At 40.7% G+C, this 267,385-nt stretch overlaps 4 protein-coding genes across 13 annotated transcripts in view; 1 reads left to right on the top strand and 3 right to left on the bottom strand.

The window, feature by feature from the left end:
- The first annotated feature begins 35,283 nt into the window (after window positions 1-35,283).
- Window positions 35,284-92,713, top strand: acsbg2 (acyl-CoA synthetase bubblegum family member 2). 4 transcript variants are annotated; one of them, XM_072594016.1, is made up of 16 exons: window positions 35,310-35,434; window positions 36,972-37,068; window positions 40,510-40,612; window positions 55,298-55,410; window positions 60,197-60,465; window positions 62,925-63,013; window positions 68,333-68,453; window positions 69,566-69,646; window positions 72,775-72,924; window positions 75,605-75,781; window positions 77,860-78,041; window positions 79,277-79,510; window positions 80,546-80,763; window positions 82,782-82,921; window positions 89,001-89,247; window positions 89,596-92,713. In XM_072594016.1, exons 3-16 carry the CDS (start codon window positions 40,530-40,532, stop codon window positions 89,712-89,714), a joined length of 2,223 nt encoding a protein of 740 aa, XP_072450117.1. In that variant the 5' UTR covers window positions 35,310-35,434; window positions 36,972-37,068; window positions 40,510-40,529; the 3' UTR covers window positions 89,715-92,713. The 4 variants fall into 4 exon arrangements, with proteins under 4 accessions (XP_072450114.1, XP_072450117.1, XP_072450115.1 ...); XM_072594013.1 differs by lacking the exon at window positions 36,972-37,068 and having other exon boundaries at window positions 35,284-35,434; XM_072594014.1 differs by lacking the exons at window positions 35,310-35,434; window positions 36,972-37,068 and adding an exon at window positions 39,020-40,089.
- Window positions 92,714-95,217: 2,504 nt separating this feature from the next.
- On the bottom strand, window positions 95,218-210,262 carry mllt1a (MLLT1 super elongation complex subunit a). Of its 5 annotated transcripts, none has more exons than XM_072594019.1 (12): window positions 210,012-210,261; window positions 179,945-180,125; window positions 147,261-147,343; window positions 136,539-136,682; window positions 135,308-135,433; window positions 130,342-130,914; window positions 125,542-125,629; window positions 123,199-123,307; window positions 112,345-112,441; window positions 102,300-102,371; window positions 100,786-100,857; window positions 95,218-95,988 (listed from the first exon to the last, which is right to left on the bottom strand). In XM_072594019.1, the coding sequence occupies exons 2-12, from the start codon at window positions 180,039-180,041 to the stop codon at window positions 95,860-95,862; spliced, it is 1,590 nt and encodes a 529-aa protein (XP_072450120.1). In that variant the 5' UTR covers window positions 180,042-180,125; window positions 210,012-210,261; the 3' UTR covers window positions 95,218-95,859. The 5 variants fall into 5 exon arrangements, 4 of the variants coding, with proteins under 4 accessions (XP_072450120.1, XP_072450118.1, XP_072450119.1 ...); XM_072594017.1 differs by having other exon boundaries at window positions 210,056-210,261; XM_072594018.1 differs by having other exon boundaries at window positions 130,342-130,911; window positions 210,056-210,260.
- Window positions 210,263-217,950: 7,688 nt separating this feature from the next.
- Window positions 217,951-261,535, bottom strand: acer1 (alkaline ceramidase 1). Of its 3 annotated transcripts, XM_072594012.1 has the most exons (8): window positions 261,500-261,535; window positions 247,906-248,005; window positions 246,570-246,729; window positions 243,157-243,271; window positions 239,465-239,603; window positions 234,308-234,445; window positions 232,852-232,989; window positions 217,951-225,866 (listed from the first exon to the last, which is right to left on the bottom strand). In XM_072594012.1, exons 3-8 carry the CDS (start codon window positions 246,687-246,689, stop codon window positions 225,689-225,691), a joined length of 828 nt encoding a protein of 275 aa, XP_072450113.1. In that variant the 5' UTR covers window positions 246,690-246,729; window positions 247,906-248,005; window positions 261,500-261,535; the 3' UTR covers window positions 217,951-225,688. The 3 variants fall into 3 exon arrangements, with proteins under 3 accessions (XP_072450113.1, XP_072450112.1, XP_072450110.1); XM_072594011.1 differs by lacking the exons at window positions 247,906-248,005; window positions 261,500-261,535 and adding an exon at window positions 247,153-247,181; XM_072594009.1 differs by lacking the exons at window positions 247,906-248,005; window positions 261,500-261,535 and adding an exon at window positions 246,824-247,085.
- A 3,060-nt stretch (window positions 261,536-264,595) lies between these two features.
- Window positions 264,596-267,385, bottom strand: part of LOC140494624 (acidic leucine-rich nuclear phosphoprotein 32 family member D-like) — a 14,566-nt gene continuing 11,776 nt past the window's right edge. Inside the window, exons 6-7 of the mRNA XM_072594008.1 lie at window positions 267,283-267,328; window positions 264,596-266,210 (exon numbers count right to left, since the gene is read on the bottom strand). Of these exons, the coding sequence (XP_072450109.1) occupies window positions 266,137-266,210; window positions 267,283-267,328 (120 nt within the window). The 3' untranslated portion in view covers window positions 264,596-266,136. The remainder of the gene's footprint in view (window positions 266,211-267,282; window positions 267,329-267,385) is intronic.

Genomic DNA, 267,385 nt, shown 5'->3' with positions numbered 1-267,385 from the left:
TAAGACACTGTTGGACAGTACACTTCTTATAAATGAAATCAAGCTTCTTGAATTCCGTATTGGTAAATAATCTGTTATATGGCCCATTCAGAGATCAAAAAAATGTCTCTTGGCATTGTGTATCCAGCTCACTCGAGATTGTGGTAATAAATTAGTTTTCTTACATGAGTTGCTACAAAAGAATGAGCCTGCATGCAAGCCCAAAAATGTGAATTGTGTAGTAATTCTTTAATAGTCTGTCCAGCTTGCACCAAAAGGGTCAGCTGGTGTGAATATTTCTTGAGTTTCATCATCAAGGTGAGGATGCATTTTTGTTCTAACCAAGGGGATCTTCAGTTTGTGTTTGGGTCATAATGTCAGGATTTTATTTCATTCATTGTCTGAGAAGTGATCTGTGCCCCATTTAGAAGCATTTGCTTCTCAAGAAACCTGGTGATTATTTATATAGTGGCAGAATGCTGTGCCAACCTGGACTTAAATATTTCAAACTGGCAGCAGAATATTCCTCATAGTTCGGCAACCAGTTTTCATCTTGGGAAGAAAGAAGCTATTTCAACATATCAATACGCTGGCCCTATTAGGGACCCTGCTGGCTGGTCTGTGCTGGTCAGGAGTCAGCTAAATTATCTTCTGTTTGCTGCCCAATGCATTTTTCCAGACATATTCTTTTAGATGCACATGGAAACCCTCTGCATTCTCCATAGGTTTCAGGAGCCTTCAAAGATAGTTTGTCAGAGAACAGCGTTGTTCAATTGTTTGTTGCAACAGGTGATTTTTTTTGAGAACTTGGAGGATTAAAGGATAGATGCAATTCCTCATGTCAATTTTAGGTGCCAGTTTTAAAATGATCAAAAACAGGAATTTTATTTCCTTTCCTTAATACATAGCAACATTTAAATTTCTAAATGTCACCAACTGAGATGATATCATCAGTTCCACTTTCTAGAAAGGTAAAGTTGCCCTAGTCCGATAATGCTGCTTTATCATTAGAGAGATGACTGGTGTTGGTTTAACCTCAGGGTCACCATGCATTCGGCAAGGCGAGAAGGTGCACCTTTCGTGGCGAATCTCAGCCAATGTGGGAATTGATCCCACTCTTTTGGTATCGCTTTGCATCACAAACTATCCAGCCAATTGAACTTAACTGACCCCCTAATTTATGGCTGCCATGGAAATCCGACCAGATCTATTATCTTTATGTTTTTTGTTCAAAGGGGAAGTCATTGCACTGGGGTTAGTATTGGTGATTGTGTACAGCAGAGATTTTCTGCATTGCATATTAAAGCATTTGTTTTTAAGTATTTTCCTGTTTTCATTTGGTCTGTTATCAATTGTAATCTGCAGATTTGTTCCCATACACAATGTACTGGGGATTTAATCTAATTTTCATTGGGAACACAATGCCCTAGCTCATCATTTGTGAGCATTGAAAGGGTACGTTGGATACTTGATTTCCTTCTTTCAGACTTGAAGACCATGTTTGGGTTTAATTACGCTCGTTGTTTTGCTTTTATTGTATCCTGTACAGTAATTGAAAATCTTTAAAAAAAAATTTGAAATAAATGTCATTGATCAGTATCCTGTGTCTGGTCAGTTTATTCCTTCCTTAACAAAGAGCTTTTTATAGCTTAATGCTAATCTGTGATTTTGAAAATTTGAGATGAATCTAACAATCCCAATACAAGCTAGTTGATGGAATCTCACTGGAGCTTCTATTAATATTTGCATGCTTGTCTTTTGTAGTTCTTCTCCATTGAAGTGTGTATAAAATTTAATTACTTTTGAAATGTAGTTTTGATTCAATGTTCCCACTGAACCAAAAGTAATCTACAGAATCAGTAGCAACTCAAATATGTACTTTACAGAGAAACCAGCTTCCAGGCAGAGATTTTACAGCAGACTGAGACAAAGTTTTTAAAGATCTCAGCAACCACAACTAATAATTCCAATGCAAAACAAATGTGACCACATCATTCTTGTCAGCAAAATAAAGACTTGGTCTTATCCGTTCTAAAGCACCATGTGGAGATTAAGGTGGAATTGGTATTGGTCAAATACTTGTCTTTTGTTTTTGCTAACAGGCAAGGTATACAGAGCGAAGACTCAAGTGAAGTTTTTGTGTAATGCAGAATTTTATCATCCATACTGTGCATCTGTCTGAAAGTATCAAATTAAAAAGGCAGACGTGCACATAAGTAACTTGCACTGCTCAACATGAACACTGCCCCTATTTATGCAATACAATGCAACACAGGAACAGGCTCTTCAGCCCATCTAACCTGCACTGATTTCTAGTCTTTATTTGGGAATCAGTGCAGGCTTGTTGGGCCAAAGGGCCTGTTCCTATGTTGTATAAATAGGGGCAGTGTTCATATTGAGCTGTGCAAGTTATTTATGCACAAATCTGCCTTTTTAATTTGATACATTCAGATAGCTGCAGAGTTAGGAGGTTTCACAACACTTGAGCTATTCAAATTTGCCTTTGATATTCTGTATGTGTTGTTATCCAAAGATTGCATTCCAATAATTTCCCTTCAAGTGATTTGAAATGTGCTGCTTTCCCACAAAGTTGACACAACATTTTGAAATATCACCACAGAGGTCAGTATCCCCTCACCAAGTTACTCTTTATTTACACGTGCACAGTACCTGACGCTGGTAGAACCCGTGATGCTCTTGCTTATACCTGTCAGCCAGGGTTCCCTAATTAGGTCAGTTAACCTGTTCCAATCAGGGCAATCCTATGAAGTCCACCTGCCTGAGCTTGTTACAACCACTATGCATTTCAGTGTCCTTTCGGCTTCAAAAATGGGAGCGAAGCAAGGTTAAACTTGACAGCTTATTAGATGATCTTTCAGTAATTGTGTGAATCATGCCCCTGTATCTCAAACAATGCAGAGCTCCACCCTCAAGTTATAGCTTATGAGCTTTTCTGGAGCTTGTTTAGAACAGCCCAGGTTGTTGATTGTTTAAAATCCAGATTTAATAAATTAATTTTTTACACTTGTATCCAAACTTGTGTTGCTCGCAGTTTATGGCAGAGATGTTCAGTAAAGTCATGCAGAAGACTGGCCAAAATCCATATTCAGTGGAGCTTTGAGATATCTAAGAAAGCACCCCTTGTAACTGGAGTTAGCGTACAAGCATGTTCTATGTCAAAATAAAATGAAAACCATGACACAATTAAAATATGTGAACATAGTTTTGTTTAAAATTGGCAGAAGTTTTCCAGGCCCTGACAGCCACTTGGACAAGGAAATTAAGGCAAATCGCATTAAAGGTTGAGTGAAGTGTTCCTCGTCACTTTCTCCAACAGCAGTCCAGGTGGTGAGAAATGAGGGGCCTTTTATTAGAGATTATTGTTCATTGTAATCCTTATCAGAACTTTATTTCTTTGCAGTATTATGCAGGTTCCTATTCTACCACGTGTTGGATTGAAGCTACATGTTGCATACTCTCCACATAAACGTCAAAGTGGGTACTTGGTGACTCTAGCTTACCTCATACTCCTCCATCTTGGACACCCTGCATCAACGTCACAGGGAACACTCAAATGGCCAGGCAGCCACATACAGCCCATCTCCACAGATGCTGGCACCTGACATGTGCCAGTCTCTCATGGCATCTCTGATGCCACAGGCTGTACCAGCACTTCATTGCAGTGCTGCTGCAGGGAATGTATGTGCTTTGGTCAAGCAGTCAGCTCCTGTTATGGGCTAGGCTGCATTTCACACCCCTAGATCATGTTGCTGGCACTCACTCTAAGTGTACCTGAATGCTTGTGGCATCTCTGTCTTTCCTTGTTTTTCAATGCAGACACAGTGCCAGGCAGCTCTTCCTGGTTGTCAGCTGCAATTAGTGAAGGGGATGGACATGTTGCTGTATGGGGTTCACTCTACACCAATCTTCACCTACACACGTGCTAGCAAGCTTGTGCAGCAAACAAACTGCATGTGCTTCAACCAAGCTCGAAGGGGAATAATCCTCAGTGGAGACACCTGTCAATCAAGAGGTTCCAACATGCAGTCAGTTGAGTTCCCACAGACCAGGGGCTTCGAGTTCTAGAGCACATAAACAGACCCTTTGGTCCAACTTCTCCATGGCAGCCAGATATCATAAATTTGTCTAGTCCCATTTTCCAGCATTTGGTCCATATTCACCTAAATTCTTCCTATGCATGCACGCATTCAGATACCTTTAAAATTTGAACACTTGGAACAGTCAAACTCCAATCCTCTTATAATGTGGAAGTGCTACTGTTGGAGTGGGCTGGACAAGGTCAAAAGTCACACAACATCAAGTAATAGTCCAACAGGTTTATTTGAAATCACAAGCTTTTGAAGCACTGCCCCTTCATCACGTGACAAAGGGGTAATGCTGGTGTTATGTGAGACTTTTAAGCTCTTCTCATAGGGGTTGAGGAGCTGAATGTTTGGCACTCTGCTATCTGTCTTGCACAGGAAGAAGAAGGAGGCCATTCAGCTCCTCAAGCCTGTTCTACTATTCAATGAGATCCTAGTTGACCAATGACCAATCTCCATATAGCTGTCTTTTGTCTGTACCTTTGCTTAACAAAACTTTATCTATCTCAAATTTAAAATTAACATTTTAAAAATACTAGAGGTCATCCAAGTGGTCTTGATATCTTTGCATATCTTGACATTCACAAAGCAATGGGTTTCTTGGATATTCCCATCGCAAGCAACAGCAATTTGGTGCCACTCGTGTGATAGTGTTATTGTGTTATGTCTCATGGTCACTATATCTTCAAGAGATATGCTTGTATTGTCAACATTACATTATAGCATGTGGCCTGGGATGTAAAGATTTCAAGCTCCACCTTACCAAAGACAACCGTGAAGCATGAGACTCTACTAGAAGCCCATTGCACTGCATAACTTAGTAGCTTAATGTTAGCCCACTTCTGTGCCTGTGGAATGCAATGCGTGTACATAACAATTAGCAGTAATATATACCTGTTGAATTCTTCAATAATTCAACGCCCTTGCCTGTTTCTTATTATCTATTACTGCATCAGGTCCTGTTGGAGGAAACCACAGCCCACGCACAGAATGTAGCAGTGACACATTCCTTACATCACTTTTTATCAATACACATTCCAAAGTGAGTTTTGAGAAGATTTGTAGCTTAGGTTGAGGTTCTGGATGTAGGTTTGGTCGCTGAACTGGATGGTTCATTTCCAAACATTTCGTCACCCTACTAGGTAATATATTCAGTGGGCCTCTAGGCAAAGGACTGTTGATAATTCCTGCTTTCTATTTATATGTTCGGGTTTCTTTGGGTTGGTGGTGGCATTTCCTGCAGTGACATCATTTCCTGTGATGACATCATTTCCGGTTATTTTTCACAGGGGTGGTAGATGGACCCCATCACAAGAACTGATGTCGCCACCGGAAATGACATCACCAACCCAAAGAAACCCAAATATATAAATAGAAAGTAGGAATTATCAACAGTGCTTCACCAGAAGGCCCACTGAAGATGTTACCTAGTAGGGTGACGAAATGTCTGGAAATGAACCATCCAACTCAGCGAGCAAGCCTACATCCAGAACATATTCCAAAATTAAACATTAAAGAGTGATATGCTAACAGTTCGGTTTCATCGCTGTTAAAAGGTTGTATGCTCCTAGGCAAGACCATTTTGCAGTTATTGCTGCAGAGTGGCCCATGATTTCACACTCTGACCTAATTCCACTCTGATTCTTTGGTATGGTCAAACAATAAGAATGCACAAGTTCAGCTCATCCGGAGCTACCAATCTGTAACTTTGGTTTAATACAGGCATGCTACTCGTATGATGTGGAGGAGCTGGTGTTGGTCTGGGGTGCACAAAGTTAGAAATCACACAACAGCAGGATATAATCCAGCAGGCTTATTTGGAAGCACTAGTTTTTGGACTGCTGCTCCTTCATCAGGTGGTTATGGTGTAAAAGATCATAAGACACAGAATTTATAGCAAAAGTTTACAGTGTAATGTAACTGAAATTATATATTGAAAAAGACCTGGATTGTTTGTTAAGTCTCTCATCTTTTAGAATGACAATGTTGGTTTTAGTTCTTTCATATGTAAATCCCAGAACTTCTTTCAAGTTACATTCTCGAGTGAACTTTGACAACAGGTGCCATGTTGGCCCAGATAATGCATTGAAGGTGTGAGGTGCCCTGTGTGAGGCTGTCTGTGCCCCAATGTTCAGACTGATTTCTAAAAAAGGGATTTACAGAATCTTACATGGATTTGTGCAGTTTTTGAGCAAAAGGAATGTAATTCTGCAAGTACAAATTCACCCCACAAACTTATGTGTGCGCGCACGGGTGCACGTGTGGGTGTGTTAATTCAGGGGTATGAGTGTCTGTGAGAGAGTGTTTGTATGTGTATGTGTGTGAGTCTAAAGGGGTAGAAGTCTGTGAGAGGGTGCATATGTGGGTGGGAGTGTATAGAACATAGAACATAGAACAATACAGCACAGAACAGGCCCTTCGGGTATCTGTGAGTATCTGTGAGTGTATGAGAGAGAGCTTGTGTATGAGAGAGGGTCTGCGTGAGTATAGGGGTTGGTAGGTGTTTGTGTATGTCTGTAGGAGTGTGTGTGTGTGTCTGTGTCTGTATGTAGTGCAGTAGAGTCATCTATAGTGTGACATGAACCCAAGGTCCCGGTTGAGGCCATCCTCATGGGTACCGAACTTGGCTATCAGCCTCTGCTCGACCACTCTGCGTTGTTGCCTAACCTGAAGTCCGCCTTGGAGGGCGGTCACCCAAAGGTCAAAGGTTGAATGCCTTAGACCGCTGAAGTGTTCTCTGACTGGGAGGGAACACTCCTGTCTGTTGATTGTTGTGCGGTGTCCATTCATCTGTTGCTGTAGCCTCTGCTTGGTCTCGCCAATGTACCATACCTCAGGGCATCCTTGCCTGCAGCGTATGAGATAGACGACATTGGCCGAGTCACATGAGTACCTGCCATGAACGTGGTGGGAGGTGTCCGCACATGTAATATGGTATCCACGTCAACACAGCCAATGGTATCATGTGACTCGGCCAACATACGCTGCAGGCAAGGATGTCCTGAGGTATAGTACATTGGCGAGACCAAGCAGAGGCTATGGTAATGGATGAATGGACACCACAGAACAATCAACAAATAGGAATGTTCCCTCCCAGTCGGAGAACACTTCAGCAGTCCAAGACATTCAAACTTGGACCTTCAGGTGATATTCCTCCAAGGCAGACTTTGGGAGAGGTAACAACGCAAAGCAGTCAAGCAGAGGCTGATAGCCAAGTTCGGTGGGGATGGTGTCAACCTCGACCTTGGGTTCATATCACACTACAAGTGACCCCACTGCACTATAAATACATACAATCCCACAGACTCATACACAAACCCTCTCTTATATGCTCACATATACACACACACACATACACATACACACACTCTCTCACAGACACTCATACCTCCCTGCAGACACACATATAAGTTTGTGGGGTGAATTTGTACTTGCAGAATTACTCAAAATTTTGCTCAAAAACTGCATGAATCCATGTAAGATTCTGTAAATCCCTTTTTTAGAAATAGAATCAGTCTGAACATTGGGGCACAGACAGCCTCACACAGGGCACCTCACACCTTCAATGCATTATCTGGGCCAACATGGCACCTATTGTCAAAGTTCACTCGAGAATGTAACTTGAAAGAAGTTCTGGGATTTACATATGAAAGAACTGAAACCAACATTGTCATTCTAAAAGATGAGAGACTTAACAAACAATCCAGATCTTTTTCAATACATAATTCCAGATACACACACTGTAAACCTTTGCTATAAATTCTGTGTCTCACGATCTTTTACTCCACAACCCCCGATGAAGGAGCAGCGCTCCGAAAGCTAGTGCTTCCAAATAAACCTGTTGGACTATAACTTGGTGTTGTGTGATTTTTAGCATCCCACTATTAGATTTCCTATTCTGCCATGGGGAAATTGCTGGCAATGTTGCCACTACCAGAATTTCAGGTTATCTGAATTTGAATCATTGTGGTTTCACTGTATATATTTTGAGCATACTTCCTCTGTCACTTCCTAATTTTTGTGCTTATATATAAATATACCATAAAATGTTCTTATGTTGGAAATTTGAAACAAAGCAAATGCTGTAGCTATACAGCAAGCCCATCAACATCTGCAGGTAGAAAAAGGAATGATGATGGTTCAGTATAGTTCTGCATTAAGGACCTAGAAATTAGAATTCAATCCATTATCTCTTCTCTGTTTGGAGTTAACATTCCTGATGACTATGATTTGCTTATCTTTCTTCTGTTTAGTCTTGTTTCTATACTTGCTTACAACAAATTCTCCAATTCTGAAAGGTTTACACTGAAACTTGGAAGTAATTTTTAAGTCTTCACAGCCTTCACAAGTCTGACATTAGCTCTAACATTTTCCAGACAGTCTTTGTAATCTTCCTGTATGACCAAAATTAGTTTTCAAGACATAACCATGTTGAGTCATAGAGTTATACAGCATGGAAATAGACCTTTAAGTCCAACCAGCCCATGCTAAACGTAATCCCAAACTAAACTACTCCAACCTGCCTGTGCTTGGCCCTTATCCCTCCAACATTTCTTAATCATGTACCTATCCAAATGTCTTTTAAACGTTGTAACTGTACCTGCATCCACCACTTCAGACTCATTCAAAATTGCTGCTCCTATGGTTTATGGCCTTGATTTATTTTTGTGAAATACAGCTGCAGATTCACCCTGTATTTAACTTTAATCATTTTCTACTGATACTCTATACTTATGGACGTCAGCCTTTAGATTACCCCAAAAAAACTAATCACAGTTTATGCAGACGCCATTGGAGCATGATGCCTATTGAGTCCAACTTGACTCTCCCTTCTGGAAGTGTGAGGTGAGAACGTGATACCACAAATCTATTTTAGCTTGTTTTTTTTAATGTTTGAAGCCCTGTTTCACAGTGGAATTATGCTCAAATATTGCTTTCTACTGAGTGTAAGAGATTGACACCTCATGATAACAACCTATATCGAGGGAGCCAAGGAAAAGGAAGTGGATGGTTGTTATTTCTTACAACTGTTTACTGGGCTAACTACAATTGCTGTGATGCAATCCAGTTCCGACAGCACACTGATACTCCAGTTACAATTCTCCTGGGAATTCACAAAAGCTAAAAGTTTAATCAAATTACACAACTCCCCCAGTTTTCCTGTCGAATGGAAATAGGTTACAGGAAAACACTGACCAGGTTTCTGCACTTATCCCCAAGGAAGCATTATTGATCACAAGTAAATCAATTATCAACATAGGCAAATGAAATCTCAATTATAAACCGGCCTTTAACATAGACAGTGGGAAAAAGGATGATAATTGTGAAGGGTGCAATAATACCTGCAATAAAGGAGACAGTAAAGACAGATGGGAAGAAGGTCATGTAAGGGGGTGTTTGCCTACGGTCAGGAGCACCCTAGCTTCAAGTGGGGGATTGTATATGATCTCATATGTTGGGTGTGTGTATATGTGTGCGTTTGCACATGTGTGACGAAGGAGGTGGTTGTTCTATGGCAGTTATCACTAACTGGTGCATTCTCTCTGGTGACAACTCTATCAACAGAGTCCACTTGTCAACCATCCAGTATTTTCCTTTCTTACAATATAAATGTTGTTTTCCCTTTACTTTGGTATTCCATGTGAATTGTCCTGATGAATGCAAGATGAGAAACTTCAACATAATGTGACTTTTTCAGTAAAAATGTCATCCTGGCCCACTTTACAGGTTTCGAACAAATAATGGAGTGAAAATAATTCCTGAACTTGCCATTGTTGCAGTTTCCAGTAAGGGTTCAGAATTCTCTTTCTAAACTCTACTCTAATATCCTTTAAGGAAGGATTCTGAATACAGCTCCTGCATTTGGAAAACCAAAGCTGTTCTGAGCATGTGGCTTATTGCAACACAAAATGCATGTAGTTTTGATCTGACGCAAAGGAAAACCTTTTCCCAGAAATGTGGAAATACAATTTTAACTCAACGTATTGTAACCCATTCAAAATGTCATGCTCTAACTTTAGCTGCTCTTAATATGCATCAAAATGACTCAATGCTTTACTTTGCCCAAGTCTGCTTCGCCCATAAGTTCAAGTTCATCTTCCAAACAGGGGTAAATAAAAAGGGAAAATAAACAAAATGGTATCTTATTGTATTATAAAGCTTCACAACAGTTTTAGATGCTGATCATAATATTTACATGTTTTGGAATAACTTCTACGTCCACAATTAAAGGTAGGATCGATGATTGGAAAATACTTCAATGTCAACTATTAAACTATATTTCAAGTATTACTCTATATAATTAACTTCACTATACCCCATTGTGTAGATCAGATTTTGCTTTGTTTGAATTTCATTCTATCACATGTATATTAATTATGAAGGTATCAGATTTGTAAATGTCTCATGCACTTGTGGATACAGCATTGATTGTATAAATGTAAATATGGGACACCTCTCTACTAATGTTTGAAATCCACTTGTTTTCTAATTCATCAACAAGTCACCCAGTTAGCAAATGAAACAATTACAAGCGCTGCCCACCAGGACGGGTGCAACAGTAACAAAATGGTAGGGCAGGAAAGAGGAAGACATCAAAATGGAATTGGAGGGGGAGATAATGTCCTCCAGCCTCTGTGGTGCCCACATCTCTCTAAATGCCCTGAGGATGCTCTGGAGCGTGAACAAAACCACAGAAGGAAGGCAAGCAGGCAGGATCAACAGCATCTCTATGGTCCGGTGCCTGGACCTTTTGATGGTTACCATAGCCAGGCCGAGGAACAGGCCCATGAGAGGTTGAGATCCATTTGTTAGGGGCAGTGTAATTGGGCCAGTTAGCTGGACAGCTTTTTTTTATGCAGGGAGATACCAACAGCATGGCTTCAATTCTCATGCCAGCTCACAGGTCACTGTGAAGGACTCTCCTTTTCAACATCTCCCATCACCTGCTGACCCTCAGGTCAAACCATAACCAGTCATGTTTCTCTAATGAGAGAGTAGCCATATGGTCAGGTAGAACTATGGTGCATTTAGTTACAGGCACCCAAAAACACACAATTAACTTGCAAGAGAGGTGTTTCTTCTTTATTTCTAATAAACATCCCCATTTTAGTGCTGACTTGGTGCTTTTTGTGACAGAGTGCTTACAGATATGACTGAAAGCAAAGTCACAAGTTCAGTCTCAGAGACTGGCTTCATTTTAAAAGAATTTGAATGTGGCGTTGCTGGCATTTGAAGGGATTTGGTAGTGTAGTCTTCAGGATGGAGACAGGAGAGGTTGATTGATGAAAGGTGGGTAATAATAAAACAAATAGGGAAACAAGTGAAGGAAGTTGGAGAAAGTTTGTAAAAGGAAACAGCAAAAACATAACCACCAGCCGAGTGAAGGTTAGTGGCAGAAGGAGAGATAATTTTTATGATCTTACATTATTCAACTAAAGGTTAAGTCCCAAAAGATTGTGAAGAGGCTGTCTAATTAAAAGACAAGCGGCTGTTCTGCCAAGTGATAGCCTCCTGTTTAGTAAGATTCTGTGTCCTAACCACTAGACTGCTAACACAATTATCAGTTCAAAGCTATTTCTCATTAGTTAGCCATTTGGAGCACCACCATTGCATACTACTGCAAAATGTGATTAAAATGAATTCTGAACAGTAGCAGAAAATCAGATATAATAAAGTACAGCAAATTCAGCTTTTAGTGTCAGTGATGTTATACTTGCAAATGGAGTCAAAGAATTCCATGCAAACAATGACATGACATTTTAAGTAACCAGTTTTCCATTTAACATTTCATCTGGTACTTTCTAATGAGTTGGACAGGCTGAGCTTTGAATAGCTGATACAGTTTGGCTCACAAAGCTGCTAAAGAGATGTGTGCGTTGTAGGGGGCGAGTGTGAGGAATATCTGGCTGATTCTTTGCCTGCATTGTATACATCCTCCACAAATACCTTCCAGAAACATTAGATAAATAATGAATGCCTGGAAAATTAGTCATGCGTATAAATTCAGGTCAATCTCTAGCACACACTGTTCTGTCTTTGACTCCACACCCTCAGTCAAGGTAATAAATGACACAAGGCTTCATAATCCTGCATCAAAGTGACAAATTGTACTGTGCAAGAAAATGTCTGAGCTGGAATATCCTGAGGAGCTGGGAACTCAGTATCACTCAAACTTTAAATCAAAGTTTTCTAAATCATTTTGCAGTGAGATTTATTTTAGTAGCTCTAAAGTAAATTGATGTTGTTTTTCTCTAATGACACTAGAACCGGGTGAGTGTATTTAATTATTATGTAAAAGAGGTCAGGGAACCTGTCATCACACATTCCTCTGACTCTGTCTGCAATGGGAGGCAACAACCAGTGCCCAAAGAAACTTGGCTACAGTTTGTAGGAGAGATCATTCAGCTCAGAGGTCCACCCAAGTTTCAGTTCTGTAACAAAAAAACATTGTGCAGTTGTGTAAATCTTTAAGGTCTAAACTGTTGACCATCCACTTTCCCTCCCTGCACCCCGTGTCACTTATATAAATGAGTGCCCTGTGTCTCCTTTCAAATTTGCTGCCATTATCTTCCTCTCAAAAACAACCTAGCGTTAAGCCCGCAGTCCTTGCAAACTAATAACCCATCTCCAAACTTCCTTTCCCCTCTAAAGTCCATCAAGGTGTTGCCATTGCAAAAATCCATTCCCATTTTCCTTTCCATTCCATACTTAAACCTCTCCAATCAGATTTGTGACCCTACTGCTGCACTAAAACAGCCATTATCAAAGAATGATATCCGACATGGTCGTAATTGTTCATAACGTTCGTTCTTCAATCCGTCTGCAATCTCCACACAGTTGACCACATATTCCTCATCCAGCATTTCTCCTTCATTATTCAATTAGATGGGACTACATGGCTTTATTGTTATCTGTCCAGTTGTAGTTAGAGAATACGTGCAATAGCATCTCCCACTCTGCTACCCCTGACATACCACCAGGATCTACATTCGGACCCCTCCAATTTCTTATCTGCCCTTTGGTGAAATATTCAAAAAAAATTTCAAGTTCCATATGGTACTGATGATAGTTAGCTCAATGTTGTGGTTCTGTTCGCCGAGCTGGGAATTTGTGTTGCAAACGTTTTGTCCCCTGTCTAGGTGACATCCTCAGTACTTGGGAGCCTCCTGTGAAGCGCTTCTGTGATGTTTCCTCCGGCATTTATAGTGGCCTGTCTCTGCCGCTTCCAGTTGTCAGTTCCAGCTTCTGCATCTTAACCATTTTCAGTGGCACAGTGAGATACTTTGTTCAAACTAAAGTCTTTTTACTGAAATTAAATGGGGGTCTGTTCAGTTATCAGATCCTCCTGATGCCTCAGAGATATGTAAACATAATCTTGTACAAGTAAGAAATGCCTTGAGTTTGTTTGCCGGACAGAGTCAAACTCAAATGCTTGTTTTTTTTTAGATTAGATTACTTACAGTGTGGAAACAGGCCCTTCGGCCCAACAAGTCCACACCGCCCCGCCGAAGCGCCACCCACCCATACCCCTACATTTACCCCTTACCTAACACTACGGGCAATTTAACATGGCCAATTCACCTGACCTGCACATCTTTGGACTGTGGGAGGAAACCGGAGCACCCGGAGGAAACCCACGCAGACACGGGGAGAACGTGCAAACTCCACACAGTTAGTCACCTGAGGCGGGAATTGAACCCGGATCTCTGGCGCTGTGAGGCAGCAGTGCTAACCACTGTGCCACCATGCCGCCCACAACACGCTTAAAATGTTTGTTTCTTCATACACTACTGTAGAAAACTGAACTGCTTTAGAGACAATGTATGAATATAAAGATATTTTTATGAATAAAATAGTTTTTTGAAATAAAAAAAACTTCGTTCAAATTACAATTAAATTCTTGCTTTAGTTTAAAATCATTTATTGGCATTAGTATATGAATTCCACATTGGCATTCTAACTATTCTTTCCATTTCAAGTGTCATTTATTTCATAACATTGTTTCAAATCATTGTTCAGAATCAACTTTTAAATCTTTTCTGCGTACTCAATTCACCACAATTATTTATTTATTTGGTAATTTCAATTGTGAGATGTTTTTAATCAAAACTATAAATGTTCTTTAGAATTAAGTGCAATCTTGATGTTTTCTATTAATATTCAATTTTTGAAGCTACACAATGTTCTTCAATTAAAGTGCTCTAATCCATAATCTAAATCCAAAAATAATCTTTGTTTCTCATTCAAGTCTCAGTTTCCAGTTGAAACTTTATTTGGGATATATTCAGCAATAAAAATTTACCTCCAAACACTTCTACTCTTTCATGTACAAAATCTCATTTATCTGTTCTGATTTCATATTACAAACAAGTTTGAACTTAAACTTTTTAACTCTAACATCAATATCTATTTCTGTCTCATTCCCAATGAGATCCTTGAGCACATTTGTTTTAATTCACAATAAGGACTCATTACAGAACTTGGTTCCTGCTTAAAATTTAAATCATTGACAATGTTTTTATAGTCCAGTCATGGATTTTGCAACTTGTTTGTGACATAATGTACAACGAGGTGTGGAGGGACAATTTGGGTCCCCTCTTCTTAACTCTCACTCAGTCGTTCGCAGTAATTCTTTTTTAGCATGCAACTATATCATGCACTTATATGATATAACTAGCTAGATGAAAATAAAGGAACCAATAAAGGAGCAAAATAAAATTGTTTTGCCTACAAAATCCTGAGAAGAAAAGTTAGAAATTTGACATTACACAAGAACAAGAAATAACTTTAAAAAAAAGAACGTTTGGAGCCAACAGGGAGGATGAAAACTAGGCAGTTTAAAATTCCTTAAGAAAACATGAAGAGATAAATTCTTCATCTGAGCTGTTTCATTGTTGACTGGTATCCTTATCAATGGTAATGTCTATAGATATCTTTGAGTTTTCGATGAACAGTGGTTTCCAAATTTGCTTTTTCACTGAATGTTGTTTTCCGAGATAGTGAAAGAAACATGGAGAGAGAGTGCTTTTCTATTCTTGCATACAAATCCATTTTCCTACTCTCTGCTCAGTTCTCAAAACAGCTACTGAAATATGGTTTCTTGTGTATTCACAAGTTTGGCTATACTGTCTTTCCAAGCTGTTTAACTGGCAAGTGAGCCTTGCATCGACCAAATTGTGAAACTATTATAAATTGTGAATGAAAGCAGGCAAGGTGCATTTCTTGGCACTGCCTCAGTTGTTTGGCTTTGCTAAATTTAGATGAAGTGTAATTTCAATTTAGACAGTTTTGTTTATTCCATTTGGGTGATCCTGGATTTGCTCAATATGTGATCACAACAGCCATTTCAGAGCATCATTTGTCCTTTTTTAAAAAAATAATTTAATCCAGGAAACCCCACATCTAACAATCAGATGAAGAAATTTAAATGTTGATAAAGTACATATGCCACTGTTGTAAAATACATTTTACATTCTCATTCCATTTGAGTTTACAAGTGACTTTGCATCCTCCTTTAAAATCATTGTTATTACTTGGTCATCAAATAAAAATATTGTGTCTTTTCATTTTAACAAACTATGCTTATTCCTAATTCAAATTCTTGTCCCATTTAAGATATATTGAGGGAAGTCAAATTCTTCCAGCACAGTTCTGATACAATGTGAAATTCAACAAATGGAATGAACTTTACCTGAGTTAAAGCAGCAGCAGCCTTTAGGAGAGGTGGAGGTAAATTGCTACTCAGTTGTAAAATAACATTTCAGTGAAAGTTACATGGAGTTTATAGTTCTGCAATTCCAGTTTTACAACTAAAACCATGTAGAAGGCAGTGGGGAGAGAGTTGAAGACAGCAGACATAAGTGAAAAGAAAATGAAGTATGAAGTGCAAAAAAATGGAAACCAGATGTTGTGGTGCAAAGTTTGAGACTTCAGGAATTCTACCAGAATATTACCTCATCAGGAAATAATGACAAAATAAATAAATCATTCAGTCTAAGGTTTGAAGAATAAATCCTTCCACACTCCACAGATAAATGTTAGAAGTTTTAATGTGATGGGTGACCACTAAGTGGGAAGGTGGTACCATAGTACCAGGACTTGAAATCCAGAGTTCCAGACTAATAGTCTGAGCACACGGGTTCAGATCACAACCTAGAAGATGGTGAAATTTGAACATAATTGTTTAAAAGATTTAGATCTAGTGGTAAATACCCACCTGATTTAGTAATTCCTTTTAGGGAAGAAAATCTGCCATCCTACCTTGGTCTGACCTAAATGTGACTCCAAATCCAGAGCAACATAGTTGACTATTAACTACCATTTGAAATGGCCTAGCAAGATATCAGGTCCATGGAAATTATAGATTGACAATGAATATTGGCCCAGTCAGTGATATTCACATCCCATAAATAAATAAAACTAAGTCCTTGCTGGACAGAGTGCAAAGTTGGCATCATAGATAGCTATTTAAGATTAAAACAAGTTGGATAAATGTACAGGATATGTCATGAGTTTTAAGTGAAGGAGAGCTTGATTATAATGACAGCGAATTTGGCCTGGGTTTGAAACATGGTTTGCGAACAGTCCATCAGGGAGATTGGACCAAGATCGTGTCAGTTGAATGACGGAAGTACATATAGGAAAGATGCAGCTGTTATGGGGGACTGGATAGGTTTAGATAGGAAGTTGTAAGAAAACTAGCATTATGGAAATTAACATGATAGGAAATTAAGCAATCATTTTGCTTTCCCAGTAAATTAAGAAACTCCGTGTTGGAAATAGCTACGTGTCAGGTCATAGAGATAAAGTGATTATATTTGCACACACAGCTGTTCTTCACATGAAGTACACACAAAACATCAAGAAACTTAAATCCAAGAAAATAATGAAATGAATGAAACAAATACATTTGGAAAGCTTGTTGAATACCTTTGGCAAAGAACATGTTGAAAAGCATAACCGTGAGCTGGCAAGATGAAGACTTATCAGGCTTAGACTAAATCAAATTGACTCAGAATGGATTAACACAGAGAGAGGCAGAAAGAGAAGAGTTATGTGCATGAATCCTGCAAGGAGTAAGGGGACACTATCTTACTCTGGGCAATAAAACTTTATTCCATGATTATTTTCTCTAAGGGTTTCATTTCCTAAACAAAGTGACAATGTAAAATCAAAGATTTCAAAACACATCAGGTGGAAGTACAAGTTTGGCTAAAGGGACTCAAAATCAACAGGCCTCAAGCTATACTTGATCATTATCATACATGGTTACAAAGGACAGTAGGGTGAATTTATGAGGCATTTACAATCATTCTGTGGGAGACAAATCATTGAAATAGGCCAATGTGGCACAGTATTAAAAAAGAGAAAGTATACTGACTCATTAACCGTACTTTCAATCTTTATAAAATAATGGAATTGATTGTTCGGAGTAAATAAGAAAATTTTCTATACAATAATTGCTTGTGGGCCTGTGGAATTCATTGCCACGGAGTGCAGTGGAAGCCGGGACGCTAAATGTCTTCAAGGCCGAGATTGATAGGTTCTTGTTGTCTAGAGGAATTAAGGGCTACGGGGAGAATGCTGGTAAGTGGAGCTGAAATGCTCATCAGCCATGATTGAATGGCGGAGTGGACTCGATGGGCCGAATGGCCTTACTTCCTCTCCTATGTCTTATGGTCTTATGGTAAAAAGTTCGCTAATTAGATTCAGATAAAGAAGATTGTGTCTGACTAATTTCTTGAAATTCTTTCAGGAAAGAACACCCCAAGTGATCAAAGAATATTCTCCCCAATGTGATATACACAGAATTTGAGTGTATTATTGCCAGACAGGCCAAACTTGAAGTGGGAGAGAACAGTTTCAACTACAATAGGTCAGTGTGGAACATCAATGCCAGGTTAAATTGACAGCAGATTATTAGGAACTTTTAAAAAAGGCAAAACAGAAATATATATTTCTGTAAGCATCAATCACAAGCTGACTTTCATCCTGAATTTTCAGAACTGAGAAAGAAAGAGAAACATAAACATGATCTTCTCAAGTAATGGAGTAAACTTGAGGAGCTGAATGATCATTTCTGCTCCTATTTTGTATGTTTGCATATAACACTTCACAAATCAATACGGAATTTGGAGTATAACACAAACCTAATAGACCATGGCCCATCTGAAATCCCAGAAAATTAAAGATTCCAATCAACACTCCCACTCATCCCTTTTCCTTTCTGCACAAAGCTCCAAGATGCGTGCACAGCAATGATTTCCAGAACTGGACGTGGCCCACGCAGCTTACAGCAAGTGCCAATTCCAACCATTCTCTATTTAAAGAATATGTTTCAAGCTCTCCTCTTTTTCTTTGCTGATAAACTGTGCCCAGAACCTGATGTGCCCACCAGCAGGAGGGTGGGTGTCCAAAAGTAAGAATTTATAACCTATTGAAGGCATCTACTGGTTCCTAGCATTAGTATTATTCAGGTTATCAGAAAAAGGGTCCAAAATAGATTAGCTGATTGTAAATTGCAGTCAACTACAACAGGGGTTGGGAGCACTTTGAAAAACATTTCAATGGGCCTTCCTACATGGAGAAAGTGAGGACTGCAGATGCTGAGATCAGAGTCATGAGTCGGGTGCTGGAAAAGCACAACAGGTCAGGCAGCATCCGAGGAGCAGGAAAATCGACATTTGAGCAAGAGCCCTACATCAGGAACGATGAAGGGCTCTTGCCCGAAACATCGATTCTCCTGGTCCTTGGATGCTGCCTGACCTGTTGTGCTTTTTCAGCACCCCACTCTCGACTCTGGGCCCTCCTTCATTGTGAGTTTGGCAGCAGGGGCATTTAACCAGGTGAGTAGATTTCGGGCAATGAGTAGAGGATCCCACATCCTTCCCATTCAATTATTTTCCAGATTTGACCAAAGGTAACTTCCAGAATTTCAATCTCTTTCATGTCAGTCTTTTCAGCAACTATTTCGATAACCAAATCTCAATTATCTTTGACGATGGTCAAAAAGCCTTTGCACACTTTGTTTTGTATCTCACTGTGCCACTGAAAATGGTTAAGATGCAGAAGCATATGAATATGGGTATGACTGAGATTACAGGCCCAAGCATAACAATGACTCATTTTTTACTTACAAATCAGAAATGTGGTGACCTAATCAGCTCCTTGTGACTAATGATTAATGTACTTTTGTAGAACAACTTTTTGAGTCAAACTTTCACATACACATTTCTCAACATGGGAGCAATATAGTGATCACTTAATGACAAACTGAATCTCCATTTTCCCCTTATTCTCAGTAAGACTAAATAACTGAGGAAGAGTCTGGAAACTTCCTGGTTATGGTTTAACTATTGTATTTAGTGCCAAATTAAGCTATTGGGATTTACATTTATAAAACACTTTCCAGCCAATACATTCACCTAAAGTAAAAAAAAGGAAATTCTTAATAAAGGGCTCACATTTATATAACACCTTACTACACCCTTATAAGGGTGGCACGGTGGCTCAGTGGTTAGCACTGCAGCCATACAGCCCCAGAGTCGATTCCAGCCTCGGGGGACTGTCTGTGTAGAGTTTGCACATTCTCCCCGTGTCTGTGTGGGTTTCGTCCAGACGCTCTGGTTTCCTCCCACAGTCCAAAGATGTGCAGGTCAGGTGAATTGGCTATACTAAATTGCCCCATAGTGTTAGGGGCATTAGTCAGAGGGAAATGGGTCTGGGTGGGTTACTCTTCAGAGGGTTGGTGTGGCTGAAGGGCCTGTTTCCACACTCTAGGGAATCTAATCTAATCTACATCCTTATATTTCCCAAATGCGTTAATCAACCAATGAATTTTCAAATGTATCTCTGTTATAAAATCAGGGGATCTTTATTATTAACATGGGTACAGCTATGTGCACAACTGGTAATGAAAGCCATGATCATATATCCTACTTTAGTGTTGCTCAACTATTGCTCACGATTGCTCAACTTCAATAGTGCTGCAAGATTCTCCGGAGGCTTGACAGGATAGATGTTGAAAAGATGTTTCCACTAATGTTGGAATCTCAAACTAGGGGGCATTGTTACAGAATAAAGAGCCACAAATTTGTAAGTGAGACACAAAGGAATTTCTTCTCCCAGGTTCAGGTAGTGAATGTTCTAAATTCCCTACCATAGAGAGTTTTGGAGATTAGATCACAAATAATGTGAAAGAGGTGGTGTATAGATTCTTGAAATATCAGCAAAGTTGACAGCTATTCTGTAAATGATTTGGATGTGAACATAGGAGGTATAGTTAGTAAGTTTGCAGATGACACCAAAATTGGAGGTGTAATGGACAGCAAAGAAGGTTACCTCAGAGTGCAATGGAATCTTGATCAGATGGGCCAATGGATGGAGGAATGGCAGATGGAGTTTAATTTAGATAAATGCGAGGTGTTGCATTTTTGAAAAGCAAATCAGAGCAGAGTTTATACACTTAATGGTAAATTCCTGGGAGGTGCTGCTGAACAAAGAGACCTTGGAGTGCAGTTTCATAGTTTATTGAAAGTGGAGTCACAGGTAGATAGGATAGTGAAGGTGGTGTTTGGTATGCTTTCTTTTACTGGTCAGAGCATTGAGTATACATTTAGGGAGGTTGTATGTTGCTGCTGTACAGGACATTGGTTAGGCCACTTTTGGAATAAAGCATGCATTTCTGGTCTCCTTCCTATAGGAAGGATGTTGTGAAACTTAAAAGGGCTCAGAAAAGATTTATAAGGATGTTGCCAGGGTTGGAAGATTTGAGCTAAGGGGAGAGGCTGAATAGGCTGGGGCTGTTTTCCCTGGAGCATCGGAGGCTGAGGGGTGGCCTTATAGAGGTTTATAAAATCGTGAGGGGCATGGATAAGATAAATAGACAAGGTCTTTTCCCTGGGGAGTCCAGAAATAGAGGGCATAGGTTTAGGGTGAGAGGGGAAAGATATAGAAGGGTCCTAAGGGGCAATTTTTTCACACAGAGGATGGTGCGTGTATGGAATGAGCTACCAGAGGAAGTGGTAGAGGTTGGTACAATTGCAGCATTTAAAAGGAATCTGGATGGGTATATGAACAGGAAGAGTTAGGAGGGATATAGGCCAAGTGCTGGCAAATGGAACTAAATTAGGGTAGGTTATCTGGTTGGCATGGACGAGTTGAACTGAATGGTCTGTTTCTGTGCTGTAAATCTCTATGAATCTATGAGTTGAGGGTCTGGGCAGATCAGTCATGTGTTTGTCGAATGGTGGAACAGCCTTAAAGGACTATTTCTTATGTTTTTGTGGACCTTTAAAATTGATGTGAAAAGATGATTTACTGTCTTGTATGACAGATGGTACCCCAATAGCACAGGACTCCTACTATGTTAGGCTGAAGTGGCTGCCTGAAGGAGGTGCTTCATGAGTGAGTTTTGAATCCAAAACATTCTGCCTCAGTGACATTGAACTGATTGACATTCTGTATGATGGGTTGTTTCCACTTTGGTGAAAAAGATACATCATGTAGATTTGCAAACCCCCTTCCCCTTGTAGGTTGAGATCTACCTGACTGGTTTAGTGTGGGAAAGAAAAATCACTTGGTAGTGTAACTCGAGGCTTTAGACTTAAACAGGAGTAGTTTATTGAATGATCACTACTAAGTACAAGTTCCACTGCTATGTTAGACATCCAGATTGAGAAAGAATCCTGAATGGACTCTGAATGGTTTATATCCTTCGAGATCCAGAACTGTTTTCTGCACCTATGTCCATATGACACCTTCATGTTGATTGGTGCTTAATGCACTCTTCAGTATTAACCCTCTAATTTATTACATAACAACCTGAAGTCGTAATGTTATGATCACAGAAATTACTAGTCACTTTTTCACCTATGATAACTTGGTGAATATCTGGGACTTCCCATAATCCCTTCTGGGCCTAATGGGAACATTTTGGAACTTATACTATAATAAGCATCAGAAAATAAGCCAAGAAATGTCCTCAATGTGTAGTGTTGTGATGGAACTGAGACTGGGACAACTCATCACAGCTTCCATTGCCAAGTGATTTCCTGAAGATTTATAAATAAGCAGAAACTTTTGGTTGCTTCCATTCCAAATCACAGCCTTGTGGTTTTTTTTATGCCAAATACAGCAACAGCATTACTTGTGATGGTATCATTTCAATTTTTGCAATGCGCTGGTTATTGGCAGCAGTTTTATTTTCTGAGCAATATGAAGTAATTCTAGTCCTCGTGGAACCGGAACGGATTTTATGAAAATTCCCCTTGTATTTCCCTACCTTTGGCACTGGCTAAGCAGACCTTTTGTAAATTTAAGTTTGAACAAAGACGTTAGAGCTTTCAAGTTAATTGTGGAAGATCCCAGGAATTTATCTGGTTACTTCTATTCAGCTGGTGTGGTTTGTTGAGTTCTCAGAATAATAAATCAGTTCATTTGTCTTAGCTGAAAAATTGTCCAAAACACCTACAAGATTATAAAATCTTTCCAGCTGACTGAGATTACTTCTTGCCAGTAATTTCACTCATGGTTATCAATTGGGACCTGATGCTGTAGCAGTGAATAGTACGCCAAATGACTGAAAATAAGTAACAGAATACAGCTGAGGCCATTCAGCCCATTGAGCCTGCTCTGTCATAAGACATTTTACTTCAAAATACACAGGAACCTCGATTATCCGAATGGGATGGGCAGGCACTATCTCGTTCGGATAATTGATTATTCAGATAATCGATTTTACCTTAAACAAAGGAAGCCATGCTGATCTAACACTGTGCTCTACTGGAGAATTTGTTTAAATCTGTAATGTTAATGTATTGAGTGCAAGAGGACACAGATTTCACATGGTGACCAAAATAACGTAATGATAACATGAGAAAACATTTTAAAAATGCAGCAGTCGTTAGCATTTGGCAAGGAGTGGTAAAGACAGCATTAAACAAGGTCCTGAACAATTCCTTTGATCACAACATTAAAAATCACACAACACCAGGTGATAGTCCAACAGGTTTAATTGGAAGCACACTAGCTTTCGGAGTGACGTTCCTTCATCAGGTGATTGCCCGAAAGCTAGTGCTTCCAATTAAACCTGTTGGACTATAACCTGGTGTTGTGTGATTTTTAACTTTGTACACCCCAGTCCAACATCGGCATCTCCAAATTATGATCACAACAGCATTTGTCATTTTCCAGGAACTCAGTGTCATTCTAGAAAGACAGAAGCACTGTCTCACACATGCATTTACGTTCTCAGCCATTCTTTTTTTATGAATGGCCCGGTAACGTGACGGGATGACTGTAAACCACTTGCTTTTGCAAAGGGCTGTGTAACAACCCTTACCTAAAAAAATATCCAGTCACTGATACTTGAACTGCTTGTGTTTCTTTGTTTTTGTCAGCGTCTTCACATCTTCTTTAGTACAGATAAATCGACTACACTTACCTCTTTAATGTAACGTTTTTGCGGGACCCTGAAATCTTCTTTGGATAATCCAAAATGTGGATAATCAACATTCGGCTAATCGAGGTTCCTCTGTATATTTTAGTTGAACTATCCCCATATTCCTCAATACTTTTCATAGCTCAAAATCTATCAACCTTTGTCTTGAACACACTCAATGGCTAGGCAGTCACAGCTGTCTGTGAGCTTAGAGATGTTAAAAGATAAACAAACTTTTGATAACGAAACTGAAATGACTCTACAGAGGCTAGTGTCCCATTACCAAGTCATCCTTTCTTTACATATGAACAGTCATTGACTTTTGTGCTGTCTCATATGGAGTCAGAGTTGCACGGCACAGAAACAGACATTTCAGTCCAACTTGTCCATGCCAACCAGATATCCTAATCTGATCTAGTCCCATTTGCCAGCATTGGCCCATATCTCTCTAAACCCTCAGGCACCAGAGCATGAGTATCCCTGACATGCAACCTTTTTAGTTAGGTCAGCACTCCTCAATTGGATCAGATTAACAGCCCCAATCAGGGAACCCATATACTATGAGGTCCAGCCGGGCTGACCTCATTATAATCACATCTTTTTCTCAGTCCTGATTGATTGATCCATTATCCTGAAATTACAACCCTATGTTCTAGATTTCTACCCAGGGGAATCCATTTTCTTATTGTAGTGACCACTCCGAATGCCAAAATGGCTTCCACACAGGCGCAGATGCATCCATGACGTCTGTTCATACGTCGCTGTTGCCACTGGAATCCGTGTGCACTGACGACAACACCAGCCTCTGAGCAGACAGCAAACAAGAGCACCAAGTACACTGCGGGAGCAGGGGTTGGGGAGGATACTGGGGTCAGTGGAATGATGGAGGCTGGGCGTAAGGGCAAGCTTTCCCTTCCAAGTGGAGAAGCTCTCCAGCCACTGTGCTGCCCTGGGGAGGCTCATCCAGAAACGGGAGGCTATGTCTGGCTATTGTTTGAGATCTGGCTAAGGTGATGAGGAGCTATAGATGGGGCTAAAGCCGTTTCCTCAGTACCTCCAGGAGCACCAACTTGGCTACAGCTTTCCGTCTTTTCAGAGTTACGTCTTGTCACATGTGTGCACTCTCAGAGCCATATACAGATAGCATTTACAATGCACACAGCCTTTTCTTAATATCAATCCTGCCAAGACCCTGAAGAATTTTATATGTTTCAATTAGTTTATTTTTAGCTCTTCTAAAACCCAGTGAGTACAGGCCGCATAGAGTCATAGAGATGTACAGCATGGAAACAGACCCTTTGGTCCTACCCGTCCATGCCAACCAGATATCCCAACCCAATCTAGTCCCACCTGCCAGCACCCGGCCCATATCCCTCCAAACCCTTCCTATTCATATACCCATCCAAATGTCTCTTAAATGTTGCAATTGTACCAGCCTCCACCACATCCTCTGGCAGCTCATTCCATACACGTACCAATCTCTGTGTGAAAACAATTCCCCTTAGGTCTCTTTTATATCTTTCCCTTCTCACCCTAAACCTATGCCCTCTAGTTCTGGACTCCCTGACCCCAGGGAAAGACTTTGCCTATTTATCCTATCCATGCCCCTCATAATTTTCTAAACCTCTATAAGGTCACCCCTCAGCCTCTGACGCTCCAGGGAAAACAGCCTCAGCCTGTTCAGCCTCTCCCTGTAGCTCAGATCCTCCAACTCTGGCAACATCCTTGTAAATCTTTTCTGAACACTTTCAAGTTTCACAACATCTTTCCGATAGGAAGGAGACCAGAATTGCACGCAATATTCTAACAGTGGCCTAACCAATGTCCTGTACAGCCGCAACGTGACCTCCCAACTCCTGTACTCAATACTCTGACCAATAAAGGAAAGCATACCAAACACCTTCTTCACTATCCTATCTACCTGCAACTCCACTTTCAAGGAGTTATGAACCTGCACTCCAAGGTCTCTTTGTTCAGCAACACTCCCTAGGACCTTACCATTAAGTGTATAAGTCCTGCTAAGATTTGCTTTCCCAAAATGCAGCACCTCACATTCATCTGAATTAAACTCCATCTGCCACTTCTCAGCCCATTGGCCCATATGGTCCAGATCCTGTTGTAATCTGAGGTAACCCTCTTTGCTGTCCACTACACCTCCAATTTTGGTATCATCTGCAAACTTACTAACTGTACCTCTTATGCTCACAGCAAAATCATTTATGTAAATGACAAAAAGTAGAGGGCCCAGCACCGATCCTTGTGGCACTCCACTGGTCACAGGCCTCCAGTCTGAAAAACAACCCTCCACCACCACCCTCTGTCTTCTACCTTTGAGCCAGTTCTGCATCCAAATGGCTAGTTCTCCCTATATTCCATGAGATCTAACCTTGCTAATCAGTCTCCCATGGGGAGCCGTGTCGAATGCCTTACTGAAGTCCATATAGATCACATCTACTGCTCTGCCCTCATCAATCTTCTTTGTTACTTCTTTAAAAAACTCCATCAAGTTTGTGAGACATGATTTCCCACACACAAAGCCATGTTGACTATCCCGAATCAGTCCTTGCCTTTCCAAATACATGTACATCAGTCCTTGCCCACCACCGAGGTCAGGCTCACCGGTCTATAGTTCCCTGGCTTGTCTTTAATGCCCTTCTTAAACAGTGGCACCACGTTTGCCAACCTCCAGTCTTCCGGCACCTCACCTGTGACTATCGATGATACAAATATCTCAGCAGGAGGCCCAGCAATCACTTCTCTAGCTTCCCACAGAGTTCTCGGGTACATCTGATCAGGTCCTGGGGATCTATCTACTTTTAACCATTTCAAGATATCCAGCACTTGCTCCTCTGTAATATGGACATTTTGCAAGATGTCACCATCCATTTCCCTACAGTCTATATCTTCCATATCCTTTTCCACAGTAAATACTGATGCAAAATATTCATTTAATATCTCCCCCATTTTCTGTGGCTCCACACAAAGGCCGCCTTGCTGATCTTTGAGGGGCCCTATTTTCTCCCTAGTTACCCTTTTGTCCTTAATATATTTGTAAAATCCCTTTGGATTCTCCTTAATTCTATTTGCCAAAACTATGTTCCCGTTTTGCCCTCCTGATTTCCCTCTTAAGTATACTCCTACTTTCTTTATACTCTTCTAAGGATTCACTCGATCTATCCTGTCTACACCTGACATTTGATTCCTTCTTTTTTTTAACCAAAACCTCAATCTCTTCTCATAGGCAAACCTCTCGGTTTAATGAACATTTCTTGTGATTCCTTTAAGATTATTATACCCTTTCTTAGTTTTAGAGTTCAAAACTGCACACAATAGTTCAGGTGTGGCCTCATCACTGCCCCTGTAAAACTAAAGTATGTTTTTGTAATTATTGCTACACGTTAATGTCTTGAGAGCGCTTGCAGTGGTAGTGTTGCCTACTTTGGCCTAGAAGGTCCAAGTTCAAGTTTCAGCTGCCTCAGAAGTATGTTATAACATGTCTAACCAGGTTGATTAATATTCCCTAACCTGCCTAAATCTATGTTAACATAAGGTAACCGAGCAATTGCCTTGCTAGTTGCTTGCTGTTACCGCAAAGCTAACTTTCCGTTATTCATGTATAAGGACACCCAGGTCCCTCTAATGCATATATTTCCAAGACTCTCAACTTTAAAATAAAAGCCACCTCTTTTGTATCTTCCTACCAAATTGAATAATTTCACATAAGCCACACACCATGCTCCCCTTGTCCTTTTGCAGCCTTCTTGCGTCATCATTATTGCTTATATCCTCACTTAACTTTGTATTGACAACAAACTTTGAATCATTATTCTCAGTCCCAACCATCCACACATGGATATGGATTGGAAGTAGCTGAAGTCCAAGTTACTGCCCCTTGCTGTACCTGTCTAGTTACAGCCTAACAGTCTGAAAATGACACATTCATTCTTAGGTTTTGTTTTCTGTCATTCAATAATCCTCAATCCATGCTAATATATTATCTCCAATGCTATAGGTCTATTGTCTTATAGTAGCCTCCAATATGGCACTGTATTGAATGTTTTTGTAAAGTCTAAATAAGCTAGATATACTAGTTATAAACAGAAAATGCTGGAAAACTTCAGCAGGCCTGACAGCATCTGCGGAAAGAAATATGGCACCTGTTTGGAACCAGGGGAGCAAGAATTGATGTTTTTGTGCTGTTGACAGAGGAGAAGGGGGAGCAAATAGATAAAATGATGAGTGTGCCAAAGTGTGCAAAGGCAATACCCGTGCCAGTAGAGGAAACATACAGATGCAGAACAAGTATTAATTGGAGGTGTGAAAATTCAATTCTGCTGATAGCAGATCCAAGCAAACAAGATATTTGGGAGTGGAGAGGAGGCTGAATGTTAGTACTGTAGTCTGTATCCAAAGGCAACTAGACTGGGACAACATTTAGGCTTAAAATGATTAGTGGCAATTGATGTTCACACCATAGATGTTGTAGATAATTACTTATTTCCAAACAGCAAGAGTTTAATATTCTCCCCCAACATTCAATGGTATTACCATTACTTTATTTTTCATCATCAACAGTGTTCTTCCAGCCTGGCTTGGAACTGACATTGAAAACTCTTTTGTAACAGAAACTTTAGAGTCCACCTTGGACAAAGCAGAAGTGCATAGGGAAGACTAGTCAACAGACTACCACTGGGCATAGTGCTAGCCACAATGCTGTTCCATATATATTTGAATGTCCTGCCAACAATCACATCTCACATATTCATTTATGAATTTGAGAGCGGCGATATATCTCCAAGTCAGGGTGGTGAGTGGCGTAGAGGGCAACTTGCAGGTGGTGGTGTTTCCATATATCTGCTGCCCTTGTCCTTCTACATGAGAGAGCTCGTGGGTTTCGAAGGTGCTGTCTGAGGATCTTTGGTGAATTTCTGCAGTACATTCTGTAGAAATTACCAACTGCTGCTATTGTGCGTTAATGATGAAGGTGCTTGTAGTAGATGTGGTAGCAATGAAGCTGGCTGCTTTGTCCTGTATGGTGTCAAGATTCTTAAGTGTTGCTGGAGCTGCACCTATCTCGGTAAATGGAGAGGATTCCATTAGATACCTGACTAGTGCCTTGTAGGTGGTGGAGTCAGGTGGTGAGTTACTTGCTGCAACATTCCTAGCTGCTGAAATGCTCTTGTAACCATTGCATTTATGTGGTGAGTCCAATTGAGTTTCTGGTCAATGGTCACCTCAAGGATGATTAGATTAGATGAGATTACTTACAGTGTGGAAACAGGCCCTTCGGCTCAAGTCCACACCGCTCCGCCAAAGCGCAACCCACCCATACCCCTACATCTACCCCTTACCTACACTACGGGCAATTTAGGATGGTCAATTCACCTGACCTGCACATCTTTGGACTGTGGGAGGAAACCCTCGCAGAATGTGCAGACTCCACACAGTCAGTCGCCTGAGGCGGGAATTGAACCCGGGTCTCTGGCGCTGTGAGGCAGCAGTGCTAACCACTGTGCCACCATGCCGCCCACGGATGTCGGATAGTGGAGGAATTCAGTAATGATAAATCCGTTTAATATCATGGGGAAATGGTTAGATTGTCTCTTACTGCCGCTGGTCATTGTCTGGTATTTGTGTTGCACAAATGTTATCCAATTGTAGAATTACATCCAATGTTATGCATTGTATTGTGAGTTCTGTAAGTTCAGACTGGCTGCTTATAGTGAGTACCAAACAGCACTCTGCTGTCATGCTGTATGAATGTTTTTCCCTTGAATCGATATTATTGTCAAACATTCTGATGAGTTCAAGACAAAAGTTTTTTTCAGCATAAGTCAAGTTCTGAACAAGTAAAAAACTATTTATGTCCAATATGTTTCACTCAACAATTTCAGTGCCAAAAGGAATTGCATTTCTGGATGGACAGTCAGAGATCAAAGCATGTTCCCAAAGCATCATACTTGGGAGAGACTCTAGATAGAACGTTGACATTTTGGGAATATTTAAAGAAAGCAACAGCAAAGGTCAGCACCCGAAACAACCCATTAACCACCACTCCAGACCTCAACACATACCCTATCATATTGCGCAGCTGAGTACAGTGCATTAAGTGACAAAGTTCATCTCAAAACCAGTTGTCGACACTCAGTTGAATGCAACAACATGCATCATAACTGGAACCTTCTGTTCAAGACCCTTCCCTGTTTCTGTCCCCATAACCATCAGTCCCTAACTGATCTGTTGACTGATGAAAATCCACAAGCTGTTTGAAACCTCTGTGTTGCACCTCACTTACATATTCCACAGTGACCTGTTCAGTCCACCTACCTCTTGCCTTCCATCTTGAAGCTCTGTATGGAGCAACCTTCACGAGTGACAAAAATAGAAGTTGCTGGAAAAGCTCAGCAGGTTTGGCAGTGCCTGTGGAGAGAAATCAATATTAAGGTTTTGGGTCAAGTGGCCCTTTCTCAGAACTGACAGTAGCTAGGAAATTGTTGGTCTATATGCAGAAGATAAGGGAGGGGGTAAGTAAGTAAGTAAGGTGGGGATAGAGCCCCAAGAGAAAGAACAATTAGACAGTGGATAACGATCTAGCTAGGATGGTGAATAGCTGTTAATGGGGACTGTTAGTGGCTAACAATGAGTAGTGTGCAATAGCAGACTATGTGATAACAAGGCCTGGTTTTGGAGGCTGGGAAAAGGACATGGGAGAGCTCAAGCCCTAAACTTATTGAACTCAATATTGAATCCGAAGGCTGCAGGATCCTCAGGTGGAAAATGACATGCTTTTCTTCCAGCTTACACTGAGCTTTTCTGGAGCATTGCAGCGAGCCTGAGACAGAGAACAGAGTGGGATGTTAAAGTGGCAGGCAACTGGAAGCTCAGGGTCTTTTTTTGCGAACAGAAAGCAAGTGTTCTGCAAAGCGATCACCCAGACTACACTTCGTTTCCTCAATGTAGAGGAGACCACATTGTGAGCAGCGAATGCAGTAGACTAGATTGTGAGAAGTGCAGGTAAAGTGCTGCATCATCTGAACCGTGTGAATTAGAATCCCTACAGTGTGAAATCAGGCCCTTTGGCCCAACAAGTCCACGCCAACCCTCTGAAGAGCAACCCACCCAGACCTATTTCCCTACATGTATCCCTGACTAATGCATCTAATCTACACATCCCTGAACACTACAGACAATTTAGCATGGCCAATTCATCCAACCTGCACATCTTTGGTTTGTGAGAGGAAACCAGAGTACCCGAAGGGAACCCATGGAGACATGGGGAAAATGTGCAAACTCCACACAGTCGCCCGAGACCGGATATCGAACCCAGGTCCCTGGCACTGTGAGGCAGCAGTGCTAACCACTGAGCCACCGTGCCATCCAGACCACTGGTGTGTTTGGGATCTTGGATGGTGAGGAGGGAGGAGGTAAATGGGCATGTTTTACACCTTTGCCAGTTTTGGGGGGTGGGGGGAGGTGTTGGGAGTGAAGGAAGTTTGGACCAGGGTGTCCCAGAGGGAACAGTCACTGTGGAAGGCTGACAATGGAGGGGACGGGAATATATGTCTGGTGGTGGCAACCCAGGGGAGGATAGACTGAGTCAAGGTAGGAAGAGATGAGTTCTGTTGTCCAGGAGCAGGCTGAAACAATGTGTCAGGCCAGTTTGTGGATTTTGGGAAGGAGGTAGAAGCGAGCTGTGCAGGGCTGGGGGATTTATCAATTTGGATGCAGTGGGGGGAAATAGCCAGATGAAATGAGCTTGCTGACTGTAGTTGATATAATGGCCTGATGTTCCATGGAGGGATCGAAGGTGGAGGGGGAGATAGGAGGAGGTATCTGAGAACTGGTGCTCAGCCTCTGCAATGTGGAGGTCAGTCTGCCAGACTACAACAGCACTACCCTTAGCAGCAGGCTTAATTACAAAGTCAGGGTTGGATCTGAGAGCATGGAGTGCAGTCAAGTCCTGGGATGGTAAGTTGGAATGGGTAAGGAGCAGGGCAGAGAAATTGAGGTGACCAATGTCACTTCCTGAGCGAGATCTACCAGCCAGAAGACCTTTGAGTCAAGGATGGAAACTTAGGAAGTCGGTGATGAGTTCCTTGTGTTAAATCCTATCTGCTGAATGGCAACTTTTGAACTACCGCAGCAAGAGTGGTCTTTGCTAAACAGGTTCAAAACAAGCCAGGGTCCCTGCAGAACCAATCTCCACTGCTGGGGCTTCAGTACAAACCCTTTATCCACTTGTGGGAAGATACAAACAATGCTATATATTACTGAAGGCTGCCCCTTCCACAAACAAAGTGGTGGACTAATCAACTCAACACAACAAATGAGGAGCCTATGACTTATCATTTGCTAGTTGTGTGCATTAATAACATTCAAGCAGATTATTGTTGACTATGAACTCAACTGCACCAATCATATAAATATTGTGGCGACATGAGCAGGGCATAGCCTAGGAACTCTGTAGAGAGTAACTCACTTCCTGATTCCTCAAAGCCTGTCCACTATCTTGAAAGCACAAGTCAGGAGTGTGATGGAATACTCCCTTCTTGCCTGAATGAATGTTGTTCCAACAATGTTCAAGAAACTTGGCACCATCCAGGGACAAAGCATCTAATTTAATTATTATCTTTAGCTCCCCATACAACATTCACTTTCCAGCACACAATAACAGCAGTGTGTACCAGCTACAAGATGTACTGCAGCAACTTATGCTCCTTCAACTGAACTTTTAAAGTCTTACAATCTCTACCACCTTTAAGGACAAGGGCAGCAGAAACACCAACACTTGCAAGTTTCTGTCTAAACTACACACTATCCTGACTTGTAAATATATCACCATTTCTTCACTGTGGCTGGGTCAAAATCCTGAAACACCCTTCCTAAAAGCACTGTACACTCCGAAGACTACAGCTCACCAACACCTTCTGCAGGGCAAGTACAGATGGTAAATAAATACTGATCACGCGAATGACCAGGAATACATAAAAATAAAATGCCCAAGGTTACCGAGAAGACTACATATATCCAGTAAAGCAAAGGTTTCAGAGAGAAGGCAGGAGAATGAGTTGAGAAACATATCAGCCATGACTGAATGGTGAAACAGACTGGATGGACTGAATGGGCTAATTCTGCTTCTAATGATCCTATGGAGGTGATGCTTTGAATATCTAATCTGTGATGGTACCCCTGGTCAGTGCAGCACTACTTCAGCATTGCAATGAACTGTCAATCCAGAAAGCAGTGGAGCTTCTAACCACAGTCTTTCGAAAATATCACAACTGGGCCCTGCTGTTCCTTTGCCCCACAAAGACTACTCTATGACAAAAAATAACCATGAATACTGTTTTTCAGGACACTTGTGAAAAAAAATTAAAATGAGTATTAGAAATTCTCCATTCATCTAGCATATTTAGAGTCATAGAGATGTATAGCACGGAAACAGACCCTCCGGTGCAACCCGTCCATGCCAACCAGATATCCCAACCCAATCTAGTCCCACCTGCCAGCACCCGGCCCATATCCCTCCAAACCCTTCCCATTCATATACCCATCCAAATGCCTCTTAAGTATTGCAATTGTACCAGCCTCCACCACATCCTCTGGCAGCTCATTCCATACACGTAACACCCTCTGAGTGAAAAGGTTGCCCCTTAGGTCTCTTTTATATCTTTCCCCCCCTCACCCGATACCTATGCTCTCTAGTTCGAGACATCCCCATCCCAAGGATATTTATCCTATCCATGCCACTCATAATTTTGTAAACCTCTATAAGGTCACCCCTCAGCATCCAACCCTCTAGGGAAAACAGTCCCAGCCTGTTCAGCCCTTCCCTATAACTCAAATCCTCCAACCTTGGCAACATCCCTGTCAATCTTTTCTGAACGCTTTCAAGTTTCACAACATCTTTCCAATAGGAAGGAGACCAGAATCGCACACAACATTCCAACAGTGGCCTAACCAATGTCCTGTACAGCCGCAACATGACCTCCCAACTCCTGTACTCAATACTTTGACCAATAAAGGAAAGCATACCAAACGCCTTCTTCACTATCTTATCTACCTGTGACTTCACTTTCAAGGAGTTATGAACATGAACACCAAGATCTCTTTGTTCAGCAACATTCCCTAGTGTAAGTGTATAAGTCCTGCTAAAGCTTGCTTTCCCAAAATGCAGCACCTCGCATTTATCTGAATTAAACTCCATCTGCCACTTCTCTGCCTATTGGCTCATCTGATCAAGATCCTGTTGTAATTCGAGGTAACCTTCTTCGCTGTCCACTACAACTCCAATTCTGGTGTCATCTGCAAACGTACTAACTATAATTCTTATGCTCACATTTAAATCATTTATATAAATGACAAAACGTAGAGGACCCAGCACCGATTCTTGTGGCACTCTATTGGTCACAGGCCTCCAGTCTGAAAAACAACCCTCCACTACCCACGGTCTTCTACTTTTGGGTCAGTTCTGTATTCAAATGGCTAGTTCTCCCTGTATTCTGTGAGATCTAATCTTGGTAACCAGTCTCCCATGGGAAACCTTGTCGAATGCCTTACTGAAGCCCATCTAGATCACATCTGTCACTCTGCCCTCATCAATCCTCTTTGTTACTTCTTCAAAAAACTCAATCAATTTTGTGAGAACATGATTTCTCACGTCAAAAGCCATGTTGACTATCCCTAATCAGTCCTTGCCTTTCCAAAATACATATACATCCTGTCCCTCAGGATTCTCTCCAACAACTTGCCCACTACCAACGTCAGGGTCACGGTCTATAGTTCCCTTCTTAAACAGTAGCACCACGTTAGCCAACCTCCAGTCTTCTGGCACCTCACCTGTGACTATCAATGATACAATTATCTCAGTAAGAGGCCCAGCAATCACTTCTCTAGCTTCCCACAGAGTTCTAGGGTACACCTGATCAGGTCCTGGGAATTTATCCACTTTTATGCATTTTAAGACATCCAGCACTTCCTGCTGTGTAATATGGACATTTTTCAAGATGTCACCATCTATTTCCCTACATTCTATATTTTCCATGTTCTTTTCCACAGTAAATACTGATGCAAAATACTCGGTTAGTATCTCCCCCATTTTCTGCAGCTCCACACAAAGGCTGCCTTGCTGATCTTTGAGGGGCCCTATTCTCTCCCTCGTTACCCCTTTGTCCTTAATGTATTTGTAAAAACCTTTTGGAGTCTCCTTAATCCTATTTGCCAAAGCTATCTCATGTCCCCTTTTTGCCCTCCTGATTTTCCTCATACATATACTCCTACTGCCTTTATACTCTTCTAAGGATTCACTTTATCTATCCTGTCCATACCTGATCTGTGCTTCCTTCTTTTTCTTAACCAAAACCTCAATTTCTTTAGTCATCCAGCATTCCCTACAATTACCAGCCTTTCCTTTCACCCTAACAGGAATATATTTTGTAATAAAATAGAACAGCAGAGGGGAAATAATTGTAACACTCATTTCAATAATCCAACACATTCAAGCAGCTGCTGGGGCATTGAGTGAATGCATCAATTTGCGTGGTGGGTGTAACTTGCGCACAGAACCTAAGCAGCTAATGAGAAACGGGATGTTGTACTCCAGTGCGTTTTGAAAAAAACAGCTGTGATTGTCATTCACCAATGAAATAGTAACATGCAATCTGAAGATCTTGCCATATAAGGACCGTGGTTACATGGGGTGATAGGAAGCCGGCAGACAGTAGTATCCAATCAGAAAATGAAACATCATTGAATGTAGATTACTCTGGGGGTAGTGGATTGAACAATGCGGGCAGCTAGTTTATTTCAATAGGAAAAGGGACATTTTAATGGACTAACCCAAATTTGGCACAAAAGTTGCAGGCTCTGGTGATAAACTCTAAACCCTACCATACAATGCCAAGGATAGAATGTAAGAAATACTTGTTTTTATTTATGTGAAATTCAAATTCTGTATCGGTTCCATCCGTATTCAAGTAATATACAGGATGGGCTTCTGTTAAAAGCAAAAGAAACGTGCTGCATTAGTACTGTGGAGGCGTATCAGCCCTGATAGTTTTATGCCTATCGTGAAACCACAAATCAGCAGATTTTTATTGTAAAACTTTATGCTTCTTTTTAAAAATGAGTTTTCAGTCATATGTTATATTTGAATGAAACGGCGCCATATTATAAGACCTTTTTGTAGCGTTTGAGGTGGACAGTATCTTTAGTGTCTGTCATGGTAGACGATGCAGTTTTGAAATTGGGAATCATTTGATTGTCAGAACAACTATCAATGAACTGAAGAATTTGTCATTATTGCTGCCTTCTGTGATTACTAAAATGTGTTCAGTTGATAGATTTTTATTGTTAAACTCGTATTTAATTTATTATTTGTTCATAGCCAAATGTGATGTGGTTTTTAAATGTTATCAAAGATATACCTTGGAATTTGTTTATTGCAAATTAAACACTGAAATGTAAATCCTTGTTATTTTATGCTCGCCAGTAAATAACTGAAATTCTGGATCAAAATTGTTACATCATTTTGGAAAAGAAAACAGATTTGAATAAAGCCAAAGGCCTGGAAGTCCATATGAATAATTACATGTTTTGCTATACTATTTAAAATTAAGTACAGTAAGCAGATGTATGCTTTGTAAATTACTATGATTTGCCAATCATATGTATACTCACCAATTATAATTGTTAACATATTATAACAAGCATTCTCCTTCAAAGTCTCTCAATTCCCAACTAGTGCTTATTTTTCTTAGAGGACATTATTGAATCCAAATCACTCTGCCAGGCAGAAAGAATATTCTTAAAGGAAATGGGCAAGTCATTCAGAATTCTGTACATTATCTCTTTGTCAGCAAGGGCCTTTTAATCAGGTTAATCTGGGATTGCAATGAATGCCGAATGTTTTTTGATGTGCTCCAATGAGGTTGCTTGTGGCTGATTTATAGGCCAAGGAGTGGAGATGCCTATTGAGGAACTAACCAAGTGGGAAGGTGTAAAATGACAAGCAAATGATTATTATTTTGAACCAGGAAACATTCTGTTACCTGACACTCCTTTTCTTAAAGAATTCACAGGATACAAGTGTTGTTGGCAAGGCCAGCAATTATTTGTTTGAGAAAAGGTGAGTTCTCTTCTTCAACGACTGTAGCTGTTGAGGCATAAGGATACCCACAGTGTTGTTAGGGAGAGAGTTCCTGGATTTTGACCCAGTGACAGGATGGTGTATCACTTGAGAAGCCTGCAGGAGGTGGTGGTGGTGTTCTGATACATCTGGTGCTTTTGTAATTCAAGGTAGTAGAGATTGTGGATTTGGAAGGTTCTGTCAAAGGAGGTTTGGTGCATTCCTGCAGTGCATCATGTGGGTAGTACACACTGTGTGATAGGGAAGTTGGATGGAGTACCAATCAAATGGTCGGATTTGATGATACCAATGCTTCCTGCAGATTGATGCAGCTGCACTCTTTCAGGCAAGTAAAGACTATTCCATTGAATTCCTGACTGTGCCTTGTGAATGATGTACAGACTTTCAAGAGACAGGAGGTGAGTTACCCACTGCAGAATTCACAATCTCTGCTCTGATCTTGTAGCCACTGTATTTATGTAGCTGGTCTAGTTCAGTTTCTGATCAATTATATTGTCATGGATGTTGATAATGAAGGAGTCAATACTGGTAATGCCATTGAATATGATGGGATAATGGTTGGATTCCAACTAATTTGAGATGGTCATTGCCCAGCACTTTCTGCTGCATTAGTGTCACTTGTCACTTATAAGCACAAGCCTGAGGTGACGACAATGAATGGGTGCTGAACATTTTGCAATCATCAACAAACATCCCCAGTTCAGACCTTAGGATGGAGGAGAGGCCATTGATGAAGTGGCTGAAAATGGTTAGGCCTAGAACACTTGTGGTGCAGTGATAGTGTCCTTACCTCTGGGCCAGAAGGTTTGGATTCAAGTCCAATCTGCTTCAGAAATGTATCCTAATATCTCTGAACAGCTTGATTTTAAAAGAAAATATACAGAGGAATTCCTGCAGAGATGTCCTGGAGCTGAGATGGTCGATATTGAAAAGCCACAAGCATCTTTCCTGTGCTAGATATGACTCTAACCAGTAGAGAGATTTCCTCATGTTTTGCTTGTGCACTTTGATACCATATTCAGTAAAATGTTGCTCTTTTATCAAGAGTTATTTATTTTCATCTATGGAGTTCAGCTTTTTAATCCATGTTTCGGCTAACGCTATCAGGAAGCCAGGAGCTGGATGGCTCTAGTGGAACACAAACTGAGCATCAGTGAGTAGGTTATTCCTTTGTACACAACAAAGCCAGGGTTTAGGATTACACTTAACTCGCAGATCAGGTTTGAAATTCCTTGACCTAAAAAAAAATGAAATTATACATTACAGGATGGGTGTTGTAATTTAAGGAAATGGAATTACTCCCTGTCATATATAAACATTATCGATGTTCTTTACTGAGTTGCTAATTGAATGATCCAGGTGACGAGCTTTCAGAACTTCACTGAATTTCCTTGGGAAAGCATTAACCTATATTAATGCGTTGCCTCCTTAACCTACATTAACCCTACTCATTAGTCCAAGAATTCACATTTAACATGCAGTGATAAGACAGGAAGAGGTACTGTATTTTACAATGCTGCAATGCTTTGCAAATAGTTTTGTTATCTCTTGGACATTGTTAATTGTTTTATTTACTTGATAATACTGTGTGGTGTTTCATAATTGTTTGAGCAACTCCATATAGCAAATGAGAACTGTAAGACAGCCTGTATAAACAAAATGGAAAATTTTTTGATTATGTATTTAACCAGGAATATATTGCCAAGTGTGATGTTTATATTTTTGAAGCTGCTACAGGGATAATATTTGACTTTTAATTTATTTCCTGATAGGTTTCTGATCATGATTCATTCCCAAATACAATTATTCTATTCCTGGCTATCCCTCTTGGTTAGCACTGACAGAGGCCACTCAGTCCATTTTACTTTATCAGTGCCAGCAAACTATTCAAATGATTTTTTTTCCCTGCACAGTCCCTAAATCCTTCCATATTCTCTTAAAATACTTATCTAGTTCCCTTCTGAAATGTTGTTATACTCTGTCTCAGTCTCAACAGGCATTTTGTGATGAAGCATTCCATGTTCTTATTAACCCACTTAGTAACTATCTGACATTTATGTCTTTTTATTAGGGATTTGCCAACCAATGGTAATGGTATTATCCTTTACATATTCAAACCCTTTTGTTATTTTGACAGATTCTATTGGCTTCTAGCCTCTTCGAGGAAAGCAAGCACATTAACCTTTTTGCGGATGCAGAGAGAGCAGCTGATTTGTTTGAACATCCACTTGATTTTTGTCTGAAGATATGAACCAAACTGGGTGTCTAATTCCAATAAATTATTAATCAAATGACCAAATTGGCTGCTGTGAGGAAAAAATAGGCCCATCAGTCTCTCGCTCAATTGAGATCCATTTAAATTGGTCACAGCACTTGCATGGAGTTGGTGCAGAATGCCATGTCAAGATTTCTCAGCGCTCTGTTTGCAATTTTTAGGGGAGAAGGGACACAAAAGTGGGTGATTATCACCACCTTTTATCTCACCCCGTATATTTTCCAACAGCTTTTGTCAGCCACTGGGAGCTCATGAAGCAGCGATGGTATGATCTGACGCCACACTTTTCCATCATTGCTGCTTCAATAGCACTGGTTGCTAGGAACGCCTGTTACTGTATTGTGCCAAATGAAAATTAACATCAGTTGATGCAGGGGTATATGCATTTCCTGTAATTCCTCTCATTGATTTTCCAGTGAAGATTACATACAGCTATTTAAGCTATAAAACCCGTTTAGAGTCCTGTTGGATTTTAGTTACAGCATTATTTGATTAATGTGTTTTCTAGTCAAGATCTGATTGGGGAACAGGAATTATCCTACATATAACACAACACTGAAAATTTCATGCATCTTATGACAAGATACAAGGCAGTCAAAGTGCCCTTCTTTGTCAGATTAATGTAGATATTTGTGTTGGCAGGAAAACTCATCCCTCAGGATTTTTTAAAAAAGAAATGACAAAATTGTGCCAGCTGCCTCCACTGACAAATATCCTTGAGTCATTTTCAAAGCTTGACAGGAATTGCTCCACATTTAACCAATGGTATTTGTTTCCATTTGTTCAGTAATGTACAGCTGCCAGCTAAAAGCAACCGGTTAAAATGTAGTTTACACATGCTTTAAAAAGATTACAGTGATTACTTGGGGCTAGATCTGTGTTTTTTGGATCAACGTTACTGATTGTTGAGGGTTGGATTAATTTCAGAGTAAGCGTGGTGTGATTCATCCCGATAGGATACGTAAATTTTGACTTGCAGCATGTCAGCAGGCTGGAGTCTGTAATGGTTTCAGAGGGCGGTGCCTGAACTACCATAACCTTTCTGCCTTGTGAGGACGTCGCAAAGAAAAAAATGGGTTGGACCTAAAAGCGTTGTGTGTTTCAGCACTGGAGAAGGCAGAGTGAGTGCGATCTGAGGCGGAAGGTCTGTAATGTGTGTGTTTGTGCTTGATGGCGGGAGATGAGAGTGCAAGGATGTAAAATAATAGAAGATGGACTACAAAGTTCAGGAAAGGGGTTTATAAGTAGATCTGGGCTGAGCGAGACTCCATCTAAGCTAGAAGTGTTTTTTTTTAGGGATTGAAAGCGCCGCGAGATAGGGCGTGGTAGCAGGTGTAGGACTGGACATGGATATTTATTTGAATTGTAGATTTCCAGAAGTAACAACTAGGTGGTTTTATTCTCCTTCCCCACCGATTGTATATAAATTGCGATAGCGCTACCTGACCCGCTCTTTTGAATGACTACACGCGCTTCTTTCTGTTGATTAGCGCCGCTGACTCATCCCAGTCGCTGAATGAGCACGATAACATGAAGGGGTTTTTTTTTGTCCTCCCTCCCACAGCCGGAACAGTCTTGTGCGATATGTCGTTGAGCATCATTGACCCGGCAGCCGGAGACCCACCACAAAGGGACGTGCTTCTTGGTGATAATGAGTTCGCGGGAAGGTACGATCTCTTCATTTCATGTAACTTGGAGTTTTGTGAAATGTTGTAATTATGTTCACTGCATAGAATTGGTATGAATTTTAATTGTAGGTTTGAGGCAATACTTGTCGCAAACCTGTCAAAACTCATCTGTGACTATCCTACAGCAATACATTTATCTTGAGGGTTGAGATATAACCTAAATTATGTGCTAGGGCTTAATCCTGGCATAAGTGAGGAATAGAATGACTAAATATATTCTCTGCTCCATGAGTTGTTAGAAAGTGTCTTGAAATTGCCCAGAATGCTAATATTGGCAAATTGATTGGGCTTTCTTTTTGCCTATCAGCTGGACCAGCTTTGGAATGAAGGAGATAAAAAACAATGACTGCAGATGCTGGAAACCAGATTCTGGATTAGTGATGCTGGAAAAGCACAGCAGTTCAGGCAGCATCCGAGGAGCAGTAAAATCGACATTTCGGGCAAAAGCCCTTCTTCAGGAATACAGGCAGAGAGCCTGAAGGGTGGAGAGATAAATGAGAGGAGGGTGGGGGTGAGGAGAAAGTAGCATAGAGTACAGTGGGTGGATGGGGGTGGGATGAAGGTGATAGGGTGGAGTGGATAGGTGGAAAAGAAGATAGGCAGGTAGGCCAAGTCATGGGGATAGTACTGAGTTGGAATTTTGGAAGGGGAAATGAGGAAACTGTTGAAGTCCTTTATTGATGCCCTGGGGTTGAAGTGTTCAGAGGCAGAAGATGAAGTGTTCTTCCTCCAGGCGTCAGGTGGTGAGGGAGCAGTGGAGAAGGAGGCCCAGGATCTCCATGTCCTCAGCAGAGTGAGAGGGGGAGTTGAAATGTTGGGCCGCAGGGCGGTGTGGTTGATTGGTGCAGGTGTCCCAGAGATGTTCCCCAAAGCGCTCTGCTAGGAGGCGTCCAGTCTCCCCAGTGTAGAGGAGACCGCATCAGGAGCAACAGATACAGTAAATGGTATTGGTGGATGTGCAGGTAAAACTTTGGATGTGGAAGGCTCCTTTAGGGCCTTGGATGGAGGTGAGGGAGAAGGTGTGGGCGCAGGTTTTGCAATTCCTGTGGTGGCAGGGGAAGGTGCCAGGATGGGAGGGTGGGTTGTAGGGAGGCGTGGACCTGACCAGGTAGTCATGGAGGGAGTGGTCTTTGCGGAAGGCGGAAAGGGGTGGGGAGGGAAATATATCCCTGGTGGTGGGGTCCGTTTGGAGGTGGCGGAAATGTCGGCGGATGATTTGGTTTATGCGACTGTTGGTAGGGTGGAAGGTGAGCACCGGGGTTGGGGGGGGGTTTCTGTCCTTGTTATGGTTGGAAGGGGGGGGTGGAGTTCTGTCCTTGTTATGGTTGGAAGGGTGGGGTTTGAGGGCGGAGGTGCGGGAACAAAGTGCTGATCCACAATGCATACACAGGAGGCTGCGGTGGTGTGTGTGCCCAAGCAAAATGTTAAAAACAAATCCTTGTGAATTATTATGACTGGATTAAAATGACATAATATAAGAAGAAAACAAGATTGGCCTCTGTCAGTCAGTAAGATCACAACTGAAGTAATTGCAGTCTTAACACCACTCTCCTGCCTGTCTCCCATGACCCTTGATTCCTTTGTCCATCAAAATTTGTCTTTAAATATATTCAATGATCCAGCCCCACAGCTTTCTCTGGAAGAAAATTCCAAAAGACTAATGACCTCTGAAAAAATAAATTCCTCATTGTTTCTGAGTTCATTGGGAAACCCTTATCTTGAACCTAGGTTTCTCGCAAGGAGAAACATCCTCTCAGCAACTTCCCTGTCAAGACCCCTCAGAATCTTTTAAGTAAAATCACTTCCCATTCTTGTAAATGGCATTGAGGCCAGGCTGAACTTTGCTTGACCTTTTTCATATTGAGACAAACCTCTCAACACATGAAGCACTTCTGAACTCTTCAAATATGAGAATGTCCCTCCTGAAGTAAGATACCATCCATAATCATACTCAATACCTCATGCGTGGTCTCACCAATGTCCTGTACAGTTGTAGTAAAACCACCCTACTTTTATAATCCATCATCCTTGCAATAAAATCTCACATTCTGTTGTCTTCCTAATTGTCTGCTGTACCTAAAAGCCAATGTTGTGATTCATGTACAAGAGTAACCATGCCTTCTGCAGAGTCCCTCCATTAAAATAATGATCTGCTTTTGTATTCCTCCTGCCCAAATTGGTTACCTCTCAGTTTTCCCACATTGTATTCTACCTGCCAGTTTTTCTCTCCACTCACTTAACACATCTATCTTCCTCCATGGACACTTTGTTTCTTCCTCCTATCTTGCCATTCCAAATGTGGCTAAAAGTGTCCTCATCCAAGTTATTATTACATCTTGTAAATAGTTGCGGGCCCAGCACTGACTGCTGTGGTATTCCACTAGTTATAGTTTAACATCCTGATTAACTGACTGACTGTTTATCCTGATGCTCTACTTCTTGTTAGGTAGCCAGTCCTCTCCATGCTCACATGATAGTGTCATTATTTTTAATTTGGAGAACTCCTTTTGGTTTGCACTATTTACGCTTTTGCAGGAATGTAACGATAAACACTTTTGTGATGCACTTACTGTAACCCCATGTGAGAATTATATGCTGTGCTTTGTGTAGTTGTCGCCTTTGTTTTATCCAAACAGTGTTTAAGTATTCTTGTAAATAATTGAATAAGTAAACTCCCATGATAGTAGGTTATTACACTGGTGAATGACTGGGTGCTCTTATTCAAAATTATTTAGTTGGATTAGTGGTCAAGAATTACATTTTTACATATTCCTATAGACTGAAAGCTCAAGAACAATTGAGATGTAGATAGGGGATTTTGTTTATTCATCGCGTTCAGGCATTGAGGCATCCATTATCCTTCCCAATTTGCACTGGAGAAGGTGATAGTGAGCTGCCATTGTGAACTGTTGCAATCCCAGTGGCTTGGGCATACCCACAGTCCTGTTCAAATGGAAGTTTTAGGAAGGAATGACAATATTGTTCCAAGTCTGGATTGCATTTGGCTTTAAGGGGAATTTGGAGGTTGTGGTCCAGTTCCCATTGCTGTGCTCATCCTTACTGTTAGAGGTTGTCAGAAGGTGCTGTTGAAGGCGGATTTGAGATATTTTATCTTTCGATAGCAATTTCTACCTCAGAGCATCCGATCACAGAGTTTGACTTCATTTTTCAGATTATTTCAATAAGTGCTGGAACTATGGACCTCCAGCTGAAATTAACTTTCAAAACGTCGACCAACCCGACAAACATCTGTTTATGTTTTGTTATTGGGTATGGGAGAATGACTGCCAATGTCCCCCTTTGTCTGGTCATATCCCTGTTTTTTCTGGTTAGTTGTTGGTTCCAGGTACATAAACCATTAAGATCAAATGTTTCTGCACAAATTCAATCAAAAATAAATGGGAATACTGGCCTTTGTGTTTAGTTAGGTTGCAGATCAGCCATGCATATTGAAATGGCAGAACAGGAGCTACACCTGGTCTTGTATTTCAGTTGATCTATTACATTAACTACCAAACTTGTTTTGTTGAGGTGGGGTTGATGTGTTTCTGCAATGAGAATAATGAAGGTGTGAGGCAAACCTAATCTCCAATGCTGCTCAGAAATTGAACCTGTTCAACACTGAAACATAATTGATACATCCTTCATTCTGAGAGGTATTTTTGGAATTTTGGGCAGTGCTGACGAATTAGAAAATGATAGGTGTGTAAGGTTAGTGGTATGTTTTGTTGCAGCTGATATTGTCAAACACTTAGTATTGCTAAGCTGCTCAAGAGATTGTTCTGTGGAAAGACAATCATACTCCTGCCTAATCATTTAACTTCTGAGAATTTACAATGAGATTTTTTTTTTTTTTGGAGGGTCAGCAACGCCTTACAGTGCCTACAGGTTGTGGCACATCCATATTACTCCCAAGTGTAACATCTCTTGCGTTTCCTTAGCTACGTGTTCCTTTCTATTTGTGATATTATTGATGCACAGTATTGAATTCCCAGTGTCCCCAAAGGGTGAGAACAAAAACAAGACATCTGCTTCCTAGCTGCTATTTCACTTCAGGTCTTGACTCAACTCATAGTGATCTTCTCAACTGAAGAGCTTATTTCATTCTCAGTTACGTGCTCTGTCACGTTGCTGTGTTCTCCTTCAGTGAGACAGGGCCATGTTTTCACAGGTGATGTCACATTTAAATACTATCACATAGTGGCCCAATAATAGAGTTATTAATTGGATTCATAAAGTATGCATTTAATCCAGTTATGTCCAAGTATGACACTGTCTTTTTTTTTCCAGTCAGTGTGGGCCCATCTTGTGATCCTGTTCTTAAATTGCACAATAAGTGACCAAAACTGACCTGATTTCTCTGTTGTGAAACAGTACAGTTATACTGACTTTACTGCATTCCTGTACTGGTTAGACTAACCTTGTTTACTTATCATTAATCTGCATACATTTTCAGTTATGTTTCTGTCCTTATCCATGTTCTTCCCTGAGCATGCCATTTTGATTAATATTTACAGACTATACATAGTGTCCCTCCAAGCCATTTTGTAGTACATTGGCAGATTCCTGAGGATCTTCCCTTTTTAAGTAGACAAAATGGTTATGTTTGATTGTTTGGGTTCTACTCACTCTCACTGAGTAATTACTGCTCCCCACCAGCTTGATCATCTGTGGGTAGCACAAGGTTAATTCATGTTTTACTTGATATTGAAATAATCTTGTGACTTCAGAGATTTTTTTTTCATTTGTTCATGGAATGTGGGCTATGCTAATACTAATTGCACATCCCCAGTTGCTCTGGAGAAGCTGATACGGAGCTGCCTTTTTGAACTGTTGCAGTCCTTGGAGTGAAGAGATACCCTCCGTTTTACTAGAGAGTGAGTTTAAGAATTTTGACCTAGCTGACAGTGAAAGAGCGCAATTATGTTTCCAAGTTAGAATGGTATGTGGTATCTTGCCCAAATTCAAACCAATGGTAAAAGGTGGGGTATCAGAATTTGAGGCTGAAATAAGATACATCCGTTTGATCAAATGTAAGTGCTGCAAATGTTGGTTATCTGAAACAAAAACAACAGACAATCTTGGTAATCAATCTGATTCCCATTACGGGTGTTGCCTGACTTGCTGTGTGGTCAACTATTTTTTTGCACCACCTGTGATTGTTCTGTGTATGTTCTGTCATAACTAAAAATAAGGGACAATTGTAGAAATTGACTAAAATGTAGCTTTGCAAATGTGTTTAGGCAAGATGATAATACCAGTTCTAAGCATAATTTCTTATGACCCAATTTCTAATGATCTAGCTTTTATCAGTATAAAACTGGGTGAATATAGAACAATGGCAAGGAAGGCTGTGCTGATATCGAAAGGCTGACTTGTGTTTCACTGTGCTGTTAGGTGGAGGCTTTTTAAAAAAAAAATCCATTTTGCCTTCTGGTAAATTTACTTCTGTACTTTTTTCTTCTCCCTTGAGTGTTGCACTTCGGGGGAGATTTGTTCTGGGGAAGGTTGTAAAATATCTGTCAACATGGGGTTTCCCCTTGACATTTCCTTGTGTGTTGGTGTGGCTCAGTTAATGGCATTTTCACCTATGAGTCAGAGGACTGTGGGTTAAAGTTCCATTCCATAGACTTGAGCACAAAACCCAAGACTGACTCACCAGTGTAGTACTGAAATAAAATCATCAACTGCTGGTCTGAAGGTATCTGTGGAGAGAGGAACAAAGTTAACACGTTGAGTCGTATGATTCTTTTGGAATTGAGGGTGTGTGACTCTGTCAGAAGTGTCAGATGTCAGATTTCAGGTTAGATTAGATCCCCTACAGTGTGGAAACCAGCCCTTTGGCCCAACCAGTCCACATCGACCCTCCGAAGAGTAACCCACCCAGACACATTTCCCTCTGACTAATGCACCTAACACTATGGGCAATTTAGCATGGCCAATTCACCTGACCTGCATGTCTTTGGACTGTGGGAGGAAACCCACGCAGACGCTTGGAGAATGTGCAAACTCCACACAGACAGTCATCCAAGGCTGAAATCGAACCTGGGACCCTGGTGCTGTGAGGCAGCAGTGCTAACCACTGAGCCACCGTGTTGCCCCAAGGTGTTAAACTCAGTCACTGACTGTCCTCCCAGATAAAAGTAAAAAATCCTGTGATAGATTTGAAGAAGAACAGAAAGGTTATACTTTGTCCTGGCCATTACTTATTCCTAATTCACATCAGATTATCTGGTCATTAACACATTGCTATTTCTGGGAGCTTGCTGTGCACAACTTGGTTATTGAATTTCCTGCATTACAACAGTGACTACACTTCCAAGGTATGCCATTGTCTTTGGGACATCCTATGGTTTTGAAATGAATTGCACAGATTCCAGTTTTCAATGTTTCATCTGCTCTTGTCCTTTTAATGTCCTTGTATGGAAATTCTACCCTGTTATCTGCAATGTACATTTTAAGGTCAGCTTGTAGCCCTGACATGTTCCCTTTGTCAATCACGTGGCCATTAAACCTCATCCTGCGCTTGAAAGAGTTTCTTGAAAGTGAGGGGGTTACCACTAGCCAACAGTTTCACTTCCGCCCTCATGTTCATGACTGTATTTGTGTGCGGCACGGTGGCACAGTGGTTAGCACTGCTGCCTCACAGCGCCAGAGACCCAGGTTCGATTTCAGCCTCGGCTGACTGTCTGTGTGGAGTTTACACATTCTCCAAGTGTCTGTGTGGGTTTCCTCCCACAGTCCAAAGACATGCAGGTCAGGTGAATCGGCTATGCTAAATTGCCTGTAGTGTTAGGTAAGGGGTAGATGTAGGGGTATGGGTGAGTTGCGCTTCGGCGGGGCGGGGCGGTGTGGACTTGGGCCAAAGGGCCTGTCTCCACACTATAAGTAATCTAATCTAATATTGTTAACTGTCTTGTCACCTCTTAATCCATCCTCTCCTCACTGCACCTGATTTCTGCTAAGACCATATTTGTTCCATGCCAAGAGAATTTCCAAGTTCTCTCCCTGGTTAAGTTTTGGATTTGTATCTACTGCAGAAGGCTAATCGTGTTCAGCCACAGCAAAAATCCAAGCTGTAGGGATGGCTCGGAAATTTGGGATGAGAATGGACATATTTTTCTTTCTACCCTTTTACTAAAGGACCCTACATAAAACTTGCATCAGTTTTGTTGCAGAAGTTCAAGGTTAATTAATTCTTACTCAGTTGTCTTCCTGCTTGAGAGAATTTGCCTTCGTTTTGTTGAGTCCAAGAAAGGTTGAAGATTACTAACCTTTGATAGTTTGGGTTGGTTGTCACTGATTTACATGAGGAACAGGAGTGAGCATGTGATTTCCTCTAGCCAACTGTACCATTCATTACTTCATGACTGAACTTCTACATCACCTGATGTAGCATATAGTGAGGACTGTGGTTGCTGGAGTAAGCCTTTCAGCCTGTTCTAGAGCATGACTGATCATCTACCTCAACTCTACTTTCCTGCATGTTCCCCTTGTCCCTTGATGCTATTAGAATCCCTATGTAGGTGATCAATCCCAACTCTCAACATGATCAGTCCCCTTCACTTGGAATGGGAAGTGTATACTTTTCCAAGGGTATCTTGCTACCCTGCTGTGTTGTATTTCCACTAGCGGTAAACTTGCTCCAGAGATTCAAGACTATTTTTCTGAACATGTTTTCAATCTTCAGTTTTAATCCTTATTAAAGTGGTTGTCTGTGTGCTTTACCTTTTGGCTCTCTTGTCATTCTAATGCATTGCATATTGGAGACTGCAGATACTGTTTAATTCTGGCTCAGTAGGGCATTTACAGTATCTTCACTGCCTCTGGAAAAGGTCAGAAAAGCTTTGACTAGATCTTGTGTCGCTTGGAAAGAATTCTTTTGAGAATTAGTAGAATAGCACAGCACCAGACCTTATTTTAAGATCTGAAGGCCAGATAACTTTGGACAACTGAATAAGTGATTGTACTATAAACCATTCTTTTTCAATAGATATTAGACTCACTGCTTGCTCCTCAAAATGAAAGTTAATATCTGGATTTCCACCTAAACCAAGAATTGTATAATCAACATCTGCGCATGAAGGCTTTTTTTTCTTTGAAAATGCAGAGTGGATGTCTCTCCAACTTGAATGATTCAACCTAATCAAATACCTCTGAAACCGTTATCAGAACTCTGATTTGAATAAATATTAAAATGATCGTTTAGTTATGTGGGTAATTGAACAAATCGTGCAGTTGCTTCTGTTGCAACTGGATTGATCGGCTCCTTCAACAAGCCAGTAACCTCAAGGCCAAGTACTCACTGTTCTCCACAGTCCCTTTTTATTTATTGCAAACCAATTGGTTGCAACCTGCTATGAATTAAAATTGCATTTCTCACTCTCAGGTGCTAAAGTAACTGTTGAATATCTTGTATAAGGAAGTCATTGATTTTTAATGAGAATCCTTGGCAGGACATCAGGGCAATCTTAAGTGTGCATGTGCGTGACACATGATTAAAAATGAAATTTGAGATCCTAGATGGCAGCAATCCAGTAGGTCTGCCCTGCTGAGCTCTCCACCAAAGCAAGGTGGTGAATTTACCCTCCATTTTTTAGCTATTATGGCAAATATTGGCTGTCTTTGGTCCCCAGAATTGCTGTGTATTAGCTTTGTTGTTCAGGGAAGATGACTAAGGGAAATGGACCGCAAGGATCGCAACAAGCAGGGCCCTCCCCTGCAAGAACGGACATGCCCACAGCCACAGCGCTGGCCTCCGCGAACGTTCCTATGGACTTACCTGCTCAGCAGAGCCTGGTCTTGGAGTTTGTGACAACGCAAGAGAAGATTGATTCAACGATGGAGGAGACCCGGACCAGGCTGGAACCGATCTCAGCCCTGCTGTAAAAGCATGACCAGGAGATCCAGCATCTCAGGCAGCACGTGAAGGAGGTGGAGCAATGGACTGCTGCTTCCGAGACCGCAGCAGAAACCTCGGCGGTCGGGCTCAGGCCCTGGAGAGGCTGGCACGGGCCTTAGCGGAGCAAGTCGCTGACCTCAAAGCATCGGAAGAACATCTGGCCTGATCGGGCGGAAGGAGGCCAGCTAGTCAACTTTATGGAGCAATGGCTCTTGCAGTTCTTGGGGTTAGAGGTTGAGCGGGTCCACTGGGTCACGGTGTGCAGGCCCAGATCGGACCAGCGCCCCCACCCGGTCCTAGTGCAACTTCAGCATTATAGAGATAAACAACTGGTGTTGGAAGCTGCCAGAACACTGTGGAGAAGGATCCATAGGCCCTGATATACAAGGGATCAAAAATTATTCTTTTTCCAGGACTTTTCTGTGGCTGTGATCCGCAAGAGGAAGGCCTTTGAGGTAAAGAAGAGGCTGAGAGACTTGAATATTCAGTACTCTGTAAGATATCTGGCAGTGCTATGTTTCAGCCATGGAGGGTCCGTGTATAATTTTGATTGATCCGAAAAGCCAAAGGACTTCTGGACTCTTTTAAATAGACTGGCTGGTTCTAGTAATATGGACAATAGTGTTTTGTTTTCTGTGTGGTTTACCTTGTTTATCTGGTTTTGCTATTTTAATATGTGGGAGTCCTTTTTTCAATTCCCTTCTTTCTCCTCTCCATTGTCTTTTTTCTATTATTCCCTTTTTTCTTTTCTCTTTCTTGGTCAGGGGTGGGGTTTGGGTTTTTTTTTTAAATCCGTACTGATCGGGGCCAAAGTATGGCTGAGACAGGTTGAATGCCCACTTCTAATTTTCTTATTATAAAACACATGGTTTTTTTTCTTACTTTGTTTTACCTGAGTTTGCGGTGTGACATCAGCTAGAAGGAGCCAAGGAGGGGTTAGTGGGTAGTCTGAATGCCCAGTATGGGTAAGGGGGAAAGTCTCCTCTTATTTGTTTTATGTATTAGTTCATTGTAGAAGTAGTTTTTAAATGTTTTGCTTTGGTAATTTTTGTAGTTGTATTTTCTAGTTTATACAAATCTTTTACTGTTTTTGCTCGGTGTGTTAGGAGTGGGGCTTTTCCCTTCGGGGTTATGGGGTGTCTCAGACAGCTGTGGATAATTGTTCATTTAAATGATGCACCTGGAATATTGAGGGGAGTCATCCACCGGTTAAGAGAAATAAGATACTTTCAAGCCTTAGAAAAGAAAAGGTCGATGTAGCCCTGTTACAAGAAACATATTTAGGCAATAAGGAGCATTTTAAGTTAAGCGGGGAGGGTGGCTAGGTGTTTTTCTCCTCCTTTTAATTCTAAAAGCAGAGGAGTAGCTGTACTCATCCAGAAGAATCTCCCGTTTCAGCTGTTAGACCAAATTAATGCCAAATATAAATGGTTTGTGATCCTCAAAGCTTTAATACATGGAGAGGAGTACAGGATTTTGAATGTAAATTGTGCCCTGGCACACCCCCCTCAAATTTGTAACGGATGCACTTTCCTTTGAGCGTGCCATACTATTATGGGGGGGAGGGAGGGAGGGAGGGAGGGAGAGAGAGAAGAGACTTTTTAGTCAGCTTATGGACCCCGAGGTAGACAGGATGTCCAGGGGTCTCGCGGGCATATCCTCGCAATCCAGACAACTGGTGCACGTGTGGAGATGTCTTCACCCCGACGGTAGGGACTTTACCTTGTTCTCCAACCCACATAAGTGCCACACTAGGGTTCACATATATTTTGCTCCACTGGTCTTTTTGGATTTGGTGATGTCCTATAGAATTGGGAATGTAGCCATTTCTGTTTATGCGGCAGTGTATCTGGAGGTTAAAGCCAGAACCAATGGGATAGACTTGCAGCATTGGTGTATGGTGGATCTTTTCCTCCTGAAGGATGGTAAGGTTACTGAGTATTTTTTGCGGGAATTTAAAATCTTTTGGTACATTAATTCGGGTACGGCCAGTAACCCATCGGTTCTGTGAGAGAATGCCAAAGCTGATGCAAGGGGTTTGATTATTTCTTACTCGGCGACCCGGAAGTGGCAGAGAGGAAAGCAGCAGCGTAAGTTTGTGGCCCGGTTGAAGGCAGCCGAGATGGCATACATTAATAGGCTGCCTGTGACCAAGTTGCAGTGGGTTACAGCCCTCAGGGCTGCTCTGAACTCTGCACTCACCCAGACAGCAAAGAGGGAGATCTCCTTTGCGAAACAGAAGTTATTAGAGTACGGTGATAAGCCGGGTAGATAACTGGCCAGGAAGGAGAGTGTCCCCCAATCTATCACATCCATCAGGGAGTGTGCTGGTTCTCTCACTTGTGATTCCAAAAAGATTAACACGACATTTAGGAAATTCTATTGAATTGTTCTGGTCGGAGGGCTGTGAGGACAGGCTGACGAAGATGGAGTCCTTTCTTAAGACCGTGGACCTCCCAGGTGTAACTTCAGAGCAAGTATCTCCTCTGACAATCAAAGATTCAGGAGGTGGTGAGGTAGCTCCAGAGCAATAAAGCACCTGGCCCAGATGGATTTCAGAGCAAGTTTTATAAGGACTTTATAAACCTATTGGCCAGGCTAATATTGGACATGTAGAATTATTCATACAGTGAGGATTGCCTCCCTTTCTCTGAGAGAAGCTAATGTCTACATTATTCTCAACAGAGGGAAAACCCCAGAGGATTGTGCTCTGTGCAGGCCCTTATCGCAATTAAATGTGGATTTTAAAATTTTGTCAAAAATGCTGGCGTTGAGGTTGGAGAAGGTATTACCCTCCATTGTAAAGGAGACCAGACAGGTTTTATTAAGGGTCGCAAGTCCTCTAACAAGAATAGAAGAGTCCTACATATGGTCCAGGTATGCCAGCAAGGGTCAATTCCAGGCTTGGTAACCTCCCTGGATGCAGAGGAGAGCGTTTGGTCGGGTGGAGTGGCCATACTTCTCTTATGTCCTGGAACGGTTTGGTCTTGGGGGGGTTCTTCGCCAGGTGGGTGGCAGTATTGTATAGCGACCCCAATCCTAAGGGACCCCAATACAGTTGCTCCAGCGGTGGAATCAGGGGGGCATAAAATCACCCTTTTTGCAGATGATGTTCTTCTTTTTCCAATTAACCTGCCAATATCTGTGCCCCACATAATACAAGTGGTAAGTTTGTTCGGTTCTTTCTCTGGGTATAAAGTCAATGTTATGAAGTTGGAGGCCATGCCTGTTGGGGATTTTGTCAGAGTACCTGATCTTGGGGGTAGAATCCGATTCCCTTTCAGTTGGCCACAGGGAGGTTTCCTGTATTTAGACATTTTTATTGCTCTGGCCTTTGATCAATTATACAAAGCTGATTTTGTGCAGCTGCTAAAGAAGATAAAACCGGACCTTCAGCATTGTTCCGATTTCTTGGTTGGGTAGAATGGTTCTGGTTGAAATGAATGTTCTTCCTAGTTTATTATACCCCATGCAAATGTTCCCTTTGCTGCCTAGACAAGCACTATGGAGGCTTAACAGATGGCTCAGCTCTTTCATCTGGCGCCACAGGCGGCCTCTTATTAAGCTTGCTAAATTGCAGCTCCTGCAGGGGATGGGGGGTGTGGACTTTCCAGATGTTTAAGAAATATCCATTAAGTTCCTTATTATCCAATGTGACTGGCCTTGCCAGGACCGGAGGTCAATTTGGCTGGACGTTGAGCCCTCCCAGGCAAAATGCCTCCTCATTAATTTATTGTTTATGGACAAGATGAGGACTGACCTGGAGCACTGCAGAAGACCAATTGTCTTTAACACAGTTAAAGCATGGAGAATGATGTGACAAAGCTAGGGCAATTTATAAAAAACTTCCCTTTTTACTCGCCAAGATTCCAGCTGGGATCAATGGATTCTGGATTTAGGCTCTGGGAGTTGAGGAGTTTCCTGTTTGGGAGATTTATTTGAGGGGGAGGTCATAATGTCTTTCGATAAGCTGAGCTAGGAACGTGAACTGTCTAGGAGGGACCTCTTTAGTTATTTTCAGATTTGGGACTTTATGCAAAAAAAGACTACAGTATTGGTTAATCCCTATAAGTCTGATCTGGAGAGGAGAGTACTTGGGCCCACAGGTGCGCTCTTGATCTGTACCCTCTACCGTTTACTAGGAGGTAGTGTCACATAGGACATTGAACGGTTGTGTGGGATCTGGACTCAGGAATTGGGAGTGGAGATCTCGTTAGAGGCACGGCAGGATATTTGGGAGAACGTGAGGAAGATTTCGATTTGTAATAAGATGTAGGCTGTGCAATTGAAGGTTCTCCACAGGGCTTATTTTGCACCGGAACGGCTTGCGAAACCTAAGGAAGGAGCGTCTCCAATGTGTCCCAAATGTAAAACAGATATTTCATTGCTTGTGGTCATGCCACAAGCTTCATTAGATATTGGGGTGTATAGTGAGTATTTTGGAAGGGGTCTTGGGAACAGAGGTCAAGGTAGTTCCGGTGCCCTTCCTCTTGGGCCTGCCGAATCTCCCCTCTTTAGATGCGCATGGAAAGAACCTGTTTTAATACCCTTTTCATATTGTGCGAGGAAGAATATTCTGATGAGCTGGATATTGGAAAATCCCCCAGGACTTTCGGGCTGGTGTAGGTTAACTATGGAGCACATCCCCCTGTACTTCCTTACAAATATGGGGCACCAGAAAACTGAACTCTTCTGGCAGCCCTTTTTGAACTATATGGACGCAGGCTTGTCAACTATATTGGTCAGAGCCTGTGTGTAATCGCGAGAGCTGTGTCTGGCAGGCCAGGGGCCCCTGGGAGGTAGAATCCCAAATGCCAACTGAAGCTCCCATTAATGGGCAGCTTTGGTGGGGTTGCGCTGGGTGTTGTAACTTAATTTAATTTGCCTTGGTTCAGTCCGATTTTAATTTAGTTTATGTTGTTTAATTATTTATTGAATTGTAGTATGGATAGATTTTTTTTTAAATTGTTTTTCTTTTAAACTCTTGTGGAGTAGAGTGGTAGTTTGTTTATTATATTATAACAGATTGTTATGCTATTTTGTAGTTTTATAATTTTTTTCAATATTTTTTCAATAAAAATATGTATATAAAAGAAATTAAATTCAGTGTTTGGAATACTGTGTTCAGTTCTGGACACTGTGTATATTTCAGGTAGGATATACTGGCCATGGAGGGGGTATAGCGCTGATTTACCAGAATGATCCTAGGACTGAGAGGGGTAATGGATGAGGATAGGTTACATAGTTGAGGCTTGTGTTCACTCAGAAGTGTTTAAAATGATTGGATTGGACACGTAGAGGGAAGCTATTTCCTCTGGTGGGTAACTTGAGGATGAGGGGGCTACACCTTTTTAAAATTAGAGTATAGCCATTTTGTGGAGTTGGGGCTGATATTAGAAAATTATACAAAGCATAGTGGAAATGGGGAACTGTTCCCTTCCCACTGTGCTACACACACACATACCTGTTGCAGCTGGTGGTCAAATGGAAATTTTAAACTGAGGTTTTATTTTGGTTAGCAGGGATGTTAAAGCTACTGCATTAAGATATAGGTTAGGCATGATGGGAAAGGCTTTTCCTGTTTCTGTGGTTCCAGATAAATTTAGGTGGCACTGACCAAGAAAATTGATTGACCAGTTCAACCGAATACCTTCAGAAATATAAATTGAAACTGTAGATACCATTTTGCAATAATTTGGAAGGATGTGAATCTATTAAATTTCAATATAATGTGTACTCATGACTTCTGTTGTCACTTACAGCACAGAGACCGCTCATGGTGCAGTCACAGTGGATTGTGGTTCTACACAAGAAGTAGATGTCGATAAATTGGACCTTGATAAAATGCCAGAAAAGGAAGAAGTTTCTGATAAAAGTAAGTGTGCTCCTACATTAGAAAGATTCGGTGACTGCTGTAGTACCTTTTGTATCTTGTTAATGTATATTTAATGTAATGTCATTTGCACTCCTGGGTTTACTAGATCACAATATTAAACCACAAGACTTGGATTTGATGAGTAACCTATTCATTATTCTTGCTTTTGGTTTTTTCCAAAACAACAGATCCCAGAGTAGAATGTGTCCTTGGGGCAGTTAATTATTTCAGTGCATTGAATCATCTCACCATATGATCTTCCTTGACAGACTGCTGAGCTTGTGTGTTTCTCCTTTTTTCATCCAGAGAATTAACTGGAAAGATGGAAAATGTTCGGTCTGATTAATTGGTCACCAGGGATAGGGTACATTCAGGGCCCAACAGCTAGGACCTGGGGTGGATCAGGAGGAGGGATAGCTATTTTCAGGCTGGGGCCTGGGTCAGTGGATCCTGTGATTTCTGTCTCTGGTGGGAACATCCTGCCTCCCATCCTGTCAGGTACGGTAGCGCCTCGACTTACGAACTTAATCCGTTCCAAGACCCGGTTCGCGAACTGAAAAGTTCATGACCTGAATAAATTTTTCCCATTGTTCGGATAGTATAAGAATGCTTGGACATAGCAACGAACGCTGTTCACAGCGCATGCGCCAAAGACTAACTGATGAGATCACGCGGGGCCCAAGAGCTTTTGTGTTCAACAAGCGCGTAGCAAAGCAGAACAATGAAACCACGTGGTTGCACACGGGCTTTTTGCATTTGTACCTTCGTTCGTACCTTGAATTTTGTACGTACATTGAAGCAAAATTTTATGTACAATCCTGTTCGTAAACCAACTTGTTCGTGAACGGGGTCATTCATATGTCAAGGCACTACTGTATAAGCTGCAGCAGAATGTGTCCGCACTGAGGCAGACATGAATTATTGGCCATCTTCTGGATGAGAGGTTACATTGGGCTCCCGTCTCAATGTCAAAGACCTTGCTGAATCTTTTGGGGAAATAAAATAAAAATATATATCTATATTGTTTTTCCATGACCACTGCACAAGTCAGTGATTTATAACCAACACAGTAAATTTGAAGTGTGACCACTGTGTTTTAGCTGAAGAACAGGAAGGATTTCTTCTGCACGCCATGTAATGTCAACAAAACAGTAGTGTGGCTTTTCCACTGGAGATCATGATATATGTCAGAACCATTTCACACTTGAATATTTCCAACTTCCATTTGGAGGTGTTTCTCATGTTCTAATTTCAAGCTATTGACGTAAAGATCTCAATGGCAATATTAATGCAGTGTTACGCATCCATAGCTACTGTGACTAATAATTAGTTAAACAACAAAAATCAGGGTCAGGGTTCATGTTCCTGTAGCTGCTGCAATTATCTAAGTTGTTTTAAATTCCCTTTTAAGTGAATCCAAACATTGTCCTGTTGAGCAAAGAAGGGCACCTCAGTGACTTAAACTTACTGTTAGTCTGAGGTCTTTTCAAGGACAAGTAAAAGCAGTCAATTGAAGCCAACTGTTAAATGAAACAAGAGAATTCAGTCCGTTGGTTGAAGATTAGTTCAATTCCTGGCAACCACACTTCCCTTCACAATACTGGAGGGTGTTGAGTGAGAACTTGATTGTAATCGTTTACATGGATCAGGCTGACTTGTAGGTGTCTTCCATCTGGGTTTATGTCAATGGGTTTCCAGGCAAATGTAAACATATTTTGTTTCATTTTTAATTAACTCATTCATGTGATTATGTCATTTGTGCAAAGCCAAGCTTACTCATGACATTCTTGGGGCAGGTTATTGATAGCTGGCATGTTGCTTAATTATTATTTCCTGAATCTTTTGATGGGTGTAAGTTAGTAGGTGATACTCCCTAAGTAATGTGGGACCACTACATTTCACTTCAAAAGTAATTGAGTGGAAATGAAATAGTTTGGATGTGAAAACATGGAAGTGCTTTAGAAATGCAACAGAAGTCTTTCTATTGCCTTAAAGGTTAAAAGTTATTTGTTTCTACAGTGACAAATGATTGTGTTCAATGAGGCAAGCATTGTTTATATGGGAAAGTGGTGGGCATTTGAACTCCTCCTAGTTTCAGCAATAAGTAATTCTGGGTCAGAAAGGAAGATCCACATTTTAGAACCCGATTCTTCTGTTTTGCCCCAAAGGTGAACTTTAATTGAACATTAGAACTGAAGACCAATGCATTGAAATTACTTTTTCCATTTCATTGCACACCAGCCTCCTGTTTTCACAAGCATGGAAAATTTGCTTTTAAGTTGAAGAAAGTGGGTCTTTTGAGACCAGAAATGTAAATCCTTTGTACTGTCACTGCATATCAACAAACAACACTGGGACTGTTTACATTGCGTGCAGTGAAGACTGTGTACTGGGGATCTTTCAAGTTGCTGAGTCTGGGGAATTAAGGGAATGGATGTGGATAATTATTATCTCAGGCTCCCACCCTGAATGTGTGGGATTTTATAGAGCAGTTTGTACAGTTGGTGCATTTTCACTCCTCACCTTGCTGGGTAGCAGCCAAACGTCTAACTGCACTTTGGCCTTGCCTTGTGCTTGAACATTGAGTGAGTGATGAAAACACAACATATGTTTTCTTTGTCAGATGCCCATATTGGGGAAAGTTTTCAGCTTGAGTCAATATTAGCTGTTTGGTTAATGCTCAGTGATAGTTTGGAGAATAGTTAATAGGTTATTATGAAGTGGCCTGTATTGATTTGACAGGAAGGAGTAGTTGGTACACAACAAGCATTTAATTTATGCTCCACTCAAGCTACATGAAGAGAAGGATAGAAAATAATTTTTGTAATTGACTTTATCATGATCAAATCATTTTTTTTTTGCTTTTTATTCATTAATGGAGTGTGGATGTCACTGCCAACTCTGATTGTCCTCGAGTACAAATGGTTTGTTTTGTGTGCAGGTTTATGGTTTTTTAAAAACCTGCTAGTTTCACTCACCACCTCCTGCCTGCTTTAAATTTTTAGGGAAGGGAACATGGAGCATTTGATGGATTAAACTTAATGCTTCTAGCTGTGGCCCATAGAAAAGCCAGAGGCAACTCCCCTGAAACCAGGTTCAGGAACCTTGGTAGCATTAACCCCCAGATTGGCACTTGGTTCCAGGACTTCTGCCCAAGCCTCCAAAAGATGCCAGCCAATCAGAGGGCTGGCAGTTCTTCAGCCCCACTTGCAGCAGAGTGGAGAGCGAAGGAATGTAGGTAAATTAGTTTGATTTCGCCAAGACCTAGTGAAATGGGTTGGCCAGTATATTTCTCAGGAGGGGGATCACTTTCAATAGGGGGTGGGAGGGGGCATGGTGTATTTTCCACAGATGGCCTAATGGCCACCCCACCAACCCCAAACGAAGATAGCCTCCTCACATGACATAAGGTGGCACGCAGCTGATAGAAATCCTGTTAAGTAAGGGGTTGGAATGTTTTTGAGTCAGGCAGGATTCACTTTTGTAATCAGATAACCCACAATCTTATTGAATGGGGTAGCAAGCTTCAGGGGTAGAATGATCGACCCCTCTGATTCACATTTTAGAATACCAGTCGATCCGCTATAACGTGCGTTTCGTCAACGCAAGTTCGCTGTAACGTGATTGACGAATTGGGGACAGTATTTCTAAAGTACAAATTTTTTAAATGTACATTTGACTATAATGCGATTACATAGCCAACATTTTAAGCGTTGTTTCTAAAACATGATTTTTCTATAATGTGGGATTGCACAAGAACGCAACCATTACGTTATAGAAGGACTACCTGTACCCTCTTGCATCCCTCCTGATTGTGCAGCTTCATCTCCCTTGCCTCCCAACCTTCTCTTTCAATGCAGCAGTGTTTTGGGGCGGGTTAGATTTCAAATCCCCCTGATTAGAGTGTTGATATCTAACCTGTTTGAGCTAGGCAAGAATCATGCTTCCCCAGATACGTGCACACTGTGATGGTTTGGTACACAAAACAAACCATTTGTACTCGAGGACAATCTGAGTTGGAGAAAAAAAAAGATAGTCTTTATGGTCACAGTTAAAACTAATTCTAAACTGACTTTTGCTTGGAAATTTCAACCAGGAGAAATTACGAAATAAATGTCATAGAAATGTGAAATGTCATTTTAGTACATTAATCGGAGTGTGAGATTTATCATATTGCCTTGTCACCTTTTGATGCATTACCTTTGCTCGATGGCTTATCACAGCCAATACAACCAAGACTGGAATCTTGATTTTCACACACATTCCACTCAGCTCATCTGGTTCACCCTCTCAGTAATTGTGTGCATCCTCTGATTCCAAAGAGTTTGTTACATCTCCTCCAGACAGAGGAGCATTCCATTGTTGGATTTCATTGTCCATCTGTCATCATTCTTGGTTTAATTGTATTTGTCATTTATGTTCCTTTATTACTAAAGTCATGTTTTAACTTTAAAATGTGCTCCCGACTAATATAAATGTATCAGGAAATCATATGAATGAATACAAAGCCACCTTTTGTGGTTCTGTTACAAGCTAGTCCTCAGAATATTGCTGCTGGTGCAGAATTTGGTTGGGTATGGTGTTTGTTGAAACCGGATGTGTGAAATGTTGGAGTACAATCTCATGTCTATGTACATTTATTTCCTGAACTTTGCAAAGACTAGTCTGCTTCTCAGTGCAAATGCTTCAGCATAATCTCTCAACTGATGTGAACAGGTCTTGATGACTTACAGCCAGTGGAAGCGAAGTCATATCACTAAAACATGCTTGTTGTAATCCCCTGTAGGAGATGGACTACAGATAGTTACACGGAGTTTAGGCTCAACTGGTGCAGATTTTTGTACCACCAGGAAGGATGGTGAGGTCAAGCTGAGGATGGATGATTCCGATGCTCCAGGACAGCCACTGATGACTGTCCACCAGATGTTCACTGAGTCCGTTAGGAAGTACGGGGACTACATCGCTCTTGCATCAAAGCATGGTGAAAACTGGATGAAGCTAACATATAAGCAGTACTATAATGAATGTAGAGGTGCTGCAAAAAGCTTTCTGAAGGTAGACAGCACTAATATTTTCTGCATGTACAAACCCTGCTAGTTCAGTGTATATTATCGCTTTTTTAATTATATGGAAAATTAATGGTTAAAAATCTAATCTAATTCATGAATCCAGCTGTTAAATGGCCATACCAAGATAAGCAAAGTTTACGATGTGGCAATGTATATTTTTCTTCAGGTTACATGCTTCGAATTCATAGCAGCTGCAGGTGGCAGTCACATGCCCCCACACAGTTCAATAGTGGCTGCTTACTTCTGGTTCACCCCAAGTCCCAAGGCTGGACATATGGAAGAGACCAGTTAATGCAGCGAGTGAGAGTGTTCTTATTCTGACTTCATTTCTAAAATCATTTTCCTAACGTTTAGGGGCCATTTTTATTTCTCTCTCTCTCTCTCTCTCTCTCTCTCTCTCTCTCTCTCTCTCTCTCTCTCTCTCTCTCTCTCTCTCTCTCTCTCTCTCTCTCTCTCTCTCTCTCTCTATGGGGCTGAAAAATGTATTTGACTGGTGGCTGAGCAAATTCAAGACAATGTACCCATCAGATCATGCAGGTTGCAATACCACTCTAGTGCAACTTGGGAGCCTTTTCTGTAACTGGATGAGGGAATTCAATGTCGCAAGTGTGGTGCTGGAAAAGCACAGCAGGTCAGCATCCGAGGAGCAGGAGAATCAACATTTCGGGCAAAAGTCCTTCGTCAGCAATGAAGCTATGAGCCAAGGGGGTGGAGAGATAAATGGGAGGAAGGTGGGGCTAGGGCGAAGGTAGCTGAGAGTGCGAGAGAGGAGAGTGGAGCAGATAGGTGGGAAGGAAGACTGACAGGTAGGGCAGGTCATGAGGGCGGTGATGTGTTGGAAGATTGGAACTGGGATAAGGTGGGGGGAGGGGAAACAAAGAAACTGGTGAAATCCACATTATTCCTCTGTGGTTGGAGGGTCCTGAGGTGGCATTCTTCCTCCAGGAATCAGGTGATTAAGGTTTGGCGGTGCAGGCAGCCCAGGACCTGCATGTCCTTGGCAGAATGGGCGGGGGAGTTTAGGTGTTCGGCCACAGGGCAGTGGGATTGGTTGTTGTGGGTGTCCTGGAAATGTTCTCTGAAACGCTCTGCAAGTAGGCGCCTGTCTCCCCAATGAGGTAAAAACAATGACTGCTGATGCTGGAAACCAGATTCTGGATTAGTGGTGCTGGAAGAGCACAGCAGTTCAAGCAGCATCCAAGTAGCTTTGGAATCGACGTTTCGGGCAAAAGCCTTCCATCACGGGCTTTTGCCCAAAATGTCGATTTCGAAGCTACTTAGATGCTGCCTGAACTGCTGTGCTCTTCCAGCACCACTAATCCAGAGCCTGTCTCCCCAATGTAGAGGAGATCACATCAGAAGCAATGGATACAGTAAATGATACATGTGGAAGTGCAAGTAAAGATCTGATGTATGTGGAAGGCACATTTGGGGCCTTGGACGGGGGCGGGGGGAGGGGAAGGTGTGGGGGCAGGTTTTACAATTCTTTTTCTTCTGCTTCTCGGATGCTGCCTGACTTGCTTTGCTTTTCCAGCACCACAGTCTCGACTCTGATCTCCAGCATCTGCAGTTCTCACTTTCTCCTAGGAGATTCAATATTGAAATTTGAGTATGCTCATTTTAATTCAATTTCAAGAGCTAACGAAAGGTCCTGACCAATTTTAGCATTGTCCCGACCATCTTTGCAGATCACAGGCAAGTTTCTGCCTTTCTTATTTTCTTCTCCTAGCTCCCAATTATACCTGTAACATTGATCCCAGTTTGTTTTCCTGAATAGCATTCACATTCCCATTCTCAGCCCCCTAACTCCACCTGAATTGCCTGTTTCAGGTTCCAGAGGTTGTAAGTGGTTTGCTACTTGTTTGATGAAAAAAACATTGTACAGGACCTTTCCAGTTCTAGGTACCTTTTTTTAATCAACCTGTTCATATAAACTATGATGCATCTCTGGAGTAAGTGGGAGTTGAACCCAGACCTTCATAGTTCAGAGGTAGGAACACTATGATTTCACCCTGAAAGACCTCGTTTCCCAAATTTTATATCCACAAGTGTTCAGTTGTGGGCAAGAACATTTTATTTGCCCTAACCAAATCACCCATGGTATCTTTTTCATAAATTAACCACCAATAGGGAACTTCATCACTTCTTCTCTAGTTTACAATGAAGTCTCTACCTGCATCCACTCGACATCCCAAATCAATCAACAGCTTATTTCTGTCCAGCTCAGCAACCCAAAACTATTGCATGGAGTGTTATGGAGATCCAAACTTGCTACAGTGATTAAATTGTGTTGGGTAGTCTAACTGCTTTTAAAATTGAAGTAATGTTTGCTTATTGTGAAAACAACTTATTTCTTGTGTGTTTTACGGACTGCAATGTGTTTATTTGTACGTGAAGTACCTTCGTGAAGACTGTATTATGTTTAATATCTGTATTTATTTACAGCTTGGACTCCAACGTTTCCACGGTGTTGGAATCCTGGGTTTCAATTCTCCAGAGTGGTTCATTGCAGATATCGGAGCAATCTTGGCAGGGTATGGCTTGGTTGATTGATTAGACTGGGTTAGCAGAAATTGTAGTCTTGTATGAGAATCACTTTGTTGCTGCAGACAATGTAGCTCTCTTCCAATTTGCCTTTCGTTTGCACTAAAAAGAACAACCAGTCATTTCAATGTGGCTTCCCTCCGATACCTATCCAAATGTCCATCTTGCATGTATGAATCTTAATACTAAGTGTAAGCAAACCTTTTCAAACCCATTTTGACCTTTTCATTGATAGTTAACACACATTAACTTCAGTTGCTGTTCGGCTATCACAGATTTCTTACAATGGAGAAAAAGGGCATTCAGACAATTTTCTCTGCACTGGTTCTCTTGGAATGATCATTTTTACTTAATATCATTCTCCAGGTTATCCCCCGAAGATCAATCCCTTTCAAATAAAAGTGTAACTCCCTTCTGAATGCTTCTACCACAGTCTTGGACCGTCCATTCCAGAATTTTAAGCTCTTACTCACAGCAAGTAGTTTTCTTTAGGCTTCTTTCATTAATTATTTTGAAACTGTGCCCTCTTGTTCTCAATCCTTTAACAAGAGGAAACTGTTTCTCCCTGTCGACCCCATTCAGGCTCCTTGTTGTTTTGAATATCCCTATCAATCTCCTCTCCGTCTTTGGGAGGTACAGGGGCTGAGTGGTTAGCACTGCTGCCTCACAGCACCAGAGATCCAGGTTCGATTCCACCTTCTGGCAACAGTCTGCATGAAGTTTGCGCATTGTCCCAGAGTCTCTATGGGTTTCCTCCCACAGTCCAAAGATGTGCAGGTTAGGTGGATTGGCCATACTAAATTGCCCATTATGGCCAGGCTGGGTGGGTCAGCCATTGGGAAAATGAAGGGTTATGGGAATGGGTCTGAGTGTGATGCTTTTCAGACATTTAGTGACTCGATGGGCTGAGTGGTCTGCTTCCACACTGTGTAGATTCTATGATTCTCTTCAAGGAAACCTTCGCAATCCACCTCCATAACTGAATTCCTCTTCCCTGGTATGATTCTGACAAATCTGTCTTCTGCACCCTTGCCAACACCTTCACATCCATCCTCCAGTGTGATGTCTACAACCTTTTCGATTTCGAATGTACTACATAAAGCTACTGTATGTCATTCCCAGATCATTTTAAAGTGGATATCATTATCATCTAATCAACAATCCAGAAGAAGATCCCTATTTGCTTCCTGTTTCTAAATTGACATTGTTGATCCCTATGTTTAATTAGATTGGCCAAGTCTTCAAAGGGGGCTGTGGTGGCCGGATCAGACACGAGATCTGGCAAGGCCCAATCCCAAGGAGCAGTTCACTGGATCTTTGAGAGGTTGTTACATACCTCTTGAGCAGGTGGGACTTGAATTGGATTCTCCTAGCTCAAAGATTTGGACACAACCACTATGCCACATGAGCCCCCATCACTGGATCTTTTGTGCTTGTGTCAACTGGTGTGGCAAATTGCAAGTAAACGGGTGTTACTGGCCCGATTTACCTCAGTAATATTGAGCTTCCAATCTTGCAATAGCAGCTGGACATCCAGCGTTCCCTACATCCCTGTCGCTATACCTTCAGACCTGAGGACCAATGACTGGGGTGATGGAACTTGTGCACCTCCTCAGCAGACCCAGCTCTCCATGACAGCCCGATGGTCACACCTGCAGCCTCTGGGCGATGAAGGCCTCCCATGTACCTGTCTGCCAGAGGCAATGGTGAGATGGAAGAGGGGGTGAACCTTGGTAAGAGGTGTGATGCTTTGGCAGACAAAGTGTGGCACTTGCCCTTGGCGAACAGAGAAGGTCATTGACGTTCTTAGGACACTGCGGGTTATGCCTTCTCGCTGTTGAGATGGCATTGACCTGGATAGTGACCTTGGACCAGGCTGCCAGGGGGTCAGGTGGTGTGGCCTCCACTGCCAGCCCTTTGGAAAGTGAACTCTCCCGTATCCCTCCCTTCACCAGGAGCTCCTGGTCCCTGTCAAAGAATTGCTGCACCATCTTCCCCTCCTGTGACACATTCAGTTCCCATCCTTGCCCAAGAAGGACAGCTTCAGAATGCTGGTGCACAGGGGCTTTTTAAAAATGGGCTGGTTGCCAGGGTTACTAGTCTTTTGGCAGATATTTGGTGAGTAGCTTGAGAATATGAAGGATGCTGTAGAGCTAGGGTAAGGAGTCGATGAGATGAGTTTAGTAAGATACAGTGAAAAATATCATAAGGTAAGAAATACAATCGGTCATTCAGCCTATCAAGCATGCCCCAGTGATCTATAAAGTCATGGTGATCTGCCCCAGACACCAACTCCTCTTTTGTGCTAACTTTTCATTGCCCTCCGCTCTCTAAAAGTCCATCCCCTCTTTTGTGATCTACCCTGCACAGCTCTTGAATGGAGTCTCACAGCAACAGTTCCATCAAAAACTCACCCTAAGCCAAAGAAAATGCAAGATTCAGTCACTTATATTTTAGTCTTATTGTATATAAACTGAACAAACTGTTAATTATGGTGAAGAAAGTTCCAAAAATATTTCACTCATCTGAGCCAAATTTTAAAAGTTAACCAGTAGCTACATGGAAAATAAATTCACGAGCCTAACTGTAGTCAGATCTTTGTGTTTAAACAAAAGTAAACAGCAAAATGTTGTGTACGGCATTGACTCTGACTCTGAGTCCAATACCCTTTTGAGTTTCTTTCTTGTGAGTCATAGTCTACGGATGTGCCTCATGCATGTATAAACATTAATTAAAAATGTTTGCTGATAAAAGTATGTTGGTGCTGCTTCTCGCAGCTGCTGAGGGTTCCACGGCACAACATTTCTTTCCTCTGGGTACATGAATGTAATAAAACGTCTGAAGTACTTTCATTCCAGCCTGCTTTTATCACATTCTGGAAGGCACTAAATTGCACCCTTTGCCAAAAGTCTGATGAGCAAACATCCTCTTCTCCTACTCGTTCCTCTTCTTTTATATCCCTTTTCCTTTCTTTGTTTCTTTTCTCCTTTTTCTTTTGTCCTTTATTCTCTCACTGTCTTCCCATTTTTTTTCTTGTTTCTCCCTCCTCCAACATTTTCTGTTGTCCTTCCCTTACCCTTTTCTGTCTGCTCGTTCTCTCTCACTCACTCACTCACTCACTCACTCACTCATCCCAACTAGCATCTGTCTCCCTTCTGTCTGTTCTTTAATTTTCTTTTCTTCATTCTCATTCATTCTCTATTTGTAATATACCTAGAGATGTGAGATTCCACTGATGACTATGACAATTGATGTATAAATAGCAACCGTTTCAGAGCTTGTACTTCCTGGCATGTCCTGTTTACATACTCTCCCAAGTCTCCACAAGAACAGCAGGTTAAATGTCATGGTGAACACGTAAAAGAAAATGCCTAATAACCCCACACTATTACCGTTCACCATAAACAATATATTCATTCAGCAACTAACAGTCCATTACAGTTCTGACCTTGATAATGTTTGGGATTAACTTTAAAAGTAACTTGGGACAATAATAAGAAGTTGTAAAAGAGGTGTGTGTGTTCGTGAGTGTGTTCACGGGCAAAGTTTGAAAATAAAAGGACTGCAAATAAATTACAAAACCAAACCATGAACAAGTAGGAAAACAAATCACAAAGGATCCTCTGGACACAAGTTTTACAAAGATAAAGATGTTAAGGATAGGGCCACAAATAAGGACTGAGCAATATAAATGCACAGCTTACTATAAAGAAATGACAGAAGTACCAAAGAACCATCTTGTCTTTGTTGTTGCTAATAAAGGAATAGGCATTTCATCGAAGGATGATTTTAAAAGGAATATCAGTGGAGTAGTGACAGAAAGTTTGTAAATTGATTTTTATCAAAACTGAAAGAAGGCACAATCCCAGATCCAAATAGTATGCAGATTAATGTATATTTGAAGAAATTAGGAAGAGGATAACAAAGGTATTTGTCGAAGTCCAGAGAATGCCAGAGGACTGGCAAACAGCCCAATATAAAGGTGGGGACTAAAGATTAGTCACCCTAACAGTAGTAAGAAAGATACTGCAGTGTATATGGAAAGAAGTGATTCTTTCTAGAGAAGATTTTTTTAAAAATTCGCATGGGCAAAAACTAAAATAGGACAATGCTGATAATCTCATAATTTGGAGATGCCGGAGTTGGATTAAGGTGTACAAAGTTTAAAAATCACACAATACCAGGTTATAGTCCAATAGGTTTGTTTGGAAGCACTAGCTTTCGGAGTGCTAGCTTTCATCAGGTGATTGTGGATGACAGTTGTATACTCCACAACGACCTGATGAAGGAGCATCACTCCGAAAGCTAGTGTGCTTCCAGTTAAACCTGTTGGACTATAACCTGTCGTTGTGTGATAATCTTCTAGCTAAATTTTCAAAAGGCTTTGTGAAAATACCATTCTATCTTGTATCTCATGGTCGGCTCAAAACAAAAGTAAGGGCATTTGCTGTCATTGAACAAATATTTGAAAAGCGAGTAAATTGACTAAGAACTGGAATGCAGTGTAAAAGTAAAAAATAATGTGGAGGAAGGTAGGTGATGGTGTTCCAAAAAGTCAGTACAGGAATCATTGTAATTATTCATTTATATTAATGACCTCAAGTGGAAGTAAATAACTCTCAAAATTTGCATATGATAAATTGGGAATCCAGTTAGCTTTGAAGAAGAAACACAAGAAATAATTAGAAAACATGCTGACTAGGCAGTACTTAGCAAATGCATTTGAATGTAATTCAAGCTATATAAGCTGACCTTCATAGCTTTGAAAAATCCTTCCTAGTGCAGAGTTAGCATAAAATGAGCATATAACTGAGAATATGAACCAGTTGATCCTTAGACCTGCTGCTGATTCTCTCTATCTTGTGCCCTTCATTTATTTAAATGGTCTCAGAGTTGCAGGGGCTGAAAATGTGTTGATGGAAAAGCGCAGCAGGTCAGGCAGCATCCAAGGAACAGGAGAATCGACATTTCGGGCATAAGCCCTTCTTCAGGAATGAGAAGCAGGTCATTCCTGAAGAAGGGCTTATGCCCGAAACGTCGATTCTCCTGTTCCTTGGATGCTGCCTGACCTGCTGCGCTTTTCCAGTAATGCATTTTCAGCTCTGATCTCCAGCAGCTGCAGTCCTCACTTTCTCCAGAGTTGCAGGTCCCCATTTCTCTGTCAATTATTCAGTACAAGTGATTGCAGTCATTCTGATGAAATTTATCTGATCTTCTGGGATGAGGTGGGGGAGTGGCCACTGAAACAGTTGCTGATTTTCTGAGCCTTGCATTTCTAAAGATTTTCTTTTCTCTTTTTTTTCATACAGTGGATTGGCCGTTGGAATCTACACTACAAATTCTCCTGAAGCCTGTCAATACGTAGCAAGTGATAGTGAAGCTAATGTCTTGGTCGTGGAGAACAACAAGCAACTACAGAAGATCTTGCAGGTTTGTGGGCTATTCATTAAATTGTTCAGTGAATTAAGTTTTGTTATAAAAGGAAAAAACATATATTCTTACATGAATTTGTAATTATTTCCTGTGTGTAACATTTATGCTTTTGTTCTTTTAAACCAAATATGTTTAAAAGATTAATCAATGCTAGCGATATCGTGCATACAACTATTCTGATCAGTGCACCGCATTACTTGAGAATGCCATGTAAATTTTACATTCTACCATTTTGTATCAACCTCTCTATTTGTGCTCATGCTCTCTCTCATGTTTACCTTTGTTGTAGTTATCCGATGCCTTTTATTTTCTATTCTTACTACTTTACACTCCTTTAGATTAGATTACTTAGTGTGGAAACAGGCCCTTCGGCCCAACAAGTCCACACCGACCACCGAAGCGCAACCCACCTAGACCCACTCCCCTACATTTATCCCTTCACCTAACACTAGGGGCAATTTAGCATGGCCAATTCACCTAACCTGCACATTTTTGGACTGTGGGAGGAAACCCATGCAGACACGGGAGAATGTGCAAACTCCACACAGTCAGTCGCCTGAGGCGGGAATTGAACCCGGGTCTAACTGCTGTGCCACCGTGCCTCCCAGCTATGGAGAGCTGTAACACACTAGCGGGCATTTGGCCTGTCTGTTCCAAGCCAGTAGTTTTCCCCACTCATCCAACTCTTCTCTTCTGGACAAACATCAAACCCTTTTCAATCTTTTCAATAATCAAACTTTTCTTTTGAAAGTGATATATTATTTTCACAGTGATTTGTGACCGAATATTCCAAAGTACCTGCTGTGTGTAGAATTTTATTTCTAATCTTTCTTGATTCTTTCCATAATTACCTCAAACATTTTTTTCTTACAATTTAGCTAGCTGTTGAGATTGTGGTCTCTCAAGTTGAAATCTCCTCGTATTATTGATCATTTATTAAGAAAATTATGTATGTCTATGAAATAATTGAGATTTTGCATTCTAATATCAAACCTAGCTGGTCAGAGACCTTTTGCCCTTTGATGGAATATGATCGCATACATATTTTGTGTATATGTTTGTACTCTTTGGGTCTTGCACGCAGGTAATACGTAACTCTTTATTTTCAGATTCAGGATCAGCTTCCACACTTAAAAGCAATTGTACAGTACAAGGACGAACTGAAGGAGAAGAGACCAAATCTTTACACTGTAAGTATATCCAAGATTGAGACAAAGAAACTTTGCTACTTATTTATCCCAATCCAGTGCTGAATTCAAATAATTGAAGCAGTTTATTCTTATTATGTAACGCAGCAAAAATGTTTTAAACAATGTTGGCCTCAAAATCTCTGGCATTTATAACTAGCTGCTTGGCAGCATAACGTTCCCCTACAAGTAACTAACAATCATACTTTGCATTCTCTGCGTATTTCACCTACCAGACAGAGGATCGTCAGTGAACAAAGAAAGGTTTGAAGCAATGTGACCCATACTGAGATAAAGTCAGCAACATTACATTAAACAGAATTGATTGGGTATTTATAAATGGAGAATTTAGAAGGAAACAAGTTGAAGAGTTGGAATTGATAACTGCCTGGTCATATTTAAAGGCACCTCTTGTGCTGTCATTTTGATGGTTACGGCGAGCACTTCAGGTTGCTCCATGGAAATGTTCTCCTGTCCTGGTCTGGTGTTGCTGTCCAATTCTGAATAATGTTGCTCCGACTTTACATGAAATCAAATCTCCTATTTGGGAGCTCATGTGACGTGCGTGGGACATCTTTTCAGTTTATGGCTGAACAGAGCACTATGATTGCTGATTTGTGTGCCTACCTTGCCTACCTTGATCATTTTTATTTGTGTTGTCATCCAGCATTTCTATTGTGTATGAATTGTTGTACAGTAAAATTATAAAACATGCAAAGTTTTACAGTTGGGAGTTGTATACTATCATGTTACTGGTGTAGCTAAACGACAAGGGAGCCAATATCATTGAAATGTGATTGTGGACACTACTGAATTGTTGCCTGTTATAAATGAGGGAGTGTCAGATTGGCATGAGGGACTACATTACAGTGACATTTTTAAGGTTGTGTCTATGATTATGAAGAGAGCAATAAGCTCAGTATTGCAGGGGATTTTAAAAAAAAACTTTGTCAAAGCGCTTATCAGGACAATTCAGATGAATGCTAAGTGAAAGGGAAAACTTTATACTGTATGAAGTATAAAGTGCTGATTGGTTAGCAAGTGGACGCGGGTAAAGTTGTTGGCTTGGAAAATATGTCTCAATCATGATTGATCGTTAACTGCTGGCTTTGTTTAATTTTTAAACCAGGCAAGTTGACTCTGGTCGAGCTAATATAGCCTAAGGAGTTAAACAGCAAATGGCTGTCACCTACTTTGTTGAGTTCAAATAGGTGCAGTGCATGTAAATATTTTCCTGTCTGCAAAGTGCAGGCTCCATGTCTTAATATATGTAGCTTCCAGTACATACAAGTGCACTATACAATGAGCCTGACTGACAATTCTCAATGGTTTGTCAGTGTAATTCTTCACACACACTGACAAATTTACCTCGTGAGTGCAAGACAAAGACCGTCAACAAAGCGTGCCTCTTGTTCAGCAGTACGCAGGATTATACTACCAAATAACCATTTACAATACAAGTATTTAACCTTGGAACAGTAGAGTTTGAAGGATTAGGACTCAGAGCAGTGGGGCTTGAAGGACAGCATGTAGATCAAGTTTAAGATATCTGTTAACAAAGTGCAGAATAAGTGAAGGGTAATGGGGGGGGGGGGGGGAAAAGGGCAGCAATGGAAGTAAGCCAGAGGGAAAGGATTAAAAACAGCATTTATTTCTAGCTTATAAATTATTGATTAACATTGCCAACCAAGTCAAATGGAAAATCAAAGTAATGAATGTATCAGAAAAAAAACTGTTTGGGAAAACTAAATAGAAAATGAGGTTCGGAAAGCCTGTTTGTTTTTTGAAAAATATAAAGAATTCCTAAATCTACCTGTTGTGAATATATATAGAAAAGCTGTTGGAACTTTCCAAAGGTAACACAATAACAAGCATAAAGCATTGATACCTGACTTTATTTTCAGTGTTTATTGAGGAGATTACAGGCTGTGTGGAAATTGAATTTCTTTGTAGGGAGTTAGGGTGCTGGGAGGGGCAATGGAGGAAATGAGAATTGAATTGGAAGTTTCAGAAAAGGTTAGTAACTGATGGTCTAAGGAGACTGATAGACCACAAGGTACAAGTAAATTCAATACAGGAATGTTTCGAAAAAAAAAACAAATGGCATGATGGCTCAGTGGTTAACATTTCTGCCTTGCAGCACTAGAGATCCAGGTTCAGTTCCAGCCCTCGGTGAATGTCCATGCGGAGTTTGATTGTTCTCCCCATGTCTGCATGGGTTTCCTCTGGATGCTCTGGTTTCCTCCCACAGTCCAAAGATGTGCAGGTTAGATGGATTGGCTGTTAAATTGCCTGTTGTGTCCAGACATGTGTTGGTTAGTTAAGTGGATTAGCTGTGGAAAATGCAGGGTTACAGGGATAAGGGTAGAGGGGTGAGTCTGGGTGTAGTGCTCTTCAGAGAGACGATATGGGCTTGCTGGGGCAAATGGCCTGTTTCTACACGCTGGGGATTCTACAATTTTCTGGTCTGTGAACAACTATATTTAAGGAATCTCTGGAAATTAGACTGGTGTCTAAGATTTGGACAGTAGCTCATGGAACCCCAGTTTTTACAAACTAACATAACACTGCACCCTATGACCTGCTCTGGATGAAGTATTACAGGACATTCTGAAAAGGAAAGTGAAATGCCTATACAGATTTGGCACAGTCACAGGAAGCCAACTTGGGCTTAATGTGTGTGACCAATTTTACTGGAGTGTTTTTAGATGAGATTCCCTACAGTGTGGAAACAGGCCATTTGGCCAAATCAGTCCACACAGACCCTCTGAAGATAAAACCCATCCAGACCCATTCCCTTACAATTATCCCTGACTAATGGATATAACGTTATGGGCGATTTAGCATGGCCAATTCATCTGATCTGCATATCTTTGAACTGTGGAAGGAAACCGGAGCACCTGGAGGAAACCCATGCAGACACGGGGGGTGGGTGTGGGGGGGGGGAGCAAAATGTGCAAACTCCACACACAATGGCCTGAGGGAGGAATTGACCCCCCAGGTCCCTAGCAGCAGTGCTAACCACTGAGCCGCCTCTTTTCTTCCCCCAGTGTAGAGTATTCTCAAGAAGTGGAATTGTATTCAACTTTGGATGATTTCTCTGATAATGTACTTTCTTGTATCTCAAATAGTGGGCAGAGTTTATGCAGCTTGGGAAGGATGTGCCAGATTCACAACTCGATGAGATCATCGCTTCCCAGAAACCAAATCAGTGTTGCACACTCATTTATACTTCGGGGACCACTGGAACGCCAAAGGGAGTCATGCTGAGCCACGATAATGTAAGTGTTGTCCTGTTAATATGTTGCAGCTTGGTCACGTTTAATGTCATGGCCTTTTAAGGCTTTTTAAGGAAAGTAAAATTATTTCAGTTCTTAATTCAGCCTGAAATCGATTAGGGGCTGAAGATGCATTAGTGGGTCCCAATCCACAGTTGTGAGGACATGACAGTCAGAATCTACCCAGAGGAACTTTATTTTTTTGAGCAAGTGCTTGGTTAAGTGGCTGCCTTTAGAAGCTCCATTCAATAAATGCTCCCCTACCTCAGCAATGAGAGGTTGGAGCTGCTGATGCAGCTTGCAAAGCGAGAGAGAGGGAGGACACTTTTTGGTGGTGCACTTCTGATTATAATTTTAAGATTTTTGTGTTTCATAAACTGGCCTCCAGGCTGTCATTGTGGTGGCCCCACTGCTTTTGGGTGGGAAGTAGTCACTGGCCCAAAACCTCAGCATTGAAAATGAGGTTGGACTTCAGAGGGAGATCGTAGCTTGTCACACTGAAGTGTGGAGGGAGGATGCTTACTAGCTGGGGATTGAAAACCACATCAGGCTGAATCCAGGACTGCTGTCATTCAAACCTCTCTTCAACCTGACTGAGTTATCTGAGTGAGAAAAGAAAGCTTTACTATTCAAAACTGCTTAAATTGAATTGTAGTCAAATACATAATTACAAAATTCAAAATTCTGCTGTATTTATAGCTATCTTATATTTCGTGTTCACCATTCTCTGAATTGATCCATTATAAGCTTTGCTGTGACATTGATACTGCATTTTAAAAAATCCATTCACAGGGCACCTAACTGGATGTTATTGTGCACGTACTGCATTTATATAGAAACACAGTACAAGTATGGGAACTCCCTTCACCTCCACGTAACACACCATTTCTAACATGGAAAGATCTTCACTGTTTCTTCAAAGTTTTTGGGTGAAAATTCTTCATAATCCTGACTCCACAACACACATTCTAAATGTTTAACTTGCCTATTTTAAACAGCCTATAGTGATGCTTTTTTAAATTTAAAAAATTGTAAAACTTAAAGCCAACTTTTTTTTTAAATCCTCAAGCCACATTGCAGGTCCTTTCAAAGACTACAGATTAAGCCCCTTCCATGGGATGCACATTCCATCCATTTGTACCTGTAAACATGACCCTACAACTAGTCCAGAAACATGATATGCATATTTAACCAGCCTGTTTCCTCTGGTGGGCAAAAAAATTTGCTTGCCCTTTTTACAGACTTACCTAAAAACTTCAATGAGTGGGATTTGGGCACCAAACGCGTTCCAAAATCCGTTCAGATTTCAATCACCAGGAAAGCGTAAAATGTATGGCCAGCAGTAGAAAAACTCGTCCATTCATGTTTTTAATACTGCTACTTGTTTAGAAGGGAAAAGCTACCCTGACGCTTTTACTGACTTTGAATACTTTCACATCCTCTAAGCTAGAAACCCAAAATTCTTTATTGGTGCTCTTTCCATTGAAGCTAAATACTAACTCATTCTCGTTTTGACATTATAGGCAGTTGGGAGGGGGCGGGTTGGGGGTTGGTTAGTTCAGTTATAGAACCCCTACAACCCACACAGGATATTTATCCCAACAAGTCCACACTGACCCTTTGAAGAGTATCCTACGCAGACCCATTCCCCGACCCGATTACTTTACACTCCCCTATTACCAAATCCAGGCAACACTATGGGCAATTTAGCATGGCCGATTCACCTAACCTTCACATCTTTGGACTGTGGGAAGAAACCAGAGCACCTGGAGGAAACCCAGGCAGACACTGGGAGAATGTGCAAACTCCACACAGACAGTTGCCCAAGGCTGGAATCAAACCTGGGTCCTTGGTGCTGAGAGGTAGCAATACTAACCACTGAGCCACCGTGCCGCCCAGTTAACTGAATGGTTACTTAGTGATGAAAAGTAATACATGGGTTCAGTTCCTGCACCAGCTGAGGTTGCCGTGAAGACTCTCCTTCTGAACCTTTCCATTTGCATGAGATATGGTGGCCTTCAGTTATCTCTCTAATGAGAGAGCAGCCCCCTATGGTCCATTAGAACTATAGTGACTTTACACTTACCTTTTATTAAAGATAATAAATTCTGTCTTCCTGAGCCAGAGGAAGGAAAACTACCACTGAACCACAATAGCCTCGAGTTAATTGTTGTATTCTGTCTGAAGAATTGTATTTATATGGGAGGAATTGGAGCATTCGGTTTTCTGGCTACATATGAAAGGTTTTTAAAAAAAAATTTCAAGCGTTATAATTGATACAACAATCTTGGAAAGATAGCTAGATAAAGATTTTCTATTGTATTTACAAATATATGTATAGTAACTTGCCACACATGTACACAGCGTTCCTCAAGTACCCATTTCTCCAGGCTCAAGAGAAAGCAGTTACCAGAGAAAATGTTCAGCAAATCCTGTCAGTTTGAAACTTCAAATACTAAGGGAAACAGGATAGAAATCTTAGATGAAGTGGTGAATGTGTACTGCATTTCTACCAAGGGAATACCATAGTCATAAAAACCACAGCCATTTAAAATGATGGTCACCTCAGGATCATGCTCACCTCATGGTGAGAGAGGTGGGCAAGAGTGAAAACTGTGTATCATGTTTAAGTCAGTCATTTTCTGGATATGAAACCATTACAATGCTTCTTTTATAACTACAGCTAACATGGACAGCTTATGCAGCAGGAAATATGGTGCAACTGCGACCAGCTACTGAAAGCCAAGAAGCTATTGTGAGCTACCTGCCACTAAGTCATATTGCTGCACAAATGATCGATATCTGGCTGTCCATAATGTTTGGAGGCACCACTTATTTTGCACAACCTGATGCACTGAAGGTAAAATATAATGCAATGTGAAATTTTAATAGTTAAATAAATACTACTTTGCTGCAAATTAACAAGAAGAAGGGCTGCAATACATTGGTTAACTTCACCATGGTTGGAATCTATCCAGTTGTGTATTCTTGCAGGCAGAAAAATGCATACGGTTTCTTTTCACAGCACAGGATTTCCTGTAGATCTCCAGGACCTCAGCTGCAAACACGTGTAATTTGAACAATATGTTTAAAAATGACATGCACATCTTAACCAAGACAACATCCTGAGATGCTTCACAGGAGCAGAATGAGTCCAGAATTAACACCAAACTAAAGAAGGAAATATCAGTGTTTTCTCCTGTTTCTCCTTGCTCTAGGTGCTGTCCATACTGTATTGATCGGTTCCTTTAAGGTTGCCATGGCATCTTGATAGGGACATTGCTTGTGCACTGTGTGTTTGCTCCCTGGGGCAGCATATTTCCTATTGCCACTTGACCACACCTCCCCTGCATTTTGAGCTGAAGCCGAGAGATGACTAAAAGCTTGGTACAATGGTTAGATTTGAACAACAGTGTTAAGTACGTGAATGAAGGCAGAGATTTTGGTAGGGAATTCCAAAGGTTCGGGTCTATATAACAGGAAGCCACCAGTAGTGGACCAAGGAAGTGGTGGCAAATGGGAATGTAAGAGGCTACAGCCATTAGGGAACAGAGTTCTTGGTCAGTAAGGCAGCATGTGGTTAAAGGTGCAAACCTGAATTCTTGATTGCACAGAAACAGTGGAGGAATTTTCTGGGGATTGTTGTCAGTTGAGGGGGCTGCTGCAAAGCCATGTGTCTTGGAGACTGGTCAGTGCTCAGGCAAGACTGCCTCAGTTAGGCTGGCCTGGGGTTTGGGCCATGGGCTGGATCGTGCTCAGTAAGGCTGCCCTGTCCAGCCAGGCCTGGGACTGGGGTGTGTTCAGTCAGGGCTGCCCTATTCAGCTAGGCTCGGGGCTGGGGTGTGTTCAGTCAGGGATGACCTGTCAAACCAGGCCTGGGGCTAGGCCAACTTCAGCACTGGATTTTGGAAATTAATGGTTGGGCACTTAGTCGTGGACCAGACTGTGGAGCCCTGAGGAAGGTGGGATGGTGATGTCTGTAGATGGGGTCCATTGAGTAAATGTGGTGCTGGAAAAACACAGCATGTCAGACAGCATCCATGGAACAAGAGAATTGGCATTTTGGGCACAAGCCCTTCATCAGGAATGAGGCATATTATATTAACACTACACTTCATATGGACTGCAAAGCAACACTGGTTCGCCCAGATGATCTTTTACACTCATTTTCTTTACATTTCTTTGACATTCAAAACGTTTCCTGCAGCTGTGAAGTTTCACAGTCTGCACTCGACCCATGGACTGAAACTGTTTAAAAACCTGTTCTGTTCTGACTTGAATAGAAGAGATTGCTTTAAAAGAAACCGCTGACTGGCAATTGGCACAAACGATTACACTTGGGATTTGGTGCTTCCCTGTTACTAGATTTGATAGAAAAGGGTAAAGAAGACTAAAACCAGGAATTTGGGAAGATTAATGTTCCCTTGAAGGGATTGTCTGTACAGATCTTGCTATTTTACAAATTGAATTTTGAATACAAAATAACAAGGAGATTGGGGATCAGCTTGTTTTGTATCAAGTCGAGAATGTGGTCCTGGAAAAGCACAGCAGGTCAGGCAGCATCTGAGGAGCAGGAGAATTGATGTTTCGGGCGTAAGCCCTTCATCAGGATGGGTTTTGCCTGAATTATCAATTCTCCTGCTCCTCTGATGCTGCCTGACCTGCTGTGCTTTTCTAGCACCAGACTCTCGACTTTAATCTCCAGCCTCTGCAGTCCTCACTTTCACCTTGTTTTGTATTAACCTGTATAATGTAATTGTATATAATACATGAATTTCTAAAAAAAAATCTAGTTCCCTTTTAATGCACAGGGCATGTGACTCTGACCTTTTCCTGATTGCATGATTCTTGATTAATAGTTTGCAGTGAAAATTATAGAAAAAATTGCCCACGGTGCAAGTAAATTTAGTTGTATGTTCTAATTACGATTTACTTCAGGGTTCTTTGGTGACCACAATGAGGGAAGTCCGTCCCACAGCATTTATGGGTGTGCCGCGTGTCTGGGAGAAGATGCAGGAGAAAATGAAAACTATAGGAGCTAAATCCTCGACTGTTAGGAGGAAAGTTGCCTCCTGGGCGAAAGATGTTGGTTTAAAAACTAATCTAAATCGCATGCGTGGGTAGGTAAATAATTTAATCACTTGCCAGCTTTCTCTCTCATCCAGTTTGGATTCAATCATTTGTTTAATTTGATCATATCTTCCTTCAAAAGCAGTTTTACTTCTGAAACAAAGGCCAAAAACGAGGCTTGTGAATTGTCGCCAGCCATGTTGTGGTGAACACATGCAAGAGTTAATCACTGAGTGGCTCTGACACAGTCAGTGAACAGGATCACTTCCTATTTTTTGGGCATTAACAGTCATGTCAGTGAAATATATATTGCACATTAGTAACAGCATTATGTTGTACCCAATCCCCTGCCAAATCTCCAAAAATGGTGCTCCGCTCTCACCCAAACAGGTTTTCCCAGTCAGTTGAATTAACAGCTGCAGACAAGTGTTGCTGACTACACCAGGAGCAGGTGTACCATACAAACTGAATGTTTCACCAACAGCTTTTGTGTGAACTATGGATTTTCTTCAGAGAGAATTCACAAAAAGGAACCTCCACCATAACTGCTGCAAACAGTCAGGAGACTAACCACATTGTAGGCACACTGGCTCCTTTTCATTTGTTACATTTCATTGCAATATTAAAGTACCAGTGCATTAATTTTTCACTATCAGGGCTTTAGGAGCAAAGTGGAAAGATGTCTATTTACATCTGGATGCATGTCACTTCTAAACTTTGTTATACATTATTGAAAACTTCCTGGACTATTTGTTTTAATTTTTTTCACGGGATGGGGCATCACTGGCAAGACTAACATTTGTTGCTCATTCTGAATTGCCTTTGAACTAATTGGGTTACTCGGCCATTCCAGAGGGCAGTGAGAAGAGTCAGCTACACCGCTATTTATCTGAAAATACATACAGGCCAGACCATGTAAGGAAATCAGAGTTCCTTTCTAAAAGGACATTAAGTTACCAGATTAGCTTTTACAACAATTGATGACCATGAAACTGAGACTTCATATTTTCAATACCAGAATTTTTAATTAAATTTAAATTCTCCTAGCTGCCATGGTGGGATTGGAACCCTTAACCCCAAAGTACTAGACAATGTGTCCAGGCTAACTGTCCAGTGACAGTACCCCAACACCACATTCACTTTTGTGCATTAGACACACAGTATTTTAGTGCATTAATGGTATGGACTGCCTCTCAAATAATTAACAATACAATGTGTTTACAATAACAAATTTCATTACATATTTAAGAAGACTCAAAATAAATACTTGTGTTCTGTTTTTCAGAAATAATGCTGTTTCATTTAACTTCCGGTTGGCCAATGAGTTGGTGTTTAAAAAGGTTCGGAATGCTTTGGGATTGACTCGTTGCACAAAATGTTACACAGGAGCAGCTCCAATAACCAAAGACACGCTGGAGTTCTTCCTTAGTCTTAACATCCCCGTATACGAGTTATATGGAATGAGTGAAAGCTCGGGACCACACACCATTTCCGTACCTGATGCATTTAGACTTTCAAGGTAGGATCACTCCCTTCAGTATGTACTCTGAGTGGCCAGATTGAGCAATATCTGTATTTAACAGCCATTTTCTTCCTCAGATTTTAGCTAGTGGTAACCAATGGAAGAGATTGGATCTGCACTCCCAGTATGCGATGTAGAATTCTGGTTCACACCGACCTGAATTCCAGTAGAAACACACTATTACAAATCCTTTGTGTAATTGTACCTCCAAACACTGGGGATAACATTTCCTTCACCACATTTGCAAAATGTAATCTCAAAGGAATGAAATCCTTCTCCAGCTTGCTGTCAACAGATGAACAGTAGCTCAAGTCCAGGTGAAGCACATGTTTGGGGTCACTGGCTTTGTGTTCTAGTGTGCTAGCCCTGCCTTTTTCTTGTGAGGCTGCATTATAGTCCCAGGATTGGGAGACGATCAGGCGTTTGTTGCTCATCATCCCATTAAAGAATTGTTGGATTTCCTGGGGCTCTAATCTACTTCCAATGTGTTGCTGTAATGGAAGCTTAGCAGAGTGTGCCTCTAAGAGTTGGAGCATTATACAACACCCATAAGGGGTACAGCAATTACAAGTCAATCAGGTAAATTTGTGCACTGAAAGTACTGCTGAGACCTTTCACCCCTTGTCATATTGTCCTTATTCCATTGCATTGAATTGTTTTGTTGGGTGCAAATAGTATTATTGGAAACTCATCTTTTTACAATGCTTATTATCATTGGATTTCCTCCCTAGCCCCAAACGTTCATTCTCCTCCCTCTCCTCAGCTCAAAATCCCCAATTTCAAACCTCTGCTGCTTTAAGGACCTCCTTATTCTTGTACAGAAGTTTCCAGTATCTTCACCTTGATGCCAGTTATGCACTGAGCACTAACTGCATTTAAATGACTACAGAAAAAAAACAAATCCATGCTCTCTGTGCACTACTCCATGGCATGCAGCAGATAAAATGCACTCAAGTTCATCTTCAGTGGAATTTAAGCCTTTAAATTTTTCTTATTTGTAAACTTTACATTTGTTCTGTTTATTTCTACTAGCTGTGGAAAGGTGATGACAGACTGTAGGACAAAGATCTTCAATCCTGATGATGATGGCTGCGGCGAGATCTGTTTCTGGGGACGGCATGTGTTCATGGGTTACCTGCACATGGACGATAAGACAGAAGAAGCAGTTGATGAGGATGGTTGGTTGCACTCGGGCGATCTAGGGAAACATGATGAGAATGGATTTCTATATATCACAGGAAGAATTAAAGGTAACTTGCATCTACCGCTTATGAAACTTAAAAAAAAGTCCATGTTTTTGGTCTGTGAAATCAAACTTCCAGTTCACTTTTGTCACATCTGTCTATCAATTTCCTATGTCCCACTTATAATACAGGCTACTACTGAGCAGTTCCAAAATTTGACTACTGTGTGGGACTCTATTTTTTTCCCAACACATTACTCAATGATTTTTGAAATGTTTCCATCGAGTAACTAAAAATTCCAATGTTTAAAATAAAAAATTAAACAATAAATTTTTTTTTACATATTTTGCAAGAAAATGACTGGCTTTAGCAATTGAATTTTCTTAATCTCCCAACTTAAAATGTTCATCTTTTTGAATGCTTTTAATGACACTGGCAGAACTTGTAAATAATCACCACTGAGATGCTGTTTATGAAAGGCCTCCATTCTCAACCAACATGGTATGACCATAGTCATATCAGCAGCCACTTTGTTACTGTGCTCAGTTTCTGGCCAGCAGATGTATGGTGATCTCACCAAGAGATTAGAGAGAGCTGCCCCCACATTCTGGGGCTAGCTCTTACTTAAATGACCTGCCAACAACCACTGGCATTTATATACCATCTTTTAATAAGTGTATCAAGATGTTTCACAGCAGCCTAGTTAAGAATCCTGGGTCAATTCCCTGGGAATTCGTGAGGCAAGATCTAAAACCGTCTCTTCCAAGGTACCCTGCGCTGACCAAGGAGGGTACACAGTGTCAGACATGGAACAGATGAAGGTACACTTCTATAAACAAGTCATCTTATTTCCTTTTACACAAATTAACTGCAGCTGGATTCTCTGGTTGTAGATGCAGAAAAATCTCGCCTTAATATTATCTTATTCGTACCTTAATATTACCTGATCATAATAAATATGATTGACCAATAGTTCGATCAAAGAAGTGAATTGTAAGGTATGGCTTGGAGAGGATTAAGCAGGGTACTCTGGTACATGAAGGCTCACTATTGATGTGTGAGCGATTGGAAATGCGGAACACAAAGTATTCTCCTGTGATCTGGGTCCCAAGATAGTTACATGTAGAAATTTTGTGAGGCATCACTACAATTGTTAATGATTTTAAGATTACTACTGAGCATTTTCTTTCATTTTAGGAATGTGTCCCCAGAATTCAGGGGGTTATTGGGTTGGATTGTTTGAGATCTGACTTGAGCAAGAGATTTTTAGAAATCAGACAAAGTACAAGCAGTGGGGACAGATATAACTTGAACAACTTTCCAGATATCTGCTAAAAAGACAGGCATTCAGGAATAAGTCAAGTTTCGGAATACCAAGGTTGAGTGGTCCCAAGGTTACATATCATCTTGGCCAATAAACCCAAGAGACTGACAGACCAGAATGTCATTGGATATGCCACAGGTTATACTTTTGTGATTAAAAAATGGTGCCTAGTTAGTCATCTGGACTGTTGTTTACCTGTAGAGTTTTCTCACACTCTTCCATTCCTTCCTATAATTCTGTGGGGGTCAGAAGATTATTGATGAAAATGAACAGGAGTAATTGTGCAGATCCTGATCTTGAACAGCAAGGTATTTTCTGTCTGATTCTTCAGTTCACCCTGTACATTATCAAACTTCTAACTACTAATGATGAATAGTACTTGGCAAGATTTTCCTGCTTCTACAACCACAGAATCCAGCTGCAGTTAATTTGTGTAAAAGGGAAATCATTTGTTTACAGAAATGTACCTTGACCTTTTCCATTTCTGACAATGTGTACCGTCCTTGGTCAGTGCAGTGTACATTGGAAGAGACTGTTTGTTTAAATTTTGGTTCATGAATTCCCAGGTAATTGACCCAGGATTCTTAACTAGGCTTAGTATTACAGCATTATAGCAGCAACTGCACCTCCAAAAATATATTTAATTGCCTGCAAAGTGCTTTGCCAATTCTGGAGGTTCTGCAAGTTGCCATAAATACAGGTGCTTCATTGTCATTGTGGAATTCATTGTTGGTAATTTTCTGTTTTTTCTATCATCCAGAGTTGATTATCACTGCTGGAGGGGAAAATGTTCCACCAGTTCCCATTGAAGATGCTGTAAAGGAACGTTTACCAATCATCAGTAACGTCATGCTGATAGGAGACAAACGCAAATTCCTATCGATGTTATTAACACTAAAGGTATTATAATTTTGATTTATAACAACAATAACCACAGGGCTGTATAAATTAATTCAGAAAGTCATTAAATGTGGAAGGTGCACCATTTGACTGAAGGAAATGAGGCTGGGATTAGATTTAAGATTCATTGTTTATATTGCTTTTAAGATGAAAAATGGAGTCCATTAAATTCATCTCTATTTCAATTTGCCAGCTTACCATCCAATTTCAATTGAAACTTTTAACTTTACCATTCATTATATTAATATTTCTTCTGAATAAAGATTTTTTTGAGGATCTGATGCTAAACACATTCTTCATTCAGTTACATCATGTCCACTTGATGTCTTTGTAGTGGCAGTTAACCATGTAAAGACTTATAGGCTGTTGTGTGACACACACACACACCCAATAAAAGCATATCACATTGGTTCCAAACGTTGCCGGACAGCAGGAGGCAGAGGTGCTGGTTGACGGTTGTGTTTGGGATCGGCGCCTGTGTCCATTGGTGAAGCACAGGGTTCAGTGCAGGGTCCCTTGCCGCTGTAGTGTCTATTAGTCACCTTAATCATTTAATTATGCTGAATAGTCTTCTCAGACTCACCATTGCTTCAGTGGTGGTATCCATGATGTTCATATTCTGCAGCCACATTCGTAGCCAGCCACATCCTGAGTTTGTGTGGAGCTCCTTTCTTATTTCTGGCGATTTCTGCCTAGCACTAGCCACACACTCATTTCCCTTTCTGTTTGGCTGCTTCTACAATCATTTATGTATTTTCAAGTGTAATATGGTTTTGTGCTTTTTGTTATTTTCACTACACGTACAATTCCAGCATTTTTAATTTCTGTGGCCCTGGGTATTAAGGTAAAGCTAAGTTGTGTTCCTAGTTTAAAGCTTTTAAGTATATTTACTTTCTCTCCCCCTCCTCCTGAACCACTATCCCAACTGTTTCCCACATTGTGTTCCGAGTCCTCTTCAGTAGCTAATTGCCTACCTTGTTTGCTTCTCTGTTAGGCAGAGGCCACCTTTCTTATACCAGTTGGGATTATGCTTCACTTCACTACTGTACAATTGATATGAACTATTGTATTATTACAATATGTATTTTTCTCTACTTCCATTGCCAGGCCTTGATTTCAAATGTAACTACGACAATGTTTTCAGTGTAGTGTTGTTGTATAACCGAGCTGGGAGAAACATTGTCAACATGCCTAGATTTAACTAGGCAAAAGTGAGGACTGCAGATGCTGGAAACCAGAGTTTAGATTAGTGTGGTGCTGGAAAAGCACAGCAGGTCAGGCAGCATCCGAGGAGCAGGAAAATCGACATTTCAGGCAAAAGCTGTTCATCAGGAATGGAGGCAGGAAGCCTCCAGGATGGAGAGATTTGGGGGTGGTGGGTGGGGCTGGGGAGAAGGTAGCAAAGAGTACAGTAGGTGAATGGGGGTGAGGATGGAGCTGATAGGTCAGAGAGGAGGGTGGAGCGGATAGGTAGAAAGGGAGATTGGCAGGTGGGACAGGTCATGGGGACAGTGCTGAGCTGGAAGGTTGGAACTGGGGTAAGGTGGTCTTTTAATATTATAGTTGTTTTCATCTGAACCCCTTCTCCACAATATTGGGTCACATGAGTCTTGGATCACAGTGTATCCAAGCGATTTTTTTCAGATTCAGTTAAATGTAGATAAGAGAAGACTCAACAATGGCAATTTGTTTGAATATGAACATTTATTGAATAATTTTTAAAAAGGAAAATAAAGACTGAAATATGACCATCTATTAAGTAATAAAGAAAGGATGAAAAAGGAAAGGAAGGAAGGTAGTAAGCCTCATGCCCTTCTGCTGGTAGGGACCCCTCGATCATTGGCTGCTCTGGAGGCTGAGGTGGTTCCTAGCACTGTCTGTGATCCCAGTCCGAGGTGAAGTCCAGAGACTTGGAACAAAACTCTCTCTCGTATATTGTTACAAACAGCCAGTACAGAAAACAAAATACAGAAAAAAAGCCATCAGCACGTACAGGAACGTTCACAGGACTCATTCACAGTTGTGCAGCTGTCGAATATCATCAACACGTCTTAGCCCTTCTGCCCATCCAATACAACCTGATAAAGTCATAGAGGTCTACAGCTCAGAAAAAGGCCCATGGGCCCATCACATTCACATGGTTTTAAACAACCACGCAAACTATTCTTATCCCATTTGGCCCATATTGTCTGTTTTGGCTGCACAAGTGCACATTGAAAATACTTTTTAAATGTTGAGTTTCTGCTCCACCATTCTTTCAGGCAGAGAGCTCCATATACTCTCTCCTTTTTGGTTGAAAATACTTTTCCTCAAATCTCTAACCTTAAATATATGTCCCTCAACATTGATCCCAACATCAAGGGGAATACGTTTCTTCCTGTCTACTCTATTTGTGCCCCTCAATTTTATATACGTTTCAATTATTGTTGCCCCTCAATCATCTCTGCTGTTAAGGAAAACCACTCCAGTCTATCCAATCTCTCTTTGCAACTAAATCTCTCCAGCCCAGGCAACATCCTGTTAAATCGCCTTTGCACACCCTCCAGTACTATCTCATCCCTTCTATAATGTGGATTCCTCAGAACTGCACTCTAGCTCTTTCAAGATTTCTGTAAAGATTTGTAGCTCAATTGCAGGTTGGTGGTTGTGGGTATGTTCGTAGATCTGGGAAGTTGATTTGCAGATGTTTCGTACCCTATCTAGGTGACAACTTCAGTGCTTTGGAGCCTCCTGTGAAGCGCGGTTATACGGTGTCTTCTGGAATTTGTTTGGTTCCGTTTCTGCTGCTTTTGGTTGCCAGTTCTGGTTGTTCGTTGTAGTGGCCGGTATATTGAGTCCAGGTCAATGTGCTTGTTGATAGAGTTGTGGATGAATGCCATGCTTCTAGGAATTCTCTGGCTGTCCCCTGTTTAGCTCGTCCTATGATTGCTGTGTTGTCCCAGTTGAATTTGTGGTCCCTGTCATCTGTGTATATGGCTATGAGGGACAGTTGGTTGTGGCATTTATTGGTTATTTCGTGTTCGTGGACACAGATTGCTAGTTGTCTGCCTGTTTGTCCTGTACAGTGTTTTGTGCAGTCTTTGCATGGAATCTTGTAAATTTACGTTAGTCTTACACATAATGGGTATTGGATCTTTCGTCCTGGTGAGTTATTGTCTGAGCCTGGCTGTCGGTTCATGGGCTGTCATGAATCCCAGAAGTTAGAGATGTCTGGCTGTCAGGTCAGAGACATTTACCTCTTTGTCCTAAACTCTCTGCCTCTGCTAATAAAGGCAGGTCTCCCATGTACTTTTAACCACTTTACCTACTTGTCCTGATTACATAAGCAACCAGTAAACATGCACATCAAGGTCCGTCTGATCCTTGGTGCTCCCCAGAGTTCTGCCATTCCTCACATATATTCCATTGTTTGACTAACCTCACATTCATCCAGAATGAGTTCCATTTGTCAGACTGTCTATATCGTCCTGAATTCTAAGTCTATCCTCCTCACAATTTACCAACTAACTAATTTTGTATCATCTGCAAACCTACGATTAACTGTCCTATATTCAAGTCTAAATCATTTATATGAACCAAAACAGCAAGGGCCCCAGCACTGACCCCAGTGGGATCCCATTACATGGAGACTTCCAGTTGGAAAATTGCTCCTCAATCATCACCCTTTGCTTTCCATCACTCAGCCAATTGTGGATCCAACTTGCCAAATTTCCCTGGATGCCATGGGCTCTTAGCTGTCAGTCTCCCATGTGAAACCTTATCAAAAGCCTTGCTGAAGTCCAATTAGACTACTACAAAAGCATTGTCCTCATCGACACACATGGTCATCTCTTCGAAAAAATCAAATTGGTCGGACATGACTTTCCCTGAACAAAACCATGCTGACCATCCTTAATTAATCCCTGCCTCTCCAATTCTGTCCCTCAGAATTGCTTCCAGTAGTTTCCCCAGTACTGAGGTTAGACTGACTGGCTTGCAGTTTTCTAGTTTATCCTTTCCTCTTCCTTGAATAACACTACTGCATTGGTTGTCCTCCAGTCCTCTGGCACTTCTACTATGGTCAAAAGAATTGAAAATTTTACACGCAGACCATTCAAAACCTCCTCTGTCTACACTAATTTCTTTAATTGAATTACAGACCTTCTCCCTGATCTCTACCCATATCGTCCCTCTCACAAGTGAGCACCAACTGAAATAATTCATTTGGAACCCTTCCTAGATCCTCTAGCACCATGCACAAATTACCACTTGGTCCTTAATAGGCCCTACACTTGCCCTCATTATCCTCTTGCTCTTAATATAGTTGGGAAAACAACAGAGGAATTTCCTTTTTTACCTGCCAAAATCCCTTCATTTCCCCTTTAGCTCTCCTGATCTCCCCTTTCAAGTTCTCCCTTGCACATTTTACATGCCTCTAGGGCTTCTGCTGTTTTGACCCCTCAATATCTGCTGTAAGCCTCCCTTTTTCTCTTAATCCAAAGATGATTATCGCTCAATGACCAGGCTTTGATGGTCTCACACGTTTTCTTTATTGGAACTTGTTGGCCCAGTACTCTCCATGTTTGTTTGATTCCAAGGTTGCCTCAAGATTATCAGTAAAGGATGAATTTCCTTTCAGAACATAGTTACTTTTCAGAAGTTCATTAATACCTAAATTTAATTTGCCTTTGGACTTTTGTGTGAACTTGTGTGACAATGCTGTCACTTTAACAAGGTTATTTTGTCCTTGTGTTTTTTTTTTGAGAGAGGTCGGAAAGGCAGAGGTGCCAAGGGAGCTGGAAAGAGCCTAATTTAACAGTGGCAGGAAAGTGGCCAATTCTCCTAGTTCAGGTTTTTTCTAGTTTGGTTTAATTGTAACAGTCAGAAGATGCTGGAGTCCAGGAAAGGTTCCAAGCTTCAGCAGATGATTCTCGACTGACTTTCGTCTCTGAAATCTCTTTGGAAGTTGTTCCCTTCTGCCTGTAAGAATCTATATTTCAATTTACCTTTTGCCAAGGGCTGTGTTTTTGGGATGTTACTGGATTGGAGCAGTTCCTTAGTTAAGTTGCTGTATTGGGTTACTTAAGTTTTCCAATAGTTAAGTTATTCTAAATTCCATTTTCTTTTGTTTCTGTTTCAACTGTAATGTTTAAATAAATTCTGTTTTGCTTAAAGCAGTCTAGTTTGACCAGCTGCATCACACCTAGAATATCCACTTCACATCTCCCTTTAAAATAAGAAACTTGGGTCTAGGCTACCTTCTTAGAATATTTTGAGGCCAAGGATATGGTCTGGCCTGGTCCATAACACTTGATTCTATTTCCTGACTACTATTTGACCAGGTCCAATGGGTCTTGAAGTTTTTGGTTGAATATATTTAAACAATAACTTAGTTGTGAATACCTTAAATTGGTCATTTCTTGAGGAATTTCTTATGCAGGTAATCCTGTGTGAGGAAGTTCCTTTCTTAAAAAAAAAATTCCCTACTTTATTTGCTTAAAATAAGAGCTGGCAGAGAACTTAATGGGGACAAAAATAGTTTTTAAAGCACTGATTTGTTTTATTTCTAATTCATTGGAATAGTGTGGTTATGCTGTTCCCTCTGTAACAAAAAAAGGATCATAATAGTGAATAAATTATATGTTGGATCAAGTTGTTCACACTAATAGGAGTTATATTTCTATAATTGTGTTTGTATATTCATTGTCATTGGCAATCTGTCATCATGGTGTAGAATTACCTACCCAGGGAATTCCGTGTCACTGGTCAGGGGTTCTGCCGGTCCTTGTTTGGCTGATGAGCCCAACCCTAGAGTTGCATGTCCAACCACATATTTTGTGTTTCCAAGAGGTGTTAATCCTTGGCCTCGAGATTGCTGGCCTTTCGTTCTCTGGTTCCTTTTCCATGTTTCTCTTTGCTAACAGGTGTTCTCATACAGGAAGGTTCTTCTAAGTTGTCACTTCTGAACAAGGTTTTGAATTTCCGTATGGAAGTCTTCAGAGTTTTTGAAATGCTTCCTTTGCCTTCCTTTCAATCAAGTACCTTTTCTTGAGCTGATATTACTAATATATTCAATAATTTATTTTTAACCTTGTTCCAGTGCAATGTAAACAGTGATTCTGGTGAACCACAGGATGATCTATCAGAAGCAGCAATTCAGTTTTGCCAAAGGATAGGCAGCAATGCCACAAAGGCATCAGAAATCTTAGCCAGCAAAGATGTTTACATATATGGTGCCATACAAGAATGCATCAACCAGGTGAATGAAAAGGCTACATCGAATGCACAGCGAATTCAGAAGTGGCTTCTTTTAGAAAAGGACTTCTCCATTCCAGGAGGAGAATTAGGTAAGGAATAAATCTATAGCTTGGATAGAACTGCACAAGTTGTAGTGCAATTTTATCATTCCAAAGCAGGGCAAGGCAAACCATACAGTGAATAAGGGGCTAAGCAAGCTGGTTTTTTGATGCGTTTTACTATGTAATAGTAGTGCTTTTCTCTCTATGTTAAAACATAAGCAGCAAGATTCCTATGTCAGGGAAGTGCAAAATAGAAGTAGTTTGCTCTTTTTTAAAAACTAGGAGCATAACATTCAAAATGATTTTGAAACAAGGTTGAAAAGTTATTTTTAAAATCTTGTATTGCAACTTTTTGATAAGTTTCATTTTTGTTGTATTGCCCTTTGTTATTCACAGGTCCGACAATGAAACTGAAAAGGCCTGTTGTGCTGAAGATGTACAGTGACCAAATTGATGATCTGTACAAGGATGCAATAACCCCAATCACTCCAGATAATCCGCTTACAGCAAAATAGACTTGGTTGTTACTTACAGCAGTGAAACACCAGCTGGATTTGTAGATTGTTTGTTTATATTTTTGGTTTTGCAATGTTATCATCAACTTTGGCATTTCTATATAGTTTCAAATAAATGTTCATGTTTCACAATTGTTGCCACAATGAAGAAATTAATTGTATTGCATCTGTACTTTTCAGGAATTGGGATTGCTAAAACAAATTGAGGGAAGATGTGCTTTTTACATTAAAATGCTTAGTACAGGTATTGTGCTAGCATTGCAAATATGCTCATTTGAAAAGTTATTTTCCCATACTTGTATGTATGTGCATATACATAATGAAACCAACTTTTAGCATTTGACTTCCTTAACATGGAAATATACCAAACTTTAGTAAACACGAAGGGCCGGCAGCAACAATTCTGTTTATAATATCTCTTGGTTACAGAACAAAACGTTGTTTACAAAATCCGTGACAAATGGCAGATATTCTGCTATACACGATTACAGTCTCCAAAGAAGTGATAACATTTTATGTTTTGATCAACCATGTGTGTAAAGATTATTATTCCAACATTTCTATTTCTTTAATTTTTGTACAGCATCCCCAAAAATTATTTAAGTGACCTATTTCTTTGTTTTTATGACTATTTATTGTTCTTGAAGTTTAACTGTCATGAAATATATTTTTGTTTCCAATGTACATTTTGTAGAGGAATTGTACAGCCCCATTTGGACAAGCCAAATAATAAAAAAAAGTTCTGTTTTTATACATGAAAAGCCACTTTTTAGTGTGGCAGTGCTTTAAATTTTGTAGAATCATCAAATTATTGACTTTTACAGCACAGGAGTATTTGGTCACTCATGTAAATGCTAGCTATCTGAAAGAGTCTTATCTTTTTTTTACTCAACTTTTTTCAAAGGGGATGAATAGCTAATGGATTCTCCTTTCACCATGGTTCTGCTCGGGTACTCTGATTTAACCATCCTCTGTATAATAAAAATACATCCTTTTTTTTGTGTGTCTTTTTAAATTTATGTTAAACAACCATTAGAACAGAAATGTTAGTGATTCTACAGTAGTAAGAACCATGGTGTCATCTGGTTCTGCTCATAACCAAAACCTTTCTTTTTTCATTTTATTTATTCTGGAAGAAAGGTGCCAAAGATTTATATAGATTTTTTTTTTCATTTTTTTCTGCTTTTGTAATTCTGAAACCTAAAGCCCTTTGTCCAGGGATCTTTACAGTTAGATGTAACTTGATCTCTTTGAATAGGCAGAACTGTGTTCCTGAAATTTGAATAACCTTATATTTCTCCACTTCAACTTTAATCTGAAGTCTTTCTGTCTGATTTATCTACAGCCTCCTGAAGTTGTTCACGACCACTTTTGTTGTTAAATCCTATTTTAATGCTGTGTCTAAATTTTGTATCCTCTATACCTAGGTCCAGATCTCTCTCACATCACTACCCAAAACTGAAATATCACTGCTCAATTTGTTTCACTTCTCCAACCAGCACAAGTTTTTGGTTTCTATTGTACTGATACATCGCCTCCAGTAAAGTTACCATAGATCTGCCATCCCATAGGACTGCACTCCCATCAGAGAGACATAACTAGTTGTGATTTAACCCAGGTGTCACCATGTCTTAGCTGAAGGGAGAGGTTGAAAAGAGATCTTTCATGGTAATCTCTGGCATCACTCTACATGGCAAACCAGTCAACCAAGTTGAGCTATCTCAAAGACAATATGCCTTAATTTTTACTTTAATTTGTCAGGTATATATTCCTCTTACAATTAGTGTTGGTTACCATTGACTCAATCCATGTCTTTTTCACCACTAACTTTATCCCAAGTTTTGATTTTCAGAAGCTTTATCCACTGTCTTACATGTTTATAGTTTTTGATTTATTCTTCTCATCACCAATGATACTGCTCTCCAGCACTTTAATATGCACATCGAAGAGAATTTGAAACATTGTGGTCAAAGCCTGTGATAGACTGAGCAATATTTAACTCCCATAATATCCTAAAAGGGAGATGGTGGAAAACTGGCCAGGAATGCATTGGAATAGATTACTGAGAGGTAACAAAGGCATGGAGAGTAGGTTACCGTTGATGTCTGGTGTTAGCTGTTCAACTGCAGCTATTAAGTGCTTTGGACTACAAAGAACTCGGATGCTGTAATTTCTAAAATACCACATGTGAAAAGTGCCTAAAAATGTAATGCTGGGGCTAAATTTTCAATACCTTAATTATTGTACATGTTTATTTGCAACACTTATAATATTTTAAGTATGAATTCAACCAGTTTTGAATTTTTGAGAACTAACTTGTGAAGGGGATTGGTATTAACCAGAGAAAATGTAACCCTTTAGCAATCCTAAGTTTCTTTGGCTGTAGGGAATAGCATTTTGGCAGTAACTTGATTAGGCTATAAAAACAGTGAAACTGGCACCTTTAATAGTCTAAGAATGATCTATACAGCAGTTTGACTAGCAGTTGTTCTACACGCTGTTATGCTTTTCTTACTGAATTGTGAAATGAACAATTTTGACTTACCTTCCTGTTATTTTACCTATTGGTGAGAAAGGTATTATTGTCTTAATATTAATGTACCACATCCAATGTATGCAAGCTGCTAGTTTATAAACTGAACACAATCCCAATGCAATATTCAAAATGGCGACGTATCAGCTGAAGTGTGAAAACATTGCCCAATTGACATTTCTTCTGCATTATCATTTGAAGGAGTATTTCATTGTTTTTGTGTCACTGGTTGTTTACCCAACGTCTTAATATATTTGCAACCAATTGCTATGTTAAAAATCCTGAAAGTGTAATTACTGCTATTTACTATGAATGATAACACCCAGACTGTATTCAATGTAAATACAGATACTGTAATGTTTTATTCCATTGCTGCAGACTGTAAATTTTGCATGAACATGTAATATGCAACGTTGAACGATTGTGTACTTCATTGCATTGTGATGCAAATAAAATTGTGAAACCAGAGATTTTTTCAGGATGATAATGATAAAGGGTCCTATTTGTGGATTTTTTTTAAAAAATCATTTTTACATTCCTGTTAGATTTTCAGTGACTTCTTTTGACAAGCAGAAAAATAAAAGGCCCATTCATATTAGACTAGAAGTGATCTTAACCAGAAAAACACAAAATAGAAAAGGAAGGGGTCTACAGTTGTTTCAAGCAGTAGCAATTACAATTGAGAAAATTCCTGAACACCTCTTTACTCAAAAACTTGGTAACAGTCTGAGTTTGGGATAGAAATTACCACTCCATATTTTACCCAGTTGCACTGCTTTACAGCAATATCTGTTAACCAGTACAAGTACAAAAAAAGAGTATTGCTGAAAAAAGACATTTTGTTAAAAGATCATCATCTTGCAGGCCTTTGCAGATAAAATGCTTCAATAAAATGACTACTTTTAGCAATACTGAGGTCTTGTACAACCAAATCACTACTTATTAACAAAAAAAACTGAACCATGTAGTACAAGAGAAAATAGTATCAATAGCCTCAGTACAGTTACATGTAACAACAGTTTATAAAAGTTTCCAATGTAATTTCAGCAATCCCAACAAAATAGTGCTTTGATCTGTCTCTGAATGGACCCAGTGCTTACAACTCCATTATCTTACCAGATCCCAAGAGAGGATTCGGCTTCAATACAAGAGGAAGTCTGATGATTTCAGTACAGGACACAACCTTCAGCCTCCCATCCATCCAGTGCACTGGAATAATGGCATGGAATTTCTGTGACTCTTGTCAGCCTAGATACAAAAAATATTAGCAGTAATCTTCTTGCACTACCCTCCCCACCAATCCCATCATCCCTATAGCCCGTATGCCCTTCAAAGGCAAGGCCATTCAGAAGCCCAAATGATATTTCATTCTCACTGCAGCCTCTGATTTGGGTAATGTAGCATTTACTCAGGCTTCAAAAGGGCTAACACGAGATACCGAATGGTGCAAGATGTGCTAACGTCCTTTTTCAGTATAAAGGTATGACTTGTCTGGAGATGTTATCCTGATTATTCCCATTGTGTAAGGCTTTGGATTAGAATTTCAAAACATTGCTGAAAAGAATTGAAACCCCTTTGTAAATGCAGTATGCCCTGTCCAGCTCCAGAAATTGCTATGCTTTATCTATAGCAATACTGACACGATTTGAAATAATACCATGGAATCTACTTCTGATGATGCGATTCCACTGGTGGTGGTTATTCCAACCCTTTTTTATTAGAATATTTAGGACAACGCTACATTATAAAAGACAGTCCTCTTCTGTACTGGAACACTAATAACGATTAGTCTTGGGTAGCTTTTGAACTTCAATTTTTCAAAAAATGGGCAGGGCACTACTCTGGCAATTGGAAGGATGACCTACAAATTTTATCGAACCATGCGTTAGTTATGGTACAACATCAGCTTGTGAAGGACTTTTGCTTGCCGTTAAAAAAACAAAAACAAGTGAATGACAACGTTGCTATTTTTGGTACAAGTGGTGATCCAAATGAGAAATGGGGTTCAAACTAGAAGCTGACAACTACTCTCCAGTAAATACATAGGCACTCCTCCAGGTTTAGAGATACCATTGAAAAGTTCAAATGTAACATTTATCTTGGCTTTTTCTGGCTATTCTGCAACCTGCTACAATATTCACCTTCCAGGACAGGCTACATGCTGGCCACCTTACCAACAAGCTGAAAAATGCTGATGGCACACTGTGCCACAGCCCCTGTGTGACAATGTAGCCATCCTGAGACACAGTGTCAAGAACTGAATTCAATACTTCAGATGGGGTCATACCAGAGCTTTCTACAGTTTTAGTGCAACTTTCCTTTCTGTTGCAGCTCCTATTTCCTTGGCCTATTGAATAGATTTTTTAAATATACTTGTCCCTTAGCTTGTAAAGATTTTGATATTGGGATTCCTTTACATCCATCAGTCATGGATTCACAACATTTACAGAATTCTTAGGTTCAAAATGGATGATATCAAACGTTCCCACATTGAACTCTAAATTTGCACTTTTATTGATATCTCTTTTCAACATTCTACTATGACAGATTTACCGATCGCCTCACTTAGTGTCTGCAAAAGGAAATGCATGGTTAACAGTTCTTTAGAGGAAAAATTGTAGTGAAACAAAATGCAGATGGAGTGTTTATGGATCAGCAAAAGACAACAATAAGATTCCACATGAGCTTGTTGACAAATGTTAGGCAAATAAGAATTAACAGATTGTGGCAGGGAAATAGACCTGTAACCTAAAGGAAAAAGGATGGTATGGTTTAATAGCAGATGAATGAAATGTCTTTACAGGCTAGGTCGAGGAGGGGTAGGACAAATGGTCTCTTGCGTTGTAAAATTCTTTTAATTTTGGTGCCTTTCTGCGTAGCAAGTTTAAAAAATTGCTTAATTAGGTATTATTTAAAATAAATGTGTTAAAAATGTGCACATATTATGGAAGTGGAAAGGATAGTCAGTACTCAAAGGGTTCAAAAATATATATTCTTTAGATAATATACAATGCAATAGATCTGTACTGGATTCTGAGACCACATTAGTGAAACCAAGTTCAGTAATGTGCCTAGCACTTTACAGAATTTTATTTCCACAGTAAAATTGTATCATTTGGCATTTTATTAGAAACCACAGAATTCTTCGGTTCACATCAGGGATGTAGCTCATTTGTTCTTGCAGAATATATACATTAATTCTATTGTCTTCAGGTAAAATTTCACACGTTCACTAAAAACTAAAACAAAAGTCCCATCAAATATTTCTTTAAAAACACTTCTTCCTTGTTCCTCTGGTAGCATGTAGAGGTGAGCACCTCTTGGAGGAGAAAGTCACTCACTATTCTTCCTTTTTCTTTGCTCCTGACCTAGTAGAATAGCTATGCTTTCGGGAATTGAGAAATGGTGAGAAAATTTACGCTTTGACAATGACTTTCTTAATCCCACGCAGTGATGGTTTTAAGTTGGGCCTCAGTTTTGAGACAAAGTATCAATATTCAGTAACATTGCCACTCATCTTCTAGGTTGTGCCTTCCATCATACAGGGATTGAAGTCCAATGTCTTAGTTTTATTTAAAAATACTACAGTCTGCATCAAAAGCCCAAGTCTTGTCATGTGGCTGTAGCCTCTAAGTAACTCTGTAGCTTACGGACGGTGGTTTCATCCAGTGAGAAAAGGTCAAAGTCAAAGGTTGTGTTTGTAACATTGAAATGTCCTGTTTCTTCAATCAGGTTTACAATCTGTAGAAGGAAAACAAAGATCACTTGAAACCAGGCTCAGAAATTCTGATCAAATCTTTAGATTCTTACCCAAGTCAATTTTGATGGAAAATCATGGAAGGTACACAATGGACAATATAGCAAAAATGCAGCACAGTACTTGGTGCTGATAGTAATGTTTAACCACAAAGAGATTATTTCATTCTGTGGGAAGAATAGTAATATTGGTTGATTGTGAAACAAATTAATGTATAACTTCAATTGGATAAATGCTTCAGTACCACACACTTGTATATTTAAGTAATGTATTTTTCATTTACAAAATTTACTCCCCAGTTTCAGTAACAGCTACTAAACTCTCCCATCCATTCAAAATCATTAATTTAAAACACATTTTCTATTTACTGTGCAATAAGATATTGACTTAAGAGGAGTTGACGAGAAAAGGAGAACCATGCAAAAGTTTAACTTCAACAGGAACCAATTTGCTTTTCACTGTTAGAAATAACTTGATTTATATTGTCCTTTTCATGACTTTGGTACATTTTAGCAGCTTTACATATAATAAGGGGTGACAGTAGCGTAACAGCAATATCATTGGACTAGTAATCCAGAAACCCAGTCTAATCTTCTGACAAGGCTTCAAAACCCACCACACCAGATGGTAAGACTGAATTCCGTGAACTCTGGAATTAAAAGCTAGCCTCATGCCAAACATGTAATGATTGTTGTAAAAACCCATCTGATTCTTTAACGTCCATTAAGGAAAGAAAATCTGCTATCTATCTGGTCTGACCTATATGTGAACAGACCCACAGCAATATGATTGGTTATTAGCTGACAGACAAGAAGTACTGACCCAGCCAGCAATGTCCGCATCTTATTAATTAATTTTTTTTAAAAATTAAGTACTATTGTAACGTAGGAAAACATGGTAGCCAACTTTAACAAGCCCCATATCCAGCAAAGAGACGATGACCAGATAATCTGCATTATAATGCATATTAGAGACAAATGCTGTTCCAGATATTTACTTAGTTTTTGAATAATGTCATTTAAGCTTTGGAGTAGTTAGAACCTTATTTTACCACCAATATCCAAAACGTAGTACGCTCTCAACAAAGTGGCAGTCTTGATTTTATGTTTGAACCTCCAATCCATTTGACTCAGAGATGAAAGCTCTACCAATGAGCCACGGTTGAGACCACCCCATGATGATTTCAAATTGACTCCATTCATTCACATGATGATCAATATTTATGGCCTGTCCTTAACTGCCCTTAAGAGGACAATGGTGAACTGTCTTCTTGAACTGCTGCAGTCCAGGTGCTGCAGATATATCTACAGCGTTGTCAGGAAGGGAGTTCCAGGATTTCAACCCAGCAATAGCAAATGAATGGCAATATCGTCCAAGTCAGGATGATGTGTGGCTTGAAGGAGAACTTGCAGATTTTTATATTCCTATTGTATCCACTGCCATAGTCCTAAGAAGTACTTGAGGTTGCAGGTTTGGGAAGTCCCTCAGTGAGTCCTGTAGATGGTGCTCACTGCTGTCACTATGTGTTGTTGGTCAAGCGAGTGAATTTCCAAGGTTTCAGATAGAATGTCAATCATTCTTAACCCTAGATGGTGTTAAGCATCTGAGTATTATTGGAGCTGTGCCCATTCAGGCAAGTGGAGAGTATTCCAGCACACACCTCACTTGTGCCTTGTAAATGGTGGATGTGCTCTGAGGGATCAGAAGTTAAGTTAGTCACTGCAGAATTGGTAGCCTCTGACCCTGCTCTTGCATTTATATGGCTGTTCCTGTTCAGTTTCTAGTCAATGGTAAGCTCCAAAATGTTACAAGTGGAGTACTGAACAATGGTAATGCCCAGGCAAACAACTGGATTCTCTCTTCTTTGAGACGGTCATTATCTGGCACCTGTCTGGCACAAATATTACTTAACACCTAGTGGCCCAAGCCTGAATCATGACTAGCTCTGAATATTGTGCAGTCATCAGTGAATATTCATATTTTGGCCTTGTGATTGAAAACAAGGTCATTATTGAAACTGCTGAAGATGGTTGGGTCTAGAACACTACCCTGAGGAACTGCAGAGGTATCCTGGACTGAGGTGACTGAGCACCTATAACCACTACCTTCTTCCTTTGTGCTAGATATGACTCCAATCAGTAGAGTGCCTTCCCCTTAGGTCCAGTTTTGATAGGGGGCTCCTTGATGTCATGCTTGGTGAAACACAAAATTATATTGAGGTTAAATTCTCACTTCTCAATTCCAGGAAACTTAAGTGCACTGTGGCTTGGAAAGTGGGAAGCTGCTGCAGCACTTTGAATAATTTGTAATTTCTTGAAGACTGAGGCCTAATAGAAATATATTCAGAAATCAAGTCATGCGGTAAGGAGTTCAAATTTTGATAGTACCAGGTGAAAGCGAGAGACAGAAAGAGGAAAATGTGAAAATAGTAACAGGATAAATGTGGAAAAGAACCAAATCTATTTAAAGTCCTGCAACTTCAGATTTATATTTAAAGTTACAACTGCTGCAGAAATGCTGAAACAGGACAGTATAAAGTTAATTATGTCGCCATATGGCTGAGAACCACATACTCTGAGTAAGAACAGAAGCAGAAATTTGGACAGTGCAGATTGATGGCATCCATTTCCAAGTACGACACTCATGTTAATTGAATTGCAAAGGACTCCAAACTGCCTACTCAGTGGTTCAACTCTCTGAGCAAACATTTTCTGTAAATGTGTAACACCTTGCAGGCAAATCTGAGGGTTAAAATTAAGCACTTTAATCAAAATTGTTTACTTTTTGCATGCTACAAGCATTACTTCTGCAGATGGATTTTCAGTTGGACAAAGATTTCATGATGGCAAGTCAAACAAACCACTGAAACGTTGCAGCAATGGATTGGTTATTTCCTGTTACTTGCCAACTCTAATTTGTCAACAGCTAAGAAACAATGAGTGAATTAATCATATAGTTTTCTGCTGTTTATTCTGCTGTTTCAGTATGCATTGGTAGTTTCCTACAGAACCAAACTGAATTTGTTCATTTTTTAAAATCTCCTCTAGGGCAGGTGGGACTTGAATCCAGACTTTCTATCCCAGAGGTTGGGACATTATCAGTAGGTCACAAGACCTTTGATTCTTTTAGCTGAAGTCAACTGGATGTCTAATTTTAGATGTTACACTTTTAAAAGTTTGCTGGAGGAGTTTTAATTATATATGAGTGGTTACATTTGAGGTCACTACTCCATGTATCTGATTTTCTTTACATGGTACAAGGACCAGGAGACACAGACTTAAGGATTTGCATAAGAGAAGTAGGTGGGATATGAGAAAGAATTTTTTAAAGCGATAAATCTGGAAAATCAGAGCAGACAGGGTTGTGAGGAGATCTTGTAGCAGCGTTAGTGTATTTACCTGTGGGCCAAAAGCACTGGGATCAAGACCCACTTCAGGATTTGGTGGCCATGGAAACTTTATCGTCACACAGCTAAACATGCTAATTATCAGTCAACAAAACCAGAGCAAGTGATTGCAGCAAAACAACAAGATTCCCAAGATAAAAACTCAAGTGAAGGCTTTTGACATGTGTTGGCACCTAATTTTAGTGGCTAATAGTGAAGGCAAGTAAAATGGCAGCCTGCATTCCAAAGTGAATGATGTGTAAAAGTAGAGAGATCTGGCTAAAATTATTCAAGGTACTATTCGGACTACAGCTGGAGTACTTTGATCAGTTTTGGGCCCCTTACCTAAGGAAACATTTACTAACATTAGAGCCACAGAAAGTTCACATGGCTGAAATTGGGAGGCCAGACTGTTTTATGAGGAGAGGTTGAGTAGGTTAGATCTGTTCTCATTGGATTTTAGAAGAATGAGAGGTGACCCTATCGAAATAAACAAGATTCGTAGGGAATTTAACAGGGTAGATGTGGAGAGGTTGCTTCCCCTTGTGGGTGCGAGTCAAGGACCTCACGGCATGACCTCAGAATAAAGGGTCACAGATTTAAGACAGATTTGAGGGGGAATTTCTTCTTTCAGAGGCTAGTGAATCTATGGAATTATTTGATGTATAGGGCTTTCAAGGCTGAGTCATTTAAGTAAATTCAAGGCTGGGGTGTACAGATTTTTGATCAGAAAGGGACCCAAGAGTTTAAGGGAAAACGTAGAAAATGGAGTTGAGTGTTATAAGATCAGCCATGATCTCACTGAATAGCACAGCAGATTTGATGGGCTGAATGGACTACTTCTGCTCCTACATTTTAAAGCATCCTGGTTCTGAGAGACTACCATATATGCACACATTCATGAGGGAGATGGAAGCAAAGAAGAACAATAATTTCAATGAGGAAACCAGTTGGGCAGCTGAGGAAAATAAACGAGAAGGGTTCCAGGGATAAAGCAGGAAATGGAACTGACTGCTGCTTCACAGGAAGCCAGCATGGACTCCTTCTATTCCATAATGACTCGATCATATTTCCCCACATGGAATCAGCCTGGTAAAAATCAAATCAAAGACAGATCCATAAAATAGATTCAAAAGTATGAAAAAAGTGTTTAAAGCTTGCCAAGATTGCAAATGCTTTAATGGGGAGCCAAATCACAAATTTAGATTACTCAACTGGTACCTATGCAGAAGGGGAAAAAAAAATTAATTTTGCTTAAAGAGCATGCAACCAGATATTAACATTATTCGACACATATTGTGATTTTAATTAAAATCACCTGAGCACTTAAAGGAGCAATACTATCAAGTTAAAAAAAAGTTGGTATGCGCTTTCCAAGGGTGCATTTATAATTTACCTGTTGTAACACATTGCGTTCTCGTAATGCCATCAACCTGCGATGCAGATCTACCAACTCTTCTGTATATGACTGCAGAAAGGAAAGTGAATATTAGAGTTTTTACCTTGGCAGGATGTGGGAGAACACTCCTGCTTCTCCACTTTTCTCTTCTCCACAAATTTCTCCTGAAAACCTCTCCTGTGTTCCTCTCCTAATATCCTCTTCTCTGACGCCAGGTAAAAAACTGTAACTCTCACTAGGCAGACTCTGCCATTGCTACAGCAGCTAGGGCTGTCCCTACTCCAGTTAGATTGCGCTGCGATGATGCAGCTCCATGACAGTCTATGTTCTGAAGTCAGAATGTCCAGTTTTGTGAAGGGCTGGTAAATATGATGAATTTTGGGGGTACTGATGTGCAAGAAAAAATGCCTCCAGTATCACTGCACCAGTTTTTGGTGCCCTTCTTGAATTAATCCTCAACAGCAATAATTTGGGCTCTTGGAAACCTCAAAGCAAGTTATATTGTCACCAGTTCTTATAATACTGCTCATAAAACAGTTGCACAAAACAAAACTAAGGAAGCCGATTATTGGAAAAAGAAAATAAATAAAAACACATTTACATTCATACATAATATCCTTGCAAATGCAATTAATAAAACACATTAATTCCCTTTAAGACAGTCACTTGAGCATGACAGGTTCCTAAAACTCCTAATCTGCCTACATTACATAAAAGATATTGGAATATAGGCATCTAACAGCTGAAGTGTTCTGAACCAATAAGGAATCAGCTTTCCATTATTTTCTTGCCTTGGGCCATTTTTGCGGAATGTGTCACTCCCATTAACTTTGGCCAGTTCAGATATCCAGTCACATGATTGGATTCATTAAAGAGAAGTGGCACAGAGGAGACAGCTCTCTCGAGCTACAACAAGGCTAGGACTAGGATAGGAACAGAAGCAGGCATTCACCAAATCAAACTTGCTCCTCCATTCAACACAATTGTGACTGATCAAATACTCCCTTATCTTTTACCCACACTATCCCCCATAATCTTTCATGCCTACTGATAATTGAAAATTGTTCAATCTTTACTCTAAACACCCAAAACCTGAGCTTCCACAGCTCTCTGGGGTACAGAATTCCAAAGATTCATCACCCTTTACATAAAAGTCCTTCTGCTCCTCTTGGAGGATAATGGCATGCCCCTCATTTTTAAATTGTGCCCCCGGACCTCCAACAACAGGGGGAAGCCATGAATAGCCAGGAACGTCCTTCCTAATTAATTCAACATCAAATTCATTCTGAAAATGCACCACACAAGTCTTTGTTACTTTATGTCCACACTCGGTACGGATATCATTCATTAAATAAACTGTAACTAAAATTTGCATAGATGGTAGTATCATTAAAAAGCACCTGCAATCAAGTCTGACAATATTGGAATAAAAATAAAACAAAACATTTTATACAAAGCTACTGCAGAAGGTTATGACTAATTATCAATGAAATTCCTTGAAAATTGTTTACCTTGTCTTGCAATCCTTTTTTAAATAGCTTTTCAGGTTTTTCACAGTTTTCAGGACTTTTTCTGCCAGATGTCTGTAATAGAGATGAATATAAATATTCATAAGTCAATTAGCTGTTCTAAAGGGATTCTTTTTCTATAGCAAGTATTTACAGAACAATATTCACTTCCATTTCTCAAATATATTTTTACATATTGGTTATCTGCATAGTTCCTCAATTTTAAAGTATTTCATTTTATTTCAGTGCACCATTACATCTGCAGTTAAAAGCAAAGAGGACAACTGGCTCAATGGATAGACAAAACAAATAGGATGCAGAAGCAGAAGAGTCAATCAGCCTCTTGGTCCTGCTTCATCTTTTAACAAGATCATGGCTGATCTGATTACGGCTTCAACTTAGGAACTGATCTACTTTGGTTTGTTAAGCTCTGCTACTGTTGAACAGCCTCCAAAGGATACAAGATTGCCCTATGCTGATTCCTTCTCTTTTACAGAGAAGTACATGACCTTCGACAGCCCCAATCCAGTGGTTCTATCATGACAACATACTTTCATCATAGATGCTCAGCAATTAAGAAAAATGGAGCAGGGAGATTCTATGCTAAATCAATGCCTCTAAAGTTGGCTATCAAGGTTATGAGCATCCCTACTGGTAAACACTGCTGATTTCCTGCCAATTCAAAGGGATAGAAATAATTTACAGAAAAGTAGTATTCAGATTTTTACTGAATTCAAATGTTGGAATTCAATGCATGTTCCCAGAACGTGGACCTGGTGCTCTGGATTACTCGCCTAGTGACAATATCACTACATCACCACCTCCTTAAAAGTGATGAGGCCAACTGGTAAACGTTTGTTTTTTCATTATTTTGGTGAAGACTGCTGGCCCAGAAATCAAAGCAAATCCCTGTACTTCTTTCATTGGTATTGCAGATATATGTGTCATGATGATGCTTGATTTGGCCCTTGGTTTAAAACCTCATCCAAAATCATCACTCATGCCAGTCCAGCATTCCCTCAGCACTGTTGTGAACTGTCTGACTAAATTCTTGCTCAAGTGAAGCTTAGGTTCACAACCTTCCGAGTCCAAGATAGAAAAGTTCATAATCGGAGGAAGGAAATGTACTGGCGAGAAAGACCATGTCTGAGAAAGACCAGTGGAGATCTGAGAAAGGCATGTCATATACAAGCTGAAGATGTGAATTATTTCATAATCCAGTTTCAGCCCCAGTTGGTGTGAATGTTCCATTGTCTGATGGAATTCCCTTTCTGACAGCATTGTGGGTTTACCTACAGCACATGAACAGCAGCAGTTAAAGTAGACAGCTCACCAACACCTTCTCAGAGGCAACTCGGAATGGACAATAAATGCTGGCCCAGCCAGCAACACCCATGCCCCACATACAAATGAAAGTGAAGAAATCTTTACAAGGTGCCAGAGGGACCACATTTATAGTACTCTGAGCAGTTTTGATCTCCTTAAGGAAAAATATATTTTCACTGCAGGCAGTTAAGAAAAGGTTAATGAGGAAAATTCTGTGTGTAGACAGACTGTCTTACGAGCAAAAGCTAAATAGGCTGGGGCACCACATGCTGGAGTTTAAAAGAATAAGAGACAATCTCATTGCAACACACAGGATTCTTAAAGCGCTTGACAGGTTAAATGCTGAAAAGATGCTTCCCTTCATGGGAGAGTCTAGCATCAGGGTGCATAATCTCAGGATAAAGGGGTGCCAATTTAAGAATGAGATAAGGAGGATTTTTTTTTCTCTCAGAAGGACTGAGTGTCTTTGGAACTCCTTGCGCAGTGAGCTGTGGGGAGCAGAGTCCTTGTGTGCATTAAAGGTTGAGATAGTAGATTCTTGATCAACAATTATGGGGAGAACATAGAAAAGTGGACACAAGGAAATCAGATCAGCCTAGATCCTACTGAATGCCAGAGCAGGCTTGAGGGGCCGAGTGGCCTATTCCTGTTCCTATTTCTTATGATCTATGGTCATTTGGTCCTATATTATGTGATACTCAGGATTGAAACCAATTTTCCTTTATTTCCATCTCAAAAATAATAATGGAAGGCTCAGCCAGAAGATGTTAGAGAACTGTTAAGCAAGTAGGCCATTTGGACCTCCAAGCCTGCTCCACCATTCAACAAGATTATGGCTGCTGTGCCTAAGCACCATATTCCCATTTATCCCAATAATCTTTGACTGTTTTGCAAACAAGAATCTATCCATAGTCATCTTTAAAACATTAAATAACCCTGTCTCAACTACCTTCAGAAGCAAGAAGTTCCAAAGTTGTATGATCCTCAAAAACAAATTCCTCTAAGCTCTGACCTAATAAGATCACCCTTAATTTCAAAACCATGGCACCTAGTATTGGACTTACCTGCGACAGGAAACATTCTTTCAACATCCACCTTGACAACACCATTCAGAGTCTTATATAAACTTCAATCAAATCACCCCTTTCTCTTCTATACTGAAGTGAAAACAAGCCCAGCCTGTCTAACTTTTCCTCATAAGACAATCTTTCAGTTCAGGTAAGAAGACAGCAAACTACCTCTGTAGGTACCTACAAGAGAAAGTGCAAAACCTGACCTACTCTTGGGAAACAAGGCAGGGCAAGTGACTGAGATGTCAGTGGGGGAGCACTTTGGGGCCAGCCACCATAATTCTACTTGTTTTAAAAAAGTGATGGAAAAGGATAGACCAGATCTAAAAGTTGAAGTTCTAAATTGGAGAAAGGCCAGTTTTGACAGTATTAGGCAAGAACTTTCGAAAGCTGATTAGGGGTAGATGTTCGCAGGTAAAGGGACGGCTGGAAAATGGGAAGCCTTCAGAAATGAGATAACGAGTATATTCCTGTTAGAGTGTAAGGTAAGGCTGATAGGTATAGGGAATGCTGGATGACTAAAGGAATTGAGGGCTTGATTTAAAAAAAAGAAGGAAACATATATCAGGTACAAACAGGACAAATCAAGTGAATCCTTAGAAGAGTATAAAGGCAGTAGGAGTATACTTTAGAGGGAAGTCAGGAGGGCTAAAAGGGGATATGAGATAGCTTTGGCAAATAGAGTTAAGGAGAATCCAAAGAGTTTTTACAAATACATTAAGGACAAAAGGGTAACAAGGGAGAGAATAAGGCCCCTTAAAGATCAGCAAGGCGGCCTTTGTATGGAGCTGCAGAAAATGTGGGAGATACTAAACGAGTATTTTGCATCAGTATTTACTGTGGAAAAGGACATGGAGGATATAGAATGGAGGGAAATAGATGGTGACATCTTGAAAAATGTCCATATTTTTCATGGAAACAGACCCTTCGGTCCAACTCGTTCATGCTGACCAGATATCCCAACCCAATCTAGTCTCACCTGCCAATACTCAGCCCATATCCCTCCAAACCCTTCGTATTCATATACCCATCCAAATGCCTTTTAAATGTTGCAATTGTAATAAATAGCTTTAAATTGAGGGGTGATAGATATAGGATAGATGTCAGAGGTAGTTTCTTTAATCAGAGAGTAGTAAAGGTATGGAATGCTTTGCCTGCAACGGTAGTAGATAGAGATATCCATAAAGGAGGAAGTGCTGGATGTCTTGACACGCATAAAGGTGGATAAATCCCCAGGACCTGATCAGATGTACCCTAGAACTCTGTGGGAGGCTAGCGAAGTAATTGCTGGGCCTCTTACTGAAATATTTGTCTCATTGATAGTCACAGATGAGGTGCCAGAAGACTGGAGGTTGGCCAACGTGGTGCCACTGTTTAAGAAAGGTGGTAAGGACAAGCCAGGGTACTATAGACCAGTGAGCCTGACGTCGGTGGTGGGCAAGTTGTTGGAGGGAATCCTGAGGGACAGGGTGTACATGTATTTTGATAGGCAAGGACTGATTAGGTATAGTCAACATGGCTTTGTGCGTGGGAAATCATGTCTCACAAATTGATTGAATTTTTTGAAGAAGTAACAAAGAGGATTGATGAGTGGTAGATGTGATCTATGTGGACTTCAGTAAGGCGTTACACCAGGATTCCCATGGGAGCCTGGTTAGCAAGGTTAGATCTCATGGAATACAGGGACAACTAGCCATTTGGGTACAGAACTGGCTCAAAGGTAGAAGACAGAGGATGGTGGTGAAGGGCTGTTTTTCAGACTGGAGACCTGTGACCAGTGGAGTGCCACAAGGATCGGTGCTGGGTCCACTTCTTTTCGGCATTTATATAAATGATTTGGATGTGAGCATAAGAGGTATAATTCGTAAGTTTGCAAATGACACCAAAATTGCTGGTGTAGTGGACAGCAAAGAAGGTTACCTTCAAGGGATCTTGATCAGATGGGCCAATGGGCTGAGGAGTTTAATTCAGATAAATGTGAGGTGCTACATTTTGGGAAAGCAAATCTTAGCAGGACTTATACACTTAATGGAAAGGCCCTAGGGAGTGTTGCTGAACAAAGAGACCTTGGAGTGCAAGTTCATAACTCCTTGAAAGTGGAGTTGCAAGTAGATAGGATAGTGAATAAGGTATGCTTTCAGAGTATTGGTCAGAGTATTGAGTACAGGAGTTGGGAAGTCATGTTGCAGCTGTACAGGACATTGGTTATGGTACTGTTGGAATACTGCATGCAATTCTGGTCTCCTTTCTATCGGAAAGATGTTGTGAAACTTGAAAGGGTTCAGAAAAGATTTACAAGGATGTTATCACAGTTGGATGATTTGAGCTACAGGGAGAGGTTAAATAGGGTGGGGCTGTTATCCCTGGAGCGTCAGTGGCTGAGGGGTGAGCTTGTAGAGGTTTACAAATTATGAGGGGCATGGATAGGATAAATAGACAAAGTCTTTTCCCTGGGGTGGGGGAGTCCAGAACTAGAAGGCAAAGTTTAGGGTGAAAGGGGAAAGATATGAAAGAGACCTAAAGGCAACCTTTTCACGCAAAGGGTGGTATGTGTATGCAATGAGCTGCCAGAAGAAGTGGTGGAGGCTAGAACATAGAACATCACAGTGCAGTACAGGCCCTTCAGCCCTCAATGTTGCACCGACCAGTCATACCAATCTGAAGCCCATCTAACCTACACTATTCCATGTACATCCATATGTTTGTCCAATGACGACTTAAATGCACTTAAAGTTGGCGAATCTACTACCATTGCAGGCAAAGCATTCCATACCTTTACTCCTCGCTGAGTAAAGAAACTACCTCTGACATCTATCCTATATCTATCACCCCTTAACTTAAAGCTATTTATTACAATTGCAACATTTAAAAGGCATTTAGATGGGTATATGAATACGAAGGGTTTGGAGGGATATGGGCTGAGTGCTGGCAGGTGAGACTAGATTGGGTTGGGATATCTGGTCAGCATGAACGAGTTGGACCAAAGGGTTTGTTTCCATGCTGTACATCTCTATGACTCTATGACAAACTCCTTACTTTTATGTTCAAATGCGCTCCAAATAAAGGATAACATCCAGTAGCTTTTTTAATTACAACTGTACCTGCATCTGCACAAGATCACATACACCTAAGAATTCGTCAATCGTTCTCTGCGTAAATGATTTTCTTTATTTTTTACACTCAAGTGAACAAAGGTGGCACAGTGGCTAAGTGGTTAGCACTGCTGCCTCACAGCTCCAAGGACCCAGGTTCGATTCCAGCCTTGGGCAATTGCCTGTGTGGCATTTGCACATCTTCCCCATGTCTGCATGGGTTTCCTCCCATAGTCCAAAGATGAACACGCCAAGTGAATTGGCCATGCTAGAACTGCCCATTGTGTTAGATGCATTCGTCAGAGGGAAATGGGTCTGGGTTGGTTACTCTTTGGAAGGTTGGTGTGGACTTCTTGGGCCGAATGGCCTGTTTCCATACTGTGTGGAATCTAATCTAAACTTCATATTTTTGCACATTCTACTCCAGCTGCCAGATTTTGCCCAATCTCTTAATCCATCAGTCTGCACCCTTGCTATGTGATCTTCATAATTCCTACGTATTATTGTGCCATCCATAAATTTAGCCTCATGCTTTTATTTTCAACTCAGTACTTTATATAAATAATACAAAGTTAAGTACCCAGCACAGACTCTCTGCAGAATACCACTCGTCACATCCTGCTGTTCTGATAAGGAACCAATTATGCTTTCTCTTAGTTTTCTACCAGCCACTCGATCTTCTGCACATGATAATGTGTTAACCCTTACATCACAATCTCCTACTCGATGCAATAGTCTTTTATGCAGAAATTTTTCAAATTCTTTCTGGAAAATCAAGTACAGGATATCAATGAATTCTCTTTTACCTAAAATTCATGCTACTCCTTCAAAGAATTCCACAAATTGGTTAAACAGGATTTTCCTTTCACAAAATCATACTGACTCTTCCCAAGAATATTCTTGAAGTGCCCAGTAATAATCTGCTTAGTGAATGACAGACATCAAGCTAATTGGTCCAACGTTTCCTGTTTCTGGTCTCCCTTGCATCTTGATGGAGGGTTTATATTGTCATCTTCCAATCTGATAAAACCTTCCAAATTCCCAAAAATTTTGGAAAATGAACACCAATGCATCTACTACCCAATAGCCTCCTCTTTTACGACCCTAAGATGAAGTCCATCATGAGCTAGAGACCTATTAACCTGCAGCTCCACTGGTTTGCTGAGTATAAATTTCCCAGAGATTATAATTTCACCAAGTTCATCTTTGCCTTCAGCCCTCTGATTTACAAGTAGCAGTAGATTTTTTTTGTATCCCTTATAGTGAAGACGGATCCCGTTTGAACATTGCTGCTCCAATTACCTTCCCTCTCCATATCTGACAGGCTGCTTGTTTCATGACTGCTTGGCTCTTTAAAAGCCACTTCAAAATTTGTTCTGACAATCAGTCATCTTAATTTCCTTTCAATGTTTCAGGTGCTGCAACTGCAGAAAGGTACAGGCTACAGTCTTGTGAGTGAACATTAACAGGTTTATTTAAACATAACTACTTATAAGGCATGGTGAGAGGTCATGTAAATGCAGCCTTCCAGATTCTGGCTCCAGTTCCAACACATTTGATGTCGTTACTTTGTTATAACTCCTTTCACACAATCAATTAATGATTTTCTCCATAGTAAAGAGTGTTCCAGCACATAATTTCAATACCCAGCAGACAACTTATGAAGTACAGAGATACTGTTGGATAGTTCCCTGCAGAATTAACTGGCCCCGATAAAAAGAAAATACACAGATAATTATACTTTTCAAAACAGTCAGTGGTGTAGAGTAGGGAACCTATCTAACTGCATGACAGACTTTGAAACTGAAATTTTTTACATAAAGTGTACAAGATTGCTCATATATTAGTTGATTCCAATAATACTGTATGTAGGGAGTTAAACCCAAGACCAGTCTTCAGCTAAAATGGATTTAAGGGAGGAAGTGAATTACAGCAAAGTACAAAAATGTAATTCAGTCTCCTCTTTAAACCATACATCATTTTTATATTTCGATATTATCACCACACACCAGACTAGCAATACAGACCAAGGTCAATTTGCACAATGGCCTGCAACGATTCTTTGAAAGAGCTATCTAATTGGTCCACTCCTTTGTTCTTTCCTGTAACTTTCTACTTTAAATCCCTTTGGAAGGTAATGTTTAATCTGCTTCCACCACCCTTTCAGGCAGTGCATTCTAGATCATGAGAACTAGCTACACAGTGGTAAAGAAAGGCAGAAGGATCTGCAGCCTGCAGAGCTTGGGAAGCTCCATCTAATGGTAAAAGCATGAATCTGCAGATGTGATTGAAAGTCTCAGCAAATTTGATATGTTATATAAATACATTAATTCCATACTTAGAAAACAAATCAACTTTAGACATGTCCTGCCTGATCCATGCCCACTCAGAACAGCTAACTAGCTGCCTGGAAGTGTGAGAGAGTAATGAAAGGAAGCTTGGTTCTCTATTTCTCTAACAAAGTGGCTGGTCCTCACTCAGCTTGAAACAGTCTGAAGCAATCTGCCTGTGTTTGTAAGAGTACTGGCACATGCTACTGGTTTATATCAACGGGGTTCACAGGACTCATTAAAAATGATACTTTTTTCCCATAGATTAAACAATCACTGTAAAATATAAATCGATTCAGGAACAGTATCATCGGAATTTACTTCCTCCAGCCTGTTCTGACATTAAATGAGATCAATGCTTATTTAATTTCTTATTGAATATTGTTTAACTCTAATTTTTGACTATGCTCCATTGTCTTAGCCTCTCAAACACTGGACGTATACTCTTTCTATCTACCCTGGCTGTTGCCCTTAAAAGTCTTAAAACGTTTGATGAAATCACTCCTTATCTGTTAAACTTCCAGGAAGCAGAATCCTAGTTACATAATCTCTCTTTATAACTTAAGCCTTGGAATCCAGGTTTCACTCTGGTAAATCTATATTGCACTTTCTCTAATGGCACGCTGCCCAAAAAACAATCCACAACACTCCAGATGTGGTCGATAACTTCTACCTCCTGTATTCTAAGCTTCAAAATATGAGTGTTATCATACTGTCAGAGACTGCTGAACATAAAGTTGAAATTTCTGTTATCCACTGAAAGAAGAAAGTAACAAGATTTCATGTTTAAGAGAAAACACTACTATCTAAACACTATCTTAGGTTACTGATATTTAACATGGATAAAAGCAATAAATGTGATCACATATATTTTAAAACTGAAATCGCCACATGAACCTGATTTTAGTTTGACTTCCTTTCAGAAAATCTTTTGTTACTCTTCAGGCCCTGAGAATTCCTTCAGTTCTTGGGAGTAAATTAAAGTGCTGCAGTTTCCAGGAACTCAATTCTGCTGTTGCCCTTTGAAGTGTGAGCTTTCTTGCAGTCCTCTCATTAGCCACGAGATAAGTGGGTTTTCCCTGACTTCTTAAGCACCTCATGATTGGGGAAATTCAAACTCAAGCACAGGCTTCACTGCTCACTGGCTTAGAGCCTGCACCTGAGAAATAGCATTGATTCCTGATAGTCCTTTTTGCTTTGGTCTCCAGTTACTTTTCAGCTCTCATCATACACTCTCTTTCTCTGGCTGTTGAACTCAGGTTTACACCCCCCAATGTAGGTGTCTGGCGCTCCATAAAAAGGACCTTTTGGAAAAATTCCAGAGCTTTCCAGGATTCCAACCAAGGCTGCCAGAACACTCCTCTTTCTCAAAGGAGGCTCAATGAGATGACCAATAGACACCAACATTAATTAAACTTTAAGTTGAAAACCAAAGTTCTTAACCCTGAAGTCAGTATATAGAATTCAAATCCTGATGAAGGCTGGGCAAATCTCATCAGATATGATTTCTGCAATCTCCTCACTGTACAAACATAGCTGCTGTTTACTGTCTTTTCTATTCTGACATTAGTAAAGACAAACATTGATCAACCTATGAACTGCCATTTCTTGAGGTGTTCTAGCAATATCTAAAGCACAGCATTTTAATGATCTTACCTGTTCAAATTTAATCCTCTCTCAAAACTAAAGATGGTCTTTAAAATATTGATATGAATCACAGTAAACTAGATAAGTATGTCAAAGACCAGCATTCTATTAGCTTTATGGTTCTTTCTTATAACTGTAATTGGACTCCAAAAGCACTCTGGCCCACCATTGTTTCAAGTTTTTCACCATTTAGAAACTATTGGTGTCCAAATGTGTTTGTTCCAAAGCAATAGACCTATAATTTACCCACATTAAAATGCATTATCCACAGTATTGCCCATTCACTTAATCTATTAATATCATTCTAATTTATTATTTTGTTTATTTTATTTGTGAAACAGCTTTTATGTCATAAACATACTATGTACAAGTTTATTTATGTGTCATTCAAGGGTTAAAAAGATTAAAACAATAGAACAGGAACACTAGCACTTAGGTAACATGAGAACTTCTGAGGCTTTGCTCTTAGATCCTTTAGCAATTTACCTGTGTGCATTTTCCAACAAGCCTACAATTAAATAACCAAAGCTATGCTCGTAAATATCTATAGTACAGCACAGAAAGCTGACATGTTGAGAAGTACCTTGTTATTAGCAGCTATGTGTTTTTGAGGCTGGTCCAGGGTATTGACATTGGAGTTCTCGCTACTTTCACTTCCACTGTCGTCACTTAAACTCAATCTGAAACAAAAAGGAACACAATATAACTGATCAGTCTTGTGTGAAAAAAATCATATTGCTGGTACTGGAGTACTGGGAGACAAAAGCCTGAAATTCTCGATTATAATCTAGACTGTCTCCTGCACCAGATTACCTCATTTTATACCCCCGAAGGAAGAAATGTCATTAACAATAAATATGTCAGATGAGAAAAGATTTTTTAAAAATCGTATTCCTCTAAAGAAGAATTTAACTACAAATGGGAACACTGGCAACTGGGTCAGCCAATTGTTTTCACTTCTGAAACTTTGCCCTTGACTACTATGGCAAATCACCCATTTTTGAATTTCTCAACAAGCTGCCTTCATTAGACCAAATGAAATGCCCGTACCTACTTTTCACATCTGTTAAATCCCTTTGCCTTAGATGATACTCATCCTCATTTTGATTACCGTATATACTCATGTATAGGTTGAGTTTTGAAGACCATTTTAAAGCTGAAATTAGGGGGTTGGCTTATACACAAGTAATTAATTTCAAGGGGACGAAATTCATGCTTGGCATGAGTCAAGAAATGGACAAACAAGAGCCAAATCTCTATATAAAATAATAAATAATGAAAGGAAAAAGAATTACAGCCATTATTGAATATTTATCAATAAAATAACTGTCTCCATTCTGCCTACTACGGTAGAACAGCAATGTTGTACCGTATTGCAGTTACCAATACTGAAAAGTGCATGTAGATTTACACACACATACAAAAGGTAATAGGCATACCAGCAGGTTGTCAGGCCATCTACCAGGGGTATTTGTATAACACACAATTCATGAAATAAAAACAAGAGGAGCAGTTTAAAAAAAAGGACTGATGGTATTCTATTCAAAAATGTTCACATGAAACTGTTAATAATATGATAAACATTTTACATCAAAAAACAGATATTCACAGCAAAACCCTCTTCTCACCATATATCTCAAATATTATGGGATAGCTGCTTAAAACAAAAGTTACTGGTACATGCAAAAGTCCATTAGAATCCTTCAAATTCACTGCCCTCATCAGTTGCACCACTGAATAACTCATTCCAGTCACCTGGGTCAAGCATATCATCGTATAGATCATCTTCATCTGCATTCTCAAGAGAATCATCAATTGCTTTGTCATCACTTCAATCTGATCATAAATAGACATCCGCCTTACAATCTCAAGCATTAGAAATTCTACAATCTTTAAAGGCTTTCACAATAATTTTAGTTCTCATCTCCTTCCAAGGCTCAACAATCCACTCACATACAACTGCAAGAAATGGAGCATGCATGTTGCCACCCTTTGTGAAGCTTTCTCCCCTTCTTGCATCCAAGTGTCCCATTTCTTCCATACTAAATCCTTAAAAAGTTTATTGATGCTAACATCCAGTGGCTGCACCATGTTCGTAAGTTCTCCAGGAGTCATTGCAATGTCAGTGTTGTTAGCTCGAAGTTCACTGCTAACACATTTCACTCTGTATGGTCTGAACATATCCCAAACTAATAAGCATTTTTCTTTTCTGAGTCCACTTGGTCCCATATTCCAGACCTCCCTAATCCAAATCTTGCAGCCACCTTCATCCATTCACCCTTTTTCAAGGAGGAGGACAGCAATGCCTTTCAGAATTTGCTGTTTGGGCAAAGTTTCTGTTTAAAAATCACCATAGGCTTTAACTTTGTTCCATCTGCCATACAACCAAGTACCAAAGTGGGACTTCTTTCATGGCCAGTAGCCTTAACCAAAATTGTTTTTGCTCCAATCTTGTCCACAGATCTGCTCCCTGGCATATCAAACTTCAATGAGCTTCACCCATATTACCATTGTATGAGAGCCTGTATTCATTTTTCTTCCGATTTCTGATTACGAAGTGATGGAACGCAATTAACTTGTCATTAAGTTCTGCTGGTAGACGTTGGGCAATCTTGGTTTTCTGTCTAAGCACTAAATCATACCTTTTCATAAAGCCACTGCACCATCCGTCACTGGCTTTGAAGTTACTGAATGCATTTTTTTTTGCTTTGTTTTTAGCACATATTCTTATATGATGTTGAGTCATTATGTTTCCGTTCTGATGATACTGAATTACCCAGTCAGCAATCTTTTCTTCTAGTTGTGGTCACTTGTTCAGCTTTCCTCGGTTTGCGTAGTGCTGGTTTGGCATGGCCTTTAACTGTGTGGCTTTTTTCCTCCAATCTCAAACAAGTTTTTTAGAAACAGAACTCTCTTGCTGCTATGCTATTGTTGGTCTTCTCTGCACCTTCAATAAATTTTAGTTTAAACTGTGCTGTTTCTTCATGACATCATTTTTTCAGAAAAAATTGGGGGAGTTTTACAATAAGTTCAAGCACAACTGTACATGACATCTACTTCTAAGAAACTGAGGCAACTGCGGGAAGACAAGGCCGAGGGCTGCCATAGGGTGTCGTTGACATTTGCATTCACAGGTCAAATATATAGAGTCATAGAGATGTACAGCATGGAAACGGACCCTTTGGTCCAAAATGTCCATGCCAACCAGATATCCCAATCTCGCCACATTTGCCAGCACTTGGCCCTCTAAACCCTTCCTATTCATATAGCCATTCAGCTGCCAGCACCCAGCCCATATCCCTCCAAACCCTTCCTATTCATGCACCCATCCAAATGCCTCTTAAATGTTGCAATTGTACCAGCCTCCACCACTTCCTCTGGCAGTTCATTCCATACATGCACCACCCTCTGAGCAAAAAAGCTGCCCCTTTGGTCTCTTTTAAGTCTTTCCATTCTCACTCTAAACCTCTGTCCTCTAGTTCTGGACTCCTCCACCCCAGGGAAATGACCTTGTCTATTTGTCCTATCCATGCCCCTCATGTATGTATGTAAATATTACCTAAAGAAATATATACAGCATATATAGTTATCAACATTCAATTTAACAATTTGAAAATCACTGTGCAAATATATACTGGTGCGTGTAACATGTGATGATGCAGGTATTGCACTTGAATCAAAGATGTGCAAATCATGCCATTTAAGGCTGCATATATGGTCAGCAAGAGACCCCTGAAAAATTAGGGTCAACTTATAGATGAGGTATATGTAAAATACCAGATTTTAGCCAAAATAAGGAGTCTACTTATACATGAGATCGACCTATACACAAGTATATACAGTAGATCAGAAACTTCTCACTCTGTCTTCCTTTGCAATAAATGATATTTCCTGTTTGTTATATAAGTCTATTTAGGTGTCAGTTTTCCTCAGTTAACAGCACTTTCATCTTGAGTCTGAAGACTGTGCTCAAGGATTACAATAGAATTTGAGCTCATCGCCAACTAAATCCCTCCCTTCACAGACTTCTGAGTTGAGTGCACAGTGTATTCAAACCAGAATACAAATCTTACGATGGAAGATGATGGAGAAAAGTGGGGTGGGGGTTTCTCAATTGCTGTGTGGCTGTACAGTTTACAGGGAATATTGCTCACCACCTTAGAAAACATTCCAAAACAGGATGAAAGGGCCATTCCACTGACAGAGGCCAAGTTTTTCAGATGTAATATTATGAAGGACATGCACAGCTCAAAGAAAACACTGCAAACATTGCTAAGGTTCAACAGTGTAACATTCTCTGGTGGCTGCTTATCCTATTTGTTCTCTTCATTCTCTGTCTCTTCTAAATATTCATTATTTTCATTTGGTCAAATAAAAATCACCATGTCGAAGGTGGGGATAGGAGCTCTCTCCTTGTAATGTCATTCTATACTTAGTTAAATTCAGAGAGCTCAGATGCACACTTACCAAGTAAAGGTTTGGGCAGGCCCCAATTATATGCAGTAGTACCAGTGAAGTTAACCAACTCAAGTCATGCAACATACAATTACATTTTTCTAGCATTCTCCTTTCTACATATCCAGCTGAATATTTAGACTTGAAGGAGTCAAGAGGGCTTGTTGAACTAAGCAGAAAAATCAAAAGCCTAGTGACAGATCTACACATCCAGGTTAAGTCAGGAAATAAGGCATCCTTCACAACCATTATTAATACTTTAGCATTCTACCTGTGGTGCATCAGGGAGCACTGACTGGATTCTGAATCTACCTTACTGGCATTTTAAACTCTAAAGATATTATTCCTCCACTTTTCTATGAGGGCAGTTGCTGTTAAAGTACAAGTCTGATCACTCACTGGATAAATAATAAATACTGAAAGCTCCTTACTAATAAAATAAGAACAGATATTGCCATCAATCTTGAGGCCTCTGCATGGCCTTCTACTATCAAGTGGTTTAGAGCAGTTTGCTTTTACTACAGAGGGGCCTTGAATCCCAAATAACATTGTTTTGGTGCATCTTCCACAGCTAGACCTCCAACCCTATCAGCATCAAAAGAAGCACCATTCTTCATCAACTTCCATTGAGAAGTGCCATTGAGAACAATTACTCCACTTTACTGTCACAATCACAATTTTCTCCTTTATAGTGAGCTACAGACCTTTAAACACAGAACCTGCAATTGATTTAGTGCTCCTGTTGCACTACTCTAGAGGAAATCTTCTTCAGTGTTTATAAATTATTCAAAATATTGGGTGCGGTATATATCACAAAATTTAGCCTGGCTCATCTCTTTACTACAGGATAAAAACAAGGACTGCAGATGCTGGAAACCAGATTCTGGATTAGAGTGGTGCTGAAAAAGCACAGCAGTTCAGGCAGCATCCGAGGAGCAGGAAAATCGACGTTTCGGGCAAACGCCCTTCCTCAGGAATACAGGTATATTAACCGTTGAACTCAGATTTGATTGGCATGACTGCATCTGTCTGTTATTTAGACTGTCTTAGTTTCTGTCTAACCGACAGCCCTGATGAAGGGCTTTTGCCCGAAACATCGATTTTCCTGCTCCTCGGATGCTGCCTGAACTGCTGTGCTTTTCCAGCACCACTCTAATCCAGAATCTTTACAGGAGCAAGAGGGTCCATGACACAGTTACCTTTTTGTGTGAAGACTACAAAATAAATCTTTAGAGTTTAAACGGTCAGTTCTAGGATTTAGCATCAGCATCAAGAATGAATTTCTGAATCAGATTTGAAATCGCAATCATTCTTACAGCTGGAATTCAGAAAGTTCATCTATTAGGTTAAGTTCCGGTTTCCTCCCACAGTCCAAAGATGTGCAGCCAGGTGAATTAGCCATGCTAAATTGTCCATAGTGTTAGGTTCGTTAGTCAGAGGGAAATGGGTCTGGGTGGGTTACTCTTCAGAGGGTCGGTGTGGACTTGTTGGGCCGAAGGGCCTGTTTCCACACTGTAAGGAATCTAAATCATGAGTAACTGTTCCTCAATGGACAGAACCACAGAGCTGTGGGTTAGACAGAAACTAAGACAGTCTAAATAACAGACCTACGCAGTCATGCCAATGAAATCTAAGTTCAACGGTTAAAATTTTGAAAAGATTTAATTGTAGATACAGAGACACTACTTGCTTTGCTGGAAATAACTCAAAAACAAGGAACCATAGAATGATTAAATTAGAACTGGGTCATTCAAGAGGGAAAATGAAAAGTATTGCGTTGCACAAATTAAAGCAAATATAGGATTTTTTTTCTCTCAACAGGCTGTGGATTTTAGGATAATTGGAGATTTCAAGGCTGAAACTGAAATTTTTGTTTGGCAAGAGTACCAAAGCATAGAGCTATGGTGAATAAACAGAATTAATGTATAAATCAACAATGATCTAATTAAATGTTAGTGCAAGCTTGAAGAGCTGAATGGCCTGCTCCTGTATTTATGTTTCTACAATGATTGTCCTGGAGAGCTGAGAAAGGACACGAGTTCCTGCAAAGCCTATAGATGAAAAATATTAGCTAGTTCTGTTGTTATACGATCTTCTAAATAAAAATGGTTGCAAAAGTGCCATTTATTTTGTGCATTCTCATACAAATAAGAATAAAAGTGATTGACAGCACTCAATTTATAGTACAGTACATCATAATGTTTGATAGACTGATGAACCCCCAGCAAAAAAGACTAATTATTGTTCCCTCTTTTAATGAAACAGGAATCTTATTTTGGAATAATAGAAAATACCAAGCCTAGATTTTCAAGTCCATTCCCAATACATAAATGCATTACTCCTAGGTATCACAGAGGTGATCAATTTGGAAGTCATATTAAAGTCATGAAGCAGTTCATGTCTATGCAGCATACAAACAGCTGCCACAATAGGACGACATTATCCAACTGATATATTGGTACAGGCTGGGTTTCCTGCCTTTGGAATATTTTGTTAATACAATTATGATTGTGGGCAAATTAACTGTAAGAGAGGGGACAAGTACTGCAAAATAAATTTAAAACATAAATCAAGAAGAGGAGAGGAACAAGAGAGGCGAGACAAAAACAGACAGAGCAGCAGCAGCAGACTTAGGAGAAGTTAGTATGGGATTAAAAAGGGGAAGCAAGAGCAGAGATGTCCCAGAAGCAGACAGACCACAGTGAAACTGCTTCAACAAAATCAAAGCGTGATATTACAGGACAGGCAGTCATCATTGGTGGGTTTTCTCTATGTCTCCTGAATGGATATTGATTGTGGTTAAGTACAACTTAAACTTAACAAAGGTAATTAATACTTTAAAACTTCAAACCTAAGTGCTTTAGCTTGAAAGCGTTCAGTGCTTCTGGTTGCTGGCTGACATACAAATAAGATTCTCCTTGTTTATACTCCAGTAGGAGAACAGGTAAAATAAAAGCAGAGCTCCATATTCTATTACATTAAGGTGCATCACAGGAGCTCAGACCTGTCCTACACGATTTGGGAATTCCTAGATGTTTCTGGAAGCCTGGATAACCACGGTTATGGGAAATGCCTGCAGCTGGAGTATCACAAACTCTATGTTTTGGAGCTTATGCGGCAGCTGAGGACACTATAGTGCATTTGTGAGACTGACAGATACATGGAGAGCACATTTCAAGAAGTTGTCACCCCATAGCTTAAGGAACTGTAGGCAGGAGGGAATAGGTGACTGCCAGATAGAAGGAAGGGACCAGATGGATCCTTGAGCGAATGTCCCCTGAGTGAACCTCACTTGTAAACTATTTCTTAGACTTCAAAAAGGGTGAGAAAACAGTTCCGTGTGGAGGAGAGGCAGAGCCAAGGCCAGGGGCGTATGTTGGTCAGTTACTCAGGGGAGGGGAAAGGGGACAGGAGGAATAGGGAGAGAGGATTAATGTGGCAGGGCAACGGTGGTCAGAGTTTATTAGTGAAGGAAGTAGATAGATGCTTCTGCAGCTGCGCAAATGACTCCAGGATGGTATGTTGCCTCCCAGATGCCAGGATCAAGGTTATCACAGAATAGCTGTAGGACATTCTGAAGGGAGGAGGGTGAACAGCCAGAGGTCACAGTCATGTTGGGGCCAAAGAAGATAGAGAAATAAGGTACTTGCAGACAAACTGTAGGGAGTTAAAGGAGGCAGTGGCATAGCAGCAGCGTTATTAACCAAGTTAACCCTAACTAACGTTCTGGGGAAATCGGTTTGAATCCCATGGAGAAATATAAATTCAATATTTTAAAATCTGGAGCTAGCATAATGTAACCACTGACAATTGTAAAAACCTATCTGGGTTACGTAGTGCCCTTTAGGAAAGAAAAACTGCCATTCTTAGTCTAATCTACACATGACTCAATCTGCCTTAAATGTGATTGACTCTTAACTGTCCTCTGAATGCAAACATCCCATGAATAAATAAATAACAAGAAGGTAGGAAATTCAAAAGAAGGACTTCAAAGGTAGTAATCTCCAGATTACTGCTAGTGCCATGCACTAGTGACTATAGGAACAGAAGGATATAGCAGTTGAATGTTGCAGAGATGGAAAAGGAGGAGAGCTTCAGATTCCTGAAATTTATTGGAAGTCGAGCCAGTGAGGCTGGAACTTGTACAGATGGATAGAAACAGGTCGCACGTCCTTACATAGAGGTTGGTTACTGTTGTTCGGGTGGATTTAAATTAGACTGGCAGTGGTTTAGAATCCTGATCAGTAGTTCAGAGCAGAGAGAAGCTGAGATGGAATTAGAAGTTCAAACACGAAGAGGTGTGTGTGGAAGCAAGCGAAACAAAGTAGGGGAGCATTTTGGAGATAGTGACCTTACTTATCATTTTCCATAACTATCCTAAATATAAGCATGGGCCTGGAATAAAAGTTTTAAAGTAAGGAAAGGCTGATTTTACTAAGGTTTGATTTAACCAAGTGAATAGGGAGCAGCGACTAGCAAATAAAACTGTGTCAAAGCAGTGCAAGTTGTTCAAGGAGGAAATAGTAGAAGCAAAGGGCAAATATGTTCTTGTATAAACACAGCGGGAACAAGACTGAAGAATCCTGGATGTCAAGGGGCATAAAAGTTAGGATTAGAAAAAAAATGGGCAGAATAGATGGTTAAGGCAGCATATAGGATATTGCCTTTATTAGCTGAGGCACAGAATATAAGAGAAAGGAAGTAATGCTGATACTGTATAAACAGCTGGTTAGGCCATAACTGTAATGCAATTTAGGTCACATAAAACGAAGGTTGTGACTGCATTGGAGAGGGTGCACAGGAGATTTACCAGGATGCCACCTAGGCTGTGAAGATTGGATAGTATGGGGTTGCTTTTCTTGGAGCAGCGATGGGCAACAAGGGACCTGATAGAGCTGTATAAGATTACATGGGCATAGAAAGGGGGGATGGGAAGGCACTTATCTATTACTAAAGGGGTTAATAACTCGGAGGAAAAAAATTAAGAGGTGGCAGTCAGCTAAAAGGGGGATTGAGAAGTAATTTATTTTATTTTTACACAGAGGGTGGTGGCAGTGTAGAACTTTCTGCATTTGAATAGTTTCTAGATATTCACTTGCCATTGCCATAACTGAAGCTATAGGTCAAGAGCAGAGAAAATGGAATTAGTGTCATATGATCTTCATTGAGTAAGTTTGCAGGTCTCACCAAAATTGAAGGTGCAGTGGGCAGTGAAGAAGATCACCTCAGAGTACCACAACATCTTGACCTGATGGGCCAATGGGCGAGGAATGGCATATGGAGTTCAATTTAGATATAAGAGTTGGGAGGTCATATTGCGGCTGTACAGCACATTGGTTAGGCCACATTTGGAATACTGTGTGCAATTCTGGTCTCCCTGCTACAGGAAGGATGTTGCGAAACTTGAAAGGGTTCAGAAAAAGGATGTTCAAGGATGTTGCCAGGGTTGGACGGTTTCAGCCATAGGGAGATGCTGAATAGATTGGGGTATTTTCCCTGGAATGTTGGAGGTTGAGAGATGACCTTACAGAGGTTTATAAAATCATGAGGAGCACGGACAAGGTCTTTTCCCCAGGGTGGGGGAGTTGAAAACTGTAGTGTATACATTTAAGGTAAGAGGAGAAAGATTTAAAAGGGACCGAAGGGACAACTTTTTCACGCAGAGGGTGGTGTGTGCATGGGATGAGCAGCCAGAGAAAGTGGTGGAGGCTGGTACAATTACAACTTTTAAAAGGCATCTGGATAGAGGGCTTAGAGGGATTTGGGCCAAATACTATCAAATGGGACTAGATTACGATACCTAGTCAGCATGGATGAGTTGGACTGAAGGGTCTGTTTCCATGCTGTACGTCTCTTTGGAGATAAATGTGAGTTCCTGAATTTTGGAAAGGCAAATCAGAGCAGGACTTACACACTTAATGGTAAGGTCCTGGGGTGTGTTGCTAAACTCAGAGACCTTGGAGTGCAGGTTCATAGTTCCTTGAAAGTGGAGTTGCATGTAGAGAGGACAGTGAACAAGGCATGTGGCATGCTTTTCTTTATTGGTCAGAACACTGAGTATAGGAGTTAGGATGTCATGTTGCAGCTGTACAGGACATTGGTAGGCCACTTTTGGAATATTGTGTACAATTCTGGTCTCCCTCCTATAGGAAAGATGTGAAACTTTAAAGGGTTCAGAGAAGATTTGCAAGAATGCTGCCAGGGTTGGAGGATTTGAGCAAAAGGAAGAGGCTGAATAGGCTGGGGCTGCTTTCCCTGGAGCATCAGAAGCTGAGGGGTAATAAAATCAGAAGGGGCATGGATAGAGTAAGTAGACAAGGTCTTTTCCCTAGGTGGCGGAGTCCAGAACTAGAGGGCATAGGTTCAGGGTGAGAGGGAAAGGATTTAAAAGGGACCTAAGGGACAATGTTTTCACACAGAGGGTGGTGCATGTATGGAATGATCTGCTAGAGGAAGTGGTGGAGGCTGGTACAATTTAACATTTAAAAGGCATCTGGATGGGTATATGAATAGGAAGGGTTTAGAGGGATTTGGGCCAAATGGGACCAGATTGATTTAGGATATCTGGTCGGCATAGATGAGCTAGACTGAAGGATCTGTTTCTGTGCTGTACACCTCTATGACTGACATGGATGTGATGGGCTAAATGGCCTCCTTTTGTGCTATTAATTTATATTGACTTGTGCTTAACAAGAACATCGTCAAGAGAAAAAATACACTATTCTTCTTCTAAAGTAAGTACAGACTCTTAATTGATTGTGACTAGTTTAGTAGTAAATCTCATCCTGGGCTGTAAGTTATTCAGTAAAACAACTCGGGAAGCTTTTTATTTTTTAAAAGGGCTATTGGTGCTTAGACTTGGTCAAGGTATACAAAGGTGATCAAAATTTCTACCTTGGGTCCAGAGTGCACAGCTTCCAAACAATGGTTGAAACACAACTGAACTTTCTTTGTCACATTCCCATCTGTTAAGCTCACCGACCTGTGATCTCTGCTAACTGCGATGTTTTTTACAGGCCTTTCCTCCTCGGAGCTGCTGTCATCATCAGAGCCTTCGGATTGGATTTCCTCTACCATAGACCGCAGGGGCCCTAGAGAAAAAAGAAGTTGAACAGGGATCAACAATTAAATTGATGAGCAACTGGCATCTGTATCTCTCCATGTGGTTTAGTGTAAAGTCCAATACTTCTAGTGGGTTTTTTTTAAACTTAATAGGCAACAGTAGAGATTGAGTTATTTCAGTCTGAAATGACATCATTAATAGGATCAGTCTTGTACAGTTACCTACTCCCTCCTTTTGAAAAGTCAGTCACAAGTAATCCACTATCAAAATGTCTTCTTAGTCAGATGCGCATACAGACTTTTCTCAGCTGCCAATAGATGGACTTAAAAAACAAAAGCTGAAATCAAGACACACAAGCAATGCACACTTTTTATCTTAGTTTCTAAAATAGAAAGCTTTTCAAAAGAGCTTTATATTCAAGTATCCAAGCAAGAGGTGTTCTAGTATCACTAAACTGGTTCTACATTCTTCTCAGTTTCATTTAAAAGTCTAATAGCCGATGCTGAGGAAAGATCTAAACAATTTTACGACAGCACTGAAAGAAGAATATCTGCAGAATGGGGAGAGGTACAATGCTTCCTCATGCTTCAGTGCCCAGCAGGGTAGCATCTCTATGGTTATCCAGTTTTCATGGCTAAGGTCATGCACCATATAATCTCCATCCTGCCCGTACATTCAAGCTCACTGCCAGGATCTCAAACAAATCTATCAGGCCTGATTGTCCCCTCCTTGGATTGGCATCAGAAGGAATACCTTTTATGCAGACTAAAAATTACATTTATTCATTTACATGGTCCTGTTATTTCTAGGCAAAAGGTATATATCCACATATTACACAGTTTTCACTGAAAAAAAGGCTACGGAAACAGCCAATCCTCACTGCAACCTGAAGGTCATGCCTCGATCAACCAGAATCAACTTGTTTGTTCGGACTTAATAAGTTAACTAAAACAGTAACAATTCCTATTTTTATCTCCATGCCAATACAGTTCTACTGACCAGCAACCTCTTCTCATGCTATAAATTGCTGTGTCCTTTCTAAACTTGGTTTTCTTACATTTCAGACCTGATAGGTGCAAGATTAAAAAGTTGGTTTTCAGATCTCCTTTTAGCAATGTTAAAGTTCTGTACTTCCAACAGGAATTTCAATTGGTCTGCAAGGCTCAGTACCACAGCTCGACATTTATTGGTAAATTTAGAGTGAAATGTAAGGTGCATGATTAAGGAGTTTGTAAGTCGCATAAAAATTGGTTTATTGGTTGATAGCCAAGACAATAGAGGTCGAGAGCAGGAAGTAAACTGCAAGCTGATCAGGTAGGCAAAAAGTAGCAAATGGAACTCAATCTAAAAATGTGTGAGTTAGTGCATTTGCAGAGAGCAAACAAGTAAAGGGCATGCACAATAAATGTTTGCATGTTGAGAGGTGCAGAGGAACAATGGAAAGAATTGTTTGTCAGTGCTGTACATTCTCAATATTTCTATTTGTGTGAGGAGGAAATGAAAAAGTCATCAGCAAATGTCCAATCCGTGCTTAAATGATAGCTTGAAGGACTGGAAGCTAAAAATGTGGATAAGTGGGATAATTTACAGAGAGGGTAATGCTGATGGAACAACAGAAGGCACAGAATACAAAGGAAGCAATACTGACCATAGAGCTGTTTCTGTGCTATGCATATCTTTGACTCTACGGGGCTGGGTCTGGCCATCTTTGAGACTACTCTGGCCACGTCCTAATGCTCACTCTGCTTTGAATATTATTGAGCCATGTCCTCAGTTGGGTGAAGTCCTTTTAGGTCATAGGAATTTAGTACTTAGGTGCAGGAATAGGCTATTTGCGCCTTTGAGTCTACTCCACCTTTCAATAAAAACATGGTTGATCTCGGTTGTGGTTTCAACTCCACATTCCTGCCTGGCATTCCCCCATTACCCTCAACTCCCTTGTTTATCATCCATACTGACAGAAGTTCAATCACCCTTCCACAAAATTCTAGAAACATTATAAAAGACTGGAAAGAAACATGAACATCATAGCACAATGAAGCAATGAACAAACGCTTAACATTAGAAAGAAACATTCAAGTCAATGACGAAACATCTGAAACAAATTCATTGGCGGGCAGTGGGCAAGTGGTCAAAACAAATTTACTCCGTCTACCTTCAGTTTGTATATCTGGTCGCATTTAGGCTCATTTCAGGACAGATCCAGAGCACTAAAAATATGTGAACTGTTGTGTGAACAGCAATGTTGAGAAGATTCCATACCTTGTCTGTGGTTTTGAGATGGTGCAAAATCGGAATCTGAGCTTGAATCTGAACTTGAGCTTGAGTTGGACTGACTAGTCCGTACAGACTAAAAAGAGAAAAGAACGCAAGTCAGTCATGAAAATTACTGACAGCTAATAAACTGAACTCAATATTAATAAATCACAGCTTATTTTTAAGTTCTTGTGAGGACCGGATGGGTGGCAAGGTGATTGCACACCTTGCTTCTGTAATTAGCCATAGTCCACCAAGACCATTTGGTATTTCTCTCCATAAAAGAGAGATCTGCAATAAATGACTTTCAGGTACAGGCCTCGTCTGTTAGCTACCAACCTGGGAAAAGTACCAGTTTGTTGGCAAGTGTTTGTGGTCACATGTCAGTGCCAAAAATAATCTGATTGGCAATGCAAGGGAATGAGTGTTTTAAAGAGGAAATCTCAGTAGGGAGGGAGGAATGTAAATCTTGGGGATGCACACATCTCCTTGTATGAATGTGGAATGGGTGAGGTGAGGTGTATTATTTGTCTAAAAATGCTCAAATTGGATAGAAGCCTGCAGATTGACCAAGTGCTTTGAACTGCAGTGATTTACAGGAGGTTTTATGTGAATATGCAGAAGGGAAGTAGCCAAGTAACTTGCTTCCACAAACAACATTCTGGTCAGATACTGTTCAACTTGCAGCTTTAGCTTTTTTTTTACAGGCTACTTGGTTACACCAATGCTCTTCAATGCAAACTTGCATTTATAGGAACTGCAGTTTGGGCAGCAGTAAAAGGAACAAGGCAAGGTGCTGTCTGAATGATAAACAGGCTGATTTAGGAGGCTGATTTAACAGACTGAGCAATTCAATCAAGGTCTAACAGTACTTATCATATTGCATCAACCTTTATGGACAATTATTTTCCAATTAGGGTAGAACGTGTTCTTATCTGGCAGTCTGATGATGCACCTGCACCTTTCAGTTACTTATGCGCTGACAGGACAGACAAATGTACTGTCAAGAAGCATCAGATTATTATTACTTAGTATGATGTTGAATTGGGAAAACAAATGCTAAATGTTGATCTACAGTCAATATTAAGGGACTGACTAACATAGTTTCAACATGGAGAAACAGTGGAGTCCAACTGGAATTGTGCCATGGACTTAAGATCATTTAAGAAACATACAAGTCAAAAATACACGCGAAATTGATCATTTCAAAATCTCCTCCAATCTGGATGTCCAAAACAAAGCTGAAGACTGCATCATTGTGGGATCAATTTGGGAATGAGTTTCAGGATGTTAATTGCTACATTTTAAAACAAAGTGATGACAACTTTAATTGTATTCCAAAAACAATGATAGCAATTTGAGAGTGGCTGCCCTGTTATTATCACTGCACCGTTTAGCCAATGATAGCCACACAATGAGGCGACAGATTAGCAAGGAGTGTCTCTTGTATCTTTAGCAGTGGTAACAGGTCCCAGAAAAACAGTAGAAAAGCTTCACTGATCACATTGGTACTGTAAGGTCTGCTTTCCTGCAGATCAGACGTTACACAGAGCCAGATGCCTGTGCTAGAGATATTGCAAAAAACGTGCAGTGATGATGGTGATGTGTTCTCAGGATAATATGGATGGATGTCCTACTGCCCCAGCACCAAGCCTCTCTGATATCTGAAGTATGGTAGAAACACTAATTGCCTACTAGTACTGGTTAGAGACAAAAAAAACTGCAGATGCTGGATTCCAAGGTACACAAGCAGGAGACTGGAAGAACACAGCAAGCCAGGCAGCATCAGAAAGTGGAGAAGTCAACGTTTTAGGTGTAACCCTTCGGTGTCTCCACTAGTAGCTTCAAATGATCAGAATAAAAGGCAGCAAATTACACAGCCAGTGACAGTTTGAAGCCTGCATTGGAGGTTAGCCAGAGGTTAGGGTGCTGCATGCACCATTAACTCGCTGACTGTTCTCTTTCACTGCTCCTCGACAACTCTGGGTAGGAACACCTCTGCTGATGGTTTTTGATGTGGGGATACACATATCTAAGTGCAGCATGCCTTGGTTCGACCAACCCATCATGCATCCCTTACTCCTACTGTCTTCCCAAAAAGCAGAATTAGAAAAGAATTCCAAATGAGAATCCACGGATTGGGGAATGGGTGGAACACATGGTAAAGAAAAATGACAACCTCTCAGCAAACAGCACTAAGACAGAAATGAAGTAGTTGATGCAGTGAAAAGTCAAATAAATTTATCAAAATGGAATCTGTGAAGCTTTTTGCAAATCCTATCCATGTAGCTACTGTTTCTTCAAGTTGGGTTTGCTTTGTTTTTTTCTGTTGTGCCTAGCAACCCAGGATAAGTCTTTTACAACAGCAAGAACATGGAGGTAGAAATGACACCATTCAGGACATATGACATCACCATATCCTAATACTGTATAGTTTGCATGCACTCATCCAAAAACAACAGGTGAGGTAAGACTGCTGAAACCAAAGCCAAAAATATATTAGATGCTAAGTCAGAGTCCAAGAAGAATGGAATTCCAAAAATAAAGAAAGCAAATGCTGCCGAGTCACAGCAGGTTGGCAGCATCTGTGGAGAGAAACAGAATTAATGTTTCGAGTCCAAAGACTCTTATTTGGAAGAACTCTGAAGAGTCACATTGAACTTGAAACTTTAACTGTTCTCTCTACTAATGCTACAAGAGTTGCTGCTGTGTTTCTCCAGTGATTTCCTCTTTTTATTTCAAATTTGCAACATCTGCAGTACTTTGCTTTTAATATGAGGATGGAACTCTTGTTCAGTTTCCACTCTGGGCTCCTAGGCTAACAAGAGTGACCAAGATCAAACAATATACTTTAATACATACACTTGCAGCCCATCCCCAATTGCTCTGGCAAAGGTGATGGTGAGTTGAATTCTTGCATCCCTGCAGTCCATGGAAGTTGATACATCCAGAGCGCAATTAGCGAGAGAGTTCCAGGATGGTGACTGAGTGACAGTCATGGAACAGGATATATTTTCAAGTCAGGTTGGTAGATGGCAAATGTCACTGCCACTGTGTAGCAGCAGTGGAGGGAGTGAATGTCTGCAATAGAGACTTTAGTGCAAGTGAAAACTTCACAACAGGATGTCACTGCATTTAGAAGCAACCAGGGGGCATTTCGCATATCCAGAATGTTTCAATACTTAATAATGATATTAAGGACAAGCCAAACAAAGACACACATAAGAATTCCTAGAAGCATGGCATTCCAACCAGAACTCTATCAACAAACACAGTGAGTTAGACCCCCATCTACCACCCCCTGAGAAAAAGAACAGGAAATGACATCACCACAAGAAATGATATCACCAACCCAAAGAAACCCAAACATATAAATAGAAAGCAGGAATCGTGAACAGTGCTTCACCTGGAGGCCGACTGAAGATGTTACCTAGTAGGATGACGAAATGTCTGGAAATGAACCTTCCAGCTCAGCGAGCAAATCTACATTCAGAACCTCAAACTGAGCTACAAATCTTCTCAAAACTCGCTAAGATATATAATTTTTAAAAAATAAATTCAAAAGGACCTGCGCTTAACAGGAACATTGAATGCATCCAATTATTAAAGAAACAGCAAACTCTGGACTATTTTGTCTTGTACCCTGTGCTTATATTTTAAACAGATTAAAAAGACTCTCGAATTATTTTTATATCAGGATTCTACAAGAGTTCCAAACAAATTCTTAAACAACGAAAGAACAAGTGAACAGTAGCAGGAACAAGAAATATTTGTTTATTCTGTATCTTCACAGGCACCGTTATCTTTTTGGGCAATAGTGTAAAGTGATGAAGAGATTAGCAGGCTGATTATCAACTTTTGCTGACGTTGTAAATGCTCCTTCAGTAGTCAATAAATCCTGGTGAGGGATTTGAATCCCAAGCCTCTGACTGAGAGGAGGGATGCTCCCATAAGACCTCCGATGATAGACTTTTACCAGAGTTTTAAAGTTTAATAACAGTTTACAACTTGCATGCTCATCAGTGTTATATTTTATTTTCTTGCAATTAGCAAGAATAGCAGCACAAATCAGCATCACTCCAAAGACTCCAGATAGATTTCATTCTTTAAAATAGCAGACTAATACTTTTAACATAATTACCAAAACTATAAAATGCAAATAACTGTTCAATTAAACAACTGTCAATTCAGCAAATATTGTGTTCGACAGAATGGTATGGTTAGTTTTGCCTGCTCTATCAGAAAAGTTCACAGCTTATCTTCCAACACAATCTCTGAGTATCTAAAAATTTACCAATTTCACCACCAAAGCATCATCAAGGGCAACTAGGGACAGGAAATAAACATTGGTCAAGCATACATACTAGGAGGCTGCCAAAATGAAACACCAAATGCAGGCAATGTGCTGGGTGGGAGGAAGAGACTTCTGTGGTTCCTGCTATGGACAATTGTTGTGGTGGTGGGGAGATATCGCTGCCCCCTCCTAATTCTTCCCATCTCCCAGCTCCACAGTCTATTGGTTGGATTTAGATTCCAGAATGACACAAAAGCCAGTCTGCAAAACAAATTGCTTCAACAAGCACAGCAAATGTTTGTCCTTCTTCCAAGTTGGGAAACACAGGGCTTAATTTTCTTGGCCCACTGACAACAGTCTGGGTGGTGGGAGGAATGATGACTTGGGTAGGATCAGTAACTCTCATAATAATAATTTTCACAATCTTATTTCTTATTATTCTGCAGTATTGAATACCAAAGAAATACTCCCCTTTAGCAACCCCATTTAGATTTTAGTATATGGTTCATTACCTCAGATTTGGACACCACTTCATCTTCTGAATTACAGTCATCTGAATCAACAGCCTTCTTCACCTCTTTCACATTACTTTCAGATTTAACCTTCTCTGCTTTAACGTTCACTTTTTCCTTTTCTTTTTCATTCAACTTCTTTTTGTCAGCATACGAAGAAGAAGAAGAAGAAATTCTTGGCGAGACACTCGGGAAGCTTTTCGATGACTCAGAAGTGCTTTTCTTTTGTTTTTTGGCATTGACTTTCAGTGAATCTGTGTTAGAGGGCCTCTTAATACTGGGCTTTGATTCCTGATGGAGGTTACCTCCGCCCTTGGGCGACATGCTATCTAGTTTAGACTCCTTGAAGGCAGGTTTTGGTTCTTTAGAAGTTGCCTTTGGAGTAGCCTTTTCTTCCTTTGAAGTCTTGCTCTCTGCCGATTTTCGTGATGACTCCTTGGATGATTTATTATGTTCCTTTTCTGGTTCTTTTACAGTTGGCTTGTTCTCAGTATCTTTCACAGGTCGGTCTCTGTGCTCTTTCGTGACTTTGTGAGGTTTTGAGGATTTGCTGCTTTCTCGGTTTGTGTCCTGCTTTGAAAGGACAGAGGTAATTAACAGAGGAACCAGTCACAACTTCGAACTTCAGGAAGTTGTTTGCAAACATGAAGGTTACTCAAACAACAGCACTATCGTGCAAAAATTAAACAGTGCTCACAGATAAATTTTGAAAATATATATGAAAACAATTGAAAATTGCACATTTTCATTCCTGTATTTTAACTGTAGACTACACTTTGATCCCTGATAAGCCTGAGTGTTACCAATGATCAATACCTAGATATTAAAAATTGTTTTACAACACAGATGCAAAATTCTTTTTTGAAATGTGCTAATATCGTACTTTTTAATTGATTAAAATAAAAATCTGGACATGGATGTCCTGAGGCTATAGAGTCACAGAAATGTACAGCATAGAATCCTTCGGTCCAACTTGTCCATGCCGGCCATATATACTAAATTCATCTAGTCTCATTTGCCAGCATTCGGCCCATATCCCTCTAAACCCTCCCAATTCATATACCCATCCAGGGTACCTTTTAAATGTTGTAATTGTACCAGGGTCCACCACTTCCTCTGGCAACTCATTCCTTACACGCACCACCATCTGTGTGAAAATGTTGCCCCTTAGGTTCCTTTTAAATCATTCCCTTCTCACCTGAAACCTCTGCCTTCTAGTTTTGGACTTACCTATCCTGGAGAAAAGACCTTGTCTACTTACCCTATCCATGCCCCTCATGATTTTATAAACCTCTATAAGGTCATCTTCTGCCTCTTATGCTCCAAACAAATAGCCCCAATCTATTCAGCATCTCCCTATTACTCAAACCTTCCAACCCTGGCCATATCATTGTAAAACCTTTCTGAACTCTTTCAAGTTTAATGACATCTTTCCTATAGTGTGGAGACTAGAACCAAACATAGTATTCCAAAATTAACCTAACCAATTTCCTGTACAGCCGCAACATGACCTCCCAACTCTTATACTCAATGCACTGACCAACAAAGGCAATAAGAACCAAACATCTTCTTCACTACGTGTCTACCTGCCACTCCACTTTCAAGAAACTATGAACCTGGACTCCAGGGTCTCTTTATTTAGCAACACTCCCCAGGACTTTACCACTAACCATATAAGTCCTGCCCTGATTTGTCTTACCAAAATGCAGCACCTCACATTTATCTAAATTAAACTCCATCTGCCGTTCCTTGGACCACTGGCCCATCTGATCAAGGTACCATTGTACTCAGAGGTAACCTACATCGCAGTCCATTACACTGCCAATTTTGGTGTCAACTGGAAACTTACTAACCATACCTCCTACATTTACATCCAAATCATTTATATAAATGACAAAAAACAGTGGTCCCAGCACCGATCCTTGCAGCAACTGCTGGTCACAGGCCTCCAGTCCGAAAAGCAACCCTGAGAGGAGTGATATCAGTACAAGTGCTTGTAAACTACTGGATATCTCCTAAACCATCATAAACCTTGTTACGACATTGGAGTCTATATTGTATGCATGCTATGTTGCATCAATAGCAACACACAAAGAGACACATTACTATAAATATTGATTGCATCGACTCAATAATAGCACTATCATCTTAGTATTAAAAGATGGTCAGCTTAAGTCTCACTCCAGGAACTGAACACTAACCAGGTTGAATACTTTAGTGCAGTTCTGACTAAGTGCGACATCATCGGGTGAGATATTAAAGTAAGGCCCTAATGTATCAACTTAGATTAGTGTAAAAAGGTCCCATGATGCTACTCAAAGAAAACCAAGGAAGTTCTGATCAACAGCTAACCCACAGTCCAAGTAAATTAAATGATCATTAGTTTCCTTATTTTTTTCTACATTTCAAAAGTAATCAATTGGCTGAGAAATATTTTGGGATATCTGAAGATATAGGTTAATCTCAATACAGGTGCTTGTTTTATTTTAGTTTTACATTTGAATGCATGTCCTATCTTTATGGCAAAATTACATCACACAATCTCCATGAGATCTGTGTGGCACTCCCAAGTGTTAACTTTAAACAGGTGAGTTTAACTCCCTCTTTACTCTTACCTTTCAGATATTCCAGCTACAAATATGCATATTCCACAGAGTAAAAACAATCACCATAAACAGAGTGATCACCACATTCTGCAATGTGGTGACAAATCAGTGATAATCCTGTAGTTTCATAGTTGTCTTCATGAGGAACTTATTTGGGATTTATATTCGCAAAAGCACAATATAAGTTTACAACAACAATAGAAACTTCAAAATAATAAGGAAATCCAAGGTGATTCATAAAACAAAGTTTAAGCCACAATAAGCTATATTAGGTCAAATGCTAAAAGCCTGGTCAAAGATGTCTTTAAATGGCAAGAGACAGAGAGACAAAAAGATTTCGGGAGGGAATTCCAGAGTTTAGGGTTCCGACAAATTGGCCAGGCATTAAAGAGGGAGTAAACAAAATCTATGCTGATCATTTGGCAAGTACTGGAGAAGTGCAGATAGCTTGAAGGGTTGTGGGAATAATGGGGATTACAGCGATAGAGAGCACTGAGGTCGTGAAAGGATTTGAAAATAAAGAGAAGGATTTTAAAATTGTTTGACTAGAATTCAATGTTGGCCAGCAAGCATAGGTACAATGGATAAACAGAATTCAGTGCTATAAGGACCACAGGCAGTGGACTTATGGATGATTTTATGGAGGTTAGAAAATGGGAGCTGGGCCAGAAATGCTTTGAGATAGTCAAGCCTATGGTAACAGAGGCATTGATGAAGGTTTCAGCAGGTTAGCTGAAGAACAAGCTAGTCAAGAGATTAAGGAAACAATGGGAAATGGACAGGAAGAAGACAACACAGATAGGTTTGCTGAATAGGTCGACGGGAGACGGATGAAATTTAGTGCAGAAATGTGTAAGATGGTACATTTTGGGAGGACTGGGAATATGCACTACATTGAAAGATTGGCAACAGAGGTGTACGGATGAATAAAATATCCTTGGGCTCTGTCTTTAAAAACCTTTGGATCTAAATGTTTGACTTTTGTGACAAATCATCATGATCATGACAGCAAAAACATAGTATGACATTATATCTTCACTGCAACATTCACTCGTTTTCCCATGAGATAGATGAAGCAAGATCACATAAAATCATTTTAACAGTCCTGGCTTGATTTAAAAGAAAGAGCTTCTGTGCAAATCCAATAAATAATTAAGAGGTCATGCACAATCTTGCCAGCATGGTGGCTCAGGGACCTGGGTTTGATTCCAGCCTTGGGTGATTGCCTATGTGGTGCGTGCACATTCTCCCAGTGTCTGCGTGGGTTTTGTCTGGGTGCTTCGGTTTCCTCCCACGGTCCAGCGATGTGCAGGTTAGGCAAATTGGCCATGCTAAATTGCTCATAGTGCCCAGGGATGTGCAGGCTAGATGGATTAGCCATGGGAAATGCAGCGTTACAGGGATAGGGTTTGGTTGGGATGTTCTTTGGAGGGTCAGTATGCGCCCAATGGGCCAAATGGCCTGTTTCCACACTAGCCATTCTATGATCTAGTAAGAATTGCACAGACATTACTGGTGATGGATAAAACCACATAGCACCACTTATCCTTTGAGTGGCACAGGGATGGACAGTGGTGCCAAGATTACCATGTCACATGACTCCCAATGCTCCTGGCACCCTATCACTGAAAGATCAATAATTTAGAAGATCTTCTAGATTAAAAGGCACAACGAAGTTACTTTCATTTTAAACCCATCATTTTAAGTTAATCTATTATGTGACTGACAGTGAAATTCTACTGACAATGTTTTTTTTCCATTCGTTCACCAGATCTGGTTATCACTGGCACAGGCCACCATTCATTACCCATCCCTAATTGGCCAGAGGGCAGTCACGTTTCAACCACATTGCTGTGTGTGTGAAGTCACATGTAGGCCAGACCAGGTAAGGATTGCAATTTCCTTCTCTAAAGGATATTAGTGAAGCAGATGATATTTTTTCCAACTATCAACACTGGACTCATGGTCGCCATTTGACTCCAAATCCAGATTTTTATTGAATTCAAATTCTACTATCTGCTACAGCAGGATTCAAACATGGGTGCCAGAACATTACCAGGTTGAGGTTACCAGGTTGCATCCCCCAAATTCAGAGTCCTATGTTTTACAACTAGAGCTACTTGGACAGAGAAAATGCAGTGGAGGTAGTTTGAGCCTTCAAAGATTGATCAGTCAACTGGCAGAGATTTCCCACCAATATAAAACCACAGATTCAATGGAAAGTAAATCAAGTGAAACCTAGCAGTGAAGGTGAAAATTTATCCTCAATATTTCTTCTGGATTAGAATTTTAAATTTGAAAATAATTTCACATTTATAAAATATTTTGAATGTAGAACAATTCTGGGTTAAATAACTGACCTTTGACCCATGAGATGGTTTGCTTTTCTTCGGATCAGAGAATGCAGAGAGAGGAATTGTGGGCAGCATGGGATAATCTGGACTTGGTCTGGAGGTTGTGTCAGTTCCTTCAGGCATTACCATAACCTAAAAAAACAAAAGAAAGACTGTCTGGCTATTTGTTAGGTAGAATGATTTTATTAGGCAGAGATAATGAGAAACTTGAATACCATACACAAACTGAGAAGAGCATTAATGCACACTGAGCCGCCACCACTTTAAATATGCTGACTAACAAATATAATGCCCCTGTCCCAACTCAGGATCAGCCTTCTGGAGTCCGTATTCACCATTTTAAGGTGCTTCACAGAACATGGTCACCAAGAATACTGATACGCCACACACTGCAACACTGAAAAAGACACCCAAAACTCCCAATGAACGCTCCTCTTCAGAGCAGAGTCCTGCTGAGGAGACAAGGTCATATGGTCACTATGTCACCCTGTCACTGTCACACTTAGCATGCATTTTCCCATGCTTTGTAAATTAATAGGTTTATCTACTTTGTCACCAAGTCTTCACATGTCAATGTCTACTTACTTGCTGAAATGTTATCTACCAGCTAATATTCTCTGTTGCAACATGAAACTTTAAAACCATTCCACTTCAGAGAATTCCTTCTAATCCTGGCTGCATAAAATTTCCATTTGCCTGACAGGTCTCTGCTGTCTGAATACCTCGACGTTTTTCTAGAAAGCAGAAATCCTCCATATAAAAGGCAAACAGATTTTTTTAAATGTTTTGCACCCCAGTGGGGGGGGGGTGCCTCCCATATTCAAGGCCAATTGGAGAATTTTCTTTTAATTAACTCACAGAATGTGGGCACCATTGGCTAGATTAGCATTTATTGTCCATTACTAATTGCCCAGATAGCAGTTAAGTGTTAACTACATTGCTGTGGTCCAGAGTCACTTGTAGGCCATACCAAGTAAAGGCCGGCTTCCTTCCCTAAAGGACTTGAGTAAATGTCGGGATTTTTGTGGTGATTAGATCCTTAATTCCAGATTTTGATTGGATTCAAATTCCACCATCTGCCATGGTGAGATTCGAACCCTAAAAAATTGCTTGGTTCTCTGGAATAATAGTCTAACAATAATACCACAAGGTCATCAACTCCTCTTCAGCATATATTCAGTACGACATTACTGGAATATAAAGTTAAAGCCTGCATTACCTGGCGACTGAAACTTACCCCTCCTGCTTTCAAAAGCTTGCGTCGAAATTCCTTGGTTGGGTTGTTAAAGGTGAGTTTCTCACAGCGTAGATGATTCACAGGTGGATTCCCTTCCAGATTTAGAAACAAATCATATGTGAAGCAAACCTTTTTGGGCTCTTCCTGATGAGGAAAAAAAACAAAATATTTAGAGTCTTGCTACTCTATACAAATGCTAAATGTTTTATCTAAAAAACATGATCTTAATCAGTGCATTTAAATCAAAAATCAGAAAACAGCAGATTAAAATAACTCATTTAACTTTGCTACTTTACAAAGTTTATGGCATTCCAGTCAAAAATCAAAGTTATTCATTCTGACATCAGACTTCCTGCTTTCGTATTTTTTTTTGACTTACAGTTTAGGTTCCTGCCCATTTAACAAATTGCACATGCAATTACATCCAAAAATAATGAATAAATTTCACTTTAAAAGATAACATACTAAAGTCCTGAACATATTAGTACTGACATGAGAAGACACAAAAACATTATTTCTCAGTAATATATAATGTTACACCTCATGTAAGTCTTCTGTCTATTATACTTCAGCATTCTAGCCTATCAGATACTTCAAGAATAAACTTCTGTTGTCACACTCAGAAATAGGAATTTTGTTGGAACAAACAAATGCCCAGCAATAGAAGCAAAGTGTTTGCATCCTCTTAATGCATTAAGCCCATAAAAACAGAGTTGTCTCTCCTACAGCCTGAACCCTATAAGAATTCATATTTAGTTAACATAACTTAGATGTCTGTGTTTATAGCAAGTTATCTACAGCCACAAGATATGCTTTACTAATTAGGAACAAAATAGTGTCCACTGCAAATCAAGCCAAACATGATTTTTATTGAAGGCACAGCACACACGTGATCAATGTGCATTGTGCTGTGCTGTTATTTTAAAGATCAATGGTCCAGTGGATGCACTCTCTTACGAACACATGGCTGAATGGGAACTAGATAGCAGGAAGGAAGTCTCATCACTGCTATCTAAAACAATCAACTACTTGCTGGCTTTGTCATTGCATGACTTCTCCTCGCTGTTGGTATGATTCCACAAGCATTTGGTGTTTTCAGTAGTTGACTGAAGTTGATAAAAGCAAATGGTCTGGTCAGCATTGAGGAACTTTCTCTGACTTCAAGGCTTCTGCACAAACCTGTTGCAAAACATGGCTACCTGGGACGAGGAGTTACACAGAACTTCCTCACAGAATAGAAAATGATTAGGAGAATGAGTGCAATGCAGTTGATTCATGCACAAGGACACCCAGATCCCTCAGCACCTAAACTCACGGAGGTTTCTTTCCATTTAGATAATATGTTGGTCTTTCTCTTCTTCTGACCAAAGTGGATAACCTCACACTTATCGACACTAAACTTCATCTGTCAAATTTTGGCCCATCCACCTGACCCTTCCATTTTTCTTATTTCTTCATCGCAACTTAATTTTCCACCATTTTAGTATGATACACTTTCGATCTCTGCATCTAAGTCAATAATATAAATTGTAAATGGCTACAGCCTTGGAACCTATGGCACCTTCTAGTTACATTTTGTCAAAGATCAATCCAAAGAAAAAGACCAATTTATCCCGACTCTCTGCTTCTGACTGGTTAGATAATCCTCTATGTTAGCTAATAAATTACCCCATGCCTCATGTGGTCTTTCCTTGTGCATTAACCTTTTGATCCCCATTATCCAAATTGCTTGTTTCATCTTCAAAGAACTCTAGCAAATTAATCAAAAATGATTTACCCTTCATAAAACAGTGCTGATTCGGATGGATTGTATTTTGACTTTCCAAATGACCTGTTATTACTTCCTTAAAAACAGATTCTAACAATTTCCCTCACTACATATCTATAGTTCATTAACTGTTTAATGCTCTTGGTTTTGTTTCATTCATTTCCAGAATGTGGGCATTGCTGTCTAAGCTAATTAGGAGAGAACGTGAGGACTGCAGATGCTGGAGATCAGAGCTGAAAATGTGTTGCTGGAAAAGCGCAGCAGGTCAGGCAGCATCCAAGGAACAGGAGAATCAATGTTTCGAGCATCAGCCCTTCTTGACTACCCTTAATCACCCAGAGGGCAGTTAAGAGTCAACTACATTGCTTTAGATCAGGAGTCACGTGTCAGCCAGATCAGTTAAGTATGGTAGATTAGTTTCGTCAAACAACAATTATGAACTAGATAGGTTTACAGTGACAATTGACAATGGTTATATGGTTGGCATTAGGCTAGTTTTTTAACCCAATTTTTTCATTGAATTCAACTTTCACCATATGCCACATTGGGATTTAAACCCATTTCTCCAGAACATTAGTCTGGATTTCAGTGTTAATAGTCCACATGCAGAACCTTACTCCCTGCTGTCACATTGTCTCTGACAGTTTCATGCCAATTTTTCTGCTATCAGTTTGACGTGCATATTTGCAATCATAAAGCCCCAAGTAAACAGGTTCTGACCACTAGGTGGTGCTATGTTGCCCTTTACCCCAAGCTGAAAAATGCACAGCGCGTTCTGGCAAAACATCAAAGCCCTGAATATATGACCCTAATCAACACAATTGGCCTGGTCTGCTGGACCTAAATATTAGCATAGAATCATAGAGATATACAGTATGGAAACGGATCCTGCGGTCCAACCCATCAATGCCAACCAGATCACCTTTATATATATCTAGTCCCATTTACCAGCATTTGGTCCATATCCCTTTAATCCCTTCTGATTCATATACCCATCCAGATGCCTTTCAAATGTTGCAATTGAACCAGTCTCCACCATTTCCTCTGGAAGTTGATTCCATACATGCACTATCCTCTGCGTGAAAAGGTTGCCCCTTAGGGTCCTTTTCAATTTTTCCCCTCCCATCTTAAACCTATGCGCTTCAGTTTTGTACTCCTCCATGCCAGGAAAAAGACCTTGTCTATTTACCCTACCAATGCATCTCATGATTTTATAAACCTCTATAGGGTCACCCCTCAGCCTTTGTCGCTCCAAGGAAATTAGCCCCAATCTGTTCAACCTCTCCCATCGGTCAAACCCTCCAACCCTGGCAATATCCTTGCAAATCTTTTCTAAAGCCTTTCAAGTTTCACAACATTCTATATGAGGGAGAACAGAATTGCACACAATATGCCATTATGGGCCTAAACAACATCCTGTATAACTGCAACATGACCTCCGAACTCCTATACTCAATGCAGTGTACAATAAAGGCAAGCATTCTTCACTAACCTATCAACGTATGACTCCATTTTCAAGGAACTATTAGCCTGCACTCCAAGGACTTTTGTTCAGCAACACTCCCCAGGACAGTACCATTAAGTGAATAAGTCCTGCCCTGATTTACCTTTCTAAAATGCAGCACCTCACATTTATCTAAATTAAACTCCATATGGCATTCCTCGGCCCATTGGCCCATCTGATAAAGATTCCATTGTAATCTGAGGTAACCTTCTTCACTGTCCACTACACCTCCAATTTTGGTATCACCTGGACTCCTATAACCACATCTCCTATGTTCACATCCAAATCATTTACATGCATAGGGTCGCATGATGTACTACTTGATTGGGAGAGCTTGGGAAAACACAACAGTGCAGTGGAGATTTCACAGCAGGTGTAAGAATCTGGGGTCACCAGAAACAGCATTCAAGTCTGCAAAAGAAATATGTTCGTTCATATAGCTCCATGCATGACTTCATCAGATTGAAATACGCTTTATGATTAACAAAATGCATTTGGTCACTGCTATAATGTAGGAAACATGAAAATCACTTTGCACAAAGCAAGCTTCCACAAACAGCAATATGATAATCATCAAATAACATGCTTTTAATGACTAGATTTGTGGTGTAAATATCGACAAAAACACCAAGAAAAATTCCTCTGCACGTCTTAGAAAAAGTGACATAGAAGCTGAGGGAGAAGACAAGGGCTTAGTTCAACTTAAAACCAAAATAATTGCAAATACTGGAAATTAGAAACAAAATCAGAAATCACTGGCAAAACTAAACAGGTCTGGCAGGACCCATGGACAGAAATCAGAGATCTGAAGAAGGGTGCTGTTCAGTTTTTCGAACAATTCTGTTTTTGTGCTTTGGTTTAACTTCTCATCTGAAGGGCAGTCCTTCCAACAGTGTAGCACTACCTTAGTACTATACTAGCAGGTCAGCATAGAGTTTGTGCTCAAGTCTCTGGATAAAGTTAAAAATCACACAACACTAGGCTGTAGTCCAAAAGGTTTATTTGGAAGTATTTTGGAGAGCTGCTCCTTTGTAAGGTAGCTGTGGAGCAGGATCATAAGACACAGGATTTATAGCAAAAGTCAGTGTCACGCATGAAACTGATACAATATATTGAACAAACTTAGATGGCTGTTAAGTCTTTCATATTTTAGAATGGATTGGAAGTTTCAGTTCATTAATATGCAAGTCCCAGAACTTCTTTCAAATCACATTCTTAGACAACTTAAGGTTATTTAAAAAGGTGACATCTCAGCTCAGTCAATGCATTAAAGGTGTGAGGTTAAAGTCTGTATCCCAATCTTGAGTCAGACTGGTTCTATTTCCAAAGTAGGAATTTATAAAATGTTACACATTTTTGGATCATTGGAATTTCTTTTGGGGTAGAAGTGACCTGTACAAGAAGGACGGATTGCACCTAAATTGGAAGGGGACTAATATACTGGCAGGAAAATTTGCTACAACTGCTTGGGAGGATTTAAACTATTAAAGTGGGGGGGTGGTGGGTGGGTCCCAGGGAAATAGTGAGGAAAGAGATGAGTACAGCTGAGAACAGAAGTGAGTCAAACAGTCAGGGCAGGCAGGGACAAGGTAGGGCTAATAAATTAAACTGCATTTATTTCAATGCAAGGGGCCTATCAGGGAAGGCAAATGAATTCAGGGCATGGTTAGGAACATGGGACCCAGATATCATAGCAATTACAGAAACATGGCTCAGGGATGGGCAGGACTGGCAGCTTAATGTTCCAGGATACAAATGCTACAGGAAGGATGGAAAGGGAGACAAGAGAGGAGGGGGACTGACATTTTTATAAAGGGATAGCATTACAACTGTGCTGAGGGAGGATATTCCCTGAAATACATCCAGGGAAGTTATTTGGGTGAAACTGAGAAATAAGAAAGGGATGATCACCTTATTGGGATTGTATTATAGACCCCCCAATAGTCACAGGGAAATTGAGAAACAAACTTGGAAGGAGATCTCAGCTATCTGTAAGAATAATAGGGTAGTTTTGGTAGGAGACTAACTTTCCAAACATCGACTGGGACTGCCATAGTGTTAAAGGTTTAGATGGAGAGGAATTTCTTAAGTGCGTACAAGACAATTTTCTGATTCAGCATATGGATGTACCTGCTAGAGAAGGTGCAAAACCTGACCTACTCTTGGGAAATAAGGCAGGGCAGGTGACTGAGGTGTCAGTGGGGGAGCACTTTGGGGCCAGCGAACATAATTCGATTAGTTTTAAAATAGTGATGGAAAAGGATAGACCAGATTTAAAAGTTGAAGTTCTAAATTGGAGAAAGGCCAATTGTGACATTGTTAGGCAAGAACTTTCGAAAGCTGTTTGGAGGCAGATGTTCACAGGTAAAGGGACGGCTGGAAAATGGGAAGCCTTCAGAAATAAGATAACAAGAATCCAGAGAAAGTACATTCCTGTCAGGGTGAAAGGGAAGGCTAGTAGGTAAAGGGAATGCTGGATGATGAAAGAAATTGAGGGTTTGGTTAAGAAAAAGAAGGAAGCATATTTCAGGTATAAGGTAAAAACAATGACTGCAGATGCTGAAAACCAAATACTGGATTAGTGGTGCTGGAAGAGCACAGCAGTTCAGGCAGCATCCAACGAGCAGTGAAATCGACGTTTCGGGCAAAAGCCCTTCATCAGGAATAAAGGCAGTGAGCCTGAAGCATGAAGAGATAAGCTAGAGGAGGGTGGGGGTGGGGAGAGAGTAGCATAGAGTACAATGGGTGAATGGGGGAGGAGATGAAGGTGATAGGTCAAGGAGGAGAGGGTGGAGTGGATAAGTGGAAAAGAAGATAGGCAGGTCGGACAAGTCAAGGAGACAGTAACTGAGCTGGAAGTTTGAAACTAGGATGAGGTGGGGGAAGGGGAAATGAGGAAGCTGTTGAAGTCCACATTGATGCCCTGGGGTTGAAGTGTTCCGAGGCGGAAGATGAGGCGTTCTTCCTCCAGGCGTCTGGTGGTGAGGGAGCGGCGGTGAAGGAGGCCCAGGACCTCCATGTCCTCGGCAGAGTGGGAGGGGGAGTTGAAATGTTGGGCCACGGGGCGGTTTGGTTGATTGGTGCGGGTGTCCCGGAGATGTTCCCTAAAGCACTCTGCTAGGAGGCGGCCAGTCTCCCCAATATAGAGGTGACCACATCGGGAGCAACGGATACAATAAATGATATTGGTGGATGTGCAGGTGAAACTTTGATGGATGTGGAAGGCTCCTTTAGGGCCTTGGATAGAGGTGAGGGAGGAGGTGTGGGCACAGGTTTTACAGTTCCTGCGGTGGCAGGGGAAAGTGCCAGAATGGGAGGGTGGGTCGTAGGGGGGTGTGGACCTGACCTGGTAGTCACGGAGGGAACGGTCTTTGCGGAAGGCGGAAAGGGGTGGGGAGGGAAATATATCCCTGGTGGTGGGGTCTTTTTGGAGGTGGCGGAAATGTCGGTGGATGATTTGGTTGATGCGAAGTTTTGTAGGGTGGAAGGTGAGCACCAGGGGCGTTCTGTCCTTGTTACGGTTGGAGGGGTGGGGTCTGAGGGTGGAGGTGCGGGATGTGGACGAGATGCATTGGAGGGCATCTTTAACCACGTGGGAAGGGAAATTGCGGTCTCTAAAGAAGGAGGCCATCTGGTGTGTCCTATGGTGGAACTGGTCCTCCTGGGAGCAGATACGGCGGAGGCGGAGAAATTGGGAATACGGGATGGCATTTTTGCAAGAGATAGGGTGGGAAGAGGTGTAATCCAGGTAGCTATGGGAGTCAGTGGGTTTGTAAAAAATGTCAGTGTAAAGTCGGTCGTCACTAATGGAGATGGAGAGGTCCAGGAAGGGGAGCGAGGTGTCAGAGATAGTCCAGGTAAATTTAAGGTCAGGGTGGAATGTGTTGGTGAAGTTGATGAATTGCTCAACCTCCTTGCGGGAGCACGAGGTGGCGCCAATGCAGTCATCAATGTAGCGGAGGAAGAGATGGGGAGTGGTGCCAGTGTAATTACGGAAGATCAACTGTTCTACATAGCCAACAAAGAGACAAGCATAGCTGGGGCCCATACGTGTGCCCATGGCTACGCCTTTGGTCTGGAGGAAGTGGGAGGATTCAAAGGAGAAATTGTTAAGGGTGAGGACCAGTTCGGCCAAACGAATGAGAGTGTCAGTGGAAGGGTACTGTTGGGGACGTCTGGAGAGGAAAAAACGGAGGGCTTGGAGGCCCTGGTCATGGCGAATGGAGGTGTAGAGGGATTGGATATCCATGGTGAATTTGAGGCGTTGGGGGCCGGGGAAACGGAAGTCTTGGAGGAGGTGGAGGGCGTGGGTGGTGTCTCGAACGTATGTGGGGAGTTCCTGGACTGGGGGGGATAGGACAGTGTCGAGGTAGGTAGAGATGAGTTCAGTGGGGCAGGAGCATGCTGAGACAATGGGTCGGCCAGGGTGGTCAGGCTTGTGGATCTTGGGAAGGAGGTAGAACCGGGCAGTGCGGACTATGAGGTTGGAAGCTGTGGGTGGGAGATCTCCTGAGGTGATGAGGTTCTGTATGGTCTGGGAGATGATGGTTTGGTGATGGGGGGTGGGGTCATGGTCGAGGGGGCAGTAGGAAGAGGTGTCCTCGAGTTGGCGTTTGGCTTCAGCGGTGTAGAGGTCAGTGCGCCAGACTACCACTGCGCCCCCTTTATCCGCTGGCTTGATGGTGAGGTTGGGATTGGAGGGCTGTGCGTTGTGAGGGTGAGAGGTTGGAGTGGGGGAGGGGGGACGACAGGTTGAGGCGGTTAATGTCCCAGCGGCAGTTGGAAATGAAGAGGTCGAGGGCAGGTAATAGACAGGATAGATTGAGTGAATCCTTAGAAGAGTATAAAAGAAGTAGGAGTATACTTAAGAGGGAAATCAGGAGGGCAAAACAGGGATATGAGATAGCTTTGGCAAATAGAATTAAGGAGAATCCGAAGAGTTTTTACAAATATATTAAGGACAAAATGGTGACTAGGGAGAGAATAGGGCCCCTCAAAGATCAGCAAGGCGGCCTTTGTGTGGAGCCACAGAAAATGGGGGAGACACTAAATGAATATTTTGCACCAGTATTTACTGTGGAAAAGGATATGGAAGATATAGACTGTAGGGAAATAGATGGTGACATCTTGCAAAATGTCCAGATTACAGAGGAGGCAGTGCTGAATGTCCTGAAATGGGTAACAGTGGATAAATCCCCAGGACCTGATCAGGTGTACCCGAGAACTCTGTGGGAAGCCAGAGAAGTGATTGCTGGGCCTCTTGCTGAGATATTTGCATCATCAATAGTCACAGGTGAGGTGCCGGAAGACTGGAGATTGGCAAACGTGGTGCCACTGTTTAAGACTGGTGAGCCTGACCTCAGTGGTGGGCAAGTTGTTGGATGGAATCCTGAGGGAAAGGATGTACATGTATTTCGAAAGGCAAGGACTGATTCGGGATACTCAACATGGCTTTGTGCGTGGGAAATCATGTCTCACAAACTTGATGGAGTTTTTTGAAGAAGTAACAAAGAGGATTGATGAGGGCAAAGCAGTAGATGTGATCTATATGGACTTCAGTAAGGTGTTCGACAAGGTTCCCCATGGGAGACTGATTAGCAAAGTTAGATCTCATGGATTACAGGGAGAACTAGCCATTTGGATACAGAACTGGCTCAAAGGTAGAAGACAGAGGGTGGTGGTGGAGGGTTGTTTTTCAGACTGGAGGCCTGTGACCAGTGGAGTGCCACAAGGATCGGTGCTGGGTCCTCTAGCTTTTGTCATTTACATAAATGATTTGGATGTGAGCATAAGAGGTACAGTTAGTAAGTTTGCAGATGACACCAAAATTGGAGGTATAGTGGAGAGCAAAGAGGGTTACCTCAGATTACAACAGGATCTGGACCATATGGGTCAATGGGCTGAGAAGTGGCAGATGGAGTTTAATTCAGATAAATGCAAGGTGCTGCATTTTGGGAAAGCACATCTGAGCTGGACTTATACACTTAATGGTAAGGTCCTAGGGAGTATTGCTGAACAAAGAGACCTTGGAGTGCAGGTTCATAACTCCTTGAAAGTGGAGTTGCAGGTAGATAGGATAGTTAAGAAGACGTTTGGTATGCTTTCCTTTATTGGTCAGAGTATTGAGTACAGGAGTTGGGAGGTCATGTTGCGGCTGTACAGGACATTGGTTAGGCCACTGTTGGATTATTGCGTGCAATTCTGGTCTACTTCCTATCGGAAAGATGTTGTGAAACTTGAAAGGGTTCAGAAAAGATTTACAAGGATGTTGGCAGAGTTGGAGGATTTGAGCTACAGGGAGAGGCCGAACAGGCTGAGGCTGTTTTCCCTGGAGCGTCGGAGCTGAGGGGTGACATTACAGAGGTTTACAAAGTTATGAGGGGCATGGACAGGATAAATAGACAAAGTCTTTTTCCTGGGGTCGGGGAGTCCAGAACTAGAGGGCATAGGTTTAGGATGAGAGGGGAAAGATATAAAAGAGACCTAAGGGGCAACCTTTTCATGCAGAGGATGGTACATGTATGGAATGAGCTGCCAGAGGATGTAGTGGAGGCTGGTACAATTGCAACATTTAAGAGGCATTTGGATGGGTATATGAATAGGAAGGGTTTGGAGGGATATGGGCCGGGTGCTGGCAGGTGGGTCTAGATTGAGTTGGGATATCTGGTCGGCATGGACAGGTTGGACCAACGAGACTGTTTCCATGCTGTACATCTCTATGACTGCCTGCATTGACTGCCTGCAGCTTGTACGTTTTTGTTCAAAAAACGCACCATCAGGCAGTCAATCCATGTAACAATTATTAAATCCTAGGTTTGTTCAATATATTGTATCATGAATGCATGACACTGCGATCATTTGCTATAAATTCTATGTCTTATGATCTTGCTCCACAGCTATCTAATGCAGGAGCAGTGCTCCGAAAGCTAGTACTTCTAAGTAAATCTGTTGGCGATGTGTGATTCTTAATTTTGTCCACCCCAGTCCAACACCAGCACCTTCATGAGTCTTTGGAGCGAAGGCACTCTTGAGAGTAAGAATAATGTCTGGTCTCGTGGAAGAGTGGTCAAGGGGAGACAAACAGCATGCACAGTTGTCTGACTGAATTTGAGATTTTTCAGATAGCTTTGGAGAAACTGCTTAACAACTATAGCTGAAGGGTTAGAGGGAAACAGAACTCCAGAACCCTCCTATACTGTACTGTGATTTGAGGTGCTAAAGAGATTGTGAAATTAAAATAGAAAATGCTGAAAATATTTCAGCAGGTCAGCCAGCACCTGAGAGAAATAATACATTCTGGTTGTAACTGTTCATCAGAATCACAGGCTGACCTAAGATTCTGGGTTATGGAATCAGACAGAGCTGGGGACAAGAAAAGATTAAAGCTCAGAGTGACCTTCTGTTTACTCTTTTTTTAAAATTAAAAGTAAAGTTTGATCAGCAGAAGTACCTTGTTCTTGAAGTAGACATCAATTGGCATAATAAATCCAGCGTAGCCAGACTCCTCCACTTTATAAGGTGGTTCCTTGCAAACTACATTGGAAGAAATAAAAAACACTAAGTTTTCCTTTTTTAACATTTAACAAGGAGTTTCAAAAAAACCTATCAGTCCAACACCAAAACTGAAGGCCTCATTAAGAACAAGAAAGGAAACTGCTTTTTTTTAATTCAGTTGCTTCATCAGAATTATTAACATTTCTCTCCTGTTCTTCTGGAATGATAATGCGACTACTGGACACTTGAACTTTGAAGCACCCCGTGGGTCAGTTATTCATCTTGCTCCTCCCCCCTTGACCAAAATAGTTTTCCAACAATTTTATCTCTCACACCTATTCATATAAAAACAAAGGTGAGTGGGGAAAAGAATATGCGGGGTCAACCTCATGCACCATCTTGACAAAATGCAATAAAGGTAACTTCTGGAGTAGACAAAAAGTGGTAGCTTATCCCACTGGAAGTTCTGGAAAGTTCCATGACTCCGCCAAATCAATCAATCAAGCAAGCTCCTAGAAATTGTGGCCAAAACTTTCAATTTGGTTCTTCTCATTACATGACTTACATTTCTCCTTTTAGGTTCTCTCACTTTGCACACTGATCTTTGTTCAATGAGGCTGTTAAACAATCCAACTCTAAAGACAAGGTAAGGAGACATATGACAGACAAACACTTCTCCCTTCTAGAGAAACCTGTACTTGGGATGTGGCCCAAGAAATTTAGTAGAGATGAGAGCTTTATGCAAAATCCTAAACATTAATCCATGGAATGCTGCGAAATGCTGACTCAATTCAGCATCCTTAAATCATAGCTATCATTTAAAAACCAAAACTCTTCAGTGAATGCTGCTACCATTGTCACTGCTCTGCAGGCTAAATCCTGCTAAATGTCAAACTGATGGGGAAGAACCAGCAGAAGAGGCAAAGAAAATAAAATGTTATTCCATGAAACAAGTCTTCTACACAATTGACACCCTTGCTTTACAGAAGTTTCGAGTTGCTGTGCAGCAAAAAGATTTAACCTTTCACATGCACTGTTTTTAGCAAACTGATTTACGCACACATTCTTGATTTTTTTCATTTTAACATGGCTCCAATATTTTTAATCAGTGTGCTAATGGTACCACCAACAAAAGTAAACCCTCTATTCAGACCAATGTATGATCATGTTGCTTCCTTAGTTCTGAAAGATCTATGGAAGTGACAGCAATTTAGACAGACAGCTGTACAACTGACATGAAGAAATAAATATGTAATTGCAACACAACATTGATGTGCTAATGTTACACCTGCTGTTTATATAATGAGTCCCTTAGTCTTTGGTCCTTGCTAGAATCAGAGAATTAGGTTGAAAAGTGCAAAATTGAAATCACTGGTTATATCTGATCAAAACTATTTTGCAGCTCAACTTGGAATCAGCCATTTTCCTCCTGCTCTCCATCTCCCATGGTCCCACCATCATCATGGCTTGCTCTTGTATAACATGAGCAAAAATAGTGAGTTTTGAGAAGATTTGTAGCTCAGGTTGAGGTTCTGGATGTAGGTTTGCTCACTGAGCTGGAAAGTTCATTTCCAGATGTTTCGTCACCCTACTAGCTAATATCTTCTGTTGATAAGTCATGCTTTCTATTTATATGTTTGGGTTTCTTTGGGTTGGTAATGTCATTTCCTGTGGTGATGTTATTTTCTGTGGTGATATCATTTCCTGTTCTTTTTCTCATGGGGTGGTAGATGGAGTCGAACTCAATGTGTTTGTTGATAGAGTTCCGGTTGGAATGTCATGCTTCTAGGACTTTATGAAATCACTGAATATTTTTGCTCATTGATGTAGGTTTACTCGCTGAGCAGGAAGGTTCATTTCCAGACGTTATGTCACCCTACTAGCTAATATCTTCAGTGGGCCTCCGAGCGAAGCACTGTTGATAAGTCATGCTTTCTATTTATATGTTTGGGTTTCTTTGGGTTGGTAATGTCATTTCCTGTGGTGATGTTATTTTCTGTGGTGATATCATTTCCTGTTCGTTTTCTCATGGGGTGATAGATGGAGTCTAACTCAATGTGTTTGTTGATAGAGTTCCGGTTGGAATGTCATGCTTCTAGGACTTCTCGTGCATGTTTCTGTTTGGCTTGTCCTAGAATGGATGTGTTGTCCCAGTCAAAGTGGTGTTCTTCCTTATCTGTATGTAAGGATACTAGTGACAGAGGGTCATGTCGTTTTGTGGCTAGTTGGTGTTCATGTATCCTGGTTGCTAGTTTTCTGCCTGTTTGTCCAATGTAGTGTTTGTTACAGTTCTTGCATGGTAATTTGTAAATAACAATAGTTTTGCATGTTGTAGGACAAGCCAAACAGAGACACACAAGAAAATTCCTAGAAGTATGGCATTCCAACCAGAACTCTTATCAACAAACACATCGAGTTCGACTCCATCTACATCGAGTTCGATTCTATCTACAATCCCCTGAGAAAAATAACAGGAAATGACATCACCACAGGAAATGACTTCACCAACCCAAAGAAACCTAAACATATATATAAAAAGCAGGACTTATCAACAGTCCTTTGCACGGAGGCTCACAGAAGATGTTAGCTAGTAGGGTGACAAAACGTCTAGAAATGAACTTTCCAGCTCAGCGAGCAAACCTACATCCAGAACCTCAACCTGAGCTACAAATCTTCTCAAAACTCACTGTTTTTGCTCATGTTATACAAGAGCAAGCCATGATGATGGTGGGACCATGGGAGATGGAGAGCAGGAGGAAAATGGCTGATTCCAAGTTGAGCTGCAAAATAGTTTTGATCAGATATAACCAGTGATTTCAATTTTGCACTTTTCAACCTAATTCTCTGATTCTAGCAAGGACCAAAGACTAAGGGACTCATTATATAAAGCTGTCATAGAAGATATACAATAGGATTCTTATCAAATATTCTCAAGTAAACTGTAGACAAATCTTGGGTAAAGTAAATTTGGGAAAAGATCCATGATGCATGTAGAAATTGGAAAAGTATCTGAAATAGGTCTGTTATATAAAAGCTGGGAGAAATAAACATCTGCAGATGGATTAGATCCGAGATCACTCAAAAAGAAAGAATTATGATACATTGACATTTTCAGCCAATCACAGACATTAGAATGATAACCAAAAAAATGGACAATCAATAACATGACTTCAATGTTCAAAGCAGTGGAAGCCCAACACCTACACAGGCAAGATATACTCTACTAATATAGAGAGGCTGCCAGTAATCATCAACAGAGCAGCTATCATAAGGAGCAGTCAACATATTTTTCAGAACAAATAGGTTACAAATAAAAAGCCTATAAGATATATTTGAGATGGCAATTAGGCTAGTAGACGACAGGGTGGTCTAGAAAATATTTACTATTTCTTTGGAGATCATTTGACGAGTTTTCTCCCTGGATGCTGTTTAAAGGCTTGTGGTACAGAAGACTGTCTGTGTGGAGTTTGCAAATTCTCCCCATGTCGGCGTGAGTTTCCACCAGGTACTCCAGTTTTCTCCCACAATCCAAAGGTGTGCAGGTCAGATGAATTGGACATGCTAAATTGCTAAGTGTTAGGTGCATTAGTTAGAGGGAAATGGGTCTGGGTGAGTTACTCTTTGGAAGGTCGGTGTGGACTTGTTGGGCCAAAGGGCCTGTTTCCATGCTGTAGGGAATCTAATCTAATCTACCCTTCTTGAAAAGAGGAACAATATTTGCCTCCTTCCAATCCTTCGGTACATCTCCCATGGAGAGTGAGGAAGCAAAGATCTTCACCAGCGGCTTAGCAACCTCCTTTCTCGCTTCCCAGAGCAGCCTAGGATAAATCTGGTCTGGCCCTGGGGATTTATCAATCTTAGTGTTTGCCAAAATTTCCAGCAGATCAACTTCATCAATCTTGATCTGTTCAAGCCTGTATCCCAGCTCCTCAAAGTTCTCATTCACAACAAGGTTCCTTTCCTTTGTGAAAACCAAAGCAAAAAATTCATTTAGGGCTTCCCCTATCTGCTCAGACTCCATGCATAAGTTCCCTATGCTATCCCAGATCGGCCCTACCTTGTCCTGATCATTCTCTTATTCCTCACGTATGTGTAAAATGCCTTTGGGTTCTCCCTAATCTTTCCTGCCAAGCCTTTTTTGTGCCCCCTCCTGGCTCTCCTCAATCCATTTTTGAGCTCTTTTCTAGCAAGCCTGTAATCCTCTAAAGCTGTGCTAGATCCTTGCTTCCTCCAACTTATCTAACCTGCCTTCTTCCTTTTGATGAGAAGCTCTTCTGTTCTCGTCATCCAAGGTTCCATAATCTTACTCCTTTTTACCTATCTCAGAGGAACAAATTCGTGCATCACTCGCAACAACTGCTACTTAAACAGTCTCCACATGTTTGCTGTGCCCTTTCTGTGGAACAATTGCTCCCAATCTGTACTTCCCAACTCCTGTCTGATAGCGTCATATTTTCCTTTTCCCCAATTAAATATCTTCCCTTGGTAACTGCTCCTTTCCCTCTCCAAGGCTATGGTAAATGTGAGGCAGTTGTGGTCACTGTCACCAAAGTGTTCTCCCACCATGAGATCTGACACCTGTCCTGGCTCATTGCTGAGGACGAAATCCAAAATGGCCTCCCCCCTCGTCGGCCTGTCTACATAGTGAGTAAGGAAACACACCTGAGAACTAGCGAAGGTTTTGGCGATATCGGTGGTGATAGTGTTTAGAATCATAGTCAATGCAGATAATAGTTAAAAATAGATTACTTACCATGCAACAGCCTCTCAATTGTTTGAATGGTCTACCATTCTCAAACACCGCAGGAATAAAGTTTAAGTTAACTGAGCTTGGTGAACAATGTACACAAATATGCCTAATACACATAAATTAAAATGCTACCATGATGATGCAGGTACATGGTCAAAATGAGCGCTCCTATTCCAACGCTGGAGAAGGTTCAGGACGTCCAACTAGATGACAATTCTTTAATTTGAAGTGAACGACAAATTCCTAATCGAAACCCAACCCCTGAAGTTCAAAAACCAGATGAATCTGCGGGATTGTGACATGTGAAGGTTGCAGACCATCCAGTGTGAAGACACTCCTACAAAATGGGCAAATGCTTTCCTTCACTAACGATCCTTCATACACCACAGGATCATACCAAAGTTGTGCAATCTGTGAGGGAGGAACTATTACTACGTCATGTCCGACAGATAAAGTAAAACAGTAATGGTTAGTATGTGCTTGAGGAACATTCAACACACTGTTTAGAGAACCTATTGAGACAAGTCCATAATAGTCATGGAATGGATTGAATAACTAGTCATCTTCCCTTTAGATTTCCTCCCTGCAAGTTGGCATTCACTCAACCATACAATTAAGTTTCTGTTGCTTGGCAACAGAATTGCACAGCATCATTTACATGACAAGAATCAAAACCACGACTTCTGAAACTGCTCTGTGCAAAAGAAATAGAAACTTGGGGTCTATGTGAATATAGCGTGGAAATAGCAATCTACATTCAACTAGTGACCAGGGATATGCAGGCTTGGTGGATTAGCCACGCGAAATGCAGGGTTACAGGGATAGGGTCGGTGGGTAGGTCTGGTTGGAATGTTCTTCAGAGGGTCAATGTGGACTTGATGGGCTGAATGGTCTGCTTCCACACTATGGTTCTATGATGTAGTACTTGACAAAAGAAAAGACCAACAATCTCTTAACAAATAATTAGACAGATTAGATTAGATTACTTACAGTGTGGAAACAGGCCCTTCGGCCCAACAAGTCCACACCGCCCCGCCGAAGCGCAACCCACCCATACCCCTACATCTACCCCTTACCTAATACTACGGGCAATTTAGCATGGCCAATTCACCTGACCTGCACATCTTTGCAATTGTGCAGATGCAATTGTGAATCAACTTTAGTCAGAAAGCCAAATGTATTACAAGTCAAGAATAAGGGGGCAAACCTTCTGATTGCAGAAACCAAAATAGAGTTTTCCTCACCGAAAAGCTGAGGAAATTCAGACAGTGAAACACTAACTTCAAGAAATAATTTTAAGTTCCAATTGAGAATTGGGAAGCTTAACTGAATGCAATTTCTAAATTTCCATATCAAACAACATTCCCACAATGAAAAAATGAAACAATAAGACTGAACCATTCTTAACATGAATTCAACTTGGAGTGACTATGAACAAATTATAGCTACTCCAGATCGTGAAGTACATGACTACTTGAAGCTATTATTTTCTTCTTGCATCAACCCTTTTTTGGCGGGCACTCTGCAAAAACTGATCAAATGTCAGGTGACAAGAGGGCAAGTTGCTGGAACATATTTTATTACCTTTTAACTGCAAGGCTATCAATCTGAACATCTCCAGATTAAAATTTAATACCTGTCACAAATTGTCTCTGCAATGGTTTCCTGTCCCTATTTATTGCCGGGATGTTGAAAGATCATGGCTTGAGGCTAGCAGGAAGGGATCTGGTTCACACTTGTGCCTTGAACCTCTCTTCCATACAAGAGGAGGTAACCAACAAAAAACCCATTGAGAAACATTTATACCTAAGAATGTGAAACCACTCAGCCTAGAGAGAGATTTTTTTCATCATCCTCGTTTTCAAATCACGACCTGACCTTGCTTCTTCCTGATGAAGAGCTTATGCTCAAAATGTTGACTCTCTTGCTCCTCAGATGTTGCCTGACTGGCTGTACTTTTCCAGCGCCACATTTTTTAACTCTTGCTTCTTCCTGTGCCTGTAATCTCCTCCAGCCCACAAATCTCCAAGATATTTGGACTCCTCCATTTATGGCCTCTTGAATATTCTAAATCTTAATTGCCCCACCATTGGTGATTGTATCCTCAGTAGGTCGACCCTTAGTTCTGCAATTCCTAACATAAACCTTTTCAGTTTTTTTTTAACTCTTGTAAGACGATCCTTAAAATCCAGTTCTTTCACCAACTTCCAGCTCATCTGGCCTGGTATCAGATTTTGTCCAGTAATGCCTATGTGAAGTTGGAAAGTTTTGTCATGGCAAAAGTGTTCTTTAAATACAGATTATTATTTTCTGGTTTTCAAGCAAATATCTGTAAGGTTGTTAATCAAGGGAGTGAATACATCTGGATGCTACCTAATCCTAAAATTATTCTATACCATCTTTGGTTGGATGTTGAATCCTGAAATGAATCATGAGCCAAGAGCAAAAGTGGAAATATGAGAAATTGGGAAAATTCACAAATGCCCTGTAAAAGGTTCCTTACCCCTGTATTACTATTGGCTCATTTCCATAAGAATCCTAAAGAATCCACCCCACCCCCACAGTTTTGTACAGAAATAGATCCACTCCGGGATAGGAACATCTGTCATGACGTTCACTTCTGTTAAGTGAAGAATATCATCCTGTGATACTGCTTTCAGTGTTTGGACCGTATCTTGACTGATATTCTGTGTTCAAGCTTAGAAATTGTCCAATTCCAAGTAAATTGACCATCATCCATTTTCCAAGAGTGAGGCTTTGCAAACAAGGCCTTGCCTTGCAAATGATAAACAGCTATTAGTGTCAGTTAAGGCAACAGCAAAAGGTAGTATCTTGAATAACACTCTATCCTGGGATAATCATGAGACATCCAATGCCAACTACAGATCAATATTTCCTGGTTAAAATTAAGTGACAATTATAAACAGGTAAGCAGTATCGGCCATGCATGTACCTAACTACCCCTTCAAGTAAAGCATTTGTGCATCTTTCCACAAGTCTCCATCTTGATTGGACATCTCTGAGCATTGTGTCTGATGGTAGGTAAAGCGTAGATTGGAATTTTATTTCTAAAAGTGCCAAGTTTCCAAATTGCACTGAAAACCTGCTGTCTATCTGTGTCTACACTGACTGTGATTAAATTGATTGAATAATCCAGGTAACAATGCATGCTAAGATGAACTGAGATTATGGATGGTATTTTGTAAAAATCGTGGGAACTGACATCAAGTGATAGGACCTTGTACTGCTGGATTCAGCTTTAGAGTACAAAGCCAAAATGTTATTGGCATCACTCCCATTTATTGATGCACCAGACCTTAGGTTTGGACTGGAGGATTTGAGTGATACAGAGCAGCTGAATGGGCTGGGGCTTTTTCCCCTGGAACGTTGGAGGCTGAGGAGTAATGTTAGAGGTTAAATATAAAATCATGAGAGGCATGGATAGGTTGAACAACTAAAGTCTTTTCATAGGGTGAGGGAGTCCAAATCTAGAGGTCATAAGTTTAAGGTGAGAGGGGAAAGATTTAAAAAGGACCTGAGGGATAACTTTTTCATGCAGAGGATGGTGCGTGTATGGAATAAACTGCCGGATGAAGTGGTGGGGGGTGGAATATTGCCTTGATTATCAGGCTGGGCCTGAGACTCACTGTCTCACGCATGACCTAAGCTGCTTTCCATATTCACATGACTTGTAAACACTGTTTTGGAACTGGAAGCCCACAGTCTATTTATTTAATACTATCTCCTTTAGCTGAGTGAGGCATCGTGTCAATGCAGACTGAAGATGTTGCAGAACAATGTTACAGAACTATGCCAGCTGCCGGAACAGAACCTGAGACATGAAGGATCTTGAATGACTACCTTGAAAGTGTAGTTGCAGGTAGATAGGGCAGTGAAGGAGACATTTGGTATGCTTGCCTTGCCTTTATTGATCAATGCATTGAGTATATGAGTTTGGGAGGTCATGTTGCGGTTGTATAGGACATTGGTTAGGCCATTATTGGAATACTGCATGCAATTCTGGTCTCCCTGCCATAGGAAGGATTTTGTGAAACTTGAGAGGGTTCAGAAAAAGGATGTTGCCAGGGTTGGAGGGTTTGAACTAGAGGGAGAGGCTGAATAAGCTGGAAAGTTGGAGGCTGAGGAGTGACCTTGTATAGAGGTTTACAAAATCATGAGATATGGTAAATAGGCAAGGACTTTTCCACAGGGGAGGGGCTGTGGTGGGGGGAGGGGAGGTCCAAAACTTGAGGGCAAATGTTTACAGTGAGAGGGGAAAGATTTAAAAGGTGTCTGAAGGCAACTTTTTCACACAGAGGGTGGTGCATGTAAGGAATGAGCTGCCAGAGGCAGTGGTGAAGGCTGGTACGATTACAACATTTAAAAGGCACCTGAATAGGGATATGAATAGGACGGGTTTAGAGGTATATGGACCAAACACTGACAAGTGGGACTAAACTTATTTAGGATATCTGGTCAGCATGGACAAGTTGGACGAAGGGTCTGTTTCTGTGTTCTGTATCTCTATGATTCTAACTCTTCTATTGTGTGCTGAAAGTACTTTCAATCATGGTTTTCGAAGAAGTACTGGGCAACTATCTAAAAACAAACACTTTGCAAGGATCCAGGGAAAGAACAGCAGAGTGGGACTAGTTGAATTGCTCTAGCAAAGAACCAGCATGGAGAGAACAGGTTGAATGGCTTCTTTCCAAGTCATCAGACATGCTTGTAGGTATTTGAATCTTACTAGCTATCAATAAAAGAATAATTGACCTTTCAAAATTAATCTTCTCAGAAAGTGGCTATAGTGAGTGGTAGCAGACATTCAATGCGAGTAATGTTAAATATGGCTATTCCAAATTATATGTAACAAATCTGGACTAGTATAGCTGAGCTCATTAACAGTGACCATGGAACTATTCTCAATTATTGTAAAATCTGTAATCCTTATAGGACCTTGAAACACATCAATGAAGATGACTCACATTCCATGTTGGAGTTAAGCAAAACTATATCCATCCTTGGGTTTGGTTCTATTCTTTTGTAACCTGATTAAATCCTCAGAGACGTTCATCATCCGAAATGAGCCAATTCTTTGAAACATTGGTGAATTGTGTGAATACATTCTAGGGACAGAGTCTGATAAAAATGCAGGCCCATGCAGACAAGTTAATTCATAGAAAGATAGATATGTGATACAGTTGGGGGCTGCTGGGAGCATCGAGATACTTTGAGAGAGTGATGCATTCATCTGTAAATGAGGATAAGAGGTCTAGCAATCCACCTGATATGCATTACTTGCAAGCAGGTTGATTAATATCTGAAGTCCATTTCATCCAATTCTCTAAAATTTGAGTTGCCATTTGTAGAAGAAAGAATAGCTTTCATTGAATAGATAGTGAGAATGGATTTCATAGGATCATAGACTGCTAATGAAGGAGACAAGTTTTTTTTATGCATCTCACCTGCATTGGCACTTTCAAAAAGCCATTTAATTCAACCCATTTAGCTGCTGCTTCCCCAGTATCTCATAAGGTCTTCCAGTTCAAATGTTGGCCTAACACAGGTTTGAAAGTTATAACTGAATCAGTTTTTACCAAAGTTTTTGGCTCATCATTGCAGCACCCAACAAAAGAAAAATTTCCTCCTGTTACCTCTAGTTCCTTCACAAATTACTATACATCTGTGCCTTTCATCACCCTCTTCTTTACTTACTCTTGTCAAAACCATTACAGATTCTGGACATACCTCTCACATTTGTCCTTAGTCCAACAGGTTTATTTGGAAGCACTAGCTTTCGGAGCGCTGCTCCTTCATCAGGTGGTTGTGGAGTATAAGGTCGTAAGAAACAGAATTTATAGCAAAAGTTTACGGTGTGATGAAACTGAAACAATCCAGGTCTTTATCAGTATGTAATTTCAGTTCCATCACACTGTAAACTTTTGCTATAAATTCTGCGTCCTACGATCTTATACTCCACAATCACCTGATGAAGGAGCAGTGCTCCGAAAGCTAGTGCTTCCAAATAAACTATAACCTGGTGTTGTGTGATTTTTAACTTTGTACATCCTAGTCCAACACCGACATCTCTAAATCATGACATTTGTCTTTGAGCTTGAGAAAAATTGTGAATTCTCTAGACCTCCTTCATCCTTCAAAATAATCACGTAAATCTCTGCATTTTTTTGAAGACCTCTGCATTCTTCATGAATCTTATTTGTTTTAAACTTGTTTGTGTTTTGCCTACTTTTAGCCAGATATGCCTTAAGGGTTTGACCAACTTCAGTGGAGGAATTCACCTGTGCTCAAATTCAATTTAGTGACAGGGAATGCAGGGAGAACTAGCCGTTTGGATATGTAACCGGGTCGAAGGTAAGAGACAGAGGGACATGGTAGAGAGTTGCTTTTCAGACTGGAGACCAGAGGTGTGCCACAAGGATTGGTGCCGGGTCCACTGCCTTTTGTCATTTATATAAATGATTTGGATGTGAATACAGGAGGTATGGTTAGTAAGCTTGCACATGATACCAAAATTGGAGGTGTAGAGGACGGCGATGAAGATTACCTCAAAGTACAACAGGACCATGATCAGATAGGTTACTGGGCTAAGGAGTGGCAGATGGAGTTTAATTTAGATAAATGTGAGGTGCTGCATTTTAGAAAGGTAAATCAGGGCAGGACCTATACACAATGGTGTGGTCCTGCAGAGTGTTGCTGAACAAAGAGACTTTGAAGTACAGGTTCATAGCTCCTTGAAAGTGGAATCGCAGGTAGACTACATAGTGAAGTGCGCCTGCCCTTATTGGTCAGTGCATTGCGTTTAGTAGTTGGGATGTCATGTTGTGGCTGTACAGGACATCGGTGAGGTCAGTTTTGGAATACTATGTTCAATTCTGGTCTCTCATCTATGAAGAACGCTATCATTGAACTTGAAAGGGTTTAGAAAAGCTTTACAAGGATGTTGCCAGGGTTGGAGGGTTTGAACTACAGGGAAAGGATAAATACGCTGGGCTATGTTCCCGGAGCATCGGAGGCTTAGGGGTGACCTTATAGAAGTTTATAAAATCATGTGAGTTTATAAAATCATGTGGGGCATGGATAGGATGAACAGCCAAGGGGTGGGAAGATTTAAGAGAGACTTAAAGGGCAACGTTTTCATGCAAAGGGTGGTGCGTGTATGGAAAAAGCTGCCAGAGGAAGTGGTGGAGGCTGGTATAATGACAACATTTTAAAGCCATCTGGATGGGTATATGAATAGGAAGGGTTCAGAGGGATATGGGCCAAGAGTTGGCAAATGGGACAAGATTAGGTTATGATGTAGAGTCAGCATGGACAAGTTGGACCGATTGGTCTGTTCCTGTGCTGTGCATCTCTACGACTCTTATGACTGTAAAGAACTGCAGCCATTATCATGCACTAAGATTGAGGTGCCGACCATAGTTTGTTACAATTTCCTGAAAAAACTCTTCCAAAAGAGCACTTCAGATTCTTGAGGGAGCAAAATCGAAGAAGATAGTATCACGGTCATTTTGGTGTAGCTTGTCCTACGAGTGCAGCTTTAAGACAGATAGAGATCTCTATCACATTTGGTGATCCTCTTTGAAGAAAAATCAAACAACTGGATGTTGAAGTTTTCGCGTTGGATGTGTAAATTAAAAGTTAATCCACTCGAAGGAGAGGTGAGGAAACCTCTGTTACTTTATCTGATGTCCCCCAGAACCATCTGTCTCTGCTTCCATAGAGATTTCTTTTGGATGGATTAGGTACATTTGGCAAACCAAATATCAATGAGCACTCTTCACCAAAGCAGAGTCAATGTCATGCAATGTCTTCTAGATTTTCTTTGAACAAGATGGAGGACAGGAAAAATGTCTGGCTATAACAGGATGCTCCTCTTTTGAAGTATTTTAGGTGTTTCAGGAGATTTCCTCAAATTCCAGGAGCAGCAATTACTATTTTATACGCTGTTGCATTATTTTGGAACTTTGGAGAGAAAAAAAGTCAAAACAACAGTACTTTTAAAAGAGAGAAGAACAGACAAAGGCAGCACATGGTCTGCGCAGAGAGAGGGGGGAAGAGAGAAAAAGAAACACCCACACTGCTAACTGACACAGCAGTGAACCTGCACAGTTACTGTATTTGCTGTTGAATTCATGTATCACTGGACATCAGAGTACGTGTAGGAAAATTAAAGCTAAATTCACAACTGATCTTGGAGGAACCTGTTTAGGAAAGGTCACAACAGAAAAACAGATAAGTTGAGTGTGGCCTTGCTGTAAGTCTGCAGTAGTGAGTAGAATGGGTTCTTTCTTGATTATATTTTTTATTGAGATACGTCTCTTGATTAAACTTAAAAATATAAGCCATAAGTATTAAGTTAGCCTGGAGCAGTGTTTTGTAGTGGAATATGACGGTGCTATTTTCTGGTCTGTAGATTGGAAGAAGAAAAGGTGGCCCTTAATAGAGTGATATGCTCTTCTTGTCAGATGTGGGTGTTTAGGGAGAGTTTATGCATTACTGAAGATTATATCTGCAATAAATGCCGTTTGTTGAGAAATGCAGTGTGGGTGGTCAAATGGATTAGTTGGAGCGACAGTTAGAGGCAATGAAGAATTTACAAGAGCAAGGGGGTGTGATGGATAGCAGTTAGAGGAAGAGAAAAAAGTCGCAGATACAGTCATATTGAAGAGCTAACTCCAGGAAAGGTAAGAGAGGCAGGCAGTTAGTGCAGGAGTCTTCTGTGGCTAGCCCCATTTCAAATAAGTATGCTGTTTTGGAAAATGTGGGGGAGGCGTGGTGGGGAGGGGAATGGATTCTCAGGGGAATGTAGCACAAACAGCCAAGTTTCTGGTATTGAGACTGGTTCTAATGCAATGAAGGGTATATCAGGTTCCAAGCGAACGATTGTATTAGGGGACTGTCTAGTCAGAGGCACATACAGACGTTTCCGTGGCCAGTGCCATTTTGCCTCCCTGGTGCCAGATTCAAGGATATCTAAGAGAGGGTACAGAATGTTCTCAAAGGGGAGAAAGCCCACCAAGAGATCATTGTACACACTGGAACTAGCAACATAGGAAGGGAAAAGGATGAGATTGTGAAGGGAGAATATAGAGAGTTAGGCAGGAATTTAAAAAGGAAGTCTGCGAGAGTGGTAACAGCTGGATTACTCCTGGTGCTATGAGCTGGTGAGGATAGGAAGAGGAGGATAGAGCAGATGAATGTATGGCTGAGGAGCTGGTGTATGGGAGAAGGATTCACATTTTTGGATAATTGGAATCTCTTCTGGGGTAGAAGTGACCTGTACAAGAAGGACAGATTGCACCTGAATTGGAAGGGGACTAAATGTACTGGCCAGGAGATTTTCTAGCGATGCTCAGCAGGATTTAAACTAGTAATGTGGGAGGAACCCAGGGAGATAGTGAGGAAAGAGATCAATCTGAGACTGGTACAGTTAAGAAGTGAGTCAAACACTCAGGGCAGGCAGAGACAAAGCAGAGAACAAGGTAGGATTGATAAATTAAACTGCATTTATTTCAATGCAAGAGGCCTAACAGGGAAGGCAAATGAACTCAGGGCATGGTTAGGGACATGGGACTGGGATATCATAGCAATTACAGAATCGTGGCTCAGGCATGGACAGGTCTGGCAGCTTAATGTTCCATGATACAAATGCTACAGGAAGACAGAAAGGGAGGCATGAAAGGAGGGGGAGTTTTTGATAAGGGATAGCTTTACAGCTATACTGAGGGAGGATATTCCCGAAATACATCCAGGGAAGTTATTTGGGTGGAACAGAGAAATAAGAAAAAGGATGATCATCTTATTGGGATTGAATTATAGACCCCCTAGTAGTCAGCAGGAAATTGAGAAACACATTTGTAAGGCAATCTCAGTTATCTGTAAGAATAATAGGGTGGTTATGGTTGGAGATTTTAACTTTCCAAACATAAACTGGAACTGCCATAGTGTTAAGGCTTTAGATGGAGAAGAATTTGTTAAGAGTGTACAAGAAAATTTTCTGATTCAGTATGTGGATGTACCTACTAGAGAAGGTGCAAAACTTGACCTACTCTTGGGAAAATAAGGTGTCAGTGGGGCAGCACTTTGGATCCAGCAACCTTAATTCTATTAGTTTTTAAATAGCGATGGAAAAGGACAGACCAGATCTAAAAGTTAAAATTCGAAATTGGAGGAAGGCTAATTTTGTCGGTATCAAGCAAGAACTCTCAAAAGCTGATTGGGAGAAGATTTATGAATTGGTTCATAAATCAAAGTGTGGTTTCTGACATCAATTTCAATCTGTGAGGGATAGAAACTAGGAAAAAGAAAAATCCTCAGGTGGGAAGGGAAAAGGAGATATCATTGATGAATAGTAAAGATAGTTTACTACAGGATAAAAAGGAAACCCATGAGGAGGTAAGGTAAGTAAAAAAGTTCAGGTGTTTTCAGTGCAATAAAGTAAGTAGCAGTGCAAATGAAGTTGCAGTGTTAGTGGTTTGGAAAAATGTTGGGAAGACAGATGTGGAAAAACAGGATAAGCCAGTGAGTTTTATTGAAATGGCAAAGGAAAGCACAGGGGAAGCTAAAACAAACTGCAACAGAATGTACAACCTGGTCAGGAGTTGGTTGAGAAGAAAGTGCCAGACATCTTTCAAGAATTTACTGACAAGGGTAACATTTACTTGTACATGCCAGCAGGAGCAGGTAAAGAAATTAAAATTTTAGGAGATACGGGAGCAAGTAATGGTGGGAGTTGAAAAGATACATAACTTAGGAGTATTGCCAGAAAAGGTGATAATATGTGGAATTCATGGTGAGAAGAGCAGTGTTCCATTTTATAAATTGAGGTTGGAAAGTGGTGTAGTGGGAGGGGTAACAGAAATTCTCAGTTCCGTGATTACAGTTTATCCTTGATAATGATATAGCTGGATCACAGGAGAGCGTGATGACTACTGTAATTGAAAGCTTGTGGAAGAACAGGCAACTGAGGTGTTACAGGAAGGATTTCCTGTGATAACAAGGTCACAAATCCACAGGTAAAAACATGAGAAATCAAAGAATAAAGATGAGGATGTTGAAATTCAATTATCGGAGATTATATTTGATCAAAATGATTGAGGAAAAACAAAAACAGGTGGAGGACAAAGTGAATATTTTTAGTTCAGAAAAATTAACTGAATTACAACAGAAAGATGGAAAACTAAAGCAGCTGTATCAAAAAGCGTATGGAGAAGAAGAATGTGTGTATAAAACAAAAAGCTATCTTAAAAATGATATCTTGATGAAGAAATGGAGACCATCATATATTCAAGCAGATGAAAAATGAGCAGAAGTTCATCAAGCTGTATTACTGGTCGGTGAAAGAAGCAATACAGGTAGCACATGAATTACCAGTAGATGATCATTTAGGACGAAGGAAAACTCCAGCCAAAATACAAAAATATTTTTATTTGATGGTTTGATAATTGATTGAGATATTTAATTCAATTTGATGACTGCTGTGTGCTCTGTTTTAGAGGCATGGTTCACTCCTGCTGCACCTGATTGTGCCCTACGACCTGAAGATTTCTCTCTGCATCACATGGACTGTACTATGTCCTCGGCAAGGCAAGAGGCGGTGGGGTCTGCCTCCTAATCAACACTAACTGGTGCTCAAATGTGGTGACCCTGGCGAGTTACTGCTCCCCCGACTTAGAATATCTAGATATGACCTCCAGAAGGCCATTAGAGATGCCAAGAAGCAATACCGGACTAAACTAACCACACGGCCACCTGCCGTTTGTGGCAATGCCTACACGACATAGTGGGTTACAAAGTGAAGCAGAGCAGAATAACAGACAAAATACATCCCTCTCTGATAAGCTCAAAGCATTTTATGCTCATTTTAAGCAGACGGTCAGTGAAACAGTGTCATTTGCCCCAAAAGCCTCAGGTTCACCTGCTCCCTCAGTCACTGCTGCAAACATCAGATCGACCTTTTTGACAGGGAACCTATGGAAAGTGACTGGCCTGGATGGAGTCCCCAGCTGCACACACCAGTACACAGGAGTATTCGCTGACAGCTTTAACCTCTCCTTACTATGACCTGAAGTCTCCATTTGCTTCAAAAAGATCACCATCATCCCGGTACCAAAGAAACGTCACACAGCATGCCTCAATGACTATGACCCAATGGCTTTGACCTCCATAAGCTTCACTCCTAGGAACTCTATGCTCTCGACCATTTCTACCTCAACTCTATTGATGTAGAGAGGGGTGTGCCGTCCACCTTGCTGTCTGAAGTGAATGACCAGATGTTTCATTTTGCTGACATCGAGGGAGGGATTGTTACCTTTAAACTAGGCCACCAAGCACTCTACCTCTTTCATGTATTCTGTCTCATCGTTGTTAGAGATCTAGCTTACATCAGCAAACTTGTAGATGGAGTTAGCTCGAAGTTCGGCCACATAGTCACATGTACAGGGAGGGATAGAGTACAGTAAGGGACTGAGTAAGCAGCCTTGAGGGCCGCCAGTGTTAAGGATTGACATGGAGATGGTGTTGTTGCCTCTCCTCACTGACTGCAGTCTGTGGGTCAGAAAGTCAAGGATCCTGGTGCAGAGTGTGGAGCAGAGACCTAGGTTTTGGAGTTTGGTGATTAGTTTGGATGGAATTATTGAAGGTGGAGCTGTAGTCAATAGTAGAAGCCTGACATAGGTTTCCCTCTTATCCAGATGTTCCAGAGATGAGTGTAAGGCCAAAGAGATGGCATCTGCCAAGGACCTGTTGCAATGGTAGGCAAATTGCAAGGGGTTAAGGCAGGCTGAGAGGCTAGAGTTGATATGAGCCATGACTAACCTCTAGAAGCCCTTCATACTTATGCCCTCTGCAATTGGATCCTCAACCTCCTGAGCCACAGACTGCAATCAGTGAGGGTAGGCAACACCACCAGCGCCCCACAAGGCTGCATTCTTAGTCCCTTACCATATTCCCCGTACACACGACTATGTGGCCGAATTTCGAGCTAACTCCATCTACAAGTTTGCTGATGACACCATTGTTGTAGGCTGGATCTCCAACCATGACGAGACAGAATACATGAAAGAGGTAGAGTGCTTGGTGGCCTGGTGTAAGGTAACAATCCCTCCCTCGATGTCAGCAAAATGAATGAGCTGGATATTCACTTCAGACAGCAAGGTGGAGGGCACACTTCACTCACTCACTCACCATCACCACACATCATCCCCCCCACCACCACCATCAATATAAACGGAGCTGAGTTGAAGATGGTCGACATCAGCAAGTTCCTAGGAGTGACAATCACCAACAATCTGTTCTGGTGCACCCACGTTGATGCGACGGTCAAGAAAGCACATCTCTACTTCTTCAGGAGGCTAAGGAAATGCACCAGGTCAGGAAGCAAAAAAAAAAAATCAATATTTCCATTTGCAAATTGTGAATGTATGTGTTAGTGTTACTCCCAGCGGTAGGTAAACCTTTAAAAGCATGGTTTAATGGGCCTTATCAAATCAAAAGGAGATTGACTGAGATGAGCTATTTATTAAAAATTCCAGATAAAAAGAAATCTCAGTGTTTCATGTGAATATGCTTAACATACTTTGATAGGGAAGGAAAAGCAAAAGGACAATGTGTTACTGGTTACAGCACAGAGTGGAGAACTAAGTTCAGATGATTCTGAATTGGACATTCCTCAAATTAAATTGGTCAATGAGGAAGTGCTCAAAAATTGAATTACCTCCCAGAGGAAAATCAAAATGACTTCAGTTATTACAAACACATGGGGAGAGGTGTGTGAATAAACTGGGGAGTGCTAATCCAATTATGCATGATGTAGATATAGGAGGTGCTGCTCCAGTTAAGTAACATCCTTATTGACTTAAAGTTGGCACAGGTTCAAAATAAGATTGAACGTATGCTCAAAGACAACATAATTGAAGTGAGTTCCAGCAAATGGAGCTCATCCATAGGAATGGTGCCAAAATCAGATAGTACCAATGATTGTGGGGACGATCACAAAGTGGGAGCAGTTACAAAATCTGATTCATATCCTACTCCAAGTTTGGATGATTATATTGAGAAGATGGGACAAGCAACTTATATTTCTACTCCAAGGATACTTTTAACCTAAAGAATGAAGGAAACTTTTGCTTTTGTGACACCAAACTGACTGTACCAATTTAAAGTCATGCCATTTAGCAAGAAAAATATGCCAGCCACATTTCATAGACTAACCAATAAAGTCATTTCTGGGTTACCCAATCGTGTGGTATACATCAACGACCTGCTGATTTTTAGTCATGGAAGGAACATTTGGAGCATTTATCAGAATAGTTTGATTAACTTGGGAGGCAGGCTTGGTGATAAACCTTGCTAAGAGTGAGTTTGCAAGAGCCCGATTTCATGTTCCTTGGACAAGGACAGATGGCCCTCCAGGATATGAAAACAAAGATTACTGGGGAGTTTCCCAGACCATCAATGAAGAGGAAAGTATTGCAATGACTGGGATTCAGTGCTTTTTAATCAGAAGTTTGCACTGAATTTTAACAGTGCGGTTTCTCCACTGACTTATTGAAGTGGTGCAGAAAATCTCAGTGGATGTAGGACTGTCAGAAGGCATTTGAAAGCTATATTAACCACTGCCCCAATATTAGCCACACCTAATTACGCAAAGCAATTCAAAGCGGCTATTGATGCAAGTGGTGTATTCTTTAAGATGACAAGGTAGAAAGGCATATTGAGTATTTTCCAGAAAATTTAATAATTACCAACAAAAATATTCCACAATTGAGAAGAAGATCTTGAACTTGATGCTGGCGTTACATTTCAACATTTATATTGTCAGTAATGTGTCTCAGCAACTGTATATACACTCATCATAAGCCCTTAAATTTTTTAGAAAACTTTAAAGGACAGAAATTCCAGGCTGTTTAGATGGAGCTTCTTGCTGCAGCCATTCAATTTAAATATTATACATGCAGCAGGACAAGAGAGCGTAATTGCCAACATGCCTTCATGAATGTAGGGATGGAGGAAAGACATTGTTAATTAGTAATAACTGCTGGATCTATTACTCTGTTAACCTTTCCAATAGAGTTTCAGCTAAGCCGATTCTTTCTTTTGTTGTGTTTTAACTATGTTGCATAAATAAATCATGTTTTGCTTAATGTCAAGTAGCTTGATGAACGGATTTACATCTGGAAAGCAACACCTTACATTTACCTTGAAAATAAGATAATGTTCGGGTCTGGGCTACTTTCTTAATATATTTTGAGGGGATTTAGTCTGGTCCATAATAGTTTCAGAAACTTGGTCAAATAGTGAAGTTATACTGCTCTAAATGAGACAATCAATTACTTTTCAATGGAAGCAACATATGGTCCACATCTATGTCAGTGGATGCATAAAGAAAAACAGTTCAGAAAGCATGCACATTGCCCCATGTGCAAATTCATCTCCTTTAATATTTCTTAATTGCTTTAATTATTCTTTTTGCAATGGATACTTAAAACAACTGATTGGCTTGTTCATTCTAGGCTATGACTTTAAGAGTACTATAAAATAGACAAACATATTCATATTGTACTCTTCAGTGTATCTTATGAAAGATAGCCATTTCTTGGTGTTTATGGAGATATTGTTAGCAAGTACAGATTTTTCAATTCCTGGGATAATCCTAAAAAAAAAAATCAGAACAGATCTACTTCATGAAAACAGAATGCACTTTTGGGCCACGGGGCCTGTTTAATTTAACCTGTTTCAACAGGAGCAAACAGATCAGATTCCAACACTTCAATAGCAAAAACAATTCAAGGAAAAGGATGAGATTCTGAAGGGAGAATACACAAAGTAAAGCAGGAATTTTAAAAAAAAAGGTCCTTGAAAGTCGTAATATCTGGATTACTCCCGAAACTATGAGCTAGTGAGGGTAGGAATAGGAGGACAGATCAGATGAATGCATGGCTGAGAGGCTGGTGCAAGGGTGAAGGGTTCACATTTTTGGATCACTGGAATCTCTTCTGGGATTGCACCAGAACTGGAAGGGGACTAATACACTGGTAGGGAGATTTGCAAGAGCTGCTAGGGACGATTTAAGCGAGTAAAGGTGGGGGTGGGAGGTAATAGTGAGGAAAGAGATCAATCTGAGACTGGTACAGTTGGGAAAAGGAGCAAGTCAAACAGTCAGGGCCAGCAGGAACAAAGCAGAGAACAAGGTAGGACTGATAAACTAAACTGCATTTATTTCACTGAAAGAGGCCTAACAGGGAAGGCAGATGAACTCAGGGCAAGTTAAGAGCATGGAACTGGGAATTCGTAGCAAGTACGGAGATGTGGCTCAGGGATAGACAGGACTGGCATCTTAACATTCCAGGATACAAATGCTATCGGAAGGATGAAAACGGGAGCAACAGAGGAGGGGAGTAGGATTTTTGATAATGGATAACATTACAGCTGTACTGAGGGAAGGTATTCCTGAGAATACATCCAGGCAGTTCTTTAAGTGAAACTGAGCAATAGGAAAGGGATGATCACCTTATTAGGATTGTATTATAGACCACCCCTCCCTAAACAGTCAGCAGGAGATTTGTAAGGAAATTTCAGTTATCTATAAGAATAATAGGGTGGTTAAGGTAGTGTGTACAAGAAAATTCTCTGATTCGGTATGTGAATGTACCTACTAGAGAAGCCGCAAAAACTTGAGACCTACTCTTGGGAAATAAGACAGGACAAGTGACAGATGTCAATGGGGGAGCACTTTGGGGCCAGCGACCGTAATTCTATTAGTTTTAAAATGGTGATGGAAAAGGATAGACCAGATCTAAAAGTTGAAGTTCTAAATTGGAGAAAGGCCAATTTTATCGGTATTAGGCAAGAACTTTCAAAAGTTGATTTGAGGCGGATGTTTGCAGGTAAGTGAGGGCTGGAAAATGAGAAACCTACAAAAGTGAGATAGCGAGAGTCCAGAGATAGTATATTCCTGTTAGAGTGAAAGGAAAGGCTGGTAGGTGTAGGGAATGCTGGATGACATAAGAAATTGAGGTTTTGGTTAAGAAAAAGGAAGCATATGTCAGGTATAGACAGGATAGATCAAGTGAATCCTTAGAGTAGAAAGGCAGTAGGAGTATACTTAAGAGGGAAATCAGGAGGGCAGAAAGGGGACAAATAGGGTTAAAGAGAATCCAAAGGGATTTCATAAATATATTCAGGACAAAAGGGTAACCAGCAATATAATAGGGCCCCTCAAAGATCACCAGGGCAGCCTACGTGTAGAATCACAGGAGATGGGGAACACTAAACAATTATTTTGCATCAGTATTTACTGTGGAAAAGGACATGGAAGATACAGCATGTAGGGAAATAGATGGTGACATCTTGAAAAAAAAATGTCCATATTACAGAGTAGGAAGTGTTGGATGTCATGAAATGCAAACAAGTGAATAAATCCCAGGACCTGATCAGATGTACTCTAGGACTCCAAGGGAGGCTAGGGAAATGATTGCTGGGCTACATGCGAAGATACTTGTATCATCGACAATCATAGGTGAGGTGCTGGAAAATTGGAGGTTGGCTAATGTGGTACCATTATTTAAGAAAGGTGGTAAGGAAAGCCAGGGAATATAGACCAGTGAGCCTGACACTGGTGGTGGGCAAGTTGTTGGAGGGAATCCTGAAGTATAGGATTTACATGTGTTTGGAAAGGCAAGAACTGATCAGGAATAGTCAACATAGCTTTGTGCGTGGGAAATCATGTCTCACTAACTTGATTGATTTTTTGAAGAAGTAACAGAGGATTGATGAGGGCAGAGCGGTGGACGTGATCTATATGGACTTCAGTAAGGCATTTGCCCAGGTTCCTCATGGTAGATTCCTGAGCAAGGTTAGGTCTCATGGAATACAGGGAGAACTAGCTATTAGGATACAGAACTGGCTCAAAGCTGGAAGACAGAGGGTGATGGTGGAGGGGTGCTTGTCAGACTAGAGGTCTGTGACCAGTGGTATGCCACAAGGATTGGTGCTGGGTGCACTGCTTTTCGTCATTTATATAAATGATTTGGATATGAACATAGAAGGTATGGTTAGTAAGTTTGCAGATGACACCAAAATTGGAGGTGTAGTGGTGAGCGATGAAGGTTAACAACGGGATCTTGGTCAGATGGGCCAAGGAGTGGCAGATGGAGCTCAATTCAGATAAATTGAGGTACTGCATTTTGGAAAGGAAAATCAGGGCAGGGCTTATACACTTGATGGTGTGGTGCTGGAGAGGCACAGTGGGTCGAGTGGCATCCAAGGAGCAGGAGAGTAGAGGCGTTGGTTCTCCTAATCCTTGGATGCTGCCTGGCCTGCTGTGCTTTTCCAACACCACACTCTCGACTCTCATCTCCAACATCTGCAGTCCTCACTTTCTCAGAGGACTTATACACTTAATGGTAAGGTCCTGGGGAGTGCTGCTGAACAGAGACCTTGGAGTGCGGGTTCATAGCTCCTTGAAAGTGGAGTTGCAAGTATACAGGATATTGAAAGCAACTTTTGATATGCTTTCCTTTATTGGACAGAACACTGAGCAAAGGAGTTGGAGGTCATGTTGTAGCTGTACAGGACATTGGTTAGGCCACTTTTGGAATATTGTGTGCAATTCTGGTCTCCCCCCTATAGGAAGGATGTTGTGAAAATTGCAAGAGTTCAGAAAAGTTTTACAAGGACATTACCAGGGCTGGAGGATTTGAACTACACAGAGGCTGAATAGGCTGGAGTTGTTTTCCTTGGAATGTCGGAGGCTGAGGGGTAACCTTATAGAGGTTTATAAAATCACAAGGGGCAGGGATAAGGTAAATAGACAAGGCTTTTTTCCTAGGGTGGGGGAGTCCAGAATTAGAGGGCATAGGTTTAGGCGAGAGGGAAAAGATTTAAAAGAGACCTCAGGGGCAACTTTTTCACACAGAGGGTGGTGCATGTATGGAGTGAGGTGCCAGAAGAAATGGTGGAGGCTAGTACAATTACAATAGGTGCAGGAGTAGGCCATTCTGCCCTTCGAGCCTGCACCACCATTCAATATGGTCATGGCTGATCATCTGTAATCAGTATCCTGTTCCTGCTTTATCTTCAGAACCCTTGATTCCACAATCCTTGAGAGCTCTATCCAACTCTTTCTTAAATGAGTCCAGAGACTGGGCCTCCACTACCCTCTGGGGCAGAGCATTCCACACAGCCACCACGCTCAGGGTGAAGAAGTTTCTCCTCATCTCTGTCCTAAATGGTCTACCCCGTATTCTTAAGCTGTGTCCTCTGATTCTGCACTCACCCATCAGCGGAAACATGTTTCCTGCCTCCAGAGTGTCCAATCCTTTAATAATCTTATATGTCTCTACCAGTCACTCCAGTCTTTCAGTGTAAGGTAATCCCGCCATTCTAGGAATTGACCTCGTGAATTATGCACCCACATGCCTTTTAAAATGTTGTACATGAATATGGATCAAGTGCTGGCAGATGGGACTAGATTAGGTGGGGATATCTGGTCAGTTTGGACAAGTTAGGCTGAAGGGTCTGCTTCCATGTTGTACATTTGACTCTGAACAACAAAAAAAAACAACCTATTAACTGAAGCAAAAGGAACCAGAATTACATTAAGTATCTTGAGAGTTAATACCATGTGGAAATAGAGACCACATACTTGTGTGCAAACATAGCAATATTTGCTTAGACTAGGCACATTGATTCTGGGGAAAACGGGCAAATTAAATTGCACTCAGCCTGTATAAAGAAAAAGATGAATTCTAATTTTTAGAAATAGGTTCAATGCAACTAAAAATCTAAAGAGAAGAAAATAGACAAGAAATTAGACTGCAAATAGGACACAGCAAAGGCTTCCATGCACAATCATAAATAATTATAGGAAAGATATTATCAGGACCATAATGTCTTGAAGTCCCTAGACAGAAGATCCCACAAACATTCTTGGCGTTAAGACAGAATGAAATGAAGGGATGAAAATATGACTGTTTAGTAAGGACTCTCTCTGGGAGCATTAACAAATTAATTATGAAAATAGGCTGGAGAACAGAGATAATTCATAACCTCACTGGGATTTCAGCAACGGATGAGGTACATCATTTGTGGGAAAGGAAAAAGACAGTTATTGCTTATTTCAACCAAGCTAAAATTATTCCCTTCAAGGCTATAAACAAAGGGTAAAGATGACTGAAAATAGATGGGACTGATAATTAGAAAATACAAGGAAGTCTTTGAATCAGTGAGCAAGCCTGAAGCAAGTTGCAGAAATAACATATGGAATGAGGGAAAGTTAAAATCAGTCACGCCAAAATAAAAAACATAATCAAGTATGCTCAGGTCAGTAATATGGCCAATCAGATCAGAGAACAGCAAAAGATTTTTAAAAAGAGCATTCCAGTTGAATGATTACATCAAATCCAGTACATTGATTTGTTGCAAGGTACTCGTCAAAACAGACACAAAAGGTAAGGAAATGATAATTCACAAAGTAATTTGAACGTTATGGAAAAGATCTAAGAAATTAGCTGAAGCATTGGGCTAACTGATCTTATTGTACATGGATTTTTAAATTCATGACAACTCAGTCAATGTCATGTAGATACATCCACAATGCCATCAGGAAGGAATTTTCAGGACTTAGCCCAGGACAGTGGTATATTTTCATGTCAGGAAACTGCGTTATCTGGAGGGGAGTTTACAGGTCACAGGTTTTAGACAATGTAGGTTTCATACTTATTGAAGAATCCTGGCAGGATGCTGTTGTGCCTCTTGCAGATGGTACAGCCTGAAGTCACATGGTGAAAGAAGTGAACTTGGAACATGATTGTGGCTTGGGTGCAGTTGAGCTCCTGGAGCGTACTCATCCTGAGTGAAAAGCATTCCAGCAGACTTCTCGCTAGTATTTTGGAGATGATAATTAACCTTTGAGAAATTAGGAGGCATGTTATTCACTGCAAAGTTCCCAGCTTTTAACCTGCAGTGGTAGCCATCAAAGAAGGAAGTTAGACTCTCTCTTATTGGAGATGATCCTCATTTGGTAGTTGCGTGGCACAAATGTCACATGGCATTCATGAACACTTTAGGCCTTACTGCATGAAGGCATGGACTGATCCAGTTTGAGTTTGTGAATAGGATTGAACATGGCAACCATCAGTAAAAATCTTGTTGCTGACCTCATGATGACTGAAGGCCATTGATGAAGTACCTGCAGATGGTTTGGCCTAGGATAAGAGCATGAGGAACTCCTTCAGCAATGTTCTGCGATGAAATGATTAATCTCCAACAAACATAATAGTCTTCCAGCTGTGTTAGGTATGGCTCCAACTAGTGAAGAGTTCACTCCACCTCATTCAATTCCCACTGCCTCCAATTTTAGTAAGGCTCCCCGATTCTGCACTACACCTTATATACAGCTAGGAGAGTTAGTTGTACATGGAATGCTCATCTGCTTTTATGTAACATGTGAAGTGAATTGATTTGGCTGAAGATTATAGCCAATGATGTTAGAAACCTCGGGGAGAGGTCGAGACAGATTATCCACGTGGTACCTCAGGTTGAAGATAGTTGCCGAGCCTTCATCTCAACCTTGTTTCACAACATACTAGACTCCGCCATCACTGAGGATGTAAACAGATGGGACTGATAATAGATTTGTAATAGATTCTAGCATTTTCCCTACTATGAACATCAGGCTAACCTGCCTTGAGAAAAAATGTTGCTTCCTATTTCTAACTACCAGTTCAGTTTCTCAACAGATATTGATCCAGCTTCCTTAAAAGATGTCAAAATCTGCGAGATGGTTCTGATGTGAACACTAAGGATACTTTTTGTTTTGTAAGCTTGTTCAAGGCTTGTGAATTTAGTTGTCCTTCTGTCCTACACTTGATATACAAGATGAGTAATTAAATACTTTGACATAATCTCTTTCTAATCCATTGTGTCCTGCTTTGTTCCTTTCTGTTTGTGCCATCCCACAACCCACCTGCTGCTATGTGATCTTACAGTTTATGCTGTATGCCCCATTGTCACCCAAGAATCATTGTAGTGACAATTGGCTCCATGATAAAGTGATCTAGTAGGTAACTGCTTTGAGGATTCCCTGGTCCCTCTTAATCATTTACTTATTTATTCTAACTTTTCCTCTATTTAAGTTGATCTGTTAATGGCAGCTTCACTGCTCACTGTCAAAACTGACTTCCCTTGTGTCGACTGGGCATATGTTTATGTCAACTCATTGACCATCCTGAATGACTAAGCAATCTATTCAGGCCACTTGCTACAAACAGTGATTTCAATACTCAACTGATTAGATGAAAGCTTTGCACACCTGCCACATCCAGTCGTGAAGAGAGATGGATATTGAATCCAGCTGGAGGAAAACACTTCATGAACAAGATTTTCTTTTATTTTCTAGGATCAGATATTGAACATTCAGAACAGAGTGGCAAAACTGGGCACAGTTAACATGCATTTAATGAAGGGGAAATCATGCTTGACAAACTTGGAGTTTTGTCCATATTGTAGCATAGATCAAGGAGATTGAATGGATCCAATGGATTTTTAAAAGAGTTTGAGAATGTTCCACACATCAACCCTCCATCAGGTCATTCCTGTTAAAGGGCTTATGCTCGAAATGTTGATTCTCCTGCACTTTGGATGCTGTCTGACCAGCTATGCATTTCCAGCTCCAAACTCTTCGACTCTAATCTTCCACACATTTTAGTAACTAAAACTCAAGTTTGTGGACCTAGGGGGAATAGTAGGATGGGACTGATAATTGGTCATTCTCAGGACAGTAGCTGTTACTGGTGGGATGGGTCAGTGTTTGGTCCCCACATCCACATAATTTAGAATTAATTGTTCATGAACATTTGGGAACCTATTATATTATATCCAAATTTGCTGAGGTCATCAAACTGGGTGCCAATGTAAATTGCAAGGGGGCTTGAATAGGCTAAACAACTGGGATTGAACATGGCAAACGGAACACAACCCATGTGCAAAGTTGTTCACTTTGATAAGAAAGACAAAGGTAAAATGTTCCTTAAAATTGTAAGAGGTTGTAAAGTGTGGATGTCTTTCTTGATGAGTCATGAGAAGCTAGCATGTGGCCACAGCAAGCAATTAGAAAAGCAAATGCACTCATGACAAGGGGATTTAAGTGTAGAAGTAATGACATCTTGTTGCAGTTGTATGGAGCTGAAAATGTGTTGCTAGAAAAGCACAGGTCAGGCAGCATCCAAGCGCAGTTGTATGGAGCACTGGTGAGTCCGAAATTGGAGTATTACACACAGTTTTGGTCTCCTTATCCAAGACTAGATAAACTTGCCATAAATGGAGTACAACAGAGGTTCACCAGAGTAATCACTGGGCTGGCAGGATAGTTTTACAAGGAGAGATGGAAAAACCGAAGTCATAACCTTTCAGGTTTTGGAGAAGGATAGGTAATCTCAAATTTCACACAAGGTAAAACAGGGTGAATAAAGATGGGATGATCCCTCTAGAAGGTGACTCTTGATCCAAATTACATAATCTCAGTCTTAAATAGCTTAAGCCTTATCCTGAGATGAGGAGGACGTTTTTCATTCACAGGGTGGTATATTGTTAGAGTTTTCTAACCAGAAATTCATGGAAGTTCAATCAATTAACAAGTTCAAGACAGAAATCAACATTTTTATGGGGACAAATTACATTAAGGGATTTGGATAGAGCAGAATATACAAAAGAGAAGCACTAGGATATTTAGGCATTGCGCCTGGATTACTATTCAATAAGATCGTGACTGACCCATTAATGTTTTGAAATGCCCTTTCCCATCTACACCCCAGAAATCGGAGGAAGGCTCACTGGATCTGAAACATTCCCACAGATGCTGCCAGACCTGGTGAACTTTTACAGATATTTCTGTTTTTGACCCAGGGTTAGGGAATCGAGGACTAGAGGGCATCAGGTTAGAGCAAAACAGGAAAGAATAAATGGAAACCTGAAGGGCAACTTTTTTTTTCCCCCACACAGAAGGTGGAATATGGAATGCATATGGAATAAGCTTCCAGCAGAAGTGGTTGAGATAGGTACATTAACGAGGAGAAAGTGAGGACTGCAGATGTTAGAGATCAGAGTCGAAAGTGTGTTGCTGAGAAAGCACAGCAGGTCAGGCAGCATCTGTAACAACATTTAAAAGGCATTTGGACAAATACATGGATAGGAAAGGTTTAGAAGGATATGGGCCAAATGCAGGAAATTGGGGTGAGCACAGATGGACATTTTGGTCAGCATGGACCAGTTTGGATTGAAGGGCCTATCTCCATGCTGTCGGACTCTATGACTCTGACTCTTAAGATTCTTGCTATGCAGGAAAGTTAATTGATGTGTTGAAGATCTTCCAAAACCACACTTTCACCACCTTTGGAACAGAAAGCTCCAAAGTCCCTCAACCTTTGAGAAAACAAATTCTCCTCCCCAGACCTACAAATGTGAGCTTTGAAAAATGTCCATTAGTTCCGGACTGACTGACATAAAGAAATGTCCTTGCCACAACCATATTATCAAGACCACTCAAACTCATGCTTCAATTAAGTTCTCTCTCACTCTTCCCAACTCCAGAGAAAACCAGTCGAGCCTGTCCAACCTGCCCTCATAAGAAAACCTGTTTAAATCAAGTAAATCTCCTCAGAATCACTTCCGATGCAACTGCATCCATCCTTAAATAAGGAGACCAAAACCGAACATCATAATCTCGATGTGGCCTCATCAATGCCCTGCATTACTGGGGCAAAGCATCCTTCCTTTATTTTTCAGTTCCTCTCATAATAAAGATATGGAGATGCTGATGTTAGACCCGGGTGGATAAAGCTAAAAATCACAAGACACCAGGTTATAGTCCACAGGTTTAATCGAATATACAAGCTTTTGAAGCACTGCTCCACAACAGCATACAACCCTGTCATTGCAACCACTGCAAGACATGTCAGAGACATGTCAGAGACATGGACACTATCATTACATGTGGAGATACCATCCACCACATGCGCAGCAGGTACACGTGACTTGGCCAACGTTGTTTATCGCATACATTGTAGGCAAGGATGCCCCAAGGTATGGTATATTGGCGAAACCATGCAGACGCAATAACAATGGATGAATGGACCAGACTTCGGTGGTCAAAGACATTCAGCCTCAGATCTTCGGGTGAACATCCTCCAAAGTAGACTTTGGGATACGCAGAACACAGAATGGCTGAGCAGAGGCTGCTAGCCAAGTTTAGTACCCATGAGGATAGCCTCAACCAGGATCTTGCATTCATGTCACACTACATGTGACCCCCACCACACTATACACACACACTCACATTCACACAAATGCTCTCTCACATGCATATACTCCATTACACTCATGCACACACATTATCAAGAGCTCAAGTCTGTGGGAAGAATTTGCATTTGCAGATTAGTACTTGCAGATCCATTCTATTTTGTTCAAAGAGCACAGTCTGAAGGCAGTCAGCCAATGTGACATTTTATAAATTCCTACTCTGGAAATAAAACCAGTCTTAACTTTCTGGTCAGGACTCAGACAGACTCGAACCTCACACCTTTAATGCATTGCCTGAGCTGATATGTCGCTTTTTGTGACTCGAAAGAAATTCTGGAATTTACATATTAAATCAATCGAAACCTGTATCCCTATTTTAAGCGATTAAAGACTTAACAGCCACCTCGGTTTATCCAATACATCACACCAGTTTTATAATTACTTATAAATTCTGTGCCCTATGCATCCTGCCCCACTAGCTACCTGATGAAGGAGCAGTGCTCTGAAAGCTTGTACTTTCAAATAAACCTGTTGTGGATTATAACCTGGTGTTGTGAGATTTTTAACTTTCTCATAATAAAAGGATAACATCCCACTCGTGGGCAGCACAGTGGTTAGCACTGCTGCCTCACAGCGCCAGAGACCCAGGTTCAATTCCCGCCTCAGGCGACTGACTGTGTGGAGTTTTTACACACACTGTGTGGAGTTTGCACATTCTCCCAGTGTCTGCGTGGGTTTCCTCCGGGTGCTCCGGTTTCCTCCCACAGTCCAAAGATGTGCAGGTCAGGTGAATTGGCCATGCTAAATTGCCTGTAGTGTTAGGTAAGGGAGTAGATGTAGGGGTATGGGTGGGTTGCGCTTCGGCGGGTCGGTGTGGACTTGTTGGGCCAAAGGGCCTGTTTCCACACTAAGTAATCTAATCTAATCTAATCTAATCTAAACCTTCTTGATTATGTGCTGCACACACGACAAAACTTTGTGACTCGTGCAATGAAACACCCAAATTTCTGTCCAGCCTACAAATGAAAAATGGCATTGAGGAGATTATTAGTTGAATGCCATTTGCTGCTCCTACATTCCTAAGGAACAAAATCACTATTCTATAAATAATGAGCGCAGATGGAAAGACCAACTATAATAGGTTATGACACAACTGACTTCAGATAAAGTACGTACATTGACTGAATTTCTTTTATTCAACTCTGGATTTCTTTTAGCAAAGATATGTTTGCAGAACATGGGATGATGGAGACAATGCACTTGGAGATATGCTCAGCTACAAGAGCAATATGTGGACAGATGTATATGGGGGCATGTGTTGAACAGAGAGAAGGGAGCAGTGCCAGGTGCAGAAGATGACATTTTGGATCAGAAAATGACAAAATTAGACAACTTGATGAAACAAATGGAAATACAGAACAGCAGCAGCAATTGAAGGTACAATCTAGTCAGTACAATCTGTGCATAAATAGTGATAGCGGACAGAGGAACAGAAACATCAGCAGAGGCAGACTGAAAGGAAAGAGAACTGTACTTTGAGTAAACGAAAGAAAATCAAGTAATGGCATGATGGGAACAGAGGCAAGGAAAGACAGAAAGCCTCTGAGGAGGATAACGGAGACAAAGGTTACAGAAAGAACAAAGGCAAATGACAGAAAATACAGGTAAGAATTGTTCGGAAAGGATTTGGAAAGAGAACAAAACAAAGTATTGATATCAACATCATTAATGGCGTGTCAGAATCTCAATTAAACAAAAACTGGTCAGAACATATCAGGCATTGGGAACGAAAGCTTTGTGAAAGCAGATTTTAATAAAGATCTTAAAAAGAAAAAAAAAAGGTATAATCTGACACATTCAGAGTTCAGCTGCCAATTGTGTGGCAAAGGAAGCACAAGATGTACAAAATACCAGAATTGGAAAGACACTCTGTTCTTGCAGAATTAGAGTTGCAGGAGATCAGAGACCATGAGGAGTTTGATGAGGAGGTATTTGAACACATGACAGCTATTTTTAAAAATCAAGGCCTTGCTGAACTTGGAACCAATGTAGGTCAGCGAGCATAGAACTGATTGAGTTAGAAGGGAGCAGGGAGAAGACACATACGGAGATGCTGGCAGAAAGACAAAACACAGTGAGAGATGATTAAAAATTTGTTTCAGTTAAATTGATTGAAGTGAAGAATTTCAATTCTTTCAAATTACTGGCCTCAAAAAACAAGGATTTAACATCTGTTCTAAATAGGGTGCTGAACGGTAACTTGCGGGTACAAGCAATTCCTTTCAACGCTATGGAGGGCAGAGAGAAAAAAAAAGAATAATTTAAATTATGACATGGCAATTTGTCAGCTGAAGTCTATAGTTCCAACCATTCTTATTTCAACAATTCAGGCAAGACTGAACCAAGTTTACTGATTGCTATTATTATTGCCTTCAGTTCACCTCCAGCTCTAGCTAATCTCAAACACACACAAGAACCTTCAACTTGGGGGAAGAAAAAAAATCAGAATGTTCCAGTATCAGACTGTTAAACACAAGGGGTTATCATAAATGTTCCTCAAAATCACCACTCACCTCGTTTAGGTTTTGGAAAACTCTCATGCAACCAAAAAACCACTTTTTCCACAAAGTGCTGAATGTTGCTTTGTTCTGGTCCTCTGACAAACACCATCCAGTCATGGGTGAATCCTTCAGTAGTGGGCTTTTTCCGAAGCTGGGCACGGTGGCCTAGTTCCAATTTAACCTGCACGGTGCACTGTAAGCAACCAGAAGAGAAACATAATAAAACAGCAGATTAAGTGCAATCTTCAGTAGATGTCTTCTCTTCCTCAAAAGGAAATTTCAGTAAGTCCACTTATTCTTTTTACAGTACCCACCAAAATTTCCACTAATGACAGCCATCTTAAATACTGCTCTCCGCTATGCTATTTCTGCCAATTGATTTATTGGCAGTCAAAGAGATGTACAGCACGAAACAGACCCTTCAGTCCAACTCATCTATGCCGACCAGAAATCTCAACCCCATCTAGACCTACCTGCCAGCACCCGTTCCATATCCCTCCAAACCCTTCCTATTCATATATCCATCCAGATGCTTTTTAAATGTTGCAATTGTGCTAGCCTCTACCACTTCCTCTAGCAGCTCATTCCATACATGTACCATCCTCTGCGTGAAAAAGTGACCCCTTAGGTCTCTTATGTCTTTCCCCTCTCACCCTAAACCTATGCCCTCTAGTTCTGGACTCCCCCCACCCCAGGGAAAACACTGTCTATTTATCCTATCCAAGCCCCTCATGATTTTGTAAACCTCTATAAAAGGTCACCCCTCAGCCTCCGACACTCCAGTTTGAGTATAAGCTTCAGGGATTGGCTTCCCATATTTCCATCACACAGACAGCTTTCAGCTAAAGGCAGAATCATTAAACATGCTGTCACTGATCATTTGTGCACCTTGTACGATGGATGAATTAATTAGCTTTATTGTCACATGTACTCACGTAAGTACAGTGAAAAGTTTGCAAGTTGCCATTAATGACACCATCTTAGGTACAAAGATACCTCAGTACTGATTCTGGAGTACAAATTCTTGGAGGGGGGGAAATAAAGAAAATAAATAAATAAATAGTCTAGCATTACAGGCTTTCAAAAGTACAAAATGTTTGTAATAGGTTAAAAGATTAAAAAAATAAGAAGTTCAGAATAATAGCCTTTCCACAATAGTATAAGAAAGAAAAAGAATTTAAGATAAAGTCCATGTCACGGCTCTGGGCTCGAGAACCTGACACACCACCCTGGTGGGAATCCCGGACTGGATCTCCACGATGGCAAAGAAAGGCTGCATGGAGTCACACACCGACGCTGAATCTACCACAACCAGACCCAGACTGGTGCTAATGAAAACCATCACCAATGCTGCCAAAATGAGTCCCAGGCTGCTACCGAAGCCATGGACAGGAATCCTTGACAAAGGAGAAAGGTCAACTTTTTTTTTTATTATTTAACCTATTTCTCTTATAACCTAATCAACCTACTCAGATTATCACACATCTCAGTAGCAGCTGGGACTTCATAGGATCCATACAGTGCAAAAGGAGGCCTTCTGGCCCAATCGAGTCCACATCAACTCTTGAAGAACAGCTCACCCAGACCCAGCATCCCCATCATATCACATAAGCCCGCATTTTCCATGGCTAAGCCACCTAGTCTACACATCCCTGAACACTACAGACAATTTCAGGTAAAAACAATGACTGCAGATACTGGAAACCAGATTCTGGATTAGAGGTGCTGGAAAAGCACAGCAGTTCAGGCAGCATCCGAGGAGCAGTAAAATCGACGTTTCGGGCAAAAGACCTTCATCAGGAATACCTGAAGGGCTTTTGCCCAAAACGTCGATTTTACTGCTCCTCGGATGCTGCCTGAACTGCTGTATTTTTCCAGCACCTCTCATCCAGAATACAGACAATTTCAGACTTGAAACCAGGCTTCCTAGTCCAGCAGTAGGGCAATTCCATACTGTAAACTATATTACTTTTTTTAAACTGGGAATTATGATGAAAGGTAGTTGAAGCATCACAAAGGAACCAGGAAGAATTACAGGACAAATGGTTCTGAAATAGTAGCAGATTGAATTCTAACACTGCATGCAGTGAGAAATTCTAAACGTGCCTATATAATATATTGCCACTAGCATATTTTTTTTAAAAAAAGAGTCAATAGTTTTCTGATGCAGCTCTGAATTCATTACTTCAAATTGCTCCCGACACTTGTTACAATCAGTAACTTTGCTCCTAGCTTAAGTCATGGAAAATTTCTCTCTCAAATAAAGTAGGTCCTCAATTAACAGTTTTGTCATAACAGTTTTTGTTTTACAACCCATGAGTCCAATAATATGCATCTAATTCACAACATTGCCGATCACCAGCAACACAAAAGGAATAAATATGCACCATAACTCAGCATTGTTGGGCAAGTTCCTGTACACTCAGCTTGTTTTATCCATATCCAGCCTTAAATCGAGGCAGGTAAAAGTTTTTATTTTAAAAATCTGCCCAAAGTCTGCAGTCCCCAAATAAGCAATCTCGAATACGAAGCAAGAAAAGTAACCCAAATACTTCTATGGGTTTATAGCGAGATAAGTGAAACTGAGCTATTCGAAACCTAACTACCATGTTAATACAGGACTGCCTGTACTCAAATTTGCAATTTTGCCTTAAATTACTGCAACAAGATGTGAATGCTGTTTTTAAAGAAAAAGCATTGTGCATGTGCATTGTGAGAAAGGGAAGAAGCTTATTCTTTACCCTTCCTTCATTTCCCCATTTGCCAAGTTTTATTCATACAGCTCTGTAAAAAGATGTAAAAAGGCATGATCAAAATTACCAGTGCGCAGAAGGGATGCAAAGATTATATAAAGGTGTGCCAAAACAAGTCTATGGAAGCATGCTGATGAGAAAACATATACACTTAACACAGCACACATCCGGTTGTTTAACAAATTGAACCAAAGAAAGGTGACAGGAGGAAAACATAGGAAGAGTGTGGAGATGATAAAGGCTTAAATAAACATCTTTCCCTTTAATAAAGTGGCACAGCCATGATCAAATTGCAGAGCAGACTCACTCGGCCAAAATGATGCAATTCCGCTCCCATGTCTTACGGGCTTAAAGAACTAACTCTCTATCTTTAATTGCAGTAACACGCAAGTTAATAACTGTCTCACCACATGACAATTAAATCTTAAACACCAAAAAAAATTCTCAAATGGTTACACTTATTATGGCTTAATGTGGCAGACATTGTACATTTCATAAATAGATTAAAGCCCAAAATGACAAGAATGTTAACAAGTTAGAACAAAGTTACTGTGGTTTTACCTGCTGGAATCAACAGTTTGCTTCTTTTCACACCTAACAGTTACTGGAAATCAGTTTTCGAAAGCACTTTCCAGCTGTGAATCTGTCAAAGAGTCTCAGTATCAAAGACTTATTTTCAAATGCACTCCTGGAGTTCATCTTAAATTGCTCCAACATTAAAATAGCACATATTTCACAAGAGCAATATTTATCACTTATTACAAAACGTGTCAGGCACAATGTCTTTTCCTGCCATCTCAGCTGTTAGCGATGAGAATCCTACAGGACAGAAAGATATAGGCCCTCTATGCCTACAGCAGACGTATATACGTCTAGTCCTCATTACAATCAGATGAGGAAGGATGTATTAGCTCTCCTCTTTTTAACCTCCTCAAATGATAATAACATTTTTACTTTTCTTTTCCACAAGTAGCTATATTACAATTCAACTAAAAGGGAATACTAGTCAAAAATAAGAAGCTAACTCCAACATTTTCACGTGAGAAATAAAGAAAATTTTATTATTTACTAACCTGTATAAAAATAATAAATTGTAACAAACACATATGTTATAACATTTAAAAAGAAATGCATCTGGTACAAAAAGAAAGGCAAGGATGTAATTCAAATGAAGTCATGAGAGTCTTTGAAGTATTTATTAGATTTTAACCTGAGACCACTTAATTAATTCTTGCATAGTCAGCAGTCACTACATCTGTAAATAACTTCAAGTTCTCAGTGAACATATGCTTCTCCAATTTGCCTCATCAGCTGGCACTACTTTTCTTGAGGCTGAAAAAATTGGCAGAGACAGTGGGTCTTTCAGTTCTGTTGTTACTGATCTATTTGTTCTCTCTGCTTTATAACTTTTTTTGCCTGAAGTAAAGTTCACTTGCATATTCCAATGTCTGGCGTCAATGTTTTTTCAAGCTGTCCAATCTGCAGGCAACGTTCACGACAATATGTAAAACATCTAAAGATTGTAAATCAAAGTGGTTAGACAAAGGGTCCTTTCATGTCTGACTGCGTTTCAGTGCCTTTCGATAAAATGTTAATTTTTGTCCAGACTTTGTTAGCCTCAAAATGGATTCATGAACTCTGCTCAATCTGATCAAGTGACAGCTGTAGCCATCTTAAGTCAGTGTTTATTCTTATGAGATTAAATGTTGTTAGTCCATGAAAGGTCCCAGGTATGAAAATCTGATGATGGAAGTTGGAAGTTGACTGTCCACATTTTATAAATATCGTGACACTCTATATAATAGATTAAAATTGTACATTTACAAAATATTCATGACAGATCTTGCTTTGATTATTACGATAGGTAGAGGCTACCATATTAGAACTGGGGTTATGTGACAGGACGTGGTGAAATGAGGGATGTCAACAATAAACTCTAACAGATAATGCATTACCTCTGAGGCAATTTGGCATTTTCTCTTCTCCCACAATCCCACCCACTCGATCTGCTCCCTTTGTACCTCACACATCCTGCTCATCCAATTCTAACTCGCCTGTATTTTCAATATTACCCCAGTTTAAATGTGACCTGTTCAGTTAAAAATGTTATTTCCCTTGTAGTCTGTACTTCTGTGCAGAATAAATAAAGAACCTGTGTGTATTACTGGAACAGATCAAAAGCAGCAGAAACTCTCCAACATGAATTAGCTCTAAAAATCAAGAGAATGAAGATAGTGTATGTGATTGAACAGTCTTTTTACTGAAGTTGCAAAACCATTGCAAGAAAGTTGGGGGTTATCCATTTTGCTAAACCCACAACCAAACTCAGAAACCATATATAACAGGAGTTCTTCCACAGACTATGTGTCAACAAATCTCATTTTCCTATCATAAATCTATAACAAAGTGCCTGTATTTAGAAATTTAAATTACTGGAGGCAATGCTTTAAGAATCTACAAATCAGAGTTATTCTGCTACTTCCTTGCCCATTTCCTTCAATATTTTATCATCTGGTTACTTTTCCACCTAGAAATCCTTGGCCAGTGGGACAAAATGAATGATATTGAATCAGGTGCCCATTTTACCCAACTTCTGTTATTTAGTTTCACCAACTGCAATGAAATGGAATGTTAGGTACTACATATAATGGGCAATTAATCTGACCCAAGCCGAGACATTTCTATTGACTTATTTACTTCCTCTTAATCACCTTATATTTATGACCTTGCTTTCCCATAAGCACAGGTCAGGTTTTGGGATATTTGATTTTCTTTTTATCTGTTTGGAATTTGGACATTATTTCAGTCTAACATTATTTTTTTAAAACAAGGCAAAAGTTTTACTAATTAAAATGCCATAGGCTTCAATCTCTGTGATACAGAGGGCTTAAAGTGTCGACTGTAAAGATGTCCACAAAAATTAAGCTGTTTTTTCCCCTCACGCCATCCCAACCAGTACCCTTCCACCAACACCCTCACCCACCTGGCTGAACAGTTCCTCTTCCTCAACAACTTCTCCTTCCAATCCTCCCACATCCTCCAAACCAAAGGGGTAGCCATGGGCACCCGCATGGGACCCAGCTATGCCTTTTTGTCGGGTACGTGGAACAGCCCATCTTCTGCAGGTACACTGGCACCATCCTGCACCTGCTCCTCCGCTACATCGACGACTGTATTGGCGCTGCCTCATGTCCTCACAAGGAGGTTGAAAAGTTCAACTTTACCAACACCTTCCAGCCCAATCTCAAATTAACCTGGACCATCTCTGACACCTCCCTTCCCTTCCTGGACCTCTCCATCACATTCTCTAGCGACCAATCACAGACATCTACTACAAGCCCACCGACTCCCACAGCTACCTAGACTACACCTCCTCTCACCCTACCTCTCAATTCCTCTGTTTCCAGGATGACCAATTCCACTGGGAAATACATCGGGAAGACTGGACCCCTTCTTGTGGATCGCTTCAGAACATTTCTGGGACACCCGCACCCACCAACCCCAACGCCCTGTGGCTGAACACTTCAACTCCCCTTCCCACTCAGTCAAGGACATGCAGGTCCTGGGCCTCCTCTACCACCAAACCGTTACCACCCGACACCTGGAGGAAGAACGCCTCATTCTTCTTTGGGACCTTGTAACCCCCACAGGATAAATATGGATTTCAACAGCTTCCTTATTTCCCCTCCCCCCACATTATCCCAGTCCCAAGCCTCCAACTCGGCACCACCCTCTGGACCTGTCCTTCACTCCTCCACCTCCCCCCCCGTCCTATCACCGTTTCCCTCACATTCATCCACCTAATGCTTTCTCAGCTATCCACCCCACCACCTCCCATTTACCTCTCAACCCCGGCCCACAAGCCTCGTTCCTGATAAAGGGCTTATGCCTGAAATGTCCACTCTCCTGCTCCTCAGATGCTACCTGACCTGCTGCGCTTTCCCAGCAAAAACACTCTCAACTCATTATCTCATCTCAGACGAACAACATCTACAGCTATTTTGGAAGGACTTATTCTACACATGCACCTAGAACAAGAGGTGCAGAGAATACACTCTTGCGGGAAGCTTGTATTCCAAAAATAAAACCCGCAGGCATTACCCTTCCATAGCAGTGACATGGAGGAGCCCATTCAGTTTTGAATAGGGGACTGATTTTCAGCTTTGCCTATTGCAAACTAAGCCTCAGAAGGTGAGATGTAGTCTACAGAAAAAGGGTAATGCCAAAATCCAGCATATCAGTCCACAAAATGGAAGGCTTATTATATTTTGTCTCATTTTTCAAGAGAAGTGTCAGTGAAGGAAGGGGAGAACCCTGTCTTCACTTGTACACAAAACAAAGCAGAAGAATCATTTGCATGAGGTCTCCTCTCACTAACATATTTACTAAGCTGCACACAGGAACTCACAAAGAGCACATGCAAAAGGGACAGTTTCCGGTTCAGATCAAAAGGGAATCCTATTATCACAATACTTCCCTCCCATCAAATTACATCATACGATTAAATACTGAGCAGTGCAGTCAAACTACTGGACACGAAACACTGACTGGTTATGGGAGCAAGATAGCTGTATATACTACCCAACACAAACCAAAATCTCAGAACATAAACAGATATATGGTGTTGAAACATTTATTGATGAGTTAGTACTGCATGAAACATTCTGACTAGCTAAAAAAAAAGAGCTAACTTTGTCAACTTCCAAAGAATTTTCAAAGTTGTCAAAGTTAGCTCTCAATTTTTTTAGCTAGTCATAATGTTTCATGCAGTACTAACTCATCAGTAAATGTTTCAACACCATATATCTGTTATGTCTTTTACACAATTTTCAGACAGACATATGTACCTATATCATTAAAAGCTTTGCATCCGGCTGTATTCATGAGGTGTTCAAACTTGATTCCCTCAAAAGTTAGAGCATCATGGATCTGTATGATGCTAATTTGCTTAAGTACAGGGAGGAACAGGTGTGAGCCACAAAACAACCTGGATAAGCACATTTTCAGCAAACTATCACAATAAAAACAAATTTGCATTTGGTTTTGAAAGCTCCAAATCTGAAACCATCGAATGTCACAGAACAAACTGATCAACTTGTTCACCTTACCTTTTCTCTCTCAAGAGATAACTGGAATTTACTTTAGTAAAGCAAAACTAAAATTATTGAGAAAAACAAAGTCCACAAAAAAGTTTCATAAGTTAGTCACTCAAAGCCAAAAATTGCCTCAAATAACTTTCTTTCTGTAAAGGTCTCTATTTCCCTGGCCTTTTGTAACATGACCGATGCCTAGAATTATCACCTGCTTCAAACAGGAACGAAAACTACTCAGTCTTATCACCACTGTCAATCTGCTCTAGACACTTGAGTCACCTCATTTCTCAGCTTGTCAATCAGCTATTTCTTGTTAACTACAATTCAGATATTCCTTTCAGTCCGACTGTCAGATTTCCCCACTGGCCCAGCAGTGATGACAGGTCATACTAGCCCTTTTTGAACCAAATATGCATGCTGTCTTTCCTATGTTTTGGTAGATAACCCCACTCTCCCTAAGTCTCCACATGGCCCGCTACATCATCTTCCTCAGCAGCTACAAGGCTACTGGCTTGCTCAGAGACTACAAACTTACACTGGCAGTTTTCACTTTAAATTTTGGTGTTGATATTTCTAATGAAAATGTCAGCAAAACAAAAAGCCAAACAGTGTAGACAGCAAACACCCAAAGACAATTTTTTAAAAAAGTACTGATGTTTAGACAAATTAAATTATGAGAGCTAATTTTGTCCTGAACACTATTTATCCCTCAATTAATATCACCAAAAGTTGATGATCTGGTTGCTATCCCATTGTTGCTTATAGGAGTTTGCTGTATGTATGTGTTACTGCCTTATTTCCAACAGTGAGCAAACTTTTAAAAAGTGCTTCATTGTCTACAAAGCACTTTGGGACCTCTTGAAATCCAGAGTCCCAAACTCACGGAAGGCTCTACATAAATGCAGGTCTTCCTTTAACAGTGTCTCTGCTGTAGTGGTGCTGTCAGTACATTACATGGTCTTGCACTTATAGTACCATACACAACCTATGCCTGTAATTGACTGTAACTAGGTAAGGTCATATTTTGATTAAGGAGTATTCTGGGGTATTTTGCTGCCCAGTTCTGCATAGAAAAATCAGTAGCCCTGATTTGCATTTAATTTTATTACCTATGTTCTTTAAAGATCTACAGACACTGTCAATATTTTGATAGTGGGGGTTGAATCCCAATCCAGGACTTGATGCCAAAGATACATTCATAACATGGCCAAACAGGTTGGATAGTAATCCTCAAATCCTCCTCACACAGTGAAAGAGGAGAGACTTCTGGAGATTCCTGTTATGGAAAGAACATTGCAGCCTCTACCATCACCATCATGCATTTTGCCACAGCAACTCTGTGCTCCCCAGCTGACCTACAGCACACGATCACGTGACACATGCCAAGGTATTCAACAGGATGAAAGAGTCATCCAACATATAAAAATGCAGTCAACACGGCTTTGAGGGGCAGGTCATGCCTCACAAACCTTATCGAGTTCTTTGAGGATGTGACTAGAAAAGTTGATGAGGGTCGAGCTGTAGATGTAGTGTATATGGACTTCAGCAAGGCATTTGATAAGATTCCCCATGGTAGGCCCATTCAGAAGGTCAGGAGGAATGGGATACAGGTGAACTTAGCTGTCTGGATACAGAATTGGCTGGCCAACAGAAGACAGCGAGTGGTAGTAGAAGGAAAATATTCCACCTGGAAGTCTGTAGTGAGTGGTGTTCCACAGGGCTCTGTCCTGGGGCCTCTACTTTTGTAATTTTTATTAATGACTTGGATGAGGGGATTGAAGGATGGGTCAGCAAGTTTGCAACGATACAAAAGGTTGGAGGTGTCATTGACAGTATAGAGGGCTGTTATAGGCTGCAGCGGGACATTGACAGGATACAGAGATGAGCTGAGAGGTGGCAGATGGAGTTCAACCTGGATAAATGCAAGGTGATGCATTTTGGAAGGTTGAATTTGAAAGCTGAGTACAGGATTAAGGAAAAGATTCTTGGCAGTGTGGAGGAACAGAGAGATCTTGGGGTGCAGGTACATAGATCCCTTAAAATGGCCACCCAAGTGGACAGGGTTGTTAAGAAAGCATATGGTGTTTTGGCTTTCATTAACGGGGGGATTGAGTTTAAGAGTCGTGAGATCTTGTTGCAGCTCTATAAAACTTCGGTCAGACCGCACTTGGAATACTGCATCCAGTTCTGTTCGCCCTATTATAGGAAAGATGTGGATGCTTTGGAGAGGGTTCAGAGGAGGTTTACCAGGATGCTGCCTGGACTGGAGGGCTTATCTTATGAAGACAGAGGTTGACTGAGCTCGGACTTTTTTTCATTGGAGAAAAGGAGGAGGAGGAGAGGGGACCTAATTGGAGGTATACAAGATAATGAGAGGCATAGATAGTCTCTGGCTATCGACTCTATTTCCATTTCCCAGGGCAGAAATGACTAACACAAGGGGTCATAGTTTTAAACTTGTTGGAGGAAAGTATAGAGAGGATGTCAGAGGCGTGTTCTTTACACAAAAAAAAGAGTTGAGAGAGCATGGCATGCGTTGCTAGTAGCAATTGTGGAAGCAAGGTCATTGGGGACATTTAAGAGTCCACTGGACGTGCATATGGTCACAGAAATTTGAGGGTGCATACATGAGGACCAGTGGTCGGCACAACATAGTGGGCTGAAGGGCCTGTTCTGTATTGTACTGTTCTATGTTCTACTATTTAACTCTCTCCAACTCCCAGATTCAACTGAGGCATTCTGAAGGACATTAGATAATTGTCTGGATAGAAATAGTGCAAGGGTATGGGGAAATACAGGAGAATGGCACTCTGTTTTAATGGTCATTGAAAGGGCTGGCACAGACACAACAGGTTGAGTGTCCTCATTCTGCATTACATTCCTGTAATTCTGAAAACTCCCAAACCAAACTTCACCCCTCTTTCATTCTCTCTACACTACCCAGCCCCCACCTAATCCCCCAAAATAAGTTCAGAAAGATTCAATTATCTTCAAAAACATAATTCTCACTTCATTAAAAGCTGTTCCACTAACAGGCAGCAAAGTTTGGGCCCAACAAAACAGTGGGGGAGGGGGAAAATCAGCTACAACTTTTTGCAGTCCTCTTCATAATTAACCAGTTCAAAGCTGCGGAAATTAGTGTGCTGGAGCTCAGTGGATCATCATGTGGCTGGGATACATGAGAAGGGACAGTAATACACAGCAGCATTAGAGAGAGATGGAGGAGTCAGGAATTTCACAGCACTGAATAGCCTAAGGCTCTGGCAACATTCAGGGCTGGATTATAGGATTGGGCAGAACTCTGATGAGGATGCTGGAGCTTGACAGCAACGCAGCAAGGGTCAAATAGTTTTCATTGGAAACATTTTTGTTGGAAGAAAAGGTTTTGCACAGCTGCATTTGAATGTTTTCAAGGTGACTGCATAAACAGAGCTGAGCTCGATTAACCTTTGCAAAATATTTAGCTGTAAGATTTTCAGAATGCTTTTTGGTTTTGGACATAAAATCTCAAATTATTCCAGAGCACCAGAAAAGTAAATATTCTTGTAATCATTATTTGCAAGTTGAATGCCTGACTCTAAGGAGTGAAGGTAAAATCTTGCTCTGTGTATGTGGATGAGTCTCTGGCTTTCTGAAATAAGTGGCACTTCCATTTGGGACTGGATTTACATAAACAATTCTTCCTTCAGAAATCTTCTACTCTAATCATGTCCTGTCACAGACTAAGATATAGCAGTTGGCCACTTTTGACCAAACTGTCTGTGCTGGCTCTCTGTAGGACCAGTTTTCCAAGTATCACTTCCCTGCTTTCTCCACACAGCCCTGCACATTTTGCCTTTTCAGGGAACAATATAATTCCATTTTGAATTGTATATTTATGTCTCTTCAACGTGTCTGGGGCTTTACACTGGATGGTTGTCTGCGCTCACTGTCATCAACAACTCTCAGAAGCAGACATCACACCCACGCTGAAACACAGGGTGTCTTTACTTGTCCAATAGTTTGATAAATTTAGCAAGATCAGAGATCAAACAAAATCCTGGCCACCATAAGCAACTCAAGCTGCCTCCTTGATTTGGTCAGTGGATGAACATTAGCAGAATTCGCCTCCAGCTGCAAACTGCTAGACAGACTTATTCAATAGCAAAGCAAGTACATGAATAGTACTCAGCGCAAACAGAATCTAAGAATCTTTTAATAAAGAATCTTTTAATCTCCTGAGCACATCAGCAACAAAAGCGCTAACTCTTCACGTTAAAATGATTTTGAAATAAGGATTCTTTAGTTCTTTCATGGAACTATGCCACCACAAAGTCATGATCATGACATGATCACTGGTAGCTTCAGACTGATTTATGCAGTTACGCAATGTATCCAAAGAAAGACTCAAAATTGCCTCAAAGATATCACAGAACAAAAGGCCATTAAAAAGTACATCTAGACCAGATGTCCAGTTATTACCAGCAAAAGATATTTTTCCATACAATTTCAGCTTCAAATTAAATTTTTACTGTAAACATCTCCACAAACTGCTTGTAATCAAATCTCTTGACGACTTCATCTGAAAGACAGGTTCCAACCAATTACAGCATCAATCCACACACAGTAATCTCTGAGATGTGTATCCTACAAAGTTTACACAAAAGCCACAGGTTCCTAACTGGCTGTTGCTAAAGTACCAATAATTAAGCAAGAACTTTGATTTTTCCCAGAATCAGACACACCAAACATTTAATCTTGTACTCATCAGGATAGACAGGGATACCAAATACCATCAATAGCACATAATGCATAACACAAGGGGAGGCAAGTTGACTGATCGGTTGAGGTCTTATGCAGAGGCTTCTGTTTAATTTAAAGTAGCGTTCTTCTTTTCTGAGGAGGGCATCACCATACATTAATATAGTTTCTAACAAACATAATGATCCATGTTGCAAGCAGGACTGATGACCCTAAACTTGCCAACTATTCAACAAAGGTATTTTCATGCAGCCTAATTGTCAGTTCCATTGAAGTTTGGTTTTCTTGCATCTGTCCTGATGAATGCAAGATTAAATTTTCCAAGCAAATAATGTAACTCCCCTGTTACAGCTTATATTCCTTACATCCCTAAGTATGCAGAATGTGTGTAGTGCAGTCTCCAAATGACAGCCTCTTGCTCATGCTCTAAGGGACCATCAACAATGCTGAAGGTGGCTCAGTGCCTTTATGCAAGTTTAGTTATTGTTGGACATAATGAAAGTTTCACAAAAAAAAGGATGAAGGCATAATATTTCTCTAACAAGAGATACAGATGAACTGAAAGTAAAATCCTCTTTAGTGTGAGCAGAGGGATTTACCTGCACAAATTTACAAATATCAAGCAGAGATAGAAAATCATTTGTCACCTCAGGATAGTAAGTACATGAAACCAAATCACAAAAAAAATCCACTGGTTGGAGGTAAAAAATTCCTTCCCATTGAATTTCCAGGACACTAAAGCCACCAGTGACTCCAGCCCTTTCTCTGGCTATTGTTTGAGGTCGAACACAATTTGCAGTGCTATTTGACTCTAACTTAGTCTTTCATTACCATACCGGAGACATTACTTATTTCTACTTCAACATCATTTGTGTCCACAAGCCCCACTCCTCTGCTGGTTAAACCCTCATCTATATCTTTTCTAAACTCTGAACTCAACCATCTCCAATGTTCTTCTGCCCAGCCTCCCAATTTGTAATCTATAAAGATATATCCAAGCTCATCATCCCATTTGTCTGCATTGACTCGCAGACTAGTCACATCCTTGATTACATAATTCTTATTCTAGTTTACAAATCCCTTCATGGCCCTTACTTATTTGTGTAACTTCTTCCAGCCCCAGACCTTAGCAAAATACTTGCACTCCTACAAGTCTGCCTCTTTATCCATCTGTGATTGCTATATTTATAAATCAAAGACAATCTTGCCTTTAACTGCTTTGTTTCAAAGACCTAGGATTCTTTCCCTAAAGCTCTCCAACTCTCCTTTCCCAAAATGCTTCTTAAAGTCAATATCTATCACAAAGATCTCAGATATCTCATTGCTGGTTGTTAAATTTTGACTGATAATCACTTCTAGGAAGAAACCCATCATGTTTTACTAAGTTGAAGTTGTTATATGAAGGCATGGGGGAACATAGTGGCATAGTAACCATGTTGCTGAACCAGCAACCCAGGTTAATGCCCTGAGGTGGGGAGGGGAGGGAAGGAAGGGAAAAAAGGAGGGCTGGAACGGAAGAGGATGGAGGAACAAAAGGGAGGGGAGGGAGGGAAGGGGAGTGGGGAAGAGAGATCACAGTTGATCTAAAAGTAAATGGAAGAGATATCATCCATGTTCAAATGAATCTCTGAATGAACATGAGCAGAACAGCCTCTTCTCACTCGCAATTTTCTTTCCCTCACACTAGAAGGGTAATATCCTGTGGAGATGGCTGGCCAGATGACAATCAGCTCATCACATTCTTGTGTCAGAATCGGAAGGTTGTGGGTTTAAGTCCTAATCCAGAGATCGGAGTACAAAGATCAAGATCTACACTCCAGTGGGATACAGAGAGATTGTTGGACAGGACATCTCTTGGAACAGACATCAAATGGAGGCCCTGTCTGTTCTTCCAGTGGATTTAAAAAGATTCCATGGCACCATTTCAAAGAGGAGGTATTCCTAGTCTGACTGGTATTTATCCTTCAATCAATATAAAAAAACCCTGACAATTATCCCTTCGTTGTGACCAAGTTGGTGATGTGTTTTCTACATGACAACAGTAAAAATAATAATAGTTGGCTGTACAGTGCCTCAGGATATCTCATGGTCATGAAAGGCACCTCAAAACATATATTCTGTTACTGGCTCATGATACAGAAGTATGAACAAACTGGGTCTTTCAAACCTATCAACTTTTCAAAGCGTTTGTATAAGATTACAGGGGGTTGGAGAAAACTATTAGCAGATGTGGCTCATTTAGAAAATACATTTTCAAGCAAGAGTAAGGGAGAGGAAATCTCTCCTTAAATGGTCAAATGAAGCAAGTCGTGTATAGATACAGATTAAAGATAACAGCATAAATAGATAAAGCCATGCAAAAGCAAAGCGAGCTTTAGAGGCCTCAAATACAAAAGCAAGGAATAATCTTATCTGCACAAGATTTCAGTTAGGCTGCAGTTGTAGCAAATCCTGTTTTGGCTAGCTCTTTATAGGAAGATATAAAACCAGCAATGGAAAAATAACAGCTTAGAGATTTACTAAGCTAAGCTGTTACCAGATGAACGGGGAAGGTTATGGTTATTTAGCGAGACTTAAGAAGTTAAAAAAAACTCAACTACAGCTGAGAAGATTAAAAGGATAACATGACAGATCTTCCTGATCATGAGTCGTAAGATGTGATAGATTGTTTCCACTTCAGTGAGACAGTGGAGAGACAACATAATTTTAAGATGAATGCAAATAAAACTAAAAGTGGAAGTTAAATTTAAAAACGTTGCTAAGTAGGGGCAGTTAGCTTCTGGATTCGTATGCCACAAACTCATCGAGTTCATAAAGTTCAATTAGATGCTGAAACTAAAATAACTTCTATTGGTACAGAGAACTGTCAGATCAATTAATATAGCTGATGAATAAATGCTCATGTAGACCTGTTGGGGCAATGTTTCTGTGGTGTGTGAAGTATGGGGCAGAAAAACTAAAATTGTAACTTCAGATCAGAACAACACAAATACTTTCTAAAGGTAAACAAAGTTTGGGGCAAAATACTACCCACGCTAGCAAACAGATGGTACTTGGCTTACCACTAAGTCGCATGGACAGATGACACTTGGCCCAAATCCATGCCAGCTTTTCATGACAGCATTCCAAACCTAATCCCATTACCCAGCTGTCATCATCTGTCACTCACTAATTGGTTAGCTTCAAATATTATCCAATTCTTCCCTCAAAAGATCAAAACAGTTTCTTCTCTCAAACTTATGAAACAATGGCCTGGATTTTGCATATCTGATCCTCTCCGACAGGACATGCACAAAGTTATCAATTCTATGTTCATGCGGTCAGGTCACTGAGCCTTGTCATAGCATGTGCCTTGATTTATGAGGTGGTACCACATTGAGCAGTCTGCAACTTTTTTTCCAGTCAATGGTGTCAAAACTCTTTTCAGGCGAACTTGACCAAATCCTCATACCTTCTCTTTTGGCTGCCTTTTGAGTTTTGGTCAGAGGACTGAGAAAAAGAGATCCTGCCAAGGGAGTTTATTGGGGGTGAATCAAGTTGTTCCAGTGATCCACCTATTTGGCATCAATGATTAGGTAAAGGCACTGCTGGCAGAAGTTCAAGGATCTTTATGTGATATCAGTAGGAGGTCTAAGTTTTACTGCAGTCAGGGAGATTAGGGCCAATGTTGTCTTCCAGAGGTTCCTGCTGTCAATAGCTTGACATAAGAAGAACTGACTTGGATGACTCAGTGCTGGACTTTTAGCATTGATACTAGTTCCTTGGTACAGGTGTCTACCAAGGAAGTGCTGCACATTCTGCAGAGCTGCCCCATCTCCATAGACAGAATGCAGGATCTTCAACTGGCCCAGGGAAGGTTTGCGAAAAACTACTATCTTGGCATGCTTAAGGACAGGTCAAGTATGAGGAGCAAGGAGCCATGCTGTGGATAGAGAAGATTTTATCCAGTCAAACATAGTACACTGATCACCTCAGTAGCCTGGAAATAATTGTGAACATTTTGGTTAATAGAAAATGGAACATCCGCCTTGTCCACTCCAATAGTCCTTAATGTCATGGATGCATCACTGGACCTCAGCCTTCAGTTGGCGATACATTACAGCCATTCAGCAGACATGTCGACAGCTTTAAGGGATGAACTAGCGAATTTGCATTCAGAATGTCAACTGAACCATCTTTTAATGGATCGATGGTCTAGATTTCACCTAGGAATTGTAGGTATCTGATCTTCTCCAACTCAAGGAGATGTAAGTGGTTCAGATGCAGGTTCAATTCCACAAACAACAGTCAAATGCCTAAACAAGGTTTAATAGCTGACTGCTAAATTCAATAATATTGTGCTCATTGGCTAACAATCATCCTTGTCCTAAAATATCTGACAACAAGGAAACAATTCCTCAGCAACTTAAGGATGCTATGACTGCAATATACAAAAGAAAAGGAACGAAATATTGTCACAACATTTCCACACTCTTGACTGTTAGTCAAACACTCTCAAAAACACTTTTCAATCATCCACTACTCAAAATCACTGACTGAATAACATCTCATAATGGACCGTGGGATTTAATCACGGAAAAAGTCAAATGGCTCGACATTTTGCACTAAGCTCAAGGAACATTGCAGGGAAACACATGGGCCTGCACGAGTCTCACGTCAGCACTTGACATCACAAGTTGTCCATGATATTGGATGGCACTGGGAAAGTTCAGTTGCTTAAATGCCTCTATTAACATTTATCAAGGAACGAATGGGACGAGAAACAAACTTCCACTTAAATACAGTGGAGACCTTCACATCCTCAGGATATTCCAAAAGTGCAAGGATACTTCTCATTATATAACTGTGGTGGCAGTTGCATCCTGTAAAGTCTAACAAACAGCAATAAGGTAATGGCCAGTTATGTGGCTTACATCTGATCTGAATCTTTAACTGTATATAACTCCAATATTGCACTGATTATGTGGTTATAAACTTGCCTCAAATCCTTGCAGTGGAGTCGAAACTTCATTCAAATGCAAATACTAATAAAAAGAAGCTGACAGAAAAATTGCAAAATCCTCACCATCCACAAGATCGTTAAAGATTCGGTAACCAGGGAACAAACGCATATTACATGTCTGCAAAAGTTAAAGCTGGCAAGATGCCAGATTACAGTAACAGAACTAAGTCACTAGTGAGTGCTTGCATGTTCAGAATTCTACACTGATAGTTCATTCTGAAGCACAAAAATGGGCATGGCTTAAATTTCAGATTAATGAACTCAGTGTACACATAGCATTTGGTACTCTCATACAAGGGGTTTCAGTCAATCCATCAGGGTGAGGCTCAAGATATCTCTTGGGAACAGATTTGTGTGTTCAGATACAATTATGAACTGGTCCACAGCACATTCTGATGCCATTAAATGATTAATCATGGGATCACAGTAGAAGTCACAAGGGAACTGCAGCAGATTAGAAAAAGGAAAATCAGAAAACCGAAGCCTGGTTTGTGGGCAAGCTAATCCAGAACAATAAACGAATGGAAAAAGAATGCAGTTACCAATTCAAAAAACATTTTTAGCACAACTTATGCTCCTTCCCTTCCAACTGCTCATCTGATAGTAGCACCACTCCCTCCTTTTATGCATAAGGTTTTATGATCAACCCTTACTGTCTTCTTCATTCAGTCACATAATTCTTCACTTTAAATCTTCTACTAATAATAGGAACAGATTAACTAGGATGATTTCACTACAACAGAGCAATGATTTCATGACAAAAGGATTGGGGTATTCTCCTTAAAGCTGCATCCAATGACCTCACCTGAGTCAGGCATGCTTTCCATATTTCCGATCCATTATTCAAAACACACTCTTGTACACAGTCCAAAACTAACATTCGGCAAAACATTTGTTATTCCCACAAACTAGCAGCAGCAACTCTTCGGGGGACAACTTCAAACACCTTGTAATTATGAGGTTTTGAGTATTGTTAATCAAAGAAACTTCAAATTCACCAAAGAAAAGAAATCTAGGAATATCAGACTGCAACTTTTCTGAATAAAGTGACTCTTGTGGTCAGTTTTCATCTCGAAAGATGGGAAATGAGAGGAGTAAAAGGTTTGTTTAATTATGTTATCCTTGGAAAACATACAAATTGTAAAGATCTTGGAAATCAGACAAGTATTTCAAAAAACATCTTGCGGTATTTAACCATGTCGTTCTTAAACACCAGATCTTGTGTGTGCTTGCCTCTGAGAATAGAAACAATCTTGAATAATTAACACAGCCTGGAGTGCTAACTTGCTCCATTAAATTCATCAAAATCAATGACATCTACTCACTTTTACAATTCTTTACTATTGCTTGATGAACTCTATGGTGAGAGTGCCTGTTTTAGCCTCTGTCTCAATTCATCTGCTGCTGAAGTCCTGATTCACTCTTTTCTTACCTCAAGATGTGACCATGCCAATGTACTGATGACTGATCTCCCACAATCTATCCTCCATAAACTTAAGGTCATCCTGTCCAACCATACCTTAACTTGCACTGAAAATGTGTTGCTGGAAAAGCGCAGCAGGTCAGGCAGCATCCAAGGAGCAGGAGAATCGACGTTTCGGGCATGAGCCCTTCTTCAGGAATGAGGAAGGTGTGCCAAGCAGGCTAAGATAAAAGGTAGGGAGGAGGGACTTGGGGGAGGGGCGTTGGAAATGAGAGAGGTGGAAGAAGGTTAAGGTGAGGGTGATAGGCCGGAGTGGGGGTGGGGGCGGAGAGGTCAGGAAGAAGATTGCAGATTAGGAAGGTGGTGCTGAGTTCGAGGGTTGGGACTGAGATAAGTGGGGGGGGGGGGGGGGAAAGAGAGGGGAGATGAGGAAACTGGAGAAATCTGAGTTCACCCCTTGTGGTTGGAGGGTTCCTAGGCGGAAGATGAGGCGCTCTTCCTCCAGTCATCATGTTGCTATGGTCTGGCGATGGAACTCAGCACCACCATCCTAACCCGCAATCTTCTTCCTGACCTCTCCGCCCCCACCCCCACCCATCGCATTTCCAACACCCCTCCCCCAAGTCCCTCCTCCCTACCTTTTATCTTAGCCTGCTTGGCACACCTTCCTCATTCCTGAAGGGCTCATGCCTGAAACGTCGATTCTCCTGCTCCTTGGATGCTGCCTGACCTGCTGCACTTTTCCAGCAACACATTTTCAGCTCTGATCTCCAGCATCTGCAGTCCTCACTTTCTCCTTGAATACCTTAACTTGCAGCAGGTTTTATTCACTTATCATGCCTATGGTTGCTGAACTATAGTGAATGACAGTAAAGCATCAGCTTGATTTTAAACCCATCATCCTAGTCTTCAAATCACTTGCTCTCACTTCTCCCAAACTCTCTAACCTCCTTTAGGTCCAGAGGTATTTGTGCTTTTCTATTTCTAGCCAATTCTACTGTCATTGGTGGCTACATCTTCAGTTATCCAGTCCCCAAGTTCTGGAGTATCTTTCCAACATATCTGTACCAATGTACTTTGTTTTCATCCTTTCAGACAGTGACTTGGATCCCACTTACCACCCCCTGGAGAAAAAGAACAGGAAATTACATCACCAACCCAAGGATTCCCAACCATATAAATAGAAAGCAGAAAACACCAGCAGTGCTTTGTCTGGAGGCTCACTGAAGATGTTACCTAGTATGGTGACGAAACACCAGAAAATGAACCTTCCAGCTCAGCAAGCAAACCTACATCCAGAACCTCAACCTGATCTTTAAATCTTCTCAAAACTCACTAACATTGCTTAAAATTTACTTCTTTGTCCACATTTTTGGTCATCTGACCTAATGTGCAACACAGTAGCATTGAGAGTTACAGTCATACAGCACGGAAGCAGACCCTTCACTCCAACTATGCAGACCATAATCCCAACCTAAACTAGTCCCACTTGCCTGCATTTGCCCCATATCCTTCCAATCATTTGTTATTCATGCGTGTAACCAATTGTCTTTTAAAACACCGCAACTGTACCCACATCCAACACTTCCTCTGGAGGTCATTCCACACACTAAATCACTCTGGGAAAGAGTGGTCTCTCATGCATTCTTAAAATCTTTTTCCTCTCAATTTAAAAATATGCCCCCTAGTCCTGAAATCTCCCTTCCTAGGGAAAAAAAGATATCTGTCATTCACCTTATCTATACTTCTCATGATCTTATAAACCTCGATAAGGTCAGCCCTCAACCTCCTATGCTCCAGTGAAAAAATATCCCAGTCTATCCTGCCTCTCTTTATAACTCCAACCTTCTATTCGTGGCAACATCTTAGTAAATCTTTTCTGAACCCTCTCCAACTTACTAACATCTTTCCTCTTTCAGGGCAACCAGAACTAGATATAGTAGTTGAGAAGAGGCCTCATGAGTGTCCTGAACAACCTCAACGTGATGCTCAAACTCCTATACTCAAAAGGTCTGAGCAATGAAAACAAGCATGATAAATGCCTTCTTAACTACCCTGTCTACATGCGATGTAAATTTCAAAGAATTCTGAACGTGAACCCCTAGGTCTCTCTACTCCGCAACACCACCCAAGACACTTTAAAATTGTATTAGTCCTGCCCTTGTTTATTTTACCAAAATGCAATACCCACATTATCCAAACTCTCGTAAAACCTTGGGATATTTTGTTATGTTAAAATGCTATGTAATTTAAGTTGTTACTGTAAGTAACAGACAAGACTGACAGGGACCTACAGCAAACTGCACCTCAATATCAGAAGGCATCATTTCCTATAACAGAACAGTAGGTTTACTAGTATTGTATCGTTCCAGGAGCATTCTCCTGTGAAATGCACTGCCTAAATAGCAACGATCAAAGGAATTTTCAACATATCCATACTAAGAAAGAGTTTTGTTGATAAAATCAGGTTTTGATAAGCACACATCAAATTGAACTAGACGACATAACTCTCAGTTGATATGAACGATTGCTGGAAGTTATACAATTCAGAATTGAATACAGTGCCTTACAGATTATACTCCTGGACTAGCAGTATTAAGATCACAAATTCTGATTTCACAAAACCAAACGGAATTCAATATGTGGGTTAACCATCAGAATAACACATCTAGCTCTTCAGGGGAGAAAGTGCATCACCCTCCCCAATCCAATTCAACCATTCAATGTACAACTTCTGCATAACCTACCACTACACACTTCAACGTTCCACTACACTGACACCAATCCCTTCAAGTACACTACATCTCTTGATGGATTTCATTGCAGGCGTCTCCCATTCAAGACAACCATCACTAATGTGACTTCATTTTTGAAGCAACCTACAACATAACGGGGAGACGTATTACTCGTTCAAACAGTAATTATAAAAGGGCTTAAGTGCAAAGCATGTACGAATCACAGTGGAGTCAAAATAATATTCAAGTGATGGCATGCAATCTTACCCAATGGTTCAGTAAATAGATGCACTAAGCAGTAGCTGACAGTAAGAGACCGGTGTTCAATCATAAAACATGCCAATTAGTTGATCTGGACCTCACCAAATCCCTGACTGATGATATTTTAAAATATGCTGTGCGATACAGTCAAGGTTCCTTTGTTGTACTGAGGTAGCAGCAGAATGTTTTTCTCTGCTTCCCTTTGCCCTTTTGAATTTGCTATTATTATCCCACTTTCATGCACTGAGAGATGTTTGATGCTGTTTCTCACTAGTGGCAACAACAGCTCAAATAAGTACCCATTCTTTTTCAGAACATTGTAGAAGCAAATGTTGCATATTATTACAGCTGAATTCAATCTCATTCTCATCTGATGCCCACATTCAGTGGGATCACTGGAGAACTAAAATTTTATTAGTTTTCCGTTTGTAATGTGGCTCATCCAGGTTAACTGTAGTACTGTACTGCCAGCTTGGCCCAGAGTGATTGAGTTTGTGGAGGTCAATGATCAAACTTGAGCCATACCTTGATCACAGGATGAAGGGCAGAAGTGCCAAGCTGTAACACACTCTAGCAGAACAAAGTAAAGCCTCAACGGAAGCCAAAACTACCAAAGTTCTGCACCTAGCTACTCCCCAGTTTGTGGGCCCAGTGTCACACCTTATAGCTGTTCAAGTTTCAATACAAAGAAACTGAAGTGGTGTCCTAGTAATGGAAGTGCACACTGATCTAATCAAAGCCCACAGGGATCATTTTTTAAAATGTATCTTTCACACTTGCCTTAAAACAGCAGTTTCCCACAGTCTATCTGAAAGTAGACAATTCAAGCAAAATCCCTCACTCAAGAACAAAACAAATACACACAAAAGACACAGCAATAATTTCTCACAAATCCAGAATTAAGTGACGAGATCACTTCATTCTCAAGTACTGCCAACATCCAAACTCAGATCAGGTCCCACTCACCCATCACCCATGCTCACTGATCTACTCCCTTAAACTGAAAATGACACTGCCTCTACATTGTCCCAAGACAATCCCTGGACAGGGACAGCATGGTATTGGATACAGAGTAAAGTTCCCCCTGCTCTTTTAAACTGAAAGTAAAAGTTCCCTTGACACTGTCCCCATCCAACATTCCCAGGACAGGACAATATAGGGCAAGACACAGGGCAAAGCTCCCTCCACTATTTTTAAAACAGGAAGTCAAAAAGTGATGAAATTGGGGCACTGTATCAAAATAAAATTAACTGTTGAACAGAACCTTGTTTAACAAAACAGAAACTTACTAAATTAACATTATTCTGGCTGGTGATCCCCAGCCCCTGTGGTCCCCACCAGTCTCTAAAGACCTCTATCATGTCAGACTGCACCACATGTTCACTCTCCAGGACCTGTCTTCAAATCTCTCACTCAACATATCTCTAATTCTGGGCTGAGGTAAATGCCACATTGCTCAGGGGACAGCAGTTGACTTTGTGCTTATGGAACCAAAAATATTCTTGATATCATGTAATATTGAAAATTAAATCAACAAAATTGAATCCCACTGGACTAAACAGGCCCATGGCCTTCATTGATAAGCAGCAAATAGCAGAGCATTGTGGTGAACAATGGTTTTTCTGATGCTCAGGGAAAATATTAGTTCAATCAGAAAACACTGGTTCTGAATCAATACTCCCTCTGAATTGTGCAGTTGCGCAGTAATCCAAAAGGTCATATGCAGGCCATGCACAATTCATCCCATTCAAGTTAGCAGGCATGAACAGTGATATAAAACATGTAAGTCACTTCCATGTCACAAAATGTGAGATGGCATGTTGATCAGAGCCACTGCTCTTAAGTTCAGGTGATAGATTTAGATTAGAGAAACAAGGCATTGCCTCGAAAAACACAGCTGACCCAAAACTCGACAACATATTAAAAAGGAGAGCAAAAGGCTTCAGAAGGACATAAATTAGCAGACAGTTTTTAATGCAGAGAAGTGAAAGGTGTTGTATTCTGATAGTTTATATTCCTGGTATCTTCCTGAGTACTGGAATATGTTCTGACAAATCTTTGAAGACAGTAAAAGTTCTACAACAGGATCCTTGTCTTTATAAAGACAGGTCTAACAAAGGTTCAGCATAACTTCCTCCTGCTTTTGTACTATCTTCTATATTATGGCCAATTTTGGACACCACACTTGGGAAGGATATATGTTCAAGAGAAGATATTTACTCAAATAGTACCAGAGCTAAGAGTCTTCCAATTATGTGATGAACCTACAGAAGCTGGGCTCTCCCTGGACCCAAGTTTAAGAGAGATATTCAAAATCATCACAGGTTTGGACCAAGAAAACAGGAAGAATTGCAGAAAGGCCAGTAACATTGTGACAGATTTAAGTTCATTGACTAATCAGCAACAGATGACTTGAGGGAAAACATATTGGAAGAGTACTAGAGTAAGATTTAACAACAAATCTCTGAAGGGAATCAGATAAATACTTGAAGACAACAAATTTGCACATTTGATGAAAGAGCAGGGAATTGAGATTTAACCACACAGCACTTTTCAGCAACTGGCATGGAATAACTCCTTTCTGAGTTGCATCACTCTATGATTCTACCATATCTCTGGTTTTCAGCGCTCTGCTATTGGTTTCAGAATTTCCTCCCAAAAATTCTCTCCCTCTCTTTCCTCTTTTTTAAAAAACAGAAACCTTTCAGCATGGAAACAGGCCATTTGGCCCAACAAGTCCACACCCTCCAAAAGAATAACTCACTCAGACCCATTACCCTATCCAATTACTCCATATTAACGCTTGACTAATGCACCTTTCCCACACATCCCTGCACACTATGGGCAACTTGGCATGGGCAATTCACCCAACCTACACATCCTTGGATTGTGGGTGGAGCACCTGGAGGAAACCGACACAGATACTGGGAGAACGTGCAAACTTCACACAGATGTTCGCCCGAGGCTGGAATCAAGCCCAGGTCCCTGATGCTGTGAGGCAGCAGTGCTAACCACTGAGCTACTGTGCTGCCTCTTCATTCAGTCACCTCTTAAAACCTATCACAAGAGCCCAACTTATTCTAGAGAGAGTCTATTAGAAATTTCAGATCTACCGTGGATATCTTTACATGTTTCTACCACAGATCTCCTCCAGATCTGCCATAATGTGAAAAGTCCCTGATTATATTTACATACATAGTTCAACATCAGGATGTAACAATGGTATCCCGTTAGGAAATAAACATTATGAACATCCTTTGTCCAAATTGCAAAAAACAAAAGTTGAATTTATTAATATTCTAACGAGGGGAGACCAAATGTAAATCAATTAAGTTGTTTATTTTACCACAGTAACTTTAACTGCATATAGCACCTTTAACACTGGAAACTGTCCCAAAATACTGCAAAGCATTTCCAAATATCAGCATCTAGCCAAAAGGGGAGATGTTAGAAAATTAAAAGGTTTGGTCAATTAAATAAATTTTAAGAAGAGTCTTAAAACATTGACAGAAAAAGGGAGAAAGAGATGCAGAGGTTCAGGAAGAGATCTCCAGATGTTTAGGACTCAATGCAGGCAGAGTAAATGGAGGAAATACATAAGGTCGGTGTTGGAAAAACACAAAGTTCTTGAAAGTGTAAGGGTTGCAAGAAGTTACGGAGATAAAGTAGTGTAAGGCCATGAAAAGATTTAAACACAAGGATGAAGATTTCAAGTGAGACTTCATTGGAATAGCAGGTCAACAAGCTCAGGGGTCATGGGCAGTAAAGTAGTGTAGTCAATACTACATTATTTCACTTGTTATTTGTCACTCCTCAGCAACTCAGTGAACCATGCCAAAGTTTATTGTGAGTCCTGTAGCCGAAGGCTTACAGCCTCTCTCAGCAAATCTTATCAACTGATCCTTTCTATATCTTTCACCTTTGTTTCTTACCATTCCAGGACTTTGAGGCCTAATCAGAGTTTGATTATGCAAAAGCAACATATATTCAAGGATGACTCATTTTAGCTTTGTCTGAAATATGTAGCTACTATGCTGCTGGGTGGAGGACAAGGCCACCAGAACAAGTCATCAACCTCCACGTTGTTTTAGATCATTAACATTCGGAATGGCTAGTCCATCTGTCTGAACCTTACAATTCTTGGCCTCTCCTACACCAAGGCTACAACGACCACCACCATATCCACCCACCTGCACAAATACACAAAATAACTGCCAAATATATACTCATTAAATATAATCAGGCTGTAATGCTAACGTGTGTCCAATTTGATATTTATCTTGCTCCCTAACAGTGTACCCATTCCACAAGGACTTCAGCAGTTCAAGAAAGTAACTCATCACCACCTTCTCAAGGACAATTTGGAGTGGACAATAAATGCTGGGCCTTTATGAAGTGAATTAGTAAAAGAAGCAACAACTAATATGCATATATCTAGGTTTTACAAATAGTTACGAAGTAATCATCTGTTTTAATTATGTTGGTCGATAGATAACTATTGATTAGGAGAGCTCCTCTATTCTACTTCAAATGGGCACTTTGACATTGTTTGGAAGCAGAGTGATTCCATTTAATATCAAATCTGAAATGTGGCTCCTCCAACAACTTCAAGTACCTGCTGTGGGGCTTGAACCCCTTACCTTCCGTGACAAAATAGCACTTGAACCATAGCTGTTACAAAATAATTTTTGACTTTAAATCCAATTAAATCCCCTTTGATAAGGAAAAGGGGAAAAAAAAAATCAAAATAAGTCAACCTTTATGTCAATTCGACATATGTGTGTGGACATTGGGTGACCATAGGATCAGGCTTAGTCATCAAGTTTTCAACAGTCACTACCCATACTCAAACATGAAGAATCACCACCTAATGAGTTTCTCAAGGTTCCTGGCCAATTCTAGATTCAGCACAGCACAAGTGACCAACATTGAGAAAAATAAGAAAGAGGATCTTAAAAAAAAATCCAAATATTTCAATGCCAAATTTATCTTTTAAATAAGGGCAGAATGCCAGTCAAAAAAAGCCATAATTCAAATTCAATATTACAGGCATTAAACAACATAATGGTACAATGTAAAGCTTATGTCATCATCAGTGCAAGTATTTCTATGAGAAAAACTAACCAGATAAAATAAATTCATAAATTAGTTATGATTAGACTCGTGCTGAAAAAGCACATCAAGTCATGCAGCATCCAAGGAGCAGGAAAATCGACGTTTCGGTCAAAGGCCTTTCATCAGGAATGAGGCTGGGAGCCTCGGGGGTGGACAGATAAATGGGAAGGGAATGGAGCGGGGGGGGGGGGGGGGAAGATAGTTGGGAGTACAACAGGTGGATGGAGGTGGGGTAAAGGTGATAGGTCGGAGAGGAAGGTGGAGCGGATAGGTGGGAAGGAAGATTGACTGGTGATTCCTGAAGAAGGGCTTATGCCCGAAACGTTGATTCTCCTGTTCCTTTGATGCTGCCTGACTTGCTGCACTTTTTCAGTAACACATTTTTAAGCTCTAATCTCTAGCATCTGCAGTCCTCACTTTCTCTCAGATTGACTGGTGGGACAGGTCAGGAGGTCGGTGCTGAGCTGGAAGGTTGAAACTGGGGTATGGAGTGGGGGGCGGTGGGGGTGGGGTGAAATGAGGACACTGATGCCATAGGGTTGAAGGGTTCCAAGGCAGAAGATGAGGTGTTCTTCCTCCAGGTGTCGGGTGGTAAGGGAGTGGCGATGGAGGCAGCCCAGGACCTGCATGTCCTTGGCAGAGTGGGAGGGGGAATTAAATATTCAGCCACAGGCGATGGGGTTGATTGGTGGGGGTGTCCCGGAGATGTTCTCTGAAGCGTTCCGCGAGTAGGCGTCAAGCATCCTCAATGTAGTAGAGACCACTTCAGGAGCAACAGATACAGTAAATGACATGTGTGGAAGTGCAGGTGAAGTTTTGATGGATGTGGGAGAATCCTTTGAGGCCTTGGACAGAGGTGGGGTGGTGGGGGAAAGAGGTGTGGGCGCAGGTTTTGTCGTTCCTGAGGTGGCAGGGGAAGGTGCTGGGAGGGGAGGGTGGGCTGTTGGGGGCGTGGACCTGACTAGGTAGTCACGGAGCGAACAGTCTTTATGGAAAGTGGGTAGGGGTGGGGAGGGAAATACACCTCTGATGGAGGGGTCCATTTGTACGTGGCAGAAATGTCAGCAGATAATGCGATGTATACAGAGGTTGGTGGGGTGGAAAGTGAGGACCGGGTGGGGGGTGCTTCTGGGTTCTGTCCTTGTTGCGGTTAGATGGGTGGGGTTCGAGGGCGGAGCGTAGATAAGATGCATTGGAAGGAAAATTGCAGTCTTTAAAAAAGGAGGCCATCTGGTGTGTTGTGGTAGAACTGGTCCTCCTGGGAGCAGATGCAGCGGCAGTGGAGGAATTGGAAATAAGGGATAGCATTTTTGCCGGAGGCAGAGTGGGAGGTGGTGTAATCCAGGTAGCTGTGGGAGTCATTGGGTTTGTAGAAACTATCAGTTTTGAATCAGTCACCGTTGATGGAGGTGGAGAGGTCCAGGAAGGAGTGAGAGGTGTCAGAGATGGTCCAGGTCAGGGTGGAACGTGTTGAAATTCATGAACTGTTCAACCTCCTCGTGGGAATATGAGGTGGCGTCGATGCAGTCATAAGATAGTTATGGTCAACCTCACCAATTGGAATATATTTTGTACTGTCCAGAAAAATATTCATTTGTCTTAAGTAGAGTTCCTCTTCAGGCTCTGATTAAAAAAAAACTTGTATGTAAAAGAATCAGAAGAGCTGGTTGCCCATGTTCTCAGTATTTGGTTGTTGATAGTAAATATTTTAGTGAGACAATTCTGCAAATTAGATGGAAAACTATATCCATTTGATGCTAATTTAATTATGCTTTACAGCAACTTCCAATTTGTTTGCACAGATCTGGAAGGAATTTAAAATGTCACTGTAATGTATTTAGCAGCCACTGTTAGTCATTGTGCTATACTGCAAATGCAAAGATCATATTAAAGAGGCTACAATTGAAATCAAAACAAATGTTGCTATTAGACAGGTAATCTTGTTTGTTCAACACATTAAAGTTTGTTCTTTTAAACTATTCAGAGGAAAAATGTATTTGAAGATTCAAACAAATCCCAAAGACTGTCAAGTTATCAGAGCTAGGAAAAAGTGAGGACTGCAGATGCTAGAGAGTCAGAGTCAAAAAGGGTGGCACTGTAAAAGCACAGCAGGTCAGACAGCATCCGAGGTGCAGGAGAGTCAGCATTTTGGGCAGAAAACTTCAACTGAAGGGCTTGCTCCTCAGATGCTGTCTGACCGGCTGTGCTTTTACAGCACCATCCTTTTCAACTCTGTCAACTTATCAGAAATAACCCTGAAAGAATATTTTGTTTTATGAAAAACAGTGAAATCTATTCCGCTATGCTTTCACATTTAATCTATACTAAAAAGAGGTGACCTAAGCTTCACTAAATAGCTTATTGAGGTTACTAATTAATAATTTTAGTATCATAAAAAGGTCATGCTGGATTGCTATGGAGGAGTTTGTTTGAAGCCTTCTTGAAGATTTATTTTTAAACGTTAACTGCCATTTCATTCCTGCCTTTCTCCTGACAGAAAATCCTGGCGTCAGAAGACCAACCACTCATCTACAATCTCATTAGAGAAATAAGCACACTTTGGGGGGGAACCCCTAATGCCTGAGGTTTGACCCTCAAAACACGAGTCAGTAACTCATCCAGAGACGACAGTCGGCCTTCCAGAGAGATGTTCACTCAGGTAGCCCTTTCCAATCAGGTACCTGTCAACAACTAACCCCAAACACATCACGGTGTAGATTGAGCCCTCAAGTGGTTTAGATCAGGGGCAGCCAGCATTTGTTTTAATGCTAGAGGTTCTCTCTGTCTATCGATATAATAAATAAATATATAAAACTTTGCAAAGCGGGAGCGCCGGGGATGAATGAGGGGACATTCCATCAGTCAGGAGGCTGCATTCTCTCCCCCCCCCCGCCTCTCCCGTCCCGTCCCCTCCCATCCCCTCCCCCGGGTTTGTTCAGGAGGCCTGAGGGACTCACAATGCTGTGGGGCGAGGCTGCAGCCGCCAGGGCGGAGACTCTACCTGATTGTCCATGGCGATGGCGTCGCCCTTCTTCTCCTCCCCGGTGCCTCTCCGTACGCCGCCTCGCCCACCGGCTCACACTCGCATTTTATCCCAAGGCCGAGCCCGGAGCCGGGGAGCGGGAGCGGAAGCCGCACCGACAACGGACACGGGCCCTCGGCGGACTTCCAAAACAGAGCGTCGCGCCGGCCAATCACGCGGGGCCGGGCTGGAGGGGGCGGGGAGAGGGCGGGCCTGGGGGGGCGGGGCCAGCACCGCACGGGGGTGGGGCCAGAAGGGGAGAGGAGGAGGGGGCGGGGACAGAACGTATTGGAAGGGATGGAAGCCGAGCTGTAGGGGGCGGGGACTGAGCTGGAGGAGGCGGGGACCGTGCTTGAGTGGGCGGGACCGTACCTGAAGACGGTGCAGTGTGCTGACCAATCGGTGCTGTGATAACGCCCAATCACCCTGCCTTACTATTAGTTGACGGCCATTCTGACCAATCGAAGCTAGAGACCACACGAGCCAATCAGCGGCGGTCCTTGAGGCGGACTCCCTGAGCCCTCGGGCTCACGGCGTGACCACGGCACGATTGGCTGCTGCTCAGACCCGGAAGTGTCATGTACTCATCACCAACTCTTTGTCATCCCCAACACTCCATTCATTTAAATATTTTCTAATCAACCTGTTGCCTGATGTTGCTACAAATCCTTGGAGCAAATGGGACTTAAAACCGGGCTGCTGGCTCAGACCACACTGCACCATAAGATTCCTTACCCACTCATTTTACCTTCCACTGGTGTCTGATTTCCAGCTGGCTCAGTTTGTTATCTTCATTTGCGAACAATATAATCCCCAAAGGATTAAAATTCACCCCACCCCCACCCAATTTATTTCAGGATTTATCAGATTACAGTCTAACTCTGGAAGTTAGAAACATTGCCTGTGGTATATGTTTTGATTAAGGATGCATAGACACAACTGCACACTCTTGGACACGTTTACTAGACATTTAGATTGAATTGAATAAGCTCCACTCTCTGCAACTGGATCCTCAGTTTCCGAGCCACAGGCCACAATCAGTGAAGACTGGGGACAATATTTCATCCTCACTAATACTCAACACTGGAGCCCCCAGTGGTGCATACTCAGCCCCTTATTGTACTCACTGTATACCCATAACTGTATCACCAAATACCAGACTAATGCCATTTACAAGTTCGCTGATGACAGCACCATAATTGGTCGAATCTCAGATGGCGATGAAACAGACTACAGACGGGAGGTGGAAGACCTGGAAGAATGGTGCACTGAGAACAACCTAGCTCTCAATGCCAACAAAACCAAGGACTCATTATTGACTTTTGGCAGGATGTTACTCATGCCCCCTACACATTAACAGCACAGAGGTGAAACGAGTGCTGTTGATGTGTAGTGGGGCTTGAGTAGCATTCTGCAGAAAGTTATTAATGAGTCCCTTGGTTTGTCTGCATTGAGAGTTTGGTTGTTGTCAATGCACCTTTTTTCCAGTTCTTCCACCTCCCGTCTGTAGTCTGTTTCATCGCCATCTGAGATTCGACCAACTATGGTGGTGTCATCAGTGAACTTATAAATGGCATTAGTCTGGTATTTGGTGACACAGTTATGGGTATACAGTGAGTACAGTAAAGGGCTGAGTATGCACCACTGGGGACTCCAGTGTTGAGTGTTAGTGAGGATGAAATATTGTCCCCAATCTTCACTGACTGTGGTCTGTGGGTCAGGAAACTGAGGATCCAGTTGTAACGAGTGGAGCTTATTCAATTCAATTCAATTCAATTCAAATGTCTAGTACATGTGTCCAAGGGTGTGCAGTTGTGTCTATGCATTCTTAATCAAAACATATATGGCATTAGTCTGGTATTTGGTGATACAGTCATGGGTATACAGAGAGTACAGTAGGAGGCTGGTATGCACACCTGGGAGGCTCCAGTGTTGAGTGTTAGTGAGGATGAAATATTGTCCCCAATCTTCACTGATTGTGGCCTGTGGGTCAGGACACTTAGGATCCAATTGCAGAGAATGGGGTTTATTCAATTCAATTCAATTCACTGTCTGGATGTATCACTATCTGGTAAGGCAACTGTGCCATTCAAGATTGGAGACGGTTTCAGAGAGTGGTGAATTCAACTTGGACAATTGCAAAGGCCAACCTCCCATCTATAGAATCCATCTACGAGGCCTACTTTCAAGGAAAGACTGCCAGCATTCTCAAAGATCCATCCCACTGTGGCAATGTTTTTCTACAACCTCTACCATCGGGGAAAAGGTTCAGAAGCCTGAACGCACGCACCAGTTAGAATACTGAATGGACTCACAAACTCTTAACATTCTCCTGTACCTGTGTTTTTGTTTTTGCCGCTGTTTACCTATTATTTACTTATCTATGTTACTTAACTCTGTGATCTGCCTGTATTGCTCGCAAGACAAAGCTTTTCACTATGCCTCAGTACACATGACAATAAATTCAATTCAAAAATTAAAAAGATTTGCTGTATTTTGATGCTAAAGTTGAGTCCAGGTGCCTCTTGTTCAGATGTCAGAGGGAAGGAAGGATTGGATCCAGCAAGTCAAGTTTGATACAAGTACCTAATGGGATTAATTCATATAGATATATTTGATGGCCAGGTCATTGTAGACTTTAACAGATACTTTAATTTGTTCCCATCCACTATTTTGCAGAGCAGTTCTTTGTCTGGTTTAAAGAGAGCTCACCTGAGAGCAGAGTTCTCTGACAGAGAGCTGGGAAAATTAGGCATCTTCCATCAGCCAAGACAAACTGCTTTAAAAACCTTTGTATGTCACAGCCTGATGGGGAGTTTTTTTGCTAAACTAAAGCAAGAATGATACATGGAAAACACAAGACAGCAAAATGCATAGGGTGAGTGAAGGATTAAGGTGAATAAAACAGAACAAGTGAAGGATAGGGTGAATGTGGTTTTTGACAAGTTGTGATTTTAACTTGAAATAATGAAGTGTAATCAATGTAATATGACAATGCCTAAACATGTATTAAGGCCAAAATAAAGCAGATACTTTTCTATTCAACCTCAGGGCACAGAACAAGTTTAGTTGATATTTGAGCAAGTTAAAGCAGCCTCTATGACATTTGGAGTCAGATGCTGGTCTCCAAGTGAACTGATTTATTAAACTCAAGAATGCACAGAATTCACCCATAAAACCCTCCACCTGAAAGGACACAAACATCTCCCCATGATGTCAGAACTGGTATCAGAACTCTTCTGTGTCCTATAGGAATAAGGGAAAGCCATTCAGTTCCTTTAATTAGGTGATGGTTGATCTATATCGTAATTCCCCCTACCTATGTTGGTTCTGTAACCCTTAGTGCATCAATTAAATAAATATCTTAATTTAACCAAGGTAGGCACATATTCACCATCCCTTATGTGAAGTATTTCTTCTCATCACCTGTGAAGGACCCAACTCATTTTTTAAGGTACGAAAACAGAAATTGCTGGAGGAACAAAGACGTGCAGGTCAGGTGAATTGGCCATGCTAAATTGCCCGTAGTTTAGGTAAGGGGTAGATGTAGATGTAGATGTAGATGTAGGGGTATGGGTGGGTTATGCTTCGGCGGGGCGGTGTGGACTTGTTGGGCTGAAGGGCCTGTTTCCACACTGTAAGTAATCTAATCTAATCTAATCTAAACCCAGTGGTCCTGGCAGCGTCTGTGGAGATAAAACAGACTTAACATTTTGGGTCAGGTGACTCTTCAACAGAACCTTCTTCAGACCTGCTGAATTTCTCCAGCAATTTCTGTTTTATGTTTGAGATTTCCAGCATCGACAGTTCTTTATTCAGTTTTTAAGATTATGCGCACCTGATTAGTTCTGCCCCAAAACGGAACTAGTTACTACCTTTTATTCCTTCAATCATCTTTTATCACAGAATTTGGAATATTCCTTAAGTCTTTCTACTCAAGGGAATACAAACCTGTTCTGAGCAACCTGCCTGCATAATTTACCCTTTCATTCCCAGTATCATTCTGGTGAATCTGTGATATGACCCTCCAAGACCATCTTTCCTAAGGTGCATACTGAACATTGTATTCTAAATGGGCTCTATATAGGTGGAACATAAATTCCTTCTTTTTGTGCTGCAGGTGCAGCTTGTCTAAGATTAAGCTGAACAAAAAAAAATTGTTAATGAATCCTCAAGTCTCTCTTTCCTTTGGGTTTCCTAATTACTCACCATTTTAAAAAATACTTTGACCTATCTTTTATGGATCCAAAGTGGATAATTTCACATTTTCTTTCATTGGGGTTCTATTTGCATTGGTTTTGCCCAATTATTTAAGCTATCAATGTTCCATTGCAACTTTCCACTCCCATGTATACTACATACAATGCCATCAAAATTTGTATAATCTGCAGACATTGTTGTTTGGCTCCATATTCTTTAATATGAATCCCACTCAGCTGAATGACACAGAAGAAGCACTTACTGTTTAACTGGTCAGGGGAAAGTGGGAAGTTGATGGGCTTGTAACCTGTCATGTTTTATGTGATCCTCCACCCTGCCAAAAATATGCCTGGTGAGATGAAGCAGAAAAATCCAGCCTATGGAGTTACTAGAAAGATAAAATAGGCAGAGATTTATTTCTTTCCCTCAGCTTCATGATTATGTGCCTAGTATTAATACTTGACAGGAACACCTTTGGATTAAGGTGCTGCCAGTCAGGATATTAGCATTATTATAAATGCTCCACAATCAGCTGCGTGCAAGCAAAACAGGGCTGACCCACTTTGACACAAGCAGAGCCACACAATGTATAGATTATACTTGGCCCATTTCAGGGTTTAGCTTCAGAAGACTCATGACAACAATCAGAAGTATTTAATTGTGCCATTCAGGGTGCCTCTAGGAGAATAACTAAGTGACTTTTAACAGTTCCATGTCACACGCTGACTCAGAAGCCAAGCACAATTATCAGAAACTGGAGGTACATGCACACTTGAACGTCATTAAAGTTATGACTTCTCCAAAGCTGTTCTGCATCAAGCATTATAATTTTGACAGAGTTTGGAAACAGCTTAAGTAAGTAATATAAATGGGACCACTGTGAAGTGAATGAATAAGAGAAGGATACTTCTAGTGAGGAAAGGGAAGACATGTAAACAAGATTCTTAAGCCAGTACTTAATAATTAAACTGTAATTTATGTTACTAATATGACAGTCTAATAATAAGATACTTTAATTATCGAAAAATAAAGTCATATAGCAAAAATACATGTGTGAAAGAGGGTTAGGCATGTTTTTGCCATTTTTAAAATTAGTTAATGAGATCCTTTATTGGTCAGAGTATTGAGTACAGGAGTTGGGAGGTCATCTTGCGGCTGTACAGGACATTGGTTAGGCCACTGGGTGATGGCAGGTGGGACTAGATCGGGTTGAGATATCTGGTCGGCATTGACAGGTTGGACCGAAGGGTCTGCTTCCATGCTGTACATCTCTATGACTCTATGACTCTATGTGGATATCACTGGAAGAGTTAGACTTTATAACCCATTCCGAATAACCCTTGAGAAGGTGCTGATGAGCTGCCTCCTTGAACTGCTGCAATCCATGGAGGGTAGGGATAGCCACAGTGCTGCAAGGAGAGGAGTTTCAGGATTTTAACTTTTGACAGTGGGAGAACAGTGTTATTGCTCCAAATTAGAATATTGTGTGATTTGCAAGTGAATTTGCAGGTGGTGTACCTCCCATGTCCTTTTCTTTCTAGCTGATGGAGATATCGAGATCAGAAGGTGCTGTTGATGGAACCTTTTTGAGTTGCTGCAGTGCATCTTGTAGATAGCACACACTGCTGCCACTGTATGTTGGTGGTGGATGAAGTAAATGGTGAAGATGATGGATGAGGTGTCAACAAAGCCTTTATTCTGGATGGTGAAAAACTTCTTGAGTATTTTTTGAACTGCATCATCCAGGCAAGTGGAAAGAATTCCATCACATTCTTGAATTATGTCTTGTAATGTTAGACAGGAAGGCAGGAGCTATATTATTCACCAGAGAATACCCAGCTTCTGACTTGTTGTTGTAGCCATAATGATTATATGTCTAGCCCTGTTCCATTTCTAGTAACCCCAGGGTATTTAAAATGGAGTATTGTGCAATGGTAAATCCTTTGAATGTCATGGGGAGATGGTTAGAATCTGTTACCGGAAATGGTCATTGCCAGGCACTTGTGCACCAAGAACATTTCTTGCCATTAATCAGCACAAAGTCCACCTTTGGACAGACTCCTATAGCATCTGTAGTGTTGTGAATGGTGCTTAACATTGTGTGATCGTCTGTGCACATCCCCACATTTAGAATGGAAGGCAGATTATTTATTAAGTAGGTGAAGATGCTTGGACCTAGGAACTTCTTTGGTCTCCAAAACACCAACCACCTTTGTTTGTGCTTGCTGTGACATTGACTAATAGTGAGTTTTTCCCTTATTCCCATTAACTTCAGGATTGCTAGCAATCATTGATGACATGCTTTATCAAAAGCTGCTTTGATGGCAACGGCAGTCAGTTCTACTCTTTTATCCATGTTTGAACTCAGGCTGTAATAAGGCCAGGATGTGAGTGGCCATGGAAGAACCTAAACTGCATGTCAGTCATCAGACTACTGCTGTTTCACAGTATTTTCTTCAACACCTTTCATTACTTTGCTGATGATTAAGATTAATTTGATTGAATGGTGATTAGGCAGATTGGATTCATTCTCTTTTTATGTATTGGACATACCTGGGCAATTTCCTACATTGCTAAGTAGGTGCCAGTGTACAACTGTACTGGAATAAAGTGGCCAGGTTCAAGTCTTAAGTATGATTGTCTGAATATTGTCAGGGCTGAACAAAAAGACCTTGGAGTGCAGATGCATAGTTCTTTGAAAGTGGAGTCACAGGTATACAGGATAGTGAAGAAGGCGTTTGGTACGCTTGCCTTTATTGGTCAGTGCATCAAATAAAGAAGTTGGGAAGTCATATTGAAGCTGTACAGGCCATTGGTTAGGCCACTATTGGAATACTGTGTGCAATTCTGGTTGTGAAACTTGTGAAAATGTTTAGAAAAAATTTACAAGGATGTTGCCAGGGTTTGTTGGAGGGTTTGAGCTATAGGAAGAGGCTGAATAGTCTAGAGCTATCTTTCCTGGAATGTTGGTGACTGAGGGGTGACCTTATAGAGGTTTATAAAATCATGAGGGGCATAGATAGGATGAATATACAAGATATTTTCCCCAGGGTAGGAGAGTCCAAAACTAGAGGACATAGGTTTAGGGTGAGAGGGAAAAGATTTAAAAGGGACCGGGGGGGAAAGAATTAAAAGACCTCAGGGCAATCTTTTATGCAGAGGGTGGTCTGTGTATGCAACAAGCTGCAAGAGGAAGTGATGGAGGTTGGTACAATTACAATATTTTAAAGACAGCTGGATGGGTTTCTGAATAGGAAGGGTTCAGAGGGATATGGGCTGAATGCTGGCAAATGGGACTAGATTAATTTAGGATATCTACTTGGCATGGATGGGTTGGACAGAAGTTTCCATGCTGTACATCTCTATGACTGTAAGGCCCTTAATCTTTGCTGTATCCAGTGCTTTAACCCATTTCTTGATATTGTGGGGAATGAATCCAATTGGATTTTAAATATGAACCCACACATTAGGGACAGATTCTGCCATCCTCACTCCAGCCATATCATTAAGTGCTCTCTGAAATGGTCCAGCAAGCCATTTCTTCAACAGGGTTATATCAAACCACTACAGAAAAGTCAAGTAGGAATAAAACTGGAAGGACCACCCAGCATCAACCTTAGTACTAGAAATCACAACAGCAAACCCAGTCCTGTTGACCCTGCAAAGTCCTTTATTCTAACATTTGAGGGCATATACAAACAATGGGGAGCTGTTCCACAACCAGCTCAAGCAACACCCTGACAGAGTCATACTCAGCAAATCACATCCTACTGAGTATGTTCCAGACATCATTTATAACCTGCCCCACTATTAAGATGACCAAACAGAGGTGGTGGCACAGTGAAGTATAGTCAGGAGAGAGCTTCCCTACAAGTCATCAACATTGATTTCAGAAACCTTGAGATTTCATACCATCAGATCAAACATAAGCAAGAAAACCTCTTGCTGATCATTAGCTACTGAACACCCCTAGCTGCTGAACACTTGGAGGATGCACGGAGTGAGGCAAAGGCAAAGATTGTATTCTGTATTGGGGCCTTCAATATCCATTACCAAAACTGGCTTGTTTGTACCACTTTTCATGAATCTACCTGTCACAGGAGCATCTCCCATTGAAGTATCAGTAAAAGTAGCCACTACACAGTTTTTGAGAGACAAAGGACATCTTCATATTGTGTATTGCTTACATCATGGTGTGTGGACAGTAATGTTTCAAGAAAGTGGCTCACAACTATCTCCCATGAGCATGTAGGAATGGATAATAAATCATAGCCTTACTCAGCAAGGCCCACATCCCATAAACAAAGAAAAAAGAGAAAAGACACTTCATTGTTTTTAATTTTACAGGAGGAGGCATCGCTGGCTACACGAACATTTATAGCCCATCCCTAATTGCCCAGAATGCAGTTAAGAGTCAACCACATTGCTGTGGATCTGGAGTCACATGAAGGCTACACTGGGTAAGGATGGCACTTTCCTTTCTTCAAGGACATTAATGAACTGGATGGGTTTTCCTCACAGTCAACAATGGATTCATGGTCACCATCAAAGACTTTATTCAAGATTTGTATTGAATTCAAATTGTACCACCTGTTGTGGTGGGATTCAAACCCAGATCCCCAGAACATTTCCTGGGTCTCCAGCAACAATAGTCCAGCAACAATACCACTAGGCCATGACCACCCTTGAACTGTACATTATTCATGGAACTTTGTTTTAAACAAGAGACAGAATGGACACAAATGGAGTAAAATATATCTGATAATGTTGCAATACGTATTCACTGGAACTCAATCTTAGTGGATCTCACGTTCTCTAACATTGGAAGTGCACATTTACTATTGAATTAATTTAGTTAAATAATAGCATGACATAGTGACTCTTTGGAATAAGTACATCCCTTACTGTACTGCTTCATATTTCTATACAGGTTCCCTTGTCATTTGGGAAAACACAATGAAAATCATGCTGGCAATACAAGGCACAATTGTAAGTCAACTTGTAAGTCAATTGTAAGTAAAATTGTAAGTTATTCTATGGTAAATATTTATTTACAATTTTCACAGTGCAAGTCATACATTTTTTAACCAGTTATGTACTGCATCAATATAATGATGCCACTCTAAGTCAGAGCTATATTTCAAATTCACTGTTTCAAAATATCTGGACATTTCTGAGACTCAAGGAGAATCCAGCAATGATTTGTCTCATGATTATTCATGAACACTTGAGATTACTACAGTTAAATCTAATCTCTGACCCCTGACCTCAGTGTTGTCAAAAATGCTGTTTTTGAAATGCAAGAAAAATTATAAATTGGCAAAATTCTGCTCAAGCAATACAAGCAAAATTCAAAATGTTACCATCAGTCAAAAAAGAAGTCAGTTTGGGAAAGGACTGATAAGGGATAAAATAAACAGATTTATGGTGGAAATTAGGAGAATGGAAGAAATACTAAACATGTTTTATGTCTAAGCTTTTGCAAAAGAAATGGATTTTGAAACTAACCAACAGTGAGTAATGAATTCTGGTAAAACCTCAGGATTGGTATTAATATTCTGTGAATCAAAGATTACAAAAGGGTGAAGGAACAGAAATCATAAATGGCTGACTGATAGTGGAACCACAAATGTCATCAATCTGGCAGAAACCCAAGAGACAGATTAATGGGTCATTGCTGTTTGTGAAGTCAGTGAAGAGATAAAGAAATATAGAAGTCCATGATCTGTTGGTTGTGACTGAAAGATAAGAGAGAATAAGAGAATAGAATTTAGCAGGTAGGGACACTTTTCATCAGCACTCGGCATTTGACCATCATAGTTATCAGCATGTGATTGTTTATTTGATTGACACCTAAGAAATATCTCGGGTGACAGTGATAAACATTTTTAAAGGCCATTTAATCCCAGTCTTGGTACTGTGAAATTTAAGATATGTAAAAGCCATGCCTTTCCTTCCCTTCAGGCAGCAAATCAGTTGAAGTTTTGGTTGGTTGAGTTAGAGGTCAAACAGCAGGAAAGCAGAAGGAAGAGATCTGGGGGCAGGAAACAGAGTCCACAATAAGACAATTTTGTCATCCTTCAGAAGGCAATCAAAAGCTGTAAGGCACTTAAGTAGCAAGATGAACTAAGATGGCACCCGACATTAGTTTCCAAGGGAAGGAAAACAGACAAAACCACAGAGTCAAACCACACAAATGGTTTCATGGAAAACAGTCATGAAGGATGAAATGCTCAATGCAAGGAACAGTGCCCTCTCAAATTCTACCGGTGTCTAGAAACCTATCAATTTCCATATTTAAAAGCTACATTGCCATTTGGGACTTTTTTCTGGTTTTATTGTAGAACTTGCAAAGGAAAGGTTTTCAACCATGCTGAGATTGGAAAGGGAGGCAGGCGGGGTGAGAAAATTTCAGTATGGGCCAGCACGCCAGTTCCTGGCATTAATCTTTTGCTTGTGGGTCAGGAAACTAGTTCGGCTCATTTTAAATGCAAGCCTGGGATTTTCCAATCAGCCAAATTCCTGAAGCAATGCGAGGGGGCAGATCAACTTCCTGGAGGTAGAAACCCAGTAGCAGGCCAGGGTGACAGCATCCAGATAACCCTATAGTTCTTCCCTGCCTGGAGGGGATGAGTCTAATAGCTACTCTGTACAAATATTCTTACCCTACCCCTTCCGTCACCTTCTTTTGAAGTGATCTCTTAGTTACCTGCTATCCATTGTTGTCAGGTACCCCTGTGAAGCTGAAAAGCCTTTGATTGGCCCTCCACTTTCAATAGGCCATTTATTACCCTTAATTGGACAGGGAGCTTGTCTCTACTGTCAGTCAAAGGAGTGCCTTAGTCAAAATTGCAAAGTTTCTCTGGGGGTTGCTCCAAAACAAACCCTGGTCCTGTTACCTATCTTGAAAGTGAATTTCAGCCTCAAAATACACAAACAAAATATAAAATGTTCTGTGAGTGCATATTCTCTATTTCCCATAAAATCATAGCTCCTACACTTAAGTTAACACATTTGGTTCAGAAATGTCTTTGTCTACAACTGGAAAGAGTAACAGTAGTTTATTTTTTCTTCACACAATAAAATTAATATGCTGGGCATAATATTCAATTGTCCCACTGCACTTTCAATTGAAATATTTGCTTTTAGACTTGGACAATACAATTGGATTCACTTTTCCAAAAAAGAGAAAATGAATTGAGGTATAAAAACAAACTAGTTGTGGGATTGAATGCCAATACCTCTACCAAATTCTCACAAGACAGAAATTAATTTATTCAGCTGACAGAAACATGAGGTGATGCGTTTTGGAAAGACTGAAAAAGACTGAAAAAGCAAGAGAGTACATGTTGAATGGTAAGACCCAAGGATGTAAAGAAGATCACAGGGACCTTGGTGTGCACATCCTAGATCCATGAAGAAGCAATACAGGTAGATAAGGTGGTTAAGAAGGCAGATGGGATACTTGCTTTTATTAGTCAAGGCACTGAATACAATAGCAAGAAGGTTATGATGAAGCTACATATAACTTTAGTTAGGCCACAGCTGGAGTACTGTGTGCAATTCTGGTTGCTAGGTTATAGGATAGATGTGATTGCACTAAAGAGGATACAGAAATGATTCATCAGGATGTTGCCTCAGCTGGTGCAATTCATCCATGAAGAGGCTAGATAGACTGGTGTTGTTATTCTTTGAGCAGAAGAGGCCGAGGAGAAATCTGATTGAGGCTTACAACATTTGAGGAGCATTGACAGAGTAGATAGGGAGAAGATTTTCCACTTAGTACAAGACCAATAACAGTTTTAAGATAAGAAGCAGAAGGATTAGAGGGGATTTGAGGATGTTTATTCATCCAGAGGGTTATAGATATCTGGAACTCACTGCGAAAAGGGTGGTAAAGGAAAAACTGAAGGTAGTCAGGAAGAATCAGCCTGGTATCATCAAAGGGAAATGATGTTTAACTAATTTAATAGAATTCTTTGAAATAATAACAGGCTGTGGATAAAGGGAGCCTAAAGTTAGATTTCCAGAAGACATATGATAAGCTGCTGTATTAAAATTTATTGCAGACATTCAAGGTTCATGTTGAAGAGGTTTAACATATTGACATGGATAGAAGATTGGCTGACTGGCAGAAAACAGGGGATGCTGGAGATCAGAGTCAAGATTAGAGTGGTGCTAGAAAAGCACAGCAGGTCAGACAGCAACCGAGGAGTGGGAAAATCGACGTTTTGGGAGGGCTTTTGCTCTAAACCAGACAGCATATGTAAATAGGTCTTTGTCTAATTGGCAGTGGAGTCCTACAAGAATCAGTGCAGGGGCTTCAATCTTTAAGAACTTACATCAATAACTTAGATGAGGAAAGTAAAGGTGCAGGAGCTACATTCACAGAAGGCACATATGGCAGGAAAGTCATTGTGAAAAAGAAAGGAAGTTTCATGTGGGTTTAGGTAAGTTGAGTGAGTGGGCAAAAAACTGGCAGATGGACTATAATGTGGGAAAATGTGAAGTTGTTTACTTTGGCAGGAAGAATGAACACATGGCATTTTACTCGAATGATAACAACTACAGAATTTCAAATTTCAGAGAATGTTGGTGTTCCAGTCAAGAAAGCTAATGGAATGCTATCCATTATTGTGACAGGAATTGAACATAGAACTACAGATGTTATGTTTCAGTTATGGAATGAATGGCTTGTCTTATGAGGAAAGATTGGACAGACTGAACTTTTTCCACTAAAACTGAGAAATGTGATGGGTGATTTGAATGTAATGATCTTGCAAGGTGGATGTGAAGAGGAGACTTCCTCTAGTGTGTGAGTCCAGACACAGGGGATACTATCATACAATTAGGGGTAGCCATTGTATGACTGAGATGAGTAAAAGTTCTTTTCTCTCAGAGGGTTGTGTGACTCTGGAACTCTCTGCCTCAGAAGACAGTTGAAGCGGGGGTCATTAAATATTTTTAAGGTAGAAGTAGATCATTTTTTGGTCAGCAAGGGATAAAAGATCATCAGGAGAATTAGGAATTCCGTGCACAAAGAGATCAGCCATTATCTTACTGAATAGCAGAGCAGATTCGAGGGGCACAATGGTTGACTTCTGCTCCCGACTTGTATATTTGTATGACTAACATTTGAGCATGTTATTTAAAGTATAATTAGATAAATATTTGAAAAGTAAAAGTGATGGGTGGATATAATGGAACTGCCAGAGTTTGGAAGTCGCTTGGAATAGAGAAAATGCTGGGACTATCTTCTGAAGATGCTGTCTGACCTAGTTCATATTTTCATCAATTTTTAAAAAAACTAGAAACTGCAGTGTTTTGTTTTTGTATGGAAATAGAGTAAGTAGATCTAGATGGGTGAAATGGTCTCCCCTTTCGCTGAAGAAGGGCTTATGCCTGAAACGTTGATTCTCCTGCTCCTCGAATGCTGCCTGGCCTGCTGTGGTTTTCCAGCACCACACTTCTCAACTCCTCTTTCGCTGTCAACTCTACGACTAAATGAATTGCGCACTCCATAGCTTAAGAAAAAAAGTTTCACTTCAGAACTGGCTCAAAGGTAGAAGACAGAGGGTGGTGGTGGAGGGTTGTTTTTCAGAATGGAGGCCTGTGACCAGTGGAGTGCCACAAGGATCGGTGCTGGGTCCTCTACGTTTTGTCATTTATATAAATAATTTGGATGCGAGCAAAGGAGATATAGTTAGTAAGTTTGCAGATGACACCAAAATTGAAGGTGTAGTGGACAGTGAAGAAGGTGACCTCAGATTACAACAGGATCTTGATCAGATGGGCCAATGGGCTGAGAAGTGGCAGATGGAGTTTAACTCATATAAATGTGAGGTGCTGCATTTTGGGAAAGCAAACCTTTGTAGGACTTATACACTTAATGGTAAGGTCCAAGGGAGTGTTGCTGAACAAAGAGACCTTGGGGTCCGGCTTAAAGCTCCTTGAAAGGGGATTCGCAGATAGATAGGATAGTGAAGAAGGCATTTGGTATGTTTTCCTTTATTGGTCAGAGTATTGAGTACAGGAGTTGGGAGGTCATGTTGCTGCTGTACAGGACATTGGTTAGGCCACTGTGGGAATATCGCGTGCAATTCTGGTCTCCTTCCTATTGGAAAGGTGTTGTGAAACTTGACAGGGTTCAGAAAAGATTTACAAGGATGTTGCCAGGGTTGGAGGATTTGAGTTATAGGAAGAGGCTGAACAGGCTGGGGCTGTTTTCCCTGCAGCGTCGGAGGCTGAGGGGTGATCTTATAGAGGTTTACAAAATTATGAGGGGCATGGATAGGATTGAGAGACAAAGTCTTTTCTCTGGGGTGGGGGAGTCCTGAACTAGAGGGCATAGGTTTAGGGTGAGAGGGGAAAAATATAAAAGAGACCTAAGGGGCAACTTTTCACGCAGAGGGTGGTACGTGTATGGAATAAGCTGCCAGAGGAAATGGTGGAGGCTGGTACAATTGCAACATTTAAAAGGCATTTGGATGGGTATATAGGAAGGGTTTAGAGGGACATGGGCCAGGTGCTGGCAGGTGGGACAAGATGGGGTTGGGATATCTGGTTGGCATGGACCAGTTAGACCAAAGGGTCTGTTTCCATGCTGTACATCTCTATGACTCTATGGTAACACTCATTTGATTTGACTTATTATTGTCACAAATACTGAGTTACAGTGAAAAGTGTCTTACATGCTTTACAGGCAGATTGTACTATAACAAGTGCATCTGGGATGCAAATGCATCAATACTTATACTTGTGGCTCATTAATCCTGCATTGCAATGCAGTGGTATATAATCATACTGACAAATTTTGTTTAGTCAGAAGACACACTACAAAGGATGTGCATGCCTGTTATGTAATTAACAGATATCCAATCATAATTAAAATAAATACTTTCCCCAAGTTAAGAATAAAAGTGTTTTGTCCCCCAAATCCATTCTGGTCCATGATTCACAGGACAAATTACTAATATTATTCAGACTACTGTGCCTTTTATTCTTCAGGAATTCCAGTAGGATGGCTGGTTGTGGAAAGTGGAATATTACATTATTTTACCTGCTGATAACCCATGTCATATTTTACTGAACAGTGCTGTATACTGACATTGGACCCAAAAATGTTTATAAGTATAATCTCTGGCCTTCACCTGAAATCACAGGGGAAAAAAAACATAAATTCAAAATAACTAAAATAGAAATAAATCCTCCAGATTTTTAAAACTAACACAATCTTCTAATAATGCATGGCCAACAGTACTGTGAACTGTGTAAGTAAAAGATAAATGTATCATTTCAGATCAGGTTCCTTGTGCCCACCATCATTAAGATCCCACAGTGGCATTATTAAAATATTATATGTAGGAACTGAATGATAAAATATATTGTATAATTTAAGAACATATAACCCCTTCAGCAGGACTTTCGGAGATGATCCTTGTCTCCAATTGCAAGGTATGGTAGACCCAACCATTGCGAGTCTACAGGCCAATATTTGACTTCTGGGTTGGTCTCTGGAATTTCATAAAATGCATCAAAATATGCAAACAATGTTGTGCCATGGACAACTGCAATATTAATCAGCACGTGCCTGCAAAAAAAAGATCAAGACTAGTTAGGAAAGTTCATAACACACAGGATTTCATTTGGTTGTTCTTTAGTCTTTATCACATCAGAGAATCCTATAGTGTGGAAGTAGGCCATTTGGACCATCCAGTCCACACCAATCCTCTAAAGAGCATCCCACACAGATTCACCCCATCCCTGTAACCCTGAATTTTCATGGATAATCCACCTAACCTGCACATCAAGGGCAATTTGGCATGGCCAGTCCATTTAACCTGCACATCTTTGGACCACGGGAGGGAACCAGAGCAACCGCACAGGGACAGTATGCAAACTCCACACAGAAGGGTGCCCAGGGTGGAATTGAACCTGGGTCCCTGGTGCTATGAGGCAGCAGTGCTAACCACTGAGCCACATAACAAAGCCAAACATCAAACTCAATATCTGCTTTCTTAAATTATCCAAGTCAATGAATAGAGTGTAAAGGATAGGGCTTATACACTTAATGGTAGGGCCTTGGGTAGTGTTGTACAACAGAGGACCTATGTGTGCAGGTACATAATTCTTTGAATTTGTACCACATATAGATAGGGTGGTTAAATAGGCATTTGCTATGCTTGGCTTCATTGTTCAGTTCTTTGAGTATACCAATTGCGAAGTCATGTTGAGGTTGTACAAGGCGTAGGTTGAGGCTTCTACTGGAATACTGTGTCCAGTTCTGGTCACCCATATATAGGAAGGATATTATCAAGCTGTAGAGGGTTTAGAAGAGATTTATCAGGATGTTGCCAGGTATAGAAGGTTTAAGATATAAAGAAAGCTTGGATAGGCTGGAACTTCTTTCACTGGAACATAGGAGGTTGAGAGACCTTGTAGAAGTTTATAAAATCTTGAGGAATATAGATAGGGTTAATGGTAGGTGTCTTTTCCAAAGGATGGGGATTTCAGGAATAGGGGGCACATTTTTAAGGTGAGAAGAGATAGATTTTAAAAAGACATGAGAGGCCAATTGTTTACACTGAAGGTGGTTTGCGGGTGGAATGACCTTCCTGAGGAAGTGGTGGATGTATTCTTAGAATACTTACAGTGTGGAAACAGGCCCTTCGGCCCAACAAGTCCACACCAACCCACACCCCTACACCTAACACTACCAGCAATTTAGCAACGCCAATTCACCTGGCCTGCACATCTTTGTGACTGTGGGAGGGAACCGACGCAGACACGGGAGAATGTACAAACTCCACACAGTCAGTCGCCTGAGGCGGGAAATGAACCCAGGTCTCTGGTGCTGTGAGGCAGCAGTGCTAACCACTGTGCCACTGTGCCACCCACTATGTATGTAGGTACAATACAATGTTTAAAACACCTTTAAATGTGGGGTGGCATGGTGGCTCAGTGGTTAGCACTGCTGCCTCACAGCACCAGGGACCTGGGATCGATCCCAGATTTGGGCGACTGTCTGTTTGGAGCTTGACCAAACTGTGCTCTGGTTTCCTCCCACATTCCAAAGATGTAGTGCTTACATGATGCCCTTGAGAAGTGCAACAATCTACTCGTGCTGTCTAATACCACTATGATTAAGGAAAATCAGTATTATATTTGCTTAAGTAAAAAAAATTCACTGGAAAATATGTGTGAACTGCCTGTAAGTGAGAGACTAATAGGTTTTGCTGAGGTGTTACATTTTTAGGTTAGGATTCAGAGTGACTGGCAGATCTTATGAACCAGAGTAAATATTTCCTGTATCTAGTTAAATGTAGAGTCCCAAGGGTCAAACAAAGAACTCTTATGACTGTACTCTGAATCACTGCAACTCATCACAACATGTTCCCGTAGACTTCTTTGGGAGAGAAATATACATTATATATGAACATGGTTCAGACTATGAGCTACTAGATAACTTCATCCAATATTAAATACAGAAAAAAAACAGCACAGTAATAACAAGATTTGTTTTTCTCATCAAAATGTCAATGACACATCTCCTGCACTAACCAGGCAATCTAAAATATTCTCAGTAATATCTTCTGTGCTCTGAGCTGCTGAGTCATCTTAGAGTCCATGAGATCAGCAAGCAGGGTTCAGGTTGCCAAGTATAACATGCCAATCAGAACTTCTGGCTACAGAATAGGTCCCACATAATAAATTAAAGTAAAAGAAGGGCTCATTCCACTAAATGAAAACCTGACTCAGGTCTTCAATTCAAACATAGCCATTGATCAAAGTTATCAATTTTAAATCCTCAGAAGGGTCAAATGCATTGAGTCACAACACATAAGAAATTTAAAAGCCATTTTTAGGTACAGTACACAAATTACTATTCACATTCTAAATTCTTAGGTGCTTTACAAGATTTGGTCAATTGTCCACATGTTCATAGCTTGAGGGAGAACACACGTATTCAAATGTAAACTGTTAAGAGTTGGATCATTGTAGATGATTGACAGCTCCTTTTTTGAATCACATTGTCTGTTATTTAAATCCTAGAAGTCCTAACTAACCAAGTAATATTTTTTTCAAACTAGGGACAACATAAACTTGAAACTGTAAAGAATCGGATCAGTTGCAATCCACTGGTGGTAAAGGATTTTAAAAAAGGAATTGTTCTGTACGCAAAATATTTGTTCCAAATAAGAATAAACAACACTATTTTACTGTATGTGAGCACATTATATTTGCTAGCATTTAATCATATATTCATAATAAACTAAAGAAATCTCATGGGCTGAATCTTGTCCTTTTTAGCAAAGTGAGAGTTGTGTTGAATGTTTTGAAGAGTTTCTCACTATACGACCTAGCAACATTTCTCACTAAATCATGTTATTAACTCCCTACCCAACCCCTACATCTTACCATGCACCATCCCCAGAAGAATTTATACTCGCTGGACAGTCATCCCTGGCGATAATTAAAAGGCCGCTGTGCACTTGGAGGCTCTGACATTCCGAAGCTGCCCTGCTTCGCAATGGACAGATTCAGAGCATGTTGATGATGGGGAAGATAGCGCCACAATTCATCACAACGGGGACTTGAGGATCTAGTCAAGGGTGTGTTCCAAAGGAGGGATATCCTCTTCCAGAGGACTGGCTGAGGAGACCACAACACCAGACCCTGGCAGAGTTCACGCCCTCGTCAGTGCAATCCCAATGGTGCAAAGGAACAGCCTGCAGTGCCGTAAGAAGGTCCGTAACCTTCTTCACTCCTCCAAGGTATGTGTCACACTCTTCTCTCTGCTACCTCACACTCTGTCTCTCTCTGTTCTACTGGATCTTCCTTACATCAAGGCTCATTCTTGGCCACTCTCACTTCTGCCTGCAACATCTTCCCTCATCCCCTCTCACACTCCCCAACCTGTCAAACCATTAACCCTGTAAGGTCTTGTGCTACCTACTTAATTCTTCAGAACATTTCACCACCTTATCCCCACCTGCAGCTTCACCAACATGCGCACTACCAACTCTGGCCTTACTTATTCTCTCACTACATGAGAAGATAGCCACATCTGGGCAGAAAGGGCCTGAACATGTGGAGCAATACTCAATGTTAGATTCCTCAGCCCCTACAAGGAAATAATCTTGGTGTTTGCGGGAGAATTCAGGGACCTTTTCCTGTGGGGATGCTGAGACATCCATGTCTTGCCCAACCAAATAAGTCCCACTCTTTATTCAACTATCCCACTATCAGTGCCATTCACTACACAATGCTTCTAACCACAGAATGCAACGATTTCTCTTATTTTGTTTTGCAGGTACCAGTGGGATGTCAACCACCTGTACAAGGAAATGGCCTGCTCTGCTTGAAGCCAGCTCTTTGATCCTCTGAGAATGATAGTAAGGAGCCCTCAGAGAAGCATTAGCAAGATTGCCTCCAGTATCTCCACACAGGCCAGATACTGACATCTCAATGGGAACATTAGCTTTAGAAGGTTGGTGAGTACCTCACTGTGAGAGCGTCACAGCTGGCCAAGGAAGGAATGTCCCAGGTCATTTGGCACTTGGAGAACTGCTGGAGATCAGTCAAATGATCAGTCCCAGGCAGGAGAGGATCTTGTGCTGGCAATCAGGACTTTCGTTCACATGCACAGAGAGGAACAGGAGTAGTGGACAGGAAGATGGGGCACAATGGCCTTCAGAAGCCAGAGGTGGCAGATGTGACCATCTGGCAGCCTTGATTTATAGGTTGATGGTTGCCATGGAGACTCAGGACCAGCACCCTCTGGATCTGCACACATCTGCACTCCATCTCTGGAGGCCAAGCGTCCTCAGGATCTAAACACGGTGACAGGGAACCTGATGTTCACTCCAGGTGCCCCTTCCTCACCAGGAGACAGGTTAGTGCCAGGAGATAATTATCTGTTGGAGGAACCACACACAGGCCTCTCAGAAGTCTCCTCTCAGAAGTGGCTGGACCTGCCACTCTTCCTGACATCCTTGACCACTGGAAGTTGAAAATAAGGAGGGCCTACTTGCCTCTGGCAAGAAGATTTTTGGCATGTCTGGACATTGAGACACAAATGGCCCCAGGTTCATCCAACCAAACCTCCAAGGCTAACAGGCCCCTCTGCCAAGCAGGCTCCCTCCACCTCAGCTGTGGAACCAGGGACCGTGATAAATGGTAAGGAGAAAAAGAACAAAACTTATTCAGGGCACTTTGGTGGCACAGATGACATTGCTTGGTATATGAATTCACATGCTTGTATGAGTTTTGCTGTTTTGGCATTACATCTGTATGTTTGCATCTGTATCCAGCCTCAGACCTAACTGTGCCAGCCTGATGCCTAACTCACATATGTACAGGATCATGTCTGTATTGACAGCCTTCTACAGTATGTGGAAGCAAAATTAACAGGCGTCCTGCTGAAACCATTATCTCTCGTCCTAAAACATCTTTTGGCCAGAAGTGCTGGCGTGAGTTAATGTCCAGCAATGTCCTATGCCGAGAAGTGTGCAGCAAACAGTATGTCAAGGCCTAGATGGCTAGGGATTAAGGATGCAGGTCTGTGTCTGTGCAGTGTATGGGTCTGTGTGCAAAGCTGTTTCTCTTTAAATGGCCTCTCCAGTCAGAAAATGAACAAGACCAGCTATCTGAATGCTACTGCTACAAGAGCAAGTCAGAGCCTGGGAATTCTGTGGCAGATAACTCACTTTCTGACACCCCAGTGCCTGTTGACCATCTAAAAGGCCCTCATCTTCGATCGACATGGCCCATCCAATCCTACTTTGCCTCAGCTGAAGACAGCACATGGTCTCCACTCACCATAGACAATGCTATGGAGATTGGCTGGAGCTTCCTATTCCAGAACTTTCTCTTACCAAGACTTTTTAATGACTTTTTTAATGCCAACACATAAAATGTTAAAACATTCAATGTTAAGCATTCATTATGGCAGTTTCCTGTGCATGCAGCTTCCTGTCTCCCAACACTAGGTGCTGTTGTTGAGCTTATATTCTGCTCAGTCTGTATTGTTAACAGCCTCGTGTCTCAAGATCCATTTTTCAGGTTATCAAATTACTGTGAGTTTTCCTACATAGATACAGATATGAAATAAAAGTTTGCCTTTCTTCTAGCGTTAAAATTTATTCATAATGTCCCTTTATTCCAAATTCATTTAATTCCTGCTGTTTTATCCGCTTCTCCCACTCAATCCCTTTCTTTATTCATGAAATGTGGGCCACACTGGCAAGGCCAACAATAATTGCCCATCCCTAATTCCCCTCGAGTGGAGAATTATCTTCTAAATCATTGTAGTCCACACGGGTAGAGATCTTGTGTGCAATGGTCATGTCCCTACCTCTAAACTAGGAGTCATAGAGATGTACAGCACAGAAACAGACTTTAGTCCAACTTATCCATGCCGACCAGATATCCTAATCTAATCTAGTCCCCTTTGTCAGCATTTGGTTCATATCCCTCTCAACCCTTCCTATTCATGTACCCATCCAGATGTCTTTTAAATACCAGCCTCTATCACTTCCTCTGGCAGCTCATTCCATTCACACACCACTCTGTGGGAAAAAGTTGCCACTAAGGTCCCTTTTAAATCTATCCCCTCTCACCCTAAACCTATGCCGTAAAGTTTTGTACGCCCCTAGCCTGGGGAAAAGACGTTGGCTATTCACCCTGTCCATGCCCCTCATGATTTTCTAAACCTCGATAAGGTCACCCCTCAGCCTCTGATGCTTCAGGGAACACAGCCCCAGTCTGTTCAGCCTCCCCTGTAGCTCAAACCCTCCAACCCTGGCAACACCCTTGTAAATCTTTTCTGAACTCTTTCAAGTTTTACAACATATTTCCTGTACCAGGGTGACCAGAAGAGAACACAGTGTTCCAAAAGGGCCTGGGATCAAGTCCCACTTGATCCAGAGGTGTGTAAAAATATCTCTAAAACAGGTTGCTTAGAAAATATCTTGAAGTCCATGTGGGTACGCTCCCAGAGCTTTAGGGTGGGTATTTCAGGATTTTGTATCAGTTACCTGCTTCTCTAGGCCTGCCCTGCTTTTGCCTCCTCTCAAACCTTTCTTTGTTCTAGTGTGGTCCCCTGAGAGTAAGGCTGTAGTAAATTACAACACTTCCTCTGTTATACATTATAATCCTATAGTCACACAGCAGTGGATCTTCCGACTCACTTGGAGCATTGCCACAAGGTTGTTAAATGTATCTGCACAATTGTTGAAGAGTAAAGTGGTTTTGAGCTGTCTTTTGCAGTTGGAAAAAGATCATGAAGAGACATCAGACAATTCCAGCAGTTAATCAGCAGGAAGATCTTTCAATATGTTATCCTAGAAGAATTACAAAAAGCAAACTTAGACATCAGTACTGCTGAAGGTATGATTGAGGCAACAGAGAACTTGCCTGGAAGAGAAACCTGACATTTATTGACAATATCGGGAAAATGAAAAGACTCAAAGTGTAACAATTGTCATCAACTTTAACAACTACTTTACAAAAAATAAGAGATCACAAACAATAACAATAGTGTTGAGAAACTGTTTAGTTTAAAGCAGATTTACCAGAAACTATGGAGGTAGTAAAAATTTATCTGTCTCCAGAAACCACAGAGTAAGCGATCACTTAGCCAGCAAGAAATCGCCACAAACCACCAGGCCACAGTCACAATGGCTAGGTTAATTATTCTTTGATCTGTGCATCTGAAAGAATAAACACAATAAAGCAATCTTTAACTGGAATTGCAACCTGTCTCACTATTTTTATCATAAATCTCTCACTCATGTCACTTTTCTCAATGTGATCCCCCCACAATTTTATTGTACTTGCCTTTTTGTCACCCAGCTTGAGAACTCTGTATTTTGTATTCTGCTCTAACTTTTATTTGCTCCTGAGATGTTTTGACTCTGGCAGATTATTGGGTACATCAGGTTGAACAAACTTGGTGGAATTTATTCCGGTGACATTGAACACCTCCGACATTTTCTGTCAGTTTTTCCATACAGTTTTGGAGCAAATAGCATGTTATGAGAGGCTGTGGCAATCTATTGCACACTCCAAATCAGAAAATTTAGAACTTATACATACGAATCCACCTCAATCAGTTCACATTATTTATATCAGTTTATCAGTTGTTTCCAATCTCATCAAATGTTTCTCCATCACTATTACTGGACCACTTCAACTGGCTTCTCTACTGTGCATTTGTGATAACACATCCAGAAATTACAGTGAAGTTATGCAATCCTAAAGTTTTAAAAAGAAAGATAAATGGAACTCTCACTTGGGTGAGCAATGAGTTACTTCATCTTCCACATCAATAATAGCTTCACGGCAGCACTTACACCTTGGAATCAGAAGGTTATGGGTCTTCAGTCCCGTTCTGGAGACTTGGAGCATGTAAACGAGTACAGAGGGGACATGCAAAGCTAAAAGTGCCACATTTTGAGGATTTATAGTTGAAATGAAGTGGCAATTTGCTTCTCAGGTGGATGCAAAAGACTCCATGAAACAATTCAACGAAGAACGAGAGAGTTCAATATTTATCTCTCAGCCAATGTCATTAAAAGACTTTATCAAACACTGCAAGAAGAGTGGTAGTCATGCTTCACAATGACTGCATTTCAAAGGGTGAAAGTGACTGTGAACGATCAGATGTTATGAATTGATAAATAACATTGTCATATCTCCAACTAAAAATCATGCCAACTCCTTGTGACTTTTAATCATCATTTTTACTCTGGAAAGATGTCAAAATTAATTCATAAGGCACTTGTTGTGAAACAATGGTACACTTTCCAAACTTATAGTATTATTATAGTGGGCAAGAATTTCCCTCATCAAGATCTCACCCACAGAGTTAAATTAGGTCCATTTACCTGGAGGGATATTTTGGATAATAGGATATTGTTAAAAATATAAAACTTAATCCTCAGACAATCAATTATAAATGTAATACATAACTGTTTTGATGCCAATCTATTCTTCAAATTTAATAGTGACTTGTTGCAAAGTTCTTACCTTTTCAATTCAAGTGAAATCACATAAATAATGTGTAAGGCAACACAATTCAGTGCATAAGCATTCACTGTTGGTTTAAAAAATGACAGGATTGTGCTCAGCAATGCAGCAAGAAAGACAATCAGTGAAAAGGACTTCCTGCAGAGGGAGAGAAAACATATTTCAGTAAATTTTGGGCAATAAAACTGTTTCCCAAAATCAAATTCCTCTTCAAAAAGATAAAAATGTTCATATGGTTTCAATTTTCATTTTGGGCTTTTAGCATTTTTAATTTTCTCTTTTTTTGAAATAAAGGGACTCTGTAAGCTATTTTACGAACATTGTGTGTACATGCAGACATAGCATGGGAGGGGAAGGTTGGTTAGCTCAGTTGGCTAGATATCTTGTTTGCAATGCAGAATATCACGAACAGCTATAGGTTCAATTCCCACACTGACTGAGATTACCATAGAGGCCCCATCTTCTCAACCACACCCCTCAGCTGAGGCATGGTAACAACCCTCAGGTTAAACTCACCACCAGCCATCTCTCTTATATTGTGTTGGGGCTACATTGGTTTGACCATTTTTAGAATTCTGTGTACAATTCTGGTCACCCTTCTATAGAAAGGATGAAGTCAAACTTGAGAGGGTGCAGAAAAGATTTACAAGGATGTTGCCAAGACTGACGGGTTTGAGTTAGAGGGAGAGGCTGAATAGGCTGGGGCTTTTTTTATCTCAAGCATCAGAGTCTGAGGGGGGACCTTACAGAAGTTTGTAAAATCATGAGGGACATGGTTAGGGTGAACAGCCAAGGTCTTTTCCTAAGATGGGAGAGCATAAAACTAGAGGGCATAGATTTAAGGTGAGAGAGGAAAGATTTAAAAGGGACCTGAGGGGTACTTTTTTCACATAGAGGATGGTGCATGCATGGCATAAGCTGCCAGAGGAAGTGGTGGAGGTTGGTACAATTACAACTTTTTGTGCCAGAGACCCGGGTTCAATTCCCACCTCAGGCGACCCTCTGTGTGGAGTTTGCACATTCTCTCCGTGTCTGCGTGGGTTTCCTCTGGGTGCTCAGGTTTCCTCCTACTATCCAAAAATGTGCGAGTTAGGTGAATTGGCCATGCTAAATTGCCCGTAGTATTAGGTGAAGGGGTAAATGTAGGGAATGGGTTTGGGTGGGTTGCGCTTCGGCGGGTCGGTGTGGACTTGTTGGACACTGTAAGTAATCTAAAAAAGGCATTTGGATGGGTAAATAAATTGGTTTAGAGGGATATGAGCCAAATGCTGGCAAATAGGTCAAGGTCAGATTGGGATGCCTAGTCGCCTGAACGTGTTGGACCAAAGTGTCTGTTTCCATGCTTTATGACTCTACAGCAGTTTTACTGTACTTTTTCAGGTTTATGGGTGAAAGCAAGTACTTGGGCTGGATGTTGTTCTCCATTTGATTTTTGTCCAAACTGGTAACATAGTTTTAAACAGCTTAGAAATTTGCCACAAATGATACAATCATCTAACTACAATATTCCCAAGTCTTCCAACTCAAACGTCTATCTGAATTAATCTCACCCTCAAAACCATGACACACTCAGTCTTCAAATCCAACTATCCTCCAACTACACTTGTTCTGAGACCACCATGTTATAGTCACATTCTCAGCTGTACCAGGAAATAAAAATCACTTTATAAAATATACTATTTAAATATTTTGAGCATTTTAAATCACTTTCATCCCCACAGGGCCTGCTTTGTATTTCCTGTTTCGGTGAATGAAGTTTAATGCTATCAAACAAACACTTGTTAACGTTTTTAGTTACTGTAACAAGGTCAACCAGGTGGACCTTGTTGAATATGAGTTCCCTGATTGGGGCTGTTAACCTGGTCCAATCAGGGAGCCCTGGCTCATAGATAAAGATAGGAGTGTCAGAGATACGGCTCACTCTGAGAGCTGGCCCTGAGGGAGCTGGATCAGTGTGCAGGACTCTCCATATGTGAATAAAGGGTGTTTTAGTCATGGGATACCGGCCTCTGTGGAGTTATTTCAACCTTTCATAATTGCATTTTCCTATATATCATGAAATAAACACAGAGAATACTGGAGAAACTCAGCAGCTCTTAGAGCATCTGTGGAGAACTATACAATTAACATTTGGAGCCTGGCATTTTCTGTGTTTGCTTCAGATTTCCAGCATTCATGGTATTTTGTTTCAATTTATCGAAATATCATGTGCCTAGCATGTATAAGTGATGGTTAGATAAATTGAAACCTACATTTTAAGAATCAAACAGGAAGTGCACATTATGGATTTGGTATTTTGTTTGGGGAGGGTGCTGTGCTCAGGTGAGTGACCATTAACAAGTTTTATTAAGATAACTATGTACAGGGGATTGTAAGAGGACGTCGCTGTTTTGGTTTGGGAACTGCAACCACAGTTGGGTACTACTTAGTTATCTGTGTGACTTACAACACAAATCCATATTGAAGCATGCCCTCAGTCTCAGTTTATACCTCCTTTTGAAGTGGGTGTGGCATTTTCCTGAGTATGAATGAGTAGATTAGTTTGGTATCTACCTTCAATACCATGTGATTGTATTGAATAACCCCAGGCCTCTTATGGGTTCTAGGATTTGTTGTTTAAACTCATTTATTGGTTCCTATTTAATAACTGCTTCTAAGATTAGGAAGATACTTAGGTATAAGTTGAAACTAGCAAACAACAGTTACGAGGGTGCAATTCTAGAGATGTTAATAAGTCAAGGAGGAAACTTTGGGCTTTGGGTCTGTGCTTTCTATTTCTTTCCAACTGGATTTCCCTCTATATTGTGCTGTATTAGTGGTGACATACTTAGCAATAAAAACAGATACAGGAGCTGAGAATTATGCATCCAGTCACATTATGTCACTGCCAACATTTAAGTTCTACATTTAAGCTACCAGGCAATATAAGAATGAGTATAATTTAAAATGTGATACAGTTTGCATAAGAAATGGGTACTTAAGTCACTTTAGTTCATGTAATTAATGGTAATGCATTTGAAAATTTGAAGGATGTACTTGGGAGCTAATGGGAAAATAGCTATGTAAAGGAAGAAGTTGAAGACTACTTAGGAATATTAGAAAATAATTTGAAGCCAACAGAATTTTTTTTTCAGATAAAGAATTAAGTTTGGAGTGATGGATTCAATGTTGCAGTTAGGGAAAATTTGAATGAGTCAAGTTTGGATGGGGAACATGTGTAGAGAAATGAATGTTTAAGGATTGAGACTGAGGAAGGAGTTTGGCCTTGGAAACTGGAAAATAAACATTAAAAAAAAGGAGTAGGAGTAGGCCATTCAGCCCTTCAAGTCTGCTTCACTATTCAATATGATCATGACTGATCATCCAACTCAGTAGTATCCTGCATGCATTGGAACTTTTGGCATATTTCAACTGATACTTTCTGGGTTGGTCTTTTTGAGAATTGAATAGTAATTTAAATAATCTCAAAATATTTATTACCTGGTTTCCTATTTCCTATTTAAGGAGCAGAATCGGGCATATTTAATGATGAAGAGTGGAGGTTGGAAACCAAAAGGGAAAATAAACCAAAACATCACTTTGAGTATGGCCAGCTTGTAAGTCAATGAGTTAGGGCCAACCTGGGGAGATTTGGGAAGGCCAAGGAATTTTAACGAGCTTGGTGATTGACATCGACTATCTCAAAGCTTGGGACTGGGAAGGCAATGAAGTATGTGAGGTGGGAGGAGACAGGTTCTGGCTACCTAGAAACTTAAAGATACAAAACCTAAAGACAGAAAATATAGATTTGATATATGCAGTTTAGTACTTCATTGGTTGGCTGTATTGTGCCACCAGTGGTACAAGGTATGCAACTACAGGATGATAGGCAATTGTTTACAGGACAACTGCATTCAAAGCATTTAAATGGACAGTTTAGTTGTAAATTTTGACAGAAGAGTTACTCCAAATCATGACACAGGGCATTAACACACAGTGTACACATTCTCAAAATATTTGCTATTCATATACAACAGTCGCTTCTGTAATTAAGTATTTTATGAATGGAGCAAAATATTTAGATCATGAAAATGTAAACAGTAATTTTATGGGCACAATGTCTATGAATACAATGGCCCAAAATGTACTCTCCTGTTGTGTGAGACAACATAATATGGAAGATGGCAGGTCCTTTCCCCTTTCTTCATCTCAAAGATTTCTGAGGATAATCACATAAGCAGTCACATCAGGGCAGCATGGTCATCTAGCATATTTCCTATTACTGGTGCCTGAGCAATGCTGGACGTAAAAGATTGATGTAAAAGTTTATCTATCAATAGCATTCACAATTTTCAAAGGGATGAGTGTAATATTCAAAAGGGGTGTTTTTGGCATTGCTAATCATTAATATTGTTACTGCAAACAACTTAATGTCAAAATGTTTCTTAATGTTTCCCTGGACCATTACAGTTGATTGATAGTGTGGCAATGTTCCTCAGTGATTTCCTTCCTCAATAATCTGGCCTCAGAAAGCTCTCCAGCAGAATTAGGAGTTCAATGTTTGATGTTTTGAGGTCTGGCTACATGATTTTGTGATGCGATATACACTGCTGTTCAATGCAGTACTCAATCCTTAATGTGGGTGACCATTCAGAACTGCATTCCTTTTGCTATGGCAGGCATTTTATTCTTTCCATGCAAGGCTGAGCTCCTTTTTATGTAATGGACTTGATCACAGCTGCAATGTGGTCTGCAGCAAAGAAACTCTCTGGGTGAGAAATTTTCTGGAAGCCCCAGTAACATTGTATTCATTAGGTAAGAAAAATGATGTCACAATCATACTCTTTCCTTGTTTTCAGAGAAATAAAAGCATGGTTGGACTCTGAGATTTTGAGATACCAGCTTCATGTGGGGTTATATCATGATTGTCTTGCCATTTGAAATATTGGTCAGAATTTGTCAGGAGTATTTAAACATATGAACGTTTAAAAAAAAAAGGAGTAGGAATAGGCCATTCAGCCCTTCAAGTCTGCTTCACTATTCAATATGATCATGACTGATCATCCAACTCAGTACCCTGCATACATTGGAACTTCTGGCATATCTCAGCTGATACTTTCTGGGTTAGTCTTTTTGAGTACTGAATAGCAATTTAAATAATCTCAAAACATTTATTACCTGGTTTTGATGAATGTTGGCATGTGTCTTCTGGGAAACCATAGCATGTAACCAATTGCTAAGACCCACAGGATGGATAATTCATCTAATAACTGACCAAAGTAGCTCAGGGTCATGTGGTAGTATGCTGAGAAAACTCCTATTATAAAGATTCAACAATGACAAAAGTATTAAATCAAATTAAATAAGGAACTTAGCTAACAGACATGAGCAAAAATGTAATTTCCAAACTCCATTTTTTTCAGACTTCTTTGATTCAATGAGAAAATCTATCACATAAAATGGCATATATCCTATTTCTTACAAACCAGACATGATCCAGATTCAGTCTTTGATCTAGAATGCCACTGTTGATATCTATTGGAGCTGTACTTGTGCTTTCTGTATTCATTAGTTATTGTATACATGTCACCATTGTCATTCACTTTGATAAATGGATCCGCTCTCCATCAAACTATAGTATTGGATAGATCCAAAGACGTTTTTTAGATTAGATTAGATTATCTACAATGTGGAAACAGGCCATTTGGTCCAGCAAGTCCACACCAACCCTCCGAAGAGTAACCCACCTAGACCCATCTTCCTCTGACTAATGTACCTAACAATATGGGCAAATTAGCACGGCCAATTCACCTGACCTGCATGTCTTTGGATTGTGGGCAGAAACTGGAACATCCAAAGGAAACCCACGCAGACATGGGGAGAATATGCAAACTCCACACAGCCAGTCACCCGAGGCGGGAATCAAATCTGGGTTCCTGGAATTGTGAGGCAGCAGTGCTAACCACTGGGTCACCATGCATAATCAACCTAGTGAACCTCCTCTCCATCCTCTCTTGTACCAGTACATCCTTTCTCAAGTAAGGAGACCAAAACTGCATGCAGTACCCCAGGTGTGGCCTTACTAGTACCCTATACAGCTCCAACATAACCTCCCTGCTTTTAAACTCAATCCCTTTAGCAATGAAGGACAAAATTCCACTTATCTTCCTAATTACCTGTAGTACCTGCAGACCAATGTTCTGTGATTCATGCACAAGGACACCCAGGTCCCTCTGCAGAGCACTATGCTGCAACTTTTGACCATTCAAGTAATTGTGCTGTTTATTGTTACTCCTGCCAAAATGGATGACTTCACATTTATTAACATTGTATTCCATCTGCTAGACCTTTTCCCACTCACTTAAGCTATGTTCCTCTGCAAGGTTTCACAGCCCTCTGCACATTTTGCTCTGCCAATCATCTTAGTGTCATCTGCAAACTTTGACACACTACACGTGGTCCCCAACTCCAAATCACCTATGTAAATTGTGATTAACTGCCGTCCCAACATGGATCCCTAAGGCGTACAACTAGTCACTGATTGTCAACCAGCATAGCACTCATTTATCCCCACTCTTTGCTTCCTATTTTCTGCCCCAGCAAGTCTCTTCTTGCTTCTGCTTAAAAGGAAACAATTACATTTAGTGGGTAAGAAAATATCCTGACTAGAACTGACCCTAAAAGCTGCTGTTTACTAATTTAGTATATGAAGTCAACCTTCCAAATTCTACAGTCAGAGACACTATAAAGAATAGGAAAGGGGCACATTGGGTCTGCCGTCCAATTCACAGTGGCTAGTGAATTTTTATTTGCTATGTTTTCACTCTTTACTCGCCTTTTTTTGCAAAACTCCAACATGTGATCTATCCATGTAATAGTAACATCATGAAATACTCTTCCAGAATATCTCTGAACAATAACTCCTTTTAGAAAAAGGCATTGAAACTTTTGACAATCAGCAATCAAAAGCTAACGTGACAAATTGTGAGTTAGAGTAAAGGAAAGATATCAATCGCAGGGGTCTTTCAACGCAGAAAATATTGTAATTGAAGTATCCCCATGTATCAGTCCTGGAATTGTTAATATTTGTGATACAGAAATGGCGTAGAAGTACTAGAAGATGATATGAAAAAGGTAGTAATGGAATAGTGTTAAACCATGGAACTCAATTCAGAAAAATTTGAATGTTTTTAATGTAACTGTGCCAGTAGGTGGCAGTTGTGTTTCAGTGGGGATGACTATAAAATAACAAGTATAGAAGAAAGGATTCAAAATACATTATAATTCAAATAATCACACTGCATTAATATTCAGGCTCATTGTGGACAATTTTTTAAAAAAAAACTACTGTGAAACAACTGCACAGATGCGGGTAGACCACCACCAAGTCAGCCTTTTATTTACACATGGAGAGTTTTGACATTGATCCAGCTCTCAGGATATCTGGCACTCCTGTCCTTATCTGTCTGACAGGGCTCCCTGACTGAACCAGATTAACAGCCCCAAACATTTTGTATGAGTCCCACCTGGCTAACCTCCTTAGAATCACTACGTAGTATCTCTTTTGATATTCAGACAACAGGGAATGGGAGAATTAGCTGTTGGGAACTTCACATGTTCATTATTTTGCATAAGAAATCTTGAGGCACAGTGGACAGCAACTTAGCTGACAAATCAGGGAGAATGGGAATTGGATTCAGTTGTGGGATGGGGAATTGTTTGTTCACCAACTCCCAGTGTGCCTGCCACTCAGCTGAACTCTTAAAAACCCTTCTCCAAAGTGGTCAGGGTGGTATCGGCTGCAGATCCATCTCTGCCTCGTTCACAATCTCTCCCTGAAGTTGGGGTGGGTTTTTGGGGATGGGGCTAGTGGTGGTCATGGGTTGGAAGGGGAGACCTTTTCTCTTGCAATGTGAGAATTGTGATAAAGGTATGAAGTGGAATGTGTTTTGAGGATAGAATGAGACCAATTGTAGAGGGTTACTCTGAGGGATGGGTGTGAGATGGCAATAGGAGAAGGGCGTATGTGAATGTTTGTGGTTCAAGTTGAAATTGAAGGAGGTGGCTGGGGAGAAAGGAATGTTTGGAGCTGTGAGATGTATTTGTCAGAAAAGTACTGTGCAGGGGAATGCCAGCGAGGTAATAAAATCCACCTGAATGTGGACAATCACCTTTCCTGACTTTAGAAGGTTATTTAAATTTTCTGGCAGCTATCCAGGTTTTGAACAACAAACTCCTGCTGCTAAAACTGTCAGCTACACTTCATTCGCTCACATCCAGAGGAAAAGTACATTCTGTTACACTCTCCTCAATTCCAGCGATGAATCAGGGAACTGAGGCAGGATGGGTTTGGACAGCCTTCTTATTTGCCTCCACAAGCCTTTGTATCCAAGTTTTCCTGCAGCCATTCTGGCCCCCTTTTAAAATACAAATCCTTGATTGGCAGGGTAGGGATTATATCATGACCAAAGCCTGCTGATAGAACAAGTGAATTTCTGACCTGTTACTTGCCTTCTCTGCAGGGTTATTCAAACTAAATCAACCCATTTGAAAGCAAAATGCTGCAGATGCTGGAAATCTGAGATAAAGACAAAAAGTACTGGAGAAACCAGAAAAGGTTCTGAAGAAGAGTCAGATCAGACTTGAATCATTACTCTTCCCTCTTGAGTTTTTTTCTCTCCATAGACCTGTTGAATTTCTCCACCATTTTCTGTTTAAATTTACATTTTTGAAAGGCTTTGTGTATTCATCTGGTAAGAATGAGGCAAGATTAGATATAATTATTACGTATTGATTAATGTAACAGAGTTTTCAGTGTAGACTGCACTCAGGCAAATAGTGATAAGTAATCATTATGCAGTTCAACTCACCTACAAACATAATCATGACCCAGATGAGATACACAGCTCTGGACCTTTTCTGAGCATATGGATGTAATAGATACATCATTATAGGAGATGATATGAAGAAACTCACACTGCTGATCTGTAAGTTGAAGCAATAAGAAAATCAGAACAAATTGATGTTATAAGTCACTAAAAGCTAATGCACAAGTTTGGCAAGTAATAATGAAGACAAAGGGAATGTTGCTCTTTGTTTCAAAGGCAACAGAGTATAAAAGTAGGAGTGGCTTATTTGAACTTGTAACCACACTTGTGAACAGTTTTTTTCCCCTTATCTAAGGAGAGATATACTGGCATTGGAAGCAATCCTGAAAACATTCATTAGACTAACACCAGGTATGGAGGGATTGCCTTATGAGAGATAGTTGAGTTGGTAGATGCAGTGCACATTGTAATTTAGAAAAATGAGAGGTGACCTTATCAAAACTTATGAGATTCTTAAGGGTTTTGGTTAATGTGGATAGGTTGGTTCCCCCTTGGGGAGAATCCAGGAACAGAGGCACAATCGCAGATTGAGGTCACGCAGTTAGGATAGAAATGAGGAGGAATTTCTTCCCTGAGGATAGTGAACCTGTCAAACTCTTTACCACAAAGGGCTGTTCATTACATTTATTCAAGGCTGAGATAGATTTTTAGTCAGTAAGGGTTATGGGGAAAGGTCAGGAGGATGGAGTTGAGAATTGTCAGATCAGCCATGAATTCACTGAATGGCAGAGCAAACTTGATGGGCTGAATGGTCTACTTCTGCTCTATAGTATATGGTTTAATTTCCCTGTCCATTATTTTAATCAATGACACACTGGCCAAGATGTTACAGATCCCAGGAAGGATGTGGCACTGAAGAGCCAGTTGACCGCCAGCCTTTGAAGCCTGGGACTTTGTCCCTTAAAGAGACAGAAGCCCTGATGCCACATTGCAGTTATTGGGTCCGGGCTCCCATAACGAGCCAAGGGACCTCGATCTTTCGGCAGGTGGATGGGGCAACCGGAGTCCGGTAAAACCCTGGCCATCTTTATTTGTGGTGACCAAACTGGCAAAAAAATGAATTAATTTGTTTCGAGTGTTTGTACAACCGAACAATAGCTCGGCGTCACTATTAGCAATGAATTTATCTCAATCATGCATCAGAAGCTCCATTGTTTAATATATTCAATAGTCTGGAGGATGTGCTGTCTTTGAAAAAAGGTGAACCAAGCATTTTATTTTTTAATATTTCAGATTAGCACAAATAATATTTAGAAGAAAAACAATACTTACGTATTAACTGCAAAAAATGCAGTTTCAATGGCAGGAATGAGCAATAACAAAGAATCAAAATGTACCTGCCTCTTTCAAAGCTTTAGAAGGTGGACTGAACCAACCCATTACTGGCAACTCCTTGAAAGCTCAGGAGTTCTGCTACACAGTTCCTGGCAAACTTCTTCAACAGCAACAAAGCACTGGAAGCACTGGTTTAGCAAATTTGGAGCAAGTCAGCACATTCTCAGGAACCTGAGTTCTGCTCAGACATTCCCAAGTAGATTTACATACCTTTGTTTGCTACACATAACTCTCCCAGTAGCTGCCTTATTCAGAATTTCAATGGTTGCAAACAAAAATAGCTGGTAGCAAAGAAAAGTACTACTTTTAAGCACTGACTTTCAGACAGGCAAAAATATCACTGTGCTACATACACATTTTATGTGGAGCAAATTGAGTGAAACTGTGCATTTTAGAAAAGGGATGAGGAAATTCCTTGTAAAAATCAGTTGTGTTTTATCGTCATAATCATTTCACTTTAAATAGTGCTGTTGCATGAGTTTAAGGAGGCATAGTTAATTGATAATTGAAGAGGAAGGAGAATTTGGTTGATACTTTTGTAAATATATCGACAAGTGCAGCACTCCATCTCCCTCTTCCTTTACAATACTCAAATCTACTTCTTTGACCAATTGCTTGGTCACCTGTCTGTTGCCTCAATGCCCTGTATTTTGTCCAAATTCATTCCAGTGAAACATCAGAAATGATGTTCAGGTCTGGCTGCCAAGAATATAATGGAAAAGCACAGGTGAATAAACGCAGCAAAGTCCAAACAGGTAAAAGCCATTGGACTGGACAGATTCCATTGACATGACAGAAATGTAACCTCACTGTCCACATTCTACAAAACCAAGATTGTAAGCACTAGTTCTGAAATCAATCATCTCGGGTTCTGCCAGAAATGCAAAAGGTACTGCCATTTTGTGTACCCATCAGAACATCTTGGTGGATTATTATCAATATTGCTTATTGATTGCTTCTTATGCATCTGAATCTCTTCTATAAAGAGATTGCCTCTTGTGTGGACTAATTCACAGTTAATAAGTATAAAACAACCATTCCCCAAAGTTGACCTATGTATCTAAATTCTGTCAGACCTCAATTCAAATTCCTTCACTTAATTTTCAAGGAGACATTGCTGATCGAACGAGTATGTCCACAGTCAGACTGAAGTCTTTATCTCTATACGGTGTATGAATTGGGAGTCTTCCACTCACCAGTTGGGAGATTCACTGGCCTTTTAACAAGTTATCAAAAAAATTATTTTAGAAATTGGCAGCATTTTTTTCAGCACTTGAAACACCGGATAAGGGTATGGACCAAGCGCTGGGAAATTGGATTAGAGGAGATAGGTACTTGATGGCTGGGGAAGACATGATGGATTGACAGTTAAAATTTCAGTGCTATAATTCTCTACGACTAGGGCTCTATATAATGACAGGTCCATTAGTCTACTTCTGTGCTTTATGATTCTGAATAGTTTAAGCCATGGTGATTTCTTTTAAGTGCTTTAGTCTTGAAAACAATCTGAAACCTTGCTTCTGTTGTTGTGATAGCATCCCTAGTCGCTGGGGATATCCCCAGCAGAGGAGTGACAGAAAATGACTACACCTCCAAGATCTGAAGACCATTGTCTCAGAAATATTTTTGAGAACCTAAATAGGACTTACCAATCTGACCCTAGTCTCAACAGTGGCATCAGTGGAAGATCAGCAATATTAATGAGGGATAAAATAACAGAATGAAGGCATCCAAGGAGCTAGGAGCTCTTCATGGAGTGATAAAGGATTCCTTTATACTTGCAACCTTGGTATAGAGATCAGTCAGATCACATATGGCAACAAATAAATTTAAATTCACTGGCTTAGTTTGTGATCAGCCAAAAGGGATTAAAATGTTCAGAATTTAATGTAAATGTTGCTTTAGGCAACTTATTTCAACTTATCTCTCTAAAGCAGTTCAAACAGTTGCTGCCTATTCTAATTCTAGTTAGTGATATAGTTTAAAATGCCACTACAAATTTTTGTGCATTAAATTGTCTGACATAATTAAGAAATTACACAGCAGCAGCCAGTCCTTACCGTGTTGTAAAACTCAGCAACTTTCTCTGAAAACTGAAAATTGTCTTCACACCAGTCAATCTGAGAGCTCTGATATGCAAACACATTGGCCATCCCAAGTCCTTGCTGAAAGATGTGCATGAAGTAGAACCTGTGCTCATAAATAAAATATAAAATTCATCTGCAACAAAAACAATACAAAAACAAAATTAAAAGCATTTGTGGCTGGAACAAGGAGAGACCGAAGCAAATGGTATGAATTATTTAAAGCCAACCTTGCAGGTATCCAGAGTAATCAGAACTATTGTCATGTGATGTCAGCCACAAACCGTCCTGGGAATTTTAGCTCAAGCTCACAAACAGAAAAATAATTCCAAGTAAACAGATACAGACACCGATGCAGTGAAATAGCTAGAGATCAGGGTGGACTGAATGCCAGAAGGTGCACTACATTCCAAAATAATCGCACTAATTCTCTTACCCACCCTTTAACCTTTATAGGGCTGCATGAATATCTACACTCTTTCTAAATGAGTTAAAGGTGGGTGCTCTCAATCGAGGCAAACACAAACATTTTTCATATTTTCCCAAATGTACAACACACCTGTCAGACATGCTGTCAGCTGCTGGAACTCTGTTGTAAATGAGTCAGAAACAAATGCTGCAAACTTACCATTTAGGAGAAAAATATAAAAAATCTTTAGTCCTCAAAGGGTTAACTCTCATTTGTTAGCTTAAAAGGCTGTGTCCTTTGGAATTTTGGTCTTGTCAAACCTGCTTTTTTGTTCTGCTCTTCCTGTATTGTTGACAATTGGTTGAGAAGCTGTGCACGTTCAATCAAAACAGGTGACAAAGTCTGAGATAAGTGCACCTTTATAATTATTTTTTATTTATGCGATGTGTGCAAAGCCAGAATTTATTGCCCAACTCAAATTGTTCTTGAGAATATATCAATGAGTCACCTTATCGACACATGAGGTTTTGTTCAGGTGCATGAAGGAGAGCGTTAGGTAATCCTAAAATCATAGAAACACAGAGTAGGTACAACACAGAGAGAGTGCATTTGGCCCACTGTGTTCCTGTGGGCTCTCTGTAAGAGATTCTCAGCTAATCCAACTACCTTGCATTTTTCCCTATGGTTTTGCAAAATCTAACTGAAATAATTATAAAAATTCTATTTGGAAAATCACTCAGGTCATTTCAGATCCTAACCAGTCACTGGCCTGAATTTTACCAGAAATTGGCTAAGTGTCAGTTTTGGCAAGTTTCACAAAATGAGCCTTATTACCTGTACACAATGCCAATACAGTGCCCAACCCATCCTATTTTCCCCCTTGCCAGAGTTGGAAATACTCACTGCTGCTGGAGCCTCCTGGTATTCCTGGTGGGCACCATTATTATACCCAGCAGGCATCACATCCAGTGCTGCCAGCCAAGCGTTTCCCTTCACATTGCACCTAGTGGGAGGGTAATCAAAAACAAAATACTTCTTAGGGCACATAGGTGACACAGCTGACACCTCGTTGCAAATACAAGTTACATTCATATATGTATCACTATCTAAGAGCCAACCTGCACAGATTATCCGTCTTTAGCCTCATCTCATCTTAGCACTCCATATAAGGGAGTCCTACTCTTTTCCCAATGCCTGGTGGAGCCTATACCTTAATCATGTGAATCATTGTGTTGCACTGTCCCCATCCAAGCCAGAGCAGTTGTGACTGTCAACAACTCTCCTCCTGCAGTAAACTATGTGCTCCAATGTACTAAAGTCTTCCCCTCCTGACTTTTATGTTGTATATTCCTCTTCATATTGTCCTTTCCAAATTCTGCCTCCATTCCCCAGAATTAACATCCCATAACTGTTGATAAATATGATCAGTTGTCTGTGTCTCTGTTCAACAGCAAGATTTAAGCTTTAAGCTTAAACTTTTAAGTTCTGGCTAATAGGAAAAATGCAAGACGTCAATACAAAGCAATGCAAGATGCTGTGAGCATCCAAGTAGGTGCAAAGTGAGTGAGTGCTCAGACAGCAAGTGCAGATGACCCCTGAGTTGGGGTCCAATCCATGAGTGCCTCTCCTGGCAACAGCCCTATATGAAAGATGGTGATGTGTTCCAAAGTGGTGCATTGTAAGTGCAAGCTGGTGTGGTAAGTGGATTGGAGATGTGCCATGACAATGTGGAGAGGTTGGTCTATGACATGATTTGCGGGCTGTCTTTGACCATGTTGCCATGTGTGCCCTGAGATATTGAGGACTGCTGTCCAAGATAGAGTTCTGGAGGAGCAAGTAACCTTGACTTTTATGTAGAGAATTCTCAACAGTTTTGTTTCTATCCAGCTGGTGAATGTTTGGGAAGCTACATGTCAATGAGTCAAGACTAATTAATATTGACACGTGGTGCATAAAAATGAATGCAAATAGGCTTCTCACCACTTACTAGCACAATTCTCATCTCATCATTCAACCATTAGCAAAAAAGTACTTTTTATCTTGACGTTGAGAATCTCATTTCTGCCAACCTCACATTTTCCCAACTGACCCAGCAGAACTCATGTTGTTCAGGAGCTATCAAAATTTTGGCCATATTATAAAAAACATTTTCCTCATGTCATCATTATTTATTTTACCAATCACCCTAAATCTGTGCCACTTGGTTCTTGACCTTTCCAACAATGGGAAGAGCTTCTCACTAACACAGAGCTCCCTCATAATTTTGAATATCTCAATCAAATCTTTCGTTAATCTTGGCTACTCTAAAAGGAACAGTCCCAACAGTGCCAATGTAACTGAAGGTTCTCAAGCCCAAAAACATTCTTGTAAATCTTTATTCTCTCCAATGCCTTCTCATTCTTCCTGAAATATGGTGCCCAGAATTGAGCACAGTACTCCAGTTGAGGCTGAACCAGAGTTTTATACAGGTTTGCCTTAACCTCGTCTCTATATGTCTCTAATTATAGAGTCCAAGATCCCATATGGTATATGAACTGCTGCCTTAACATGCCTTTCCAACTTCAATGATTTGTGAGATATATCCCCAGGGTTTCTCTGCTCATGCACACCTATAAAACTGTATTCTTCATTTTACATTGCTTTTGCATGTTCTTCAAAACAGGTCTACCGTCTACAAAGCACCACGGTATCCTCTAGACCTATACTACCACATTTTTGTAGATAAATACATCTGCACTGTCGCTGGGTCAGAATTTTGGAACTCTCTTTCTAATAGCATCATGGATGTACCCGCACCACTTGGACTTTTGGAGTTGCAGAAGATGGTTTGCTACCACCTTTCAAGTCACTGAAGGATAAGCAGGAAATGCCAGCCTTACTAGAGACAACCATATCCCATTTATGAATAAAACCTTGATGGGCTGAATTATCTTCCTTCTGTGCCCTAATGATTCTGTCATTTCAAACAGCAGTTAAGATTCCTGTAATATTGTGGAACCAGGTGTTTTTAGTGATGATACAGAAACGTATTATGAAGTTCTCTTGGGGTCAAGCAGACACCAAGGTTCTAAACTGTCTGGTTTAGTGTCAGACTGTTTCCAAGAGAGGGATGGAGATGGCTAGGGAATGCAATTTGTTGTAGATAATGGCCTCAGTCTTCCTAATATACCTTATAAACAATATACTTAGTTGGAGGATATCAGAATATCAGACTAGCAGTGTGACAACTCAGAGACAGCGAAGGAGTTGATAGCGGTCGTGATGAGTTGAACTATATGAAGTCTGTGTAAATATGGAAATTAACTTTGCAAACATAGGTCTGTAGGCAAAGCTGAAGTGCACCCAGTTTATTTAACCTGGACCTGATGGTAAGTAGCTAAAGAGATAATAGTTGCACTGGTGGCAATCTTCCTGGAATCCTAAGATTCTGTCAGAGTACCAGAGAATTGGACTCTGCCAATGTAACAGTATTATTTTAAAAAGGGAAGCAGATTAAAAAAATACTACAGACCAGTTAGTTTTATGTAAGACCATAAGACGTGGGAGTGGAAGTAGGGCCATTCGGCCCATCGAGTCCACTCTGTCATTCAATCATGGCTGCTGGGCATTTCAGCGTCACTTACCTGCACTCTCCCCGTATCCCTTAGTTCCTTGCGAAATTAAGAATTTATCAATCTCTGCCTTGAAGACATTTAAAGTGCCGGCCTCCACTGCGCTCCGTGGCAATGAATTCCAGAGGCCGACCAGTCTCTGGCTGAAGAAATGTCTCTTCATTTCCGTTTTTAATTGACCCCCTCTAATTCTAAGGCTGTGCCCATGGGTCCTAGTGTCACCGCCTAACGGAAACAAGTTCCCAGCATCTACGCTTTCTAAGCTATGTATTATCTTCTAAGTTTCTATTAGGTCTCCCCTCAACCTTCTAAACTCAAATATATTTGTTATTGGGAACATGTTAGGATTCAATATAAAGGATGTAAGAACAGAAAATTTAGAAATGCATATTATGATCAGGCAGAGTCAGCATGGCTTCATGAAGGGACAATCGTGCCTGACAAATTTGCTTGAATTCTTTGAAGTGGTGACAAGCAGGCTGGATCAAGGGGAAGCAATGGATGTAATATATTTGAATTTTCATAAGGCATTTGATAAAATACCACATTACTACAAGACTACTTAACAAAATAACAGCCCATTATGTTGGAGGTTGTATATTAGCATGGTTAGAGGTTTGGCTAACTAATAGAAGACAGAGTTGGAATAAAGGAGGCATTTTCAGGATGGCAATCTGTAACTAGTGGAATGCCATCAGGGTCAGAGCTGGGGCCATGGTTATTTATAACAAATATAAATGACATGGGTGAGGAATGTGAGTGGTACTAGAGCCAAGTTTGTGGGTGATTCAAAACTAGTGGGAAGACGAGTGGTAAGGATGACACAAAGGTTCACTTGTCCAGAGTGTGGTGCTGGAAAAACATTGCAGGCCAGCACCACAATCTCGACTCTGATCTCCAGCATCTGCAGTCCTCACTTCCTCCACAAAGGTTCACTTGGCTAATACCAGATATGGAGGGACTGTCTTATGAGGAAAGGCTGAGTAGGTTAAATCAGTACTTATTGGAATTTAGAAATATGAGAGGCAATGTTATTAAAACAGAAAAGATTCTTAGAGGATTTGACAAGGTAGAAGCAGAAAAGTTGAATCCCCTAGAAGGAGAGTCTGGGACCAGAAGCATAATCTGAGAATAAAGGGTCATACATTTAATGCAAAGGTTAGGAAAATTCATCTCTCAGAAGGTTTTGAATCTGTGGAATTCTTTCCTGCAGAGGCTGCCAAGGTTGGATCATTAATTATATTCAAGACTGAGATAGACAGATTGTTTGATTAGTAGTGTTGCAGTGAAAAGGCAGGAAAGTGGAATTGAGGCTTATCAGATCAACCATAATCTCATTGAATGGCAGACATGTTGGGCTGAATGGCCTGCTACTGCACCTATATGTTATATTATCATTTCCAGTGTTATTCTGCATTAGTCATTGTGCATCAGATATAATTTCTAAACTGTAACCCATGACTTTAAGTGATTCTCCCACTGGAAGGAGTGGGTGTCACAAATGAAACATTGGGTTGCATTTTCCAACATTGAGTTTAGAGTGTTTTGGTGTGTGAAATTCTTGGCTCACAATTACTTTTCTCACACAATTTCTGCCAATGTCCTGCACTGGAATCAGATGGGCCCTGAAACAAAGAACCCACTGACTGACCACAATCCCTGTTGATCTCATGAAGGAGTGGTTCCTGCTGGCTTTCAGACATGGTCATTTCAGTGAAGCAATGTTTTGTTGTGTAAGTTACATGTGCTGTAGATGTGGCATTGACATTGCACAGTCTCACGTAGCACAATGTCCACATCCCCATCACTGCTTAGTGCTACCAACCCAAGCTAACTGCCTCACCATCTGTGCTCAAAACATTGTGCAAAACACAGAGACAGGCAGCCTCCAAATGAGCAGAAAGTGAGTGAGTGCTAGGAAATGAAGCTAAGGGCTGTAAGATACATCTTACTAAGAGGCAGTGGGATGCATGTATGTTCCTGTGTGCAAAGTGATCTGGCAGAAACATTCAGATTGTAAATTTCGCTGAAATCCAAATTCGAATCCTGAGTGGCTGAAGTGGTATGAAAATCAGGCTGAGAGATGATAGTTTGAGGCAGGTGGTTTGCAGATGCCAACATGTGCACACGAAGGATGAAGGATGATGTTTATGGGTCATGCGGTGACATTGTAAGTGAAGTAACCACTCTGACTTTCACGTCATGAATTTGCACCGTCCAGTTTCTCACAGAAGGACAGGAGATTTGGAAGTGCCATAGAAAAGAGGTGGTTTGGACAAATAATAAGATGCAAATGTACAAAAACAAGGTAGTCACCAGTTATTGGTGAGATTCATTCTGACGTTGTCATTTACAACTTAAGGCTAAAATTGGGAACTTTTTTCTCAAAGTTACTTTTCCAATTTTTCATTCTCGCATTTTCCTAACTTGCTCTTCATTGTTCATGCTGCTTCAGGGCAGGGACAATTCCACCCTTTGTAATTTATATTTCAATTATTTGTTTTGAAATGCATTCTGAATGACAGAAGTACTTGCATTTCTTGTTTCTCAGCAGCAATGTGCATCCAAAAGGAGAACTCAAAAATAAGATCAGAGGAAGCGTTAACTGAAAGGAATGAATTTCAAAAAGCTTGCACCATCACTGTTGTTTTAATACAAACCTCAGCATGTAAACACGCTGCGAGAAATTCCTGCAGTGGGAGGGCGTACAATATAGTCAGATCACCTGCAGGACAGGAGGTTGGCAAGAATTAACTTTAATATTACAAATTACAAAGACACTTATGTCAGACTCCTATTTATTGACTTTACTTCTGCCTTCAACACCATAATTCCAACAAAACTAATCTCCAGGCTCCAAGACCTAGGACTCTGCTCCCCCTTCTGCAACTGAATCCTCATCTTGCTGACCTACAGACCACAATTAGTGAGGATAGGCAACAACACCACCTCCACAATAATCCTCAACACTAGTGCCCCACAAGGCTGCATACTTATTCCCTTGCTATACTCCTTATACACTCACAACTGTGTAGCCAAATTCAGCTCTAACTTCATTTACAAATTTGCTGATGACACGACAGTAGTGGGTTGGAACTCAAACAATGATGAAGCATTGTACAGGAGAGAGAGTGACCAGCTTAGTGGCATCATGTAACACTCTCTCCCTCAATATCAGCAAAATGAAAGAGCTGGTTATTTGCCCCTATCTGAATCAGTGGTGCTGAAATGGAGCTGGTCGAGAGCTTCAAGTTCCAAGGAGTAAATATCGCCAACAAGCTATCCTGGTCCACCCATGTTGACGCTACAGTCAAGAAAGCGCACCAACACTTATACTTCCTCAGAAAGCTAAGGAATGTCAGAATCACACTGCAGTGCCAATATGCAGGCTCGTTTTCTTTTTCCAAAATTATCTACCTGGGAGATAACAACATCCCAGCATTGGCATAACTACCAATGCACAATCTCGATATAGTCACAAATCATGAGATTCAAACCCACACAATAATGTGGCGGACCAGACTGCGCATTCAAATCAATCCATGATCTCCAACGTACAGGTATACAATCCTTTATCCGAAATTCTGAAAAGCTCCAAAATCTAAGATTTTTGTTGAAGCTTTTTTCGGCATATCAACTTTGTGCAGCGTGTGAACTGATGACCCCACTTCACACCCACTAGAACCATGTCACTAGAGGTGACGTGACGGCATGGCCCAGCACTGGCAGGCGTCAATTGTGTCTCATACTATTCACATGTGGGTCTGCTGTTCGGTGAAACTTTTTATTTCACTATGAAAATGTCATTTATTCTGAAATCCGAAAATTTCTGAAATCTGAAAAACAACTAGCCCTAAGGAATTCAAACAAAGGATTGTGTACCTGTATTACTTTGAAGTGAGATGTAAGCCACATACCAGAAATTAATAGATCAGATGTGCTGAATCAACTACCCAACACAAAACAAACAAGATATTCTTCTTGATGTACACATTAATGCTCTCGATTACAAGCTGAAGATGTTCTCGAGCTTAACGCTGTTACACTTTGGTCAATGTTAACAGTTGAAATCAGCAACATCCAATATGAAAGTAGTCAGAGAGATCTACAGTATAGAAACACACCTTTGGGTCCAACTCGTCCATGCTGACCAGATATCCTAAAGTAATCTACACCCAATTGCCAGCATATGACCCATATCCCTCTAAATCCTTCCTATTCATACCCCCATCCAGAGCATTTACAAGGAGGATCTGGCAGTATTAAAGAAGGACTTGAGAAGATTCATTCATTTTGGCGGTACACAGATAGAATTAGTATATCACAAGGACAAACAATTCCCAATACCAAAAGTATTGCACCAAGGTAGATTCACTGGTCAGGGATGAATCAGGATATTCAATGACATAAGAATGTCCATGAGTCACGCCAAATATATCAACCCCAGCAGTGGAAGGAGCCTCTACATCCATTTACATTTTATTCACATGTGTATGAGAACAGCAGCAGACCTATTCACGGTGGGAAGTTTCACCATGCAATGGATCACTTCTCTAACTTACCCACTGTTCAATTTAGCCACACTACAATTGACACCATAAGCACTATTTTCAGTTTATTCGGTGTCTCAAATTAGATAGCATCTGACAAGAGACTGCAATTCATTGCCAAATTGTTTCAAGACATATGGACTAAGTGGGGAGTGTGACAATGCTGCTCCTTTGACAAGGTTATTCTGTCCTTGATTTTTTTGAGAGGGATCGTGAATGTATAGGTTCCAATGTGTCTGGTTTGTATGGGTTTTAGTGCCAATTTGATTATAGCTAACAGATATTGCCTCAATCAAAAGGTTATCAAGTTTAAAAAAAAACTTGTACAGTGAAAGGTGAGTGGCCAATTCTCCCAGCTCAGCTTTTCTCTGGCTTGTTTTGGTTTTAGTTGTCTGGCTGTTCAGACCTGCTGGTCAGCTGTTAGCTGGGAATCCAAACAAACAGATACAGTGAAAGGAGGTTTCATGCTAAACCTCTCTGCCATCTCTCTCTCTCCTGTAACAACCTGTGTCTGATTTTACCTTTTTGCCAAGGGGGGTGTTTATGGGCTCTGTTGTGGCATTTGGGACAGCATCATTAAGTTGGACTTTTGGATAGATTATGTTATTTTGTATTATGTTCTCTTTTGTTTGTGTTTCATTTGATACTCTAAATAAATTCCATTTTATTTAAAACAGAGGGGTGTTGACCAGCTGCAACACTCCTGGAATATCCACTTACACCTGCTTAAAACAACTAGAAAAGTTAGGGTCTGGGTTTCCTTCTTGAAATGTTTTGAGGGGGACTGGCCTGGTCAACAACAGATTGGGAGCTCTTTGCTTGACTTAATTTGGTGGTTCCAACTCGAAATTAGGCTTGTTGGCAGCGAGTGGTAGGTGTTAGCGCCTTTTTTTTTAATGTTGAGTTCGGTTGGTTTAAACATTGCTTGGTGTAGTAATGGCTTTTTCAGTCACTAAGAGTTTTCTGGGAGTGAAAGAAGTAACTTTGGGGGCGGGGGGGGGACAGTTTACAAAAAGTAAACAAGACAAAGCTGATGGAATTGGCAACTAGGTTGGAACTGAAATTGCTGGTGTCTCCGAAAAAAGGTATGGTTATTACTGAAATAGCTCAACATTTAAATGTGCTGGAAAAGCCATTAGAATCTTTGGAAACGGCTCTTAACATTGCTCAAGAGGCTCAGGGGTTTTGAAGATGCTTCCCACATTTGCCAAGGAAATTTAGAAAGGTTTTTAGAATTTGCAAACAGGCTCAAAAGGAAAGCTGAAAATGTAATAGAGCTGATCAAGCGCATGGGTATATCAGACAAACAGAAACATGCAGTGGAGATTGAAATATTTAAAGTGCAAGTGAGGCACAGGAGTTAGAAGATTAAAGACAGGGAGAGAAGATTTTTAGCTGATCAAAAAGAAGAGGAAAGTCTAGGCAGAAGAAAGGGGAAAAGAGAGAGAATAGAAAGGGAGAGAGAGAGAAGAAAGGAAGGCAAAGAGAGAATTTTAATTTAAGAAGTTGTGACTTAAGACAGGAGTTCAAAAATTCACTTCCTGAGATCGTGAGAACTCATGCAGAAGAGTAGAGAGTTAAGACTGCAAGATTAGAAGCTGAAATGGCTGATGATTATGAGATGGTCCATAAATCAAAGTTTGGCTTTCAACATCAATTTCAATCCATGAGGAATAGAAATTGGGGAAAAGAGAAGTCCTCACAGGGTAAGGGGAAGGTAGATCTCGGTGAAGATCATAAGGATAATGTACCACAGAGTAAAAAGGAAACCCTTGAAGGGGAAAGAGAAGTTTAAAAGCTCCGGTGTTTACACTGCAATAAAGTAGGCCACATGAATTCACAGTGTTGGTGGGTTAGGAAACAGGATAAGCCAGTGAATTTTGTTGAAGTGGTAATGGAAAGCCCAGTGGAGGCTAAAAATCTGCACCAGAATGTACAATCTGACTGGATGATAGTTAAGGAGGAAGTGCCAGATCTTTCTAAGCCATGTACTTGCAACGGTAAAGTCTACTCACATAGGCCAGGAGCAGCAGGTAAAGAGGTTACAATGTTAAGAGATACTTGATCCTCCCAATCTTTGACGTTGAAAGATGAGGAGATATGTACCTCTGAAGGACAATTGCCAGAAAAGGTACTAGTAATGGCAATTTACGGTGAGACAAGAAGTGCTAATTTATGTAGAGTGAGGTTAGAGTGTCCAGTGATGAGTGGAGAAGTCATGGTCGGAGTACTGGACAAACTCTCAGTTCCAGGAATATAATTTGTCCTTGTTAACGATATAGCTGGTAGGAGTGCTACCTCCTGTAGTTGAAAAGCCAGTGGAAACTCAGGCAACTGAACTATTAAAAGATGCATATCCAGGGATTTTTCCTGACTCTTTGGCAACAAGGTCACAAAGTCACCAGTTGAAACAGGAAAAATCAAAGAGTACAGATAAGAAAGTTGAAGTGGAATTAACAGAGACCCTGTTTGATCAGATGGTTGACACAAACCGGGGCAAGTGGCTGACAAAGTAGAAATCTTTAGCTCAGATAAATTAACATTGGAAAGATGAAAATTTAAAGCAATTGTATCAAAAGGCATACATGGAGGAATAATCTGAATGAATCCCTAAATGCTACTGCCTTAAAAATTATGTCTTAATGAGGAAATGGAGACTATCACATATTCAGGCAGATGGGAAATGTGCAGAAGTTCATCAAGTCAGAATGCCAGTAGGTTATAGAAAGGAGGTGTTGCGGGTGACACATGAACTAACCATAGGAGGTCATTTAGAGGTAAGAAAAACTCAAGCTAAAATCCAAGAACAATTTTTACTGGCCTGGACAAACAAGGATATAGTTGAATTTTGCCAGATATGTAATACATATCAGGTAACTGAGAAACCACAGGCAGTAATAAAATCTGCACCTTTAATACTTATTTCTGCATTTGAGGAACCTTTTACAACAGTCTTAATTGATTGCATAGGACCCCTACCTAAAGCAAAAAGTGGGAATCAGTATTTGTCAACAATAATGGATCTATCCACTCGACTTCCAGAGGCCATTCCATGGCACAATATCACAGCTAAAAGGATTGTAGAGGTGTTACTCAACATTTTCACTGGATATGGACTACCCACAGAGATACATTCAGATCAAGAGTCAAATTTTACCTCAAAATTATTCAAGGGTATTATGGACAGCTTAGGGATAAAACAATTCAAATCTACTGCATACCATTCAGAGTCACAGGGAGTGCTAGAAAGGTGGCATCAGACATAAAAGACCATGTTCATAATCAAGACTATTCAGATGATTGGGATAAAGGAATTATGTTTGTACTTCTTTCCATCAGAGATTCGCCAAACGAATCGACCAAATTCAGTCCATTTGGATTAGTTTTTGGGCATGAGTGAGAGGACCACTAAAATTAATTAGGGAGGAATTGGTAAGTCAGAATTCAGAGACCATATATTTGAACCATGCGTTAGATTTTAGGGAATAATTAAATAGAGTGGGGGAGTTCACCAGACAGCATTTAAAAGTGTCACAGCATCATGGAACAGGAAGCAGACAAGAAATCAAAAACTCGTAATTTCGCTATCGGAGATAAGGTATTAGTGTTACATCCAGTGACAGGTGAACCTTTAAAGGCAAGATTTAGTGGACCTTATCAAATCAAAAGGAAGTTGAGTGAGGTGAACTATTTCATAAGGACTCTAGACAGAAGGAAATCTCACATGAATATACTGAAAAGGTATTTTGACAGGGAAGGAAAGCAAAAGGAGGGATTGAGAGGATTCTATCGGAAAGCTGCACCATATTTTAGCAGTGTGGCTGCTCCACTCATTGAATTACTAAAGAAAGGCAAGAAGTTTTAGTAGACAGCGGACTGTAGGAAGGTGTTGAACGGCCTAAAAACTATATTAACCACTGACCCAGTATTAGCTACACCTGCTTACTCAAAGCCATTCAAGATGGCTATCGATGTGAATAACGTGGATGTCAGTGCTGTGCTCTTACAGGAAAAAAAGAAGACAGAAAGACCTATCAAGTATTTCTCCAGGAAATTGAATATTCATCAACAGAAATATTCGACAGTAATATGTATGAGGTAGTCATATACACTGATCATAACCCATTTAAGTTTGTGGAGAAAATTATGCACAAAAATTCCAGACTGTTTAGATGGAGCTTGTTTTACAGCCATTCAATTTGAAAATTGTGCACATGATAGGACAAGAAAACTTAATTGCCAATGCATTGTTGAGACTTGGAAGAGAAACTGAGGCATTTAGTGGCAGAAATAAATGGACTAAAAAGAATGTAATAGTGCATGTTTGCATGTTTATAGTCAATGTAATGTATATGGATGTTGTAGTGTACTAACAGTGTAAGATTAAGGAATTTTAAAATGGAGCCATCTTTGGATATTGATGGTTCATTTTTTTTTAAAGAGGGAGGTATGACGATGCAGCTCCTTTGACAAGGTTATTCCGCCGTTGAATTTTTTTGAGAGGGGTCGTAAATGCAGAGGGTCCGATGAGTCTGGTTTATATGTGTTTTAGGGGCAATTTGATTATAGTTGACAGATACTGAATCAGAAAAAAAGCTTTCAGATTAAAAAAAAAGTACAATGGAAGGGGAAAGGCCACTGCTCCCAGCTCAGCTTGTCCCTGGCTTGAATAGTCTGGCTATTCAGAGCTGCTAGTCAGTTGTTTTCTGGGAATCCAAAGAAACATCTGCAATGGAAGGACGTTCCATGCTAAATCTCTCTCTCCTGTAAGAACCTGTGTAGATTTTACCTATTTGTCAAGGGGTTGTTTATGGGCTCTGTAACTAAATTCTGTTTTGTTTAAAACCAAGAGGTTTTAACCAGCTGCATCACACCTGGAGTAGCCACGTACACCTGCTTAAACTAGAAAAGTTAAGGTCTGGGCTTTCACCTTCAAATGTTTTGATAAGGTCTGACCTGGTCCATAACAGGAATGACCAATATCACATCGTCACTTCATCATTATTGTTTAAATGCTCTAACTGAAGAATAGTATGTACTAACAAATCAATGATCATTATCTATCAAACAACAAAGTGAGAATTTTACATTGCATTGCTGCATTTCCATGCAACATCATTAGAGAAGGAATTACCACTAATTGGAAAGTGCTAATGACCTTGCCCAGCAATGATTTGTCTAATTATGCCAAGACAGAAGACACACTTCTTCAAAAACAGAGAATGGAATAAATTCACAATGAGTGAGCAGGTAGAAAATGCCCAAAACTGTGCATTGGGCAAACAGTGCAAGTTAGAAATACAAATACCTGGGATACCAGCAATGTTTTCTGGAATACTTAGATATTTTCTGTTCAATCTGTTCAGAGGTGTTATGATTCACCTCTGGAGCAGGTGGGACTCGAACCAAGGCCTCCTAGCTCAAATGTGAGGACACACTGCACGGCAGACCAATTTAAAGTCATGGTGCTACATTGTGAACAAACAGAAGCCAGCTCAGATTGATGTACAGCACACCAATCAGGTGAGCACAGAAAGCATGAACAGAAAGAAGAATTCATGGATGTTTCCTTCTTTACTCCTGGGTCACCTCTTGTCCCTGAGCTTCCATATTGTGCAGGATATGGAAGAACATAATGAATTAGATCACATGCCACAGTGAATGCTGAAGTGATTCTCTAAAATCATCCATAGTGGAACCACTGCTTGAGCGATATGATAGCATATAGCAGGATAGCTGTCACCGTGGATGTGCTGGCCACACAGTCAGATTTCTCACTATGGTCAGGCCAGGTATTAAGTGGGACTGTTGGCTGATGCAGAATAAAAGCCTGACTCCTACCAGGTTATCAGATATTCATCTGATAAATGGTGCTGAGGGTGGTCCTGCAATATCTGGTCAATGAGGGACCAGAACCATTGTTTGTGGCATTTAGATACAGAACCTGCAAATTTAGACTCGTGGTTAACAGCAACCTGCACCTTGAGAAAGCCTGTTAAACAGGCAATATTATGTTCACACTGTATATTTTCTCTGTCCAGAAATAAGCAAACAATGTTTTCTTCTCTTGTGGCAAAAGAACAACAACCATTTTCATCACGCGGATGAATTGGGAGATGCTGTCTGTTCCAGCCTGGAACAGCCCTAAATGCAAATAAATGAATGTCCACAGACATCTTCACAGCCATAGGCATTGTTATCTGTCCCCCCCCGTTCTGAAGCAGCAGGACCAGTTGTCAAGGGTTCGCAGATTTCCAATATCACCTCATTTGTAAAATGGAGATGATGCACACACTGTTCTTACTTTAATGGCTGAGGTTGAGGTAAGATAATCACTATTGGAAAACTGTTGTGGTCGCCAGCGCAGCACTCTTCTTCCACTCCTCTTCCTCCCACTGCCAACAGCTTGATCTCTTCAATGCTGCCTTTACTTCATCCTCCTCTCAAGCTGCAAGCCAAGTGTGATGGTAATTTTGAAGCACGACCTGATCCACATGTAGAACCATGCCCTATCTCTGAGTAATTCCATTAAATTTAGTTCCAGGTCAGTGACAAGAAGGTGTGACAGAATGAGCCAAGGGGGTGGAGAGCTATATAGGAGGGGGTTGGGGCTTTGGGCAGGGATGTGTGGGGGAAGTTAGCTGAGAGTGCGATAGGTAGATGGAGGTGGGGGTAATGGCAATAGGTTGGAGAGTGGAGTGGATAGGTGGGAAGGAAGATGGACAGGTGGGACAGGTCATGAGGGCAGTGCAGAGTTGGAAGGTTGGACTGGGATAAGGTGGGGGAAGGGAAAATGAAGAAACTGGTGAAATCCAAATTGACACTGTGGGATTGGAGGGCCCAGAGGCAGAAGATGAGGTGTTCTTCCTCCATGCATCAGATGATTAGGGAGTGGTAATGGAGGCAGCTCAGGATCTGCATGTCCTTGGCAGAGTGATGAAGGGCTTTTGCCCGAAATGTCAATTCTCCTGCTTCTTGGATGCTGCCTAACCTGCTATGCTTTTCCAGCACCATACTTTTGACTCTGATCTCCAGCATCCGTAGTCCTCACTTTTGCCTGAGGCAGGTATAGGAATCCAGAATTCAGCTTTGAAGGAACCTCAGCCAGTGCCCTTGTCTAACAGATCCAAGGTCTTGCTCCTGATGTGAAGGAGGGCACAGACTTGCCAGCAGAATGAGTGACCATTGCATTGTGGTACAGTGCACCATTCAAGTGGTGGTGATGAAGGAGAAATGTAGTGACAATAAGGGATACATACTGTTCTCTACAGCAAAAGCAGAGTCCCAAAGACTGTGTTGCCTACCTGCTGCTAAGGTTATCATCTCCTCAGAGTTATTGAGGACTTAAGAGTAGAAACGGAAAGATCCAGTTTTTTATGGTCTAAGAAGATGCCAACATTGATAGTACTAGGAAAGAGGTTCTGCGAAGGGATTATCAGAAGCTTGGGGACCACACAGGTAATAATGTGGCCTGAACCTTTCTCACACCACAAACACCTCTTGGTTTGGAAACCTTTACACCGGGGAGACCAAACAGACTGGGTGACCATCTCGCAAAACAATTCTGCTGTCTCTAGGAATGATCTTGACCTCCTAGCTGCTTGTCATTTCAATAAGCCTTGTTCTCGATCTTGGGCTGGTTGCAATTTTCCAACAATGCACAAGTTCAAAGCACACTCATTTTCCAGCCTGCAAATCTCAATATTAAATTCCAAAACTTCAGAAACAGACCATATTATGTTTGTTCCCCATTTTTCTTATTCTCTCCACACACTGCGGGCCCCCCGCAAAAAGCTTGTCTTGTTTACTTTCCTCTTAGTAGACCGGACCAACACATTAATTTACATCCATTTTACATCTCTATTTTACCAATAACAAACTGCCTTGTGCCCTGGACCTTCTATATCTGCCCACTTGTTCCTCCTCCACCTCTCAAAAGTGTCAAAAAAAAATTTTCAACTCCTTTCAGACCAGAATCTAAATGTTTCTCTCTCCACATACTGTTTCTCCAGAATTCTTTGTTAGCTCACACTTAAACAATCTTTGAAACATTCAGCATTTGTACTGATTATTTAGTCCTTTGCCAGTTAAAAGATGTACAGCACAGAAACAGACCCTTCCGTCCAACTCGTTCATGCTGACTAAATACCCCAACCTAATCTAGTCCAATTTTCCAGCACTTGGCCCATATCCCTCCAAACACTTCCTATTCATATACCCATCCAGATGCCTTTTAAATGTTGCAATCATACCAGCCTCCACCATTTCCACTGGCAGCACATTCCATACACGCACCACCCTCTGCATTAAAATATTGCCCCAAGGTCCCTTTTAACTTTCCCCTCTCACCCTAAACCTATGCCCTTTAGTTCTGTACTCCCACCACAGGGAAAAGACCTTGTCTATTTATCCTATCCATCTCCCTCATGACTTTATAAACCTCAAGGTCACCCCTCAGCCTCCGACACTCCAGGGAAAACAACTCCAGCCTATTTAGCCTCTCCCTCTCCATGCTCCTCCGCTGAGGAGAGATCTTATCGAAGTTTATAAAATCATGAGGGACACGGATAGGGTGAGTAGCCAAGGTCTTTTCCCCCGGGTAGGGGAGTCCAAAAGTACTCGGCATAGGTTTGTGGGGAGAGGGAAAAGATTTAAAACGGACCCAAGAGGTAACTTTTTCACACAAGACTAATGTGTGTTATGGAAGGAGCTGCCAGAGAAAGTATGGAGGCTGGTATAATTATATTTAAAACCCTTCACCTGGCAAAAGTGCAGAGTTCCGAAAGCTTGTGATTTCACATAAAGCTGTAGGACTATAACGTGGTGTTACGTGACTTATGATTTTGTCCACCCTAATACCACCACATCATAACATGTGGATAGGCATCTGGACAGGTACATGAACAGGAAGGGCTTAAGGGGAATATGGGCCAAATGTTGGCAAATATGACTAGGTTAACTTAGGATATCTGGTCGGCCTGGAAGAGTTGGACTGAAGAGTCTGTTTCCATTCTATACAGCGCAATCCAGAGCAGCCTTGATTATCCGAATATTGGATTATCCGGCAAGATTGCAGGGTCCTGATGTTCGGCTAAACTATATTATCCAGCATTCGAGTAACCGAACAAAATACTGCCCGTCTGTGTCCTTTGGATAATCGAGGTTCCTCTGTAACTAGGCATCCCATGATCTATATAATTAATGCATCATTGTCAGTGATGGCAGAATGGTTGGAAGATTTCAAATATTTACTTTACTGAGCTCTAAATCTCAACCACACTGGCTCCCTAATAAAGAGAAAATTATAGTAATTCTCAGTTTACTCAGAGATGACTTTGGAGTCACAACTGCTGTGGGGTGGAAATAATGTTTATGGCCTCAGCTGCAGCTTAAAGCTGTGCAACTAACCTGTAGCTAGAAATAGAAAACAACTTATTAAAAACCCATTTATTTTTGAAAATTTATAACAAAACTAGATACATTAACATGAAAGCGGCATTCTGAACTTATTTTCTGTACAGAAATAACCTGAACAGCAACATTTCAAAGTTTAATACATTTGTAAAGTTACTACACTGAAAATTTATATTCAAATTCATTTTTGCTCTAAAAAATTCACACCACACTAAAAATAAAAAGTAACAAATTACCTATTTCTAATCTCAACATTTAGTTTTCTTTTAAAAAAGTCCCAGAGTTTATAAATATCCATTTTTCAATGGGTATCTAGAACTAATTCCATAATATACTGTTATAATACAAAGAGACTGTTGACCGAGTTTATACAAATATTTGAAAGCCATTTACTTTCCTCGTTATAAGGTTTTTTTGCATTTGTATTTAAAAACTGAATAAACTTTTTCAGAAAATCTGGTACACCTGAAGCAAGACTCATAGCCTTTTTAGATTTCTATTCAACTACTGGTGAAAGTTCCACCAGATCCATGTTTAAGACAACATTAGACAGCACGTTTACAGTCCTGTTAGAACAACCATGTCAGGCAACTGCAACTACAAAATATACCTTAATTATAATTATGGAATAGATTTTCATACTCAGGTTTCTGAAAAAGACAGCTTCTTAAAACACTTCTGCTCACCACTCTTGCATCAGTTCTGTTGCTATGGAAATGCTTAAACAATAAGTTGTCAATAGTGGAGACTGGGGTTTTTGAAAAAAAAAAGACATTTCTGACAGATTGCACAGGCTATCTTATTGTACACCCTAATACACAGCGACAACTGAATAATCCCATCTACATTTAACAAAAACATTGTCTACCAGACCAACTACACTATAAGGCACAGTAATGTCATAAACTCCAAGCTAAATGCAGTGGGTTTGAGACAGGTTTTTATAACAATGTATAACTGATAACCTTAGTGAGTGTTAAACAAAACGTAGACCTATTACAAGAATCATTTGGGCAGGTTTGGGCTTATTACTTTGAAGTCATCACATTCTACCAGTTAAGGCTTTGGACACGTGCATCCCTCTACAAACTTAAAAAGGTTAAGCAATGCCAGCTACTCAAGCTCCTTTGTCTCTCTTTGGAATACCGATTCATGGTGTGGGGGTGAAGGCAAGAGACAAGGGAGAGTGAATAAATACTAATACTGGTTGAAAAGTTCTTGCCTAAAAAAAATTCTTTGGGGAGGGATGCTAACTGCTTCTGATGGAAGTCACAGCACAGAGATAACAAATAAAACTCACCACTACCAAGTTTTCATGAAACAACTTTGGTTTAAACAGTGGCAACTCTGACTAACGTAAGGCCACATTCCATATCCCTCAGCTTTATCCAACTTGTCAGAAATGTGATAATCAGTTACTATAAATGCCTTTAAAACAAAACAGCTTATGAATTATATTTTTCATAAATATACATTGCCATAGCTACAGATACTGTCTCAGAGGAATGTCACTTGATGCGAATATCAACCACAGTCACAGTCTATACATTTTATTGGACTCATTCATCATCTTCGGTATCCTCTTCCCCATCATCCTCCTGGGTCCTCTTTCGTTTCTGGCCTTGGACAATGTCTGTGAAGAAAAAAATTGTTTAAAACTATTAGATAATGGTGTTTTTGTAGAAATGAGAAGTGAAAGATAAGTCACTACATTAACCTACAGAGTTAAGGAAATAGACAGTAGATACTTGAGATGAAAGTATTCTAGATACATTGGGAATATTCAGAAAAAAGGACAGGAAATGTAGTAAACAGAAACAGTCTGATTTGCTGCATTTTAAATTACACAAAAACATGCATAACAAAAATAGTAATTTATTTACTATGACTTAACAGAATAGCCAGTTTAATGAAATTACGATAAAATGATCATCTGAAGGATTAGGATTGGCAGTCATTCTGAAACAGGAGAATACTGAATATGGTGTCCTTCTGAATTAATTGACCTCAAACATTTGACTTCGCTATGGAACTGCAAATGCTTTTACCCTTCCCATGCCACTTACTTCCCCACCGTCAATTAATTATAAGATCCCCATCAAATTTTGGATTTACAACTGTTAGGGAATTTTTCTGTTTCTTAAAATATTTTGACGGGTAAAGAAACTTCCCTGAAATGCATTCAGAGTGCTCTTTTAAATGGCACACAGATGGTTTAATTTGTGTAAATTATTGTATTTTAGAGGTACCTTAAAATGTTTGTAGAAAGCAGTTTGTGCAGTAGCTAAGTTTAGTTAATTAAATGTGCATAAGTGGATGAGTCAGTGTATGCAGGTCCATTTCAAACTGTTGGGATACACATTTAAGGTAGAGGAGCAAAAATGGTAAGAGAAGACAACAATGAAATCATAAGTAAGTCAAGACGGTGAGCAGCTGGTGAAGGTTCAGACCAAAGAGATTCATAAATAAAACATTAGAGTGCAGGAGGTAAGCAGAAGAGAGATTGGCGAATGAGAATGAGATAGAGGGAATTAGTGCAGTTATGACCAAGATGGAAAATACTTAAAACAGAATTCTGAATATTCATAATGTGCAAGTGTAAAACTTTGCACATATTTAAGATTATTCAGAAGGTACATCCATATATATGTTTTTTGCACGAATGCCAATTTGCAATTGACCTAATCATTTTTTTTCAAGCTTACCTTTGCATTCCTCTTCACCATCGTCAGCTTCTTCGTCCTCATCCTCCTAAATGAAAACCATTAAAATGAGTTTGGCTCAACAGTATCAGCAAGACTCAGTTAT

This window comes from Chiloscyllium punctatum, chromosome 24 (assembly GCF_047496795.1).
Source record: "Chiloscyllium punctatum isolate Juve2018m chromosome 24, sChiPun1.3, whole genome shotgun sequence".
Lineage (NCBI taxonomy): Eukaryota > Metazoa > Chordata > Chondrichthyes > Orectolobiformes > Hemiscylliidae > Chiloscyllium > Chiloscyllium punctatum.
The sequence above is the reverse complement of the archived record's forward strand: the minus strand, read 5'-3'. Positions and strand labels throughout refer to the sequence as shown.

Excerpts from the sequence above, each read along its gene's own strand:
- acsbg2 (XM_072594013.1), top strand. Across the intron at positions 69,647-72,774 it reads AGAGACCAAATCTTTACACT|TGGGCAGAGTTTATGCAGCT; the intron begins GTAAGTATATCC and ends TATCTCAAATAG. Across the intron at positions 78,042-79,276 it reads AATCTAAATCGCATGCGTGG|AAATAATGCTGTTTCATTTA; the intron begins GTAGGTAAATAA and ends TCTGTTTTTCAG.
- mllt1a (XM_072594017.1), bottom strand. Across the intron at positions 135,434-136,538 it reads AGCTTTTGAAAGCAGGAGGG|GTTATGGTAATGCCTGAAGG; the intron begins GTAAGTTTCAGT and ends TTGTTTTTTTAG. Across the intron at positions 95,989-100,785 it reads AACGCAATGTGTTACAACAG|ATTGTAAACCTGATTGAAGA; the intron begins GTAAATTATAAA and ends TTCCTTCTACAG.
- acer1 (XM_072594012.1), bottom strand. The coding sequence starts at position 246,689 with ATGCACATCTTTCAGCAAGGACTTGGGATGGCCAATGTGTTTGCATAT. Across the intron at positions 234,446-239,464 it reads CCAACATTCATCAAAACCAG|GAAGTCCTTTTCACTGATTG; the intron begins GTAATAAATGTT and ends CTCCCTCTGCAG. Across the intron at positions 232,990-234,307 it reads ATTTCACTTGAATTGAAAAG|ATGCACAGATCAAAGAATAA; the intron begins GTAAGAACTTTG and ends TTATTCTTTCAG.